Source organism: Leopardus geoffroyi, chromosome B3 (assembly GCF_018350155.1).
Source record: "Leopardus geoffroyi isolate Oge1 chromosome B3, O.geoffroyi_Oge1_pat1.0, whole genome shotgun sequence".
Classification (NCBI taxonomy): domain Eukaryota; kingdom Metazoa; phylum Chordata; class Mammalia; order Carnivora; family Felidae; genus Leopardus; species Leopardus geoffroyi.
In genome coordinates this window covers 47,191,293-47,404,577 of record NC_059337.1, presented here as the reverse complement: position 1 = coordinate 47,404,577, position 213,285 = coordinate 47,191,293, and the positions used below count along the sequence as shown (strand labels likewise).

The following is a 213,285-nucleotide window of genomic DNA, read 5'->3' as shown; positions in this document are numbered from 1 at the left end:
ACTCCAAGTGTGACATGCCCAGGACTACCTTCAAAGAGCAGGTGAAGTAGCAAGTAGAATTACCAGTCTTAACAACCTCCAAAACACCTGCTTCCCATAACCCAGAGAAAATCAGAAAGAGGGCAAGAGGTCAGGAAAGGAGCTGGGGAAGGGTGCTTTTGGGGACACAGACATGGACTGTATGGCAGTGTGGACAGCTTGTTTCCCCAGAGAAGGAGATCCAGAGGCAAGATGGAGAGTGACTTCCTCCTGAGGGGCAAGGCAGGACCTTGGGCCGTACCTCAGAGTGCTGGCTGCTGAGCTCTGACCTGTCTGGAGGGAACCACCTCAGTGAAGGAGGGTCCGAAGCTCTCCATCAGTGCCTTTACCTTTCAGTGTCTCTGAAGCCTTATCCCAGCCTTCACACAATAAATAGCCAGTAGTGGAGAATTTGCTGGAAGGAATGTGGAGTGCTAGAGACAGGTTCTAAGCTGCGTTGGGAAAAAATTATGTAAAGTACTGTGACAAACTTTGTGAATTACACCTTAAGAGATACCTTTTTAAATACTAACCTATTATCTTGAGATGACAGGTATCCACTTATTTTTATAACTACTGCACAAAATCTGTAAAAAAATGAACAATGAGTTTTTTAAATGTCATATAAAAATGTCCATGATTTATTTAAACACAGTTATACAGGATGTTCATAAAAGATTTAGTAGTCAAGTATCATTGCTGTGTAACTCGGACAGATTTTCCTTCTGTACAGCTTCTCACGTAGAGATATAAAATTCCGTAAGTTGTTCTGTAAACAAATATAAAAGCAGGTTATCAACAAATAAGATTCATAAATGTGGCATAACCTCTATACTCTATAATTTTATTTTATAAAAGGTTATGATTTTATAACCTCTATAATTTTAATAATAAGGGACTTTGAATATTTTTAGGTGTTTTGCATATCACCAACAACTTGAACATCCTTCAAGCTATTACATCTAAACTCTAGTCTGTGTAGAGATAATGCCAGTTCCCAAGTGTTATGGGCTGAATTGTGCTCCCCCCCCCCAAAATCGATATGTTGAAGTCCTAACCCCCACTACTTTAGAATGTGTATATTCCGAAAATAGGTTCTTGGAGCGCCTGGTGGCTCAGTCGGTTAAGCATCCAACTTCAGCTCAGGTCATAATCTTGCGGTTTGTGAGTTCGAGGCCCACATCCAGCTCTGTGCTGACAGCTTGGAGCCTGGAGCCTGCTTTGGATTCTCTGTCTTCCTCTCTCTGTCCCTCTCCCCAACTTGTTCTCTCTCTCTCTCAAAAATAAATAAAACATTAAAAAAAATAGATTCCTTAAAGAGGTAATTAAATTAAAATGAAGTCACTAGGGTAGGTCCTAATCTAATATGACTGGTGTCTTTATAAGAGGAGGGAAGCTGGACACAGATACATGCATAAAGGGAAGGCCAGGTGAAGACGTGTAGAGAAGATAGCCATCTCCAGAGAGGGGCCTCAGAAGAAAGCAACCCACCAACACCTTGATCACAAACCTATAGCCTCCAGAACTGTGAGAAAATAAATTTCTGTGCTTAAGCCTGTGGTCCTTTGTTATGTACAGCTCTAGTGAACGAATACACTGAGCTATACAGACTAATGGGGAAGAGGCCATAAGGATAGAAGAAGCCAAGATAGCTTCTTGCAATAATAAATCCCTTTTTCCAGAATAATTTGTACCTATCTTCTTAAAGGAGCTATTTGCACTGAAAGAGAGTAATGAATTTTCAAATTTCAAACATGTTCATTTGTTTCTTTGCAACTGTATATGGCCTGAAAGTGACAGGAATTTTTCAAAGAGTCCCCTGTCTTCTAAAGACCGATGGCCTGTGCTAACCAAAGCTGTGCCCAGGCATGGACTCTAGTTTGGGAAGATAAATGAGCAGATACACTTAGTCCCTGTGCCACAGCTGAGCTCCGAGTCAGGCATCAGGAGCTGGAGCAGGTGGCCCTGGGGACTTGGGTAGGGTCAGCCAGATGGCAAAGTGACTTCTAGGGCCCCGAGGCCAGTGTGGCAACTTTGGCAAGGCCACTGAGCAGGGGCTGGGTGGGGGACCCCCGTGGGCAGGCACAAATGCCAAAGCTGGTCAGAGAGGACGGACCATGCAGGGGTGCTTGGTCCCCGTTGGGGTCTCCCACCCAGGACTGGACCAGGGGCCCAATGAGGTGGCATACTGGGCCATGCTCTGATTTGGAGACTGTAGCTAATACTGTTTTAAAACTAAATAGTCGGTGGACTGAAAAGTGCTTTTTCAAAAGTTGGTTTTGTATGGATGGGCTAGATTCTCCTAACACACCACGGCAATTTTCTGGGGGATAAGCTCTTGAAGCTATAGCTCTAGGTTGCCAGGCCAAGGAGAAAAATTATTTTAGAGCTATATTACTTGGCTGTCAGCATTCTGCTGGCATCGCTGTATACACGTATCTGAACTTTTTCTACAATAAAACCTTATTAATTTGAAATCCAAAGAACAAAAAGAAAAACTCTCCAACCCCCCAGTGGATTTTGTATTTACCAGCTTTGGCTTATCTCAACATTTTTTTTTTTTTTTTTTTTTATTAAATAGCAATAAAAAGTGACGCGTTGGTTGAGGACTAGCCGTGGCTTTGAAATGGTCACTATTTTTAATAAAATAAATGGAAATGATGGTATTTTACTGCAATTTAGTGTGATTTAATTAACTCTCACTTGTGTTGGGCCTTAAACCTCCCTGCCCCAATCCAGGAAGTTCTCAGCAAACTGCTCGGATTAGGCATTTCTCAGGACAGTGGGGCCTCTGCTCGATGCACTCCCTTTTCAAACGACCCTGCCATTCTTCTCAAAAGCCTTCTGAAGCTCCCAGACCCCAATCAGAGGTTGCCCTTGAGCCTCAGAGTTCAGGGAATCAGAGAGGGGCCTTGGACAGGTGGAGTGGGCACCAGTCCTGGGCAAGCCACTTCGTTGGCACCTCTGCTTTGGTCAGAGCGGCCCTGCTTCCCTCTGAGTCATGCTTGAAGCTTCTTGGTATTATTTGATATGGAAACAAAAGGTTTCTGTGGCTAAAAATAACTTAGAAAACCACTGATCTGTAAGATAGGATCCATGTTCTTCAGCTTAACAGTCATGACCCAGAACAATGCAGCAAGGTCCACCTCTCTGTTTTTCTCCACTTTTCTCTCAGTCCAAAGCCACTCACCCAGCGGGCCCTGAGAACATCTCTGTGCCTGGACTAGAAGGCTTCTTTTCTCTGTCTTTCTGATTCCCTGGGGTTGAAGGCCCGGTGCAGTTCCCACCCCTCGGAGGTGGCTGTGTGCTCCCTGACTGTCAGCGCTGGAAGGCTCTCTCTCCTTCCACGGGCCCCTGCTCCTCTCCCTGGCCACAGCTGGCCTGACCAGGGGACCCTTCACAGGCCTTCTGTGGCCTGCTGCAGAAGCACGTGGCTGCCAGAAGGGGTGGCATGAAGAAAGGAGACAGGGCCACGGGGGGACTGTGGCTGGTGCTGGGGCAGAAAGGCCGTGTGTCGTCAGGAGCCACTTGTCAGTCAACATTGTGAGGTGGTCAGGATGCAGAGGCCGTGTGTGACCTGATGAAAGTAGTTAACAGATGCAGGAGAGTCAGGGGGGTGGACAGGGGCAGAGAAAGAGGGAGAGAGATTGGCCCTGCTCCTGAGAGCATCCTGGTTCTTGTGTGGGTCCTCAATTGTGAGATCTGCAGGGAGGTCTTGCAGCAAATCTTCCCTCCACTGAAGCCCATTGCAGGAGGGGGGTGGGGGTGGGGGTGGGGGTGGAATTTGTTCCTGCCAACAAAAGAGCTAGTTCACATCTCCTTGGCTGGACTTTGAGCGTCTGGATGTCTCATTCAGCTTTTATTCCGGGCAGCACATGGTGCAGGAACATGGCAGGAGTGTTGTGGGGAAGGATCCAGAACTACCAGCCTGCCTGCCTTGAAAACAGAGCACATTTGAGCTTGACTGTTGAGTGAGCACAGCCCAAGCCTGGGCAGGGACTGGTGGGCATTTTACACCCACTACTAAGAGGGCTATGATTACAGAGATGACAATAATAAGGGTCAGGCAAGGATGTGGAGAATTGGAGCCCTCATACTTTGGTGGGAATTTAAGATGGTGCAGCCTCCGTGGAAAACAGTCTGGCAGTTCCTCAAAAGATGAAACCTAGAGTTGTTACATGAACCAGCAATTCCCGTTTTCTTTTTTTTCCTTCAGAATTTGTTTATTCACACAACCAATGTCAATGTTTGTCCAATACAGTTTCCCTCAATCTGAATTACATCGCGTGGTGTCATTTAACATATTTCTCTGCCTGTGTGTTTCCTGTAAGTCTGTGCTGGAGCTACAGGCTTGAACAGATTCCTGTTCACTTTTTTTGGCAAAGATCCCTCATAGGTGGCTGAGTGTCCTCCCAACAGGAGGCTCATTGTGTCTCGTTGTCTTTCATTTTGCCTTATTAGCCATTGTTGCTGTTGTGCCTAGATCCTTAATTCATCATTCATCGGGACTGCCTGTATTTCTTTTAATTGAGATATAATTCCCATACTATAAAATCCACTATTTTTTAAAGTTTGTTTGTTTATGTGTATTTATTTTGGAGAGAGAGAGAGAGAGAGACAGAGCACGAGCAGGGGAGGGGCAGAGAGAGAGAGAGGGAGACACAGAACCCAAAGCAGGCTCCAGGCTCCGAGCTGTCAGCACAGAGCCAGAAGTGGGGCTTGAATTCACAAACTTCGAGATCATGACCTGAGCTGAAGTCAGATGCTTAACTGACTGGGGTACCCAGACGCCCCAGTTTATTTATTTATTTTGAGAGATAGAGAGGGGGAGCACAACAGCATGAGCAGAGGTGGGGCAGAGAGAGAAAGAGAATCCCAAGCAGGCTCTGCACTGTCAGCGCAGAGCTCGATGTAGGGCTTGATCTCAGGAACTACGAGCTCATGATCTGAGCCCAAATCAAGAGTCAGATGTTTAACTGATTGAGTCACCCAAGTGCCCCTATAATTCACTATTTTAAAGTCTACAATTCAGTGGGGCTTCTATTTAGTATGTTCATAAGTGTATGCAACCATCATCCTTATCTAATTCCAGAACATTTTCATCACCCTGAAAAGAAACCCTGTTCCCATTAGCAGTCACTCCCCATTCTCTCCCATTGCCCCCAGGCCCAGGCAACCACTAACTTCTGTCTCTATGTATTTTCCTCTTCTGCACCTTTCATATAAACAGTCTCATTGGAGGTCTGTTAGGTTAAGTTTTCAAGGTTCATTCATGGTGTAACTTGTATCAGTCCTTCATTTCTTTTTCTTCCCAAGTAATAAACCACCGTATAAACAGACCACATTTTGTTTATCTAGTCATCAGTTGTTGGACATTTGGGTTGTTTCCATCCTTTGGCTTCTATGAATAACAGTGCTGTGCATACTCATGCACAAGTTTTTTGTGTTAAACGTGTTTCCATTTTTCTTGGGTGTATGCTTAGCAGAAACTTTTTAGTTTGATGTAGTTCCACTTACTGGGTTTTGCCTTTATTGCTTGTGATATCCAAAAAGTCATGCCAAGACCAATGTCAAGGTGCTTTTTCCCTAAGTTTTCTTCTAGGAGTGTTATGGTTTCAGATCTTATGTTTAAGGCTTTAATCCATTTTGAGTTAATTTTTGTGAGTGGTGTAAGATAGGCATTCAATTTCATTTTTTTGCATGTGGTTATCCAGTTTCTAACACTATTTATTGAGGAGACTATCCTTTCCCCATTGAGTATTCTTGGCTCCCTTGTCAAATATTAGTTAGCCATATATATATATGAGTTTATTTCTGGGCTTCTAATTCTGTTCCATTGATCTATTTGTCTGTTTTTGTGCCGGTACCATACTGTTCTGTTTCTTTACTATAGCTTTACAATATACTTTGAAATCAGGAAGTGCAATGCCTCCAGCTTTGCTCTTTCTTCTCAGGATTGCTTTGGTTGTTTGGGATCTTTTGTGGTCCCATACAAAATTCCATCCACTGGAATTTTGATGGGGATTTTATTGGATCTCTTCAGGTTTGATAATAGCGTTTTTTTTTGGTTGTGTGTGTGTGTGTGTGTGTGTGTGTGTGTTTTAAGAGTCCTTATCTTTTAGAATTACTGAAATATTTACCAAAAAATAAAACAAAAAAGATGTGATGCTTGGGATTTATTTCCAAATAATCAGGAGAGAGGGAAACGAGTGGCAGTGTGGATAAAATGAGATTGGCCAGAAATAGACAATTGTGGAAACTGTGTGACAGGCATGGGGGTGGGGGTGGGGTCATTATGTATTCCTACTTCTGTGGGTTTGAAATTTTCCATATTTCCCTGTTTGTTATTTCAAAGGAAATAAGAAAGGGGGAAATGAAAGAGAAAAATCACAGGCAAACCAATTGCTGAGGTGGGCTGTCAGGCACATCTCTCAGCTGTGGACTGGACCTGACAGTCTTGCTTTGGCTGATCTGCTGTCTGCACTGAGGCTGACGCATTTCCACTCTCCCATACTGCCTCCCTGCCCCTTGTCCTGTGACTCGTCCCAGGAGGTAGTGCTCTCAGTGGCTGTGGCCATCTAGGCCTGGCCTCACCGCTATTTCCACAGGAAGAAAGCTGGCTTCTGTGGACTAAGGTAAGAGCAAGCGATCACGTGTGGCCTCCGCTGTTGTGGAGCAAGGATTCTAACCCATGGCCCTATGGTCACCAGAGCACTTCAGAAAACAAAGAGCCGAGGTGTATGAGGAGGATGAGGAAAAGGTAGCTGAGAGCTCACTGCAGTGTAGGAAAGGGAGAGGTAATTTCTGAATCAGCAGTTGGGGAAAATTGTGATGAAAGGAGTGACCTGAACCAGAGAACAGATCAATCGTGCAGACCATCTTGAATGTGGAGCTTAACCAGAATCAAAGGGCCCCACAGCGAGGTGTGCTTCTCCTCTGCTCAGAGATGATCCACCTGGGAAATGGCTTGTGCCCCAAGAAAAGATCATTTGTACGCTGGCTGTTTAAGAATGGGGAACACATCTCCCACAGACAACGGACAATGTTAGACGAAGTGTGGGGTTCCCAAGTTCCCCCTCCAAAGTTTATTTATTCAGTTTAAATGTTGAGCATTTGCACCTGAAGTAGCTAAGCCAATGTTAAAGGTTTGGCAAGTTGGATCACACTCAAGTTATACTTGAGGCCAGATGTGTGCCTGCAGCCCGCTGGTGTGTTAGAGGGATTAAGGGGTGGGGGAGCCCTTCTGGATAGGAGACAGAAGTGGTGAGATTCCAGGTGGGTTTGGAGTGGTAGATGCATTTCAGGGGCAGGAGCAACCCCTGGGTCGTTCTTCCTCATTTTTGTTATGGAAATTTCTGAAGTGTGTGTTGAGGCAATTCCCAAATTAGCCTCAAATGAGTCCCAATAAGGAGGGAATGTGAGGAGCAAGGTGAACCTGCCCATCCGAGACAGAAATGAATGTGCTCAGAATGTGATGTGCTGAACTGGCAATCACACCTCCAGGTCTCCATGATGCCTCCAGTCGACCATCCCTGCCCCATGTCCTTTCAGACTCCAGCCCCCTGGCTCCCTGACTGAATTCTCACTTCCACTTTCATCAAAACTGCAGAGGCAGACTGACTCTTATCTTTGCTTTTATTTTTGATGTTCCAAACACAGCTTTCCTCAAGTGATCTTTTCCACCAGGCCTGTCACTTCTTCCTGAAACCAGCATGCAGAATGTTAATACCAGATCCATTAGGCAGGTTAAAAAAAATAGGCCTCTGATGGCTTCCTTATTTCAGGAAACATTGAACTAATTATTTCCACTCAGGAAAATACTGTGTTGGAGCCCATTCCTGCTTCTAGTCCCCAGGTGAACACCAGGAAGAAGCAAATGAAAAGCCGTCTTAGTGCGGATAGATCAAAGGAGGAAAGGAACTAATTTTCCCTGGAATGAAACTTTAATAATTAAAATAAAAAAGAAGATGGGTTTCCTTGACCCTCTTCTATCCACTCCACCACAGCCACACATTCATTTCTCATTTGCTTCTCAGTCATGAGCTGTCCTATACCAGTTATCTATTGCCACAGTAATGCTGTGTAACAAAACGTCCCCAATTTTAACAGCTTAAAACAACGAACATTTATTATTGCTCATATGTCTACAGGTTGGATGGGTGGTTCTGGTGATTTGGGCCAGGTTTGGTTGAACTCAGCTGGGCGTACTCTGTGGCCAGCTGTTTCCGGAGCTGAGGCTAGTGGATTTGGGTAGGATGAGTCGCCTCTACTCCATAGACTAGCCCGTTGTTCTCTTTTCCTCTAGCAGATTGGTCCAGACTTGTTTTCATAATTGAGGCAGGGGTCCTAAGAAAACATTCAGAGCCTCCTGAGGCCTGGACTCTAAATGGCACACAACATTCAAGGGCGCCTGGGTGGCTCAGTCAGTTGAGCGTCCAATTTCTGCTCGAGTCATGACCTCATGGTTCATGGGTTCAAGCCCTGCATCGTGCTCTGTGCTGACAGCTCAGAGCCTGGAGCCTGCTTGGGATTCTGTGTCTCCCTCTCTCTGTCCCTCCCCCACTCAAATACTCTCTCTCTCTCTCTCTCTCTCAAATAAACATTAAAAAACATATTTAAAAAAATTTTTTTAAATGGCACATAACCACTTCTGTTACATTCTGTTGGCCAAAGAAAGTCACAAGGCTAGATCTGATTCAAGAGGAGAAAAAACATACCCCACCTCTTAATGGGAGGAGTTACAAAATCGTGAAGTCAAGGGGTGGATGCAGGGGGGCCGTTAATTGTGGTCATGAATTCCATCAATCTATCAGAAATGCCAACGTGATTTTTCTTTTAACTGTAGACTTAGTCCAATTTCACACATTAGTGAAACTCATTCAGGCTCTACTTCCAGATTTCTAATTCCTGGGGAACTGGGAAAGCAGAGCATGCCAACCTTCTATAATGCTTCTTCGTGTTACAAACATTTCAGGAGCACCAGCTGGGCCAGGTCCCTTGCTCAGTAGGCCCTGGGGAAATACAGGAAAATGACAACCCCTTGACCTTCAAGTGTTCAGCGCAGCAGGAAAATGGCACCGTGAACAGTGAGAGCAAGTGAGAGGCAGCCACTCAGCTCCTGCAGGAATCCCTGAGGAAGTGATATTTGGTCTTGAGAGGTGAATTAGAGTTTTCCAGAAAGAGAAGGAAGGCAGTTTGTTCCAGAGGCCTTGAAGTTGAAAAGATGGTTGTGTTTTTAGGAACACGAGCTGCTTGCAGGGACGTGCAGGCCCCATGCGGTGAGGGGACTTGACCGCCCTCCAATTCAATATAGCGTAGGCCTCTATTGTGAAGGATACGGAAAGCTATTGGAGGGCGGAGGGTGTAAGCTGGACTCATGTGCTCAAGTGAGCTCTTTGGAAGGATCTCTGGGGCAGCAGGGAGGTCAGGGGTTGGGGGCAGCTGAAGACAGGGAGACCAGCTGGAAGATTATTTTCATTTTAAATATATCCTTTCAGGTGAAGTTTCTATGACTGTCCACCTGCAATGGGGACATTCTCTCCAGTGGCTAAACCTTCTCGTCGCTTGCTCAGAATTATGCAAGGCAGTTTGCAGTGGGGGCAGGGTCAGGAGCTTTGTCCTTCTCTGCTCTTGGCCAACTTCATAACAGGTTAGCTTTTAAACTTCTGGTTCATTCCAGACACAACGCCTCTGGCCCTGAGAGAGAATTTGGCCTCCCCGACCCCGCGTAACATTTCCACTTTCTGGGAAACACCCTGTGCTTGATTAGGTGAGGGAGGCATACACAGATCCTTTATGCTCAGGCCTCCCTTCCAAGGCCCCTTGTTTATGCATGAAAGTTCCAGCCTGTGACAAGCACCAAGTGCAGTTTTCTTCTGACACCTCATTCAACCCTCCTGAACTTTCTGAGTCCTAGCCCTTCTCTTGCCAACCAGGTTGTCACACAGTCTCATGGGAAGTGGGTCAGGCAGAATAAATCGTCTCCCAAAGATGTCCATGCCCTGATCCCTGGAACCTGTGAATGTGTCGTTACATGGCAAAGGGGATTTAAGGTTCTGAATCAACTGACCTTAAGATAGGGAAATTATCTTGGATTATCAGGTTGGGCTTGGTGTAATTACTAGGGTCCTAAAAGTGGAAGAGGGGGACAGAAGAGGAGGGCAGAGGAGGGCAGTGTGAGAAGATCTCTGCCTGACGTCACTGGCTTTGCGAGATGGGGAAAGAGGGCCATGAGCCAGGAATGTGGGTCGCCTCTAGAAGCTGAAAAAAGCAAGGACATGGGTTATTCCCTGGATCTTCCAGAAAGGACCACAGCCCTGCCAAATCTTTGATCTTAGGCCAGTGAGACCCACATGGAATTTGTGAACCACAGAACTATAAAATGACGAGTTTGTGTTGTTTTAAGCCACCAAGTTTGTGGTAATTTGTTACAGTGCAATAGGAAACCAACACAGATGTGTGAGTTGACCGTGGTCTCCTTGGTGACAGGGTTTCTGCTGTACCCCCAGCATCTATGTGATGTCATATGCCCAGGACTCAAGAAGTGCTTTGAGAATCGACAGGACTGACTGAGATGAAGGAGTGGGCATCTGGTCCTTCCAGGACCCAAATGGCTGTGTGAGCATGGATGAGTCCCCTCACCTTCCAGTGGCTCAATTTCCATGCCTCTTAAGTAAGGATGTCAGGTTTGATGCCTCTAATGTTTGGGTAACTTTTAAGTTGATTCATGAACATGTCCCTTGACTTCCTTTTCTCTCCCAACAGCCACCACTGGTGAGTCTCCCCCTTACAACTGGTCACACTTGTAAAGTCTAATACCATTAATCTCAAATGCCAAGGTCATTAACTAGTCAGCACCTGAGGCCTTCATCAACTCTGCTCCACCACCCTTTCTGGGGCTCCCTTGTTTTTCATGAGTCCCCTGCCCACAGGCTCAATTGGGAAGTCATGGTAGACATTGTTGCCTAGACCCAGCGCATCCTCCTCACCTTGGGAGGGCACCATGCCCATTCTCAGCCACGAGGTATGTGGCAGGGACTCCTGCTTCACAATTTTGCTCAAGATCAGAGCAGGATACTCCCCCCGGCCCATGGTGATGTTTGCAGCAGAACTTTTAATCTGTATCTCGCATTTCCTCCGAGCAGGGTATGTCCTCTGGGTCCAGCTTCTCCATTCGGTGTTAGGGGCAACTACTGAATCAATGGGAAGAAAATAAGACACTGTGTTATTACCTACTGTAAGAACAGTGTCACAAGTATTGGAAGATATTCATGGCACCATCTATTTTCCTGATCCTCTCACCTTTGTTTTCAGAGAGTCATCCTATATCTAAGTACAGATTCAACTTAGAGGAAATTTTCCTCTAGTAGTGAAGGACTGAACCAAATTGTGGCATGCGACCTCCATGTGATGGTAATACTTGTCATACTCACATGGTTTACGTTTATTTCTTTATTTCTTTATTTTTAGATTACAGATGTTTTATCTTAGAGCAGGAGTTCTCTACTCTAGCCACCCGTTAGAATAGCTCAGAGAGGGGCGCCTGGGTGGCTTAGTTGGTTGAGCATCTGACTTCGGCTCAGGTTATGATGTCACCATTCGTGGGTTCAAGCCCTATGTTGGGCTCTGTGCGTACAGCTCAGAGCCTGAAGCCTGCTTCACATTCTGTGTCCCCATCTCTCTCTGCCCCTCTGATGCTCATGCTCATGCTCTGTCTCTCTCAAAAATAAACTTAAAAAAAAAAAGAAAAAAAAAAAAGAAACACTCAGAGAATGTTTAAAACCTAAGGCTAGACTCCAGAGCCATTGAACCATTGGGTTAAAATCATTTGGTTTAAAAAGTGACTCTACTTTTCCAGGTTCTTCCGACGTGCAATCAGGGTTGAGAACCACTGCCTTAGATGACAGTCATCACTCTTGTTCTTTGCTTTGTTTTTTATAAAATCTAGTTTACTTAATAGTAACTCTAAAGAGCCACAACATCCGTGGGTGCTTGATTGTTATACTAGAAGATGCTTTGTCCTAACTGATGCTGAATTCCATCTTAGTGCCAAATGACACTTTCAGAAAGCCCTGGGATCTCAGCCGTGGGTATTCGGGCCAGCTCTGCATCCCAAATCCTCCAGAAGCGCACAGGTAAGACACTCACGAATTCCCTCCTCTGTCTCTCTTCTAGGAGCCCAAACGGACAAACCCAGGCCTTGGTCCAGGAAAGCTGCTCTCCTCACACATTTGCCGCTCTGACCCATCTCCCCACTTTCTCACTGACTCCTCGTGTTCTCACAACTTGTCGGCCCTGGTGCCTGTGTGAGGTATAATTCTCACCTGCCTCCTCCCTGGGTCCCTGCTTGCCCTGTGGCCCAGACCTCTGGAGCACATCCCTGGCCCAGCCACTGATGCAGCCTTTAATCTCACTGGGTGCTCTTCGTGCGCTCAGCCAGGGAGGCTGCTACCTGCGCAAGTGGCCGTGACACCCATCGTGCAGGAGACAGCACCCCAGGGCTGGGTTTTACGGAGGCCTGATGATCCCAGGAACCCAAGTCCCGGCTGAACTGGCGTTGACCACATGGGCTTAGGCTCTTGGGGACAAGGGCTTCTGGGTCACACCTAGAACACAGGAACGTGCCATGCCAGCATCAGGTCGGCCAACAAATGCAACTCATCTGAAGGGACTGTTAATGACCTCAAGAGCACCTGGAGACAGGTATCTGGATCGCAGCCCAGGATTTAAGGCAGAAGAGTCAGCAATCTGGTCTTTGGTACCAGACCCTGGGCAGGGAGGGGATGCCAGCAGGCACCGTGGTGCCCAGTGTGGCTCTTGCTACCTACACCTCCCCCTGCCCTTGCAACATTCATACACCCTGCAGGCCACACGTGGCTTCCCTGCATCAAAGCAGAGACATTAGCCTCAGCCGATGCCTCCCCTCCATGAGAAAGTCTGACCCCCCTCACCCCCTCTAGGATGCCACAGCTGGGAGCGAATCCAGTCACACAGTATCTCTTTCCTGAGTGAAACCCCCTTGGCTAATTGCTCACAACCCAAAGGAAAAAAAAAATGTTCCACTTTCAAAGAGTGAAACATGCCTCCTTCCAAAGAGTTGCTAACAGCCAGCTGCTAACTAGGTGGCACTTGAAATTCACAGACACCAGTTCCCATAGCAACCTCAGGGAACTATCACAGCCAGCTCCTGATGCAAACTGCTTTAGCAAGGGGTTTTGAGAGAATCCCATATTTTTAAAGTAAGTCTTAAACATAGTTTTTATGTAGACATCAAGAGGTTCCTCAACTGAGGTGCTTTGATGGGAAATTCCTGTAATATTCTTTTTTTTTTTTAATGTTTATTTTTGAGAGAGAGAGAGAGACAGACAGACAGAACATGAGCAGGGGAGGGGCAGAGAGAGGGAGACACAGAGCTGAAGCAGGCTCCAGGCTCTGAGCTGTCAGCACAGAGCCTGACGCGGGGCTCAAACTCACAGACTGGAAGATCATGACCTGAGCTGAATGAAGTCGAAGGCTTAACCACTGAGCCACCCAGGCGCCTCTCCTGTAACTATTCTAATGTGACTACCAATGGCTGGGAGCACAAGGACAGTGGCATAAAGGCAGCCAGACTGCATGCCATGATGAAGGGGGACTTCCTAGACTTAGCATTGTATTTGAAAACCTTTGACAGACTTCCATGCATAATGCTGTTTTGGAAATCTTGCCAAGAATCACAGGAGCCATAGATGCACAATGTCAACACGGGTATGAGCCCTCCAACGGCCTGATTTGCATAGACAGCCCACATCTTGACTCAGCTCCTCTATCCTGCCACCTCAGGGCCTTCTGATGAGAAGAATCCTCCGCTTCCCTTTCTCAGGCACTGCAGTGGATGAGTCCGTTTTCCCCAGGTCCTCTTCTGGGAGGACAGGATGTCTGGCCCTCTAGAGTGGATTCTCCAGGTACAAGGGCTTCTTGAAAAAGTGGGCTGGGATTTCCCTTGAAAAAGGGAAAATACAAAATAAACTAGGATCAGCTCGTGGTGCCAGGAAGGAAGGAAGTCCTCAAAACATGATGGGGACATGTCAAAAGATCACAGGAGCCAACTTGAAAGGGCTCTCAATAGCCAAGTCTGGGCAATTTGAGCAACAAAATAAATAACTATAACAGTAGATCGTGACCCATTGAGTAAAATGAATGTATTTTGCTAAGTGAAAGAAGCCAGATCCCCAAAGCTAGCTACCCCCAAGCTATTACATGAGTTCACTCGTATGACATTCTTGAAAACGCAAAACTATAGAGACAGAAAACAGATCAGTGGTTGCCAGAAATAGGGGGTGTGGGGAGGGGTTAATTACAAAGGGGCAGCATGAGGGAATTTTAGGGTGGGGTATGCAACTGTTCATTTCATGACTGTGGTGATAGCTATGACCCTGTGCCTTTGTCAGATCCCATAGGACTGCAAAGCACATAGAGTGAATTTTACTATATGAAAATTAAAAAAAAATTAAGCAGAATGTGTGTTCCCCAAATAGAACACAGACTGTTACAAATGAACCCCATACAAGTGAATTATATAACCCCACTGAAAGGGGTGGGGAAGAAAAGAACTAACCTAAAAACCTTTGGAAAATAGAATTTTGACTAGATACTAAAAGGCTAAAGACAAAGAAACCGTACATCAATTCTGTACTCCTACTAAATTTCTCTAGGTTAACAATTCTGAAACTACTTTATGTGGAGACGAAGGCTGAACAAATAAGTAAATGTATTGTAGATGTTGACAGCCAGATTTGTCACTGTCAGAGAAAGAAGTTACAAATAAGAGAAGAGGGGAGGCTGGAATGAACCCTGTGGTGTTGGATTGGAATCTGAGAGATCAATATGAATGTGTAAAGATAAGGAAAGACTGAGGAACCATCATAGAGCAGAGGAGGCCAAGGAAACACGACTAAATGCAATGGGGAATCCTAAAGGATCCTGCAGAAGAAAAAGGACATTAGATAATTAGACAATTGGTGTACTTTTAATAAGGTCTGTAGATTATATAGGAGTGTTGTATCCATGTTAATTTCCTGATTTTAAAAAAATGTTTATGTATTTAGAGAGAGGGAGAGAGAGAGAGAGAGAGAGCGAGCATGCAGGGGAGGGGCAGGGAGAGAGGGAGAAAGAGAATTCCAAGCAGGCTCCACACTCAGTGCAGAGCCTGACTTGGGACTCAGTCTTACAAACTGTGAGATGATGGCCTGAGCAGAAATCAAGAGTCAGATGCTTAACTGACTGAGTCACCCAGGCGCCCCTCTATGTCTTTTGTTTCCTTTTCTTCTCTGGTTGCTCTGACTAGAACTTCCAGTACAATGTTGACTAAGGGTTGTGAGAAGAGACATCCTAGCCTTGTTCTTGATCTTAGGGAGAAAGCATCCAGTTTCTCACCATTAAATATGATGATGTGAGCTGTAGGTTTTTTGTATATGTTCTTTACCAAGTTCAGGAAATTTCTATTTCTAGTTTGCTGAGAGTTTTTAATTATGAATGGATATTGGATTTCGTCAAATGCTTTTTCCTAAACAATTGACTTGATTATATAATTTTCTTCTTTAACTTGTTGATGTGATAGACTCGATTGATTTTTAAATGTTGAATTAGGCTTGCATACCTGAAATAATTCCCACTTAGATGTGATGTATAATTTTTTTTAATGTTTATTTTTTAGAGGGAGAGACAGAGCGTGAGTAGGGGAGGGGCAGAGAGAGAGGGAGACACAGAATTCGGAACAGGCTTCAGGCTCTGAGCTGTCAGCACAGAGCCTGATGTGGGGCTAGACCTTGGAAACAGCAAGATCATGACCTGAGCCGAAGTCAGATACTTCATTGACTGAGCCACCCAGGCGTCCCTGTGATGTATAATTCTTTTAATCCAATGCTATATTGATTTGCTAATACTTCGTTGAGGATTTTTCTTTTTTTAAATATTTTTTAAATGTTTATTTATTTTAGAGAGAGACAGAGTATGAACAGGAGAGGGGCACAGAGAGAGACAGAGAGACACAGAATCTGAAGCAGGCTCCAGGCTCTGAGCTGTCAACACAAAACCCAGTGTGGAGCTCAAACCCACAGATGGTGAGATCTGAGCTGAAGTTGGCTCAGAACCTGGAGCCTGCTTCTGATTCTGTGTCTCCTTCTCTCTCTGCCCCTCCCCCAATAGCACCTCTGCCTCTGTCTCTCTCAAAGGAAAATAAACATTTTTTTAAAAATTAAAAAAAATAAAGTAAAACCCGGACTCAAATTTCCCCTCTTTCTTAGTGACTTTTACTAGTCTACAACATCCTAAACATGCACTGATGCTCATATTTGACATTTTCATCAGCCAGAAAATTCTTTTTAAATAAATGTAAATCATCTTTTCTTTTCCTTTTGTCATATATAAGTACACACACACACACACACATAATCAAAACCACAAACAAAATGGTTTTGTGTTTTTCCCCCTACAATCTGGACTTAGGGGCCTATTATTATTGTTACTATTATTATTATTAAAATTGTGGTGAAATCTATAAACATAAAAATCCCCATATACACCATTTTCAATGGCATCGAGTACATCACGCTGCTGTGCAGCCATAACCATCCATTCTCCAGAAAATTTTCACCAAAACACAATGTTCTGAAAACTATCGAGTTTATTAAGTACCTCTCATTCAAGCAGAACAACTAAAGAAAGAAATATAGACTGAGCAATATGGACACTCGCAGCTGCTACATTTCAGAAGCAGTAAAGTATCCCCCTTTGAAAAATCTTTTCCCATTTTATCATTCCTTGCAAGTCCTTGCAAATTCCTTGCTTTATGAAAACAAAATTTAAAATAGAAAACAAATACTTTGTCCCTGCTGGCACATAACAACCAAAGTTTATAACAAGGTAACCGTTTTATAGCCCTCCAAGCTCGTTAAAACTTCATTCTTCCTCTTGTGTTCTATCTTTTGGACAGGTATATAATTAAGATAGATGGTGTGTGTGATCCTAAGAGCTCCCTTATCAGAGAATGTTCTGGCCCAATTCAGTTTGTTATATTATACTGTTGTTTTTTTTTAAGTCCCTTAGTATTATACTTCTTAGCTGTCTACATAGTATCAAATGTAAGTCATTTTCCTTCCTATAATGTTTTCAACCTTTGTTGTATCCATTAAGGAAGTTATAATTCTGAGAGGTCTGAATTTTACTGCTGACTGGATAGATCTTTATCTGGTATATATATAAGTGTGAGTTTTAAGGCAGTGAAGCAGGACTTGAACTATGTTTGTGATAGTTATATTTCACTTCTATATATTTTTTGAAGATTTTATATTATTTTTTAAAAAATTTAATGTGTATTTATTTTTGAGAGAAAGAGAGAGAGGCAACAGAGGAGGGGCAGAGGGAGAGGGGACAGAGGATCCAAAGCAGGCTCCGGGATCACAGTAGAAAGTCCAATGTGGGGCTCAAACTTACAAACTGTGAGATCACAGCCTAAGTCAAAGGCAAACGCTTATCACACTGAGCCACCCAGGTGCCCCATCACTTATTCTATATTTTCTAAAAACTTTGTAATCCTTTGAAAATATACCAGGCCATCTTATTAGAGAATGGTATCTAGAGTTCTACCTCCTTGGGGCTTAAGAGTGTTCGAGAATATTCCAAGTTTGGAAAGAAGCATCCAGGATCAGGAGAAGGGGAGTATGTGAAATATCTGGCATGAGTAGCCATCCCCCTCTTGAGTGGTCACCAGGCAAAGGGCTGACTGTGGAGGAAGGGAAGCCTTGCCCAGGAAGGGAGAGCTGGCATAGTCTGTGGGCCAGCATGGCAGCTCCCACAGTGCTCTTCAAGTCCCTTGAAGTGGCCCTTACGTCTATTTTTTTTTTTTTCATTCTTGTTTGAATGGTTTCTTCACATCTGCTCCCCCACCCCCCAGTTAGCCTCCTCTCCTCTAGTCTAGAATAATATTTTCTATTCCTCCAGAGCAAATCCCACAGTTAAGCCCTGTATTTCCCAAACTTTTAGTCTGAGCCTAAAGACCCCCAAGTCCAAAGGCATTTGAAAACTACCACTCTGAATTCCTTTCTTGTCTGCCTCCCACCCTGTCACATCTCACCCTCAAGGCAATAGCCAAACAACAGGGGCTTGAAAAGGGGAGGTACAGCTACAGAGAACAGACAGGAAAGGGCTTATTTTCATTAATATTTCAAACACATTGTCCCACTGTGATGAAATTTTGTTGGGGTACCTGGCTGGCTCAGTTGGTAGAGCAGGTGACTCTCGATCTCTGGGTCATGAGTTCAAGCCCCATGTTGGGCCTAGAGCTTACTTTAAAAAAAAAGAGGGGCGCCTGGGTGGCTCAGTCGGTTAAGCGTCCAACTTCAGCCAGGTCACGATCTCGCGGTCCGTGAGTTCGAGCCCCGCGTCAGGCTCTGGGCTGATGGCTCGGAGCCTGGAACCTGTTTCCGATTCTTTGTCTCCCTCTCTCTCTGCCCCTCCCCCGTTCATGCTCTGTCTCTCTCTGTCCCAAAAATAAATAAACGTTAAAAAAAAATTAAAAAAAATAAATAAATAAAAATAAAAAAAAATAAAAAAAAAAGAAAAAGGAAAAGAAGTAGATTTTGTCTGATAGAAATAAAATATAGTCAGTTTCTCTACTGGGAAAATTGATCTGCAGAATAGTGGTCCCTCTCCAGCCTCAAAGGACAGTCTCTTAAAAATTTTTTTTAGAAAAAAAAAAAAGAAAAGAATTTGCTAGTGAGAAACTTAAGGTCCTTACAAGGAAAATATTATTAGAACCTAAAAAAAATGTTTTTAATGTTTATTTTTGAGAGAGAGAGAGACACACACATACAGAACATGAGCAGGGGAGGGGTAGAGGGAGAGGGAGACACTGAATCTGAAGCAGGCTCCAGGCTCTGAGCTGTCAGCACAGAGCCGGATGTGGGGCTCGAACATATGAGCCAGGAGATCATGACCCGAGGCGAAGTCAGATGTTTAACCGACTAAGCCACCCAGGTGACCCTATTAGAACTTTTAAAAATGCCAAAAACAGGGTGCCTCGGCCCACCTCTAGAGACTGATTTAATTGGGCTGGCATGAAGTTCCAAAAAAAGCTAATTTTTTTTTTTTAATTTTTTTTTTTCAACGTTTATTTATTTTTGGGACAGAGAGAGACAGAGCATGAACGGGGGAGGGGCAGAGAGAGAGGGAGACAAAGAATCGGAAACAGGCTCCAGGCTCCGAGCCATCGGCCCAGAGCCTGACGCGGGGCTCGAACTCACGGACCGCGAGATCGTGACCTGGCTGAAGTCGGACGCTTAACCGACTGCGCCACCCAGGCGCCCCCAAAAAAAGCTAATTTTTAAAGTTCTCCATGTAGTCAGTGTAGGGCAGGGACCCTCTACGTATAAACAGGCAGACTCATTCATTAGACAATGAATGAACCTGCCCAGGCCCACAATGCTTTCAGAAATCCACAGAAATGTTTAATTTCTTTTAAAATTAGAAGGAAAAAAAAAAAAAACATTTAGATGAAAGAACATGTTTCACTATGTGATATTAACATACTTTACTTTATACCAATGCATTTGTAAAACATAATTTTTAATATTTTTTTGGAAGAAGGAACCCACAATACCAAAGTGTCCAGGGAACACAGGAGACCACATAGTACTATAGTAAAGGAACCAGTGTGTCAGGATACATCTTTGAATATCCCTAAATATAATTATTCTGTTCACATTAAAATACATCAGTAATGTTTAGATCTTGCATTGGCAGTAGTGATATCTAAATTTCCTTTCTCATGACCTGTCCTCTATGGATGGTTCACGGTGGTCTCTACCCCATTTCAGTGAGCCAGATGTCAATGTTGCTGCTTTGCCAATGATACCCTAAGAGGCATTTTTGAGTGTCTAGTCTTTTATTCAACATCCAATGCCATGTTCAATTTGGAGCCACTGACCAGGTCCCTGTAGATTTAGAGACGGAGTGGATTGGAGGCCTTGGAGAAAAAGAAGCTTTGGCCCTAAGTGAGAGGCCCGAGGTGACTCTTGTCCCCACCGGTGTAGGGGCTCTCTAAGCTGGCTGTGCTGGCCCCTGATGCCCAGCTCAGCTCTTGCCTGGCCTCTCCTGTGGGCAGAGCTTCCTAAGGCTGAGTTATAGCAACCTCTGCTGCCCCTTTCCCTTCTTTCCAAGCCCACATGCAAAACTTAAAAGTCATCTTCATTGTGTTGGCACAAATTCTGGAAATCTCATGGTGAGGGAAAGGCCTATGGATATCAATGTCCATGTCCTTATATTTCATGGAAGGGACTCGGGGCTGGGAAGGACCGAGGTAGCAGGCATGTAGAGATAACTTCATGCTGGGTTCCACTGGCACGGGCCGGGCTCAGAGGACGTGGTCCCCTGTGAGGCCTGGGTATGAGACTAAAGCACACAGTGGGGAAACTGCCCCAAATCACCCATCTGGAAACTCCCTGTGGTTGCCCAGGCGCTGAGGTCCTTTAGGCTTCCTGCAGGGAGCTGGAGATGCGAAAGCCAACTCTGCTCTGAAATGAGGGAAGGAAGGGGTGGGATGCTTCCTTAGATGCCTTCCAGTTTGACTGTCCTGTGCTTCTCCAGCAAAGCTCTGGTTCTGACAGACCCGGAGTCGTGGACACGCTCCTCCACCTGTTTATTAAGGACTTGGTCTTGGGCAAGTTGTGTAGCTTTTCTGAGCCCCAACTGCCTCATCTGGAAAATGAGGATAAGAGCATCTACCTCACCAGGTTGTTCGGACATTTAAATGTTACACTTACAGTTCCTCAGGCTGCTGCAGAATCCAAGTTCCTGCTGCGGCCACAGTCTCCTTGACCTCAGGACTGTATGCAGAGGGCATTGCCGGTCTGTGGACCACTCACAAGCCCTATGGTAATTCCTTACACCTACGTTCTAGAAAAAGAAATTGTATCTACTTAAGATAACCTAAATTCTAGTTTTCATTATGTTATTTTTTCTTTAGACATATCCGGACACATGCATTCTGGAAGGAGAACTCCCTTGATTGAGAGCTTTGGCAATCCTAAATGAACAAAAACACAACATTTAAAAACATCTGATCTGCTGTCTCAGGTGTCATCTTTGCCCAGTTGCTCTGAGAATGTGACCCTCAAGGTGGCTTAGATGATCTATGATCAAGTAATTCAACACCCTGCAAATGATTAATTAGTTTGCTACAGAGAAAATATGGCCCACAGAGTCAAAATTAAAAAAAAAAAAAAAAATTGGGAGGGGCTGAGCCTGGGTGTTCAGTCAGTTAAGTCAGTTAAGGTGACTCTTGATATGATATTGGCTCAGGTCATGATCTCTCGGTTGTGAGATCAAACCCTGTGTTGGGCTCTGTGCTGACAACATGGAGCCTGCTTGGGATTATCTCTCTCTCTCTCTCTCTGCCCTCCCCCACTCATTCTCTCTCTCTCTCTCTCTCTCTCTCTCTTTCTCTCTCTCTCTTTCTCCCTCAAAATAAGTAAACATTAAAAAAGACTTTGGCTAAAGTGTGGTGGAAAGGCAAACTTTTATATCCTAGAGTTGTTTCGACATAGCCAGGGACACTTTGGGGATAATATTTAACAATGCATCTTCACCGAATTAGTATCAGCGGAGTTGGAATAACCGAGGAGACAGGGATTGTGAACCTTTCCTGCTCCTTAATAATCCCTCCCTCATCTGATCTGCTGAGCTCTGTCACTCCCACTCTTGTTCTTCAGCTTCTAAGCAGGAATGACAAGCTTCTAGAAATTCCAGCCTACTTGGGCCCAACAGATCTACAAAACGTACATAAAATACTTTGGACTCTGCTGGATCCCTCTAATCTTGCTATTTATTCCTTCTGGATTTTTTAAAAAAAATTTTTGTTGTGCACATTGAAGCACCTGTGGGAAAAATTCGTGGTCCTCTTAGAGCAAGTCCTGAAGGGCAGCATGGAATCAACTTACACATGTTTCATTTTTTTTTCCTCCTCCTCTTTTGACATTTTCACCTGATAGGGATGTCCTACCTTTAAAGCGAATAAAAAATCAAGTGACTTTAGGGGCATCTGGGTGGCTCAATTGGTTAAGCGTCCGACTTCAGCTCAGGTTATGATCTCATGGTTCACGAGTTCGAGCCCCACGTTGGGCTCTGTGCTGACAGCTCAGAGCGTGGAGCCTGCGTTGGATTTTGTGTTGTGTCTCCCTCTCTGTCTGCCCCTCCTCTGCCCAATCTCTGTCTCTCTCTCTCTCAAATAAATAAAACATTAAAAAATTAAAAAAAAAATAAAGTGACTTTCTTAATCCTCCTGTCTCCCACAGAATAAGAACGTATTAATGGCACACTAGCTTCATTACCTTCCTCCACACTATACACAGACACATTTGTTTTTCTGAAGGCTAATTAGGATCTTTAAATAGTAATTAGACTCCACCTCTTCCCCATGGGGTGCATGAATATCACCTCCCTTTAGAGACCTTGGGATACAGGCCACAGAGATATTAAGTTACTAGTCCAAGGCCACGGGGCAAGTTTTGTTAGAATTCAGATGGGCTTGGCTATTCCCTGGTCTGGCCACAAATTGATGTACTCAGAACCTGTTTTCAGTGGCATTTCCTGATGGTTATGGCTGGGTGTAGTGACAAGCATGTGTTTATTAATTCATTCATCAATCAGTTACTGAACACCTGTTGTGTGCTAGTGGCTGGAGACTCAATGAGGGATCTGGCCCTCTCCGTACAGTTAAGGAGCTCTCCATGTATGGGGGGGGGGGGGTGGTGGAGTGAATTATAATTAAATAGGTGCTGTGATAAAACTCTGCAAGGCAAGGGGAGAACAGAAGAGGAAGGGCTTGAGCTAAACCTTTAAAGATAAAGAGCCAGAGGGAAGGGCACTCCAGGTCAAGGAACCTTGTGAGAGCAGGCCCACGGTGTCGGGGTGGGGTGGGCACGGGCACGATCCTCTTGTTGAGTTCTCTGGCAATGTGGGCCAGTGCATGTGGGGCTTTCCACACCTTGCCAAGGGGTTACATTTTTTTTTTTCTGTGGGCTGAAGGAGGACCTAGCAAGTTTGCCTGCCCAAGGGACTCTAGAACTTCAAACAGAAACTTGTTTGGTGTATTAAGTACCTTCCTCTTGCACCTGCAAGAATGAATACTTTGAAAAGTGAATAGTTTGAGGCAGACATTCTTAACCTCATGTGGGAAGGGTGGATGGTCTAGCAATGAGATAGGGCACCCAAGCAACAGCCTCTCCTCTGCTCTGGCTCAGAGCCAGGCCTTGCTGGAGAGGGCACAATAGGTCTCACTGGATGGCAGAGAAGTCACTGTGGTGTCAGGCCAGTGGAATTCGCTAGAAGTCTGACCTTTAGGGTTCAAGGGGGAGTCTCTCCACTATGAGACAGCTTGGGGGTGATGAAGTGGGGGATAGTACCAAGAGAAGCTGCCATAGTTGTAGGAGGCAGGTCCTGAGGAGCCATGCGCACTGTGAGAACTGTAGCTGCTGGGATAATTCTACACAGACTCAGGGTCACTAAGTGCTGATAGCTGCCCACCTTGACGGAACGCTTTTGCCCCAGGGAGCTGGGGTGGGGAGTGTAGCCCCCTAGGGACAGCCCTTGACAGACCTCTGGGAAAATACTCCAGCTCCTCCCATCCCCTCTGACCTTCAAGTTGTCAGTTCTGGGGGTGGGGGGTGGGGGAGACATCGAGCTGCTTCCTAAGAGGTACCATTGCACATGGTGCCAGGCTCAACAACACACCCCAATGGGGGCTTCCTCCTTCCCTGTCTCACTCTTCTTTCTCCCTCGCTCTGCTTCTAGGGATCCCCTCTGGAATAACCACTTGACCTATGTCCAGTCTCAGGCTCCATTTCCAGGGCCACCCAAACTATGGCAGTCTCTTCCAAAGGCTCCAGCAGGAAGTCTCTCTCCTCCTCTCCTTTCCAACCTCGCTTTCTTCCCAAGCAGGGTTTCTCCACCTCAACCAAATAAACCACTTCACTCTTTTCTGCTTTATTCATTTCCTCCTGTTCCCTGTCTTGTGTCTAATGTCACCTTCTACCAATGCCCTTTTGTGCTCCCTTTATTACTCACACTCACTATATCCTCCAAGTGAGAGCCACAGGAAGCGTTCCACAGGGAGCTTCCCTCCCATGGCCCTTCCTGTGTTGCACATCACTACTATTATGTTGTTCATACCACAGCATTTCTCTGAATATTTCTGCATCACGTTTTCCTTGTACACAAAATTTGGTGGAGAAAAGAGGTGATGTGTCTTTACTCTTCCTCCTGAAAATTTCTCTTCTGGCAAGTTGCTGCAATTGACAAAAACAACAACAAAAACAAAAACAAAAAACCTAAACAAAATCCTAAAAAAACCCACCACCACCACCAACCAAAAACCAAAAACATCTCTTTCTATAGGCTCAATAGCAACAGTCAAGGGAGAGAGACTTACATTGAATAAAAATAAAGGAAGGATGCTTTTCAAAATTTCTGAAGCTTTGTCTGGAGAGAAATGTTTGCTTTTGGTTGAGGCTGAAGAAGCTTGAGCACGCACCCTGATAACAGCGCATCAAAAGCAAATTCTCTGATAAACTAATCTCTACCCTGCCTCTCTCCTTGCCCCCAAAGGCTCCCCTTATTTTCCTTATCAGGAAAATATTTGCCTCGAAGTGGGGGGGGGGGTGCAATTGCTGATTAATGCTTTTTAGACTCTTAACAAATATTTACTGAACACATGCTTTCTATAGTTCCTTGTGTAAGGATCTAGGGAAGAAGTAAGATTAGTGAGGTTGCGCACCACCACCCTTTCATTCATGAACCACTCACCCATCGGTAACCATCCAAGACTTCCCTGGGTCTTCCTGACAGCTCTCACTGCCTTAGCTGGTACCCTCAGCCTCCTCTGCCCTAAGTGAGGGCACTTCACTCTTCTCTCCCTGCACCTGGTCTGGCCCTTACTCCGCTTCACCCTCCACCTGGACGCTGCTCACCTCTGGCCTTCCCATCCCCACCCCCTGCTGCCTGCAGGCATATTTCTGTTGAAAAGCGCCATCATTACCCCACAGCCAAGGAACCTTTAACAGCTCTCATAGAAAACCATTCTTATTTCTAGTGCTCCAAGCCACAGGCATGGAAATCTCCGTTTGTTGGAGTTTTGTCTTTGCCTTTTCCAGTCCCTCACTGCACGTACCTGGTTCCCAAGTCCTTTGGGTTCTTCTTGGGGAGTGTCTTTCTTCCCAGTCCTGTCCTGCTGCAAACCCTCCTCATTGTTTTGCTGGTTCCTCCCAGGCTGCAGGTTTCTGCCATTCGGGGTCTCCAGGACCATTTAAATGCCTTCCCTCCATAGGGTGCAAGTTCTCTTCTAACCATTTTGCAGTGTCCAAACACTGTTTGCTTAACTTGAGCCCCCTTACTTTGGTATTTGATGCCTTTTCAAAGGCATCTGTCTGGCCCCGTTCCCCTTTCTAATATGTGTACAACATGATGATTCGATATTTGTATTGTGAGATGATCACCACAATATGTCTAGTTAACATCCAGCTTTAAAGACTTTTGTGTGTGTGGTGAGAACTTTTAAGATTTAGTCTTTTGGCAACTCTCAAATATGCAGTACAGTATTAACTATAGTCACCATGCTGTACCTTACATCCGCATGACTTATATAATAACTAGATGCTTGCACCTTTTGATTCCTTTCAATCATTTTACTGCCCCCCACCCCCCATCTCTGGCAACCATCAATCTGTTCTCTGTGTCCATGAGCTCCTTTTGTTTTTTTTTTTAGATTCCACACATAAGTGAGATCATATGGTAGTGTCTTTCTCGGACTTATTTCACTTAGCATAATGCCCTCAAGCACCGTGCACGTCATTGCAAATGGCAAGGTTTCCTCCTTTTTTTTTTTTTTATGGCTGAAATAAAATTCATATATATATATAATTTATTCATATATACATTTGTATATGTTATATATATATGTCACATTGTCTCGATCTATTCATCCATTGATGGACACTTAGGTTGCTTCCATATCTTGGCTATTATAAATAATGCTACAATAAACAGGGGTGCATATATCTTTTGAGTTAGTGTTTTTCATTTTCTTCAGATAAATACCCAAAAGTGGAATTGTTGGATCATATGGTAATTCTTTTCATAAATTTTTGTAGAACTGCCATATTGTTTTTTTATAATGGTTGTACCACTTTACATTCCCAACTGCACAAGCGTTCTCTTTTCACTACATCTGCACCAACACTTTGTTTCTTGTCTTTTTGAGAGTAGCTGTTCTGACAGGTATGAGGTGATATCTCATCGTGGTTTTGATTTGCATTTCTCTGATGCCGTTTGCATACTGATGTTGAGCATCTTTTCGTGTATCTGTTGGCCATCTGTAAGTCTTCTTTGAAAAAATCAGAGCAGATCCTCTGCTCATTTTTAAATCAGCTTTTTTGTTTTTTTTTTTTTTTGTTATTGCATTGTAGGAGTTCTTTATATAGTTTGGATATGAATCCCTTATCAGGTACATAGTTGGCAAATACATTTTTTCCATTCAGTATTACTATTTAATGGCTTTTATATTGTTACTTGAAATTATTGAGTTTTCGAGTGTCTATTTCATTCGGTATGTCAGCAACTGTTCACTTATTAAGTACCAGTTGTGTGACATTTCCATGTTTTCTCAGGCAACCTTCCCAACCTGGCGGGCTAGGTATATCCCGCTCTTCATTTCACATTTGGTCTCAAGCTCTCACAGCTGGTCAGGGGCATCCTGACGTTTCCCCCGAATGGGCCAAAACTCGATGCTAGAAATCTAGTTTCCAATCCCAGTCTTACTACCATCAGCTGTGTGACCTGGGTACCTCACCCCCCTGCCTCGCTGGCAGGGACAGACTTTTATTATTGTTAGTTTGTAAGCGGCACCTATCTGATCCCCCTCCACCAGTGTCTAGACATACTAGGTGCTCAATTAATGTTTGTTGAGTTGATTGTGATGGAAGAAAGGTTACACTTTAAAGTTTCTGCTCAGTTGGGGTCGAAGTGCTGCAGGGAAGGGCAAAGCGAAAACTGGGCTCCAGGCCCCCGAGTTAGAGACAGGCCGGGGTGGGGGGCTGCGAAACCCGGAATTTGGGAAGCTGGAGGCTCGGAGAGAAAGACACCCGGCAGGGGTGGAGGGGAGGTGGGAGGACATTCCGATCCCGGGCAAGGTGAGGACAAAGCGTCGCAGGAGAGGGGTGTGAGGCGTGAGGTGCGGCGGGACGAGGTGCCGGCGCGGGACGGCTCGTGCGGCCAGCTGGATGAGGGTGCAGAAGGGCGGTGGGCGGCGCGAGGGGCCGAGGCGGGGCGGGCAGCGAGGGGCGAGCCCGCCCGCGGCCGCCCGGGCGGATCTCGCCCCCGCGCGGCCCCCTGCCCCTCCTCCCCGGAGGGCGGGGCGGGCTCGCCCGGCCTCCTGGCGGCGCCGCGGCTCCTGCACTTGGGCCGGGCTCTGCTGGCTGCGGCGCGAGCGGGACCCGGGCGGCGGTGAGTGAGGCGGGAGCGGGCGCGGGTCCGGGGCAGAGGCGTCTCCGAGGCGGCGGGGCCGGAGCGGCTGGGGCTCCGCCAGGTGCTCGGGGGCGCGTCCGCCCTGCGGGCCGGGGCCCGTGCAGCGCCCGCCGCCAGGCGCGCGGGGGCCGGGGCTGGAAGGTGCGCTCGCGGCTCCAGCCCGCCGCGCGGCCGGCCGCCGTGCGGAACATATGGTGGGGACTCCTGAGGGGAGCGGCGTCGGGGCTGGGGCAGGGCCTCGGGGCCTCCCCGCAGAGGAAGAGGGATCGGCAGCCTTCGCACCCTGCCTCGACCCCCGGGTTCCTGTGACAGCTGCGAGTGAGCCAGGGCGCCACACGGAGCCCTTCAGCCCCAGTCCCACCCTGTTTGACTTAATTTCTCGGCGTGCTCGTTCAGACCGGCCCTTGCGAAGAAAGGGCTGCGGCCGTGGCTGGCCCTCCCCGTCCCGACAGGTCTTCCCTCAAAGCCCCCGCCTCTCTTAGAGCGCAGAGCCTCGCTTTCCAAGGGACTTTTCCAAGTTGCATCACTGTTTGGCCCCTAGACAGGTGCTTGGCTATCAGGTTGGAGTTACACAGGATTTTTAAAAACTTTGTATACTTATTATACCCACGGAAGCACTGCCCTTCCAGCGCTGTTCACAATACTCTGTTCGAAACACGTTGGGAATTCTTTTGGGGCATTGGTTCCCAAACTTGGCTGCACGTCTAGAGAGGTTTTTTTTTTTTTTTTTTTTTTTTTTTTAAATACTGATGCCTGTGTCCCACCTCTAGAGATCCTGATTCAGTGGGTCGGGTCTGAGGGCAGCCTGGATGATGGAATTAAAAAGCCAGGTGATTGCAATGTACGGCCACACTTAAGGCTTGCCTCTTGTTGAACTACTAAGGAATGATCGGTACTAACAGAACTCCTCTCAGGAACGCTCGATTCTGCCTTCTGTAGGCCACCTCTACCTGGAGAGCCTGTTTTTTGGTGCTTTCCAACCTTGGACTTCAGAGGGTGACTTTTTCTGGAGTATGCTTTGTTTCTGCCTGTTTACAGTAAATATTGCCTGGGCACTTTCTGCCAAGGAGGTGGGAGTGTAGGAATTAAAGCCACAAAGTCCTTGCAGGATCAAGGTTATAATACAGTGTTGTCCTATTCAGCAAAAACAAAGTGATAGTGTGACTTGTCCTATTTGGAAAGGATTTCAGATTAAAAACAGGAAAAATACTTCAGGAATCCATTAACTTTTGGAGCCCCTCTGCTACAGGTGTAATGATTTTGCTTTCGTGTGAGGATTTGTCTTTCAGGAAAGCAAGCTAACAAGATCCTTAAACTTTTGTGGTTGATTTTGTCAAGTTAATGTGTGTGCATTTGTGAGTTAAGCTTTTTCCTATTGTGTGATTAAGCCCAGCAGATATAACACAGTGTATATTTCTTGCTGATAGAATATCTGAGTTACGGGGTTGGTGCCTTAACCATAGCAATGCACATCTGGGGTGAGTCCTTAGCCACTTTTGGATGATCTTAAAAATGATAGGGGAATATGACTAAGGAAAAATTGAACATGGGTATATATATATATATATGTATATATATATACTAATATATATATATATATGTATATATATATACTAATACATATATATACATACTAAATGTGATTATATATATTTTATTTAAAAAGTGTGTTTACAGTGTCCATGTTATTTTGACAGTCTCCTGTCATCATTCAAGTATGATGTCTGTATTAGATTCCTACCTGGATGTTGCTATCTGGCCACAAACCAGGGGATTTTATTTTTTCTGAGGTCCTGACTGGCCCCCTTGAGTTTTTCTTATCAGTGATGTGACTTTTAAGAGAATGCTCTCTAGAGATGGAGACGCATTTGCATTCATTTCTAGCCCCTAACAAAAGCCGAAAAGAACACTGAATTTAAAAAATAGAAAGTTGTATAGTTTTGCAAGTTGGGTTTTCTTTTTCCCACCTTCCACTACCATACCCTGTTCCTATGCCGGTGTTCAATTGCTGGAAATGGGGCCGCTGTGGGAGCGGTCTTAATTGTCTTGGCTTGAGAATGGAGGTTATGTGGAGTGCATGGTCTCACAGGGTGGCCCCTGACCTGAATCCTCAACCTTTGGGGAACAAGACCATATGGAAAATGTTTTCCTACCGTTGATTTTTTTTTTCTTGTTCTTGGACCAGGCCAACAAAATGAAGGCTAGCTTATTTTGGTATTGTATGGATTGTAACCTTTCTAATCTTGTCACCATTTTGGGGGAAAATGTTTATTTGAGGATGCTAGTTGAACTCTTGGTGTCTGAAAAGTTGCACTTGAATAGCAATACTTACACTGTGAATATAATAGTACATTCTGGCCAAATTAAAAAAAAAAAAAAGAAAGGAAAAGTGCTTGTAACTGTGGATCTAAACAGATTTATTGAAACATTTCTTACTTTGGGATAACAGCTAAGCTCCGATTTTTTTTATTTTTTTATTTTTTTAATTTTTTTTTTTATTTTTGAGAGAGAGAGACAGTATGAGCAGGGGACAAAGAGAGAGACGGAAACAGAATCTGAAGCAGGCTCCAGGCTCTGAGCTGTCAGCATAGAGCCCAACGCTGGGCTGGAACTCATGAACCATGAGACTTGAGCCGAGTTGGTCGCTTAACCAACTGAACTACCCAGGCGCCCCTCTAAGCTCCGATATTCTAAAGTGATTGGGAGTGAAAAAAAACAAGAAAGCTAATAATGAGGGGCTTCTTCGTTTAGGGAAAGGGTATAAGGCCCTCAGCAGTGTGATCCTTGATTTGTGTTAAGAGTAGACTGCCCTATTGGTTTCCCCTTTTTTTCTGTCTTTAGGGACAGATAACCTGCTTGTAGTGTTGGGAAGTGGGGGTGGTTAAAGAAATGTAATGCTTTCTTCACTCCCTTTCTCCCTGAAACCTGTTTATGTAAGAGGTGCCGTCGACCTTTAAAAAAAAACAGCTGATTTTGTGGGGCACCTGGGTGGCTCAGTCGGTTAAGCGTCCGACTTCAACTCAGGTCATGATCTCGCGGTTCGTGGGTTCATACCCCACGTCAGGCTCTGTGCTGACCGCTGGGAGCCTGGAGCCTGCTTCAGATTCGGTGTCTCCCTCTCTCTGCCCCTGTTCATGCTCTGTCTCTCTCTGTCTCAAAAATAAATAAAACGTTAAAAAAATTAAAAAACCAGCTGATTTTGAGCTTCTCCTTTCTTTTCCCCTCTGATCCTGGCACTAAAGGGCAGTGCAGTGGCTAAGAGGTTGGCATCAGCAGAGAAAACCAAAGTTCAAGGGAATTGAAAATTGGGTAATTTTCCCTGAATGACCAAGTGCTTATTTTATTCTGTCACATGACATTCCTGTTATCAAGAAACAAGTTATGGCATGACGACTTTGAAAATGGAAATGGGGGGGAAAAAAAGGATGTGATGGGAATATCACCACGGTTGATGGCCTTTGGCGTAGGGGAAGCTTATTGAAGTTTGTAATCAAACACCCCGGTTCCAACCTGCCTTTACCTTCCTCTGTCAGGCAGTGTTGCCTGTCAGGCCCCCAACCAGTATCCCTGGGGGAGACGATGCTTCATCTTAAATTCACACCAGGTTTTGAAATGACACAATGTCATTTCATTTCTTTGTTCACTCATTTAACAAATACTTATACAGCCCCTCTTACTGGCAAAGCTCTGCATTCCTCATTGAGTTCTTGGTGAACAGGGTACGGCCCCTGACTTGATGGAGCTTACATCTGGTGGAGGTGAAAACTGGGGGCTGCGGTAAGTTGGGAGGTCTTACGATCACAGGGAGCGCAAGGAACTGGGGCGGGGGCGGGGGGGGGGTGGTGGCCAGGTAGCCCCTGGCTAGCCTCACCTGGATAAATGCCTTCTGGGTTCTTTGTCACAGCTTTGCTTGGGTTTAAATTAGAATTTATTAGGTTCTATATCAAGTTTTAAATGACTGGCTTCAGATACTTTTCCGACAGGGAGGGAAGGTCATGCTGAGAAAGTAGTGGGGAGTGAGGAAGGAGGAGGCCGGATTCTGCCAGATGCATTTGCTTAAAGGGGGGTGCTTAACCAAGCAGTGTGAGGGTAGTACCTGCGGCTGGGAAGCGGGTAGAGAATGTGGCTGGGTGGTAACTGTGAATATAACAGGAGTGGCTGCCTCTCCCGTGGCACTGGGACGGGAGCCCCATGGTGCCAAGTTTAAGAGGCAGCTGTTGGACTTGTAGACCCAGAGGTTTGGTTCCTATCTGCAGCTCTAGCCAGCAGGCGACATTCATTCTTCATCATTCTGTCACTTCAGCTCATGTTTCCTTGGACAGACTGAAAACTGGACTTCACACTGTGGTCCCTCAGGAAGGTGGTTTCCAAAGAGCTGACCCATTGGGCTAATAATGCCAGTGTTGTAAGAGGAGTGACTGTTTGTTTCTGGACCGCTTTCCAAGTGCCAGGTAGTGTGCTCAACACTTGTCTGCCGCAGCTCTGAGTCTGTTCCTGCCTGAGAGGCAGGTGGCAGTGGCCTCACTTTACAGAGAGAAAACAGAGGCTGCTATGGGTACCTCTTAAGCAGAGCTGATTGAGAAATTGTGTTTTCAGTGCCCCATTTTTCTAACATTCAGTCTTCTCAGGTCTGGATTGCTTTGTCATTTTCCTTTACTAGATGACGTGTAATGTTAGACTGAAGAGCCCTGTGGGCTTGTCATCCCAAGGGAAATTTTATGGCATTGTATGGGGTTTTTGTTTGTTTTGCTTTTTATTTTTTATTAATTTTTTTTAATGTTTATTTTTGCAGGAGAGAGCGAGACAGAGTGTGAGTACGGGAGGGGCAGAGGGAAAGGGAGACACAGAATCTGAAGTGGGCTCCAGGCTCTTAGCTGTTAGCACAGAGCCCGATGCAGAGCTTGAACTCACAAATTGGGAGATCATGATCTGAGCTGAAGTCAGACGCTTAACCCACTGAGCTACTCAGGAGTCCTTTGTGTTTTTTTTGTTTTTTTTTTTTTAATTTTTTCTTTTTTTTTTTAACGTTTATTTATTTTTGAGACAGAGAGAGACAGAGCATGAATGGGGGAGGGTCAGAGAGAGGGAGACACAGAATCCGAAACAGGCTCCAGGCTCCGAGCTGTCAGCACAGAGCCTGATGTGGGGCTCGAACTCACGGACTGCGAGATCATGACCTGAGCCGAAGTCGGCCGCTCAACCAACTGAGCCACCCAGGCGCCCCTGTTTTGTTTTTTAATAGAGAGCATAGATTAGGCTGTTCACAAATGCTCTGAAAGGATCCCAAATCCTAGGTGAGAGAGACAGCTCTCCTTTCTTAAAGCTCTGCAAACTTCTGAGTTTCTGTAGATAATTGGTTGCTGGGTAAGAAATTAAAAACAAAATTTAGTGTTGAACATTCTGGAGCAAAATCTGTGCATGTTCAATTCTTATTTATGTGGTACTTTCGACAAAAACTAAACTTTGCTGGGTAGTAATTATCTCCAGCTCCTAAAATTACAGGTAGTAAGGGCTTCAAGGCCCTATGCGGCTATAATTAGTAAAGATGCATTTAAAACAGGGTTAGTGAGTGTGGGTTCGTTACTGCATTGGATTCTAGCTCAGCATTGCAACTGAGAAGGATCAGCTCCAGAGAACATTTGCAGGGGACGCAGTAGAGGGTCGTCATGGAGTTAGCGTGTTTGGGATTAGAGTGCACAGGGTGTTCGTCATGAGCATGGATGATTTCTGCCAGCCTGGCTGGCAGCCTGTTTATAGGGAGGAGCTTATTCCCTGCCACCCAATCACAGGCATTTCTGCTCGCCTTAGGTAGAGTACACAGTGGTTCAGGTTGTTAATATGTAGTGGGTTTTTTTTTTTTTCCCTAAAGAACTACAAAGCCCCAGTATTAATAATCTTTCACTGTTGCTTATCTTGCCTTAATCTCAGGATTGAGGCAAGGTGGCCAAGATTTTCTAGTTTTGGCTTTAATAATTCTCTTTGTTTCTACCTCTGACTTTCCCTGGCTGTCTGTCCTTGTATTTTATGGTGTTTGAAACAGGCCTTCTGTTTTTCCTTGCAAATCTGTGTAGTCCATACAAAGGAGAGGACCTGCCTTGACCAGGATGCCTCTCTGGGACCCTGTGACATCAGTGTTTTTAGTCCTGTTTTTCCAGGTGAGGGACCTGGTGAGGTCTGGAGTCAAGTACCCCGTGGGAGTTTGGGGATTCCAGCTCAGAGTTTCAGACTCTAAACAGCTGACCTCTTTGGACTTCATTTGAAAGGAAAAATAAATGGCCCAGCTCTCAAAACCGTGAAGAGTTCTAGTATATTCTATGAGTCAATATATATCCTTGATCCCTTTTTTTAAAAAAGATTTTTGCCTCAGATTTTTACCCTCCTTATTAAAAACAGTGACTTACTCAGAATTACACAGCAACAGCTGAAAAGTCGATTAGCCTCTCTCCTTGCCCTAATCTAATATCAAAAACCTGGAAAGTTTACTAAGCATGTGATTACAGTGGAAGCTTTAGGAGCTGGAGAGGAACTGATAGAGAAAGAATGGAGAGAGATAAGAGAGTAATTTGCAAAGAGACTGCAGGGTGGATTTTACCAAATTGGAGATTTCTTTTACTTGTAACTTTCTGGTTTGGGGGTCTATCTCCTTTGTTCCAGATGTAGGCAGATCAACTTAGCCTTGTCTATGTTGCCCTGGGCCACCTGTGAATTTTTTTTTGGGGGGGGGGTGTTAGGTGGGTGTGGTGAGGGTATAGGGTGAGGAGGAGGAAGAGGGCAAATGGGGAGTGGGGAGGGATTAAAGCCACTGGTTCCCTGGTGTCTGGCCTGCTCAGGACATGACTGCCTCTCACTACAGGACTGGGTCCCTGCAGTGAGTCCAGCTTCTTGGGTGAGGCAGCTGGGTGGTAGACAGAAGAGAGAGGGCAGGGCGGGCTTCAGATTTCTCCAGAGACCTGCCCTAGATGAGTTAATTCTCATGATTGCAGCAAATCATCCTAGAGTACTTACTGCCAGCCTTGTCTGAGAGGCTCTTAATATAACAACTCTAGGAAACAAGTGCTACCATAAACCCATTTTACAGGTGAGGGAAACAAGGCCATGAGAAACTGGGTAAGTTGTCAAAGTTGTGCACCTCCCAGATAGTAGGATCCAGGTTTCAAACTAGTGTGGCCCTTTGCTGTGCTATTAATGACTGAGATGGCCTCTTCAGACCCAGACATCTGGTTTCCGCACTGGCTCTTCATTTCTTTGACCAAAAAAGGCTTGCTTGCAGAGGCCTTTATCTCACAGAACACCATTGGAGCTCTTTGCGTACCTGCTCAACTCCCACAAACCTGTGAACAACCCTATAAAGAGGAGGGGGCTCTCCACTGGCTTTGTATCCTTGGATCTAGTAGCAGGTGGGTGCTTGGTGAAGTTTCACGGAAGGAAGGATGGAAGTCAGTTGGCCTTTCATAACTTGATGTCCCTGTGTTTCTTCTATCTGTAGCAGCTGCAGCAGTTTCTAAACAGAAAAGAAACATGAGTGAGCGTGGGGCAGTGTTTCATAAAAGTAATCAGAATTTCTGAAAACACATTTAAAAAATGTATTTCAAGTTCCCATGGCCAGGGTCTTATGTTTATGCTTCAAGCATTTATTATTTGCAGGGCTTGCCTCTTCCTAACCCTAACCCTTGCGGGTTCATTTGTGAGTAAAGAGGTCCTTGAGACTCTCAAACATTGTTGGGACTGCTCTTCTCAGCAGAGGCAGCAGAGACTATTTTCTTTGGGGTCGAGCACCAAATAACAGGAGGGTTCAGGCCTACCATCCCTTTTCCTAGGGCAAGACACAGGCTCACATTTAAATTTTTTTTTTTTTTTTCAACGTTTATTTATTTTTGGGACAGAGAGAGACAGAGCATGAACGGGGGAGGGGCAGAGAGAGAGGGAGACACAGAATCGGAAACAGGCTCCAGGCTCTGAGCCATCAGCCCAGAGCCCGACGCGGGGCTCGAACTCACGGACCGCGAAATCGTGACCTGGCTGAAGTCGGACGCTTAACCGACTGCGCCACCCAGGCGCCCCCAGGCTCACATTTAAATACACATAGCAAGTAGCTCTGTGCCTTGTATCCTCATTCTGTCTCCACACCACGGGGTGAGAGTATTGGGGTTTCTCCTACTTGGGTTGGGAGCCACGGCTGCCCTTCGCTAGGAGTGTGGAAGTTCTGGCAGCTTCCTTTTGGATTTTGAATTTGTTTCCTTGCCTATAAAATGGGGTCGTTACAAGTGCCTGCCTCGTAGAGTTGTTAGGGCCACATCTCTTTGACACTAGAATTTTTTTTAACGTTTATTTATTTTTGAGAGAGAGCACAGGCAAGCACGAGCGGGGGAGGGGCAGGGAGAGAGAGGGAGACACAGAATCTGATGCAGGCTCCAGGCTCTGAGCTGTCAGCACAGAGCCTGATGTGGGGCTGGAACCCACGAACTGTGAGATCATGACCTGACAGACAGGGTGAAGTTAGACACTTAACCACTTAACCTACTGAGCCACCCTATAGAGTGGTTCTCAAATAGGGCCCCGCAGGGGATGTTTGGCAATCTCTGGGGACTTTCTGGGTTGTCATGACTGGGGGGTGGCGGTGGCTACGGGCGTCTAGTGGACAGAGTCCAGGGATGCTACTAAACACCCCAAAGCACACAGGACAGCCCCCACGACAAAGAATTACCTGGCCCGAAATGTCAGTCATGCCAAGCTAAGAACCTGGCAAGTTGGGACCTCTAACAGCGGTGGCTGTTTTTAAAAACATTCTTATCAAAGGGATAAAGGGACACAGGACCCGTGACAAAGAGCCCTCCTTTCTTAAGTAGGGAGGAAGGAATGGAAATTAACCTTTTACTGATGTTTCTCTGTTACCCACAGGTGCCCCTGAAGTGTGAGAAATAGCTACTTTCCTCTCTGCTAAGGGGTTCCCAACTTCATTTGTAATTGCTTGCATCTATTTACATATAAATAATACATATACATTTACATACAAATAACTAATATGCTAAAACCCTTAACCTCTCTGGGTAGTTACACTCCGGGCCCTGAAGGCAGACAGCAGAGTGGGGCCCTGGCGTAGAAGCCGGGCTCCTGCTACCTGTGTGTGGCCTAAGGTCAGCTACAGACCTGGGGAGGCTTGCTTTTCTTTTCCGTAAAAGAGGGCAGGTGACCCTCTTATCTTATGTTGCTCCAGGACTAACGAAAATAACTGTGCACATGTAGAAACAGCCCCACGTGCGTGAAGGTGTGGTATGGCTCCTCAAGGCAGACTTTTCGGTCGCGTTTTTCAGAGAACTCTGCTCCTAAGTGGCCACTCAGTATGTGGCACCACAAAGGATTAGGGCTCAGTAGCCAAAGAATGCTGTGCTGCTGGCCAGGTGGTGAACTAGGCCCAGAAAACATTCCTGCGGCATAGCGTGTGATTCGTGGTTGTGAGCGTGTGTGTGGGTGTGAACTACTTGGTCGCCCCACCTGTGGCTTCACGAACCTTTGGCTTTTCCCTTCTTTGTTCTGTGACCCTGGGTAAGCTCCTTGACCTGCTCGTGCCTGGTTTCCTCGCCTGTGAAATGAGGCTGCCGGTACCACCACCACCCACCTGAGGGTAGGCGTAGGGAAAGTGACTTGGCCTTGAGTGTGCCATGTGCATGGGAAGCTTAGCCCAATAGATGCGTTCTTAATAAAACAATACTATGTATCATTTTGGCCTGCCGCATGTGTCATTTTTCTCAGGTGAGGAAGGGATTGCCCCTGGGTTAGGAGCTGAAGAAGGTTTTCTCTGGAGTTCCTGGTATCTTGTAACTTTTCGTCGTAGTGAAATACACACAGCATTAGCTCGGCCATTTTTACCAGTGTAACTTGAAGCAATTTAAATTTTAAGTGGCATCAAGTACCTTTCTAGCGTTGAGTAACCATGTCCACTAACTCCAGAACTTTTTCATCCGCCCGGAGGGAAGCTGTGTCCCATAGAGCAGTCACTTCACATGGTCCCTGCGACCCCCTCCCTCCCTCCCAGGCCCTACGACCCTGGTTTCCTCTCTGTCTCTGTGGAGTTGCCTGTCCTGGACATTTTGTTTCAATGGAATGCTACCGTTTGTGGCCTTCGTGGCTGACTTCTTGGACTCAACATTATGCTTTCCAGGCGTATCCATGTGTCGCAGCAATGGCCACCACTTCATGCCTCTTGACCTGGTCTTTTTGGAGAGCAGCCCCAGCCTCAGTTTCATTGGCCTGTTCTCTTTGCAAGTCCTGTCCTGTTGGCAAGCTTTGAGATGTTTTTCTTCATTTATTTTGGCCCATTTTGGCCAGCCTTATTTTGTCCACTTTTCCAGTGATTCTAATGGCCCTTGAAATGAATATTGGAATGAAGGGCCCAGCCGGGTCCCCGGTGCTGCTGGGGAGTAAGGTCTTAACGGGTATTTTGTTTCTGTTGAACAATTAGCAGCAGGAGTGTGCACCCGGGCCTTGAGTTGAGCTTCATTTCCCCGGGACAGGGTGGCAGGTTTTAAAAACAAGTGTCTGGAAAACACCTACCAGGCCCTTTTTATTCCTCTGTTTAAAAGCTTTCCACAATGAGAAGTGGCCCTCAATTAAGTTGGTTAATAAAAACCTCCCTCTGTTTTAAAGCATTCTTGGGAAGTGTTTACATTGAACAGCACTGTGGGTTTCTAAATGAGAAGCTGTGGAGTGAGTGATCCTTAACCTGTGACTTTAATAATATCCTTTGCTTTAGATTTCCAGGTGGAGGCCTGGGCCAGATTTGTAGCTTGTCATTGATCCAGACAATCTTGACTCTATCCTGTCCCTCCCTCCCCCTTCAGCCAGACTGGTAGAAGATTGGACAGACCTGAAGCAGCTCGGAGATGTAAACCAGCTCACCAGAGAGGACTGGGCTGAAAGGGGGTGGTGTATTCCCTTGTTCTGACCTTAGTAATAGGGTGGGGGGCTTCAGCAAGAAGAGATTAAAGTGTTGAGGAGAGCAGCTCAGAGTTTCTGAGGTCCTGGGTCCTTCGGGAGAGGCCTGAGCTTTCCACTAGGATTTGGAGCTTGCTTGGGCTAAGGAGGCCACAGGTGCTCTGTAAATAGATGTTGAATGAATAAATGAAAATTGATAGAACTGAGGAGTTCACTAAAAAATAAGTCGAGTTTTTTCTGTCTTTTAAAAAATAACTTCTCATTTCTGTCTTTTAATTAAATAGTACATTTGTAGAAGAAAGTAGATTGCACCATCAGTAAATGTACAAATAGGATCACTTAGATGCATAAATGTTGGATTTCATCCCTCTTGTGATTTAATCCAGGACAATAAATGAATGAAATGAATAGAAGCTTTGTTAACAGAGACCCCTCGACCCCAATAGGATTAGGAACCTTGGGGTTTTGCTAGACTAAAAAGGTACTTGTAGGAATGAGTTGCCTTTGTACTTTCAGATCTCAGCTCCCTGTGGAGTAGGATGATGCCACGTGTATAGAGCTGCTTTATGTGTGTTTGGTTAATGAAGTAAGATCTCTTTAAGCGCAAATCATTGTTTTTGGTGTTAACAGTGGTTATGTGAGTTTTTGCTGCATAATAGTCCTGGGTGACAACCCCAGATCTCAAGGTGTCACAACCACAAACATGTATTTTCCCACTTGCTCCTCTTGATTAGGTGTGGTTAGGTCGACCTGGGCTGGCCTTGACTGGGTCAGGCTTTCATTTGGCTTCAGGTCTGTTCCACATGTGCTTACTCTGGGGCCAGGGCTGAAGGGGGAGCAGTTACCTAGGACAGGTTCATCGCATGGCAGCTCACTCCAGCAGAAGATGTCTAGTGGAAACGTGTGATGGCTCTTAAGACTTTGGCTCCTAACTGCCACATGTTCTACCAACATTCCCTTAGTCAACACACGGCCAAACCCAACATCAGTCTGGTGGGGAGGCATGCTTGGTCTGTTCTAGGGGGAGGTACTGCAAAGTCACATGGCAACGATGGTGGACATATCACCTCATTACAGGGGAGTGAGGCACTGGAGGATCTGGAAGAACAGCCTTTTGGGAACTTGTGGAACCTAGGCCAGCTGGGTGAAGAATCATAGACAGTTTGTCCAGGTACCAGCTGATGGCTTGGTAATTATCATAAATTAGCCTGACATGCACTGACTCTTGGCTAGCCAAACATCACTTCATGTTCATTCACAGTGATGGTGGTCCTGGGGGTTCTGCTTATCTGTGGGAGGGGCAGAAGTGATGAGCTGGGTTTCTCTTTGGCCAGTAGTTGTGACCTGACAGGTGCCCACTGTGATGGCAGGAGAGTGACAGGTAGAGCAAAGAGGACAAAGGACCAAAGTATCCAGGGAGACTGAGGGTTTGACTTACCCTTTGCAAGGTCCCTCCTCAGCGTTGGTCTTTGGGAGTGAGCCTAAATCCCACCTTTAATAGTCACTGACACTCTTTATCATCAGGGCCTTCATGCATGCTGCCCCATGTTTATTTTTTTTAATGTTTATTTGGAGAGAGCGAGAGAGCACATGTGTGCAAATGGGGGTGGGGCAGAGAGGTTTAGGGGAGAGAATCTTTTTTTTTTTTTTTTTTTTTTTTACAGCTCCAGGCTCTGAGCTGTCAGCAGAGAGCCCGATGCGGGGCTCGAACTCATAAACCGTGAGATCATGACCTGAGCTGAAGTCGGACACTTAACGAACTGAGCCACCTAGGCGCCCCGGGGGGAGAGAATCTTAACCAGGCTGCACACTCAGGGTGGAGCCCGATGTGAGGCTCAATCTCACAGCTACAAGGTCACAACCTGAGCCGATATCAAGAATCAAAAGCTTAACTGACTAAGCTACCCAGGCGCCCCATGGTCCCTAGTCTTATAAGGACCCTGGGCCTTAGTTTCCAGAGTCCTCCTTTTGTATGTGAAGAAACAGGCCTCAGGAGGGTTGGGTGACTTCTCTTCAAGTGGATCCAAACTAGGTCATCCAGTTCCCACTCTAGGGTTTGTCCTTCCACACACCTATGACTGTCTTGGCCCAGAAAGAGAATGGTAACTGGCTTTAAGGCATTACAGCATATCCTGTATACCGTATGTGACAGTGTCTCCTTTCTGAAGGAGTCAGGTGAGCCTTGTGCCAAAGTGCAGTGCCTTGGGAGGCGCAGAATGAAATGCTGGTTAAGAGTAGTCAGCCCTTGTGTTACTTGTTTGCAGTGTGTCTTTTTTCGTGAAGAGCTGTCAGGCTCTCTGAGGGAAAAAAGTCTCTGGCCATTAAGTGCAAATGCACTGAGAACAGATGGGGGGCTAAAACCCTGTGAAGCCAAGGGCGTGAGGAGACAAAGCACTCATACGTGCCATGGGTGGGATTATAAATCCAGTGGACTTCTTTTTGGAGAGCACTTTGGCAATGGGGATTCTTTCACCAGCTAGTAAATAAAACCCAAAGAAAAGTGGTTGAAATAATAAAGATATGTATTATCTCATGTAAACCAGAAGTTCAAAGCTAGGACATTTTGGGCATGAATTAATAGAAGACCCAGATGCATTTTCTCTTTTCTCTGTGCCAGCTTCAGTATTTGGCATTTGTCCTCAAGCTTGTCTCCCCATGGCCCTCATGTGGCTGCTGCTGCTGCTCCAGCCTGTATCCTCATATACAGTGATATCCAGAGGCAGGAAAAGAGCAAAGCGGAGAATGCCTCTGCCAGAAGCCCCCTGCAGAACTTCCATAGCCCCTTTGGCCAAACTGGGTCAGATGCCCACACCTGAACCAATGACTTGCATGGGAGAGGTGGCTCCCATGTTTTGCTTAGACCAGTCTCTGGGTTAGAGGCCCAGCCTTCCCTGAAGCGCATGGGTACTGGGAGGAGAGGGGACAAAACTGGAGCTTTGCTGGCCAGGAGGAAAGGGGCAGTTGTACATAACCTCTAGTGTTGTCCACAGCATTCTCTTTCAAAATTAAGAACGTATATATTCTAACTCAGTCCTTCCACGGTTAAGAACGTATCTTATACCTGCATAAGTGTTCTGGCAAGCATACAAAGATATTCATTGCAGCATTATAATAACAAAACACTGGAAATAACCTAAATATCTTCCAGTCATTGGGCAGATCTGTAAATACTGATAAGGAAAAATTCACAAAATATACCATGAAGTTTTTTTTTTTTTTTTTTCCCCAAGCAAGGTACAAATTAGTATGTATCCTCAGATCCCATGTTTGTTTTTAAAAAGTCTTAATTCTTGGTTGGCAAAGATAAATTTCTGTAAACAGTCCCAAGAAACATGGTTATTTATTGGTTATGGGATCGGTATGGCTGGGAAGGAATGTTTCTTTGCCATTTCAGCAGTCTTTCTTGACTGAATTTTATAAAAAATTGCTGTATGTATTACCTTTAAAATAGAAAAGAAAATGACAGGTATTTTCTTAGTGTGTACAGGAGCTTAAAGAGAGGAAACCAGGGTTCTAGCATGGGCGTTATGAGGAATGGGAGGGCCACTTGACTGTGTGTAATTGGCCTGAAGGGAAGTTGAGAAGGAAAAAAGTCCAGGAGTGAAACAGTCATTTTTTAAAAATCTTCCTTGGTATACTGCACATTGTCTTACACATAGTAGATTCAAATACACATTTGAAGAATGAATGAATATTTAGATCAAGACCCAGAGCAACTTTATGAGGTGCCAGAACCCACCTTAGCTCAAGTCAGCAAGAAAGTCGATTCTGCTGGAAATTTATTTTGCAAATAAAATATGGCTGCTGTTTCCTCTCTTTCCTTGAGCTTCCAGAATCTAATTCATTGCTAAAAATCAGAGTATGCAACTTTCTGTTCATCATCCATCTTAAACTGAAACCTGCTGTGCCAAGTTCTGAATAATAAAGCTGAATAAGATTTTTACAACTAAGGTAAGGGCAAAGAGGGGAACCACCAGCATGTGTTAGCTGTGTTGATAGTTGTGGCTTCAATGGAGAGATACCTAGATGGCCTAGATTGAGCAATTATTTTTTTAAAGCAAATTAAGGCCCTTTGGTACCCCACACTAACAAATCAAAGAATTAATTATGTCATTCTGATAATAGGAAGAAACTAGATAACAGTAGTGAAATAGAGTTTTTTATTTGGCCAGTATTGGTAGAAAAGTGTGAATATGCTTCTCAGTGAAATGAAACAATGATATGTAATAGTATTTTCAAGTAGGATTCTCTTCCATGTTGAAAAGCAAAGGCATATGATCATTAGAAAGTCTTTATATTAGGGTGGGGGGAGGGGCAGTAAGGTGACACCATTACTTTGTGCTGATATTCTTCATAATTCCTTTGCTAGAGGGCGCTTTCTGAATTTGACTCTTGTAAATCAAAGAAAGAATGTTGTAACTGACATTTCCATTAAGTTGCTTTTAACTTTTATACCCTTGGGTTTTAGCATTTACCTCTCTGTAATGGCCACCGGATGCCCACTTTATTCAGACAATAAAGATACCCATTGAGCTGTGGTAAGATCATTTCCTTTGGAACAAAATGAAAAGCTTTCTGCACTCACAATTGGAGGAAAATGTAAAATTTTAGTAGGCCTCTTCTGCTGAGATTGAAAAGAGTCCATGTTTGAACACCATAAACTTTGTGGTTCAAATGTGCTGTGGAAATTTCCAGGCTGCTTTTGAAATAAAAGAAGCAAATATACCTTTTCAGAGTGTTTTTGTAATGGGTCCTTAGAAATACTTGGAAGAAGAGTAGTATTTCACATCTTTGTTGGGATCGTTTTGGGATCAAAAGATCCTAAGATCGCTGGTACATTATGTTCTAGAGTGGACCTGATTTAAATTACTTATGAGAGAGAGAGAGGAAGGAAGGGAGGAAGGAGAATGAGGAGGTAGAGGGGAGGGAAGGAGGGTATAGGAGGAAAGAAGGGAGGAAGGAGGGAAGGAGAAAAAGTTTGTGTGCATGTATATATACCTGTAAACCTAAATGTTTATGCTCACCTCACATAATTTTTGTATACATCTTCCTCCGGTTTTCAGACAGTCTAATATCTGTGAATTCTGTGATTAAATTTGATTATTTTATTATTTTTGAGTAATCTCTACACCCAATGTGGGGCTTGAACTTGTGACCCTGAGATCGAGAATCACATGCGGTAACCTACTGAGCCAGGCAGGCCACCCCTAAATTTGATAATTTTATTTTTGAAATTTATTTTTATTTTTTATTTACTTATTTTGTAATTTTTTTTTAAGTTTTATTTATTTATTTTGTGTGAGAGAGAATGAGCACAAGGATGAACATTGGGAGGGACAGAGAGAGAATCCCAAGCAGACTCTGCCCTATGAGCACAGGGCCTGATGCAGGGCTTGAAGTCGGGAACTGTGGGATCATGACCTGGCCTGAGCTGAAATGAAGACTTGGATGCTCAGCCGACTGAGCCACCCAGGTGCCCCTAAATTTGATAATTTCAGGTGAAATCTGCATCTATATCAGGAAATATAAAAAATAATGATAGTGATAGCGCTTGGCACTGTTTTAAGCACATAATGCCTATGAATTCATTTAGTCCTTAGAGTAACCCTATTATTATCCCATTTTTACAGTTGAGGAAACAGGCAGAGAGAGATGGAGTAACTCATGCAAGGTGATGCACTTAGTAAATAGTGGGGCTATGTTCAAAACTGGATCATCTGTCTTGACTTCGTTGAAAGCAAATTAAAAATTAATTGAAGCAAAAATCATGAGATTTGAGTCATTTCTAAATCTACCAGTTCATCTTGTAAATCAGAGGCTTTTCTATTAGTGTTTACAGTGTTTCATTTAACTGAAATAATTTAATCTGAGCCCCTTGTTTCACAATCCACGTTTTAAGTTACTTTCCACAGTAAGCATATACTTTATAAATTATTTCAGTTGTAAATCTGACATACATTGAAGGACAGTAAATTTAGCTAATCAACATGAGAAACTTTAGAGAGCTCCTTGTCTCCTCTTTTCTTAGGGAAGAAAGATGAGCTCTTTCAGTTCCCAAAGGAGTCCTCAATTTAAAATGAATGATTCCCCTGGAATAAAATATTCTTTCTCCTCCTGCAGAAAGCAGCTACTGCTTTCAGAAGCTGAAGTCATTTTTCTCTTCAATGGTCTGTATTTAGTCCTGATGTGTGTCTCCTGCCAGCTTTCTTTCTTTCTTTCTTTGAAACTTCAGCAGCAGCATAACTAGTGATTCGCCCTTCTTGAAATATATGCTGAGGTTGGTGTTCTACACAGATGACTTCTGAATGCCCAGGTCACAGCCTGCGCTCTGGCCCTGAGTTAGCGATAGGTAAGGAGCCCCTCCTGGGGGAGATGTGATCGCAAAGTGATGAAGAACTTAAAGCCAAGAGCAGTGCCTGGCACCTGGGAAGACCTCAGGAGACGTCTGCCCCTGCTATGGTTGTTGTGTGTTGGGCCCTTGCCTTGTGCATTGCCTAGTTGAATTCTCTTTGCATTCCCCTCAAGGAGGTGATGGTCTGTCCCCATTTACAGTAGACACTGCAGCTTAGAGAGGTGAAGAGTTTGTCCCAGGCCATTTGGGTAGTAAGTGGTTACAGTTATGGTGCAAACTGGTTTTTTTTTTTGTTGTTGTTTTTTTTTAAGTAGAAAAGTGTAGCAATCATTAAGTGTATAGTTTTTTTTGTTTGTTTGTTTGTTACTTGATAGAGACAGCAAGAGAACACAAGTGGGGGTGGGGCAGAGAGAGAGAGAGAAAATGAGAGACAGACTTTTAAGCAGGCTCCACACCCAGTGCAGAGCTTGACTCGGGGCTTAATCTCAGGACCCTGGGATCAAGGCCTGAGCTGAAATCAAAAGTTGGATGGTCAACTGACTGAGCCACCCAGGCTCCCCATAAGTGTATAGTTTTTCTAGGTGTGCAAGATGGTTTAGTGTTGATCTGACTGCATTCCTGGGATGAGAGATGCAAAAAAACCTTCCATGCTATTCCGCCATCTTGGTCCCTCTCCCATAAGTGTATAGTTTTTAATAGAAGTTTGCTCTTCCCTCCCACTTACCATTCCTCAGCAAAGATAACCACCGTCCTCTTTCTGTCACTGTAGGTAAAATTTGACTGTTCTTGAACTTCATAGAAATGGAATCATATTCATGTAGTGTGTACTCAGTTGTGTCTGGCTTTTTTCATTCAACATTATGTTGACATTCATCTGTGGATTTCCAGGTGGCAGTAATTTCTTCTTATGGTTTAATATATGGCTATATTTCTCACTGTATGACTGTACCTCAGTAATTGATTTATCTACCCTCCTGTTGATGGACTTTTGAGTTGTTTGCATTTCTTGGCTATAATTAAAAGTCTTAATCAGTATATGTATGCATGTTCGTTCGCTCTTTGTTTCTTTGTTTCTTTGTTTCTTTCTTTCTCTTTTTTAAGTTATCTCTACACCCAATGTGGTGCTTGAACTCACAACTCAGTGAACAAGTCACACGCTCTACTGACTTAGCCAGCCAGGTGCCCCTCTGCTTGTAGATTCTTTGGGTATAAAGGAGCAGAATTGCTGGATCTTCACATGTCTGGAACTGCGGTTGATACTGTGAAACAGTTTTCCAGAGTGGTTTTACCAGTTGATGTTTGTACCTAGCACAGTGGCTGCAGTATCCATGCTTGGTATTGAGCGTCATCTTCCCTTTAGTTGTTCTTGTGAGTGTGTAGTGGAACCGTGTTGTATCAAATTTGGTTTTTAATCAATAGATGCATATTGCAAAACATTTGGAAAATCACAGCAAAGTATGAGATGAAAAATAAAAACTTTAGTTCTGCCATCAAGATATATAGGTGTTAATATTTGGGTGTATTTTTTTTTTGTCACTGTGTATATGTACGTATATGCACGCTGAATACAAAATTGGAGTTGTTTTGTGCAAGCAAGATACTGTTAACGGGGATACTTTGGGTGCCTATATAATGAAATAAGAAAGCACAAATGGAATGCCCAAGAATAGAGGGCTAATGATAGTATAAATGTGCCTCATATTTCCATTTTCCTGTTTTATTTGGAGGAAGAAGGAAAAAGGAAAGGAAGCCAGCATTTGTTATGTATTTGCCGCGCCCTGGACTCTGTGCTGATGGAAGTGATGATGCGTCCGGAGTGGACTTGAGTGCTGTGAGAAAGTGTAACCCACACCGCAGCCGTCTGACATACAGCATGTTTGAAAAATAAGTCTTATTTCACACCTTGTAACTGAGCATGCTGGAAAACTAGGCTCATGTCGCAGTGTAAATGGACTCTAATTACACCGGCAGGTGGTTTGCCCAGTCGCAAAAGTGCACATACTCCTATTGTTTTAACCCACGTGAATATTAACACATAGGGAGCACCACTTTGCATGGAGATTACTTCATTATTTGCTGCGCAGGCTTCATATTTTAACAACTGTCCTGTTTCCTTCAAATGCATTAAAGCCAATGCCGTTGTTTTTCAACATTAAATCTAATCCCAAAATCCTAATTAAAATCTATATTTGAATAATTTGCATTATTGGCTGAAGTTTTCATTGGTTAGTTTTTTTTTTTTTTGCCAAATGGAACCTTGTTATTTGAAGCCATGCATAATCTCCTGAATACCCAGGACTAATTTTTGTTGCCAATAAAAATGCTTTGGTGGGGGTGGGGAGAGGATAGAAAAAAAGATAGACCGGAAATCTACAGTCTTATAATCCTGAATGTACTTTATATTTTCATGACAATCAGTAGAGACCTCTTGGTTTTCTTTCAAGAGCAGAGGGTATGGGATCTTTCCGTTGAGGATGGCTGGCCTAGGGTAAAGTTCTCTCATGTGGGCCTAAGTTAATTTTGGGTGTGTTGGGGAATAACTTTGAAGAGCGATAAATATTTTGTATATACTTGTCAGATCACTAAGTTGTACACCTGAAACTAATGTAACATTGTGTCAACTGTACTCAAGTTAAAAAAGAAAATTTTTTTTTAAGAATAGTGAATATCTACTCTCATGGTCTTTACAAACAAAAGCCAGAATTCATTAAACTTTATTCAGACAGTACAACCTAAATAAAAATAATAGCTTAATTTTGGACATGTTGGACAATTAGGTATTTCACATTAGTTCATTTTCCTGATTTCTGAAGCTTATTTATTTAAAGGGTAAGACTAAATATTTAGCTTTGTAATTGAAATTTCAACAGGGACACATTTCCCAGAATTACTAAAACCTAGATACTAATTAAAATTACCATTTGCATTCTTTTTTTTTTTTTTTTTAATATTTTTTTATTTTCTGGGGGGTAGAGGGGAGAGACAGGCAGAACGCACGCAGGGGAGGGGCAGAGAGAGAGGGAGACACAGAATCTGAAGCAGGCTCCAGGCTCCAAGCTGTCAGCATAGAGCCTGAAGCAGGGCTCGAACTCATGAACTGCGAATCATGACCTGAGCCAAAGTCGGACGTTTAACCGACTGCGCCATCCACATGTCCCTACTGTTCTTATTAGTCTTATTTATCATGTGGAGATACGTTTTTTAGACTTTAATTTTTTACTGAAGTATAATTACTATACAATGTTATTATTAATTTCAAGTGTATAATACAACGTAGTGATTCAACAGTTTTGTGCACTACTTGGTGTCACCATGATAGATGTGGTCCCTATCTGTCACCGTATGTTATTACTGTATTATTGACTGAATTCCCTATGCTGTACTTTTCATCTCCACGACGTATTTTATAACTGGAAGTTTGTACTTCTCTATCACCTTTATCTATTTCATCTACCCCCTTCCACCTCTTCTCTGACAACCACCAGTTGTATTTAAGAATCCGGTTTTTTGTTTGTTTTTTAGATTCCACAGAGGAGTGAAATCATGTGGTGTTTGTCTTTCTCTGACTGACTTATTTCACTTAGCATAATACTCACTAGATCTATCCATGTTGTTGCTAATAGCAAGATCTCATTCTTTTTTTTTTTTTAATGTTTGTTTATTTAGAGTGCGTGAGCAGGACAGGGGCAGAGAAAGAGGGAGAGTGAGAGAATGCCAAGCAGGGTCCACACTGTTAGCGCAGAGCCTGATGCAGGGCCCAATCTCACTTACTGTGAGATCAAGAGTCAGGCGCTTAATCGACTGAGCCACCCAGGTGCCCCAAGATCTCATTCTTTTTTATGGCTGAGTAATATTTCATTGTATGTATACCACTTCTTTATCCTTCCATCTGTCTGGACACGGGCTACTTTCATGTGGAGCTCTTTTTTTTTTTTTTTTTTTTTTTTCCAACGTTTATTTATTTTTGGGACAGAGAGAGACAGAGCATGAACGGGGGAGGGGCAGAGAGAGAGGGAGACACAGAATCGGAAACAGGCTCCAGGCTCTGAGCCATCAGCCCAGAGCCCGACGCGGGGCTCGAACTCACGGACGGCGAGATCGTGACCTGGCTGAAGTCGGACGCTTAACCGACTGCGCCACCCAGGCGCCCCTAATGTGGAGCTCTCTTTAGAGGCTCTAGATGCATAAGTCTCCTTGTTCCTATGTTAGATACTTGTGGAAATTACTGTGCTTCTAGTTCATATGACTGCTTTTTGTGGTTCTTCTGTCGTCTTCTATAGCTGACACCTTGTTTGCTTCCACAGTGGCTCACGCTTCTGTGTCATTGCTTCTACTTGGCTTTGGACTAGGGATTGTGATTTCCAACTGTGTAGGATTGTGTGTAAGAAGAAAAGAAGGAAGCTGACAATGAACTGTGTTATATATTGGGTGCTGGGTCCGAGACCACATGTTGCCTAAAAAGGAAACAGTCATTTCCCAGCACCACTGTTTTGCGTGCTCAAAGGCCGTTTCTGTTTTTATTTATTTATCTTTATTTCTTGACAGTAATAATGACTTGTTTGTAATCAAAATGGAAGCACTACAGACATGTGTGATTTAAATTCAAAGGGCCCCAGGGTCGCTGGGTGGCTCGGTTGGTTGAGTGTCCGACTTCGGCTCAGGTCATAATCTTGAGGTCCGTGAGTTCCCTGCGTCGGGCTTTGTGCTGACAGCTCAGGGCCTGGAGCCTGCTTCACATTCTGTGTCTCCCTCATTCTTTGCCCCTCCCACTCACTCTCTCTCTCTCTCTCTCAAACATAAATAAACATCAAAAATAAATTCAAAGGGACTCATCACCTCTAGGCATAACAGCTCTTTAAGAATTTGGTAAGCTCTTTTTAGATTTTCATGTAACTTTATAAATATGTTATTTTACAGAAATGAGGCTACTCTCTCTATATAACATATATATACAGTTATATATGTAACTGTATATACATTATTCTGATACTTTTTAAAAACAACGTATCATGATACTTTCCATGGCTGTATATAAAAAAATTGTTTAATAGCTTTCTGGTATTCTGCAGTGTGGATATATAAAAATTTAGCCAGCTTCCTATTAATGGAAATTTGAGTTATTTGTATACAAGTATTTACACACTTAGGATTGTGTTTGTGTAATTCTTCTGTTTGAGGTTAATTACTAGAAGTAGAATTGCTGAGTCAGATGGTGTATACATTTAAAATTTGGTGCTGTCTGCCGTAAGTGTATACCGATTTACTCTTGTTTAGGTAACAATGGTACAAAACAATGTACCAATTTACTCTTTTATCGAAGACTGTTTCTGTGTATTTCCTGGTGTTTTCAGAGTGCCAATTGTGAATCAGAAGTGTCAGATGAGGTATTTTTGCGTTTCGGTTTTTAGTCCAAAGAGAGGCCTTTATTTATTGGATGAAAGAGGCAAGGAGTAGGAGAAATGCCTCTGTCAAGAAGAGAGGCAGGCAGAGCCTGGAAAAGGAGGAGGGAAGAATGGAAGAAAGAGAAGATGCCAGGGGACATGCTCGTCTTCCACCAGAAGCAGATCCCTCCTGTGCCCTCTGGTTTCTGTGTGTGGCACTTTCTAGCCTGGCCTGAGGGTCTTCCTAGATCACCACCGTCCTCCTCACCATTTACCCTGAAGTGGATAACCTTTGGGGAATGGAGGCCTCCCTGTTTCCATGAGGACATCAAGCACAGATCTTAATTGTGAATAGAAGCTAGCCCTTTTAGAGCTCAGATATTGTGAGGCTCACGAAATTGCTGGGAAAGTGGGAACCAGACTATGGAAATGGTCCAGGGAAGCTGGGTACGTAGGGCCACAGGCATGCTCTGAGGAGGACATGCCACCAGGGCCATGTTGCACTGGGGACACAGGCCCACCTTGTGGCAGCAGAGATGAGAATTTGGCCTTTTCACCTCTACCAGTTAGTTGTGGTCTCTGCCTCACTTCAGTTCTCCTGTGTACGTGGGGAATTCCCCAACAGAGGAAAAGATTGTGTTCAGATGCTGACTGAAATATGGATCATTTCCAGCCTCTATCCTTGGGTAATCCCTCTTGCCTCCTTCTGCAGGGTCTTTGAGATCTCAGAGAAGGGGGATACAGGTGTAGATATGTAGACACATCCATACACACATACTTAGATACATATAGCCTTTTTTTTTTTAATTTTTTTTTTTCAACTTTTATTTATTTTTGGGACAGAGAGAGACAGAGCATGAACGGGGGAGGGGCAGAGAGAGAGGGAGACACAGAATCGGAAACAAGCTCCAGGCTCTGAGCCATCAGCCCAGAGCCCGACACGGGGCTCGAACTCACGGACCGCGAGATCGTGACCTGGCTGAAGTCGGATGCTTAACCGACTGCGCCACCCAGGCGCCCCACATATAGCCTTTTTAAAATCACTCTGGGGGCGCCTGGGTGGCGCAGTCGGTTAAGCGTCCGACTTCAGCCAGGTCACGATCTCGCGGTCCGTGAGTTCGAGCCCCGCGTCAGGCTCTGGGTCAGGCTTTGGGCTGATGGCTCAGAGCCTGGAGCCTGCTTCTGATTCTGTGTCTCCCTCTCTCTCTGCCCCTCCCCCGTTCATGCTCTGTCTCTCTCTGTCCCCCAAAAAATAAATAAACGTTGAAAAAAAAAAATTAAAAAAAAAAAATCACTCTGTATGCTCCCCCCTGTAGCATGGCAGCACATGTTGTTGTTGTTTATGTTTAATTTTTTTTAACAATTATTTATTATTGAGAGACAGAGCATGAGCAGGGGAGGGGCTGAGAGACGGGGAGACACAGAATCCAAAACAGGCTCCAGGCTCTGAGCGGTCAGCACAGAGTCCGACGTGGGGCTCAAACTCATAAACCGTGAGATCATGACCTGAGCTGAAGTTGGACGCTTAGCCGTCTGAGCCACCCAGGTGCCCCTTGCACATGTTCGGTCCAGCTGCGGGGGTAGGGATTCAGCAGGTGGTTGGTTGTGCCACGTTTGCGGGTGGGTACGTAAGGATAATTTAGATGGAGATTGGTTTTAGCTTGGAAACTAAGACCCTTCAGCCAGAAGACGTAGATAGTCTGCCTACATGGTCAGATTATTTGTGTTGAGGAGTCAGGAGGCGCAAATTCAAGTTCCTCAGAGCAATGACTTCCGGTAAGAAGACGATTATGAGTGAAGACGCCTGGAGTCTAGTGTTGGTTCTGACAACTAAGAGGGATGTGGGACAAACCCCAATGACTTTTAAATTGTGTCCTTATGTTTTAAGCGAGGGTTTGGATGAAGTCATTGTTTTAGAATCAGACGACCCATCAGGAGAATTACCTGGGTTGCATGTGTGTGCGCGTGCGCATGTGCAGAATGTTAGGCCTCAACTCTAATCCATCCATCAGAATTTCCAAAAGGGGTTAAAAAAAAACTCGCAAGTGATTCTGATGGTGCCACAGTTATAGAATGCCTAAGAAGTTTCTTTATCAGTTTTCATGTTCCACGAAACGTGTTCATTTCAAAGGTGGGTGGTCTGGAAAATTGATTTTATTAGGCATCTTCATCAACTCTTCTCTGAACTTAATAGAGCTCCACATTGTCTCATCTTCAAATTCTCTTTTTCTGCATTCTGTGGCAAAGGCTGCTAATTTTACATCCAGTGTCTATTCTCTTCTTCTTTGGTAACCAAAATACCTGATGATTTTCTAGGGTGTAGTAATGTGCCAAGCTAAAAGATTCTATTTCCCAGCCTCCCTTTCACATGGCTATGGGCCAGAGACTTCAGCTTTAGTAACTGAAAGGTGAAGTGTTATGTGTGAGGCTTATGGGAAGGTTCCAGAGACTGACTTGTGTAGATAGTGCATCCTTTTGCTTTCTCTGTGTCTTCCTACCTACTGCTTGGGACATGGACACAACGGCTGAAATCCAGTAGCCATCTTAGATCATGATGTAACGGTGGAGTTGGATCCCCAAGGACCCTGGAGCCGTGATACCACCCCTGGAGTGCTTACCTCCACACTTCGTTCTTGCTGGTTAAGCCAAAGTTATTTTGTGTTTTTGATCATGAACAGCTAAACCTAACCTCACTGATGCTCCTGCTGGGTGGAGGCTTGACAGTATGTCTTCCACACCTCTAGGTGGCTTGCGCATAGTAGGTGCTCCATAAGTATTTAACAAGTTAAACGCCCAGTGGTACTGAAGGCTCCAGCTGCTCTCACTTCTGCCTTTCTTATGTTAGATTAAATTACTCATAGGGACCTTTTGTTTGTTCTGTCCCAACCACCAGGAAGGTCGTTCACAGTCCTCTGTACAGGGCTTTAGGGCCACACGCTTAAATATTTTGACAAGGCAGCAGATAGTGGGCCTTTGAAATTGCAACTGCATGCATACTTATTTCGAATGAAAATCTAAGGGCTGGGCACTTTTCTGAATCTACAGAAGAAATTGAAGGTGGTTTTCAAATGATGTCAGAAAAGGCCACCATGGAATCTTTTGCTATCATTTGGAGGCTGTTCTTTCCACAGTGCCGGCCAGGAACTTGATGTCAGGGGACTCTTTTGAAAGCGACTATTAAGGGGCCCTCATTGCCAGCTACTGACAAGGGGGTCTGCCTTCTCAGTGGCAACCTCAGAGGTGGTCTTGGCCAGACCAAGTTGCTCCTGACTCATGCTGAGCTTCGTCGGCCAGGCTGACACGCCCCTTCGAGGCCAGGACAACATGCTGGTTTCCTGGAAGCATGGGGGCCAAGACTGTGCTGCTAAGAAAATGGTACTGTTTTTGCAAGTATGGCCTAATGGGAGTGTGTTTAAAACTCTTCCTCAACAGTAAAGCTCCTTTCCAAGAAATATGGGGTTAAAAAAACCCAGACTTAAAAGCAAAAGCTGGGAGATGAATCAACTCTTCACCGATACCAAGGAGTTTATTTCAAAACAGGTTTCATTGACTGCATTGATTTGGATGGCCCACCCATCTCGGTTTGCCCACTGAGAGCAGGGCACAGAGGAAGACCCACACCCCTTTGTGGGAAAAAGTGAATTCTGTGGCAAACCCTAGTGGCTCAAGAGTGTTTGCTTCTCCTGGAAATAATTATAGAAATATGCAATCCTTGAAAGGCAACATCTGGCTGGCTGGAGGCGAGCTGGCAAATACTCAATCTAAATAGATGGAGGTGACGTTGCACAGGAGGAAAAGAAACAGCCTGAGAAAAGGGCCAGTAAGTTTTTGAACCCCTCTCTATCCTTGGGTTGACTTTTCCCCTGGAGAAGGGCACCCCTCCCAGCCTTTCTAGAAGACAGATGCACAGCCCAGAGCCCAGTGACCTACCCCCTGCACTTCTGAGGAGGCTTCCATGGAGGAAAGGGGGCCTCTTATGGCTCTGGTTGGCTCCCAGAGCTGAGATGGGTTTGCTGCCCAGGGAGTGCCCTGGGCCAGGGCTCTGCAGGCAGCCTTGGCTTCTCATCTGCTTCCAGTGCAATCTGAGGTGTTCATTTAGACGTTTAGACATGTCTTTTCCCCCTCAATGCTTTTTCAAGGTGCCGTTTGCTTGTCCTTACCAGCCATGCCCAGCACCCGGGAGCTCTGCAGCATTTCTGCCTGCTCAGTTCGGAGGGGCCCAGCTTTGGACCTCTTGAAACTCCAGGGCACATCCCCTTTGGTCCTTTTTAATTTTTACATCCGCCAGCTAGTGACGAAAGCAGAACAGCATCTTCATGGGTTTATGGATGTTGGCGATTTTTCTTTTTTAATAGCATGCGATATGTGTTCAAGGAAAGAATGCAGTTCTAATAAATCTGAGGAACTATTCTGGATTTTCAGACACCGGGTTTCTATGAGAGCTATGGTAGGGGTATTTTGAAGTACTTACTGGAAAATCTGGGCCCTCTGCAAGTTTTTGCAGATGGTGCATTTTCACAGAGAAATGCTTCTAGTAGCAGTTTTGTTCAGTTCTTCTATAGTTGTTACTCTTGGCTGTGGTTTTGTGGAGCCTGAGACAATGGTCTTAGAAGTCTGGGTTTGACTTCTCTGGTCTCTTAAGCTTTCAAGCACCTAAAGAAGGCTTAGACAGAGAAGACCAAATTTCTTTCAAGTCAAGAGGTCTTGGAATAAATCCCTGGAGGAATGCAGGAGGGACATCCTGCTTTTGAATAAATAGTTGTTAGTGTAATGTGGTGGAAGTCCTAGTAATCACGTTGAGAAGGGGACTCAAGAATGGAGTTTATCTGGGTTAAAGGGTTAAAGAGCTGAGAGTCCTCAGACCCCTAAGACACTGAAGTTCCACCTCTCCTTGCTTGCTGTGTGATCTCAGACGAGAAATCACTGGACTTTTCTGAGCCTCAGTTTCCTTACCTGTAAAACTGTGCAGCCCATCTCACTGTCTTTTTCTGTGACTCGATACAGTCATGTGGTGTTGATGCTTTCTGAACTGTAAAGTGCTGTGTCAATGTTTATGGCTCTCTTGTTTACTTCGCCCTTCCCCTGGCCTCCAGTGTCAGTGGTGACATCAACATCACTGCTTCCACCATCCCTGGGCTGGACCATCTTTCTCATACTCACCTCATTTCTCACACTTACCTGTGTCACTGACTTTGGGTTGCCATTTGGCCCTGCTTCTGATTTGGGAGCTGTGATCTTTGCTTTTCCTGCTCCCGGGTAAGGCTTTGTCTTTCTAAATCTTCCTGTTTGGACTCTGTGACAGGTTCTCTGTTTTCTGCAGCATTCTTAGCTTTGTTCTGTACAATCTTCAACTCTTTTCTATTGTTTAAGAGTGTGTGGGGAGGGGAGAAAGGATGGGGACCTCTGAAAAGGTGCTTTGTTAATCTTTTTCTGTGCTTCTTCCATGTTGCCTTCCCCAGCCCAGACTCTGCCCCCTTCCCCAGGGTTTAGAGAAGACGCAAAAGCTCTCAAAAGGTGTTGGCTTTATTTAACTGTGTGGGGCTGCAATTTACATTTAAGACAAATGCCTTTTATTCGTTCAATACAGATGCTTACCAACTGCTATGTTTACAACTGAGTGCCAGACCCTACATTAACCCTGGAGGATAGGTGGTGGTATCTTTATCAAAGGATAGCAAAGCACAGATCCTACTCTTGGTACCTTGTGTTTCGGTGGGGAAGATCTATTGGAGGAAATGCCATTAAACACACAAAGGCATATCAGTGGGTGATAAGAGCTCAGAAGGACAATTTGGTGAGGTAAGGTGGGTGGGGGATGGTGGAAAATCCTACTTTATGGGGATCATCTTTTCTATGAGATGGCCAACATGAAGTTGAGGCTGGAAGGAAAGTCTGGAGCATGGCTATCCTAGGGGAAGAGCATTGGGAAAAGGAGATGGGGGCCTTATGGCCCTAAGGTGTGTTCTGGGAACAGCAAGGGGAAATGCGGGATGGGAGACTGTCCTAAGAGGTGGTGGGGTTGGGGACGCAGAGCCTGCTGGATTTCACAGGTCATCTTAAGGCTTTTATTGTGATGGCCATGGGAAGCCAGTGCAGGGTTTTGAGAACGAAGGAAGTGGACAACCTAGAACTTTCTGTGGGCTTACAGAAAGCACAGGACTTGCTATGGACTTGTTCTGTAGCCACTGAGAGTGGCAGTGGCTTAGTGACACAGAAGAGGAGGGGAGAATAACAAAGGGCACTGAAGGTGGGAACAACAAGCTGGAGCGAGTACCTCAGGAAACCACGTGCCTGCTGGTTCAAAATGTGTTTGAAAATGTTGACCAAACACACGAGAGTGCAGTAAGAAGGCCACAGGAGAGTGCTGTGTAAATCCAGAAAGGTATGCATACTGAACTAATGGCCAGAGTTACTGATAGTGCCGTGCTCTGAATACATTCTTTTTTTTTTTTTTTTTTTAATTTTTTTTTTTTTAACGTTTATTTATTTTTGGGACAGAGAGAGACAGAGCATGAACGGGGGAGGGGCAGAGAGAGAGGGAGACACAGAATCGGAAACAGGCTCCAGGCTCTGAGCCATCAGCCCAGAGCCCGACGCGGGGCTCGAACTCACGGACCGCGAGATCGTGACCTGGCTGAAGTCGGACGCTTAACCGACTGCGCCACCCAGGCGCCCCTGAATACATTCTGAAATAAATGCTTTTCCTTGCGTTCATTTGTTTATCAAAATGTTGACTACTTATGAAATAGTAACTTAGTGCTTACTGAATGATACTAGAATTTGTTGTCTTGTTTCTGGTCAGTTCACAGGCCACATGGAAGGTTGGGCCATCTGTTTCTTTGATGTGAGTTTTTTGTTACCTCATGGGGGTAGAAGTGGTATCAGTTGTGGTTGAACCATCTGACTACTGATGACAAAGCCGTGTCATCTGCCTCTGCTCTTTGGAGGTGGGCTCTTAAAAAAGCTTTCTGGGGGTGCCTGAGTGGCTTAGACGGTTGAGTGTCCAACTTCAGCTCAGGTCAGGATCATGTTGTCTGTGAGTTCGATCCCCGCATCAGGCTCTGTGCCAACAGCTCAGAGCCTGGAGCCTGCTTTGGATTCTGTGTCTCCTTCTGTCTCTGCCCCTCCCCTGCTTGCTTGCTCGCTCATATGCTCTCTCTCTGTCTCTCAAAAATAAATAAACATGAAAAACACTTTTAAAAAGCTTTCTGTATACATGAGGAGTTTTAATACATTTGTTATGGCAGCAAGAGCTAAGTTTTAGCATTTATGGGAGGTCTTGACTCGCTGAAACTTCCCTGATGCCTGGGTCTGTTTTTTTCTTTGTTTTTAGCAAATATGAAGGGGGGGGGTGGATTTCTCACTGGCGTTATTTTCTGAATTGCTTTTAGTCTTAACACGCAAAAACATCGTCAGGGAAATAATTGTGAAAAGTAGGTCTAGTGTGGATGGGATTTCTTATCAGAAAGTTCATTAGAATAACATGTAGCCTTTTTTGCTACTGAAAATAGCAGCCCCTTTTGATGATGTTTAAAATTTGAAGTTCAAAAAAGGAATTCAGACAGTTTGTTCCCATGTCTGAAAATATTATTACTCTGTTTAGTATCTTCAAGAGGCATCGAGCTGAGAGGGTGGGGTGGAAGTTAAGTGACCTGGTTAAATATCCATGTGCTGCCGAAATCTTATAGCAGGTGGGATGCTCAGAAAGAAAATAGTTCCAAGAAGTCGTTTCCCAAAAGCAGTGGAGGGTGGGTCACACCCTATTTTGTGTTTATTCTGGTAAAGGGAAAAGAGCGTTAGCTTTCCTTGGGGCCCCAGATGTCAGGGATGATGAACACATACATTCATAAGCTGGACTCCTTCCCTTTGATGGAGACCTTGGTCCCAAATGCCTCGCTCGGAGGTAAATCTGTTTCTTCATATGAGGAGTGCCCAGTTGTTCCCTTTGGACTCAAAGAATCGATTATTTAGAAATGTGACTTTCAAGCTCCAAAGCAAAGTTTGGGCAGTGTTTCAAGGGCTAAACTTGCCAAGACTATGCCCTTTCCCAGGGGTCAGCACAGGACCTTTTGGCTCCTCTTTCATGAGGGGAATACTCTTGAGATTGCCATTTGGCTTCCTCCACCCTGTGGTGTGTGCATTCACTGAAGGCCATTCGGGATTGAATGCTGAAGAGATTACGGGGCAGCCCTGCCCTCCAGGAGCCCACAGTCTGTGATGGGAGGTAGAGAAGGGAGAGGGCAGTCCCAGTGAGTGGGCGTGGGCAGCACTGGCACGTGTGTGGGGAGGGGTTGAGGGGGTCAGAAGACAGGAAACGTGGTCCGGGGGAGTCAGGGAAGGTGAGGCCTGAGGAGAGGAGGGGTTGCCAGGCAAGCTCATGAAAAGCCATGGAGCCAGCACGGGATCGCCGACGAATGGCTGAGATGTTCTGGGAGGCAGGGTCAACAAGAAGCAGTCATTAACTGGTGTGGTACCTGAGGGAGAGGAAGAATCTAGGAAGCTTCCCAGCTTCCCGGTGGGGTTGGCATTAATGTTTTGTCCTGTGCTTAGCAGTTTGAGGAAAGGATCAAATGGTCCTGGGACCTTTTGTACTGTTGGACAATTGGAAGCTACTATAACAAGAGTAGGCATGATGGTAAGTTGGGTCTAGCCAGGGAGTTGTTTTTCTTATGAGAAAAACGTAGAGAAACAAGTCCCAATAAAGTGTTGTTTGGTTTGAAAAAACTACTAGAAGAGATTTACGAATGGAAAGTTTCCCTACAGAGCATCTTAACTGTAGTCTGTCTTGCGTTAGGGCGTTGTTCTATGTTGGCAGGTGGCAGTAATTCCTTCTATTTGTAGGATGGCACCAACCATCAGCCCAGAAGGTATTTAAGCTAAGAAGGTTTGGGGTTCTGGCCGGCAGGAGCTTGCCACTTGAAGAAACTGGGGTTGTGCCCTAGTGGGGGGCATCTGCTGTTTGCGGGGTAAGGGCTGCATACTTGGGAGTTAACATGGTCTAGTAAAGTGGACGAACAGGGACTTGGGGCTGGGATGGACCAGATGCCCTCAGAATCCTAGCTCTGTCATCTGTTATCTTATAACCTTGTCCAAGTTACTAAATCTCCTTGTCCTTCAGTTTTCCCATTTTCCTTACGGGGGTGGGGGGTGTCAGGCAGTGTTTATTGAATGTTAAGTAATCCCAGCTCCATGGGGGAGAAAATTCCTAGGACAAAGGAGAAGAATAGAGATTAAATGCCCACCCGTGCATTCACACTCATATGCACGCACCAGCAGACATAACACATGCGTATCCAAGCTCCAACAGTGACAAAGCAAACACCTGCCTCCCCATCCTGAGGGACAGCTGTTAGGAGCTGGTTCGGAGGTGCGGCTTCAGGATGGGTTCTAATAGCAGCAGCCTTGTCTCTCCCTGCCCCCCTCCCCACCCCACCCCCTACCATACCTCAGAGAGCTGGAGTGTCTGGGAGGTTAGGTGGCAACTCTTCCCTGCTCTCTTGTGGATCCTTCTTGGCCTGGATCTCATTCACGGCCTCTTTGATGGAACACATGTCCCTCTTGTTGGCCATGGGCACACAGCTGTAGGTCTTGTTGGCCTGTAGCATGTGGCCTGTAGCATCCTTGGCTGCCGCCTTGCCGGTTAAGCGGCTGTACTTGTCCTTGTCGTCACTAGCAGGGCTCCCCACCACAGGTCCCTGCTGGGCTGAGTCCTCTTGCCACTGGGCCAGCTCCTTCAGTTGGTGTTTCTCCTCAGCCTCCTGGGGGTTCCACTCCTCCCCATAATGTTAGGAGTCCAGCTCTTCATCTTAGCATGCAAACTCCTTTTTGAAGATCGTGACATAGAGACACTCATCATCTCTGAAGGAGAAGGATGTCAGGCCAGCCACTTCCACCATATTGTGTAGGGTGCTCCTCTCTATCTCGTTCCTTGGCTGAAACTTTTTCTTAATCTGCCCACTGTCTTGGATGAAATCTGACATCTCTTTCTCCATCCTTAATGAAACTCCACTTTCTGTTGTTTCTCCTCCTCCTGTAGTTTCTTCAGGCGAGCCACCTGCTCTTGGGCCTTGTGCCGAGACTCCTGGTCACCGAGACTGGGTGACTTCTCCATGGACTTCAGGATGGAGCCTAGTAGGTCTGCCATCTTGGGAGTCAAGTTTTCCCGTTTGAGCAGAATGTCAGGTTAGATGTGAACCTAAGTAGAGTGCCCTAAGTAGTGCCTGGCTCGTGGTAGGCACTCAGTAAATCGTCAGTCTGTTTCCTTTGTTGATATGGGACATGTCTGTATCACCACTGGGCAGGAACCCTGGCTTTCTGTTTATCACCTGAATGACACTTGATCCCTTGGGCAGATAGCCACCTTCTTTCTCTTGTACTCTCTGTACCTGCTTTGGCTAATAGATGAGGGTGGGGGGGGGGGATTGTGGAGGCCTTCTTATCACTTCCTCTCTCTTTCTCATGATGTCTGCATAGTGCCTGTGAGAGTGTGTATGTGTGTGTACATGTACATCCGTGTGTGTGCTTTGGGGTTGGAGGGTTGGAATGAGGAGGCTCAATAATAATGATTGAAAGAGAGGAAAAAATAAATACACTCTAAATATATCTGTTGCTATATTATTTGTTAAAGACCTGCAAAAAATCTTGTTAACTACTAGAGAAACTGTAAATAGAACCTACCAAAACTGCTTTTTCAAAATATTAAGCCTCTGTTTCCTAATTTTGTCATGGCTTATGAGGGTGCCTTTTAATTCTTGTATTAAACGCAATACTCTTGTGTGACTTTAGTGTCTTCTCTCCTTTGCTAAAAAGATAAAATGCGGTCCTTTTCTTACAAAGAGTGAAGTTTATCATGTTTGTGTCTTTTCAGATTCAGTGGAGAAAATCAGATTTACTTGAAAATGTTAAGACATTTGTAGTTTTTGTATTTTGATACAGTAGTCTGAAAATAAGCTGTAACAGTTGAGAGAACAAAAATGGCACTGTACCACAGGCCAACTTTTGAAGGAGTTTACTAACATGTATCAAATTTCTACCATACTGGATGGTGCTCTTGTCAGTGTTTTTCTCCATGTCAGAATATGACGCAAGTATGTCCTGACGTCGAGGATGTGCCTGAAGTAATTCTCATTCACTTCTTGTATAGGCTGGAGTCCCCGAGTGGATGTGTTGGGTGAGCCGGAACACCCACCCCCAGCTGCAGGCAGGAGTGGCTTCCCTCCAGTCAAGGGACTTAGTGGGGGATAAGATCTGGAGAAAACTGCTCTTTGGTTGTTCTCTTATCTTCTTCCCTTCTCAGCACTGTTTGGGCCATTCTTACCTCTGTACTTGTTATCTCTGGTGCCGATCACCTTGATATTTTCTCAGTATATGTAAGTGGATGATTGTTACGAGTAAATAGGAGATGAAATCATTGGTTCCCAGATTTGGAAGAACCTGCAGGTTCTGAAGGGCTGACCCCGGAGTCCCTTCTCAAACCTGCCTGTTTGCCTTCCTCCACTGACGGGAGACTCACTGTCTACCAAAACAGCCTGGATTAGCTTTAGGTGTCTCTAACTGTTAGAAAACCTTCCTTCCCTTAGATCGAATTGGAATTTGTGTCCCTGGCACATTTACTCATGATTTCTTGTTCTAACCTTTGGAGCCATGCAGGGCAAGTTTAATCCCTTTTCAAATGGCAGCCCTTCTGGTATTTCTGTTTCATGACAATATACCCTGTTCTCAGCCCTGTTCCCCTCCTCTGTACCCAGTGCCTTCTCTTAGCTTCTGGGTCCTGAAATCATCCTGGCCACTCAAACCAGACTCTTGCTGATAGCCCCAAGCAGAGGGGGCTCCCTAACTCACCAGCGACAGCACTGATCAGCAGGGTCCATTTGGCTATTGTGGCTGCTGGACTGGTGGCTCTTTTGTCCCCAAGACTCCCTGCATGTTCCCTGGAGGCTTTGTGCTTGGGCTGAAGATACACTTCTGAGATAGTTGGGGGTACTTGTTGTTGATTTCCAGGGAGTCTGCAGTGTGGTTAATTGCCCTGCCCTGCTGAATCTGGATGTTTAATTTCCAGAGATCATTGTGGTCATTGACCATCATCTGTCTCACAGCAAATTTGTTCTTAGCTACGACCCAAGTCTTTTTTCTTTTTTTTTAAAAAAAAATTTTTTTTTTAATGTTTTTATTTATTTTTGAGACAGAGAGAGAGCACGAGCAGGGGAGGGGCAGAGAGAGAGGGAGGCACAGAATCCGAAGCGGGCTCCAGGCTCTGAGCTATTAGCACAGAGCCCAACGCAGGGCTCGAACTCATGGAGTGTGAGATCATGACCTGAGCTGAAGTCGGACGCTCAACCGACTGAGCCACCCAGGCGCCTCCCAAGTCTTTTTTCTTAAAAAAAGATTTGCTCCTGTGCCTTATCATCTTGGAGTCAAACAATTGGTTTCTTCAGGGCCTTTGATTCTCCCTGTTAAACTTCATTTTCTTGAGCCTCACCCATTGTCCAGTCTGCTGATCTGTTTGGCCCCTTAACTCTGAACTCACTGCCTGTGTTTCCTGGGCTTCTGTGGTTTTCGTGGTTCAGGGCATGGGCTTTAGGGTGTAAATCTCCTGTCTACCACCTACTGGGTGTGTGGTTTGGGGCAAGGGCATAGTGAAGAATCTTCTGGGGCAGTTGACAGAGTGGATGAGTGGTATCTTAAGGAACCCAAGGGCAGGAGGCAGCAGCCTCAGGAAATCAGAAGTGGGGAAGCTGAAAAAAGATATCATCCCTGATTCTTTCTGAATGTTTACTTTTTTTTTTTTTTCCTTCTCCCCGGAGACTGACTTATGTGGCAGGCAGAACAATGTCCTCCTTCCAAGATATATACCTCTTAATTCTGAAACCCCTGAATATGTCACCTTACATGGCGAAAGGGATGTGATTAAAATAAGGATCTTGAGATGGGGCGGTTCTCTTGGATTCGCCAGCTGGGCCCATGGTCATCACATGTTCTCATAAGGAAGGCACTCCCCCACTCGGAAATCAGAGCAGGCTCCTGATGGAGGAAGCAGAGTCAGAAAATGCTACCCTACTGGCTTTGAAGATGGAGGAAGGGACCAAAGAGCTAAGCAATGCAGTCACCTTCTAGAAGCTGGAAAAGGTGAGGGAATAGATTTTCCCCTAAAACCTCCAGGAAGAATGCGACACTAATGACACCTAGACCTTAGCCTAGTGAGACTTCTGACCTCCGTTACAGTAAAAATCAATGTGTGTTGTTCTAAGCCACTCACCTGCAAGTGCCTTCTTTAAAGTCTTTTCCATGCTGACTGTCCTCTTGCAGTTATGAGCTCCCCACCTGCTCCTTGTGCCCACGTTGGAGGCAGTGTGGACCATTCCTGCCTTGACACTTTGTTCATTGCTGTTGTCTGACTCAGGGCCAGCATGGCCCTTCCATGGGGTGGGTTCTTGGTAAATGTCTCCACGGACTTACCAAAGACTCCAAGATAAACCTTAAGGTGCCTTTCAGTAATCTGGCTGCAGGATCAGTTCTTGGCCTCCCAGCATACAGCCCTGCCAGAAAAGGATTAAGGCCAGTCCCTCATGATTCTCTCCCAGCGAGCCCTGTGTGGGCTTCCAGATGGCCACTTCTTCCCTAAGTGTTGGTGTCTGCTCGAGAGCCTCTGTGTGGTGAGTCCACCTACTTTCTGAGACTGAACAGTTGCCATGTTTTCATTGTCTTTAAATACCAGAGGTTTAAAAAAAAAAAACAAAAACGACAGAAAGTGGGTTTTGGTGCCTTCTTTTTCTTTAATGTACTACAGTTGAAAAAGTGCTTCTACACTGAGGATTTCATTTAATCCCTATGGTGGCCCCATGAAGTGGCCAACCCTTTTTCAGTTTGTGAATTATGGGAGTGACAACATCCAAACTCTTCATATTTTGGGGTGGAAACCCATCATCACTTTCCATGGGCCAGAGTTCATGGCAGGGCCTGCCCAGTCTCTCTCTCATGGGTGGGGAGATGTTTCTGTTCCCAGGGCTGCTCTATTGTACCTTAAAGAGGTGGTGAGAATACTCTCATTTTCCCCTTAGAATTCCAGACAGCACTTAGCATTCTGCTTTCCTTTTCCACTAAGTCAGCATCCTCTTGTACCCTAGCCCTCTTCCCTGCTCTTAACATGGCCTCCTTGCCGTCTGGGCCTGTAGCGGTCGGCCAGCCATCTTCTCTCTGGCTTGAATTGGAGATATTTGGGAAGGCCTTCTGGATGAGTGCTTGCTCTTGGAGACGCCTGCTGTCAGTGTGACCTGGGACTTTGTCTTGTCTCTACTGCTGGGGCGCACACAGAGATGCTCCTTGCTGTTCTCTAGGCACGGTCCCAGCAATTCAGCCTCAGCCTCCTTTCTCCTCGTGATCTTCTGCAGATGGTCCCCAACCTATCACCCAGATGAGTTCTAGATGTTTATTTTGCAATTCGTTGATTGTCTGGAGCTAGAATGCTTTGTCCTGGGGATTTAGTGTCATAAATGGTGCTTATAGGTTCTAGGCCCCCAACCAACATCTGTTGTACTTGTTAGGTGGTCAAAATCCGGAGTCATGAAGACAGTGAGCTTTGGAGTCAGATAGCTCTAGGTGACTTCTGGCTGTGACACAGCTATCTGGGTGACCTTGGGTAAGTGATTCATCCTCTCTGAGCCTCAGTTGCCTCACCTGTAAATGGTGATAAGTAATAACCTCCCTGGCAGGGTTGCTGAATAATGTATTAAAAGTGCTTAGTGTAGTACTTGATGCTTGGTAAATGTTCAAGGAATGATTGGTATTATTTATTACTGTACTATTAATTATGTATCTAGTTTGATTGGTAGCACCAGACATCTAATCACTATTTATACTGCCATTTCTATGGGTAAATGGATTCCAGGATTAAACTCTGTTCTAGCCATTCAGAATTGAAATGTACTTCTTTTTCCTTCTGGAGGTCTCAGATTGCTGTGGGTGAAGGAGTCTCCATTCATTCATTCATTCCAGAAACAATCGCACTGTCACATATGCTGTAGGGAACTGGGGGTAAAATGGTGAGCAAAACCCGGTATAGTTCCTGTTCTCATGGATTTTATAGTCTGATAGGGGAGACAGACATTAATTTAAAATACAAAATCATGGAAATGTGAAAATACAGTTGCTGTGGAGGAAGCTGGGAGAGGGTCTGGGGAGATGTTGCCTGGGTGTTTGGTGGGTCTTGGGGTTGAATCTGTGTCACTGCCTGGCAGACATCGCCTGCAGCCGAATGGCTTAGGGCTTTGGCAGCAATGGGTCCAGATCGAAGCAGGGTAGTGACAGCCTGGGCTCTAGCAGGTGACACAGTCTAAGGTGTCTGAGACCTCAGGGCCTGTCAGAGGGACAAGTGTTTATAAGAACGGAACAGCTGTGAAAAGTATGGTTGGGGAGGAAAGGAGACTCTGGCTTTCAGGTCAGGGCACCAGAGTCCTCAGGTGGTGCTTATTAAGGAATGTTTTAAATGGGGCTTTGGGGCGCCTGGGTGGCTCAGTCGGTTAAGCATCCGACTTCAGCCAGGTCACGATCTCGCGGTCTGTGAGTTCGAGCCCCGCGTCGGGCTCTGGGCTGATGGCTCAGAGCCCGGAGCCTGTTTCCGATTCTTTGTCTCCCTCTCTCTCTGCCCCTCCCCTGTTCATGCTCTGTCTCTCTCTGTCCCAAAAATAAATAAACGTTGAAAAAAAAATAAAAAATAAATGGGGCTTTAACTTGGCCCCTCCTTCTCTTCAGCCCAAATGATACCCTGGTCCAAGCTTCCTGTCACTGTGGCTTCTAATAGCCAAGCGAGTGTAATTAATATCCTGTTCCATATAATAGCTTCCATCTCATCACTCATTTTGCACGACTACTTTCTTGCTCTCAGTCCCTTTCTATTTCTCTGTTTTCTCCTGTTTGATTTCTCCTGCTCTGTGACTAACTCAGCTCTTCTGTTTTTCATCCAATTAATGTTTCTCTCTTGGAGAATAATGTTCTTTGGGTCTGAGATGGAGGAGGAAGGGGGTAGAGTTCTGTTAGTCCATAAGCAACATTGGTGAATAGGTTTTGTTTGATACCCCATTTAAACTCTGCCCCCCCATGCTGCCTTCTCTGCGGAAGGTATAGATAGCTTCAGTGTTGGCCCAGCTCTCTACTTGCTCATTCCTCCTTCCATGAACGAGATGTAGTTTGCAAGTTTCTTAGTCATTTACCTGTCCTCTTTGTCTTATGGGAAACCGTCTTCAGGTGGTATAATATACATGCCACCGTGTGTAGCCTTTGAACTCAGGAACTTGCTGGATTTCTCTTCAGGTCCCTGTGATGGGATGCTCTGTATTCATTGCGTCCTGGAAGATGATGTACCCTGTTGTTTTTCTGGCAGAGGTATTATCCAGGAGCAGTGTTTTGAGCTTTAACTAGGGTGGTATGCCTAGTGACCTGTTGAAGGACATGAGTATCTGTGTTCTGGCTGTCCACCAGGCCGGAGGTGGGAGATGGGTCAGGAATTGCAGGTGTTGGCTCTGGAGTGACCATGATGACCACCACAGTGAGTTTGACTGCCTGGTGGCTTATTTTTTTAATGTTACTTAAAAACAACAGCAACGATAACAACAACAAACAACCTTTTACCCTACGACCCAGCAATTTCACTACCAAGCATTTATCCACGGGATATAGATGTGCTGTTTTGAAGGGACACATGCACCCCCATGTTTATAGCAGCACTATCGACAATAGCCAAAGTATGGAAAGAGCCCAAATGTCCATTGATGGATGAGTGGATAAAGAAGATGTGGTATGTATGTGTGTGTATATATATATATATATATATATACACATACACATACACATACATACATACATACATACAATGGAGTATTACTCGGCAATCAAAAAGAGTGAAATCTGGCCATTTGCAACTATGTGGATGGAACTGGAGGGTATTATGCTAAGCGAAATTAGTCAGAGAAAGACAAATATCATATGGCCTCAATCATATGAGGACTTTAAGGCACAGAACAGTTGAACATAAGGGAAAGGAAGCAAAAATAATATAAAAACAGGGAGGGGGACAAAAACACAAGAGACTCATAAATATGGACAACAAACTAAGGGTTACTGGAGGGGGTGTGGGAGGGGGGATGGGCTGAATGGGTAAGGGGCATTAAGGAATCTACTCCTGAAATCATTGTTGCACTATATGCTAACTAATTTGGATGTAAATTTTAAAAAATAAAAAATAAATAAAATAAAACACCCTTTTTATTTTAGAATAGTTTTAGATTTACAACAAAATTGTGATGATAGTACAGAGAGTTTCCATATACCACCCACCCAGTTTCCTCTATTAACATCATATGTTTGGTTTGTCACAATTAAGAAACAAATACTGATAAATTATTGTTAGTTACAGTCCATACTTTATTTAGATTTGCTTAGTTTTTATTTAATGCCTTTTTCCTATTCCAGGATTCCATCTGGGATACCACAGTATGTGTAGTTGTCCTGTCTTCTTAGGCTCCTGTGGGCTGTGATAATTTCTTGAGACTTTTTTTGTTTCTGATGATGCTGACAGTTTTGAGGAGTACTGGTCAGGTACTTTATAGGATGCCCCTCTATTGCTGTTTGTCTTAGACTTTTCTCATGATTACCCTTAGGGCTAGGGGTTTGACAGAGGAAGATGACTGAGTAAAGTGCTGTTTTCATCACAGTATATTCTATCATTATGACTTCTCACTGTTGATGTTGACTTTGGTGAAGTATGGACCTGGCTGAAGCCATGTTGCCAGGTTTATTCACTGCAAAGTTATTATTTATTCTTGTTTCCATATGGTTCTCTCTCAGGAAGTCAGAGTGTGCAGCCTCAGGGAGTGAAGAATTATATTCTCCTTCCTTTAAGGCTGAGTGTCTAGGGGCACCGGGGTGGCTCAGTTGCTTAAGCCTCAGACTTCGGCTCAAGTCATGGTCTCATGGCTCTTGAGTTCGAGCCCTGCCTTGGGCTCTGTGCTCACAGCTCAGAGCTGGAGCCTGCTTCTAATTCTGTGTCCTTTTCTCACTCTGCCCCTCCCCCGATTATGCTCGCTCGTCTACGGCTCACTGTCTCTCAAGATCAAATAAACATTTAAAAAAAATTTTTTTTAAAAGTGTCTATATCAATTATTTGCACTTCTTATGCATGGGGGATTTGTCCCTTTTTCTTCATTTATGTATTTAATCATTTGTTTATATCAGCATGTATGTACTCATAGGTATTTATTTTTATACTTTGGGTTTTAACACTTCATTATCTGTTGCTCAGTGTGTTCCAGCTTTGGCCTTTGGAAGCTCCATGTCTCTCACACATATCTCCATTATTGTGGGCATTGTGGGTTGTTTGTTTTGTTTTGTTTATTTTTATTTTTATTTTTATTTTTTTTTTAATTTTTTTTAACGTTTATTTATTTTTGAGACAGAGAGAGACACAGCATGAACAGGGGAGGGGCAGAGAGAGAGGGAGACACAGAATCGGAAGCAGGCTCCAGGCTCTGAGCCATCAGCCCAGAGCCCGACGCGGGGCTCGAACTCGCGGACCGCGAGATCGTGACCTGAGCTGAAGTCGGACGCTCAACCGACTGAGCCACCCAGGCGCCCCGTTGTTTTGTTTATTTTTTAAAGCACTTCCTTACTTTTTGACACTACAAGATGCTCCAGGCTCTTTTGTATACTTCCTGCCCCCGTCCTGGAATCAGCCATTTCCTCAAGGATCCCTGGTTCCTTTTACTAGAGAATTTATTGGCATTATAAAGCAAGATCTGGGTGCCGGGTGTGCCCATGGCTACTGTAATATTGTTGCTTCTAAGCCCTCTTGGCTGACAGAGCAAGGAAAAACATGTATATACTCTATTTATAAATATGTAATTATCTGTATCTGTGTTGTGCTGAACATGAGTTCACGTTGATGTCTCCAACTTGAATCCACTATCATTAGATCATTCTAGCCCCTCTGCCCTTGCATATCTGTAGCTTCCCACTCCCTCCAGTGAGAAATAAGGCCCCACCCATCCACCATCTGTTTACTTGTTTGACCAGTCGCAGTATACGTGTGCTTACAGCATTGTTAACCCTCCTTCCGAGGGAACAACTTTATCAACTACAGTAAAATATCTGTGTCTGGTTGCTTTTGGTCTTAGGGCCTCCACTCATTTCTAGAATTACTTAGATCATTTCCTTTTCCCTCACCCCCTTCTGTGAAGTTTTTTCATACATTTGTAATACAAATAGGTTCTTCTGGTCTGATGACTCTTTAGGAGAGAGAAATGGGGAGATGAAGACTCAGCTGTCAGGGAACTGAGTTAGAAAAACTTGGGGACATTTAATTATATCTACCAGATATTTGGTGGTTCTTTGCCACTGGATGACAGGATCCTTACAATCTTTTCTCTCCCTGCTTCCTTTTGTCCCTACCCATTTGCTATGGACTAAAGGTTTATGTTCCCCCCAAATGCAAATGTTGAAGTCCTAACCCTTGAGGTGATCATATTTGGAGATGGAGCCTTCAGGAAGTAATTAGGATTAGATTAGGTTGGGTCATAAGGGTGGGGCCCTCATGATGGGAGTAGTGGTTTTGGAAGAAGGGGGAGAGAGAGATCTCTGCACACACAGGCACTGAGGGAAGTCCATGTGATGACAGCGAGAAGTCTACCGCCTATAAGCCAGGAAGAGAGATTTCATCAGGAACCGAATTGGTTAGTACTTTGATCTTGGACTTCCCAGCCTCCAGAACTGTGAGAAATAAAGTTCTGTTGTTGAAGCCACTCGGTCATTGGTACTTGTTGTGAGCAGACTAATGCAGCCCTGTATATGGAAGGATGAGCACCACTGTACTGTTGGGGAGCCGTTTCATAAACCATATCCTCCATTCCCTTTCTACCTTTAAACAACAAAGGCACCTCTCTTCCCTCTGGTGATCTGGGGTAGGAGGTAGGTTTAGGTAGTGTTCTTAGTGGTACATTTATAAATGAGAGCTCCTGGGTAGAGCCTCTGTTGGAATTGTCTGATGCTATCTAATGGGATGCTTTTGGCCAAAGTAAGCCTTAGGATCAAGGGAATACTGCTCACTGGAAAGATTATAATCACCTAGTTGGAGAAAAACATAACCCCATTCCCCAAACATACTGAGCCTACCTGGGAGCAGGAGGGCCTGGTTTTAGAAGCAGGAAGAGCCCTGAGAAGGGTCTGGGAGCATGCTCTCCGGTGGCTCGGAGCTGGACTCGTCTCCCTGCTCTTTACTGTGGTCAGCCAGACAGCATCATGTGCTCCCGTCCTGCCCGAGATTGTGAGCTTGGAAGTGCTTTGTAAGCCAGAACATGGCAAGGTGGATGTGAGTGGTGGTTAAAAGTTCCACATTAAAGGCTGAGGCTTCCTTGAGGTAGATTTTTCTCTGGGATGCTGATTTTGAGTTCTTTGTGTTTCTAGTTTCTTTAGACAGATCATCATGTCTTTGCCTTACAGCTGTCTGCTCACTCCGTGTAAGTAGAGAAGTCACAGGCGCTGTCCCTGGCATGGGAAACAGAAACAAGCCTGACGCTCCAGAGAAATGTGTGACCCTCTACTCTTACAGATGGGCAATTTTAAAACCTCTTAACTGCCAGGGAGGGACTTCCTTTCATTGTTTTCCTTTTGTGTTTCTTCCTTTTCCTCTTCGTGTTTTCTCTTTCCTTTGTAGTGATCTTTTTCATGTCTAGGATTAAAAAAAAAAGTTATTTACTTTTATTGCCTGTTTCATTTCACAACTTGGCACCTGTTTTGATAGGAATGTCTGCTTCCTGCCACCGTCAGGACAGTCAAAGAGTACAGGGTAAATTTGCCAGGGCTTCACAGCATGATTTCTAGTTCTGTAACTCCTAGAAGGCTCCCCCTGGGGAGAGCTAGCCAGGAAAACCAATTACACTTTGGGTTTTAATACAAAACCTTTCTAAATTCAGCCCTTAGGAGAAAAATAAGACCTTTGTACATTCTTCTTTTGCAGTGTTTTTCTATATGGTCATCACTTACCCACCCATGTTGAAGTGTATGTGTTAATGTTCAACATTAGGCTGATGTCCAGAGATTAGTTTTAGACATTACAGCTCGGAGTAGGTTAATGTTTAGTATATAAGCATTTAAAAGAGTACTTGGTGCATAGTGTGAATGTTTAAGGGTTAATTACATTATTACTATTTATTATTATTACTATTATTAACTAACGAACAGCTCCCATGTGGTATGTTGTGGGACAGTAAGACAGAGATGAGGGACCTAACGTCAATACTCGGTGTAGGCAGAGGAGAGTAAGCTGAAATTGCTGTTCTGGCGAGTGAGAAGTGATAATGGGGATAGGAACGGATCCCAGGGCAGTGGTTTGAGTCTAAAAACTTGGAACTAAGGAGCTTGAAAGTGGTTCCTCTAACAGAAGTCAAGGGTATGTTGTGTGGTCTCTGAAAACCCTTCCACCTTTAGATTGTGATTCTATGTAGACTCCCCTCTGCTTGGAGTAGGACTGGGTGGGCATGGGCATTAATAGGTCAAGGGGAGACCATCAGAGGAGAGGGGAAAAGAGTGACTTTTTTCCCCTTTGGATTCTTTTGGGTTGGAATTGTTTATGTCTTTTCTGGCATTCCCAGGGTGAAAAGGTATTTCCATGTGCTTTGCCGTTGGTCTAAATTAAATGCAGACTGTACTTGAGCTGCTCTTGGCACACCCTTGGAGGTTCAGCTGCAACTGGGGACAATAGGCAACTGCCAGGGGGAAGGAGAAAAGTAATATTCCATTCAAGTAGGTAAGGTCTGGCTCAGAATTCCTTGAGCGTGAATACCAGGTTTTGCGTTTCGTTGGCACCCCCCCACCCCCACCCCACTGTCCGGGCTGCAAACACATCCCTGGGGATTGGAAACAAATTCTGCAGATAGCTCATTTTGGGGTGGAAGGAGAGTAGGGTGGGCAAAGGAGGCACCGAAGTTTTCCCTGACTGCTTGTATTTTTGTGTTTTAGTTTCTATGATAATTGACATTCCTTGGAAGAGTTGTCTTTACTCTGTTCTTTTGCTGGTCTGCTCTGATCATGTTTCCCTGCCTTCCTGCTCAGTGACAGAGCTCTTGTCAAGGTTACCTTTGATCTCCATCCTGTTTAATACTGGGATCGTTCTCTAGTCTTCACCGACTTACTAGCAGCATTTGTCTTATTGGACCTTCCTTCCTTTTTGAACCCCAGCTTCTGTGGGCTTGGAGGCCACCCCACTCTCCTGGTTTTCTCCCGCCCCCTGGCAGTCCCTACTCTATGTCTTTGTTCCTTCTCTTCTCAGTGTTGTTGGGGTGGGGCTTAGGCCCTCCTGGTGGATCTTGTTAAATGCAGATAATGATTCACTGGGTGTGGGTGGGACTTAAGAGTGCATTTCTCACAAGCTCCCACAGGATGCTGTTACTCTGTCCAGGAGCACACTTTGCAGTGAGGCACTGGGGCTCTGTCCTCTGCCCCTGCATCTGCATGACTTCCTAGTGGAGCTCATCCAGCCACTGGCTTTCAACATCATTTGACTCCCATTGGTGACTAACTACCTGACTTGGGATGAGACCAGAGCCCTTTGGGATTCCCGCATACCCCCATCATTTGGCTCCTGCCCACTGCTCTGTGCTCCCCTGCTCCTCCCCTGCTCACCTCTTAATTAGTTCTGGCCAGGTTGGCTTTCTTGCTGATTTTCTAACTCGAATCGTAAATCCCCTTCTTGGGAACTCTAAACTTGGTGTTGTGTCTACCTGGCCCTCGCTCGACTTTGCAAAGATCCCCTGATAGCCTTCAAATCAGGTGTCTCCCTCTCGGAGAGAGCTTCCTTGATCACTGTAGCTCAGAAGGACCTTCACCACCACTTTGCACTCTTCCTGCCCTGCTTCCTTTTCCTCATAGCATTGTTGCTGTATGAGTTCCTTGTTTGTTCTCCCCACTAGAGCGTAAGTTCTATGGGTAACTGCCTTGGAAGGGGGCCTAGCACGGAGGGGCTCTCCATGAGAAATTGTTAGTGACTAAGGGAAACATTAGCATCAGTCAGCATATCCTGAGTGATGAGGTGACAATTGGATACCAACACTCAGTTCCATTGGCTGTGTTTATAAGGGTTGGGTTTAGGTAATAACATCATATTTCAATGATCATGATGTGTTGGGAAAACACGGAGATATAGTGGGCATGTAAATGAGGCCATCACACCATGTGAATACCCAGTAGTTTTATGACCAGACTGCACAAAGGGAGGTTTCATAGTCGTTTGAATTAAAAACTGGGCACAAAAAATTGCACAGTGAAACCATGAAAATCTGCACTGCATGGGTCATTGTCTTTTTGTTCACACCGGTATCGTGATTTAGTTTCAGCAAAATTAACATTATCCTCGATACAAATTTATGTTGTGAATTTGAATTGTATTGGCTTCTTTAAAAAAAAAAAAGTTTTTTTTTTTTTTTTTTAACATTTATTCATTATTGAGAAACAGAGAGAGACAGAACATGAACATGGGAGGGGCAGAGAGAATGGGAGATACCGAACCCGAAGCAGGCTCCAGGCTCCGAGATGTCAGCACAGAGCCTGATGTGGGGCTCGAACTCACAAACCACAAGATCATGACCTGAGCTGAAGTTGGACACTCAACCGCCTGAGCCACCCAGGTGCCCTGAATTGTATTGGCTTCTTAAATGTATTTTAAAAAATTGCATTGGCTTCTTAAATGTATTTTTTTTAAACATGGTTGTATGGTATCATAGGAACTATAATGGTTTTATATTTGTACAGTAAGTTAACACTAAGGGTCTTTGAGAACCTTTTCTTTAAGGCATCTGTACATTATACAAGCTTGTGAAAGACGAAAATAGGGACACCTAGGAATACGTTTTAATGTTTCAAACTGCTTGTGAAAAGCTATTTTTAACAAAATAAGATTAGTGGAGGCTCTGAGTGGGCTATTTTAGCATGCTTTCAAGAGAGTGAAATTTTGAAACATCTATATTCCTATGAATACCAAAGAATATACTGACAAATCCCAAAAGGATAAAATATGTAATATTTTTGTTTTTTTACATAGTTGAAACTTCTGTTTCTGGTTACTGCTTCAATTTCTAATCATTGAAAAACATCGTGAATTGTACAACTTCCGTACCGGAGACATCTGCATAAAACATTGTTATTTCTGTATAAAACAAAGACAATGGAATTGACAGCCTTTGCCCATCTCTGCCAGGGCTGGGGTTACAAAGGTGTGCAGGGAGAAGCTCCCAGTTCTGACTTGACCTTGGTGCTTCTGGCCCCACGAGACCAGAGAGGAGGGGTTCTGCACTTGGGAAATGAGACCCAAGAACAGACAGATTCTTGCTTTGAAATGACCTGTGAATGGTACTTGCACACACATTTCATTTGAATACATGGTGTTTGTTTATATCGTGTTCATTTCTGTCTTTGTACCTTAGGGCTGCTCTAACAAAATACCAGAGACTGGGTAGGTTATAAACAACAGAAATGGATTTATCACAGGTTTGGACGTTGAAGATAAAGGCTCCAGCCTGTGATGTTCTGGTGAGGGCCCTCTTTCGGGTTTCATAGCTCATGCCTTCTTGCTGTTATCTTCACAGGGTGGAAGGGACTAGGGGACTCTCTGGCATCTTTTTTAAAAGAACACTAATCCTATTCATGAGGGCTCCACCCTCAATGACCTAACGCCTCCCAGAGGCCCTACCTCCTAGTAGCATCATCTTTGGGGGTTAGAAATTCAACATGAATTTGGTGGTGGTGGTGGGGCACAAACAATGGCAACTTCCATTTATAATTCAAGGCTGTCATACTAATGAGCTCAGCCGTGTGGAGCTGTGCAGCCCGGGAGGCTGGGGCAGAAGATGAAGAGTGGAGTGTGAAGGTAGGGATGGGGTGGGTGGGGCTGTTTCAGGAAAGAAGGCGGCGAGTGAGGGCCTCAGAAACGCTCACATTATCTAAAAGAACTACCCGTTCTCTAATTACCCGAGTAACCGGTGAGAGCAAGGTGCAGCATGTTTGGTGTGACTTTGGCCTCTGGGATAGTCCCCCTTCCCCTGCCACACGCCCAAGAGTTTATCAGGCTTCTGGCATCACCAAACGTTAGGGGTAATAACTGATGAACAGAAAACCTGCATTTGCACATGTGGGAATCTGCTAGGTTTCTATTTCAGGTTTATTTTAATTTGCTATTTTACGATTTTTGGGTGGCTACATACTGTTACCTTTTGTTTTTAACAGTCCTGCTGTATGATACTGAGTAAGCTTCTGGGGACAAGTCCAGGTGCCTGTCATTTGTAGCAGTCTTGCTGGGTCCTGTGCAGATAGCTGAGAGGTACATTTAAGGCACCTGGTTGGCTTATGAATCGATGCCTGAAGGGAAGTGGGAAGACTGCATGCCATGGACCCTTCCTGGGTGGCTCTGGATTTTGCTCTCATTTGGCCAGGTTTGCTCATGATACTGACTCCTGCCATCTTTTCCCTGATGTGGGCAAAGGTGGACAGGTTTCCCTGGTCATCTTATTTTGAGTGACCAAGAAGAGATACTTTGCAGAAGGCATAACGTATATGCCAGGGGAGAATGTTTAGCTTTGGAATTCACTTGGCAGAAATTGCGTTTGAGGAGGTTCTAGGAACGGGGCTTGTTACAGCTGGCCTTGTTGGAATTCCACAGTGTCCTCTTTACTTCCCTTAGGAGACGCTTCATAACCCAGGGCCTGCTTTCTGCTTTTGGAGCACACACATCATGTGAACGTGGCTGCCCGGGGTGGGAAGAAAAGCCACAATAATCCTGATGTTCAGGTTCTAGTGTTTTATTTTTTTAATTAAAAAAATTTCTTTAATGTTTATTTATTTTTGAGAGAGACAGAGAGAGCACAAATGAGGGAGGGGCAGAGAGAGAGGGAGACACAGAATCGGAAGCAGGCACCAGGCTCTGAGCTGTCAGCATAGAGCCTGATGCAGGGCTCGAACTCATGAGCTATCATATCATGACCTGAGTTGAAGTCAGACGCTCAACTGACTGAGTCACCCAGGAGCCCCAGGTTCTAGTGTTTTAAACAGCGACACATATAACAGCTGAAGGTAGGAGTATGTGTGAAAGGTGGGCATAGGAGATTTGTTTTGGAAAACCTTGACTTTTTAAAAATTGTTCCCATTTTAAAAGGAGCTGTGTGCATCGTGCATACGTTATTAATTAGTTCATTCATTTGTTCATTTGGTGCCTGCCATGTGTAAGATGCTGTTCTGGCTGCCAGGAATATGGCAAGCAGGAAGGCCTCCTTGAAGAGTAACCCTTCTTTTTTTTTTATTAAAAAAAATGTTTAATGTTTATTTATTTTTGAGACAGTGAGAGATGGAGCACGAGGTGGGGAGGGACAGAGAGAGAGGGAGACATAGAATCCTAAGCAGGCTCCAGACTCCAAGCTGTCAGCACAGAGCCTGACACGGGGCTCGAACTCACAAACCGTGAGATCATGACCTGAGCCGAAGTCGGATGCCCAACCGACTGAGCCACCCAGGCGCCCGTTTTTATAGCGGCAGGACAACTTGCTTTAAAATATCAAGAACAATTTTATTTAGTTATTAATTTTTTTAATGTTTATTTTTGAGAGAGAGGGAGACAGAGAGAGTATGTGAGCAGGGGAGGGGCAGAGAGAAGGGAGACACAGAATCCGAAGCAGGCTCCAGGCTCTGAGCTGTTAGCACAGAGCCTGACACGGAGCTCAAACTCACAAATGGTAGGATCATGACCTGAGCCAAAGTCACACGCTTAACTGACTGAGCCACCCAGGCACCCCGGCAAGTAGGTTTTATTTTATGTCTACGCTAATTGTCAGTGACTACAGGGGTGTAGTGTTGAGGAGGATTTTGAGGCTAGATTTCGGCTTGTAGAAAAAAGGCAGTGATCGATAACCTTGTGTTTATGTATTTTGGGCCTAGGCTCCCTATAGGAAACTGTAGCACAGATGTCATGGATCTGTCTCTGGATAAGATCTTTTCTGTGTGCTTGGCAACATACAGACATCCGTTTATACTTGCAACAGTTGTTTATTAAATTTCCACTATAGACATAGCACTGTACTTTAGATTCTCAGCTGTCTGGGTTCTTAATTAGTTAATAACTTATTTCAGGATGTTGGTGGTTAAGAGCTGTTTGGTTAACCAGTGTGGTTTTTAGTCTCTGACTCGTAAGTATTGAAAAACGTTTTATGATCAAAGTTACTTTCTTGTAGCCATAAATGCCACATTCCTTATTTTTCACTTATTATTTCCTGTTATTTTGTTTAGCATACAATATATGATTTAATTTTCTCAATTACCAAATACACTCATCATCAATAATCTGGCTTTAGTGATAGGGAAACATTCAGAGATGATAAAGAACTTGTCCAGAGCCAGGATTTGACTTGAGTCAAATGTCAGACACATTCCCCACCCTTGCACCTTGGTGCTGTGTTCCCAGAATTGGAAACTTCTTTTTCTTTTTTTTTTTTTTAATGTTTTTATTTATTTTTCAGACAGAGAAAGAGAGAGCATGAGCAGGGGAGGGGCAGAGAGAGAGGGAGACACAGAATCTGAAGCAGGCTCCAGGCTCTGAGCTGTCAGCACGGAGCCTGACGCAGGGCTCGAACTCATGGACTGTAAGATCATGACCTGAGCCGAAGTCGGACACTTAACCGACTGAGCCACCCAGGCACCCCCAGAATTGCAAACTTCTATCTCTTGGCCCTGCACTGGGAGGAGAATTGTTTAGAAATGATTTCAGGGTTAAGAGGTAAAAAGGGATGAATAAAATATCATCAACATTGTTTGGACACGAATTCTGTATTTTTTTCAGAATGTATTTATATTCCATGTGGAATATAAAATGTCAGGCAATGAATTTTAGAATTGAAGTTGGGAATGTAAGAACACTATAAATTTATTGATAATACACATGCCAAACAGGTAAGGAAAGAGGAGTGGGATCAAAATGACAAAAGTGGAACAGAGACCGATGTGATGGAGACCATCCATGGGGACAGGAGGAGCAGACTTCCAGAGGCGAGGTGGGGGTCCCTGGAAAGCCAGCTTGGTGTCCGTGCTCCAGTTTGAGTGTGGTTAGACTGGTTAGTCCTAGTGACCCCCAATCCTTAGACTCCTGGATGGCCAAAGTGTCCATCCCTAGTATAAAAGGAACCTTTCTACAGACTCCCCCACCCCCTCCTCTAGCCACTTTCCTTTTTGTATGAGGGGAGGGTATTTAGGAGGAAGTGGCAGCCTTCAATATTAAAAGCTGAATTTATTCCCCCTAAATAGAAAACTTTCGGTTGTCATTCTTACCTTCTTCAAACCACACTGAACTACGTAGGTTAGACAGCAACTCTGCTGTCATTTTTCAAACCTCAAAGCTTATTTTTGAAACTGTTTTCCCAGGGAGTTCTGAAGGCTTGACAATGTGAAGACATTTCCTTTGAAATCTTAAAAGTTTGATCAGTTTCCTATGTTTGCACCACAGAACAGATAGATAGGAAGGAAGGAAGGAAGAAAAGAAAAAAGAAAAGAAAAGAAAGAACATAAAGCTTAGTTGAGGTAAGACTGCCTCTTTCTGTCATGTTTGGGAATGAGCACATTTAAAAACCCGTCTGCATTTTGCTAATATTAGGCTTTCCGCATTCTGATTTTTCACTTTTATCTAGTTGACATTCTATTGTGGATACTTCCCCTAAAATTCATGTCTTCCCACCTGTCCTACAAGTGGTCTTTTAAGAGTGAATGTTTTGTCCACTCTTTACACATGTTAACTTGTGTGTATCATCAGACTGGCGGCAGCTTCCCTTGGAGCGAGACAGTTACAGGATCCCACTCAGGGGACGTTACTTTTTGGTTTGTCGCTCACTTCCTGTTTCTTGGAATTAAGTTCAAGACTGCTCTGAGGAAGCTCATTAGCTCCCTGCCTCTGCTTTAGATGCTCTTTTAAACGACTTGTATGATAAAATAAGAATTACTCATTCCATGCAGACTTACACAGAATTCTTTTCCTGTGCCAGGTGCTGTGCTGGGGGCTTGAGCCAGCCTGGCCTCGCTTGTGGGGACTGTCATCCTCAGGACCGAGGGCAAGCCATGGAGGAGACATTTCCAAATGCCTAGTGGTGTTTCCCTGGTAGCTAGGAGAGCCTCCGGAGTGGCTAGTGACTATGTTTCCAGGTCTTGGGGGTTCCCCTGGGAATTAGAGCAGTGAGGTGGGGATGTGTGGCCCAGCACTGTCACTAATCTCTGTGCTCAGCTGATAACATGTGATGGCCCAGAGAGAGGAAATGTTTCTGTCTGGCATATGTTCCTACTTCCAAGTGCTAAGCTCTTTGTTCTTACTCAGAAACACACTCATTGATCTCGCTAACTAAAGCAATTATCATCATTTAGTGGTCTTTTCCAAAAGCATTATTTCCACTCCAAAACACCACTTTTATTTGCCAAGTGTCACAATGTTACATCCTGGCAATTGGTCCACATTTATTGCCAAATTATGTAAGTCCTTGGTTGGGCTTAGTCCCCAACTGAGCAAATGTGTCTGTGGAGAGCATTAGGATTGTGGCATGGCCTGGTATCTGAAAATGAACAGCTGTCCTTAAACTCATTCATTAATTCAGTGTTTACACTGTGATTGGGAAGGAAATCCACATTTGTTTAAAACACCCGTGCCCAGCTGAGAAATGTCATTCTGTGAAAATATTGGATTGAGGTTTGTTGTCAAGGAAATGTAAATAGTGGACATTTCATGAAATTCAAATATGTGGATTAATTTACTAACAGGGAGCTAAGATTATAATAAACCAAGGTGGCCTTATTCAAAGATTGAAATGTAATTAGTGTTGACTGTAGTAGCAGCAGCTAATGAAAAGGGCTGTAAAACCCTCGAAAAGAATTTTCTTAATAAATATTAGAAGAAATATTTTCATAGAAAACTCAGAGTCAGCATAGAAGAGATTATTGGTGAGGAAGTTGTGACCCATTTAGCAAACATCATAAACAAAGCATTGCAGGGAGTAAAGTTGTTTGTTCAGAAGCTCTTGTGTTAAAAAAGTACTTGTTACGAACTTGAATGAATACGAACACTTGTAGAGATCCAGAATAAAACGTGCTAGTCCTGCTCGGAATCAGGATTGAGACACACCCGGTCATCTTGGTCCTGGCCTTTGTGCGTTGCTTCTTCAGCGTAAGGCACGTTGGCTGTTCTTATTCTAGTGTTGAGGTGTTCTATAAATATTACTAGCCTCGTCAAGCTAGATCAGTTTAAAAGCAGGCAACTTATCTTTTTCAAAATCCCACTCAAAAGATCATAAAGGCGCAAAAATGTTAAAAGCTACGAAGACGAAGAATGGCACTGTAGACCCTGTGGAGATGAGCTCGATCACACACAGAAGAGTGACCGTTGTATTGGTGGGGTGATTGGGCTTCACCCTGTGGTGGCAGTGGTGGAGAAAGGAGGTGACTTTCCTGGAGAGCCGCTGGGAGGCTCAGGGATGGAAGGCATGAAGCCTGGGTTGCTATAGGAGGCAGGGATGAGGGGCCAAATTCTAGGGAACTGTGTAAGTGCCTTGAGAACCGGAGCAGCTGTCCAGGGCCTCGTCTACACCCTGTATATCTGGATACCCACGTGCTTCTGCTCTGTTGCCCACCCCGAGGAAGGGAAGGGAGTATGGGTGGCTGAAAATAAAGGGATTGAATGAAAGCTGGGACCTCCACACTCTTCCCTGCCCTGTCTCACAGTGCCCGCAGCCAGGCCTGGGCAGCCCCAGCAATGATTGGGAGATTCCTTCCTTGAGAAATCAAACTGCGCCAGAAAAAAATGCTCCAGATCCTGAAATGTGCGTGTCCCTCATTGGAAATCTTGGCACCTTTCCACGTCCATTACTTGAAGCTCGCTAGCTAATAACTCTGCTGCACACACACAGAGCCTCCAATCTGCTTTTAGGAATTCACTGCTAAATAGGATTGGGCAGCCAAGGATCCCAGTCTTATTAGGAAAGGTTTCAACATGAAAGAAAGGACCAAAACAAACCAGAAAGGAGAAACCTTATAGCAGATGCAGATATAGCAGAAAGCAGAAAAAACTTATTTTTTTTGAAAAAAGTTACAGTTAGTATCTTCCAAGGGAGAGAAGCTATCTTATGTCTAAAACGAGAATAGCGTTTATGACACAGGAACACTTGGAGAACAAAAAGGAGATAAGGGGGATGATAAATACTTGAATTTTTTAAAAAGCTGAGGATGTAGCTCTCAAGTAGAATTAAAAGGACAGAATTGAGAAGTGGATAAGAAAAGAAAATTGAAACAGCCTAACAGATACAACATTACTAATATATTACATGCAAAGGCCAAAACAGTTCTCTGAACATTATCAGAGAAATAATAAGAACGTTTCATAGAACTGATGACATGAATTTCCAGATTGAAGAACTACATTAAACGCCCATGTTTTATAAAAGTGCCCAGTCTTACAAAACCCTCATTCATATACGTCATGGTGAAATTTCAGAATAGCAGAGATAAAGAAAAGGTCCTAAAAACTGTGGGAGAAAAAGAAACAGGGCACACTTGGAAGAAAGGATGTCTTAATAGTAGAATTCTTAACAGCATCCCTGGAAGCTACAGGATAATGGAAGTAATACTTTAAAAAATTGGAGAGAAATTTATTTCTTAGAAAAATTGTTTTTAATAATTTATTTTTTTGAAAGAGAAGCAGAGCACGAGCAGGAGAGGGGCAGAGAGAGAGAGGGAGACACAGAACCCGAGGCAGGCTCCAGGCTCTGGGCTGTCAGCACAGGGCTTGCAGGGCTTGAACTCACGAACCATGAGATCATGACCTGAGCTGAAGTCAGACGCTTAACCAACTGAACCATCCAGACTCCCTGAGGGAAAATTATTTCTAACCGTGGATTCTAAATCCAGCTGGCCTATCAATCAAAAGTAAGCATAGAATAAAGACATTTTTCAAAATACAAGGACTGAAAAAGTTTACTCTCTTGGGTCTTTTCTTAAGAAGCTACTCAGTTGTGCTCTGTCAGACCAATTGGGTAAACCAAGAACAAGGAAGGTCCAAAACTTAGGAAACAATATGGTGCAGAAGGAAGAGAGTAACCAGACCTTAATAGAGAGCAGGAGGATTGGCGGCTGCACCAGGGGAAAAGGGCACCAGATCATCTAATATGTTGGTTATTTGAAAATGAATACAGGTAAGCATCTAACACGTCATGTAGCAGATGAAAGAATTTAAGGTTAGGTATTATTGAAATGAAGGCAAGTGCAAATAGCAATCACATATTAACTCTAGAAAAGTTAAATATTTTAAGGAGAGATGGCCATGGTTTTCAGTTTGGCTCTTTAATGAATAAACATTTATATAATCATAACAGTATATATTAAAGTAATATAAAAATATATTATCATAATAATACAAATATAAAACTGAGAAGCTAGCAGAGTGAGAAATTGGTATGTATGGTGTGTCCCATATGTAAAAGGGATACAAAGTTGCTGCGAGGCATAGTACTGAGCGACATGGAGGTGTATACCAGAGAAACAGCTAAAATTTGCAGTTGGTTTCCTCTGGGGACTGTGATCGGGATGGGGAACGGAGGCTGAAGAGTCCAGGTTTTCCCTATGTCTTGTTTTATTTTGATTAAAATGAAATCACTTAATTCTGTTAGTATAGCTCTGAAAGTAAAAGTAGGCATAATGACATAATTGGGATTGGTGACTTAATAATGAATTTGCAGATGAATATACCACTCTAAATTATTCTTCTTTGTAAAATTGGAGGTGATGACATCTAACATATTTAGCATTTAAAAGAATAGTCACCAGCAGAAGTGACAGCACCATGCTAGTAGGAGACAGCTACATCCAGGAAGACTTAAGGCAAATTGAAAAGATAAAATAAGGATGTATGATGGCTGAATAAATAATTGCTAAAGTTGTATGGATGTATTTTGAATTCCATGCTTTAAAAAAGAGACTATGTCCATTACCCATTAAATGTTGGCAAAAATTGTCCCTACAGAGGAAACCTCAGTACATTTAAAAAGGAAGGAATAATAGAAGTTTAATTTTCTGGCTACAGTGCGTGTAGAAATTAACAACATAGAGAAATAAAGATCCTCTAAACCAAAACAACACAACAGCAAACATACTGGATGTGAAAAAACTTTCTGAGAAACAACTCATGGGTCAAAGAAGAAATCAAAACCACAACTTGAAACTATTTAGGAAATAATGATAGAAACATTACTGTGGTGGAAGTTATTGGCTGCTTTCCGAGTGTCTGTTTGCTTCTGCCTTTTTACTAACACCACGCTGATTTTTTTGAGTGTCAGTGACCAGCTAAAAATCTGTTCCCCAGTCCACCCTTGTACATGGGGGTGGCCATATGATCAAGTTCTCACCAATGAGGTAGATATAAAGTAATATTGATGGATGGGACTTTCAGGAAATCTCCTTAGAAAGGTTGACTCAGCTGGCCTGATAAACCTTTGGCATATGTGATGCTGGTTAGCCAATCATAAAGTGTCTAATACATACTACAAGTAGATGACTGGAAAGATAAAAGAGGTATTGCTCAGAAATATCCTGCCATCTATTCCAGCCTTGGACTTCCTACCTCTGGGGGAAAAAAAAAAATCCTAACTCTTAAGTTGCTATTTTGGGTCTCTTTGTTAGTAGAAACCAGCTCAGTTCCTAACTGACATAGATATCACAACTCATGGGGTATAATTAAAGAATCAAAGTAAATGAAGCACGCAAGTCATGAAATTGGAAACAGAAAAACAAAAGCAAAGGAGAGCAGAAGGAAATAATAAAGAACTAGAACTCAATAAGAAAATTAAAAAAGGAGGGGCACCTTGGTGGCTCAGTCAGTTAAGCATCTGACTCTTGATTTTGGCTCAGGTCATGATCTCATGGTTCAAGAGTTCAAGCCCTGCATCAGGCTCCATGCTGACAGTGTGGAGGCTGCTTGTGATTCTCTCTCTGCCCCTCCCCCACTTGTACTTTCTCTCTCAAAAATAAAGAAACTTAAAAAAAAATTAGAAAAATGATTGCTATGTCTTGAGAGCTAGTTGTTTAGGAGAACAATTATTAATTTTATTTACACAAGAGACCAGTGAAGAAAGCACAAATAAAGACACTGGATAACTCGAGATATAAAAGAGATGAAATGATCTATGCTTTGTAAAAAAAAAAAAAAAAACTCTGTGCAAATAAATTTGAAACTGTGGATCTGATAGATGATTTTCTCAGAAAATGTGCTGCCAGACTGAGTCCAGAATAGAAAGACAACTGAAAAAGGCCCCTAGCAGTGAAAGAAATGACACAGCTGTTCTCTGTGACTGGTTGCTACTGTTCTTCCTGGGGCTTCTCTGCTCTCAGAGTTCTTCAGGGGGTGGAAGTGATTTCTGGTGGGAGGTCTCTGAGGGTGGGGTGGGCTGGGTGTCCTTCCCGGTCATCTGTGTGCGGTCTTTCTGACATGGTGGCCACACCCCACCAAAGGTGATGGCACCCGATTCTTAGCATTAGGATACATCACAAAGTAAAGGGCCCTGAGTCCTCAGTGTTTTATAACATTTTTCAGATCAATGTGTTACTGGAGCCCTTTTGGTAAGAAAAGATGATGAAGAGTTATTTTTAATCATTTTCTCTGATTGTCAGCCTCACAAAGTCAAAAATGTTTTAAATGTTATATCCAAATAAATAGTGATAAAGATTTCAAAGCAAGGCTGTACATAAAAAAGGTTGAAAGTGTTATTCCAACAAGAAGATCAATAATAGTACGGGAGAAAAGAAAAATGGTGAGCATCAGAATTCCTTAGCTCTTAATTGTTCCGTGGAAAAGTACCTTGTTCTCAAATGCTGGTAACTGGAACATCCTATTGGTTAAAAATAAATAGCATAAAGTGGGAAGAAACCAACTAAGGAAAAAAACCCAAAGCAACCAGAACGGGCTGTCAACTAGAAACGGAGTAAGGAAGTTATGCCAAAGGTGTCAGGTTAGTATGCCAGCCTTCCACCCAGAGGCCAGGGTTCAAGCCCAGTGTTGACAACACTGTGGTCACAGAGGGCATCCGGAAAGGCCTATTTGGGTGACCGTTTGGTTCTGAAGTGTCCTTGCTCCTTGTGTCTTCTTGAACTTGCCCCTCATAATCTTCATTTAAACAGATGAGATTCGTACCTAATGCCCTCTTTTTACCTGTTTTTCCCTGGTAGCGAGAACCAGTGAACCATGGAGCTCTATTTCGGTGAATATCAACATGTGCAGCAAGAATATGGTGTCCATCTGAGACTCGCAAGTGATGATGGCAAAAAATCAAGGAATGCCCAGAACTCTAAGGCAGGCTCCTATGGTGTCAGTATTCGGGTACAGGGAATTGATGGCCACCCCTATATCGTCCTGAATAACACAGAGCGGTGTCTAGCAGGCTCGTCTTTTTCTGAAAACGGGCCACCATTTCCATCTCCAGTGATAAATAACCTGCCTCTGCATTCCAGCAACGGGTCTGTGCTAGAGGAGGACAGCGCAGAATTGCAGCTCCCAGAAAATCCTTATGCCCAACCTGGTCCTGTAAGAAACCTGAAACAATCCTCTGTCTTTGAGGGCAAGAATGGGGTTCTAGAAGGCAAAGAGGGGCCGGTGAAGCCATCTCACATGCTCAACTTTCAGCGGCATCCAGAGCTTTTGCAGCCCTACGACCCTGAAAAGAATGAATTGAACTTGCAAAATCACCAGCCTCCTGAGAGTAACTGGTTAAACACTTTAACAGAAGGTACCAACAATAAGAAGGCTTGGACATGTTTCCCCAAACCTAGTAGTTCGCAGCCTAGCAGCTCTCCTTTGGAAGATGTGGGCAAATCCAGCGTGACGGCCATTCGTTTGTGCAGCTCTGTGGTCATAGATGACCCCAAGAAGCAGACCTCAGTGTGCGTAAATGTTCAGAGCTGCACCAAGGAGGGGCTGGTAGAGGAGGCCCTTTCCCCCAGTGGGAGGTCCCTAACTGCCCACAGCCCACACACCCATCCTGAAACCAAGAAAGCCAGGCCGGACGTGCTTCCCTTCCGGCGACAGGATTCCGCGGGACCCGTCCTGGATGGAGCTCGGTCCCGGAGGTCCTCTTCCTCATCAGCAACTCCCACTTCGGCCAACTCTCTGTACAGATTTTTACTTGATGATCAGGAATGTGCCATCCATGCTGACAATGTGAATCGTCATGAAAACAGACGGTACATCCCCTTCTTGCCAGGAACTGGGCGGGATATTGATACAGGATCCATTCCTGGCGTGGATCAATTGATCGAAAAGTTTGACCAAAAATCTGGGCTCCAGAGGAGAGGAAGGTCTGGGAAGCGAAACAGAATCAACCCTGAAGACAGGAAGAGGTCCAGAAGCGTGGATAGTGCCTTTCCCTTTGGTCTCCAGGGGAACTCCGAGTACCTAAGTGAATTTAGCCGGAACCTGGGCAAGTCCAGCGAACACCTCCTCCGCCCGTCACAGGTCTGCCCGCAGAGGTCACCTGCTCAGGATCACCGTGGGAAACAGAGCGTGGGCCGTGCCTTCGCGAAGCTACAGGGGGCCCCCCTCAGGCCTCCCCAGCAGAGCAAAGATGGGAAAGTTCCAGAAACCAGAAGTGGTCGGGAGAGTACAAACACGCATGCATCTTCCCTCCCAGCACAAAGTAAAAAGGAGGAGGAAATCAAAACAGCCACCGCTACGCTGATGTTACAGAATCGGGCGCTAGCAGCTTCGCCTGACTCTGGTGCCAAGAAGATTTCTGTGAAGTCGTTTACTTCCACCTCAGATACTCAGGTGATGCTAGTGGGTCCTTCTTTCTTTCCTTCTTTTTGCATTCCTTCTGCAGCCTCATGCTGCAGGAGGCTCTGGGAACACAGACCCTCTATCTTGAATCAGCAATTGCATATCCGACATTGTTTTAGTTTTCCCCTGCTGAGTTTTCAACCCACTGCCAATTGTATGGTTTTCCAAGTCAGTTCAGTACACCGAGAATCCCACTGTGGTCTTGCCTGTAAACGGACTTGTCAGAGTACAGAGAGGCTTGATTTTTTTTTTTTTTTTTGTCAGCCTATGTGTGAGATCTCAAAGTGTGCAGAGTTTGTTTCCATCCAGAGGTTCAGTGTTGAGGTGTGTGTAGATATACTGATTTTTCTCATGAAATTGAGCGACCGGGTTAATACCTGGCCTGAGGAACTAGGTTAATTCTAATTTAGGTTAATCCTAAAGTGATGGAATTTATTTAAGTGATATATTTAGTGGTTTGGTAGTACCCATAAAAAATAATGATAGTGATAAAAGTGCTAATAAGGGTGTTAAGTGCCAGCCACTATTTGTTACATATCACAGGACTGCACCAACTCTGTGAAGGTAGGTACGATTAATCTCCATTTACAGGTGAGAAAATTGAGGTGAGGTAAAGTTAAGTAACTTGCTCAAGGTTACAGAGCTACTAACTGGTGGAGCCAGTTATAATGAGGATCCTTACCTGAGGAATTGTTTTCGGAAAGTAGGAAGGTGTTTGGAAGCTTCTGCTTCAGGGTTTCTGCCTGCTTCCTGGAAACTCCATCCTGTGATCTAATAACAGCCTTTATATTCCAGGCCACACCAGATCTGTTGAAAGGCCCGCAAGAGCTCACTCAACAAAGCAATGAGGAGACGGCCAAGCAGATACTTTACAATTACCTCAAAGAAGGGTTGGTGATATTCCTTAAAGGAGCAAAGTATTGTCCTTTCTGGTGGGGTCTTGATTTTTTTCTCCTGAGACCTTGTATTTCGCCTTCCCTTTCTGATCTGTGTGAACTATTGAGGCTTAGGACTCAATGGCTGGAGTTTTCGTAACAGTATTTGAGTCTTGGGTACTGAGTGTGAAGAGCAAGGGGATGATGAATATATGTGATATATATTTTAATTATTTTAAACCTGTACATCCAATGTGAGACTCGAACTCACGACACCAAGAGCAACAGCCACATGCTTTTCTGACAGGGCCAGCCAGGCACCCCTGTTTTTCAAAGACTTTTTCTTATTTAAAAAGAAGTTCAAAGATGGGAAGAATATCTACTCTTCGGTTTTCAATTAAGTCAGCCACCTTGAGTTCTTCATGCACAGAGTAGTAATCAATTATTCGCAGTTACAAAGAAAACCACCTCCCCCACCCCCCGAGTTGACATTGGCCAGGAGCCCCTACTTCTATGATTTTTAAAGCATGTATGACTCATTTAAAAGAAGTGCTTTTCACATACTTATCTTGGAGGTTGAGTTTGAGTAATCTGGTTTTCAGTCCTTGCTTAGATACTAAGTCAGGAATTTGCAGTTTCTGTTTCCATTGTCTCATCGGATAGGATTAAAAAGGAAAAAAAAAAACTTTACAGCCTGATGTGACTGCAAGTCACTTACTTGAACAAGTACCCATTGGTATCAAAACCCTTCGTATTTTTGCATCGTACCTTACAAATATAGATCAGTAATACAAAGCTGACAAAATAGGTTCGGAGTATAAGAGATGGGCTCTTTTTTTTGAGGTGGGGGAGAGGTAGTAACTGAAGAGATCCTTTTAGCTAAGAACTAGTTATTGGTGTCTCTCTGTGAAGGTTTTTACCATGTTAAGATTTAGGGAGAAGAACTTTTGATTTTTAGAATTCTTTCTCTAATTTTTTTTTTTTTTTTTTTTTTTGCTCATGATTTATTGAGAGACTGGGGAGACAGACTTCAATAGGAGGTGGCTATTTAAGGAAACTTATTTAAAATTTTCCTAATTGCCAGGTATGTGTGATAGAAGGTGTGGTAGAAGTTAATAAAACTCTGATCATTACCTGTGAAAATGTAGACAGCTGCGGTGTTGACAGTCTTGGCCTGGGGGATATATTTTTTTTAAACACAGCATGAAAACCAGTTAAAATCACTGTAGATCATTCTTAGCATTAAGATTTAAAAGTAAAGTGTGTGACTGTGGGTTGTGAGAGAGAGACACACACAGAAGAAATTCCTTGCTGGAATGAAATCAGTCATTTGAGTCAAACAACATATTAGTAAATTTTCACTGTGTGTTTTCTCCAGGCTTAGAATGTGGGTATATCTCTTTCACATGTTTGGAAATAGGAACTCTTCTCCCAAATTGAGTGGTAACATGTAACAAGGTGTTGGAAGAGAAATATGCCATCCATCCTGTTCTTCCCTCAGTGGTTTTGTCTGCAGCCTTAATTAATTCATACCTCTTGCAATTTATCTTCTTAAACGGCTTGTTTGTGTGTCCTGGCATCTGAAGTATCCTGAGAACCGTGGTTGTGCCCCTTACTGTTTTTTTTTTTTTTTCCTGCTGCCTGTTTTCCAGAAGCACCGATAATGATGATGCAACTAAACGGAAGGTCAACCTGGTTTTTGAGAAAATCCAGACTTTAAAGTCTCGAGCAGCAGGGAGCACACAAGGAAATAATCAAGTAAATTGGAGTTTTGTATTCTGTAGAGGGCATTTAACTTGGAATGTGGCAAACAGATTGTTGTTTCTTCAGCCTGTACATTTGGTTATGGCAGTAAGTGGGAAGTTACCCGAGGTGTGAGCAGGACCTAAGATGGAAGAACATGCTTTAAATATTATTATGCACCAACTTTTTTTTCAGAAAGGTTTTAAGATATTTTATTTTTAAAAATAGCATATTGGGGCTCCTGGGTGACTCATTTGGTTAAGTGGCCGACTTTGGCCCAGGTCATGATCTCATGGCCTGAAGGCTCCTGAGTTCGACCCCCGGCTCGGCCTCTGTGCTGACAGAGCCTGTGTCTGTGTCTCCCTCTGTCTCTGCCTCTCTCTCTCTCTCTCTCTCTCAGAAAAAATAAAAATTAAATTAAAAAAAAAAACCTATAACAAGACAAACAGGTGGTGAAACAAATAGGTAGTGAAATTTAGAAAGAGAAAATAAAAATAGGAAGAATGGGGCATCTGGGTGGCTCAGTCAGTTAAGTGTCCAACTTTAGCTCAGGTCATGATCTGATGGTCCAGGAGTTCGAACCCTGCAGCCTGTGATCTGCTTTGGATTCAGTGTCTTCCTCTCTCTCTCTCTGCCCCTCCCCAACTCATGCTATGTCTCTGTCTCAAAAATAAACAAACATTAAAAAAAAAAAAAAAAAAAAAGAATAGGAAGAATGACTTGAAATCATGGATGGAGAACCCTAACATATTCCAAGGTTTTGAAGGAAGGTAAGTGTGAACTGGACCCAAGCTCTAGAACTTCAGAGAGTAAAAATTAGAGGATAAGAACAAGAGAATAAGAATAGAGACTGGTGAAGTCAACCAGCATGGGTGGGACAGAAAGGAAGGAATGGATTGGGGCCAAATTCTTAAAAAAAAAAAAAAAAAAGAAAAAAATTTCTATTTATTATACTGAATTCCAGTTGGGACTTGGAGATTTTTTGTTGTTGTTAGAAGAGTCCTCTCATATTTGATGAACATCTGCTACATGTCAGACACACCTTGTGCCCTGAGAGGAAGCAACATTTAAGAGGGATGACTAAAAGCTTGTTCCTTAACCCTGCACCACCTGAATTGACATCCACTTCTTGCTTGTGTGTCTTCTCTTTCCCTCCTGGGGAATTCTGCATGGAAAGGAAAGAAAATGCCAGAGACAAGTCACAGGAAGTTTGTCTATAGCTTCTTTGTAACTTTGGAAACATATGTATACGATGTTTTTAGGCATCGGCTACCCTCTTCTCTCTACTGTTCAGCACTCAGCTAACCCATGACTGCTGTTATGATATCCAGTAGAACAGTTACATACATACATTATTCCCACAGGGGAATCTTTGAATTATATACCATGCTTATAGGCAAGCTTCAGGGGTTCTCCATAGTTCTTACAATTGAAGTGTTTTGCTGAAACTCTTAAATCCAAATTATCGCTGTGAGTCTTGCTTTTCACTCACTGGCATATTTTTTGGGTGAGAACATACATCTTTGGTCTTGATGTTGAGACTGTGTTTGTGGGCACAGACTAAGGGGATCTGGATCAAACTAGGGAAGTTAGGTTAAGCCCTTTAGAATCCAGGACACTAATGGTGTCTCAAAAGAGTAAAGAACGCTCTGGGAGAAGAAGGGAAGGCAGGGCGTTCTAGGTAGAGGGACCAGCATGAACAAATATAAAGAGGTGTGTATTTGCTATGTTTAGGGGACTGGAGGTAGTTTAATGTAGCTGGAGCAGAGAGCCAGGATATGGGGAGGAAGTGCCAGGTAGAAAGGACCTTGGATATCACATAAGTTTCCATTTTAGGCTGAAGGTGATGGGCCATCATTGATGGACTTTGAACAGGAATGAATAGTGTCGTATTTGTAGAAATTTATTCCTTTTGCAGCTTTTGGAGAGAGGTAAGGTAAGAGGAAGGGAGATCAGTTAGGCTGCTGGCGCATGAAGCCAGAGATGATGAGATGAACCATAGCTCTTCGACTTCTGGCTGAGATCACAGCACCATGACTGCTGAATTGCCCATACTTTTCTACTCTCCATCTCTCCCTGTTATTTCTGAATCTGATTATCTGCAGGCAAGGCTTGGGAGTTTTATCTTTTTGGTGTCAGCTAAGTGATTTCCTATGAGAGAAGGAAAGACCATGTTGGAAACAGCAGAGCAGGTAGAGTTTTCATTTGGGTAAGAACAATGTACAATTTCTCATGAGTTGGATTTAGATTTCCATATTGGATTGTTCTCATTTTGCTTAAGGAAATAGGAAGTCCTGTGTTTTTGTTGACTGTTGGGTTCAGTTAACTTCACAGGAGTAAGTCAGGAAGTACCTCATTCCAAGTTCGTTATACACAGCTCACACCTGGATTCAGGTGCAGGAGAGCCAGGACATGGCATTTTCTAGCTTCATTTCCTGACTCCCCTTTGTAGTTTTCTAGCCACTTTGCTATAGGATTTTAGCCAAATCCTTTTGAGAGCATCTCCTGTTATTGTATCCATGGAAGAAACAAAAAGAGATCATTAATATTCATACTCAGATCAGAGATGATATTTTCTAATAGGCTCTCTTTAATCAGATCCCTCTTTGTTATATCTGTCTTCATTATGGAAATGTAGCATCCAAAAGAAGAAAGCCATTGTAGCTAGCATCCGTTTATTTATTACTTGTATACAGGCCTATGCAGAGAGTGAGAAAATTCTGGTTATGGAGCAGTAAGTCCCAATGTCATGGAAGTTCTGTAATAGATGGATTGTGTGAAGGGCCTCTGAGACACGGAGACATGGGCTTTGGGTATAACTTTATGCAGTGGATGAATCTTCAACAAATATTTATTTTTATCTTTTTATATTGTTCTATTGGCATCTGACTCATATACACTAAATTGCACAAATCTTAACTGTGTAGTTTATTGAGTTTTTTTTTTAAATTTTTTTTTTTTTTTAACATTCATTTATCTTTGAGACAGAGAGAGACAGAACATGAACGGGGGAGGGTCAGAGAGAGGGAGACACAGAATCCGAAACGGGCTCCAGGCTCTGAGCTGTCAGCACGGAGCCCGACGCAGGGCTCGAACTCACGGACCGCGAGATCATGACCTGAGCCGAAGTCGGCCGCTCAACCGACCGAGCCACCCAGGCACCCCTATTGAGTTTTTAACAGAGGTGTGTGTCCATGCACACACCACCCAGATGAAGATACAGAACGTTCTGATCATCCCCAGAAAGTCTCCTTGCGTCCCTGTCTCTATAGGGATTTACATTTGAATTGGATCTTAAGATTTTGGTGTTACTGCTCAGATTGTATTTTGGGAGACAGAGAAAATAAAGCATCTTGAACATTTACATTAGAGAATCTTTGCAATAATTATAGGCTTCTAATTCTTCGTCTGAAGTCAGAGATCTGTTGGAACAGAAAAATAAGTTGACCACAGAAGTGGCCGAACTTCAGAGACAGCTTCAGCTAGAAGTCAAGGTACCTGTTTTTGCCTTTGTCATTATTAACATTTCTGTCTTGCTCGATAATATTTTAAGCACATTGGGATGCCCAAGTGAAGTGAAAGTCAGGTTTTTTTTGTCCCCAAAAGAAACATTCCTCTCACCGCTGAGTAAAAATTCCTGTATATTTGGCTCCTGCTGTCCAGAGAAATTTTTGTTTCTATTTTTTAAGTAACCAAAGCATATAGACACCATTTGCTCTGACAGAGTGAAACACTGTTGGATTCAGGCAGGCCAGTAGGAAACTTAAATGCATATAAAATACCCAAACTGAGTGATAGAAATAGCAGACCGAGGTTTAGCTGTCTTCATAGTTCTTTTAGACATATTACAGCTCATTCAATATTTAATATTCTTTCCAGTTGCAAAGTCCCATGCGAAATGATGTAGTTTGATTAAGTTTTCTAATAAGTGAGTGCAAAAGCCATGGAGTCCATCAGAGTTTCGAGGTAATCTGTGGGATTGCGTTAGTGTTGAGTGGAGGTACTTTCAGATCACATGTATTTATATTAGAATCAGCAGAACATCAAGGAAGAGAGAGAGAGGATGAAAGCAAACTTGGAAGAGCTCCAGGGCCAGCACGACAGTAAGGTGGAAGAGAACTCCATGCTGCAACAGCGACTAGAAGAAAGTGAAGGGGAGCTCCGGAAGAACCTGGAGGAGTGAGTCCCGGGCCAAGAGCCTCTGCCCTTCCTGGGTTCTTGCATCCCATGTAGCCAGAATCTTTTTGTCCATTTAATACCAACCAGCCTTCCAGATGTTAATAGGGGCTGCTGACCCTTCCTTTTCTCCCTCTTAACCTTTTAAAATGGGGAAACTGGTGACACATGCAGAAAGGTTAATAATTTAAAAAATCTTTATATACCTTAAAAAATGCCTTGTCGAGTTTCAGCCCCTTAGAGTGGCTCTTCATAGCAGATAAGTGAGAAGCAGGGAATACAGAGTGTTGATATCTAAAGACAGAGTTCTCGAGGGATCTGGACCCAGCCTCTAAAAAGCACATCATATCACTTCTGTAATCTCCTAGTTGGTGAATTTTCTCCTGAGTGTTGCTGACCAGTGCTTATGCATCTGTTGAGTCTGCGGAGAGGGAAAGTCAAAGCCAAGATGGCCCTGTCATTATGTCATATTAAAATCTGCAACAAAAGGATCTGAAACCAGTGTCCGAAAATGTACAATGCTATGAAGCTCTGTGGGCATGGTGGAAACCTTAAGTGAAGGTTTAAGTGGGGGTGAAATCTAGAAGGGAATTCAAGAAAAATAAGACAATTATATAATAAAATCATTTAATTGCTCTTGCTATTTTGATGATGTAGTTTCTGCTTTTAAAGCATTCTTAGAGGTTAATTCCGGAAGAATTGGTGAGAAAAAAGCAAAATTTAGGGTATAGTGAAGACTTTACAAAATAAGAAGGTAAAACAGTTGTCAGTTTGATTTAGAGCAGAGGTTGGCAAACTTTTTCTGTCAGATAGTAAATACTTTATGGTTTATGGGCCATATGGTCTTTGTTGAACCCACTCAGTTTTGCCATTGTATTGTGCAAATGACCATATGCAATATATAAATGAATGAGCATGGTTATATTCTGATAAAACTTTATTTACAAAAATTGGCTTTAATTACAAAAATTGTAATTTACAATTACAAAAATTATAAATTACAATTTACAGATTGGCCAATAGGCCATGATTTGCCAGTTCTCCTGGGGCTGGGGGTAGGGTAGGGTAGGGTGGGAGGTAAGGAATAGGGTGGCTTTGGTGAAGGCATTATCAAAGAGGTTGTGCTTTTTGGGGGTCAATTTCTCATCTTATTGTCTAAATTCCAGGACCCTGTGGTCTCCTTCTGGGGAGAAATGGTCACTGTATAACCTTCCCCATTACATTGGTTTGAGTTCTCATTTGTCTTCTTGTTAGGCAAGTTAGACTGAAGTCATGAGTTCTCACCAGTGCCTTTTCTGGTTTGTGATGCCTTGTTCAGTATAGAATGGACAACAGGGGAGGCTCTTTGGGGCTTTAGATGACTCTGCTTGACCATCCTAAGGACCGCAATCAGACTGTATGAAAAAAAGCTGGGCCCAGGAGAGTCTCTCTGATGGGCTTCCTTCCCTGCCAGACTGTTCCAGGTGAAGATGGAACGGGAACAGCACCAGACTGAGATCAGAGATCTTCAGGACCAGCTTTCAGAAATGCATGATGAGTTGGACAGTGCTAAACGATCCGAGGACAGGGAGAAGGGAGCTCTGATTGAGGTAAGGGGGACTGTGGGATCAGCTGATATGAAAGTATCTGCCTGGAGAGGATGGGATGGGTGGAGGTGGGGCAGACTGGATACTATGAGCCATAGTCTGTTACGTGTATTTGCTGCACTGTGCCTATGACTAGATTCCATAAAAGCATCACAGTATTATTTCCTTCTAGATTAATAGTTTTTTTTTTTTTTTTTTTTTAATTTTTTTTTCAACGTTTATTTATTTTTTTGGGACAGAGAGAGACAGAGAATGAACGGGGGAGGGGCAGAGAGAGAGGGAGACACAGAATCGGAAACAGGCTCCAGGCTCTGAGCCATCAGCCCAGAGCCCGACGCGGGGCTCGAACTCATGGACCGCGAGATCGTGACCTGGCTGAAGTCGGTCGCTTAACCGACGGCGCCACCCAGGTGCCCCTAGATTAATAGTTTTTAAACCTTGTCTTAGGAAAAATTTCAACCATACAGTAAAGTAGAAAGAGCAATTTATGAACTCCCATGGAGCTCCAACCCAGATCCAACAGTCGTCAACATTTTGCCATACTTTTACCATTTCTTCATCTGTCCCTTCATTAATCCCATTATTTTTTCATTTGTCCATCTGTTTGTCTTTGCTGAATCATTTCACAGTTGATTACAGATAATACCACACTTCACTCCTAAATTCTTTGGCATGCATCTTAAAAAAATTAGGGAATTTTGTTATAACCACAATACTATTATCATGCCTAAAACAATTAATAATTCCTATAATATAACAATAATGCTAATACCTGGTCCTTACTGAGAATTTACCAGTTGTCCCTCAAGTATATTTTATAGTTGTTCCTCCATACCCCAAGCCAGGATCCAACCTAGAATCCCATATTGCTTTAATTGTTTTCTCTCTTTGAGTTTGTCTTTGTATAGATTTTGGTGCATATTTCCAGCTTTCTTCTATTCCATTGGTTTTTGGAAGAGACCAGACCAATGGCCCATGTTTTGGATTTGTCCGATTGTTCCTTATGGGGTCCATTAACTTGTTCCACTATCTTGTGCGTTGCCAGTAAATTTGAGGTTAGATCTAAACACTAACAGATTCAGGTTAAACTTTGGGTAAAAACACTTTGTAAGTAATACTAATTATGAGAAAGCATTTTAAAGATGTTAGTGCCCATACAGCACTTATCACAGTTAAGTTTTTGTTTAAGGCTCCTACAAGACTGTAAGCTGTAGGAGGCAGGGTTGGTGATGACTGGCTTAGTGTTTTATCTGCAGTAGCTGTACCTGTGACTGGGACATATGGCACTCAGCACATATTTGGTGGATGGTTGGATGGATGCATTATGAATGAATGAATAAGTGAATGAATGAATATATTTGCTGTGTACATAGGCTGCCTATCTGGCTTTGCCCATATGAGTATATTCCCTACTGAATATTTAGCTCTTCTCAATCCATGACTCAGTGGATGAGGTTGACTCTTTCCACTGCTTAACATTTGTTGATGATTGCGTGGTTTTCCAAAGACCATCATTATCTCTCCCCTGAATTAGATTGCCATTCTGTTGAGGTGGTAGATACACACATAGGTTATGAACATTGACATTGTTTTGTTGGGAATTGGGTATAATCGAGGCTCAGAAACAGACAGAACTTGTACCTCTGCGCTCATTTAGATGTTTTGATGTTGGCTATAATACTATCATAACCTGTATTCTTGGCATAGTTTTGACATTTATTTTCTTATAAGCGTTGGTTTATAGGAACAGCCACAAATAAATGATACAAAATTTAGAATGATGCAAAAAAAAAAAAAAAAGCCCATAAAAAAATAAAGGTATCCTGTCAACCTTTAATTTTTATTTTCTGCCACTTTCCCCCTAAGGGCCTGGGTCTTTTCTTCATCCCCTGCCTTGGAGTTAAAGTTTCTGGCTGCCTGTAAGTGTCAGCTGTCAGGTGTTTACTCACCCCCTTCCTTGTTTGGTTTTGGAGTAATTGCCCGGGAGGGATTTTAGTTCTTGCTCTTTAGAACTTAGAGTCTCTTCCCCATGACTTGGCAGCGATGGAGAGCAGAGAGCTTGTGGCCACCCAGGATAGGCATACTCATGGATTCATTTTTCACATGGGCAGAGGGAAATCTCTTCTCTTCTCCCCACACAACCATCTCTCTGTCTCTGTTTGGACCTTTTCTCCCAAACAGGCCTCGGGCCTGTTCCTTAGCACCTATTTCCCTTTTTATCCAATGACCTCTATCTTAAAAGCCACCACATTTGTGGGATTAGACTGCTTCTCATGGTGCTGCCTTCTTCAGAGGGCTGAGTTACAAAGACAAGGTGCATTAGAATGAGGCCTTGAAAATGGGTGTATTTGTCCCTGAAGTATTAAAACATCATAAAATGAAATCTTGAAATGGACAGGTGGTGGAAACATTTTCCGCACACATTAATGACTATTTTTCTGCATTTTCTGTTTGCCTTCCTATCCACTGAGAACTTTCATCTGCCCTTCTGTAATTTAGGGACAGTTATAGTGCGCCTGCAGCTTTGATACCTGCTTTTATTTTATTTATTTTTTAAATTTTCTTATTGTTTTTTTTTATATTTGAGAGAGAGGCAGACAGAGAGCAAGCAGGGAAAGGCAGAGAGAGAGGGAGTCACAGAATATGAAGCAGGCTGTGAGCTGTCAGGACAGAGCCCAATGTGGGGCTTGAACTCACAGACCGCGAGATCATGACTGAGCTGTAGTTGGCCGCCCAACCAACTGAGCCACCCAGGTGCCCCAATACCTGCTTTTAGAAGTTCATTTTTCAGAAACACTTTTCCTTATTATACTCTATAGTCTTCATAGTTCATCTTTTAAGGAGATAAACCGTAATACGTTTCATCATCCTTCTATATTTATTGTTTCTCTTTTTATTTTCAATTACGTAAAACCGTATTGAACATTTTTCACATGTATCCTTTTACTACTTTAGAAAAATTTCCTAAGGGTAAGCTTCCAGAAATGATGTCGTTGAACAGTTTATGGCTTTCAATAAAAATGTAGCTTCACAAACAAATTTAAATAGAAGACTGCCATGAATCCTATGATTCTTGTATGGACACTTTATTGATTCTAAAAGAGGAAGGTGTTAGCTTTTGGGAAGTCTTTTAAGTTGCTCAATTTGTTCACTAAATGAAACCTATAATTGTTAGTTGTTCTTTTTATCTGGTATGCTGTATCCTTTTAGGTTCATGTTAGCACATTTGACCTTGCTTTATTCTGTATCTGTCCCTTTCTTCTAAAATTTTTTTTTAAGGTTTTTTTTTTTTGAGAGAGAAGAGTGATGTGCGTGCATTAGTGGGGGGGGGGGGTGCAGAGAGAGAGGGAGACACAGCATCCTAAGCAGGCTCCAGGCTTCAAGCTCAAGCTGTCAGCACAGAGCCTGATGTGGGTTTCAAACTCACTAGCTGTGAGATCATGACCTGAGTGAAACTTGGATGTTCAACCAACTGAACCACCCAGATGCCTCTGTCCCTTTCTTCTAGCCGGCTAATTCAAAGACATGTTGGCTTTGCTTCCTCCTCCATTTCTTGCCTAGCACAGCACTAAGCAACAGAGCAAAGGAATAAATTTCAGTTTTTAAATCTTTTTAGAATTGTCACCTTTTTAAGAAAAGGGGATAATTCTGATTTGAGCCATGTGCTTCTTTGCCTCTTTAAGCACAGTGTACTGAGTGTATATGAATGAGTATGATTTAATTAATCAAATAGTTTAGTGACTTATTTACAGTGGTAGCTAGGATAAGCATATGAACCTCAGTTTTGGTGATGTGTTTTCAGGTTGGTAATGAGAGACACAGAAAGGAAACCGAGCACATCTGCTCTTACAGATGTTCCCAGTGTTGCTGGCTTTCTCATTATTTGACTCTTCCTGTAACAGGAGGAATGTTATCTGCTGTCTTTCTGCAGGATTAGTTGGGGTCTAGTTAGCTTCTCTGTGCCAAAGTGGGTTTCTCCTCTGGAAATTCATCCTCACTGTTTTAATCAAGTTCCTATTACTTGTCAGCAACATTTAAAACCTGATCTGTGGTTTCTATACCACTAATAAAATAGACCCTATCTCTTTGTCACATTCAATTTATTCTTCATATCTTAATAAAAAGTGGCTTGGGGGAATCCAATAACAGATTATAGTTATGGCCAAGTTTTCCATGGCATTTAGCTTAGAACAGGCTCTTAAACACAATGCACCTTAAACACTTCAGCTTTTAAATGTTTTAAAAAGTTTGAAGGCTTTTTATTTTGTGAGGCTTGCCACAATCCATAAGATTTTTAATGAAATCTCTTCTAATACTTCACATTTTGTTACATAATACTGGGCACCAATACAAAATCAGTAAAGCAACATTAGAGAATAAAATGGCTAAAAAGAAGATAGAAAGAAAGAAATAGTAAAAAATACAATTTGCTTAGGATAAGCCATATAACAGACCAAAAATAAGATGACTTTGTTATTCTTAAACAATTGATGGTTCTGAACTTTCTAAAAAAAATTCAGGTTACAAAAATGATTATGGGACAAGTTTTCAGCCACTTCTTTGTCTGTGAATGCATTTCCCTCCATTCTGGGGGAAAGGGGTGAATGTGAGACCTCTCTCTAAGTGCATGACAGTGGAGTTTTCTAATTACCAACCATCATCTTTGATGGGAGCCTACAGTGCTGACAGATGGGCCTCACTCCAACAGAATCTGGTAATGTTTTATCCTTGGCATTTGCCAAGAGCAAGTACTTGAAATACTCTGGTAGTGAAATTATATTGATCCGAGGATAGACTGTGCTCAGAAATGAGGTCTCTAAATAGTTCTAAACTTGCAGGATATTACTGAATTATTACACAAATTTTAATCAAAAAGTACTAAAAAGTAATCATGGTTTTCATCAGCTGTGATGTGCTTTCTAGGCTGTTCTTCTGAGAACAAAATTTACATAATTCCTATCAGCTACAGTTTTGATACAAAACCCTTACGTATCCTTTCAGTGAGTGTGGGCCAGCGATGGGGACCCCTGCTGAACTTCTGGGAAACATTTATACAGAAGAGATCAGCATTTTTCTCGGGTTGACCTGGAATACCTGTCAATAGGTGGTGTGTGGAGTGAGGCTTTCTATGGAAAGTAAGTTGCTGCTGTGGATATTCTGGAATGTCTGCTTTCCAGACAGCCACTTGTTGCTGCTGCTAACAGCTAGGTCCCAGAGTGGGCTTCTCTTTTTCTTTCAGCTTTTTTTCTTTTCTGGTTCTGGCCATGTCTGTTTTCTTTTTTAATTTTTGTTAATGTTTATTTATTTTTGAGAGAAATAGAGACAGAGCATGAGTTGGTGTTGGGGGCAGAGAGAAAGGGAGACACAGAATCCAAAGCAGGCTCCAGGTTCTGAGCTTGTCAGCACACAGCCCGACACTGGGCTCCGACTCATGAACCGTGAGATCATGACCAGAGCTGAAGTCGGACACCTAACCGACTGAGCCACCCGGGTGCCCCGGGCATGTGTCTTTTCTTTAAAGAGGTGGACTTCCTTACAGGCACTTCCAGCCATACCCAGTGTTCTATTCCATTTGCAGCTGAGAGACTGAGCACAGGGTAATTGTTTGCTCCCCAGCCCCTCTTGAGTGTGTCGATTTGTGGTCAGGCTTGCAGAGGCTGTGTGATTAAGAGAAGGGGCATTGGTATCCAGTCTGTGTTCTAATCTTCCACCTCTAATCTAAGCTGTGTGAATGTAAACATGTTAGTGTCTCAAAGCTCCAGGGTTTGTTTGTTTTTTTTTTTTTCCATCTATGAATAAGAATAATATTAATAGCCTTGAATATTCATCTCTTAGGATTTTTGGAAATCCTTACCACAGTTCCTATTATATACTATGTACCAAGCACAATCACATCTGTCGCCTCTCCCTGCTCACATACATTCATACTCACTAGGCTTTTATCTCCTGGATACTTTGTTATCTGCACCTAGCCTGAATGCATATGAATTTTGAAAGTGCTGATTCTGATTGGGCAAAGCTTTCCTTTGTTTTCTGATTGGTATCTCTAGAGAGGCATGGTCACCTCTGATGGGTATTTACTTACGTTTTGAAATTTATATACTTTTTCTGCTTTCTTTGGCTTGATATAACTGGAAACGAGGATACCGAGGCGATGGGGTAAAGTTTCTGAAATCTCTCGTGGTTTTTTGGCCTCTACCCTGGAAAACCTCAAGTGCTGCTAAGTGATAGGGTGAGGTGTAATCTGATTGGATTTGTATGACACAGGCCACTTAAGCAAAGCCACGACCGCAGATAATGGCGCGTCGGTGTAAAATGGACCGTAGAAACCTAGGTTCTTGACATGCGTTGGTGGCAGGGCACACCAGGCAACGCAAAGCCCAGATACATCCTGGGAAAGATAAGTGTGGGAAGAGGAACTGCCTTATCATCAAAACAATTGAGAAACGTGTGAGAGTAAGAGGAGGAAGCGGAGTTAGAACCACAATGTCTGTTAGAGGCTGGCAGAAAGCCCAGGAAGACCTGATGGTCTTGGCCAGTCACAGCAGTGATGGGGGGGGGGGGGGGGTTTCTGATACCCCTTAAGAAGGGGCCGGCAGCATCGGCACCAGGATGTCCTCTTTGGTGCCTGTCAGGATGGGGTATATTTTCATAAGATTTGCATATGTGTTCTGTGCTTGGTGCTTTGGAAGAACCAGAATTGCCTTATTTACCTGGATGAATCTCTTGACCTTTCTTCTGAGCTTCTCAGTGCCTGCTAGCGAGATTTTTGAAGGGCTGAGTCTTGGTCTGTGCCATGTGGCTCTACCCTGGGACTGGTTCAATGCATGTGCATGTCCCAGAGAAAAGGCTAAGAGATTCCATCGTCAGTCATGTTTTCATCCCCTCATCAACGACATACTTCTTGAATGGAAAGTAGTTTATCATCGCCAAGGCCTCAGCTCCACAGGTGGCAGCCATTCCTCTGATTCCTCAGGAATGCCAAGAGAACAGGATGTGTATTTACTCAGAAGCCACCAGTGAAAAAATAGACCAGTTTAGAATTCTTACATCTCCAGACTTCTGCCCTGCTGCATGTGTGAATTTATTTCTGCTCAGAACAGACACATTCCCAATATCATTGATCTGTGCACCAAAAATACAGTCAGATCTATATCCTTCTTTCAAGGGGCTGACAGTCTCACAGGGGAGGAAAGAAAATAATCTCTGTGGACTGCAAGGTAAAAGCATTAAGTGCTCTGAGACACACCGCTAGAGTGAGATGGGTATCAGGAAGGGGATTCAAGGAAGTCTTCTTGCAGGAGATCCTGCTCTGAGTCTTCAGGGATTTTCTGAAAGGCAGAGGCAGGTGGGATTGAGAGGGAAGAAGGGTGCTTGAGACAGAGGATCACGTCATAGGGGCCACAGGTGAGCAACTGGATGCAGTGAGTTAGTTGGGTGGCAGGAGAGCCTAAACCAGGGAGGCGAGGGAAAGGATCTCTAGGATGTTACAGAGCTAACATTTTGGTTGTGAAGGACAAGGACAAGAGAGGTCAAGGATGCTTCTAAGCTCCCAAGCAGGTGGTGCCATTTAGAAGAATAATGAACAAAGGAGGAGGAAAGGAAGGAACATGATGAATTCGCTGAAAAATATAAACCTACTGAATCTTAGGTGCCTGTGGGACATCCAGATGGATGTGTCTGGCAGGTCACTGGAAGTGCAGGTCTGAACTCAGATAAGAGTTGGGAGGTAAAGGTTTGAGAGTTACTTACTTAGAATGAACAGTTGGGAAAAAAAAAAAAAAACCCAACCGATGAGCTTGCCAAAAAAGAATAAAGAATGCGAAGTTGCATTCTTGGGGATCATCTTAGCTTTTGGGAAGAGGGAGAGAAAAGCCAGGGAAGATTGTCATAGAAAAAGCAGCCTGAGGGAAGAAAACAGGCAAGTACTGTCTTTGAACTGCAGGGCAAAAGAGAATTTTAAAGAGAGGTTGGGAGGATCAAAGAAGGGTTGGTGGAGAAAAGTGAGGACCGGAGAGGAGCCTGGACTTGTTGACTAAGAGGTCACTATGACCTTGGAGGGGACAGTCTTAGTACAGTAGGATCCAAGGCCATGTAGCAAGAGATTAAAGAGTGACTAAGTGGTCAAGAAGCACAGTGGACAGAAATTACACTTTATAAAAATTTAGTGGCAAAGCTTGTTGTTGTTGTTGTTGTTGCTTTTTGACCCAGTGGATTCTTGTGCCCTGAGGGAAAGAATACAGACTCAAGGAAAGAGAAAAGGACAGTGTGACAGAGAAACAGATCACTGATGGAGGAAAGGCCTGGAGCAGGCTGGCGAGGGGCAGCTCGTGGTGTGGGAAGTGGCTGCGGGTGGGAGGGGGCTGGGTGTGCGGAGAAGAGCCGGGGTGGAGGGGCCGCTGAGGCAGCCGCATCCGGGTCCCGCCAGTGTGACGTGGGGGCGTCTGCGGGAGAGGAGTGTCCTGAGCTTGAGGATCGCCGAGTAGGTCTGAGACAAAGATGGTGAAGTAGAAGGAATGTGAACTTTTGGCAGGACACGCTTGGGTTTAGGTAATGCGATTTGTAGTGGAACGTGTTGCCCCAGTTTTGTGACTTTTCTCAGGAACTCTTGGCAGTGAATGAGGAGAAAATGGGAGTGTGTGCCTTGCCCCAGTGCGACAGGAGACTGGGCAGAGTCCTCCCAATACCAGGGCTGTGAACGAAGGGTTTGACCACACGCAGGGCCCCGGGTGGGGGGGGGGGGGGCGTGAAGTTAAGTGAGCCCACACAGTGGACACGTCCCCCAGTGAAACAACAGCACACATGAGCCCTTTGTGAGGGCAACAGACCATTCATTGCACAGAAAGGAGGTGAGATGGAAAAGGCACACCTGCCCCCTCAAAGCAATGAAAATGAAATCAGTTTCCCTTTTTCTCCTTCAAATCAAATCTCAAAACGAAGGCAAACAAATCTAGGGGAATGATGGCGTCAGAGGAGTGAAAGGGATGAGGAGGAGATGGTCTAAACTGGTGTGTACTATGGTGAGGAGAGAGTCAGAGGACAGGTTGAGAGGATGGCCGTTCGTCTGGGCCACCCAACTGGAGGGGACATGTAGGGCCATTCAGCAAAGATGTTTAATCCTCACCTCCCTGTTCATGCTTCTGCCTCTAGGAACTCTTACAGGCAAAACAGGATCTTCAGGATCTGCTCATCGCCAAAGAGGAGCAGGAAGACCTCTTGAGAAAGCGGGAGCGTGAACTCACCGCCCTGAAGGGAGCCCTGAAGGAGGAGGTTTCCAGCCACGACCTGGAGATGGACAAACTGAAGGAGCAGTACGATGCTGAGCTGCAGGCCCTGAGGGAGAGTGTAGAAGAGGCCACCAAGGTGAGTCTGCTGAGCCAGGTCTGGTCAGACTCCAGGGCATGTTGGCCGGGGGCAAGAGAGTGAGGGTGTGGCGTGAGGACGGACGAAGGGGCGAGACCGCCTTGCTCACGCCAGTGCTAGTTGTTTTTCTTTTCACTACAGAGTGAAACTCAGTTTCATCAGATTGTGGAAATAGAGCTTGATCACGAATAATGAGCTCAGCCCTGTTGCTGTTGACCATTTTGAGTCTATAAATTTAAAAATTGTTAAGGACCTGGATAATGCTTTTATTTGAGGTGAGATTTGGAGGCCCGTGAGGGAACTGAGCCCCTTGCAGAGCCCACAGCGGGGCCCCTCCAGGTGTGCCTAAGGGTTGGAGGCTGAGGGCATTGGGTGGCTTTGCGACAGGATTGCAGACCAGACCCAGATTTCTGGAATCCTGACCCCTGCCCCTGCCTTAGCCTGTTCCTTTTGACTTGTGAAGCCTTTTGTTAAATGGTTTGGGTTCTTTTCTTAGCAGAGTTCCACCAGGGCTAATTGGCTGAATTGCCCAGACCCTTGTGAGATAATTTTTCTCTTAATTGAATTCTTGGCTCCTACAACATAGGTTGTAAATTATGTTGAGGTCTTCTGGTGCAGGCCTCATCTTGGCTGTTGAAGAAGAGAAAAAGCAACGTTTTGAAGGGGAAAATGCTTTGAAATATCATGCCATCTTTAGGGAATGAGGGGAATTACAGAGTATAAAGTTTTTTAGAGTCTCTGCGATGCACAGGTTAAAGAGGATGAGGAAAGAACTCTTGATACTGTTGGTTTATTCTGTGATGATTATGGCGACAGCTCTGAGCTTGTAGGCCCCCCCCTCCCCTAAGCTCCATAGTGATTCACTGATTTTCAATTATGGCATGGTAATTGCAAATGACAAGAAGTGAAAGATGGTTTTGTTTGTTATAACAATAAAAGGTCTGGGAAATAGTGTGTTTGGGGTTGTTATAACTGAGATAGTTTTTAAAGAGCTTCTCATTGATTTGCCTTAGGTTTTTTGTTTTTTTTTTTTGGAGATTAGGTTTAGTTTGAAGGAGAAAATGGAAACTGATTTAATTTTCGTTGCTTTGAGGGCATGTGTCTGTTCCATCTGATTTTCTTTCTGCGCAGCAGCCTGGTGTCCTTTTTCTTAGCTTTTCTGTGCTGTTGTTTCGTGGGGGATGTGCTAGTAGGCTACTGAGTAAGAGGATTCTCCTTTGAACCCACATGTCTTTACCATGTTCAGACCTTTCATCAAAGCTCGAGTTAATATGTTTATTCATTGAAGGGTAGTTGAGGATGGTGTTTCGGGCATATGTATAGTGATCTGAATGTAAGGAAAGTTAAATTTGTGCCACGCGTCAGATGCAGGATATGTTATTAGAAGCTTGTAGGTCCTCTCACAGATGGTGCAAGTGGGGAAGGGAAGCATGGTAGGTGAAAGAGGACATTTTTGTTGTATGACATCAAGGTCATCTGTAGAGACATAGTCTGTTGCATTTTGACTCTTTCAAAGGTCAGTATTGTATGTTAATGTACAGCATTTTTAAAAATGTTTTATTTTTCAGTGAGGACAAGTGGGGGAGGGGCATAGAGACAGGGGAACAGATGATCTGAAGCAGGCTGTATGATGATAGCAGAGAGCCCGATGTGGGGCTTGAATTTATGAACTGCGAGATCATGACCTGAGCTGAAGTTGGGTGCTCAAGTGACTGAGCCACCCAAGTGCCCCAAGTACAGCATTTTAATTATGCCAATTTAAGAAAGTTAACTTGGTTGACCCATATGGGTTTGTGAAAGAAGTAACAAGTGAGTTAACCAAGACATGTATCATTGGCAGAGAATGTAGGGTTTCTAAGCAGCAGGAAACTAACCAAAAAGGGATGCACCTCAGCATCCAAAGGGGTGTATGCCAGCAAGGTTCTTTGTCCCAAGGTCATATTCTACAGTGCTCTCAGAATCTTCCCCTGAAAGGACAAATCTGATCATGTCAGCCTGTGCTTAAAGGCTCTGTTGGCTCCCCATTGCTACATTTAAGTTCCAAGTGTTATCGTGGTAGGTGGTAGAAGCCCTTTTTCTACCTAACCCCGTTTCCAGAAAACTCCATGTTCTCTTAGTCCTTTCACCTTTCTGTACATGTGAGCTGACCTCCGTCCACTTTTCTGCCAGACTACCCCCTTGAGAATCCTTCAAGACCCTCCCCAAATTTCCTCTCCCCTGTGATGGTGACTGGATACTTCTACTCCCCTTCGTGGGGTTAATTGCACCTTTCTTAGGGTTTCTTTTGCTCCCTAGTTATTCATCTTCTGTAGTTACTATGATACCATGTTGTAACTCATCATGTCTGCGACTTCGTTAGACTCTAAGCTTCTTAAAGAAGCACAGGGGACATTTTTATCCCTCCTTTTTCTTCCTGGAGTAGGAGTGGAAAACTTAAGTCCATGAATGAGTGGACTTCTGGGTGTGTTGTTGGGGGGACAGTAGGACACGGTGGAGACTGTGGCAAACTGGTAAGTGTGCCCTTTGCTGTAGAGTTCATTGCTTCTTTACTGCTGTTGAAAATTGTCAGTAAAGGAATCCTGCCCCATGTTATCATCTCTCAGTTTTGTTTTTTTTTTTAAAGAATTCAGATATCTGGATGTTGATGTGAGATCTTCCGACTTTTAAATTAGCAAGAAAAGAATGATATCGACCAAACTCAGCTCATCTGCAGGCTGCCAACGTGTGACCTTTGTCTCTTGAGTTTAGCACAGTGTCTGGCACACAGTTATATCTGCGTAATCTGATGAGTGAAAGGAAGTAGACGACAAATTCCCCTCATAACTGGGTTTTCAGGCCCTGTTGTGTAGTTACTCTTGGCTTTTCTGCGATGGTGATGGGGGAGGTCTTTGAAGAAACTCTGTTACTCTGAATTTCTGTACGTTGCCTTTACGTTTCCCTGCAGTTTCCTAAAGGGCATCATGATTGCGTTTTTGTCTCTTGTTCAGCTTGTGCTTCTGAAGGTGGGTGCTGAACAAATGTGACTGAACCATATCTAATGGAAAAAATAAAGTCAGTTTAGCAGACAGATGCTGCCTTTTGTTACATTATTTACATGTGAGTATTCTATAATAGAATTTTAAGGTTATTCTATTAACTACTTGGAGGAGAGTGAATTAAATATAATTTTTTAAAGTTTATTTTATTTATTTTGTAAGAGAGGGAGGGGAGGGGCAGATAGAGAATCTCAAGTGGGCCGTGTGCTGTCAGCTCAGAGCCTGACACAGGCCTCGATTGCAAGAACTGTGAGATCATGACCTGAACTGAAATAGAGTCAGACACTTAAGTGACTTAAATACAACATTTTAATTTGGTATCTTGTTTCTTAAGTGTGTGCATTAGCATTTAGCCTTTTGCTGTCCCAGAGGAAGGACTTATCCACCACTGTGACTAAAAACTGACATTTCTTTGAGGAACTGCATTACATTAAAAAGTTTATTTCCTTGGTAAGTCTTAGGAGGCAGTCCAACTTCCTGCCATCAGTTTTTCTAATTTTTGTCACTGCCCCAGGGCCCAAAACCCCTAAAGCACTATTTTATTGTTGTCCAATGACAAATATTTCATCCTGGCCTGAGCTTGAGTGCAAAAAGTTTTAAATTACTAGAACATTTGGTGAAAACCACCAAGTTGTATTAAGAACATTTTACAGGTATTCCAGATAGACACTCTGCAAGAGTGGTCTTGGTAGACCCAAGCAGCTACACCTTTTTAAGAACAGAATGATTGCTTACCAGATGAGAATTCATGAGTGCTTGTTTTTTGTTTTTTTGTTTTTAATTCTTTAAAATTAATTAATTTTGAGAGCAAGAGAGAGAGCATCAACAGGGGGGAGGCAGAGAGAGAGAATCCCAAGCAGGCCCTGCACATTAGCCTGGAGCCTGATGCGGGGCTTGAACCCACAAACCGTGAGATGATGACCTGAGCCCTGAGTGCTGTGGTTTTGTGGTGTTTCCTTGTGCAGCAAAATGAAGTGTACCTTTCCCTCCAAGCAGGGGTGGTTTGGGTCATTAGGTGAGCTACTTGAGTTCCCTTCCCATTGAGAAATGGAACTTGACGTCTGTTTGAAAAGAGGGTTATTTCTATCAAACATTCTTCCAAAGGACCCTTAAGGACTTTGACACTGTATTTCATAGCTACTTCTTTGTGCTATGTCCTTTTATACTCTTTCTGGTTTTGAAAGCAAAATGTTCTGTCTCTTCTTGGGTTTGTGGCAGTTGCTAGAATCTAAGTGAGGAAATGGACAGTCAGTGGGGATGTGAATGACCGCTGTTTGGTGGAAAAATGAAGCCGATAGCCCCTCTTTTTCATCCGTACCCCTTTCCATCTTCAACTCCTTGTGCAAAAGACAGGTGCAAACAGTTTAGTGTTTTCAGATTTCTAGCTCCTCCAAGGAGTTCCCTGGTTGCTTCTTGGACCTTACAGTTTCTAGGGACTGGTGAATGCTGGAAATCTTGTTCTAGGTTTTTTCTTCTCTTTCATACTCAAGGCTGTCATCTTTTTCCACTAGGCATCCCCAGTGTGTGGCATTTAATAGGCGTTCAATACATGGTTTTGGAGGACAGGAATAGACAAAAGAGAGATGGCCTTTGAGTTCTGACAGTCCTGAAGCATATTAGATTATTTTAGGGTCTAATTTATGAATTTAAATTGTTTCTTGTGAAAATGACCAGATCTTGTCTGTTGAGAGCAGTTTCATAATGTTAATGTTGATCTTCGAAGGACTGATTTGTGTCTAAAAGATACAGGTATTTTGAGGGTGTTCAAAGAGCCACTTTTACTTTTGTATTGTGTAACATGACTTCTGGGCCATTAGGCCATCTCAAGGCCTCAACACACAGCAGTTAAGCAACAAAGATGTCTTAGATGAGTGGATGAGGGGAAGTGGAAGGAGAATGGAGATACGTGAGAGACTCTTGCCATCCTTCACGTCTCCATTTGTATTATATGTAAATACAACATTTATAAGTTTACTTACTGAACCATTGTCAAGTGCAAGGTATGGTGAAAGTTACGAAGATAAATCAGAGAAGTGTACCTTCCAGAAGATTGGAGGGGAGAGAAGTAATACTGAAGCTGACTACAGAGTGGGAAAGAGTAAATGCCCCAAGCGAAGTGTGGCTAAGTGCTGTGGGAGGTGGCTCGCGCTGGGGGCAGGGGTGATGTGAAGGGGAAGCCAGCGGTGTTTGAGTCCGAGGACATGGGTGGTGCTGGGTCCAGCATATTCAGCATCTTGTAGGTAGGGAAGTGAGATGTGGCTCTGGGCTGGAGCCTTGTAGAGCAGTAGAAGATAGGATGGTTACAGATTAACAGAGACTTTTGAGAGGCAGAGACCCAGGTCCAACACATGGACCATGTTTGGATCCCAGTTCAAACAAATGAAGTGCAAAAAACAAAATATATCTGAAATGATTGGGGACACTTAAACATCATCTGTATATTTAGTGATATTAAGAAATAGAGTATGCAAAAGTGTTAGGAGTGATGATAGTGTTATTTTTAAAAGTTTATCATCTATTTGTTTATTTTGAGAGAGAGAACACCAGTAGGGGAAGGGCAGAAAGAGAGAGAGAACCCCAAGCAGGCTCTCCACTGTCAGTGTGGAGCCCGATGTGGGGCTCAGTCCCACAGACCATGAGATAAAACTTGAGCCAAAATCAAGAGTCAGACACCCATCTGACTGAACCACCCAGCTGCCCCAATAGCTGACCCATTTTTAAGAGTCTTTTATTTAAAAAAAAAAAAAAATTGGGGCGCCTGGGTGGCGCAGTCGGTTAAGCGTCCGACTTCAGCCAGGTCACGATCTCGCGGTCCGTGAGTTCGAGCCCCGCGTCGGGCTCTGGGCTGATGGCTCAGAGCCTGGAGCCTGTTTCCGATTCTGTGTCTCCCTCTCTCTCTGCCCCTCCCCTGTTCATGCTCTGTCTCTCTCTGTCCCAAAAATAAATAAACGTTGAAAAAAAATTAAAAAAAAAATTAAGTTTATTTATTTTGAGAGAGAGAGAGCATGAGCAGGGTAGGGGCAGGTAGAGACTGGAGAGAGAGAATCCCAAGCAGGCTCTGCACTGTCAGTGCAGAGAGCCTGATGCCGGGCTTGAACTCATGAACCATAATATCACGACCTGAGCTGAAACCAAGAGTTGGACACTTAACCAACTGAGCCACCCAGGCACCCCAAGAGTCTTTTACATTTTAAAGAAACTTACTGAAGTATTTATAGGTGAAATGGTAGGCTATCTAGAATTTGCTTTAAAATAATCCAGTTGGGGGAGAAAGTGATGGGGGTGTGGATAAAACCAGATTAACCATGTATTGATAAGTATTAAAGCTGCATGATGGATAAGTGAGCGTTTATTATGCTACACACTCTACTTTTGCTAATGTTTAAAATTTTTCATGATAATTTTTTTTAAGAACAGAAAAAGACAAGATAGATAAGGTGAGGTGAAGAGGGATACGAGGACTCATTAAATATCGTAATGCCGTGACACATGAGTGGTTTTTCATTGATGAGGGAGCACTTGATGTTTGTCACAGAGACCTAATAGGGACATGCTTGCATAGCAGGGACATGCTTTCATAGCGGTGACCTGCAGGTAGGCTAGTTAGCAGTTGGAAGAAAGGTTAGAAATAGGATGGAGCTGCGGGGTCAAGGAGGCAGTGGCCAGGAGGGGCAGGACTGGCAGGAGAGTCCCCACATGAGTGCCATGATTGAAGTGAGGGACAAAGAAGAGATAGGGCTAAGCCCAAGGTATTGCCTCAGGTGCTGAGGACTTGCTGGGGATGGGGAAGTTCCAGGTGGGGCTTCTGGGGGAAGGCGGTTGGTGAGAGGCAGGGCGGCCCTGTGTTGGGTGGGGTGGTGAGCCAGTCCACGAGGGTGGAGGCCACTCCCGGAGGGTCGTGATGGCTCCAAGACAAGAAAACAGGAGCATAGGGTAGAAGAGCGGGAGGACGCAGGCTCAGAGACAGGATGAGAAGCGGCCAAGTCTAGTAACAGGAAAGCAAGTTGGAAGAGTGTTGCATTTGGCTTAATGGATGATGTATTTGAGAAACTTCTAGAAGCAGCTTGTTTTTGCATTACACACGTATATATATATATACACACACACATATGTATATGTATATATACATATACATACAAGTCTCTGTGCTTTCATCTTGTTTTGCTCTGTATGGTGTAAATTCTTTCTAACACATTTTATATCCTATAACGCTTCTATAAATTGTATTCAAATTCAGAATGGTGAAGCTTTCTTTCCCCCTCAAAAGTGTCCTCAAATTATGGCTCTATGTTTATGTTTCACCGAACAACTTGGAAATGTCACTCATCTTATAAAAATGGAGATATGCTTCAGTGCCCCTTCTTGTGTCACTTCTAGATTTTCCCTCTCTCTTTCCTTCTGATCTGTGACTGGTTCCTTTAAAAGCAAAAGGTCACCAGAGGGTCAGATGGTAAAATCAGTGCTAATCTCAGGATCAATGGAATTGCCTCCCCTAAAGATAGGGCTAATTCAGTGAAAAATCTCATTTCTGTTTTCTCCACGGGAGCGAGGGTGGTGAGGGAACCTGGAAAAAATCCTTATTTCCCCAGCTTTCTAACTTCACATAATCGGCTTACCCTGGATGACGGCTGTTGAGAACGGGGGACATGGCAGGGTGGCAGGCAGGTGCTCAGGTAAAGGGAAGTATCTCTTTTCCACCGACTCAAGTGCGCCCAGAGTGGCACAGAAGTTTCCATTGGCAAAAGTAAAATGCAAAGATTCAAGGTTAAACAAGGTCTCCTACATTTTTTTCTCGCTAGTTTTTTTCCCCCTCCAGAAATGACTCTTTTAATAATTTCATTGCTCTTTTGCATTCTGTATTGATTAAAAAGTAGCTTAATAGGAGGCATGGTGTGGTGTCCTAGGATGTTTGTTTTGGACCCACCATTTAAGCCCTAGACATGCCCCCTCCCTGCTGGGACTCTGATCCCAGTTGCATGGGTCCGATAATGCCTCTTAGGGAGCCGTGGTGAACATAAACAGGACATCTCTGTACTTGCCTCCTGGTGCTTTCACTCAGCTGCCAAATTGACTTGCTGTGGTTTGTAGAAGAAAGAGTAAGAGTCTCACACACAGCCATTCCTTTTTCATCACATGTTTGAGTGTCTTTGACCAGTGCTGGACACTGAGGATACCAAGGTGGGCACACCATGGTTTCTAGCTTTAAAGATCTTTTATTAGTCCTGGAAAGACATGCAAATAAGAGGATGATAAAGTTATGGTGCTGTGGTTGAGGCACACGCAGGGTGGGAGATCAGGAAAGGCTGACCGCTTTTCCTTAGATGGCAAAATTCAGGAGAGAAAGAGCACGTCCCTTCTGTACCTTGACACACTGAGTGTCTTTTACATACCAAATACTTAAGATTTAGAAACGAAAAAGATACTTGTTTTCCTAGGACCGCTCTAGGAGTTTCTGGACTTTAGCACCCCTCGAACCTACTGTCATTGTACTAGACTCCTTTTAGTAAACTCAGAGTTAACAGTTGGAAATCCTGGACAGTTTAAATACCCTAAGTGCAAGGCAAAGAAAGAATGTTGACCTGGGAGATGAGTTAAAATAGATTTCATTTATTTGAAGAGCCAATTAGGTTCCACTTACAGTTAAGATTTCCAGAGGGTAGGACCCCATAAAATAAAATATTTACAGGGAGGACCTCTGCTTTTCCCAGTTCGGACCGCAGCGTTAACAGAGCTCTCATTTGGGTCTGCTGTCCTGAGTGGCTTTGGCTACTGCTGTTCTGCGGAGAGCATCATGGTGCAGGAGGGTGAACTGATGCCGAATCACATTAAGAAGATTATTCACGTGGGATAGGTAGGACATTGGCCAGGTTTTAATGATTGGACCGTGTAGCTTCATGAGTGTGGTTGAACAGGAGGGCCTTTTCCTGCAGCTCCAAAGGGAGGGGTGGGGAAAGGAAAGCTTTCAGGACACCCAGAGCATTCCGATGACCCAGAAAATCATAGCGAATTCACATTCACTGTGAAGAGAAATGGGGAGGGAAGGAAAAACTCTTGTCCTGGCCTCACGAAGAGCAACAGAACAGCCTGGTCTACAAACCATGCTGTCCCTGCTTTGCCTGACACAGGCTTTGAGTCGGTTGGGAGGAGAGAGGAGAGCTTCCACCTGTTTCCCATTTGTACTGAGGAATGACCAGAGGGTGAGGCTTAAATGATTCAGGAGATTTGACATTAGCATCAATTCCTAACCACTGGGAATGGGTTGCTGATACAGTTTGTGGAATCTCCATCAGTAACTACTTCGCTCATAGTCATTAGTTAATTAAGCAACTATCTACGGAGCATTCCATTTATGCCAGGCACTGTCTATGCTGGGTTGTGGAAAGAAAATGGACAAAATGGGGGAGACAGACCTTATTCAGTTAATCACATGTATAAATGTGTAATTCAGTTGTGATAAGCGCTTTGAAATAAAGGAGGGGGGATGCTTCCTTGAGGAGAATGATGGACATCTGAAGGATGAATAAGAATTAACTATATTAAAGAAAAAACTCAAAGAATATTCCAGGAGGAGGATAGAGCATGTGCAAAGGGCTTGGTGGCAGGAGGGAGCGTGGTTTATGCAAGATGTGGAGTGAAGGCTAGTGATATTGGGCTGTGCAGGGCAAGGGGAAGTCTGGTGTGAGAGGAAGTAAAGAGGAAAGCGGGGACTGGCTCTTGCAGGCTTGTGCGCCTGGGGGGTTTTGTTCTTTTTCCTAAGAGCCATGGAAATCATGAAAGACTTCTAAAAAATATATTTATTTATTTTTGAGGGTGGGTGGGGGGGAGCGGGCAGAGAGAGAGGGAGAGAGAGAATCCCAAGCAGGCTCCACGCTGTCCGCACAGAACCAGCATGGGACTTGAACTCCTGAACTGTGAGATCACATCCTGAGCTGAAACCAAGAGTCAGATGTTTAACCGACTGGGCCACTGAGGCTCCCCATGAGAGACTTTTAGTGTGCGTATGTGTGTGAGGGGGGGGGGGGGGAGGGAGGGAGCCAGAGGCAGAGAAAGACACATGCACAGAGACATAAGCAGATTATCTCTGTAGAAAAGTCTGCTCTGGTCTTTACAAGTGAGATGGAATGCCCTGGATAGTTTGTTCATGCTGCCACTCAAGATGGAAGCACAGACTGTCTGAGGTCTTGTTAGCAATCCATTTCCATTTTTAATGGTATTATTACCTGCCCCTCTCTCTGCTGAAGGGCAGAAAGGGAAGGGAGTAGGGTCACGGAGGGCCCCATTTTGTTGGTGAGGTTTTTGCTCTTTGCCAAGTGCTGGTTGCCTAAATTTGTAAACTGTGCTGAGGAACAAGTGGATGAGGGTAAATAGGGACCAAGGATGAAGGGGAAAGTTTACTATGTTGGTGGTGAGGTTTGTAGGAGGAATGTTTCATTTGTTTCTTGTCTAATATGGTTGTTCTAATGTCTCAATGCTGGAAATGTGTGCATTTACAGAAGTAGTGAGAATAACCAAGTGGAGTGCTTGTCTGTCTCCCTGAATGGAATGAGTGTTCTGAGATCTCTGAACCATCCATGGACACCACCCAGAGGTCAGGTGTGTGAGCAGGGCAGGGGTAGTAGTCACTCACTGAGGGCCAGTAACCAGACACATGTCCAGGTGTGGCTACAGTCAGCCCAAAGAACTGGGCAGTGTAATGAGAGAGGCCTATTTTAAATAGCCAGGCACCATCACAGCCAGTAGAACATTGCAAATAGTTAAATCGTTGACATCTGAAAGGGAAAACCACTTTAATTTTATTACCAGAAATCCTGCTTAATCTGTGTTATACTCTCTCAGGTCCTCTATACTCTCTCTGACCCTCTAAACTCTGCCGGGTGAATATTTTTCTAAAGACTTGCCAAGATCATTAAGTAGATTTCTACTTGGTGGAAAAATTTGGCACTATTATTTGATCACGTGAAGCAGAAAATGGAACATGTCATAAGCTCTAAGTCCATTAGATAAGAACCAGTGTGGAAACAGAAACATGTACAACATTGGGGTGCCTGGATGGCTTAGTTGGTTAAGCGTCTGACTTTGGCTCAGGTCATGATCTCGTGGTTCGTGAGTTCGAGCCCCGCCTCAGGCTCTGTGCTTACAGCTTGGAGCCTGGAGCCTGCTTCGGATTCTATGTCTCCCCCCCCTCTGTCCCTCCCCTGCTCACACTCCATATCTCTCTGTCAAAAATAAATAAATGTAAAAAAAAAAATTAAAAAAGAAAAAGGAATATGTACAATGTCAAGGCAAATGAGGATAGGTAAGGCAATTGTAGTAGTCAGCCTCTGAAATGGCCCCCAGTGATCTATGCTTCCTTATATTCTTGCTGCTTCATAGTCCTTTCTCATGTTGAATACGGCTAATGTGGGTGACCAGGAGGAAATGGTAGAGTATGACTTCCAAGGCTGGGTCATAAGAGACACTGTAGCTTCTTCCTTGCTTCCTCTTGAATCACTTGCTCTGGGGGAAGCCAGCTGTTGTGAGGGCCTACGGGCAGCCTGTGGAAAGTCTCTTGTGGTGAGGGACCTAGGCCTCCTGTCAACAGTTATGTGACCACCCCATCTTGTAACTGGATCCTCTGGCCCCACTCAAGTCTTCAGATGACCGCAGTCATGGCTGGCATGTTAACTACAGTTTCATCAGAGACCCTGAGCCAGAACTACCCAACTAAGCCACTCTTACCTTCAGGAACTCTGAGATAATTAATGGTTAGTGTTATTTGAGGCTGCTAAGTTTGGGGGCAAGTTGGAATGCAGTAATAAATAACTAATATTGCAGTTTGACTAAGCCATGTCTTCTATGTCGCATTTCTTGATAACTGCTGACTCCAGCAGAACTACAGCATCCTCCAACATGCTGGTCTAGTTTTTGTTTTGCTGGGCTGTTCGTGTTAGGTGATACGTCATTCTCTTCATCTTGAAAGATATCTTATTCTTTGTATCTCTGATAGCTTGCAGAGTGCTCAATAAGTAGGCTCCATGTAAATGAATCAGAATGTACAAAGGTGAAACAGAGGAACAGCTTAAGGAGAAGTCAGGGTTCTAAATCTGGCTCTGCTATGGACTTTATAGAAGTTTCCTGGTCCTTGTTTTTTTATTGCCTTTATTGTAAATGGATACCATTTGTATTAATAAAAACAAACGATAAATGAATACATTTGCATATATGCTTGTGTACATGTAGACAGTCTCGGGAAGGATGCAAAGCCATAAATGGTGATTGCCTTTGGGGACAAGTAGGGAGATGGGGTGAGAGAAAAGCTCTTTAAAAATAGCGTATAAAACCTTTCAGACCATTTGAGTTTATCCCATGTACAATGAAGTGGGATACCGATCTGTGCCTCTCCTATGTGGGCCAAGAGGAACCCTTGAGTTCAGTGATGAATGTTCACTTTTTGTCACTGGGGTCTCTGTCTCTGCCTTGTCCCTTTCCTTCCATCTGCTGCCTGGTCTGTGGCTTCTGTGCCCTTGCTATCAGTTCTGTTGGCTCATCTCCTTTCCTGTGGACACTGCCCTACTTCAGGCCTTGTTATCTTTAGCCTGGGTGATTTCAGCAGCACTCTTCCTGTTTCCGGGATTTGGCCCTTCCACACCACACCCTCCTGCTGCAGGTGGGCCAATTGACAACTGCCCCTCTCCCATCCCCCATGGCGTTCCTCCATTACAGAGTCCTGCACATGCTGCCTCTCTCCTGCCTTTCAACCCCGGTCCTCACTGTTGTCCATGATGAACCCAGCACCAGAGACACTAAACAGAAATGTGTTTCCATCCCCACTCCATGCTTTCTGCCTCTGGGCCTTTGCTATGCAGTCTCCTTTAATCTGGAAGCCTATGTGGCACAGTAGACATAGTAGATGGTGCTTCCTGGCAGGGAGATCCTTTTTTGGAGTATTGTATTTTATTTTGTAGAGTGATATTGCTTGTGATTTTTTCAAAAAAAAATTCATTTTCTATGCACCAATCACCAAAATACCCTCAATTTTTCTCCTTTTCCAAATCCTTGTAACTCCTTCCCCCTTTGGGAGGTAATCTGTGTTGGTGGTTCTTAACTAGGAGTGTTTCTGCCCACTTGCCCTGGGGGATATTTGACAATGTCTGGAAATGTTTTTAGTTGTCACAACTCGGGCAGGGCTACTGGCATCCAGTGGGTAGAGGCCAAGGATGCTGTTAAATATGCTATAATGCAGAGGACAGCCCTCCTACCCCTAACATGTGTTGCTGTTGAGAAATTGGAATCTGTGTATATATGTGTGTGTATATACATACGTGTGTGTGTGCATGCGTGCATGTGTGTATATCTTCTTTTCCTTTTACACAGATGACTGCTGTGTGACTTAAGCGTAGTTGGTGAGCAGTGACTGAATACATTGGCAAACCACATGTGTAATCCCCAGAATCCTCTTCTCTCAGTTGGGAAAATCATACTAACAGAGCCTGTCTCCCAGAATTGTACATATTCTGGCCTCAGTCTGTCTTGTCTGACTTGCTTTCCTGTGTCCTCCTCCTGGACTTTTCCTGTGTCCCCCTGCCATCTTTCCTCTGTCTCTGTTCATGTTAGCTGTCTGTCTCCAGTGTCCTTCCCACCACTGCACCCCTGTCTCTGCCAGTAAGAATCCTGCTGTCCTCAGGACTGAGCTCACATGCCCTCTTCATATGGTCCAGCGGCTGCTGGCCCTTGTCTTTGAGATCCCCAGAGCCTTTGCCCCTCCTAGAGCATTTACTGTTTTGCTTTGACAATAGTTGTTTATTCACTCAGCTCGTGGAGCATCGTGTGAAGTGATGGCATCCAGCATTTAAAGCAGAAACACAGAAAGGATCACTTTGCTTCGAGTAGGCGGGCCAAGGAATAGAATTCCTTAAGAGGGAATGAGGTGTGGTTGAGTCTTGGGAGCAGTGAGAGTTAGTGAGGTGACTTAAGGGTGGGAAAGGGCATTCCAGATGGAGGGAACTTCATAAGCTGCAGCATGGGACTTTTTTGGGTTCTCTCCTGAGACTTCAGTGACAGCAATTTTCCTTGTATCCTCCAAAGTCTTACCCTAGGCAGTTAATAGATTGGTGTGTGTGTTCATGTATTTATCCAACAAATATTTTTGAGTGCTTTCTATATTTGAGGTGCTAAACAGACATAAATGGATTTAGGCATATTGTTGGTGGCAGATGGATGACAATAGAGAACCGTTAGAATAGTAGATGGCCTTTACAGTGATTAGATGTGGTTTAGCAAGTTTTGAACTACAGATTAAGTCATGTGACGTGTGGTGGCCACATGTTAAGATTCTGGAAATGTGTGTGAGCACAAGTCAGCGGCAGATATAATGGAAAACTCTGCCTGCCCCAGTGGTCACCAGGGAACAGAACTTGTTTGAGCCAGCATTGTTAGGTTGGTTTCATGAGAGACAAAATCAAGGGCAAGGTGTTCGTTCCACAGGGTGATTGCAGTAGATTTTGCAGTAATGAATACGGTAATGTTGTTTTGTCAGTGGTGAGTAGGAGTTGGGTGGGAGAAGGGACAGGGGAGAGATCAGTTCCTTTCCTAGGAAATTCCAAAGTCGCGATGGGCCTTATCCTTGGGGACTGAAAGACGAAGGGGAAAATAAGGCCAAGTGCACATATTTCTCCTTTTAACACTTCTCTTCATTTTCTTTCTTTTTGTTTTATTTGTTAAATTTCTGCACATGTTTCTCAAGTGTGTGGTCCAGAGAGAAGAAATACTGGCTGTCTCTGGATTTAGGAAAACTCTGAGTCCACTTATAGTTAGAAAAAAGGGCTGGATGTGCTTCAGAGACTTTTTGGAACAAGACTGGGGATAAAGTCAAGCAAATAAATGACAGAGCCCAGAAGAGGTGGCATTGAGATGGATCTGAAAGTATTCGGGCAGACGTGGCATGGAAGGATGTGAGAACTTTCTGTCTTTTCCATCCTTGAATTGCCCAAGAGCCTAAAGATGTCTGTTCTGCACCAGGGAAAGTGTTGGCTAGACAACTGTGCAGGGAAGGCTCCGATGCCTGCACAGTTACTTGGAAGGCACTGAATTCTTCATGGCTTTGGAGCAAGAGCCTGGACATTAAGAAGCTCTGGAAAACAGGCACTGGGGTCATCCTACAGAGTCTGTATGGGGAAGTCTTTTAAGCCAGTTTGGTTTATAAATATGATTGTGAACTTGAGTCCAGCACATGCCAAGCCCAAAGGAACAGCATGCTGTTTGAAGCCCACACACTTTCTGATCTGTAGGGAGGGTCCTTTCTGCCTGGTCAGGCATTTTTCTTCCATGTCTATCAGCCTGTCACCTTGTGTGAGAAGAAGATTCCCACTGACTCTTTGGTACTTGGTTCTGAGACTCCAGGATGCCAGGCACCTCCCCTACCCACTTGGCTTCCTTCTACCCATCCTGTTATGACCAGTTTCCCTTACAGCCCCAACCTGCTGCCCTTTCCCGTATCTGTCTTAGTGACCCTTCAAGGCAGAAGCAGACACGTGTGCTATGTACCGTGAACTTCCTGCTGCTGAACTGGGGAGAAAACATGGCTGGCAGGTGGTGAGCTCTGTGGCTGATTCGGGCCCTGTGGAGAACCAGGGTTAATAATTTACTCTACCTCTGTGCAGCCACTGATGTTGACCTTGACAAAACTCTGCTGGAAATTAGTCAGAGCCTGGCCTGGCATTTAAGTAACAGGATAATAAGACACAGAAAAACTTCTTGTTGAGAGGGGAATCCTGTCTCCGCGTTTACAGTTGACATTCATATGCCTCAGTCCTGTTTGCATTCAGTAGTGGACGACTGTTTGCTCACCATATTCATAGTGTACGTGAGATAAAGATGTCATTCCAGGTCAGGGGACATGGCTTTATGTGAGCCACTCATCCTGGTAGAGAACAAAAGCCACAATGAGGGAGAAGCCCTGTTAGGAGAGGCAGTCCAACATTTGGGCTTGGTGGGTAAGGCAGGTGAAGACACTCCACCCCACCCCACCCTACACGCACGCTTTATTTGAAATTCATAGCCCCTTTTCTCAAGCAGGTCTGAATCTTCTACCGCCGGTGTTTGGAGAAGGTTAAACTGAGTAAACTTGCTAGTGTAAAGTCAACAGCACTGCCAGCTTCTAGAGGCCCTTTATTCGGGGATGGGGGAGCTCTCATTGTAGAATTTGCTCTCTCTCTTCCCTGCCATAAAACCAACCTCGGGGCAAAAAAGAGAGCTGGATTAAAAGTTCTAGTTAACTCTTGGGTAAGCCTAGGTTGCCAGCAAATACGCAGCGATCCGAAGGTAGACTCGCTTGTCAGGGAGTTGTCTGAATGACTGTGTGTTAGGTGCACGGTAGGGCCGTGCTGTTCTTGTTCTGCTCTCTGGAAGTGTGAATGCACTTATTTACCTTTCAAGAGCTGCAAAGCACTGTAGAAGGCCAGCTACCCTTCCCCCTCTCCCAGACCTCTAGGAAGGTGCCATGACTTGTTTAGAGATGGCTCCAGCATATAATTTTTGGTTCCCTGGACAATGCTTTTTCTAGCACGCTGGCCAGCACTTTCATGCAGCCAACAAATACATACTCTGTAAATACGCATGTACTTGTGGGGAAGGCAGCTGGGCCAAGATGAGACTGTGTGGAGGATGGGGACCAAATAACACAGCAAGCCAGAAAAAAGGAGAGGCGGAGGAGGAAGGATGGGAGGGAGCTAAAAGGGAGAGGGCTGGGGACTGGGCCCAGCTCCCGGCTACAGAAAAAATCAGCATTAGAAACAGGCAAGAGGGACAATCCTAGTTGGAAGTGTGATGGGCATGGTGAGGTGTAGCAGAGGCAGAAGAGAGAAGGGATGGCAGGGACAGGATGAGCAGGTGGGAGGTGGTGTGGATAGGAAGTGGAGAAGCTGGGAGCAACAGGAGATGAAAGACAGAGGAGTCAGGACTTTGAGCCCAAGATCAGATGGTAAAGGGAGGAAGGATGACTCTGAGAGAACCAAGAGGAGGGCGGAGGATGGAGCATAAAGCCATGAGCTCTGTTTCAGTGGGTGGGATTTCTGCCCTGGAAGTATCACCACACATTTATCCTAGATAAAGTATCACCCAAGATGGGTAATCTCTGCCTTCTAATTCTAAGGACTCTCTGTCCATAGCCTTGAGCATAGGTGTGAAAATATGGATTGGATTTGATGTTTAAAAGAGGGCTTTTATTTGAGGAAAATAGGACTGAAGTCCAATAAGTTGTAGCTTTAGTCTCTTTTGGTGTCTGGGCAGGAATTTGAAGAGACACCCTTGGAAAGACGTCTAAAGAACTTAAGTGACTCAGGTCCCATCCTTGAGAATGATATGAGAAATACTTCCTTTTTAAAAATTTATACTTCAGCTGAGAATTTATACAGCCTTTCAAAGAGGAGGCAGACACATTCTTGGTTCCCAGTGGTCTGCCTGTGAGCTTGCAACATTTACTTGGTGGGTCTTGTGTTCCTACCAGTTGGCTTGGGGCCATCTCCCTTCTTGGTGAAACCAACTGTGATATGTCATTGGAGATTTTCTCTTTACTCCAAATCATTCCTTGATGACCAGTACTAGAATAGCCTCCCCTTTGTATCTAGACATTGTCAGATCAGCCAATAGTATCTTACTAGTTTTAAATTTTTTTGGAGGGGTGGATTCCTCGGGATTTTTTACATCAACAACCACATAATCTGCCAATAAGCATAGTTTTATTTCTTCCTTTTCAATTTGTGTGCTTCTTAATTCTTTTTCCTGCCTTACTGTGCTGGCTAGAAGTTCCAGTCCTCTGCTGAGTAAAAGTGGTGAGGGTGGATATCTTGCCTTATTCTTGATCTTAGGGGGAAAGCATTCAGTCTTTCACCATTAAATATAATGTTGGTTATAGGTCTTTTGTAGATGATCTTCATCAACGTTAGGATGTTCCCTTCTAGTTGGAGTTTTCTGGGAGTTTTTCTTTTTGTTTGTGTTTTTATGAATGGGTGTTGAATTTTGTCAAATGTTTTTTCTGCATCACTGATATGATCGTGTGCTTTTCGTGCCAATTTTCAAACATAAAACCAGTCTTGCATCCCTAAAATAAATTCCACGTGGTCTTCGTGTTTAATTCTTTTTATATAATGCTGAATTCTGCTTGCTAATATTTTGTTTAGGATTTTTGTGTCTATATTCATGAAGGATATTGGTCTATAGTTTTGGGGGTTTTTTTTGGTGTGTCTTGTTTTGGTACTATCTTTGGTTTTGGTTTTGGGGTAATTGACCTCACCAAGTAAATTGAGAGTATTTCTTCCTCTTCTATTTTCTGGAAGAGATTGTGTAGAGTTCATGTTTATTCTTCTTTAAACATTTGGTAGAATTCTCCAGTGAAACCATCTAGCCCTGGAGATTTCATTTTGACAGTTTTTAAATTATGAATTCAGGGGCGCCTGGGTGGCGCAGTCGGTTAAGCGTCCGACTTCAGCCAGGTCACGATCTCGCGGTCTGTGAGTTCGAGCCCCGCGTCAGGCTCTGGGCTGATGGCTCAGAGCCTGGAGCCTGTTTCCGATTCTGTGTCTCCCTCTCTCTCTGCCCCTCCCCCGTTCATGCTCTGTCTCTCTCTGTCCCAAAAATAAATAAACATTGAAAAAAAAATTAAAAAAAAAAAAAATAAATTATGAATTCAGTTTCCTTAGGTATGGGACTGTTAAATGAACTGTTTCATATTGGGTAATCTGTGGTAGTTTATGCTTTTTGAAGAAGTGGTTCATTTCATCTAAGTTGTCAAGTTCATTTGTGTAGAGTTGTTTGTGGTATTCCTGTATTATCATTTGATGCATGTAGGGTCTGTAGCAATACTCTGTTTTGTTCTTGATACTGGTAACGTGTGTGTGTGTGTGTGTGTGTGTGTGTGTGTGTGTGTGTCTGTGATTTTTGCCAGAGGTTTGTCAATCCTATTACTGTTTTAAAAGGATCAGCTTTTTGTTTCATTTATTTTTTTTTTCTGTTCTTATGTTTTATGTTTCACTGATTTCTGCTTTATCTTTGTTATTTCCTTCCTTCTGTTTACTTTGAGTTTGTTAATGCTCTTCCTTTCTAGGTTCTTGAGGTGGTGGCTTACATGATTGAATTCAGACCTTTCCTCTTTTTAAATGTGAATATTTAGTGCTATTCCCCTTCACCGATTTAGTGAATATTTAGTGAAATATTTAGTGAATATTTAGTGAAATATTTAGTGAATTTCCCCTTCACCGATTTAGCTGTGTGCCATAAATTTTGATTTGACATGTTGTATTTTAATTTTCATTCAGGTCAGTGTATTGTTTTTTATTTTCCTCCAGGCTTCTTCTTCAACTCATGCATTATTGGGGAGTGGGTTCAACTTCTAAGTGTTTGAGTATTTTCCCATTATCTTTCTTGGATTGATTCTACTTGGATTCCATTGTGGTCACAGAACACACTCATACGATTTCAGTTCTTCTCAATTTGTTAAGATTTGTTTTAGGGCCCAGGTTATGGTTTATCTAAGGTATTTATTCCATGAGTTCTTGAAAAGAATGTATATTTTACTAGAAAAAGACTTTAAAATAATAAATACAGATCGTTCTCAGGGATAAAAATAAATTTCTTGTGCAGGAGAAAGATTGTTTCTAGTTGGATGAGCTACTTAGCTCATAGCCTTAGTTATAGCATCAACAGAATGAGAATGCATCCTTTTTAGTGGTTCACAAACACTATATTTGCATGGTAAAAATTAAGTGGTAGAGGATATGTGAAGTATCCTATTTGCCACTTTTTCCATTCAGATCATAATTTTAAGGAATTTTTTCTGTTTTATAGTTTTTTAGTAGAAGAAATTATAGAAAAAAACTTACTTTAAAATAATTTGAATAGGAAAAACTAAATCTTTTTCAGATCATACTTTTGACAGCACGTATTTTCCTCTCTCCCAGCATATTTGGAGTGTCATTGGGTGAGCAAGCATAGGGCATCCATATTTTCTTTATTGGCAGCTGTAAAGCCTGCTGGACAATGATTCAATAGGGGGTTGGCCACCTGCTACCTCTTCTGGTGCCCCAGCCGTACCGAACTCTCCTAATAGCCTCGCACTTTCCTTCTAGAGAAATCAAAGGGCCTGCCAAGGTAAGTCAGCAAACCAGGCCAGAGTCAGGAGAGCCAGAATTCAAGTTTATGAGCAGCTGAGTCAGGGGACTGGAATCAGAAGTGAGGGTGAGTCAGGAGCAGGGCCCAGGCTACTTAGACAAGCTGAGGTGGTGACCTTGTTGGATAAGCTGCCTTCCTGTTACTCCAGGACAGGGTTGAGCTCAATTGTGCTGAAGTCTGAACTTTATCTCCCACAGTGCTTGGCTACCAGAAGTGGCCAAAAAGAAAATTTGGCCCAGGTCAAGTTCCCTGCCTCTTCTGTATTAAGTTACCTGTCTGAAAAATGTAAACCGAATTTTAGGGTCCTATGCTTCTGTTTTCCTCTGTGGAAATGTGAATGATATCATTGCAAAGGGTCAGGAAGGTGGTGGGAGCAAAGAAAGAAGGAGGTGAATAACTAAGAGTGAGAAAGAGAAATGGGGTTGGAAAGTAAGACAGACACTGGATGCTTATGGAAGAAGTGAACTGTTGTTATCGTGAAGTCTGCTTCCTTCTACCTCTCCGGTAAGTCTGCCCACCCCTCCTCTGCCTCACTTGTACCATCTGCGTCCTTAAACTGGAGTCCCTGCTCACAGCCATGGTTTGATTGAAGGGATGAGAACAGTTGTCGAGAGTGACTTTCAGACATTTATATCAAGTGATTAGATGAGTATTGGAGGCACTGAAAATCCAGAGGAGGTCCAGGTCTTGGCAGAGTAGTGAGTGAGGTGAGGACTTCCATTTTATTCATATTGAGTCTGTGTTGAGTTTGAAGGGCCTTTGGGACATCCAAGGAGAGGCCTTTGGCACAAGAGAGAGACTGGGCTGGAGCTACCAAGTTTGGTTGGCCCCAGTGGGCACTTGAAATAGTTAAATGATCCTAATGAAGAGGCTGTTTGAATTCTGCCCTAGTTTTATATTCCCATTGAGAGGACGTGTTCTAGAACTTCTTACTGATTTCACAGCAATTGTAGGCTTGGCCTTGCCTGCCATTGAAATACTGTGGAGATATTTCACTCCTTTGGCACTATGTTTCCTAGCCCAGTTCAACTGTTTCCTGATGCAAGCCAAGATTTTAGCAGAAGAAAGCTTCTTAGTGGACAGACTTAAAAGCCTTTGTACCTGCACAATCACACTAAACTCTAATTGCACAGCATGTAGGAAAGAATAAGATCAAATTCTCTATATTGTGTGTGTGTATTTGGGGAAGAGGGGTTGAGTTTTCCAATTCATATTTATTATGAAGTTCAGATCCACCTCTCCTTGGGGGATGAGTTTTTCCAAGATGGTGAGTTCCAAAGAATAACTTTTCCTTTCTCTTCTTAAGTTTATTTAATCTTCTTAGTTTACTTTGCCTGAGTCAACATTATTTTCAGGTATTGCAGAGCCAAAAAAAAAAAAAAAAAGTTATTAAAGAGGAGGGTGGTTTAGTTTTATTTTTATGGGCTAGAATGATGCTTAGTGGGAATATTTGGCATACTGGCTTAGAATGCTTTTTTTTTTTTTTTATATACTGGTGTTTTTAGGAACTGTAAGGGGTTGGTGTTCTCTGATAATTGGTAACAATATAAGTGTCATTGTGTGTTACCAAATCTATATACTTGGATATTCTTTCTCTTCACATTATTTTATATTTTTAGGAAGGCCCAAGGTTAAGGCAGATACCTGTGGGGCTGGGTGATTAGAACTGTGTTTAGTTGCTAGCTTTGTAGGTAGGGTGCTTTTGAGAATCTTGCCCATACTGGCTTCTTTACTTCTCATAATGTGTAGATCCAGAATTAGAGGTCATGTCTTCTGTCCAGATGAACTAGAGTTGGGAACAAGTTCAGGAGGTGCCAGGTATGCTAGGTAGGACAATAAAAACCTTAAGATAGCCTTTCTTGAAAAGAGTCTCCAGTATTCTTAAGTCTCTGCATATACTTATGGAGTATATGAAGTGTACAGGTTTTTGTAGGGATGGATGTTTCATTTGTTTAGGATATATACCTAAGAGTAGAATCTTTGGGTCATATGGTAACTCTGTGTTTAATGGTTTGAAGAATTGCCAAACTGATTTTCAAAGTGGTTGCGCCATCTTACATTCCCCCCAGCAATGTCTGAGTGTTCCCATGTCCTCACGTTCTCCTAAGCACTTACTATTATTTGTCTTTCAGATTATAGCCATCACGGTGGTGTGAAATGGTGTTGCATTGTGGTTTGATTTGCATTTCCCTGATGACTGATGGTATTACTGATGATGTAAGCATCTTTTCATGTGCTTAATGGCCATTTGTATATCTTCTTTGGAGAACTGTCTGTTCAGATCATTTGCCCATTTTTTAAAAATTGGATTGTTTAATATTGAGTTGTAATCTTCATATATTCCAGATACCAGTCTCTTATCACATCATAATTTGCAAAATTTCTTTCCCATTCTTGACTGTCTTTTCACTTTTTGACATTGTCCATTGAAGCACAAACATTTTTAATTTTCATCATGTCCAATTCATGTATTTGTTGGTGTTGTTACTTATGTCCTAAGAGACCGTTACCTAAATCAAGATTATGATGACTTACTCTGCTGAGAGATTTACTGTTTTAGTTTTATAGTTTTTGTAGTTTTAGCTCTTACATTTAAGTCTGTGATCCATTTGGAGTTAAATTTTGATTATGGTGTGAGGTATGATTCCAACATCATTCTTTGACATGTAGATATCAGTTGTCCCAGCACCCTTTGTTGAAGAGTCTATTCTTGTCCTGATGAGTGATGTTAGCACTGTTCTGTCCCCATGAAGGTGTGCTTCCCAGGCCCCTGATCACCCCAGTTGTTTCTCAGATTCAGGTTGGTGGTGGGGACTGTTCATGAGGGAATTTGAGCATTTCCCCAAGAGACTGTTCAAACCAGAAGGGGCTGACATAGCCCTAACTGCTAAGTTCAAGTTGTGGTTACTGCTATTCGAAATGAGTGAGAGATTGCCAGGAAAATTCGACTGGTTGTAGAAAATAAAGAGTGCCATGTTCCCTGAACACAGGTAGCTTAAACACATTTTTGACCCTGCTCTGCTTGCAACCTCACTGAGGTCCCTTGGTTACCTGGAGAGATTCAGTGATGGACACAGTTTCTCTTTTATTGACTAGGCTTTCACACATGGGCAATAATAAGTAGTTGGAATAATGGCGGGGGGTGGGGGGCGGGAAGGAAATGAGGTTAAGTAATAGAAAGCAGGGATTTCTCAGAATGGCTCTGTGACCTAAGGCACTGAGGTAACCTCAGGAGGGCACTGAATTAATAACCTCTGAGGTCTTCTTCTCTTATATTAAAGTTCTGTGCTGCTGGTGTACTTGAAGATGTTGACAACATGGTGAGACTCTGTTTCTCAACGTGTTGAGAAACCATGTTATAAAAACCTATGTGGTACTGCCACAAGGTAAAGAAACACAAGTACACACACACACACACACACACACACACACACACACACACACATTGATGCAGGTATGACAAAAGGACTAAGGAGCCAACTGAAAGACTCCAGTGGCCAAAGCTGGAACAATTTTGAGCAATAAGGTAAAGTAGTAATGGATATATAAAATAAATACCCATGGGACCATACAAATATCTATTCGTGTGTAAACACGTGACTGAATAAATGCCTAAATGGGGAAGAGGAGGCAAATCTCCCTTACGGAATTCCAAATAATTTGTACAGGCACTTTGCCTTCAACCGGGTAGTTTAACTTTCCACCCCTTAAGTGTGGGCTGCACATAGTGACTTGCTTCCACAAAGGACAGTGTGGAAAGAGGGAAAAAAAGAGTAACTTTTCTTTTTGGTCAGTGGAGAAATGTGACAAACACTGACTCAGCCAGGTGATCAAGGTCAACATCAGCAGTGATTGGTCACATTGATACCCTTGGTACAATGTGATGAGAATGGCACTTACCTCTGTGGTCTTCTTCCCCCAAACACTTAACCCTGGTCTAATTATGCAAAAAGCATCAGACAAATCCCAGATGAGGGACATGCTGCAAAATATCTGACCAGTACTCTTCAAATCTGGACAGTCTTTAAAAACCAAGGAAAGTCTTAGAAACGGTCACTACCAAGAGAACCGTAAGGAGATGGGATGACCAAATGTTATATGGTGTCCTAGGCAGGATTCTGGAACAGAAAAAGGGCATTAGGTAAAAACTAAGGAAAACTAAATGAAGTATGGGCTTTTGTTAATAATGATGTATCCATATTAGTTCATTAATTATGACAAACGTGCCATACTAATGTAAGATGCAATCATAAAGGAAATTGAGTGTGGGTATATGGGAATTGTATATTAACTCAGCAATCTTTCTATGGTCTAAAACTGTTCTGAAAAATAGTTTTTATTTGAAAAAGTGAACCTACCTGGTGAAATTTTCTAAGACACAGTTCAGTACCTGTTCTTTGAGGTCATCTTGAACAACTTCCTTTCAAGGGAACCATTTCTCCATTGTATGCGCCATGCACCTCTGTTAGATCACTGCACATTGCACCGTAGTTCATGCACTCTTTTCTATCCTACTAGGCTATGTGCTCCTCGTTCATCTTTATGGCCAGCCTCTGGCACACAGGAGGCACTCACGTACTTCTTAGCCAATGTAATGAAGGATCGAGTGTAAAGAACAAATATTTCAGGAATCTACTGTGTGCATGACCTTTTGCTACGATTATGGTCCTTGTACTCAAAGGTGGTCAAGTTGTGGCTAAGAGGTAGAATAGTAATGGGTACTGATGCCTTGATGCGGCAAGAGAACGAAATGCCTGCTCTGTCTACTGTAAAGACCAGCGTAAGGTTCATAATGAGATTCTGGCAGTAAAAATGCTCTCAAAAAAAGGTATTTATCCAAAGTGGGATTCACATGGTACTGGTGGCACCCACTCCCCACTCCCCAGGTCATCAGCTTCCTGCCCAGGGATTTCTCATTAAGAAGCTTTATTTCTTCACTTGAGGCTTTTACTCTTTGAAATCCACAGGTAGGATGACCCATCTCGAGGAGCCCACTTTATTTTCAACTGAAGACTTAGATTTCTGAGGCTGATGAGTGCAGAATCTAGGAGACCTGGCGGGTAGTAAGTTAGGCACCTCTTAATGGAGATGTTAGAACGTCTGACCCTCTTAGTGGCCCCAGAATATGAGGCAGGTCTGATCTGATTGACTTCTTCAGAGGCATCACACACATTTCAGAATAACACTCCTAATTTTACCAAGTAGCACAGTGCAAAGATTAAGAGCCGCCAGGCTCTCATTTGGAGGGGAAATTTCCATGAGCAATAGGTTTGCAACTTTGTTTCCATTCTGATACTTTTTTTTTATAGGATGAGTCTGACACTACTCACAAAAGCATGTACAATAAAATAAAAATATGTGTATTTATAAAAAATCAAGGGAAATAGGAATTCAAATAGAGTTGGTACTAGGGGTAGAGGGGACAGAATAGAGCCCAACCACATAGTCCGAAGATCCTGAAGGTGAATTAGAAATGTGGCCCTGAGACTCCTGGTGGTCAGAGTGAAAAAGGAAACATGATTGACCTCATGATTTTTGCTGTCTTCCTCCTCAAGGGGAAGTAAAGCTGCTCTTGACACACAATTTTGAAAATTATACCCGTTTCTTTCCTAGCCGGAGAGTATGGAGACTCCATGAGCAGAGAGAGACGGTAGATGCTAAGATCCAGACATGCCTGCTGTCATTTATACTTGCCTTCAGCTCACATGTCACTGAGAGAGAAACAAGGCATTGCCCTGGAGTCTTGAATAGCTGTTTGGGTGTGGGCATTTTATCTCCAAATTTTACTTCCATATTTAGAATTATGGTAGCACATCTGTCCTTCTGCATTGGTGGAAAAAGGGACTGACTAGTCAAACAGGCATATGTGGGTATGAATACTTATGATTCCGAGGTCTGGTTCAACACCAGGAATAAACAATGCAGGAAAAGTAAGTATATTAGACCAAAGCTAAATGCTTTGAATATTGAATACATGATTTCAAATTTGAAATTTGAAGTTAATGGCAATACAGTTCAATCACATTGATCCTCTTGTCCTTCTTTAGAAAATATTAAACATTTGAGGAACAGCTGAAGAAAGAGGTAATCCCTGGAAGTTGTCAAAAACTCACTGAAGTCATGTGCTTTTTCTTTTAACAGGGTTAATTGGCAAGGGATTGGGGTTACAGAGAGATTTGGAAGGAGTTTTCTAGGTGACAGGATTCTTGGCCCTGTGCTGTTACCTTGTTTTCCGTGACCTGAAGACACAGAAAGCATTCTTATCAAGTCTGTAGGTTACCCACATTAGGCAACTTACTAGATGACAGACTCAAGAATCAAAACGATCTCAATAGGCGGAAACAAAGAATTAAAAATCAGCTGCATTAAACTGAAAAGAGAGATAAATGACATCTCTTATTTCTTTTTCCTTCATTTTTAGGGATTAAGTATAGAATGGAAAATTGAAAGCTTAGTAGGCCTTTTGGATGGCCATAAGCTCCATTGCGTCAACCCTGACAGGAACATAGATACCCTTATGTGCATAAGTCAGCATTCTGTCAAACATCAGCATCCTCCAAAGTACCACTTACTGGACTCCATGAGATTGCACATTCTTAAGTTCTGTTCTTTCCATCTGCTGTGGTTATTATAGGCACTTAGTAATTTTCTCTGCTCAGGGGTATTCAGCAAATAACAAATATCTATTGAGCGCCAGTCGCTTATAGGACACTGGCCCAGGAACTGTGGCCGAGGAGATAAGGGAGACATGGTCTGGATCCCCAAGAAATCCTCTCCTAAATATGTGCGGGCGAGGCATGAAGTCATCTGCCGCTGTTGTACCCCACACTGCTCAGAAGGGTAAGATAAACGGTAATCACTTGGAGATGGAAGAGACACTGATTGGGAGCATCAACCTGAAAATCACTTAAATCTCGCAAGTCCAGGAGGGCTCCATAGACCGTCATTTTTATATGCCTGTGTTCTTGCCGTTTAAAAATTTTACATTTATAGGCTCATCTGGTGACTTATTGTTTTAAAATCGTAGCCATCATATGGGTATTTGTAACTGGATAGCGTGTGAGAGGGATCTATGTTCCAAACTGGAGGCCAAAAGCTGCATTTACGATGGAAATACAAAGAATTCTCTTTCTTCTCTCCTCATCTCTAGTTCCTGCTGTGGTTCTGTTGAAATCCAGGGTGTGAAAGAGCTCACCTCGGCCACTGTCCTATTTCTTGGTTCCTTTTCTCCTCTGCACCCAGATTCAGCATTTAACACCCTTCACTTGGGAGCAGCTTACACTAAACTACTCCTATACGTAAAAATAGAAATACAAAATTAAAAAGCATTAGGAAGGATGGATTTTATTTTGGGAAAGGCCCTAATTCCATGAACTTTCTGTTCTTTCTGTTTGGGGCTAAATGGTCCTGATTCTTTCTTTTAGACTAATTGCAAACTGGTGTGTATTACATTTTCCATCCCAGAACAACAAGATTGTGTGTTTTTCTGTTCATTCCTGAACCCCAGCCACTTGTGATGGTGCACAGCATTCAGCTGGTGTCCCATCCAACAGATTGTGGCCAAGGGTGTTCCTGGGAAACTTGAGCGTCTAGGCATGAGCTCAGATATTGGCACATTTGCCACCCCTGTAAATATCTCCGTGTGCTTCTTGTATAACACTGATTGGAAAGCCAGAAGGTAACTCCTCTCCTCTGTATGCAATAGCTTTCTCTTTGCTCTTTTCTTGGGGATTTATCATCCATTTGTTGTGTGACAGGAGCTGTGAAGATGGCTTTCATCACCTCCAAGCTCCGAGGACAGGGTCTTGTTTTTCTTTACATCCTTCCAAGGGCTTCATAGGTTACAGAATCAGTTCATGTGGCTTGGTGATACCCCGTGGTCATGAAACCATGGACCTTTCCTGTAGTTTCTTTTCTTTTTTTCTTTTTTAATTTTTTAATGTTTATTTATTTTTGAGAGAGAGAGAGAGACAGAGCAGTGGAGGGGCAGAGAGAGAGAGAGAGGGAGACACAGAATCCAAAGCAAGCTCTGAGCTGTCAGCACAGAGCCCGATGTGAGGCTCAAACTCACGAACCGTGAGATCATGACCTGAGCCGGAGTCAGGCACTTAATTGACTGAGCCACCCAGGCGCCCCTCCTGTAGTTTCTGTAGGAAGTTTTTCCTGGGAAGTCCCTGAACTGGCTTGCATGTGTAACCCAGAAACCAGTTGTCAGCAGATCATTTGCATTGTATTATTAATATTCTTTTTGCTCTGTCAGTCAGCTCATTAACCACTAGGCTTGCCTTGGGTTGGCCTCATTGCCAGCTTCCTCGCGGGTTATAAAATGAAGTAACTCTGAAACCTCTTCCAGTTCTCATACCTTCAGGATGTTTTGATCTGTCTTGATAGAAGGCCTCCTTTCTGTGTCAAGAATTCTTCCTGCTTTCTTTAAAATCAGACTTACCTTGAAGCCTGAGCTTCTGGTTTCATACCTTGATGACTGTCATAAACAGCTTAACTTTGCCCTTTTGACCTAGGAACGCCACCACGGAGAGAAAGAAAGGATTACGGTGCACATCAGCCTTAGGAACTGTCAGTCCGTCTGGGAAGATAGGAAAGGGTAGCCACCCTTCTCAGGTTCTGTATGCGACTGTGTTGATGAACAATTTGAGGGGAGGTGCTTATAAACACCAAGAAAGAGGGTTAAGTCAGTGCATGGTGTCTTGGGAAGCGTTTACTGTGACTTGGTTGACGACCAGCATTATTTTTCCTGGTGTAGACTGACTTTCATATAAAGTCTTAATGTCTCCGTTCCATTGTAGCTTTGGTTAATGCCACAGGACGGGTGAGGGAGTTAGGAAGGCATCTATTTTCATATGAAAGCATAACGTTGGAAGCATACATAGCAACTAATTGAGAAGAAAAATGAAAGCGTACTTCTAGAAGGCCAAGAATGTCTTAGCAATCCAGAGAAATGTTGCTTGTAAAAGCAAAAACTGATAACCGGGAGTGACCGTGGAGTGGAGCCTCATGGGCTCTGGGGAGTGGAGATAAGATAAATGAGTGAAAGACAAGAGGAGGAAATGTGTGTTTTTAAGGAAAATATTCACAGGGTTGATCTAAAGTGCAATGGGATGTGCTCACAAAGGCCGCAGATACATTAAAAAAGAGAGACAAAACCCAAACCACTTACCTTCTTTGTAGGGTCTTAAAATCAAAATGTGGCTATTTCCAAGAAAATTGTTCTGATTATCAACAGAATCATTTACTGAACTGACCGAGAGTCATGCTCGACCCAATGTTTGGGTCCCTTTTGTAAAGGAACTACCAAGGCATTCAAGAAAGAGGTTGGTGGCCTGTGCCCTGTAGTCAGGTCGACCTGGTTTGAACCCTGGCTGTCTGATTTGGGGCATGTCAGTTAATTGGTCTGTGCTAATTTTTCCCATCAGTAGGATGGGGGACACTAACAGAGCCACAGAACCGCAGTGAGGGTGACATGAGGTCCCTGGCATGCTGCAGATGTGACAGATGGACATTCGCTCTTAGGCCAGGGAGGCGAGGAGAGCGGAGGCCCCGGGCCAGAGGACTGGCCTGCAGGGGAGCTGGCTGCAGTTTCCTGGTGACCAGCACTCAGCAAGCAGAACAGAGCAGCAGATACCTGGCCCCACATCCTCCCGGGTTGGGTGGGGTGAGGGTGGCCGTGGAAGGTCAGAGGGTGATACTCCCAGCTGCTGCAGGTCCCTGTGGGTGCCTGGCACATCTGGTGACTTGAAACAAAGGGCACCAGTGGCCACATCAGTCCAACAGGAAGGAGAGTCTTGGGCATGAGGGCCTCTTTGTTTGCTTTTGTATGTGTGCACCTCGTCTGCTCTGGCAGGCGGAACTAGCTGTTTGTTTTTGTAGAGCAAAGAACGGGCCTGGTTAAATTGAGGGGCTGGGGAGTCAAGGGGTGGGAGCAGTTCCTTACAGGATTCCTGTTGGTTAAAACAAACTCTGGGAGAAGTATCTGGCATGTGTCTCCCTGTTGCAGATAGAATAAAGACACATAGCACACGTGCCTAAACTTGGATCCAGCAAAATCAAAGCCCACAGAAAAGGGTCATGGGTGACCTGACCTCTCTTAGTCTGGGCTTCTTTTTTTTTTTTTTTTTTCAACGTTTATTTATTTTTGGGACAGAGAGAGACAGAGCATGAACGGGGGAGGGGCAGAGAGAGAGGGAGACACAGAATCGGAAACAGGCTCCAGGCTCTGAGCCATCAGCCCAGAGCCTGACACGGGGCTCGAACTCACGGACCGCGAGATCGTGACCTGGCTGAAGTCGGACGCTTAACCGACTGCGCCACCCAGGCGCCCTCTTAGTCTGGGCTTCTTATTCTGCATCAGTAGGAATATTACTGAGGACAATGGCTAGCCGTGGAGTGGGATTAAAGAGAGGCCTGCAGTTTCCAGAAGTGGGGCAGAGGGGTTAGGATGGGCTAGGCATAGGGGCAGGCCCTGTGGAATCTGCAGATCGTGGCTTTAATCTCAGGGCCACAGGGAGCTGAGTGTGTGTGCCGCACGGCAGACTTGTGAGCTGGCACATGTGTGCACACGGGGAGGGTGGCCTTAAGGCTCCCCGTATGGAATTTAGCACCGCTGATCTTTGGGGAGATGATCCTCTCATGTTAGCAGGCACATCTGTACCCCCAGCGCACTAGGCTCCGTGCTCAAGAGGGAGCTGAGAAGACAGTCTCCTTACCCGTGAGGATTGCAGATAGAAGGTAGAATCCAGCAGAAAGCAACCAGCCTTTGCAAATTTCCACACCTTCCTTGTTTTTCCCATCTGTGCGGCCTTTCCCTTTCCTTCTCTGCTTGGCACCGAAAACTTTGCAGCTTCACCCACCTCACCCAGGTAGAATTAGGGCTCCCTTCCTTGCTCTCCCATAGTGTTTGGTTTATGTCTCCATTATGGAATATACTGCATTGTACTTTCTTTTTCACGTCCGTTGTTCATACTTCAGATCGATTGGTTTAACAGTTTAGTGTGTGTGTGATTTTGGGTATTTACTTTGAGCCACACACTGTATTACACCTAGTGAGCAAACATGGACATGTGTTCCCTGCCCTCAGAAAGCTTACAGTCTAGTGGAAGAGAATATAGAAGGGGAAAAAATATCAAATAAGCAAACAAAAATTGCAACTATGACAAGTGAAAAGGCTCATGGATGGAGTTGACCTAGTCTGGGGGGATCAAGGACAGTTTCTTTGAGGAGGTGATGATTGGGCTGAGCAGGAGCTAATGATGTAGGGAGGCAGATGTAGGGAGGCAGGAGGGGGATCAAGGACAGTTTCTTTGAGGAGGTGATGATTGGGCTGAGCAGGAGCTAATGATGTAGGGAGGCAGAGTCATCCAGGCAGAGGTGCAAAGGCCCTGGGGTAGGAGAAAAAACACGGTAGAAGAAAAGGCCAATGGAAGGGATGGGGTGAGTGAGAAGCAGTGTGAGAAGTGAGGGGGCTGGGAAGGTAGGTAAACCATGGAAGCCCGGTGGACCAAGTTAAGAAGGTTTGCTATTTGTTTTTGCCCTTCTCCTTAAGAGCGCAGGACAACCATTGAAACATTTAAGCAGGGGGCAACAGATCTGGTTTGGGATTAAAAATACTCTCTCCTGCCCCGGTGTGTGGGGAGTAGATTGGAGAGGGCAAAAGAGGGGATGTGGGTAGTAGACCAGCTGGGGGAGCTTCTGCTTTTGTCCAGGAAGGAAATGGTGGCAGTCTGGACTAGCATCATGACAGAGAGAACAGACGGTAGATCTGAGACAAATTTGGGAACTCCTGGGATAAAGTTTTAAATGGCTTTTCTTATTACGGGACTTTCAGAGCCTTTGATATGTGGGCTAAATGTGGGTTATGATTATCCAAGAAAGGACTTGGCCGTAAGACTTTCTCAGATTATATGACCACACAACTCTTTTTTTTTTTTCCGAAGAATTCTCCACAGTAGTTTGGTTTATAGAATATGTTGGGGCAAATGCTGCATTACATACATCTCTTTTTGGAGGGTACTTTGTGGCAGAGGGCCCTGCATACTGTTCAAAGAGCTGTCATTGGGAACGAACCTGACGCATGGTATAGAGAATGCAGTCTGGCACAGGGTTTGAAGACTCGGGCAAAGTCAAATTGAATGAATAGGTAGGCTGAGGTCCGCTGAGAAAGTCTTGGAGGCCAGACTGGGAGGAGTTTGAATTCAGTTTGTTCTATGTTGGGAGTCACTCTGGATGCAGAGCTGAGCTGTGTCGTGGAGGAAGTGTCCTCCTGGCAAGCCCACCTGGAAGACATGTTTTAAAGGAGTGGAGCGGGGAGGCGTGTATTAGGTGTGTTAGTTTTCCAGACGTGAGGAGGTAAGAGCCTAGGCTTGGGTGGGTGAGGGGAGGGGTGGGAAAATGCATCTTTCAGGTTGAGAAGGAGCCGGGAAGAGGTGTTTCTTCACACCCTTTCTCCTCGGTGGTGGCCACTGTGGCAGCATGAGGCCGAAAGAGCGTCTCTTCTGTTTTCTGGAGGCCAGATAGGCACCAGGACTCTCCTGGAGCCCTTGGGTTCCCAGGCAGTGCTGGAAGAGAAGGTGTGTGTTCACCTTGTCCTTGTGAAAGAGCAGGAAAGGTACTACTGAGGTTAACAGATAACGCTGAGTCCACCGAGTTCCTGCCACGGTGGAAATTCCACTGTGTGACTTTGAATATGTAACTTCGGCAAGTCCTGGTTTGCTCATTTGGAAAATGGCTAGAAGATACCTGGCACTTTCTAAGCTAAAACTCTCAGCCATCTCAAGGAACTGAAAATTCATTGTTTCCCCTTAAAATTTTTCTTTTTTTTATTTTTATTTTTATTTTTATTTTTATTTATTTATTTTTTTCAATGTTTATTTATTTTTGGGACAGAGAGAGACAGAGCATGAACGGGGTAGGGGCAGAGAGAGAGGGAGACACAGAATCGGAAACAGGCTCCAGGCTCTGAGCCATCAGCCCAGAGCCTGACGCGGGGCTCGAACTCCCGGACTGCGAGATTGCGACCTGGCTGAAGTCGGACGCTCAACCGACTGCGCCACCCAGGCGCCCCCCCCTTAAAATTTTTCTTAAAAATTCCAGGATAATTAATGTACAGTGTTATATTAGTTTCAGGTGTGCAATTTCGAGGTTCAGCAGTTCGGTACATCGTGAGCAGTTCCGTGCTCATCATGATACGTGTATCTTTAATCCCCTTCCCCTATTCCACCCATCCCCCACCCACCTCCATTCAGGTAACCATCAGATTGTTCTCTATAGTTAAGAGTCTGTTGTTTTTTTTTTTGTCTCTTTTTTTCTTTGTTTCTTAAATGCCACATATGAGTAAAATCACGTGGTGTTTGTCTTTCTCTGACTGACTTATTTCACTTAGCATTATACCTGCTAAATCCATTGAAAATTCATTTATCAGGTTAAGCAAGACCCTGTGCCTCTCCGAATTGATAATTTTGTGAGAAAATTTGGATTGAAAATGGGGCCTTTGAGGAGTATCCAGTTCACACATGTCTTTGAAACTCAGGCATCTTTTCTGAGGCAGAGGTGCAGTGAAGTGAAGCCGACTTCAGTCAGAGCAGATCTCTTAGTAATATGAAGGTAAACAGCATGCTAATGAAGGAATCTGCTAATTGGGGACTCAATTTAGGAAAGGAGGGTGCTATAAATTTATTTTTACACAGGGTGTTTGAAAGTTGAAAGAATTTTCTCATGGTGACATTGTTATAAATTGGGGTTTGGTTCTCCGGTCAGATAATGAGAGTTGGTCTGGCTCATGACAGCGGAGATAGTGTATGTTAACAATAAAAATACAGTATAAAATAAATGTGCAGTGGGACAGTGTGTGTGTTTGGTGATATCACTGGATGCAAATATACCTAGGTGCTGAAAAACATGTAGAACCGAGTAATTCACTGAACTTGAATTTGAGTGCACTGTGTGCCAGGCACGGGACTGGGCCCAGAGTGAGATCAGGCCCTGCCTGCGAAGGGCTCCGTGTCAAGTTTTCAGTCTGTTGGGCTCTCAAGTCTGGTTGCCTGCGACTGCTTACTAGCCTTGAGACCGAAAGCAGGTTACTTGGTCTCTTAGTGTCTCCATGTTCTTACTTATAAGCAAAGGCTTTGACAGTCTCTCTCAGGAGGGATGGGGTAACGTGAGAATTAAGTGAATTGCCCCTGGAATGGCACAGTGCCTGTCTGCATAGAGCAAGCACTCAGGAGATGCTGTGATCCCTGTCTGGTCTGGAGCCTTGGCCTGTGGGATGCAACCAGCAGCTCACTTGGGGCCAGTCGGGAATTGGGCCCCGGGTCCGGTCCCCCAGGCATAGCCCTGGTAACGGATAGGATGCGGTGGAGGGTGTTGGCCATTACGGGAGAGAAGAGCGGGAGGGAAGAGCGGGAAGGAAAGGAGGCTAAGGGAAAGAGTCTTTTCCGCCCAGAAGAGTTAAGGTACAGTTGATGAGCACAGAAAATGCTTTGGGGTGACAGGGTGAGCTCTGGGGCTATGTGAGAAATAGAGGGGATCAGAGAGGGGGTAGAGGTACCTTGGTGGCAGGGGAAGTGGAGAGGGCCAACAGCCAAAGAAGGGATGGAAGCAGGAGGGGGACCGCAGCAGTGACACCCCGACTGTCACCCTTGGTCCCTGCAGTGTCGCTCACAGGGGGATCCTGGGAAGGGTCTAATGGGCATCTGTATGTCTCTGGGTGGCTGAAGTTTTCTTTGGCTTGTGATCTCGAGCTAGCACCGGTTTCAGCTTTGGCCTCTATGCAGACACACATCTGTGAGGGGTCTCAGTGTTTTATTTACTGGGAGATTCCAGAGCCAGGGTGGTTGGTAATCAGGGGTGATGGCAGGCCAGACTCTTTAGGAAACACTGTTTTGGTTTGGGGCCTCACACTTGGAAAGAGTAGTTGATGTCACGCCCCAGGGGGTAAGGAGGGACCTTTGAAAGTTTAGCCTGAAGAAAGGGCAGGACAGGTGGTGTGAGGGAGGTATGGGGGTTTCAAGTGTTTGAATGGCTGTCATTTGGAGGAGGGACTGTAACCTTCTTGGTCTCTGGGCAAGAAGGAATCTGCTTCCTCCTTGGTTGATCCCAGTGGTGTTGTAGGAATGCAGATATCAGCTCAGCATGAAAATGTTTCCATGGCTGAGAGCTGTCACAAAACGGAAGGGCACATTTTGATAGGCAGTGTGTTTCCAACCTCTGGAAGCAGAGACTGGATGGCTGCTTATCAGCCAGAGATATGGCAGGGTGGAGAGAGATGGGGGGGGATATCAGAAATTCACATTGGGGTTTGAACCAGAGAAATTTGGTGTCCCACATAGTGCTGACATTCTACCACTTTATGAGTAAGATATGGAAGAACGAGTGAATATCCAGGTCTGTTTTAACTTATCTGGAGAAATGGAAACTTCGGGAGGCCAGAGAGAGGAAGTCACCTTTATCTGCCATGTAGGCGCCATATTCTTAATCACAGAGATAGACATAGTCTTAGAGGCCATTAGACCTCTGTGCTCACAACCCTCTGTTTAGGCTGTGATGACTTATTATTTCATTTGTGAACATGTTTAACTCAATCGTGGGGCTTTAGACTCTACAAATGGCACTGTGCTTCCTACAACTTGTGTAGTGTAGACAATCAAGTGTGAGCTTAGATCCTTAATTGGATTCCCTTCTCTCCTGACATTTGATGGCTGTGGAAACGAGGCTCGGAGAGGTTGTGCCTTGCCTCAGGTCAAACAGCAGGTGAAGGGCTGAGCTGGGACCAGGCTGCCTGCTCCGTTCTGTTTCTAGCATTTCTTCCACACAGGCCGCTCTCAGAGGTTTGCAAGTATTTGCGATGTTTCAGGACCAGTGACTGCATTTCATGAAGTTACCATCTATGGACACTCACTTCAGGACACTCTTTGCGTTTGGCCAGGGGTTTGGTGGCAAATGGCAGATTTTCCTGGATGTGAGGTTAGGTGTCTTCAGAGCCTCGCTGGAGTGCTGAGTGTTAAAGTTGGGCTAGGAGGGGCCACCAGGCTTGCTCTCTGAATCTGCAATAGTAGATCAGCAGGAGCCCTGGTGAGGGACCCCACCCTCCGCCTCCTGCAGAGGTGACCCCAGGAATGGGCCAGATCTCTGTGGATAGTATTCAAGGGGGCTTCTCAGATTCATGGGTCGGCTGGGCTGGTGTGGGGATCTCAGGGGTCAGGTTGGTGCGTGGGGCCCCCAAAGTCAGAGTCCCTGAACAGAAGCAGTGCTTGTGGTCTAGTAAATGGCAGCTGGTGACTTGGCTGGGGGTAGGGGAGTAGGCTTCTGATTGGGTGGGGCCCAGACAGCAATGCAGAGTCCAGGGCAGAAGGCCAGTCAAGGACTGGGCTCTCTGTGTGTATGAAGGTGCAGCTTCACTGGCCCTTGGTGTGCTGGGGCTCACTCAGGACAGGCTGGATAAAGTGTGGCATGTGGAGGAACGTGGGGTACTTTCACTTGCTGAGCTGTGTGCTGCCACAGACACACTCACCCTGAGCTCTTAGAGCCGCCCTGAGAGTCGACACAGCACTATGTCCCCATTTTGCAGAGCAGAAAGCTGAGGCTCCAGTTGCACAGCTGGTAAATGATCAAAGTAGGGTTAAGATAATGGTGTGAGGGTCACTACAGTCACGCTGTTTCTTTAGTGCACGCTGCGTGCCTGGACACATGCTGTGTACTCTCCATTCATTACCTGTAATCTGCTCCACGACCCTATGTGGTGGGTAATAGAATTGCCATTTCAAGATTGAGATAATTGCAACTCAGTTAAGAGTCATCCAGTGTCTCAGACTCCCATGGCTAGTACGTGGCAGAGTCAAGATTTGAACCTAAGTCTCCCTGACTATGGAAGCCCACGCCTTTTTCTTGTTATAGCCTCACTGGTTCTCTGGAATGAAGTTTAAGATATGCTCAAAGTTTTGTTCTCAGTGGACTGGAGGTAGGTGGGCTCAACCTGTGTTTGGTAGGTCTTTCCATGATAGGCTAGGTTATGTTGCAGTAACAACATCTCAGTAGCTTAACTAAGAAAAGACTATTTCTTGCTCACAGTACGTTCCTCGTGTGGGTCATGGCACTGTGTGGGTGGAGGTTGCTTTACTCATCAGAGTTACTGGGGGCCCAAGTGTCTGTGATTGTTGCAACAGTGGGAGGGGCATATGTGAATCACTAAGTGGCTCTTAGAGCTGGGACCTGGATATGATCTGTGCTGCTTGCACTCCTATTTCATTGGCCAGAACTAGTCATATGATCACACCGGTCCTCGAGGGGAAGGCAAGCATAATTCTCCGTGTGCCTGGAGGTGAGAAGGACTGATATATTTGGTGAACAGCATTAATGACCACCATCGTGATTTATAGGGACCTCCATGGTAGGTGCCCAAATGGCCTTTCTTTTAAAAAAATGATGGGGTTGGGGTGTCTGGTTAGCTCATTTATTTAGGTGTCCAGCTTTACGTTTCAGCTCAGGTCATGATCTCATGGTTCATGGGTTTTATCCCCACACTGGGCTCTGTGCTGATGGTGCGGAGCCTGCTTGGGATTCTCTTTTTCTCCCTCTCTCTCTACACCCCCCCACCCCCATGCTTTCTCTCTCAAAATTAATTAATTAATTAAAAAAAAATGATGGGGTCCTGGCCCTCGAGCAGTCCTGGGGTAGGTCTTTGTTTTGATTTGGTTACTCCATCCCTCCCCTGCTGTTTCTCTCAGCTCTTCTAACAGGAAAGGTGACATTTTGTTCTGTCTTTAGTCAGAAATGGAGGGACTGAGTGAGAGTCGTGTGCAGCCAAGGCTCAGAAACAAGTGGTCCAAGGGGAAGGAGGCCAGAAGCTCACCACACCTCCTTCAAGCCTCTGTCTGGAAGGAAATCTGTAATTTATATTCTATAACTTCTGGGTGGTATACACCAATTCGTTCCAATACACTGCTCTTCATGTAGTGATGAGTGTTTTGACATTTGGCACCATTATTTGTCATTTTCCTTGATCCATGCAGTGAATGGATCCGTAACACCACCCTTGCTTTTAAGAAAACCAAACTGTGAATCAGAGAAATTGTTACTTGAGCAACACCTCAGGAAGGGCAGGTGACCCTGCCTGGATTAGGACATTTCCTCTTTTTGGCCCTGCTCCCTTTGCTTGTCAGAGCTGGCTGCTGACCCCATCTGGCTGGCCTGCAAGGAGGGTTCCGGAGACCCTGGGTGGGCTTTGCAGGAGCTCAGTCTGCTCAACTCTTTTGCAGGGAACAGCCAACATCTTTGAAGGAGGAAATAAATAAAGGTCATCCTTGGGAGGAAATAAATAAAGGTCATCCTTGTTGTATGTCTTAATCCCAGTGATTGTGGGAACCAGTCTCAAATTTGGTGAGAGGTTTGGTCTAGCTTCTTGCCTCCTGACCTTGATGTCAGTCCTCAGTCCTCCTTTTCTTTCTCCATTCCCTGTTACCTTCACTCCTGCAGCCATGGAGGTGGGGGACAAAGGCAAAAGGTAGCAATTTTCTGCATGGAAATTTGGTCTAGTTTGGGGGTTTAAGGAGGCACTAATAGAATGGTCATTGGATTGAGAGTTACTGCTCTAAGAATTGTTATTTAAAAATTTTAAATGGCATGATTTCTATAACTTAGTGTTAATCCTTTCAGTATTTATGGAAATATGGTAGCAGCAATGTGAAAGTTGAAAGATGAGCTTTCATAGTAACATGATTTCTGAGAAGGGAACAGTCTAGATCTGTGAGCTCGATTAGGACCTGTTGGCTTCCATATTGAGCCTTTGGTTTATCTTGGAGGGGTCCCCACAACTCCCCAGTAGGCAATGCTCTGGAGAACCTGCTTGTTTATGTCTCTCTTCAAAAATCCTGTTCAACCTGTTGGGCCTGTGTGTGCTGACAGTGAGCTGATTTTAACCATTTGTAAAGCTGTCTGACCTATTGGTGACAAAGTGAATCTAACCTGGTCTAACCCCTGCTTTTTTCATGCCCCACCCCACCCCCCACCACATCATATTTTCCTGGTGACGCAGAGCTCTAGGTGCATGGCATTGTCTGCCGGCCGGAGTTCCTTGAAGGGCCATCTACACCATGGGAAGGTGTAGAGGTCCATAAACAGGAACTTCTGCATGCTGGTTACAAGATTATATCTTAGACTGTGGCACTCAGGGTGAGGGAAGTGGCATCTTATAAATATGATGGGAGCCTCTTTTTATCTGCTGGGCATTGAGAGGACCCAGGGACACTGGGGGAAAATATTCTAAGAATTTTTTAAGGAGTGGTGTGAAACAAGAATAAAGGCAAAAGCGTGTTTAAAAGTCTGTAACCTGGCACTATTTCAGAGAAGCCCCTGAAACAGTTTTGGTGATATAATTGCATATTCCTTTTTTCCCCCCTCTTTAAATCAGGGTGAGTGAATGGACATAGCGAAAGCCCCCAGCTGACAGGTGTGGCTCTTTTCCATTCTCTGGCTGACAGTGGGGAATTTTTCCTGAAGCTGCTGCCTTACTCTGAAGAAACTAGAAGAAAGTAGCAGAGGTCATGGGCAGGGATTGAAAGCTGGATACTACTTCTGGTTGTGTGACTTTTGGCTACCGAACCTTAATATGTAGCTGTCATGGGTTGATTTCTTACCCTGTGCCCGGAGCACTGCTCCATGCTCAGTAAAATGTCTCTTTTAATGATTAGAACAACAGGAAGACCAAGGCTTAGAGACGAACAAGCAGGGCTGAGTCAGATCGGCTTACTCCAAGGCTTTTTTTGTTTGTTTTTATTAAGGTAACATTCACCTAACATAAAATTCACTATTTTTAGTATTTAAAAAAAATTTTTTTTTTCAACGTTTATTTATTTTTGGGACAGAGAGAGACAGAGCATGAACAGGGGAGGGTCAGAGAGAGAGGGAGACACAGAATCGGAAACAGGCTCCAGGCTCTGAGCCATCAGCCCAGAGCCTGACGCGGGGCTCGAACTCACGGAACGCGAGATCGTGACCTGGCTGAAGTCGGACGCTTAACCGACTGCGCCACCCAGGCACCCCTATTTTTAGTATTTTAAAGTATACAATTCTTAGTGTTTATGTATTCATAAGGTTGGGTAGCCGTTACCGCTTTTCAAGTCCAAAACATGTCCATCGCCCCCAAATGAAACCCCTTACATCCAAATTCCTTCCTTCCCTGGTCCCTGGGCAACCCCTAGTCTACTCTTTGTCTCTGGATTTGCCTGTTGTGAACATTTCATATAGAAATGTTCTATATTCATTCTAGTTTCAGTAGGATCATACCATATATCAAAGCCTGAGCAGGTAGCTTCTTGGGAAAATCACCTGACCTATTTGGTGCAAAGTATTTTTATCATAGGTGTTTTTATCCCTATCTTGGGTATCTCTTTTAACATTGTTTTGTGGCTTAAATGAGAACCTGTGTAAAATGCATTCTCTAAGCAAGTGTGAGGTGTTTTATTAGTATAACTTTTGTTTTGGACCTGTGTCTAAATTACAGGCCATTCGGAGAGCAAATCTTGCTGGTTTCTTAACTACTTAAAGGGAATTATATTGATTTATTTCACAAGGACATGGTGAAGAAAACCAATGATGTTTTTAACCTATGTAACCGTGGAGTTACTTAGGGAAAACTGGCTAATTGAATATGTTGAAAAGGGGGTATGTTTCAGGCGGTTTGGTGAGCAGAAAAACTACCACCAGAGCAGTGAACAAACCAGGATGTGAACAGAATCTTTGGTAAGCATAATACATTTAAACTGACTTTTAAGGCAAGTTAGTGACACTTTGTTTTGCTCACTGGCCAGAAGTTTCCCGTTTTTGGATATGGTCCTCACTTCTAGATGCCAGGTAAGGGACACTGATAAAAAGGATCTGAGATTAGGTGACAGCATTTGAAAATGAAAATTTAAGCATGATGTTAAAGAGTAAAACTTCTGGAATTCTTTAATCCCATGATTGCTGAATATTGCCCCAGTTTCTTCAAGTTCATTATAGAATCCCAGACTGTGAGAGCTGGCAGGGACGCTGAAATTGGCTAGATCATTTCATGAACAGAGGAGCAAACTGAAAGCAGACAAAGTTAAATGACTTGCCCGAAGTCCTCATGCGGTGTATTATTAGCAGAGTCTGGTCCAGAATCCACATCTCCTACCCACTGTTCTCGGCATTGGAATCAACTCTTCCTTGGAAATATTTGGGGTTTTGGTTACGAGTACCCTCCAGTTCTTTGCTGTTTCCTTTGCCACATTGATTCCTTCTCGCGTGTGCCCTGCTCCCTTGCCAAAACACAGACCGACACAGCTTACTGAGCAGTCCAGCTGCGTGACTGATTCAGTTCTGAACTGCAAATATGCTGGGGAAGAACGGTGTTGGCATTTGGAAAATAGAGTGAGAGAAGTTTTGGAAGTTCTGATGTCGCTTTTAGAGAAGGGGGTTAAAAAATGATGTTTTTCCATGGCTCAACCCCACCGTGACCAAAAATGGTAAGTAGGCAGAGTCAGAGGAGGAAGGGAAACCCCATCACTTTACATTAGTGCAAGGGTGTCAGCTTTTTCAAGCTCTACTACCTCTTAGCTTTTTTTTTTTTTAATTTTCTGACCTACTTAGAGCTACTACACTTTCTTTTTTTTTTTTTAATTTTTTTTTTTAACGTTTATTTATTTTTGAGGCAGAGAGAGACAGAGCATGAACAGGGGAGGGGCAGAGAGAGAGAGGGAGACACAGAATCTGAAACAGGCTCCAGGCTCTGAGCCGTCAGCACAGAGCCCGACACGGGGCTCGAACTCACGGACCGTGAGATCACAACCTGAGCCGAAGTCGGACGCTTAACCGACCCAGCCACCCAGGCGCCCCAATTACACTTTCTTTAATGATGTGAATGGAGCTCGGAGAGGTCAGAGGTTTGCATAGGTCACAGTGTGGGCTGGCTGCAAAGCCTGCTCTAGTGTCCAAGTCCCATGACACCCAATCCCAGGCACTGGGAGTCATATCAAGAAGCACAGAGGACTTGAAGAGTTGGGACTTGAGCTGTGAGCCTCTGCAGGAAGGCCCTGAGATCGGGCAGTCTCTCCTCAAAGCTAGACCCACAGCCCAGCATCACTGGCATCAACTGGAAGTTTGTTAGAAATGGAGTCGGGGCCCTACTCCAGGCTTCCTGAGCCACGGTGAGCATTGAACAAGATCCCCAGGTGAGTCCTGTGTTCAACACAGTGTGAGAAGTCCTGGCTTGGAGGCTTTAGGCCAGTGAAATTCCCAGCCAGCTAGGGAAAGAGATGAAGTGAGTGGCTTACAACTACATTGTATGCTGTTTCTTTTCCTAAACTGTTTCCTGTTGTTCAGGTGAGGGGGACGCTGAGGACCCCATGCAGGGGACCTGGTTCTCTACACATTCACAGTGAGAAAGGGACTCTTTATTTGTGACCCAGGTCCTCACTGTGGAAATGAAAGTGGACGTCTACAGCTGTGATGGTTGAAAAGGCGGTAACCTCCCAGCCGATGACCTGACCTAGGGGACACTTTGGGTACCGGTCAGCTGAGCTCGTGCAGCCTCAACACAAGGGTGGGGGGTGGCCAGTGACGTGGAACCGACAAAGCAACATTCCATTCCCTGGACTCCTGGCCTCCACGCCTCAGCTGTTTTCACTCATTCAGCAAAAAAGGGAGACAGAAAAGAAACAAAAGCTGGCTCTGACCGAGGCCTTGTTAATTAGTAAAGCCTGATATGTCCATGTGTTGGGTCCGTACTAGGGCAAGCCAGGAGGGCCTTGTCCTAGGCTACTTGTTACCCAACAGGAGCAAACCTGTCTGTCCGAGGTGTCTGTGCTCCTGCAAGGAAAGTGCATCAGCAGCTTTGGGTCAAAAAAAAATACTCACGCGTGGCTTTTTCTGCTACCGTTTGGGAATTTTGTGCTTGTTGTGGATAAAAGTTTCCTGTGGCCCCAGGAGACAGTGTGAGCATTTCTAAATGTGAACATTAAGTCATGAAAATGTGCCAGCTGATAAGTCAGTATTTGCAGTGAATGGTGGTACCTGGCAAAGACTGGGATTTTGCGCTTTTTTTTTCCTTGTGATACAGTTGTGTATTCTCTCCTCTTCTTTTAAATAGTAATTGGAGCATATGGTTAAAAGTCAACTATTTTAGAAGTAGTGGAAATATAGCAATTTAACACATTGAAACATGCTGTTTGTCTGTTTTGGAAATTTTTTTTTAGTTGCCATCAATTTAGCAGACCATCCTCAGTTGGGAAATGAGGCTAAATTTTTAATGAATTAGCCAACCAAGAAACCTGATTTGCCCTTGGACTAATAAGAAGGAGGTCATCTAATTTGTGCAGTGCAGTTGTCCTGGAAAGACCGTTAGAGGATCTTGACTCTCTTTGGAGCAATGTAGGGTTGATATTTAGCTGGCAAAAATGTGCAGGCTGCAGTTTGAAACCACGTGTGGGGATTTAGAACCACAGCAGATGAACTGTGCCGAGCCCTACCCTTTGGAAAACATGTGTGGGTTTTGTTTTCTTGGTAGTCATGTCAGTAGTGAGGACTCTTGTCCAGATATTTACAACAGTGTAGTAAGTAGGTAACTTCATCCACCTTGTACAAGTGAGGAAAGGAAGGCCCTACGAGGCCAGGCCCAGCGAAAGATGCTGCAAACAGCCATAGCCTGGGTTTGAGTCTGATGTGGTTGACTGACCATAGAGCCCTCTGCTCCCTCCTCTACACTGATACACATTTTTAGAGTTAAAACTGAGGATTCCATTCTTGAGATGATTTATGTCTGTGTTGCTCGGGTTGAGATCTGTGTGCATGTGCCCGGTGGGTGAGGGGGAGAGCGCTTGGAACGGCTGCAGGGGAGAAGTGGTACCTCGTCCAGAACACCAAGGGCGCAGTGTCTTATAAAATGAGAACATGGAGTAGGATGAAAAATATTGTGGAGTCGAATGCAGAATGTATTTGTAATTTTGTATTGGTAATTTTGATGGAAAAACCCAAACCTTGAAAGGGAGTTCTTTGCAGCCCCTTGGCTACCTCCCATCAGCCCACATTGGACTTCTCTTCCTACAGGTTGCTGGGTGGAAATTTTGGAGACATGCTCATATAAGTGCAAGTCCTGGGCCATCTGGGCCTTTTCCACTCTCCCACCTATATGTGGTGAAAAGGAATTTCTTAACTATGTGAACCCGCGTGGGAGATTTCGTTGGCGCTGTGCTCTGTTTGTACAGCTGCTCCCCAGGCTCCAGGCTCTGCTGTCTTCCATGGCCCAGAAGTATCTGTGAATGTGCTGTGGAAGGGTTTCTAGAGGCTGGAGGAGGTGAGAACTGGTCTGGGGAGGTGGTTGTCCTCCAAGTGCCTGTGGCCATTGATCGTCTTTTCAAAGAAAATGTGTATTTATTTAAAAACATGTAATCTCTCCTAAATTTCCACTGTTCAGAAATCAAGACTTATAAGAAGGTTTGCAAGGGAATACGTTCCTCTCCTCCTTTCCATAACTCTGCCTCCCTTCCTCACAGCCAGCCAGTGTTACCAGTTTCTTGTGTAGCCGGGTAATTACATACTTAACTCCCATTACCTTCCTTTTACACAAACTTTGCTCTTGTGTGTACTGTTCTGTCCCTTCCATTTTCCTTGCTTTCTTGTTACTTTATTTTTCCAGCTGCTCAGGTTATCACTGAACTGATAGAACTTATTTAACAAGTGCCCCATCAGTTGGTACTTAGTTCATTTCAATCTTTTGCTAATATAATGCTGCAATTAATAATCCTGTTTGTATTGTCATTTTGCACACATGTAGGATAAAGTGCTAGAAGAGAAGTTGCAGGGTCACAGGGGAATGTACTTTATAATTTTGATTGATACTACCAAATTGCCCCCCTAGGAGCTCATATCAGTTTCTAGCTGCCCCCCAGCAGTGTGTGTGTTGGGTTCCCCTTATACCACCCACCCACCTTCTGACCTTGGCTGCCTGAAAGGTGAAGAAATGATCTCAGTGCAATTTTAAGGGGTGGATCTGTCTTGAACAACATCAGAATATAGCACATCTGCTACTTTTGCCCTTGTGGCGATGGCCTAGTATGGTGTTTCCAGCCTTTTGCAGTGGCAGTGGAATTTTTGTTTCTGTTGACTATTTATGCCTGCTTGCATGAATAAATAGTAGTTAAAATATTAAAAAGCAAGTTTATGCAATTCTTTTAAAATAGATATCACATAGGTGATAATGATATGGCTAAAGGAATCGTTAGAAACTGTGTGGTCTTTACTTTTATATATGATGCAGTAGTCTCTCTAATCTTGTTATGACATACAGGACTTAAGATCAAAGAATCACCTAAACATCAAAACACAACACAAGGTCCTTTATCTAGTATGGTTCCAGTAACTTCAGTGAGGTCAGCAGTACTTTGTCTCCAGTGATCTCTGCATAGGTCCTTACCAGCTCTGGGCTCAGTAGAGTTCTGCCTTTGCCAACATTCCTGAGATACAAACTTAAGCATTTGGAAAAGACACATAGATCAAAGTTCAGAGTTGGAAGGGGGGCTTTTGGAGGTCCTCTAGACCAGTTTCATTTTCTTCACTGGGAAGTCGTGTAGAAGAACTTGCATGTAAGACCTGCCTTGAACAAAGAAATATGCAGGGAATTAGGTATGGTTTCAGGAAAAGGAAGTTGGAGTCCTATGGGCTTGATATAACATAGGGGACTGTGTGTGTGGGCAGGGACAGGGATGGGTTCCAGAAAGGTTTACCAGCAGAGGCTTAAGGTAAATTTATTTGTAAACATACTATGGTCTACCACACTATGAAGACAGGAGAAAAACATACTTTACAGATAGTCAAAACAAGACTAAGTGTCTCCACCCATTCAGGCTCCCTGGAGTCCCACTCAGCTTGTGTTACTGAAAGCTAGGACTGGAGCAGACCCCTGCCAGCCAGCCATAAACCGAGTGATTAACTTGCCTGGCTTCCCTGCAAGTAAGCTCTCAGAACTCAGGATGTGCCTCCACCACTTGCGGACAGAATACCAAGTCCTAAACATCACACCACAACAAAGGGTCCTTTATCTAGCAGGTCAGGACGCCAGTTAGTTCTGAATTCAGGTTCAGCGAGATCTGGTTGTCAGTGGTCTTGTTCTTGATGAGATTTCTGGGTGAACAAAGGAGCATTGACTGCATGAGTGCGTTCTTTGCTTTACCAGATTTAGGCAGGTATCTCCAGCCTGCTCTTTCCTCTCACTTGTGCCTCGGCCGACCTCAGACCACTGAGGTAAACCCCTCATCTCTCCCCTCCATCCCAACTCCGCATCCAAGTTTCCTTTGTCTTTTATTCCTCTTTGAATTGGCTGTGTTGAGATATAATTTGTATGACATATGGTTCACCTGTTTAAAGTGCACGATCCAGTAGTTTTTAGTGTGTGCCTAGAGTTAGTTGTACATCCAACACGACTGTCAATTTCAGGGAACATTTTCATCACCCTCAGCCCCAATCAACCACTGATCTACTTTCTGTCTCTATAGATTTGCCTAGTGTGGGCATGTTGTATAAATGTCAGCATGTGGGCTTTTGTGACTGGCTGCTTTCACTTAGCATAATGTTGTTCAATATTCATCCATGTTGTAGCATGGCTCAGTACGTCATTCGTTTTGGAGCCAGTGCATGGTATGGATACACCCCATTTTGTTTGCCCATTCATCAGTTGATGCACAGCTAGGTTGTTTCCACTCTTGGGCTATCAAGAATAATGTTGCTCTGAGGTTTTGTGCAAGTTTTTGTGTGGCCGTAGGTTTTCATTTCCCTTAGGTATAAACTTAAGGGTGGAATCTCTGGGTCATATAACTCTGTTCAACATTTTAAGGAACTCCAAAACTGTTTTCCAAAGTGGCTGCACCATTTCACATTCCCACTAGCAATGTATAAGGGTTCCAGTTTCTCTCCAGCCTCCCCAACAGTGGCTATCATCTGTCTTTCTGATGATAGCCATCCTGGTGAGTGTGAAGTGGCACCTCATTGTGGTTTTGATTTGCATTTCCCTGATAACTAATGATGTCGAGCATCTTTTTATGTGCTTATAGGACTTTTGTAGACCTTCTCTGGAAGGAGGTCCACTCAGATCCTTTGCCTATTTTTAAATTGGGTTATCTATCTTTTTATTATTGAGCTGAAGAATTTTTTATATATTCTAGATATGGGTCCATTATCAGATACATGCTTTATAACTATGTTCTTTCATTCTGTGGGTTGTCTTTTCACCTTCTTGATGGTATCATTGGCAACACCAAAGTGTTTACTTTTGATGAAGTCCAGTTTACCTATTTTTGTTGTTGTTGTTACTTGTGCTTTTCATGTTGCATCTAAAACTCTGCCTAACCAAGGTGACAAATATTTATTACTCCTGTTTTCTTTTAAGAATTTTGTTTTTGAAATCTTACATTTAGGTCTGTGATCAGTTTTGAGTTCATTTGTGTGTACTATGTAAGGAATGGGTGTGAATTATGTAAGGAACGGGTGTGAAATCATCTCTTTGCATGTGAGTACCCATTTGTCCCAGCACCCTTTGTTGAAGACTGTTCTTTGCCCATTGAATTTTCTTGGTGCCCTCATTGAAAATCAGTTGACTGTAAATGTTGGGTTTATTTTGGGGCTCTCAATTCTATTGCATTGTGTATGTATCCTTATGCCAGTGCCACACTGTCCTGATAACTGTCTCTTTGTAGTCTCATGTTTATTGGGAAAGTTAGGGCAGTAATGAGCAGTCTAGACTTTTCTTTCTCCTTCCCCATCTGGCCAGTTATTGGATTCTTTGGTTCCTTCCTCAGGCTTTCAACCACACTTTATTTCTCCTTGTTCATCTTGCTGGTTTCAGTAGGAGAGGTTACCCACGTAGTCCTGAGAAGTCCCAGCTGTTGGGCACTTTACTTTTCTCCTTAGCAATGCAAGCTAACCATGTTCTGACTCAGTAGCTTGGCTGTGATGGCCTTTCCAAGATGTATGGAATTAAACTTTTGGGTTGTGAAAAGATGCTTTGGTTTCTGAAACGCTCTAATTGGTTCAGTGCAGGCTAATACAGCTTATTGTACTGTTATAAGATTTAAAGATATTTCTGTAAGGCTACTTGCAAGTAAGCAAGCAATTCCGGCAGATAGTTCTCCCAAGTGGGCCATGACATAGCCTTCGAAGCCACAGCTTGCCCTCCCTGGGCCTTCCATTCCTTGCAGGCATCTGCAGCGCTGTGTTGTGAGCACTAGATTTGCTGACATTGGCGTCTTTGTAGTAGTGGAGAGATGGAAGGCAAGAGATCTTCTGGGAGAAGTGGAATTCTGGACAAGGCCACTTATCATCACTTTGTGTTGCTGAGCCAAAAAAGAAAAAGCCCATGCAACATCTGGAACTAACAATAACCACACTGTAATTGTCACCATGCCTTTCTGTTATGAATTTTGTGCAGCACGAGCTCATTTTCAGAAGATCGTGCCTAGAGCTTGCACCAGGAGCTGTATCATAATTTAAGTGAATTTTAATTTCCATTTTGTATTGGACATTTAAAAAAAAAATCTATAAACAGAAAGCATCCTTCATCCAGAACTCCTGTTAAGGGGCCCTGCGCGTGGTGAGAGGTCAGGGCCATGAACTCAGCAGAAGGCAGTGGTTACAAGAACAGGTTCTGGATTCAGTCTGCCCGAATGCACTTCCTCCTAAGTGAACTTGGACAAGTTCCTTATCTACCCAAGTCTCAGTTTCTTTGTCTGTAAAATAGTGATAATAGTACCCACCTCCTAGAGCTGTTAAAAGCTTGAAATCCCATGTCAAAGACTTAATACAGGCACGGGTTGACAACATTTTTCTGTGAAGAGCTAGGTGGTAAATATCGTAGGTTTGCAGCATCAGAGGCCTTTCCTTCAGGCATCTGCCACTCACTCTGCTGTTGTAACGTGAAAGCTGCCGTAGACTGTGTGCTCACCAGTGGGCGTGGCGATGCTCCAATAACACTTTAGGTTTAATAACAGGTGGCATGCTGGATTTGGCCTCCAGGCTATAGCGTGTGGTTCCCCGGCTTAGCACGGTGCCTGGCGCATAGAGGGTTTTTAATAAATGTCCTCCCTGCTCCAAGCTGGGGACTGCCCCTTGACAGTGGGTCCCATGTTCACTTGCTACATGTCTTTAACAGAATGTTGAGGTCCTAGCCAGTCGGAGCAACACTTCAGAGCAGAGCCAGCTGGGGGCTGAAATGCACGTGAAGGCACTGCAGGAGGAGAATGAGAAGCTGCGCAGAAGCATCGAAGAGCTGGAGCAGAGTGTCGCTCGGCTTCAGAGGCAGATTGCTGACATGAAATGCGACGAGGCCAAAGCGAAGGAAATGCTCAAGAAGTGCGAGGTAAGGCTCGCTGGGCCCCAAGCCCGGGTTTGGCAGCTGCGGAAACGTCTTTTCTCCTGTGTCAGTGGTTTCGGAAGTGCAAGGGGATTTATTAGCATAATTCAGTAGGAAAGGTGGAGGCAGTCGTGAATAAGTCCTCTCTGCAAGCTACTTTTCTTGTTCCCTGTGGGTGGTAAACATGGGAGACGGGCTTCCCCGAAGGTCAGGGCTGATGAAGTCAGGGTCCCCACTCACCCAGACATCAGGCACACTCAACCTTTTGACACTGAACAGAGGATTTTAAATGTCTGAAAGGCCATCCTAATACCACCATTGGACCCGGTCACTCATGACTATGTTTTCTTTTTGAACACTTAGTTGATGGATTTTGAAGTTGCACAGGTTTTAACAAACCGACGGTCTGGTTTGCCAGATATCTAGAAGCGGGAGGCTCTTGGCAAGAGACATGTTACCAAGGGCAGTGAGAGCTGGCACTGAAAAGAGAGGACAGGGGCACCTGGGTGGCTCAGTCAGTTAAGCATCTGACTCTTGGTTTCGGCTCAGATCATGATCTCGCGGTTGGTGAGTTCGAGCTCTAAATAAATGAACTTAAAAAAAATAAAAGAGAGGACAAAAGAAATGTAAAGGGAGATGTATTCCAACAGGGGCTTCCAAAATGGTCATTTGTCAGAATCAGCTGGAAGCCTTTTCCAAAACTCTGTGTGCCTGCGTCCATTCAATACCTGCTGTTTCTGAAGCTCCAAGGGTGAGGCCTGATATTTGTATTTTCAGTCAAATGATTCGGATATTCACATCTGGCTAAGTAGGTAACCGCAGATGGTCACACACATCTAAGAACATAACTGTTGTGGGGCAGCTGGGTGGCTTAGTCGGTTAAGTAACCAACTTCAGCTCGGGTCACGATCTCACCGTTTGTGGGTTCAAGCCCTGCGTCGGGCCCTGTGCTGACAGGTCAGAGCTTGGATCCTCCTTCAGATTCTGTGTCTCCTCTCTCTGCTCCCCCCCCTGCTCAGGATGTGCCTCTTTCTCTCTCTCAAAAATAAATAAATATTAAAAAAAAAAAAAAAACAAACATAACTGTTGCGAGCTACCACGGGTCTGTGGCTGGCACACTGTGACCACAGCCACTGCTGGCTGGGTCCTCAGATATCTCTTGTGTTCCTTCCATGCCACTGAGTCAACTTTATAGGCATAGCACACATCTAAATGCACACTGACCCTGTTTCATCGTAGAGAGAAGCCCAACAATTAGAGGAGGCCCTTGTGCATGCAAGAAAGGAAGAAAGAGAATCCACATCAGCCAGAAGGACCCTGGAGAATGAGCTGGAAGATGCTCAGGTAAACACAGAGCTGTTGTCTTTATTCCTCATACAGGAAGCCTGAGAAGCAAAATTGAAGAGGCATGTACAGACTGCCATTGGTCCACTCCACTCGCCAACAGCCTCGAGTAGGTAGAGGCCAGGGATGCTACCTAACATCCTTGCAAAGCAGAGGACGACCCCCACAACAACGAATTATCTGGCTGAGGTTGAGAAACCTCTGTATAGACATTAAAGAACTTGACAGCTTTCCAAAGATAAAATATGAATTGTGTGAGAAGGCCGGCAGGATTGGTCCCCAAGGCAGTGTGGAGTCACCTCTCTGGCAGAAGTCAATTTCCTTTCTCCTTTGGGCAAATGGACTCCATAGAGCACAGTCCTTCAGGACGACTATTAAAAGGAGCAGGAGGACGTCCGTTTTTTTTGAAATGAGATAGCTATCTGTATTCAAAATCAGTAGATTCTTAGAAAATTAGGTTTTCCCATTTGAAGGTTAGAAAGATAGGTGGAAGTACATTCTAAAAAAAAACAAACAAACAAAGAACCAAAGCCTGCACTAAAGTTCTAAAATGACTTTGCACAGCGACCTCAGTGTGAACCAGATACGTCCTTTACCTGCTCTCGGGTTTTAACGAACCGGCACCAAGGGTTCCTCAGGCAGTTTCTGAGGATTCAAAAGCCAGTGATTTTGAGCAGTTTGTCAAAAAGGAGATTGTTAACGTTTTCCATTAGGACCCACTTGTCAACGAGGGTAGGTGGGGAAGGGGCATATGAAAAGTGACAAAGCAGTCAGGGTTCAGATTTATAAATCTGCCTGATGCCTCATTGCAGCTTTCCTTTCCATATACAGCTCCCCCTCTCAGGGGGCAGAGAGGAACCTGCTGTAACTAGGATTCACTGAGGTCAGCTGTCACCCCCAGATCAGTGGTCTGTGCCTTCTCTCCAGCCTTGCACAGAGACTGTGTTTTTGCAAACAGTTTTCTTCTGAGTCTGGTGTCTGACTCTCCTCACCGTGGTCTTGTTTCTTTCAGTTGAGATCTTTGTTACAAACCCTTGTTAGGTTAATTTTGCATGGAATACAGATTCACCGTGCTGCTGTTAAAGGCCTGTGCTGACTACACACCTGACTCCGAAGCACAGGGTGCGAATCTGTGAGCTGGTTGGGGACGGGAAGAGAGAAAAAGCATATTTTCTCTACAGGGTCAGAAATCTGCACCTTCGTGTCCTGTCGTATCCACCCTGAATGCTGGGTGCAGCTGTTACAGGCTCCTGTCTTTCTCATCTTTGGGTCAAACCATTAAGTTTCACAGCTGTGAATCTGCAGCTCAGGGTTAATTCGCAGAGAGAGCAGATGATAGCCTCGGGGCCTAAAGATCTTCTTGTAATCCCCACCCACCCCAACCTCCAGATCTCTGGCCTCGCCTTGGAAATTCTCCCTGACGTGTTGCTTTTGTTCAGGCCTGTTTCCCCAGCGGCGTTGGGACGGTGGGAACTGGAAATGGCAGGCGTGGCCGGTGCGCCACCTGGCAAATGCCCAGAAAGGCCCAACAGTCTCACCTTCCTTATCTCAGCTGGTCTCAGAAGCAAAGTGCGCCATCACTTTGTTTTCTCTAAAACCAGGAACCAGACACCCAGCTCCTGTGGTTCTGTAACTTTCTGCACGCCTCTCTTCCCTAAGCTGGCAACGGAAAGGGAACTTACCCTTCAAGGAAGAGGAAAGAGTAACTGGGTTTCCCCCCCACACACACAGCATTTTGTATTTCGAAGGCTTTGTGCTTTTAGCAATCCGTGGCATCTTCATGATTGAGACGTGTATTTCTTCACATAGTAGCTGAAGACTGTGTGAACTTAGGTCTGACTTATTAAGAGTCAGAAGGTGGCAGTGGGTTGTAAGATGCCACAGTTTGTCGGCTCGGCCCCTCCCGCTTGGGGTAGGATGTGCTGTTGTGCAAATCTACGTGAGCTGCATTCGGCAGCGATGTCTAGGTTTCCCCTGAGAAATGGCTTCTGCAGGTGGAGAAGTAAAGAGACCTTTTCTGGAGAAGCCACAGTTCTCTCCTTCGGGGGGGGTGGATCATGGTATGGATTCCGTATGCCTCCACCTCCCATTCTGTTGGACTTGTGTGCATCAAGATGACAGAGGGGAAAAGCCCCAGTGCTTCTGCCATTCCAGTCCCCAGTTACTGTGTGGCAAGATACCGCTTAGGGCCTACTCAGTCTTGTGTCCCCACGGAGGCTGTGTGAGGACAATAGTTTATATCTGTACAGTGCTTACAATTTATAAGCTGCTCTCACATGCAGTAACTTGGGCATCCTGAAAACACTCCCGAGAAGTGTTTTCAAGAGTTCAGATTTGCAAACACTTAATTGCAGCTTTTCTTTCCGAATACAGCTTCCCCCTCCGCAGGGGCAGAGAGGAACGTGCTTGTACTAGGATTCACTCAGGTCAGCCGTAACTCAGGGGCTGTCACCCCAGCTTCCGTCTGATTAAGCCTGTCATTCCTGTAAACCCATAAGCTCACTTGCACTTGCTTATTGTTAATATGGACGAATAGGGGTCTTAGTCATATTAGGAAAAGGCTCTGTGTCCATTGACAGAGAGTGGTTTTTAAGCTCAAGGGTGTTACTATACATTCACTAACTTGGTGCTTTGGATTCCCCTCACTGATCATTTTGTTCCCAATTTTGGTCCCTGTATTAGTTAATGGGCTTGCATTGCTGGTCTTGGAAATACAGTCACTGTAGCAACAGCATTTTACTCCTCTGACTGCATATTGGGAAGTTAGCTTCTTTTCATGTGGATTCTGAACAGGTTTTCTCAGCAATGATGTATTGGAATACATTTCTTGAAGAAATGAGGAGGCAGAACATTGTTCTAAACTTTAAAGTATGTTAGAATTATCTGGGTAACTTCTAAATCTAAATTTGTGGGTCCCAGTCTAAGAAAAACTGTGATTCCATCCCAAGGGGCTAGAATCCGCATTTAAGGCAAAGAATACTCTGTCCTTACTTGGTGATTCTGATACAAGACGTCTTTAGACAACTTTTGGGGGTAGGTATTAATTTTCGACCACTGTGTTTTTATCTTATGCCTGATGGTGAATCTGGACTATGAGACATACCCAGACAGAAAACCTATTGCTTGCCTTGACAGATCTCACTACCTTGCAATGGAGCAATCTACAAGAAATATTTTTTAAATAATTGGGCAAAACTGTTCTTCCAAGCAGATGTATGTGTGTTGGGGTGGGGAGTGCAGGATTTTGGCCAGGCCCCAGGCCCAGAGTGGGTGAGTCTGGTGTCTCCAGTGGCACAGGAGATCAGGGCCAGGCAGGGAGCCCTGCCCGAGCCAAGGGTGAAGCAGAAATGCATACACCATATGGAGGTTGGATGGAGCCAGGGCTGGCTTGTCTGCTGGCCTGGAGCCTCCAGGATTGGGATCCAGGAGTTGGAAAAGAGAGGCTGGGGGGTCTGTAGAGGCGTGCATTGAGTTGGATCCCACAGAAAGCCATTGATGTCACTCTGTATTGCTTGTTTTTCAGGAATTTACATTATTGACAGTTTTCTCCCACACATGGAACCCTACCTCGCTTGCCTTACCCTGTGGGCTCCCCTTTGCCCCTAATACCACTAAATCAACCACAGACACAAATCCCAGGAGGTGACCCTCTTTCTGGTATGTGCCCAGCTGGACTGTGGTGGGACACACTCCTGCTAATTGCCCCCACACTGAACTTCTGATTACCTTCCTTTTACCACCTTCTTTTCTCCCAACAGCTTTTGTTGACCTTGGTTTACCGCAGCAATTAACTTTAGCAGCCCAGTTGTGTTGGCTGGTTCTCGGAGTGCAGTTAACCTGACAGAGTGGAGGGGCCAGAAGGCCTCCATGGGTGGCTTTTTGGCCCCAGGTCACAGGGTTGGCCAGCTGCATGGTTGGCTATACTCTGCAAACCAGGAGTGCCCAAAACGATTTGGGAGTGTTTTCAAGATGCCTGAATTGGTGCATGTGACAGAAGCTTGTAAACTGTTAAGCACTGTATGAATATAAACCATTGTCCTTACACAGCGTCTACATGGACACAAGACACAGGTCCTAAGCAGTACCTATATTAACCCACATTCAGCCCTCAGGACCCGATAACATTTTCCAGATGATCCAGCCCACATCTGGGTCATGCTGTTCCCTTCTGAGCTGTGCGCCTTCTTGCTGTCGTTGCACTAATGGCCTTAACATTCAGCCATCTTTCTAAGATATTTTAGGACTTTGTTTTAGAATTGCATGTTCTTACAAAACGAATGTCAGGCTATGCGACCGGGTGAGGTGAGAGCTTCAGGGGGGATCCCAGGGCAAACAGCGCCCTCAGGATAGTTTCATTTTATGGTACGTACCAGGATTTGGTGCTGAATCACTGAATAACACTGCACTTTTCTAAGTACTGCCTTTTCCATTGAACACCTTCTGCTCATCAAGTTTACCCACCTGTGGATTGCCACATTCCCTTTTCTTCTGTGTATGAGTCCAACCCACGATTCTGTTGACTACAACTTCCTCTACCCACATGAACTCTTGACCTATGGGACAATGTTCTCTTTCCTCATAGATTGATTTTTAGCTATTTTAACTGTAAGAGTCATTAGCAGAACAGATTCTAGAACATGAAGTATAATGCTGTATAGCACAGGATGTAAATTGCCACATTGTTTTAGGTTTGTTATATCTTTACCTCACTTTTCAAGCATGAACTTGAAAATGCCGTGTTTTCAGACACTGTCCTTAATTGCTACCCCCAGCAGCCTTGACCATTTTCTATATTTCTATAATAAATCCTTTGTCTGCCCCTTCATTCTCATGTGTGTTTTTGGCTAAGTCAACTTCACATTTGGGTTCCCAAATTTCAGAACCAACAATGTCCTTGTGTCTTCTGATGGCTTTATTCCTTTTCCTTATCACTGATGTAGCAGGTCTGATTACTTTGTAGTGTGGCTGCAGAATTCCCTCTGCCACCTGTGCCTTTGGCTGACCTGGTAGGTAGGTGGTGACAGCCCTGTACTTTGCTTGCTGTCTGCAGAGAAATCTGAATCGGGCCACCCAGGAGCAGAAGCAGTTGTCTGAGAAGCTTAAAGATGAGACAGAGCAGAAGGAGCAGTTAAGGAGACTGAAGAATGAGATGGAGAATGAGCGATGGCACCTGGATAAGACCATTGAGAAACTGCAGAAGGAGGTGAGGGGTAGGGGAGGGAGAGGTGTGGGCAGAACACCATGGGGACCCAGCGCCCTTGGAGGGCCTGGTGGGAGCTAAGGAAACCTGTACCTAGTCTAAGCACAAATGTGTCAGATTCCCAGATTCACTGAAGCAGCTCTTTGGCCTTGTTGAGAATCCCAGTTAAAGGGAAACTGGTCTAGAAAATACCCTCTGGAATCTGGGCCCAGCTCCTCTCAACAGTTACCCAAAGGAGCCTGGCATGTAAGTGCAGACTTCACAGGTGTTACCTCATTCACAGTCTCTGTGTCTGCGTCCATCTTTTTTGTCCAGGAGCGTGAAAGACAGTTCCAAACGCCAGTAGTTGCCACTTGTCTTCTCAGCTCATCTCTGCCCCAGAGTACCCAGAAGGAGAAGGGCACAAAGCTGACTGGCTTCCCCACATTCTAGGAGCCAACAGGAGTGCCTGTCGTTTTCTGATAACCTGCTATGTACCAGTCACTTTACTAGCTGTTTTGTAACTAGAATTCTGTAACGTATTGTTTTAATTCTGACAGCAACCCTGTAGGATAGATACTGTGATTCTGGTATTTCCAACGAGGACGAGGATGCCACCGAGGCCCAGAGAGGTTTAAGTACATGTCCCAGTTATGTAGCTGGTACGTGGCAAAGCAAGGACATGACCAAGGTCTATATATCGAGCTGCAAAGCATGTGCTTGTTCACCCCTCCATGCTGCCTCCAAGTTAGAGGTGACTGAGCCTGGACAGCCCATGACAAGGTTCTCTGCACAGTCTTTGGGGGAGGTTGTCAAAGCAAGAAGAGGAGTTGTGTGTTCTGTGTTTAGATGGGACCCAGACCTCGCTCCCTGGCCCCACATGGGGCATCACAGGGTAGGCTCACATCCATGTCACCCCTTCCAGATGGCTGACATTGTCGAGGTGTCCCGCATATCAACCCTGGAGCTCCAGAACCAGCTGGATGAGTATAAGGAGAAAAATCGCAGGGAGCTTGCAGAAATGCAAAGGCAGTTGAAGGAGAAAACCCTAGAGGCTGAAAAGTCACGTCTGACTGCCATGAAACTGCAGGATGAGGTAATGCCTGGCTGGATCAGTTCCTGGTTTACCCCTTAGTCAAACTATCCTCAGAGACTGCTTTTAAACCTTTCTAGGAGAGACTTGGGGTAGATCTTAAGACGGCATTGGTGGTTGATTCTTCAGTGTTAACCCTTAGGAGACATGGGGCAAATGGCATTCTAAGACACAAAGTCCTAGGGCCTCTGACATAACTTAAATGTGGCCATCTTCTTGATTAATTCAAGATTTTCTGCCTCAACTGTTTAGCTGCTATTTGTGGAGCACGAGTGGTGTACCCAGCTGTGCCCAAATGATTCCTGTGTATTAATGTTTTAATTTAATCATAGAGCAAGTATTATAGTAAACAATCACTTTTTGCCATTCATTTAGAAAATATAGACTTTTATTAGGGTGGTTGGGATAGACAAGAGCTTCAGAACAACGATGGGTGGAGACAAAAAGAAATCCTCAGGAATTTATGAGTACTGAAATTATTAAAACATTTTTAGCTTTATATTTAGGAATAATAGAGCAAAGTAACTCAAATGTTAGCTCCCTTCAGTCTTGACTCGTAAAGAACTAAGAAAAAGGGAATGTTTTTGATTATTTTAATGGAAAGCTGAAGGCTCTAAAATACAAGTACAGCGTCTGCTGATTTCTCGCTGTGCTTCTTGCCAGCTGGATGACCTTGAGCAAGTTACCCCAACTTTCTGAGCATCTCCTCTTTCCTCTTTAAAAGTATACAAAATAATGATCATTCCGTAATGAAATGAGATAACACATGAAACTATAGAGTAGAGGCTTGCATGTCCTGGACACTAATGTTAAGGGTTTTTTTTAATTCCAAGACTTGCTTTTTTTTCACAAGCAGTGCCAAGATTCCACAGGAAAACAAGATTTTCTTTAAAAAACAAACTTTTAATGTCTTTGATGATCAAAGAAATGTTACCCATGAGTCAGTGCTATAACCGTGTGAGAGAACAATGGATATTTATTACAGACCTCTAGAACACTTCTGGAAGGACCCTGATAACAGGTCCCCTCAGCTTCAGCATCATATGATACAAGACTCCACAGATCATTGAAATTAGCATAGTGACATCACAGTTCTCTTCGGCATTAAAAAAAAAAAAGTCATTTGCATTTCTATGGCAAATGGGAGGGGAGATTCAGATTATTTGGCGTCTTAACACCAACAACCACATGGTGTGCTGTTTTGATTTTGGAAAAATCACAGTGTCACGATGACCCCTGCAAAGTGCTTCCTGTTAACTCTCTGTGTAACGGTTATTGTTCTGCTAGAATCTTTGGATTGGAAGGAACTTTAGAGATCCTCTAGTTAGATGAGGCAACTGAGATCCAGAAAGATTCGTTAAGGCCAGCAGGAGACCTATATTGTTTATAAAACAGCAGTAATTCAAAAGAGGATTTCTTAGGGTGAAAGCAAAGATGACCCTTCCTAGATTTTTCTCTGTGGTGTAACCCTATGAGACACTGTTTCCATGTAAATGGCAGAAACAGACACCTCATCGGAAGGAAACTGCAATCAGATACCGCCTTGCATTAAGCTATGGAAATCAGTGGAGTTGTTTAAAACAAAAGTGAATAAACAGGCTAGGGTCACTCTGGATCCTTGAAAAGCTTAAGCTGCACTCTTCACTGCTCCTAACCCTGTGTTTCGGTTGAGCTGAGTTAAAACTGTCCATTAACAAAAAAGTGGTTTATCCTCAGGGCCACAGCACTGCCTTCTTTGCTTTAAGAGAAATAGATGTTTTACATATTTTGCCTTTGGTGTGGATCTAGGAAGTTCTGATGAAGGTAATCTTTAGAGAATTAAGACTCAAAATTCACTATTCAGTTTGTTTTCTAAATCCCACTTAGCGAAGGGCAGTTCTGACTACTTAAAGGTAACACTAGTGGGTTCAAAAGTTACTTGCTTACTTATGATTCTAGACACTATATGTATTCTCTGGTGCATATTTGTATTGAGTACTCTTAGTTTGACATAGCCCTTGTGAGACGTTAGGAGGGACATACTGGCCATTAGAAGACAGGAATGTGCTGGGCAGTGGGAAGGGTATCAAGAAGGGAGTGCGGGGGGCGCCTTGGTGGCGTAGTCGGATAAGCATCCGACTTCAGCCAGGTCACGATCTCTCGGTCCGTGAGTTCGAGCCCTGCGTCGGGCTCTGGGCTGATGGCTCAGAGCCTGGAGCCTGTTTCCGATTCTGTGTCTCCCTCTCTCTCTGCCCCTCCCCCGTTCATGCTCTGTCTCTCTCTGTCCCAAAAATAAATAAAAACGTTGGGGAAAAAAAAAAAAAAAAAAAAGGAGTGCGGGCTGTGCATTGGTTTGTCAGTCTTTCTGACCCTCAAACTTCTTTTCGGGTATTAATCTCATTTGATTCTCATCTTAGCTCTTTAAGGTAGGTTTTATGATAATCCCATGTTACAAATAAGGAAACTGAGTCACAGAGGTTTTTTTGTAATTTAAAACTTTATTTTGGAGAGATTTAAAAACAATTTTTTTTCACTGTTTATTTTTGAGAGAGAGAGAATGCAAGCAGGGGAGAGGCAGAGAGAGAGGGGGAGACACAGAATCTGAAGTAGGCTCCAGACTCTGAGCTGTCAGCACAGAACCTGACACGGGGCTCAAACCCACGGACCATGAGATCATGATCTGAACCAAAGTTGGACATTTAACTGACTGAGCTACCCAGGTGCCCCTGAAGAGGTTTTTTTTTTTGTTTTTTGTTTTTGTTTTTTTTTTAATGCGCTATAGTATAGTATCTAAAGAATGTTCCGTCATTGTTTTTCCTTGGGATGATTCTCCCCTTGTGCTCTGGTTCAGTTACCACCAAGCCAGATGAAGGTCTGTAACTGGAGAAATCTTCCTCAAGGCTATGCTGTTGTCATAGAAAGGTCCGGTGTTCCGATCAGCCTCCACGACAGGAACCCATTCCCTTAGGTCTTTCCACTGGACTTCCGAAACTAGGCCAACCTGCTGGGCCACCCCAAAGACCATCTTTGAGGCTTCCCCAACTCTCTGAAAATACCCTCAGTGGATGCTGGTTTTTTTTTTTTTTTTTTTTAATTAAATTTTTTTCTTAACGTTTATTTTTGAGAGGGAGAGAGAGAGTGCACACGGGCACGCATGCAATTGGGGGAGGGGCAGAGAGAGAGGGAGACAGAATCTAAAGCAGGCTCCAGGCTCTGAGCTGTCAGCACAGAGTCCAGTGCGGGGCTCGAACTGACAAGCTATGAGATCATGACCTGAGGCTGAAGTCAGAAGCTTAACTGACTGAGCCACCCAGGCACCCCCAAAGGATGCTCTTCTTTTTTTATTTTTATTTTTATTTTTTTTTTACTTTTTTATTTTTTTTTAATTTTTTTTTTTCAACGTTTATTTATTTTTGGGACAGAGAGAGACAGAGCATGAACGGGGGAGGGGCAGAGAGAGAGGGAGACACAGAATCGGAAACAGGCTCCAGGCTCTGAGCCATCAGCCCAGAGCCCGACGCGGGGCTCGAACTCCCAGACCGCGAGATCGTGACCTGGCTGAAGTCGGACGCTTAACCGACTGCGCCACCCAGGCGCCCCATGGATGCTCTTCTTTAATGGAGTTTGCCACTCACTGTCATATACTCTCTGAAGGAAATAAACCCCTGGTGTAGTTATTCCTAAGAGTGCTTTCACCCCAGCTCCAAGAGGAAAGGAAGTTGGAAACAAAACAGATAGCCTTTGTCTTCACTGAATCAATCCACACAGATGTGTAAGGAACACCTACTGTGTGCTGAGGTGGCTGGTTCCCTTAGGGAGCTTCCAGAGAAGTAGAAAACATGGACAGCCCCTTGTGTATGAATCTCTTTGTGGCACGTTTTTCAAAGCCTTTAGTTCAGTGCCACCTTGTGGATGAAAAAAACACTGTAAATTATGACAGCTGATACAGGATTTTCTTCTAGAGGCAGAGGTTTTCACCTAATACTGCACATTTATATTATTAGATTTTGTGTCTGTAGGTTGTTTTGGGGTCATTAGTTATTATTTTCCCCTGATTTTGACCCTGCACTGAGATGATGCCGGTACAGGTGGGTAGTAAATTGCACTCTAGGAAGCACTTACCTAGTTCAGTGACTTTCAAGTGTTTTTGGCTATGACCTATGTGGAAAGAAAGAAATCTCGCATCGCAACCCAGTAATAGGTACGTCCATACAAATATATGAATATCTGGCACAAAGGTTTCACAAAGCAATATCTGCTTGTACTGCTCTACTCTGATATTTTCTGTTACACTTAATTTCAAGATGCTAACCAACATCTACTACATTGAATTTAGAACCCAAGGGATTACTACTTGTAGCTAGAGGAAGGGGAAACTGAGACCCAGAGGGAGTTGGAACTTGCTCAGGGTCTTCTGATCTCCAGTACGTGGGCATCCCCTGATCACCGCTGGGGTCAGCCTCTGCACTGTCCAAATGCTGTCCAGGTGCTCCTGATGCAGCCCAGATAACCGCCCACTCCTTCTAGATGCGTCTGATGGAGGAAGAGTTACGGGACCACCAGAGAGCTCAGGATGAAGCACTTACAAAAAGGCAACTTCTGGAGCAGACCCTGAAGGACCTGGAGTATGAGCTGGAGGCCAAGAGTCACCTCAAAGATGACCGAAGCAGACTCGTCAAGCAGATGGAGGTCTGTAGGCCGCGTGAGCGTGAGCTGGGGCCTGTGGAGGGGGAGCATGGGACACAAGAGAAGCCGTGCACACCTAAGCCTTTGGTTTTTACTTTCTGGAACAGCCAGACCTTTGTAGTCATTTCTCAATTTGAGGAAGAAGCTTGTAGTTGGTAGACGCATAGGACATCAGAGCTGAAAGGAATGATGGAAACAGTGCCCTCGTTGTCTTCAAGAGGAAACAAAACAGAGCCCCAAAGAGGCCAGGTGACTTTACATAAGGGCACACAGACGGAGCATTTCCTGTTGATTGCTTTGGAGGTGCTTCCCACTGTAGAAGAGGTAGGACGGCTGCACATCTAAAGAGGGGCTGAGCTGTGCCTTGCACCCACACTGCCTGACTGCTGGCTCTCACTTGCCTCACCACATGGCTCCATTCCTGTTCCTGACTCTGGCCCATTTTTTTCTGACAGATGATCCACCTTGCCCAAGCTAGTGGCAAACTGTGTGGCTCAATTCTTGTTTGGATACACCGTATGTACATAACCCAAGACAGTAGGTCAGGATGTGCTCACTGGAATCGCCAGCTGGAGGTGATCAGTTCACAGGGTGAAAACACAACACGGCAGATGAGTGTGAATCAAGGACTAGAATATGAACATGAGCAGGCTACCGAGCATGATAGGAGGGACCTTAACGTCAGTCTCCCTGAGCCTGTAAAACAGAGTAATGCTCAAGAACAAAACCAGCCCCAAACCACAACAACCCCCCAACACACACACACCCACATCTCAATGGAGTTTAGAGAAAGAAAGAGAATCAGCCCCCCACCAAGGGGAGAAGTTAAAATTGTCAAGGTTTTGATAAAAGTGCTTAAGGACAGAGAGAGATAGTTTGAATTTAAAACCCATGGAATTTTTGATTTGATTTTGCAAATGAAGAGAAATAACTTTTAAAACCTCCAAGAGACTTAGTAGCAATTTTTATCTAGGGAGTGATGTTTCAACCATTAAAGATTTTATTAGATGGGCCCTTGTTAGAGGCTGGAATTACCTGGTTACAGTTCTGTTGTTCTTTTGTAGGATTGCTGTGTATTTTGCTGTTGTCCTCGTTCTGATCTCATTAGAGGGGCTCATTTTAAGGAAAGCTAAGGTCAACCTGGTTAACTAGGAAGTGATTTTTCAAGGACCTAAACAATCTGGTTAAAAGCAGGCTAAAGCCTCATCAGGCAGTGGTGTAAGAACCTTTGGTGTAGTGGCCCCCTGAATGCTCCTGGTGGGTTTTGAATTGTACAGATTTTAGGCAGGAAGAGAACCGTGTGAGGAGGTGCTTTTACCTAAACATTGGGGTGTCATCTTCTAGAATGTTCTGACTAAAACCTTTTGCCAACTCCAGGTCTAGAGGCAGTGACATAACTGGGCCTCACTCTCCCCTGTGCAGTGGTTTAGTTATTTCTCCATTAGTTACAGGACTAGTAGCTCTCAAAGGCCTACCTCTGTGACGCACATGGGAGGCATGTCCCCTCCCCTGATGGACGGCTGGCAGGACTGTCTTGCTGGGACTAATATCTTTCCTGTTCCTTCGCTGCGTTTAGCAAGTTAATTCTCGGGATTCCAGGGCTTTCTCAACAATTGGGCGTTTTCTTTAGACTCAGAAACTCAGAGGCTGTTTTATGTAAACACAGCACTTGTGGACCCTTGGTGATTTCTGACAAAGGCAGAACTGTCCCTGGAGGAGTTAGGAACCACTGAACAAACACGGGGCTTGGTGCGGAACCCAGCTCTCCCTTCCAGATTGGACTTTGGGACTCTCAGCCTCCGGGGAGGGAGCTTTCTAGGTTCCCGAAAGACTTTGTTCACCAACAGGGAAGGCATTCACAGACATTTACTCATTCGCATGAGTTCTGTGAGTCTTATTTTTGGCATTTACAGAGGCGTCCATAGCTTGTCAGCCAACTTTGACAATTGCAGAGACAGTGTTTACGTACAGATGCTACAGACTCGTGTTTAAAAACTCACCATGCTAATTGCTTTTTAGCGTGCGTGGCTCTGAGTTAACCCAGACATATGACAAATTGGCTAGTGACAGGAGAAACATGTGCGCAAACCCCACAAGCAGAGTGGTTTGTGTTAGAAGCCTCTTTTTTCGTACACACAGCTACTTCAAAATGCTTTTCTCTTAGCACTCCGTGGTGTTAAATAAAGGCCCAGCGAGGAAGAAAGAGATGACAGTTCTTCTGTAATGACTGGTTTAACAGAATGGACCACCACTGTCTCTGTGTTACTCTGGTGCAGATTTGGGACTCCACAGTGCAAAGTGCATGAGGTTCCCTAGAAGAAACAGGCAGGTGCAAAAGTATGTCGTAGACTTTACTCCTGCAAGGTTTAGGAAACCCTGAGCAGCAGAGAGAGAAAAGCATTGTCCAGAGCTTGGAATATTTAGAGAAGTGTGTCTTGGATGATAGCTGAGCACACACATTCCCTTTTAACAGGTAACTTGGAGACCTTAGCCTTAGGTAGATCTTAGGTAGATCTTTGATTCATGAGGGGGGAAAAAGACATGAAGGAAACATGTTAAAATATCCCTAGTGCTTATGTTAGGGTTTGGGGTAATATGTACGTTGGAAATGCACAATTACATTTTACTTTATGAAAGCAATAAAACACAGTTTTTTGGGCATTGTGGGAAATAGACACGTCCTTTCCCCAAACGCTAAGGATCCCCTGCTTTGATCTTCCCTTGAGGTTTTCTTTCCACAGGGCAGTACTTGCCCTTAACCCGGGTCAGTGCAAGTTCCATTGGGCGTGTTTGTGTCTTCCTTCTTTTTTAGGACAAGGTGTCTCAGCTGGAGATGGAACTGGAAGAAGAAAGAAATAATTCAGATTTGCTGTCTGAGAGGATCACTCGGAGCAGGGAACAGGTACTGTGTGTAGTTGAATGATGAATGGATTGTCCTTCGTGAAAAAGGAAATGTGAGAGGTTAAACCCACGGATTTGGCCAGAGGAGGGAAGAAAAGTTCTTGCCCTTTGGAAACGATGGAGGACTGAGTAGTCTTCCCCATAGTAAGCCACCAAGACAGAGATATAACGTATAACTTAAAGCACGCAAGGTGAAAGTTTCCAGAGTGGTTATGGGTAACAATCTACTGGCCATGATGGGCAAAGTGCTTTTAGAGCGGAGGCTGTAAGAATCATTAGTTCAACAAACAATTGCGTGAAATTTTGTGGCTGACACTGTGTTAGTGCCATGGAAAGTGAATGATGTGGTGCAGACTTTTCCTTTGAGAAGCAATAGAGACACCTAGGAGGCATTCACCATACAATAACCATCCCTTCCAAGTGAATGCTTTTTGCAATTTTCAAAGGGAAGGAATTCCCCTTATCTTTGATCTATCCGTATAGCAGCACCTGGAGATAGCAGGGGCAGTTCTCTCTGTCCTCATGCCGTAGATAATAGAACTCATTTCCCAAACTACACTCCATGTAATCCCAAGCGTTCTGAATTTTTTTTTTCCCATTTTTTAATTAAAAAAAAGTTTAGAGTGATCACACATGGAACCATTATGGGACAGGATTCAAAATACGCAGTGGCAGTTTTGAAGAGAACCTGTATTCTCTATTCTCAGCCTTTCATTTACAAATGATACATGTGGCTGCCTGTAGAAACCTCTGAAGGGATGTACTCTCAGTGACAACTCAGTTGTATGCTGGGCTGAACATGGTCCTGGAGAAGCTGTACATAGACATTTGGAAAGCTCTTTGCCACTTGACTTGCTTTGGGCACCTTCTTAATTAAACAATGCAAACAAAACCTAAAAGCCTTGGATGATGCTGCGTATAATTGAGAAAAATATCTGTATAAAGGATTAAAATGAAAAATCTGAGAAAGGCAAGTTGATTTGGGCAAAATCTTCATCCAAAGCAGCACTTTCCTCAGGTCACTCAGTCTTCTACTTATCCACATGCGCCACCTTTGCCCCTCCTCAGGATGCCCCAAAACTGGAGGTGCCAGTGATTGGGGACAGTGCCATTCCAAGCTGGTAGCTCCTCTTCAGAGTCAGAGGGGAATCACTGGCTTCTTCTCCATTTGCCACTGTTTCCCTACTGACAGGCTCTTTGCAAACAAGCACAACAGTCCTGCTGTTTTGCTTCTGAGAGTGAAGAACTTGCAATCCGAGGCTCCGTCCTCCCTTCCCACTGAGCTCAGATTCAGTTCTGCCTGCGTGTTCTGTGCTGTGCTGTTAGCATCCTGCTTAGGGGGCTGGCAGCCCAACCAGCTGGAGCTGCAGAAGCTCAGAGAAGACTCTCGTGAAAATCTGAAGTCCAGATGGGGAGCCCAGCCTTGACACTTGAGCCCTCACGGGTTCTTGCTAAAGTCTGCATTTTGTTAAGTTCCTACACTGGTATAAAAGCTGCTTGGTGACGTGTTCCTGCCAGCTTGGCTGAGCGGCCACATTGCCACAGGGCATTTCAGGATCTGCTGAGCATTCGTGATAACAGAAGTGGCCATGAATTTGTTTTGCTAATGTTCTCATGATGTATGCAGGGAATGGGGGGAACGTCTGTCATCCAGTCCCTAACCAGGCAGGGAAAACAGACTCCCATACCCCATGTTTTACACCAAAACCAAAACACAGACCCAGTGACACAGAAAGTGGTTGCCTCCCTCTGCTCAGCTGATGGCCTAAAACTAAGAACACCGATCACTTAAATCAGTTTCTTTTGGCCCCTTCTTCCTTCTCTCACCTGAGCACGGGGGGCATAGAACTGCTGGAAAGAGCACCAGACTTTGAGTCCAGGGCCTGACTCTTGCAACAGCCTCAGGGAGCTCCAGGAAAGTCCTAGCCTCTCTGAGCGCACTCTCTAAAGTCTATGAAAGTGAGGCTGTTTGTTCAGGAGATTCCTGGAGGCTTCTCCAAATTCTAACATTGAGGTGCCATGACTGGCTGCATATAACCAAGTGTCTGAGACACTCTTTAATTCCCCATCCTTCCCTGTGTCTGAGCTGCAAGTCCAAAGAGAGGGTTCCACAGTCTCCCGCGTCTTTGTCCTGTTCATTCTGTTTTCCTCTTCTGTTTCCTTTCTGCGCCCTGCCCTCTCTGAGGTAGGGAGGGAAGGTGAAGCCTGGTATCTGTTTTAAGCGGAAGAGTGGAGCATCATGTTCAAATTGATGTAGGAATTGCTAAAACAACAGCAAAACAAAACAAAACTCCTGACTTGAAGTGTTGTCTCCTGATCCAGTGCCCAGGGCCCATCTTCTGGCCTTTGCTGCCTCTGGATTCGTGAGGAAGCATAGTGCAGAGAAATGGGTTTTCCAAATACCTGCCTCACTGGAAAACATTACATTTAATTCTCAGTCAATGTCAAGGTTAATCTGAGCCTTTTTTTTTTCCCCCCTCTCCTAAAGGCTCCAAGGAAGGGTATAGATGGTTGGATCCTGATTTCAATCTACTTACTTTAATAACGTCTAGGGCCATGTGCCTGCTGCCTTCCTGCCAGAATCAGAGAAAGGGGAAACTTCCAAAACTAAGATGCCTTCTTCTCTGCCCCCTCAAACCTATGACACCTCCTTAACAGGGACATCTCCTAAAGAACAGGAAATGGTGCCTGTCTCGTATCTCCAAGCTGATTTATAACGTCAGCCCTGGACCCTCAGCAAACTGCTATCAGGCTCTGAAAAGAGAAGACATGGGGAATTTATACTTTTTGGGTCTTGCTCTCTTTAAATTGAAAAGGAAAAGGTTACAGCTCTTACTTAAATCCTGCATTCTTACAAGCTCCCTTTCTGAATTTCGCTTCCCCCCAAACATCTCTCATTTTCCCCCTAGTCTTTGTGGGAAGGCTTTTGTGGAAAAGCTCGGGGAAAAAAAGTTGTCCGGAAGTATCAGTAAATGGCCAACGCATTTCAGAGAATCTTAGATGTGGCAAGGAGTTCCAAGTTCCTCTCCCCAGACTTCTCGTGCAGTGCACAAGAGATCTGAGGGCTAGGGCCACCCACAATCTTGCCAATTCACACAGCCAGTTAGTTGTTAGTTGCCTTAGATCTCCTGACTCCCCAGTGTTCTATCTACCAGTGCCCGTAAGGTGTGACAGATACCTACTGTGTGCATAAGTAGCATGTGGTGGTAAGGCTGCAAAATGATCAAAAGTGGTCCCTGTCCTTGAGTGCTGTGTTTGAAGAGATGGACCATGCCCCCAGAAATGGTAACTAACAAGACAAAGTGCAGATAATGCCAAGTGTGAGATGTAGGCAGGTAATGAGGGAAAGACCATCATAGCAGGGGTGACCATGGGAGTTCTTAGAGGAAGGCCATCATAGCAGGGAAGACCATGGGGCTAGTTTTGAAGAAAGGGTAAGATTTAGACAAACCAAGGAGTGGGAAGGGAATCCTAGATAGAATGGATGGTGTGAACAAAGATTGGGAAGTAGGATATTTGCAGTGTTTCAAGGAGCAATGAATGGACTGCTATGGCTTGATTAGGTTTCTGGTTTCCATAAGGAAATAATAGGAGATAAATTTGGAGAGGCAGGTTGAGGGTATTGAATGGACCCTATCCTGAAGGCAGTGGGGAGCCATCGAAGGTTGTGGAGCAGACAGAGAAGCTTACATAGTATTCTAGAAGGTTAATGTGATTGGGTTGGGACAGGTGAACGGGAGACCAGGAGGAAGCTCAACTGGGCTTTTTCCAGGGACAGAAAATAGGAAAGGCAGTTTTGAGATCAAACATTCTATCCTTTCCGTGTTTTTCCCCCCTCCTCTTATGCATACATTTGACACTCAACAAGCGCTGGTCACGTTATTTATGAACTCTAATAAGGCCTTTTCCATACATGCTCAGGATGTTATTTTTCAGACTGATGGATTCAGGGAATCCTAATAGAAAAGTTTTTTCAAATTTTTGGATGCTTGGGTTTTGTTTTCATATGTGGCTAACAGGAAGGAGAGGGATGAATTTAGAGCTGATAAAGTGACAGCTTATTCTATAAAACAGAGGTTTCTGTTTTTGAAACCAAATATGGGTTCACCATATGCAGCATAGGAAGGTTTCTAACTTGTAAATTGAAGGAAAATTCATTTAAATAGTGGATATTTTACTGGGTTTGGTCTGTTTAAATCCAGAGAAATCCTTTTTTGCTCTCTTTCCTCCAAAACCATTTACAATAGCTGTCTTTACTGAGGATTCCCTAAGTGCTGGGTGCTGTGCCCTGTGCTGTGCATGCTTTCTGTCGCTGTTTCCAGGCCTTATGAGTAAGTGGCCACCCAGGGTCACGAAGCTTGTAAGAGGGGAACCTAGTATTTGGCTCCAAAGCCATTGCTTCCCACCTGTTCCCATCATCCCAGCATTAGACTAAGACTGGTAAAGACCTGCCCCCTCCCCCAAATACATTTAGGGCCTCTATTCCCAAGTGAAAGATGAAGCCATGGTGTCTCTTAATATGGATGAGGGTTTATGTTCACCTGATCTTCTCTTGATTGTCCTGTGAGTCCAGAATTTACATAGTGAAAGAGGCCCAGCATTGGTTTTAAATGTGTCAGGCTGATGTTCTAGCCCACTGGGCATTGCTGTGTCATTGCTGGTGATTGAGTACCAACAGTTAACAGTAGGGCTGGGCCTAAATGGAGAGGCATTTTCTTGTCCACAGAGGCCAAGGTAACCCAGCCTAGTGGAAAGGTGATTCATCTGACATGGGCAGCTGTCAGACAAGAGGAAAAATACCAACTGGAGAGCTTTGGGTGGCTTTATGTTCTTTCTAGGGGCTGAGTGAGGCTTTGCTATTGCCTTGGCAACTATAGGATAAGTCCCAGTGGATAAGGTTGCAGGCCTGTGCATTCATTCCCAGGTGGTGGGCGCCAGTCTGCTCCTCAGTCTGCACCAGGATGATGTATCCTCTAGGATATGGTACTCCTTTGTAGTCAGTGACAGAAGGATCAAAATGGGTTTTTTTTTTTCCTTGTAATTAAAACAATCCTACTCTCAGAACTGCTTGCTGCTGTATGGGCTGCTCCAAACCCAATGTGTATAGTTGTTTAATAATGATTTTCCTCTCTTATGATTGAAGATCTTCCTGGCATTTTTAACACCAGCCAGGAGTGTACGTCACAAGGCCCTTTACAGCCCAGTGGTAAACATAGGTGATGGGATGAAATATTGTTATTAGCAGTCATAAATATCTTTGGCTTCTTGTTAACCCGGAGCAGCTGCTTTTAATCCTGAGTGCTGGCTCAGGTCATTGGTGCCTCTGACATAAACCCCACTGGAGTCTGATACTGTTATTTCCGATTGGAATGTTCTAGGTTTAGCATTCCTTCAGTCCAGCTGTGATAAACTGTTGCTTTCAGCTCCTGTTCTGTTTCTAATTTGATTGGAAGTTTTTATTTGGTCTGTTTAATATAGTTGAAGGGTAAACAGCATATGAAGCACTAAACTTCTATAAAGAAGTATTTTCCCAGACTCAGATTTACTTCTCTAGTCCAAAGGAGGAAGCTGGCCAAGCCAGAGGCTTTTCTCCTTTCCTTTCCTTTCCTTTCCTTTCCTTTCCTTTCTTTTCTTTTCTTTTCTTTTCTTTTCTTTTCTTTTCTTTTCTTTTCTTTTCTTCTTTTCTTTTCTTCTTTTCTTTCTTCTCTTTTCTTTTTTCTTTTCTTTTCTCCCCTTTCCCTTCCCCTTTTCTTTCCTTTCCTTTCCTGCCAGTGCGGGTGAGAGGAAGAAGGATCTGATCTAGAATCTTCTCAAGTTGTTAGGCCCATCCTAGAGATCACTGTATTGAGCAGAGCTAAAACCCAGCCTTGGGAGTGGCATCCGTCACTTCACATGGTATTCCTTGTATAACGCTCCACGCAGTGGATTTATTTTGGAATTTTCTGTCAGGTTGTTCTTTCTGAAGAAACGAAGAAAACTTGTCCTGCCTGCTAAAAGCCTTGGATTGCAAAAGACTCGGGAAAAATTGATGGCCCGGTCACATTAACTGTTAGGTTTTATTTGTTCCTTCCTGTTCTTTGCTCTGATTTATTTTGCATTTAATAGTGCATTTTATTAAGTGCAAATATTTTGCATTTTAATAGTCATCGTTTGAGGGGATATGGTGAAGTATAAATAATTACTGTTTTGTTTTTGTTTTTCGGTTTTTTTGTGTGTTTGCTTGTTTTGAAGTATCACCCTTTGCCCTGGGCTCTCCAGGGAGGTCTTGAACCTGTGCAGGCCTCTGGGATGCTGACCCTCTGAGTGTTCGTTTGCACTGGGAGGCCCGTGTCCTGGTAGGACCCAGATTTTCCAGTAAGGGGCACTGAGGGAACAAGGCTTTGGGCACCGGCTGCGTCTTTAAGTTGCAGGTTTGTCTTGAACTCCCGGTCTGGGTTCAGCACTGCATGGCCCCTTGGTGGTCCTCAAGTCCCTCCCTGGCACTGTCTGCCTCACTCCTCTGTGGAAGTTCCCACCAGAATGCTCTCTCCTTGTGGGATTTGCCCTTCATTGAGAGACTGGGGTTTTCCCACATGTGCTAAGAGGGAGAAAAGGAGTGAATGATTTTTAGCCAGAAAGCCTGGGTTAGAATCCCAAGACTGCTTCTGAAGTTCCTGAACCTCCCACCTGGAAAATGGGGTGAAAACATCTGCCTCACAGAGTGCTAGGAGGATTGAAGGGCCCACACGTGCCCAGGACACTTGCAGTTGACCCACTGTGCCTATCACCGGGGGCTTTTGCTTCTTGGTATGTCCCTGCTCGGTCCTCAGGCCTGGAGCCCAGCTGTAGCAGTCACCACCTACCCCCTAAAAGCAGATGCTGTAAACAGCTGCAGTGAGACCTCTGCCTCTGCTCTGCTGGCCTATTACTGTCTTTTGGCACTTTTTGGCCTTACATCTGACAGCAACTGTTAACCTGCAGTTCTTCCTTAACCCACACTTTGGGAAAATAATTTTCCTTTCCTCCTCTCCCTCACTCTCTTCCTCCCTTCCATGCCTCTGAGCTACAGGCACCTGCCTCCCCTAAGTCCTGCATTATGCTCTCTCAGAGGCTCAGAGAACGGTCTCTCCTACTCCATGCTTCCCCCGGCACCGGGCCTGCATCCCGTCCCTCCCCGTACACAGTCAGTCTCCCTGTCCAGCTCCCTTCTCATTACTGTCCAGCATCTAGAATTTTCCTCTCCTCCGTGATTCTCACCCTTGCCTGCTGATAGGTTTGGGGCCCCTCTGTGGCAGTCCTCTTTGGGGAACCTCACGTCCCCAGCCCTCCAGTTGTAGGTGACTCTTGTCACCGCTGGAGTTCAAGGAGAGGTATTGACCCACCTCTTCATGCCCGGCACCTTCCCAGTTTTTGTGGTTGGGTTCCCCCCTCTGCTGAGCCTCCAGAGTGGACTTCTTGTCCTGCTCAGGTGCTCTTTCCTGGACTTCCTTATGCCTGACTTTCCTCAATCCTCACCCTTCTTGGCTTTGGGGACAGGGCTGTGCCCTGGTTTCCTCCCGGCCTCCCCTAATGGAGTTGGGGGAGCAGGCTCCCCAGGGCACATTTCTGGGTCCTCATCATACAGTTCACCTTGGGGGTCTCCCGGCTTCAGCTGGTGTCACCCAGTCTCCGTACCTGTGTCCACAGCCTCTCCTGGGCTCCAGGGGCCAATGGGGCTATTAACAGGACCTACCTCCTCCAGGGGGGTGAGGACAAAATGAGACAGCACTGTAAAGATGCTCAAGATTTCCTTTAGTGAGTGCAGTCTCCATGCTTGCTCCTGTCACCTGTTCTGACGGGCCCTATGTGACTGCTCCCTGTCCCCCATCTCTTAACCTTGTCCCCTGTCCCTGCGTGTCCAGTTCCTCCAGCAGCCCGTCCTGTTTCCCACCTGCCACTCTGACTCACCAGTGGCCCTGATTTGGCAAGCTCTATTCCCTCTCCTGCTCCCCTGAGACCTCTCAGGTAGGTTGCAACTGAGGGTCTCTTTCCCCAGTCCTGTGAGCTTGGGCTGTGACTTCTGCCATGTGCTGCATATACAGGACTGGTTCCTTTGTCCCCCGCACGGCTATACTGAGGGCAGGTCCTGCGCTGGTCTTAAGCGTCCTGGGGCGGATTGTGTAGTGTATCCTGACCCATCCCATCATCCTAAGACCCGCTGTCCCCCAGCAGGCAAGTTGGTGTGTTCACAGACACACGCTCACTGGCACCTGACAGGGCAAAGCCTTTTCCGGGGACACTCCTCAGAGTCCAGAGAGATGGGGTGACTCCTCTGTGGCAGGGATGGGGGCAGGGGCCTCTGGCTTCCTCAGGAGAGCCACACAGCACCCCAGAGGGTGGCAGAGCCACCAAAATGTGCTTTCACTGTACATTGCTTTTGGCCACCTTGAAGGGCCTTCACAGGCTGTTTTGTTCGAGTGCCTTGTTGTAGAGACGAGTCTGCCTCCCAAAGGTGAGGCGACTCAGGTCACACACAAGTGAACCCAGAGCCAGAAGAAGAGCCAGGCGGTCACTGCTCGTCTGTGTAATTACTTCCCATCACAGTGACAGTTTAACCGCGTTCTCAGTGGAGTCCTGGCCTCTGCCCAGGGGCGTGAACGTGACGCTTCCGCCCGGGAGGCACGTTGCAATCCCGTGGCCCGGCCGTGCTGACACCCTCCGTGCGTGGTGTGGTGTGTGCAAAGGCCCCGCTCCGAGTGGGCTGTGAGCCCGCATTCATTAGCTGTGGACTTTGTGCTCTTGTGGCAGTTACGGGAATATTCCGGCACCTTTATAGCATGTGATTCTCAAGGGCTCTGGGACCATGCAGGGAGGGAGCCAGGTCACGAGGCAGAATTCTCCACGCTCTGCCTGCTGACCCTTTGCATTGCTGGCATTTTCCCCTACTGCATGCAAGGATGCCCTAAGGAGACTGCCTTCTCCCCTTGGGTTTTACAAGACAGCTGTATGCGGACCCTAGATCCATTTGAAGCCTTTTCGGCAGGTTGGTCCAGAGAGCCGCGGCAGATGGAGTCGTGGGCTGTGAGTATGTTTGATCTGGGTTCTAGTCCTGCTGTCTCCAGTCACATGTGTAACTGCCCTGGGCATCAGTGTCCCCTGTTGTAAAATTCTGAACCCTGCTGACTTAGAAGCCTGCCAGTCAGAAATGCAAAAATGTGAATGTTTTTTGTTTTGACTGCACAGATACCCCCTCATCTGTGGGCAGAGTCCCAGCCTCCTCCGTGTCCAGGCCCTGCCTATCGCCTGCCTTATTCCTCGGCACTCCCTGTCACCCACTCCAGGCCAGACATACCATACGCACAGTGCAGGGACCGTGGGAGAAGGGAGGAGATGCAAGTGTGGCCCAGCAGGGTCGTGTCTCCTGTTATTCCCGGGACCCCCGGGTCTTGCTTTCCAGGCAGATGGTGGGGGAGGGGTGAGCTTTTCTTTTCCTCAGGTGCTTGTGCAGGTGATGAAAATCCCAGTGGAGGACAGGCTGGTGAGATTGTTAGAGATGCTCCCCAGGTATCCAGGCACTCCCGTGTGTACACCTCTTACCCAGGCTGAACCCCCACCTTATAGGGGAGGGGGTGGGTTTTATTTCACCTGTCAGTTCTCCTGGCCTCTTCAGGCTGCCCTCTCCTGGACAGTCCTGGGAACAGGGTCTGGGGCCTCTGCCTCTGGTGCTTGTTTCACTGCTGCCTAAAGCCCCCTGGGAATGGGAAACAGAGGCAGGCGATAGGACTTCTTTCTGGGTGCTGCTCAGCTAGCCTCATTTTCTCTTAATACAGAAGAAATCCTCGGTAGCATTTAGGCTTTGCCAGGTCGCCTGGAGCTGCCCAGTATTCTTGCTGACTTTTGTTTGTGGCACATGAAGGGAGAAATCTAGCAGCCTCTGAGGTATGCTAACTGTAGTAGAAGCCTTTTCTGAACTTTGAACTTGTAATGCAGCAGTCAGGAACTCAGATGAATACTACTGCTCCCCATTACTAGTTCTGTAGATCTTGGTCAGGTTGGATCACTGACTCATCCCGCTTTGCCTGGATTCAGTTTTAGCATCGTAAGTCCTGTGTTCTGAGAACATCCTTGGTCCTGGGCAAGCTAGCTGGAGTGGTTGGTCTCCAGACAAATTCATGAGCTTCTCTAAGCCCCAGTGCCCCGAGCAGAGATAGTACTGCCTACTTCCTGGGAGTGTTGTGGGGACGTAACAGGCTAGTGCTTGTGGAGTGCTAAGCAGGTGTACCAGTTTTCTAGCGCTGCTGTAACAGAATGCCCCCAATGGGGTGGCCTAGAACAACACAGATGTGTTATTTCACAGTCCTGGAGCCCAAAAGTCTGAAATCAAAGTGTCAGCAGAACCATACTCCCCTTGGGCCTGTAGAGACGCTCCATTGCTTCTTCCTAGCTTCTGGCAGTTTTCTGGCCCTTAGGCATTCCTTGACGATAGATGTCTGCCTCCAGTCCTCTCTCTCCACGTGGCACTCTCCCTGTGTCTCTCTTCACATGGCCATCTTTTCCGGCTGCATATCTGTCCCTTCGTCCAGAGTTCCCCTTTTTATAAGGCCACTAGTCATGTGGATTAGGGCCCACCCTAATGACCTCATTTGAGCTTGGTTACCTCTGTAGAAACTCTATTTCCAAATAAGGTCATATCTTAGATACAAGGAGTCTGTATCTTTTGGGGGGGGGCAGGGGGGACATAATTCAGTCCATAGCAGCAGGGTTTGCTATGACCATTACTGCCTTTTGTGTCATTATCTTTGCAATCATCACGAAACCAAGGGTATCTGCGAAACAGCTCCTGCCCTCAAGAGGAGACTGCCTGATGAAGAGGAGCTGGCTTGGCAGTTAGAATTTGGTACCCGGGAACCATTTGAGCCTGAAGGATCTAGAGACAGCCTGTCTCACTGCTGGCTTTGTTCTGCTTGGTGCAGATGGAGCAGATGAGGGGCGAGCTACTCCAGGAGAGAGCTGTCAAGCAGGACTTAGAGTGTGACAAGATTTCCCTGGAGAGACAGGTGAGGCTGGCTTTGGATTAGACCACCCCCCCTACCCCCAACAGGGTCGTCTTTGCATGGCATCCAAAGAACTCTGGGACATAACCCGCCCGAGAGGTGGAGGTGTTCCCAAGGTGTTTTCCAGAGAGGTTTTCCCAATGATATTAAACCTGCTTGGAGGTTGAGCAGCTTGGGGAGGACAAATTGCAGGTGGTGTCTTCTGGATCCTAAGAGGGCTAAATTTTAACGCAAAAGAAATGAAAAAGCCGTGAGTTGCTCAAAGCTTATTTGAATCATTTCTCTTACATGCCATTGACATAAATTCTTCACTGAATACTATGTATGTTATTGGCAGAGGAGCCTATTTTTCCTGCCTCCTCCACCCCCGATAGGTTTGACAGAAGAACAAGGCCACGCCTCTTGTCTGACATCTAGGAGTCCTAGGACGGCCAAAGATTTCACTTGGGCTCCTAAGGGCACGTCGTAGAACCTCTTCTCTTGGCCTGCCAAGAGCTGAGTGCTCTTGTTTCCCTGGAGACGTTGCTGGCTTCCCTAGGTCCCCTGGGGCCATGCATCCTGTCACGGAAGGCAGCCTTATCACAGTTGCACACCAAATGCTGGCTCCACCCCATAAACCTTTACAGAGAGTGCGGCAGACACACACCCCTCACAGCACCCCCGTCTGATTCTAGAACAAGGACTTAAAGAGCCGGATTATCCACCTGGAAGGTTCCTACAGGTCCAGCAAAGAGGGGCTGGTGGTGCAGATGGAGGCCAGGATCGCTGAGCTGGAGGACCGTCTGGAGAGCGAGGAGAGGTGAGCCCCACCAGGACCAGCTGCGGTGCAGAGGCCTGGCACGTAGTGGTGGTCACACTGCAGAGTGCTTTCCCATTTGTGTCTCTTGTCCTCATGAGCCTTCACGTGAGGAGGGTAGAGTAGGTACAATGGATGAGAAAACCGAGACCCGTCCCAGTGAGTGCTTGAGGAAGGTAACCAGGCTGAATATACATCAGCAGGACGACAGCACAGGAAGCCGCCTCCTGAGTCCCCGGCTTCCCCACCATGCGGCTGCCCCTCTCCCCAACCCTTAGCAGACCACGCTGCCTCATAAGCTACTGAGGTTGAGCTGGTTTAGAGGCAGGAGGTTGACTCTGCCCCCGGGGGCCAGAAATATTGGAGCAGAGGGCAAGTGCCATCTCAGAGATTGGCGGGACCCCCACAGTGGGTGGGAGGGATTGGGATCAGAGGGCCACGCTCATTTCCAGCAGATTCTCTGCAGCTAGCTCTAAGGTCACAGCCTGGGGGCCAGCACCAGGGTTGAGCTTTACTGGCCTCCGTTCTCACTCTTGGCCCCTCACCTTCCTGGAAGGGGTGAGGTGCGTGTGCATATGGCACTGTGCACTATCGGTTTTTCAGTAGGACTTTCGGTCCGGGCTGGGGCAGCCTGAGACCCGTGATGCTCACACCCTGGCAGTCAGGGACCCTCTGCTGTAAAAGTAGAGTCTGGGACTGGAAGAACTCAGAGCAGCTCCAGTCCCAGCTCTGCCTGTTGCTGACTCTGTGGTTTTAGGCAGGTCACTCCCCTTCATAGGTCACCCTTTCCCTCACCTGTTCAGGAACACCCCTTCGTCCCATACTGTCGTGTTCTCCCACCCTAACCATCACGTTGACCAGGCTGCCTGGCTGGAGCTTCCCCTCCTCCGCAGACTGCCCTGGGCCTCCTGAGGGGCTGAGATGAGAGGGTCTCATTCTCCTCTGCCCCCCCCCCCCCACCTTTCCAGGGAGCGGGCCAGCCTCCAGCTCAGCAACCGACGGCTGGAGCGGAAGGTGAAGGAGCTGGTGATGCAGGTGGACGATGAGCACCTGTCCCTGACTGATCAGAAGGACCAGGTGAGGGACCCTCATTCCCAGATGGGATTTTACACCCCAGGTAGGAGGGCGATGGAGTTGTGGAGGCTGAGTCCCTTCTTCCCCTCGCCCCAGGCGCATTGTAGAACAGTGTGGCCTTTGTAGCCTACTTCAGTAGGGGGTTCAGTAAGCCCTAGCCCCTGAGCTGAGACTGGTTGCTCCCTTTGCCATCTCTCGGTCTCTTGGGGAGACGGTGGCTGGATTGCTGGCCTGTCTGTGCTGGACTCTTCTCTTTCCCGGCTGGACTGGGCGACCAGCTAGCACCCAACCTGCCCTCTCTCCCAATGCAGCTGAGTTTGCGTTTGAAAGCAATGAAGCGACAGGTGGAGGAGGCTGAGGAGGAAATTGACAGACTAGAAAGTTCCAAAAAGAAGCTGCAGAGGGAGCTGGAGGAACAGATGGATGTCAACGAGCAGCTGCAGGGACAGCTCAATTCCATGAAGAAGGACCTAAGGTGGGTGAGCGTGGTGGCCCCGTGAGGACTGTGATTCCTCTGACATTTGAGGAGAACTTGGCGCTTTCAGGGCGTTCTCACTCCTGGTGTCTGAAGCCAGTTCCTTGTTGTCGCCTTGAGGGGTCATCCCATCCTAGAGAGTGGCTGCATCCGCTTGGGTCACCCCATCTGTTCATTCAGGTCTCATATGTGTCATCCCCAAACCAGTCTCCTGATGTCAGCTGGGAACTTCATCCCTCTTAGCCATAAGGGGTAACCAAGGCTCAAAGCAGGAGGCCCAGCTCATACCACCATGGAGAAGGCAGCTCTTAGGCCAGCACTTAGGACTCCTGCTTGTAGGGAGAAATAAGATAAGGTTTGGGTTCATATCCTCATGAAGACTAGACTATCTCAGGAGAGAGCTGTTTCTAAAGCTCCCCTGCTGTGATAAGGGGACTGGGGATGGGGGTCACTTTACCTGCCCCAGGGTCACTGGGGTGCAGGGTGGATTAGATTCATGTTCATCTATAGAGCTAAGCCTTTCTCAGAGGCTGACTATGCTGGCAGCATAGGTGGTTCTCTTGTAAATGGACAGAAGACCCCAGCCCGTTAAGAATCCTGTAAACAGGGCCTTTCTATCAAGAACCTGGCCCCAGGGCTGGCATTAGGGTGCACCATTTAAGGGGGCACCAAAAATCTCAGTAATCAAGATAGATAATTAATGCAATATTATAAAAAATAAATGCCAACAGCCCATGATAAACAAGATACCAAAATTTAAGATGGAATCAACAATGGGGGCATCTGAGTGGCTCAGTCGGTTAAGCTTCCAACTTCGACTCATGTCATAATCTCACGGTCCGTGGGTTCAAGCCCCATGTCGGGTTCTGTGCTGACAGCTCAGAGCCTGGAGCCTGGTTCAGATTGTGTGTCTCCCTCTCTCTCTATCCCTCCCGCACTTGTGCTCTGTCTCTCTCTCTCTCTCTCTCTCTCAAAATACATACATACATACATACATACATACATACATACATACATACATACATAACAAACGTTAAAAAAAGAATTAAAAAAAAAGGGGGGTGTGTGGATCAACAACAGCACCCTGACGAGACATATCGTAGTTTGAGGCAAAAGGAAAAATCAGTACTACCCAACTTGTCCCAGCCCTGCCCAGCCCTTCCTATCAATACCAGCCTGCCACCGGCAGTTTGGTCCCTGCTGCTGAAGGAACTGTCAGGTGCACACCAGCCCGTGGGCTTCTCTGCCAGCTAGTGGGGTGGACAGACAGGAACCCAAGACCCTTCCTTCATCCCCTGAACAGAGATGAACCGCAGCCCAGGGCCTGGAAACATGCCCCCTCTTCTTTCAGCAGACTTAAGAAGCTGCCGAGCAAGGTGCTGGACGACACGGACGATGATGACCTCAGCACGGACGGGGGGAGCCTCCACGAGGCGCCGCTGAACTACACTTTCCCCAAGGACAGCACTGCCATCAGCCAGATCTGAGTCCCCTTCCAGGGCTGTGGAGGTGGCCCGTCATGCCTCGCAGAGACCCTCAGCCAGCCTCCTGCAGCGGGGACCTGCAGCTAGCTGCATACGAGAGGCTGGGAGCGGGAGCGGCAGCGCCCATGCGGAACAGAGACCCGGCGTCCCCTGGTCACAGGACAGGCTGATTCCTCCACGTCGCGGTCCTCCCAGAGTCTCTAAAGGGTAGCATGCCTCTCCCAGCTCAGGCAGGTGGCTACTGCAGCTTAAATGTTGACTCCCGAGGCAGAGGAGCCACCACTCATTGCAGGGTTTGGAGAATAGGATTTGGCAGGCGGAAGCCCGGGTTCTGCACCGCCATCTGCTGGCACCGTTTGCAGTGCTGCTCCTGCCCCTCCTCCCTCCCCCACCAAGGAAAAGGGTCCAAAGTGCTAGTTATTATGTAACAGCAATTGTGCAGGGGAGAGAGAGGATGTATAAACTGTACATATTTTAATCCAGATTCTCATGGACTGCTTCTGTTGCCCTGTGGAATATTACAGAGGCTTTGTAGGGTGGCTTGTTTGTAAACTCCACACTTCTAGCTTATTATTTTTTAAAACATGGAGCTGTTAGATTTTTATTAAGACCTAGATGAGAGAGGGTAGAATACAGACTACTTTGGACATGAGAGTTGGAAAAAAGGAATTGTCGTGGTGTTAAGGGACAGTTAATTCTGAGAAGAGAAATTCAAGTGGTCCTAGTAAATAACTTATGGAGGGAGAGAAAGTCTGAGGATCACTTGTATCTGTGGCCCTGCTTACTTATTTTATCTAGAATTTTGTTGTCATTTCTGAACCCTGCTGAGACCAATTCCTGGTCACCAACTGCAATGTCTTTACCACAGTTGGGGTAGGGAGACTTTTAAGTAAGGCTTTTGGCAAGTGATGTAGTTTCTAGAGGGATGGGGTCTTACTGTCATTTCTTATTGGTTCTTTCCTCCCTCTGCCCACATCAGGCCTCCAAGTAGCCTCCTCTGCCTAGGGTTGCTTAGTGGGGAGTAGGATGGTGTGGGGACAAGGCTCCTGGACAACCATGTGAGGAAGAAAAGGTGGTGTCCAGTAAGGTCACGGGGAAGGGGAGGAGAGGAGGTAAGCAGGCATGTGTGGGTATGTGGAGGAAGGAAGAGAAGGAAGTTCTTGAAAGCTGGGGGGATGTGTAGACAAGGGGCAGATTGAGTAGAATTTCGAGTTTATGTCAGAAAAGCAAGGGAAAACATGAAAGTCAGACAGGAGGTGTTTCTGTACAAACTGGAAGGCTCCTCCCAGCTTCCTGGGACAGAGGGACATTGGCCTGCACCAGGCATACTGTAATTGGGATTCACTGAAGTCTGTGGTGAGACCATGTTGCTGGGACAGCATTATAGGGAACGTGGAATCAGGAACATGCAGTATCCCAATACTTCGTCCTGGCTTTTCTAGTGTCACCTCCCACTTTGATTGTTCCCAGGTATGGCCAGAGGCCAAATCCAGTCACAGTTGGGCCCCTATAGGTGAGGGCCAGAGTGTAGAGCCAGCAGCTCAGGAGGGCCACGCCAGGGAGAGAACACTGTAAAATGTGTGTGTATGCACACACACACACACACATAGTGGGGCAGAGAGAATAGTGTTCAGTTGCTTTGACAGTGTCCCCAGGCATTCTAATTGATGGGAAGCCTGTGGACCAGAGAACTCTATGACAGTTACCAAGAGGAGCAGGGTGTTTCAATGTGCTACCTACCTGAGGTCACAGAGCCCATTGAGCAGGATTCAGAGTAATCAGGTGGGTTTAAGGGCAGGTGTCACCGTCCCCCACCCCAGGATTCCCCCCCCCCCCAGTTGAGTCAAACCCTCTTCCACCTCTGCTGGCTTGGAGTGGTTCTTGCCTCTGATTACTTATTTGAGGTGTGGAGAGATTCTTCCCTTTAGCTATTCATTCATTTAGCAAATATTTATTGGGCATCCATCATGTGTCAGGCATAGTCCTTGGCCCTGGGAATACAGCAGCGAATAAAGCAGACCAAAATCCCCTCCTGGAGTGCAGTTAGGGGAAAGAGGGTGATAACAACAGTCATACAAATGAACACAGAGCTGAGCCCCTCCCTACCTAGCCCTGGAGCTCCTCTGTGCTCTTGGGGACACAACAAGCCTGGTTCACTGGAATTCCCTTCGACCCTCAGTATATTCTTGGTTTCCCTGCTTCTTCCACCATCCTTAGATATTTGCCAAGAAGTCTGCCTAAAAATGCCTCAGCTCACTCATAACTGCAGGTGGAAGATGAGAAAGGCCGGAAATGCAAGAACTTTGGGGGTGAGTGTCCATCTTGGTTTGTGAGAAAGTCACTGTCTCTCTTTCTTGCCAGTTCCTTGTGGTAGCCATGAGTCTCGCTGCAAGAAGCAGAGGTGCCCATGAAAAGAGAACAGAGATCACCATTCAAAAGGGTTGAATCCTTACTGGAAAAGATGGGCCGCTGTAGATGTTAACAAACACATCACCCTACATAAGAATGGCTCTAGCAGTGAAGCATGTGGTGTAGCGGGCTGGGGACAACATTGGACTGGGACTTGAGAGGCGTTTTCAAGTCCTTGCTCTTCTTGCCCTGGTGACCTTGACAGGGGTGACCTTGATGGGGCCTGTGCTCCAGAGATTGCCTGGAATAAATGAGGACCATGGTGCAAGGTCCTTTCCAGCTCTGACATGCTATCATTTGATTTTATTATATACTCATTTTTTTCTGTTTGTTGCTTTAAGAACTAACCCTATTCAAGAATATTTTCTTTAGCTAGCTTGAAAAGAAAAAAATATTTAATAAACAAATACGTGGCCAAATGCAATGCCAAGGAGACAATCATCATATATCTTTATAATTTTTTTTCCTGCTTCAGAGTGTCATTTGACAAAGGCAAGAGGCTTATTCTGTTGGGCTACAGCTTTTGCGTATGTCTGATTGCTTTGGTTTGTCATGGGGAAGAGACGTTCGGGCACATCTACCTCCATGTGCGTGAACTGGATAAAGCAAGGTTGCCTTTAAATAAATGGTGTCACCCAGCAGGAATCTTGACTCTCCCATTATTTTGACTCCCTTGTTTGCTCCAGAGCTTGGCTCTTTGTCCACCAAGAAACAGCAAGGTGAATGGCTGGAAACTGCTCGAGGAGGTGGAACTTGTCATGCCTGGGACCCGTTTCTGAAATAGAAGGGTGGGTGTGGGTCAGTGATAAACACTGAGAGAATTAATATGCCTGCTGCTGGTGATGTGCTGAGACATCCAAACTGCCCACTTGCAGAACAAGGCAAAATGGGAAGTGTGTTAGTAACTGAGAATAAACAGATACTCCCTGTTTATTCCTTGTACCTAAACTAAAATGGGTTCTCCAACAATCAGCGTTTACACATGATCTCTCTTGATCGACAACAGGCTGACTGCAGGTACCAGGGTCCCCATTTTACAGGAAAGAATTACTTCTCCATGGAAGGGACCTATGTTGCTCATTCTTTGTCCTCATATACATCCTCTGCCCTGTTGCCTGAAGGCTGCCTCCTCCATGACCTATGGCCACCCTGTTCGGGGTCAGCCCATAGGAGCAGGTGGGGGTTGGGTATTTCCCTGTTGTCACTCCATGCTTCATGTAACATTTTGGGCTGTGGCTCCTATGGAGACTCGTGACTCCAGCACCCACAGGACTTGGGTGACTATACCTCCCCTTTGTGCCTCTGGTCCTAAAGCTGGTCCTGGTTTCCTATTGCTATTCCTCTGGGTCCCTTGGCAGCCCTGGTGGGTTCCTGCAACATTGCCTACCCCTCTCCCCCACCTCAGTGCAGCTCTCCAGTGCAGCTCTTTACTGAATTCTTTGGTTCACTGCAGGTGGGTGCTGTTGCCTGTACAGAGCTGTGCCCACTGCCCTGTCAATTCCCCCAACAGTGTAAATAATCCTGCCCATCCAGCTCTTCTGTAGCCCCTGACTCCTCCTATTCTGACTGAATGGAGCATCTCAGATATTAAATGAGATTCTCTAATTTTAATTAGTCCTCAAAGGCTTTGCATAAATTGTTTGCCTTTTTTTTTTTTTTTTAAGTAGGCTTCATGCTGTGCACAGAGCCCAACGCAGGGCTTGAACTCATTCCCCCGTGAGATCAAGACCTGAGCTGAGATCAAGAGTCAGATGCTTAACCCACTGAGCCACCCAGGTGCCCCTGCGTTTTTCCTTAAGGTCAGGTTTGTTGAGGTATCTATTTATCATTGGTAGTAAAAGGTGCTCTTGTTAGTGTTACCTGCTTTTGAAACTGGATTTAGGCTCTTTCCTTGGACCCCCTGCCAGGGTCTCTTGGTGGGGACAGGAGACCCAAGGTGAGCCCAGAGCCAAAGGGAAAAGTCCTTCCAGGCCTGAGGCACCCTCCTCCACATTCTTGGCATTTCTTCTTTGAACTTGATAGCAGCAGTGATCCCGTCTTTGTTAGTAGACAGTCATTAGCCAGAAAGTTTTTTTTTTTTTTATATTTTTAAATTTCTGTTTATTTTCAAGAGAGCACGAGTGGGGGAAGGGCAGAGAGAGAGAGAGGAAGACACAGGATCTGAAGCAGGCTGTCAGCACAGAACCCAGTGTGGGGCTTGAACTCAAAAACTGTGAGATCATGACCTGAGCTGAAGTCGGACGCTTAACGGACTGAGCCACCCAGGCACCCCAAGCCAAGAAGTTTTCTATTCGAAATTTTCACATGATGGGGGAAGTGACTTGACAGCAAGTTCCTGTTAGGGGCTAAATAGCCCCGAGGCAGAAGTCCCAGGCTTTGCAGAGGGATCAGCAATGCCTTGACCCCATTCTCACACCTGTCGAATACCCGGCACTGAAAATCATTGTGGGCATTAACGCGTGTCTTCCTCCACATGGCGAGATTTGAGTGTGTACCCCATGCCAGGCTTATCAGGGCTGGAAAAAATGTGCCAGTGCAGTTCCCAAAGGCATTCAACAATAATATCTACCCTGCGGAGGGAAGTTTGCAAGTTTCCCACTGTGCAGAATCCGGCTTGCCTTTACAACAGATTGTCAACAACTCCTTGGGGATGGGGAGCATGATTCCAGAGGTTTCCTGGGTAAGCAAAATTAAACAATTTTAAGAGCAAGGCAGAAACCTCGCGAGGTAAGGAATCTGAGGCTCAGAGAAGCCTCAGATGTTTGAATATAGCTCACATGTGGAGCCAGTAGCCAGCCTGTGAGCAGAAGCTGCCGCCCTGGGCCAGGTGCTGCAGCAAATACAAGGTTTAAGCCACAGTCAGGCACCTTCAGGAGCTTACAGTATAATAATAAAATGGTGATGATTAAGCTAAATGAAAATTATAATTATTCAGTCCTTCATACGTTTATGACATAGCAAATTTGTGTATTTTTCCCATGTCTAGTTGCTGGCCTTCCCAAGGGCATGTGGGTGGAGGTGGAGTGCCACGAGTGGAGTCTGGGTCTCGTTCTGGGGCTCCCACTCTACCCCCAGGAATTTCTGCTGCCCCTCACCCACACTCACCACCCCAGCGGACAGAGGTCTTTCATGTGATCCTGTGTTAGGGACTCCTCAGGCCTCTGGATCTTTCCTTTTTCGGATACTCCCTCAGTTGTTGGTTTCTAGGCAGCTCAACCATTGGTGGCCTGCCCCCACTCTCAGCACGGCAGTCCTTTGGAGCCACAGACCTCATGGATGAGGTGAGTCACAGATTTTTAGCTGCTCATCTGACTTCCTGTCTCTGGTGCCACTTGCTGTTGGGCTGCTGATCTCTTATTTTACCCTCAGTGGCCTCTTGGTGCTTTGCTAACCTGACCTCTCCGGGCCCAGTCTGGGGTGGGATGGCTGCTCTAGGTGGTCACTGGGCCTCCCCACATTCTCACTGCATGAAAGGTGGTCTTTCAGGAACATCAGCAAGTCCTGGAATTTGGGTGGTTCTCAGCGAACACTTATCTTCCCAGCCCCCAGATTGCTCTCTGGGGAGATCCTTCTAGAGCAGTATTTAATAACAACCTCCATTGTGTAGTATCCTTTCCTATTAGTCTTACATTCAAAACTGCACTTGCAACCTGAAATCAGCAGATTGTACTCAACACTATCCACTGAGGTCACTAATAAAACCCCTCACCTCAGAGTAGCTCATTAAAGAACATCAGGTGGGTGGGCTGGAATCTGAAAACCCTGGGCTGCATAGCAGTGGGCTGCCTTCCTGGAGGTGATGGCATAGTCTCTGCTAGGCTGGGAGGGGTGGTCCCAGGGAGAAAGCGCTCTGGATCCTGGATCCCTGCAAGTGAGCAGAGGCCAAAGCATGTCTAGGGAAGGGGGAAGTCTGAGCAGAGCCAACTTCAGGACTTGAAGCCGTGTGCAGCAGCTAATCACTGAGGAAAGAGGTCCCTCCGCCCCAGCTGTCTCCAGGACTGGGAGGGCTCTGGCTGTGGAAGCCAGACGCCTGGTCACCTTAATCGGGTGTATGAGCTGGGCATGGGGGTTGTGTGTGCTGGTCAAGGAAGCCGATAGACCTGCCTCCCCAGCCACACAACAGACAGAGGGTGCCCCTTCAGGACGCCACACAGGGAGTCTACAAATCTAATCAGTTTTGCCCTGTGGGTGACTCTTTCTTGGTTTTTTATTTTGTTTAAACTCCGTTATAGTTAAGAGAGCCTGGCTGGCTCAGTCGGAAGAGCAGGTGACTCTTGATCTCAGGGTCATGAATTTGAGCCCCACTTTAGGTATAGAGATTACTTCAATAAATCCATGAACTTAAAAAGATAATAATTCTCATGGAGAAAAATAATAGCATAGATTCCAGTATAGTTAACGTACAGTGTTATGTTAGTATCAGTGTATAGATTCAGCGATTCTATACGTGGCTCACTGCTCATTGTAAGTGTACTCTTGCTTCCCATCACCTGTTTCACCCATTATTCCATCCCCCTCCCCTCTGGTAACCATCACTTTGTTCTCTGCAGTTAAGAGTCTGGTTTTTTTTTTGTCTCTTTTTCTCTTTGTTCATTTCTTTTGTTTCTTAAATTCTACATGTTAGTTAAATCATGGTATTTGTCTTTCTTTGACTTACTTTGTTTAGTATTACGATCTCTAGATTCATTCTTGTTCTTGCAAATGGCAAGAATTCATTCCTTTTTTTGGCTAATATTCTATATATGTATATCTCACATCTTTATCCATTCATCTACTGATAGACACTTGAGCTGCTTCCATAATCTGGCTATTGTAAACAATGCTGCAATAAACGTAGGGGTGCATGTATCTTTTTAAATTGGTGTTATCGTATTTTTCGAGTAAATCTCCAGTAGTGGAATTCCCGGATCATAGGGTAGTTCTGTTTTTAATTTTTCGACGAACCTCCATACTGTCTTCTGCAATGCCTGCGCCAATTTGCATTCCCACCAATAGTTCATGAGGGTTCCTTTTTCTTCACATCCTTGTCAACACTTGTTGTTTCTTGTGTTTCTTGTTTTAGCCATTGTCACAGGTGTGAGATGAGCTCTCATTGTGGTTTTGATTTGCATTTCCCTGATGATGAGTGATGTTGAGCATCTTTTCATGGATCTGTTGGCCATCTGTATGTCTTCTCTGGAGAAATGTCTGTTCATGTCTTGTGCCCATTTTTAAGTTAGATTATCTGGGGGTATTTTGGTATTGAATTGTGTAAGTTCTTTATATATTTTGAATACTAACCCTTTATTGGATATGTCATTTACAAATATCTTCTCCCATTCAGTAGATTGTCTTCTAATTTTGTTGATTGTTTCCTTAGCTGTGCAGGAGCTTTTTATTTTGATCTAGTCTCAATAGTTTATTTTTTCTTTTGTTTCCCTTGTCTTAGGAAACATATCTAGAAAAATGTTGCTATGGCCAATGTCAGAGAAGTTATTGCCTGTTCTCTCTTCTAGGATTTGTATGGCTTCAGACCTCATATTTAGGCCTTAATCCATTTTAAGTTTATTTCATGTATGGTGAAAGAAAGGGGTCCAGTTTTATTCTTTTGCGTGTTGCTGTCCAGTTTTCCCAACACCATGTGTTGAAGAGACTTTCCCATTGCATATTATTGCCTCCTTTGTCAAAGTTTAATTGACCATATATAACCATGGATTTATTTCTGGGCTCTTTATTCTTTTCTATTTATTTATGTGTCTTTTTTTTTTTTTTTTTTTTTTTTTTTTGGTGCCAGAACCATGCTGTTTTGATTACTAAAGCTTTGGAATATAACTTGAAATCTGGAATTGTTATACCTCAAATTTTGTTTTTCAAGATTGCTTTGGCTATTCTGGCTCTTTTGTGTTTCCATGCAAATTTTAGGACTGTTTGTTCTAGTTCTGTGAAAAATGCTCTTGACATTTTGATAGGAATTGAGTTAAATCGGTAGATTGCTTTGGGGAGTATGGACATTTTAATAATATTTGTTTCTTTCAATCCTTGAGTATAGAATATCTTTACATTCATTTGTCTTCAATTTTTTTCATCTGTGTTTTATAGTTTCTAGAGTACAAGTCTTTCACCTTCTTGGTTAAGTTTATTCCTAGGTATTGTTTTTGTTTCAATTTTAATGGGACTGTTTTCTTAATTTCTTTTTCTGCTACTTCATTATTAGCGCATAGAAATGCAACAGATTTCTGTATGTTGATTTTGTATTCTGCAGCCTTACGGAATTAATTTATCAGTTCTAGTAGGTTTTTGCTGGAGTCTTCTGGGTTTTCTTTTTTTAATTTTTTTTCAACGTTTATTTATTTTTGGGACAGAGAGAGACAGAGCATGAACGGGGGAGGGGCAGAGAGAGAGGGAGACACAGAATCGGAAACAGGCTCCAGGCTCTGAGCCATCAGCTCAGAGCCTGACGCGGGGCTCGAACTCACGGACCGTGAGATCGTGACCTGGCTGAAGTCGGACGCTTGACCGACTGCGCCACCCAGGCGCCCCTTCTGGGTTTTCTGTATACAGTATCATGTCATCTGCAAGTAGTGAAAGTTTTATTTCTTCCTTACCAACTTGGGTGCCTGTTATTTCTTTTTCTTGTCTGATTGTTGTGGCTAGGACTTCCAGTACTATGTTGAGTAAAAGTGATGAGTGTACATCCTTGTCTTATTCCTGACCACAGAGGAAAAGCACTTAGTTTTTCCCCATTTAGGTTGATATTGGCTGTGGGTTTTTCATAGATGGCCTTTATTATGTTGAAGTATGTTCCCTCTAAACATACTTTATTGAGGGTTGTTTTTTTTTTTTTTTTTATCATGAATGGATGTTATACTTTGTCACATGCTTTTCTGCATCTATGGAAATGATCATATTTTTTTTTTATCATTTCTTTTGTTGATATGATGTATCATATTGATTTGAGAGTATTGGACCAGTCTTGCATCCCCAGAATAAATCCCACTTGACTGTGGTGAATGATACTTTTTACTGTATAGGAATGATTCTTTGTTAACATCTAAAATCCCTTGACAGAGTGGAAGCTGCAGTTGGGCAAACACCCATGGGCCAGGAATCTTTGCACTTTATCTTATTTAATGTGTGCCCTGTGAAGTGGGTAGTGTTACCCCTTTCACATGTTAGGGAACATGTACAGAAAGAGATAACTTGTTCAAAGTCACCAGCTAGTAAATGGAGCTGGGCTGAAGTCTCTGGTCTGCTGCTCTTACCAACCTAGAGCTTCCCTGTAACTTGACCATTTTCCCTTGCTACCTCTCCAAAATAGTCACCCTTGACCCCTAGCTGAGGCCATTAGCCACAAAGTCTGGATGGTTTGTCTGAGGTCACAGTGCCCCAACCTCTGGACTGTAAGTCTGCACTTGGAGCATGAGGCCTGCCTCCTCCTTTTTGTACGCCCCCATCCTGCCAGCTGCAGGCTGCCAGCCTGGCTAACCTCTGGGTCCTCTGTTCCTTCCAGGACAGACTTTGTTTTCCAGGAAAGGGCTTGGAAGTTAAGATAAACCAGGTGTCTCCGGTTAAATGCCCTCCAGCCTTTGAAAGGGCAGGACTGATAAGCCTGCTGTGCAGCTTCTAGGTTTGCTCAGTTCCATGGCTGGGGCTGGGGCTGCCTGGCCTTTCATCAGGTGCCAGTGGTTCCCAGCAGTTCCCAGCCTATCAGTGGGCACGAGTTCGGGGCTCTTTGGAGATAGGCACCTGCAAAGCTAGACAAGGGAAGCTAGATCTGTCACAGGTAACAAGAACCCTTGTGCTCCTGGCTCCTCTAGGAGTCAGTCCATGTCACTATCCAGGATGTCCAGCTTCTCTTGGCATTTAGATAATAAAGGATCAGAAAACAGAACTGGCTTCCACTCAACCTCCCTTCAGCCTCCTCCTTTGAGCAGCTACAGTCCAGAGCTCTGACTCTCCCAAGCAACGTTTGTGCCTGATCCAACATGGCGTCCTCAACCAGCTTCATTTTCTGAAATGAATGACTGACCCCACAGCCTCCTCCCCTTCATGACAATTATTCTTTTGTTTGTGTGTTTCATTGCTGCTGGATTCTAAAATAAAGGTACAGAGTGCTTGTGGGCTCACTAAAATTGGGTGGCCTTCCCAGGCCCCATGGAAAGGTTAGGTGTGACCAAGAAAACCAGGGCTCGTTAACTCCCTGGACAGTCAGAGGCATGCAGGCAGGTGTGGGCTTTCTGAGGGGTGCCAGCCTGCATTCAGAGCTTGCTTCCCGGAAGTTAGGAGGCCGACTGTGAAGTTCGCCCTCTGACTTGGCTACCAACATCAGCAACAAAAACATTTAGGAAGCACCAAATAGGAGGAAGACAGAAATGTGCAAGGTTAACATGACATCAAATCGCTGAGGATTTTCACTTGAGTTTCCCCTATGTTTTTTGAAGGAATTTGTGTTCCCATCATCAAGAATGAATGGTGGTAAACATTTGGTCATATCTGCTTCATGTTTATTTTATTTTTTTAATGTTTATTTATTTATTAGAGACAGAGAATGAGCAAGCAGAGGAGGAGCAGAGAGAAAGAGAGAGAGAGAGAGAGAGAGAGAGAGAGAGAGAGAGAGAGAGGGAGGGAGGATCCCAAGCAGGCTCCATGCTGTCAGTGCAGAGCCCAACATGGAGCTGAATCTTACTACAGTGAGATCATGACCTGAGCCAAAGTCAAGAGTCAGACACTTAACCGACTGGGCCACTCAGGTGCCCTTGCTTCACATTTGTAAATAAAATGTTATGGATAAAGTTGAAGATATCCCCTTTGTCCCCCACTCCCTGCTCTTTCCTTTTCTCCCTCTTAAAAAAAAAAAAAAAACCCAAAAATAAAACAAAAACAAACACACACACACTATGGAGAGAATCAGCCAGGTGTATCAGCATCTAGATTAAATGGAGTTAGGGATGATTGGAGGTGAGACCCATAGAGGGAGAGACAACACCCGCACTGGGGAGTCATGAGACTGCCAAGGGGCATACTTGACTAATGGCATGGTGACTAAGCTGCCTTTTAACGGTGAGCCCAGACAGGCAGGGCCCTGGTTTGGCTGAATTGGAATGTCCCAAGTGTGAAATATTGCCCCAGAGATATTACTTCTCCTTCCCTAACCCTTGTCCCTTAAATGTGGTGAACAAATATTAAAGAATATTGAAGGAACACCCAGTGATTTGCCTGTTTGGGAAGTGGCATTTTTGGCTTGTCTGTGGTGCCCCTGTGTCCAGTTCCAGGCTCACAAAGATCTGGGTCTCACTGTGTATCTCCCCAGGAGAACCATGGGTGGGCATCCTCTGTCATTCCTGGAAACACCCAGCCTAGGCCTGGAATTACTATTGTTCTTTGGCTGCTGTCTTGATGGTGAGGAGGGCACTGTGCACATCATTCAGGGCCAGCTGGGAGCTGGCCGCCATGTTTCTTTTGCTGTGTTCTGTCTGGAACCTTGATGGTCCCAGTGTGAGCTTCATTTGGTAAATTTCCCTTTTAACTGTGACATCGTAGCTGGAATCCTTCCATCCCAGGAAGAGCTCTTCAAACAGTATGGCAGTAGAAGCATCATTGTAGTGTGTGTTCTTCCTTCAGCAGGCATTTTCTGGCCTGAAGTTTCTGCAAATAGGATCACCCCTCAACTTACCAGGAGGCCTCCTGTGTGCTCCTGGTTGTCAGGGAGAGGGACTGAAAGACCTCATTTCTTTCTTTATGTATTTGTTTTTCCATATAAAATAGGACAACTGTATTACCAAAAATTGGAAAATAACTCCACCAGCCTGATGCAGCCATCATGAGCATTTTTAGCACATTTCTTTCTGGTCTTTTTTCCTTATGCAGTTTCTTTAAACATAACTCCAACCATGGTGTTTATGAGATTTTATATATGGTTTGTTGTCACCTAACATTAGAAAAAGCATGTTTCCCACTATTAGATAATCTTTATCATTTCTTTTTAACATTCATTTTTGAGAGTGAGAGAGACAGAGCATGAGAGGGGAGGGGCAGAAAGAGAGGGAGACACAGAATCCAAAGCAGGCTCCAGGCTCTGAGCTGTCAGCACAGAGCCCGACGCGGGGCTTGAACTCACAGACTGCGAGATCATGATCCAAGCTGAAGTCGTACGCTTAACCAACTGAGCCACCCAGGCGCCCCTCTTTATCACGTTTAAAAATGCTGCGTAAGAAGCCATTGAGTGAATACCACCTGTTAATTACCATCCCCATATTATTGGGTATCTAGGATCTGCAGTTTTGCCTTCCTACAGTAAGTAGTTTTGTATCTGTAGGTTTTTTTTTTCCCGTATTTCAAATCATTTGCTTTGGTAGATTGTCAGAAGTGGAATTCCTGGGGTGTCAAGTGAAAAACAAATCTTTGAGTCTAAGTGTTGCCAAATTGCTTTTCGGAAGGGTTTACCAACTTGCATAGATACCAGTGATGTACAAATGTGCTGGTTACTCCACATCCTCTATCCCTCAGCTTTGCTAACTTACCTCTCTTCTGAGTAATAGGAGAACCTCTTTGATCAGGTTCATCTCCTTTCGTATTGTCAGTGGGGCTTATTTCACAAGGTGTTCTTTAAATTTTTATCTATTAAGGTTGGTGTGTTTTTTAAGTACCATAAAACATAAAATGCAAATAGTGTAATAGAGTAAAACAGTAAAAAAAAAAAAAAAAAAAAAAAAATTCCTCCATCCCTGACTCTAGTTTCTGCAATCTCCACCCAGAAGCAACCACTCTTTCTGGTTTCTTTGATTTTTTCCAAGCCAACTTCCTGATTTTCATCCAGGCCCCAGAATTTATAAGTGTCCCACTGGACACATTCATAGAAAAGTAAATAAAAGCAGTTTTAAAGAATTTGAAAGATGGTGAGGAGAGTGTGGACCCTGGAACTGCCCCCTCCCCCAGGGTACCTCCTCCCCACCTTCCCCACGACAAAGGACACCTGACTTTGAACTGCTTTCTAGCAGGGTTACATTCAGGACTGGAGCTCATGACCCAGTGAGGTGATACTGAAGGAAAGCTGGTCATAAGTTTTTTTTCTTTTTTCCAGTAACTTTTGTGCCAAACACATGAGATGCTTCACCACAAGAGGCCAAGGTCTGTCTGAAGAGGGCTAGGCCTTGCAAAGGGATCCAGGCCCAGATAACTTGGTGGACTGTCCTTTCCCACCTACCCATTCAGGTGTCACATCTCTTGGTCCCTCTTTTGGTGACTATTTTCTGCTTCTCACACATTTTCTTGGGGAGGTCCTAGATTCCTTACTCTCTGACTTCCCACTGGCTTTCTTTCAGGTTCTTTTTCAAGGACACCCTTTGCCCAGTTCTAGTGTCAGACCCAGTGGGTCTCTCTCCTCTAGCAGATCCACATGGTCAAAATCCTAAATATAGGGACACCTACTAGGAAAGGCAGGGAGGATGGGGATCATTGAGGCAAGTAGCCTGGAAGGAGAGAAAATACAGGGTCAACCCCATTTTCCTGAGATGGCAACAGGAGATTGGGACCAAAGGCTCAGGGTCTGTGGGAAGTGGCATTCCCAACCAGATATTAATGGTGGCTGCAGGTGTGAAGTTTTCTGAAGGCCTCTGTGTTCTAGTTTGTGCTCTTTAAGGGGCTAAGAGACTGATAGGATGGAAGGCTTCACAGGGTGAGTCCTGGCCCAACAGCTGCAGTAGGCAGCAGGGGGAGCTGTGCTCCCTTCTGGCCGTGATAGCAGATGAGTGAGCCCTGTAACCCATCAGTGGTGGAGTCCCAAACAGGACTTTGGACAATACCAAGGTTTGTCTTCCCAGCCTACCCCAGATCATCTGGGGCTCCTAAGTTACTGCTATGTTGCAATATTTGCATTGCACTGATTTTAATTCTAACATTTGTTGTGAGCTGCTATTTCATGAGACCAAAGTTACTCATTTGTACCTTTCAAAGGGCATTTGCTGTGCATCTACTCTGTCCTGGCCTACATCGAAATAAGTAGGAGTCAGTCCCTGGAATCAAAGGAATAAGAAATTATCAGTAAGAAATTAAAACAACAACAACAACAAAACAAGGGGCAGAGTTCAAAGCCCTAATACATAGGTGAAATGTGTTGTGGTTCATGGGGGAAAGACCACTGTTGGCTGGGACAATTAGGGAAGGCTTTGTGGAGGAAATTTTAGTCTTTCATATGGGTGCCGCTTTGGTAGAAAGTACAGGGTGAACACATGACTGCCTTGGATTCAGAGAATCAGCCAGTTGTGTTAGAGTCTAGGATAAATGAAGTGGAGGAATGATTGGAGGTGAGGCTAGAAAACAGGTTTGGGAACATATTTTTGGAAGATTTTTAACACCACTCCCAGAAACAGGGAAGCAGAGGATGTTTATACACAAGAGACTCTGGATAAACAAACAAACAAACACCAATAAAAACCAGAGTGTTGAGTTTTATGCCTTCTTGTCCTTTTTGAGAAGGAGATGAATATTTTTTTTTTTAAGTGGCTGGTAACACTTAGCTCTTATAAAAGGTATGATCCTTGATTATCAATAAGGAGAATCAGCTTCTTCCGACTGAGAATTCTCTGATTATCCATTTTAAACATCCTAGGGTGCAAATCACTACTTATTTCAAATCAGTGCTTTTTGAACTTGAGTGTGCATCACAGCAGCCTGGACGGCTTGTTAAAACTTAGACTACTGGCCTCACTCCCAGAGTTTCCACAACAGCCAAGAATTTGATGCACGTGGAGAACCTCTGGATTACATTTCCTACCTGCCTTTCTCCATATATCCACTGGGTGGCAGCAGAGAGCACGAGTCACCACAGTGGCCAAACCCAGGAGTCCTCAGACTGAAGCTGTGGAGGCTGTTTCTGTAAGCCTTCATTGCAGGTATTTGCTACTGAATGACATGCAAACTAACCTCAACATCAAGCTGTCCAATATGCAAGGACACGTTGTAGAAGGGAGTGCTTAGTGTCTTAGATCTTGTTCTTTCCCCTGGATGTCCCCACTCCCAACTCAACCCCAAACACCATCTGCTTGGCTCTCAGAATTCTCCTCAAATAGTCCCTCCTTGAGGAGGAGTATATTTCATAACTTTAAAGGTTGCTTGCAACAAGATTTTTGTCTGAGTGTAAGGTAAACTAGAACTTGGAATGGGAAATGTGGGGTCAAGAATGGGCAGGTTAGGCTGTGGCCATGGGGTCCTCCTTCAAGCAGAACTCATGGCACACTGCCCACCATATCTCAGCAGAGACCAGTCCTGATCCAGAAACAGGCTGCAATTAGGTGCCCTCCTGAGTGAGTTGGCATCCTGCCACATCCCCCCCTGGATCTCTGCAATGTCTGCTCCTTCATGCAAGTGTTGTCCCCGTCAGCATCTCCAAGTCATTTGGTTGACATTGTCCTGTTCACGAACCAACACAGAACTCTAAAAGTGATCAGTTACACAGTGCCTGTTAGTTGTTCAATGAGGGACATCATCCCTGCTTGGGATCTGACTATTCAACCAGTTGCCAAAACTGTACCCATGCTTAGTGCAAAAGTCTCCTCCTGTATGAAGCCTTCCCTGACCCTTTAGATCCAAATCATTCCCTTCTCTGGGCTCCCTTGACCCTCTGTTCTAATGGAGTCCTTCTCAGACTGTGCTTAGTTGATCATAGTTGTTTCTTCCCTTTACCATTATGTGGTGAGCTTCTCCAGGGCAAAGACTGTGTCTCAGTATTCATCTTTCTTTGTAGGAGGGTCTCATAAATGTTGGAATTGAAATGACTTTTGTCACACATTTTGATAAGTGGTCAGGGGTTTGTTAAACTAAACTTTATGATTTTATAAATTGAAAGCATATTTCCTCTGGGCCTTTCTCCTCCTAGAACAAGTAGATGTGATGATTTGGGTTCTACACCATAGAATACTGTCCACCTATGGAAGGACAGACATTCTAATAAGTCTAGAAGTTTCTAAGTTAATTTGTGAATCATTGAGGAAGAATCCACTCTGTTGTGGTCAAAGGTGAAAAATGGAGTTAACTTTAATCAACAAAGGACAGAAAGTCAAATATGCCTTCTGCTAATGACCATTTTCCCTGATAATATTGTTTTCTAATTCTTTTTAGTTTATTCTGCTGGTGATATTTGTTCTCTTTTGTTATAGGCTTGAGATCATTGTTTTTATCCTAGTTTACTTAATATCAAGAATATTTTCTATTCTAGGGGTGCCTGTGTGGCTCAGTTGGTTGAGTGTCTAACTCTTGATTTTGGCTCAGGTCATGATCCCAGGGATGTGGGATCGAGCCCCCTTGCTGAGCATGGAGCCTGCTTAAAACCCTGTCTTTGTTTCACTCTCTCTGTCTCCCTCTGCCCCTCCCCTGCTCACACTCTGTCTCTCTAAAAAAAAAAAAAAAAAAAAAAAAAAAAAGCATTATTCTAATGTTTTTGGACATTTTTGAACATTTTGAATGTTTTGATCATCTTGAACATCTTTAAAAACCACTATATTATTCTATAATGTATAAAAAATATACTTTACCTAATTTTTATAGGCAATATTTTCTTTGGTATTTGGAATTATTTCTTAAAATAGTATCTCAAAATTGGAATTATTGTGTCAAATGCTTTTTTGTATTCAAGTGGAATATTAATTTTTTCACTTATTCAAATAATTTATATTCATTGTTAATAAATACAGATTAATAATTATATGAGTATGAATGTGAATGAGGAGAAGGAGAGAGGAGGTTTCACTCTCTAGAAATAACTATTAATATTTTCATGTATATTTGTCTAGAATTTTTTCTCTCTATGCATATTTATTTTATAAAATTTGGAATCATACTGTTTGCATTATCACATAACCTACTTTTCAAATTACCATGAATTTTCCCATGTTTAAAATGTATTTCTTCAACACAGTTTTAAGAGCTGCACAGTATTCCATGGAACAATAATAGTTAACACTTATTTTGTTCTTACTGTATGCTAGGAAGTTACATACATAAGCTCATTTAAATCCAAATGATTAGCATATGAGATAGGCACCATTCTCTCCATTTTAGCGAAAAGAAAAATTCAGGGGCACCTGGGTGCCTCAGTTGGTTAAGCATCCAAATCTTGATTTCAGCTCAGGCCATGATCTCATGGTTCCTGAGTTTGGGCCCCACATCGAGCTCTTTGTTGACAGTACAGAGCCTGCTTGGATTCTCTCTCTCCCTGTCTCTGCCCTTCTCACGGTCTCTCTCTGTTTCTCTCTCTCTCTCAAAATAAATAAATTAAATTTTTTTAAAAAAGAAAAATTGAGGCATAGAAAGATTAAGTAACTTGCCTCATTATAATGTATATGAAGCAGTAGTCTTTTGTAGGACATTGAAGTTGTTTCTTTTTTGTTTGCTATCATAAGTGATGTTGCTGTTAATTCATGAAACACATATTCATTGGGTTCCCACATGTGCTGGGTGTTTTGCTAGAAGCTGTGTATGTGGAAGTCAAATTGTCAGCTGAAGGTAAAATCAGTTGAGGAAGAGACCCATCTTTTTTTTTTTTTTTTTTTTTTAATATAATTTATTGTCAGATTGGCTAACATACAGTGTATAAAGTGTGCTCTTGGTTTTTGGGGTAGATTCCCATGGTTCAGCGCTTACACACAACACCCAGTGCTTATCCCAACAAGTGCCCTCCTCAGTGCCCATCACCCATTTTCCCCTTTGAGAGTCTCTTATGTTTTGCCTCCCTCCCTTTCTGTAACTACTTTTTCCCCTTCCCTTCCCCGCCCCCCCCCCATTGTCTTCTGTTAAGTTTCTCAAGATACACATATGAATGAATTCATATGTTATCTGCCTTTCTCTGACTGACTTATTTCACTCAGCATAATACTTCCAGTTCCATCCACGTTGCTGCAATGGCATGATTTCATTCTTTCTCATTGCTAAGTAGTATTCCATTGTATATATAAACCACATCTTCTTTATCCATTCATCAGTTGATGGACATTTAGGCTGAGGAAAAGACCCATCTGAAAGGCTCCTGGCATCAGACTGAGTTTTCTACCTTCTGTTTCCTCCGGTGACTGAGCGGCATTCTGTGCTGTGAGAGCAGTGTCTGGCCAGGTATACTTCTGCCTGTCTCTTCCATCAGCATCACTATTTCCTAGCTCATCTTCTTGCTCCACACACCTGCCAGGGTAGGAACTGGCCTTCTTCCCTCCTGAAACAGGCAACCAAAGCCAGAGGTGTAACCTGGGGGGCCAGTCCCACCCCTCTGATTATGTTGTTTTGTCAATGCAGTGTTTTCACTGATAATGAAAATGCCTAGACACAGCCCCTGTCAGTGATGAAAGAAAAATGCACTGGCTGCTCCACAGTGGAATAGCTCCGCACCCAGGTTACTCCCCTCTGCTCGATCCCCCGCCTCTTTCTTGTAGGCTGTTTGTTGATGTATATTTGGTGTATTTGGATGGGGGCTAAGATTTTTCTGGACATCAGAAAGGAAAAAGTAAGCAGTTTGGGGATTTTCATGCATTTTATTTTAATAACAATTTTATTGAGATATAATTTATATACCATACAATTCACCCATTTAAAGTGTGCAATTCCTTGGAGCACCTGGGTGGCTCAGTCGACTTTGGCTCAGGTCATGATCTCACAGTTCATGGGTTCGAGCCCCGTGTCAGGTTCCGTGCTGACCACTCAGAGCCTGGAGCCTGCTTCGGATTCTGTGTCTCCCTCTCTCTCTGCCCCTCCACCACTCACGCTCTGTCTCTCTGTCTCTCTCTAAAAACATTTTTTTTTTTAATTTAAAGTGTACAATTCCTTGATTTTTTAGTACATTCACAGAGTTGTACAGCTATCAATACTATCTAATTTCAGAACATTTTTCTCACCCCCAGAAGAAACCCCATATCCATTACCAGTCACTCCTCTTTCCCCCACTCATCCTTCCTACCCCCCCCCCATCTTCCTGGCCCTGGCAACCACTAATGAGCTTTTTGTCTTTATGGATTTGCCTATTCTGGACATTTTTACGTAAATAGGATCATACAGTATGTAAGCTTTTGTGTCTGACTTCAGCTTAGCACGGTGTTTTCAAGGGTTCATCCATATAGCAAGTATTGGTATTTCATTCTTTTTTTATGGCTAATAATATCCCATTGTGTGAATATACCACATTTTGTTTGTATAATCATCAGTTGATGGACATTAGAGCTGTTTCCACTGTTTGGCTATTGTCAATATTGCTGCTATGAACATAAGTGTACAAGGTTTTTTTTGAACATATGCTGTCAATTTTCTTGGGTATACAGTATACCTAGGAAAGGAATTGCTGGGTCATAAGGGAACTCTGTGCTTAACCTTTTGAGGAACAGCCAAGCTCTTTTCCAAAGTGCCTGCATAATTTTATGATCACACCAATGGTGAAGGAGGGTTTCATGCATTTTTCACTGCAGTTATCATGACAGTCTCTAAAAGCTAGGCGCTCACAAGCCAAATGGCCCAATGGCTCCCCAGCTCATAATTCCATAGTGCCAAGGACAATCTCAATCAGCTGTGATCCTCTTATCTTTCTGCAAGACAAGGTGACAGGTATACAGGGTCTCCATGTCTCATGTTTGCATATGTTGTTTAGATAGTCGTCCCTAGAGACTCATAGTTTTCCCACTGATACCTGACTTTTGTTGGCATCATTGGTGGCCTATGAGTCTAATGACCTCGGTGCAGCAGCTCGATCACACTTTTACCTAGAGTCGCATGCTTAGGACCCGTAATAACACTCTTGCATAGTTCTTTGCAGTTCACAAAGTGCTGTATTACTTCCCTTTCCTTCAGAACTTCTGCTCTGCTTTTAAAGCTGTTGGCCTTATTAAAGCAAAGTAATTTCTGCTGAGATATGTTAATGGCCAATGAGATGTTGGCCTTTCATCAGGGAACTTTGAATATTTTCCTGGTGAGAAGGCATCTGTATTGGTGAGAGTATAGACCCATAACAGAGTAGACTAGGTTTTGAGGCCCTCTCTAATCCGGCCCTAGGGGACTGCTTTCTGTGCACAGGCCATAAGCTTGGCATTGTTGTAGGAACATAATACCATGTTCAGACCAGAAGAATTTTCTAAACCATTCCTCTTATACAAAGATCACTTATGAAAAAGCTAAAATTGGTAGGATTTCAAGGAATTTTTCTTTTTACTTATTTTATTTTCCTTTTCCTAAACGTTGAGGATGTAATAACTAAAAGTGTTTAAAAGAAGCAAAAAAGTGGTCTAAGGCCAAAGATCTAGAAGCCTTGGGGGTTTCCAGTTCTCCTCCAAGGGCAATTCTTGTTCATGAGTGTTCTTTCCTTCTTGCCCATAAGTCAGTTCTCTATGCCTAAGAGAACATTCCTCACAACCATGGCTTCTTTAAAAAGACAGCCTTTGCAGAAGACTCTTGTCAAATGTTTTTTCATCATCTATAAATTACATACAACTATTTTCCCCCAACATTAGCATCAATGTGTATGTTGATTTTATCTGAAAATGTTCAGGCATGATCACTCCTCAGAGAAGCTATGTTCCCCTCCCTCTCTCTGTCTCTCTCTCTCTGACCAAAATTTATGTATTCCCAAGTATTCTTTGTGTGAACTTTTTATTATGTCGACTCACCCTGGGTAAAAAGCTACCAGATGCTGTAGAAAAACCCCCTTTAAAACCCACCTCCTAAGGGAGATGGGCATTTCTCAAGCCTGAGCAGTCCAGAATCCTAGTTAGAAGGCCTCATGGTCAATCTAAGGGCTGGATGTCCCTTGTTTAAATTCAAATTTATTTTCTAGTTCTAAAGTAAATACAATTTGCAGTCCTACCCTGTAGCACTTACTGGAATAACCCACCTGCATGTTTCTGGTCCTGGCATTATATCACTCAGAGATAGTTCTAATATTCCAGTAAGTTACCACCTGGAAATGAAACATTTAAAATTCCCAGGACCAATGGGCTGTTGTATTACCAAAGTCTTGTTTCCCTATGTTATTTACTCGTCAGAAATGCATTGATTCCTTGTCATTTCAGAGGCCATCTCACCCCGTTCCTGCTTCCATAAAGGACTGTACCTAAAATAACCATCATGTCCTGTCTGTCCATCATATTCTAAAGATTTTATGGGTGTGGAAAGATGACATCTTTGGCAAATGATTACTTCTAGTGTCTAATTTTTATGAATTTAGGAAGTTCTACTTGATCATAAGCTGAGCATTTTTTGCTACATTGCATGCCATTTTCTCAGAATGGATCTGGTAACTGAGAATAGTAACCATTATGTACTGAGTATATATCATATGCCTTAGAGTCACTATTATAGTGCTTTATAAATGTTACCTCATTAAAATTTTTTTTAAGTTTATTTATTTATTTTGAGAAAGATAATGAGCAGAGGAGGGGCAGAGAGAGTGCATCTCAAGCAGGGTCCACACTGTCAGCATGGAGGCCGATGTGGGGCTTGAACTCACGAACCGTGAGACCATGACTTGAGCCGAAACCAAGAGTGGGATGCTTAACCAACTGAGCCACCCAGGCACCCTTAAATGTTACCTTATTTTATTCCTAAAATAGCCCTGTGAGGTATGTATTATTGGCAGCCTTTTTGGGAGAAGGAAGAAGAGGCTCAGAGACACAAAGTAACTCCCCAAGATGACATCCTTAGAATTTTGGTCAAGCGGCAGGTGGAACTTACCTGCTTATCACTGCTCTTTCCTTACATTGGGGATGGTCCATGCACTGACCAGTGAGACCACTGGCCACTCCCCTACCCACCTCCAGGATCACGGGCAGCCAGGTTGGTATCTTCCACATGGGAGCCTGGAAGATTCCTTCCTGGGGAAGATAACTGGCACAGGGCATAGAACTGAATGCCGAGGATTGGGGGTTCCTCAGTGAAAGTGACCCAAAATTTACTCTGGTGAATCCCACAGTGGAGGGATCCTGACCCCACACAAAGGGTTGCCATCTGCTAGTCAGTACCCCACTCTCAAAAATGAGTGGATGGCCAGGGTGCCTGGGTGGCTCAATCAGTTGAGCATCTATCTGACTTCGGCTGAGGTCATGATCTCACAGTTTATGAGTTCAAGCCCCACATTGGTCTCTGTGCTGACAGCTTGGAGCCTGGAGTCTGCTTTGGATTCTCTGTCTCCCTCTCTCTCTGCCCCTCCCCTGCTCATACTCTCTCTCTCAAAAATGAATAAACATTTAAAAAAATTTTTTAAATGAGTGAATGGCCAAGGGTTATCAGGCATTTGAGAGAGATCACTAATATCAAAGAGACAAAAGCAAAGAAAGATTTAAGATGAACTTGGGAATTAACAGGCGATCTAGGTGGCAGAAGGGAACCACCACCATAGCAACAGCAAGGTCTTGTGATTGACCCTCAGAGAATATATACTCAAGTACAGGAAGTTGTCATGGGGAACGGAGAGCAGAAATAATCTTTGGAACTTCAAAGTTTGAGAGTGGGCGGAAAAATTAAAGAGTTAGAAAATGAAGTTAAGGAAATGAGAAAGTAGAACAATAACATAAATGAGATGGAAAATAGGAGAGAAAACATAGTAAGATTATAGGATCTATCCACGTGGTCTAACATCCAAATAATAGGAGTTCCATAGAGGGAGGATCAGAGAACATGGAAGAAAATTATCAAAGACACAATTCAAGAAATTTCCCCATATCCGAAGGACATGAATGTATAGACGGAGAAGATCCACAAAGTGCCAAGCACCACACATGAAAATAGACCACAACAAAGAAAGTAATCATGACTTTTCAGACCACTGGGGGTGAAGAGGAGACCCTAAAAGCTTCTTCTGTGTAGAGCAAGGGGTTATCAGGAGTCAGAATGGCATCAAACTTAAAAAAAAGAAGAAGAAGAAAAAAAAGCAACACTAGATGGTCGAAAACCATGGAGCAAGACTTCAAAATTCTGAGAGAGAATGATTTCTCTATACCAGAATTTTGTACACACCCAAATCATCAATCGAGATTGATTGCAAAGTCTTTAAAACTTAGACTCCTGTTTATCCTTAGTTGTGTTCCTCCGAAATTATCCAAGAGAGACGAAGACATAGGATAAAGAAAGTAGGTGATCCATCCCAGGAGATACATTCTGAGAATCCCCGAGATGATGGAAAGGGAAGCCCCAGGGTGGCTCTGAGGAGCCGGCATGGAGAGCAGCCAGTCCAGGCTGGAGCAGGAGTTTGGAGAGCTCTGCCAGGACGTGGGGTGGGGACTGTCCAGAAAGAAGATGCCACTGATACAGGATAGAATGACTTTTGTTGTACTGAGAGATTGCTACTTTTGCAGGGAAGTTAGTGGTGAGTTAGTAATAAGTAAATAAAAAGTAATAACTGTTAACCCCAAGAAAAATGAACAAGTATATAAGAAAGAAAATATACAGTGCACTTCATGGCCTAATAATCACATGGCAATAGGGTGTAATCCCTGAGTATCGATTCAACCAAAATGAGGACATAGTTCTATCTGCCGAATGGAGGAGGGGAGGTGGGCAAGGAGATTTAAGAGAGCAAAACCTCAGCTTCCATGTGGAAGGTTGATACGATCTAAAATCTAAATAAAATCTAGGTCTAACAACATAAATGTGTTGTTTGAATATATAGAGCTAAATACCAAGAAATCGCTAAAAGAGTTCAAAGTGGTTGTGTCTAGAGAGTGGGATTCAGGGAGTAGAGGATGGAGCAGGAGAGTGCTCATTTGTAGGCAAAGCTCGTAGAACCTTTTGGACCGTTAAAATCAGAAATTTGTGAAACTTTGATTTCTTTTAAATTTTTTTTAACGTTTTTATTTATTTTGGGGACAGAGAGAGATAGAGCATGAACAGGGGAGGGGCAGAGAGAGAGGGAGACACAGAATCGGAAACAGGCTCCAGGCTCTGAGCCATCAGCCCAGAGCCCGACGCGGGGCTCGAACTCATGGACTGCAAGACCGTGACCTGAGCCGAAGTCGGACGCTCAACCGACTGAGCCACCCAGGCGCCCCTGATTTCTTTTAAATAAAGCCAACAGCTAGTAGGTACAGAATCAGTATTTGAATCCAATTCTGTCTGTAGCCAAACCTCTCATTGTCTCAGTTTTGCCTCTTAAATGCTTAATACATATTTGCCTTAAGACTCTGATTTTCTTTTGAGTCTGGTTTGTGCAATTCACACAACAATCTTGAGACTCCACAAACTAATGGTCTCTGTTTATTTTGTTGACTACTGTTGCCTCAGGGCCCAGCGGACCACCTGGAATAACTAGGCCCTCACAAAAAATTAGTGTGGTGTTAGATCCATTTTCTAAAGCTCTAAAGGTGTTGATTTCGATTGTCCACATGCCTCTTTAAGACTGTTTCTGTCCTGCTCACAGACATGAGCTTTGCAGCAGATGTGTGAGCAGGAACAAACTGGAATTGCACGATCCCCTAGGAAATCCAGGGTCTGAAGGATGGGCCTCACTGCTCAAATAAATACCAGTGGCTTCCTAGGAAAAGATGCCATTCCTGGTTCCTGGGCTGCCTCTGCCTGCACCATGGCAGCCGTAGTTCTGATGACAGGAGCAACAGCTGCCTGGGTCCCCTTGGCTGGGCAGGTCCTGCTAGAGCCAAGGCTGGTCCAGAATTCAATGTGATGAGATGTTATCTGGGACTTGAAATGACTGTCTTACAGATGCTTCTTCTCCACTGTCCTTCCCTTTCTCAGTCCTGATCTTCCTTCCCTTGGTGAACATGTATTGAGCGCCTACTAACTGGGCACAGGGAGGGAGGTGGGTGGGGAGAAAGCTGAGAAAATAAAAGGCGACTAATGCTGTCCTTATCATCAAGAAGCTCACAACCAAGTAGGGATGCTGGGCATGCAGTCAGCTTCCCAAGTAGAACAAGGTGGAAGGAAGCCAAGAGCTAAGCTCTGCCCCGTGTACAGAGCAAGGGACATAGGACACCAGCCAGGGACCGGGGGAGACTTGGAGGGCAGCATGGAGCTTAGAGGAGACACAAGGCTCCAGGTGTGAGGTGGACAGGGCACAGGCCCATCGAGGCCTCAAGTCCTCAGTGGCAGCGCAGAAGAGATAGATAGCAGGGCACAGAGTCTGGCGCTTCCCACAGATCAGCCAGAGGGGGCTCAGGCTCCTTCCTTGCCCTTCTCCTGCAGTGGGCTTGGAATTTGAAAAAATGCCCAGAAATGCTGAGGGGCTGTGGGGAGAACCTGCAGTGACCTCACTGCCATCTAGAAGAGGAGCCAGAACGTGGGCTGAGTCCCTGGAGGCTGTGGCTCTTGCCTTAAAGGAACGTGTTCTGGGGCCTCCGCGTGAAGGTAGGCTGTTAGGCTCCTCGGCTGCAAGCATCTGAAGGCCACAGGATTACCCTAAGTGACCAGGAAAATGTGTTCTAAGGGGCTTCTGGGGGCTGGTATGTCCCTGCAGATGCCTGGCTGCATCATTAGGCAGCCACGCCCTGGGCAAGTAGATGTCCTGGGCAGTTGATAAGGGTATCTTCAGAGAAGGCATTTCCTTGGGTCAGAATAAACATGGCTTGAGCAGCATCAGGAGTGGCACTGCTAGGGCCTGAGGAAGGCGTCCCAATTCCACACCCCCTCTTATTAGCTGGGTAGCCACTGGCCCCATGGGACTACCGAGCACTCGAAGTGTAGCTAGGCTAAGTTGAAATGTACTGTGATTGTACAACATATACTGGATTTGGAACACTTCGCATCTGTAAAATATCAAATCTCTCGTTACTATTTTACTATTATAAACAGTAACATTAATAGTAATGTTGAAATGACATTTTAGATATATTGACTTAAAATACAGTAGTAACATTAATTTTATGTTTCCTTTCCCTTTTTTGAAATATGACTCTTAGAAAAATTAAAACTCACAAAATTGGGTCACCTGGGTGGTTCAGTCTGTTAAGTGTCTGACTTCAGCTCAGGTCATGGTCTCATGGTTTGTGGGTTCGATTCCTGCGTTGGGCTCTGTGCTGACAGCTCGGAGCCTGGAGCCTGGTTCAGATTCTGTGTCTCCCTCTGTCTCTGCCCCTCCCCCCTCATGCTCTGTCTCTTAAAAATGAATAAACGTTTTAAAAAAATCACAGAATTGCCTTATTTTATATATTGACTGGACATCGCCATTTTAGATTCTAGACCTAAGGTATTGCCATCATTGAAAAGCACAAAATCACACAGACTTGTCAATGTCAATTTATGTAATCTCAATGCTTTAGCCTTCAGTTTGGTATTAATTAAGCAGTACCTGTTCTCCAGCGTCCCAAACCCTGGCCCGGTGCACAGCTGCCCCAACCCTCCACGCGGCCTGTAATGAGCCAGCCCTAACCATAGGGACAAGGCGAGGACAGGGTTCCTGACATAGGCCTGTGCGCCCTTAGGAGCCTGAAGATGTTCTCAGGGTAACTGCGGGCCATTCCACTCTCCTGGATAGCATGACAGAAAAAAAAATTCCACAGTTTCACGTGTATTGTCACTTTGGCTGATGACATCTGTGGTTCCTGGCCTGCAGCTTCCAGCAACCCAGCCAGCAGGGGTGGTGGTCTCAGCTAGTCAGAAGCTCTAACTGGCAGCTGTAAATCTCTCTGGTTAATGAAAATGTTGAAAACAAATTACTCATTAAGATGTGATCGGATAGTCAACATCTTGCCAAATGTGCCATTCTGAGAGGATATCACTGAAAGATGCCTTGGTGATGGCAAGTCTGGGAACCACTGGCAGAAGTAACAGTATCCTTCAGGGTCCTGGTTCTTGCGTGTTTAGTCTCCACATTTGGTTGATAAGTGACAGAGTTCCCTTCAATTTTTCCCTAGGGGTTATGTCCTTGGTATGTACCTCCCTCGAAAAACTATAGAGTTTCAAGATTTGGAAAACTTCAATCATTTCACTATCTGGGATGATGAGCAACCTGTCATCACTGTCCAAGCCCCACGACTGACCCCCATGCAGTCTGTTCAGCCTCACTGACTCCACACATTGGAATGTAGCAAGCTTTAAACTATCCCTTCTCCAAGAACTAAGAGTTGTAGCCACAAGCTCCTTAGTTTACGCTGCAGCCCCACATGACACTGCCACACTCACAGAACCATTTCTTCACCCTCGTTGAGACCACTGGCACCTGGACCTTCCTAGGGTGCTGCCAACCCACTCTCCTTGACCTTCATCTGTGCCTCCAGCCCCCACCCTTCAGGAAGGCAGCATCCATCAGAATTAAGGGCAGATGCTCAGGGGCAGGCTGCCTGGGCAGTGTCCCCACACCTTCCCTGTGAGACTGCAGGCAGGTTACTTCATCTTTCTGGAACTCAATTTCCTTATCTGTAAACTGAGGTTTATGAGACCACCTACCTCGTAGGGAAGGACATGATGAATAATTATATATATATATGTGTGTGTGTGTGTGTGTGTGTGTGTGTGTATGTACATATAATAAGATAATGTGGGTAAAGCTTTCTATAGTGCCTGGATCATAGATGCTCTCAGCAAATATTAGTTATCCGTAGTTGTTATTGACTGTCTTTCCACCTGCTTTCTTCCCTCAGCCGTTGTGGCTGCTCAGAGAAAGCTAGAGAATCAAACTGCTTGCTTTGGCTGTGGCATCACTATACTCCCACATTGGACCTCCCCACCGCCTGACCATCAGTGGGTATGTGTGTGTGAATGTGTGTATGTAAACATTCTATCCACAAATATGTGTGTCATTGTGCTGGGTTTTGTTTTGTTTTGTTTTGTCACAGTCATATCGAAATGTGTTCCACATACCATACAATTCACTCAGTTAAAATGTACGACTCAGGGCACCTAGGTGGCTCGGTTGGTTAAGCATCCACCTCTTGATTTCAGCTCAGGTCAGGATCTCACAGTTCATGAGTCTGAGCCCCGCGTTGGGCTCTACACTGACAGTGGGGAGGCTGCTTGGGATTTTCTCTCTCCTTCTGCCTTGCTCGCTGTGTCTCAAAAAAAAAAAAAAAAAAAATGGATAAACTTAAAAAAAAAAAGCATACAACTCAGTGGGTTTAGTATATTCTGAGTTGTACAACCAACAAACACCATCAATTTTGGAACATTTTCATGACTCTCAAAACAAAGCCCATACCTTTTGCAGTCCCTCTCCATTTCCCCCCAAGCACCTGCAGCCCAAGACCACCACTAATCTACTGTTTTCCTCTTTAGATCTACCTGCTCTGGACATTTCACGTAAATGGGAACATGAAATATGTGGTCTTTTGTGACTGCTTTATTTCAGTTAGGAAAATATTTTCATGGTTCACCCATGTCGTAGCATGTATTAACACTTCATTCCTTTTTATGGCCAAATAATACTTCGTTGTATGTTTCTTGGGTTCTGGACTCAGTTCTGACATAGGGGGAGAGTTTCCTCCACTCCAACAAGCAATGCTCCGACACTAGCTGGGTGTCCTACAAATGAAATCCCTTCTGATTTCTCCACTATTTATCTGGAGATAACATCTGATTCCACAGGTTCAGTC

The 213,285-nt window shown here is 44.7% G+C and overlaps 1 protein-coding gene, 2 long non-coding RNA genes, 1 other non-coding gene and 1 pseudogene across 8 annotated transcripts; 2 read left to right on the top strand and 3 right to left on the bottom strand.

The window, feature by feature from the left end:
* Window positions 1–636: 636 nt before the first annotated feature.
* On the bottom strand, window positions 637–3,498 carry LOC123582168. Its single transcript, XR_006704258.1, has 2 exons — window positions 3,209–3,498; window positions 637–787 (listed from the first exon to the last, which is right to left on the bottom strand). It is a non-coding gene; the product is annotated as an uncharacterized LOC123582168 (long non-coding RNA).
* Window positions 3,499–18,260: 14,762 nt separating this feature from the next.
* Window positions 18,261–18,333, top strand: TRNAE-CUC. Its single transcript has one exon. It is a non-coding gene; the product is annotated as a tRNA-Glu (tRNA).
* Window positions 18,334–27,432: 9,099 nt separating this feature from the next.
* Window positions 27,433–187,459, top strand: CGNL1 (cingulin like 1). Of its 5 annotated transcripts, none has more exons than XM_045449615.1 (19): window positions 27,434–27,549; window positions 85,498–87,091; window positions 87,896–87,990; window positions 89,631–89,733; window positions 93,111–93,212; window positions 93,749–93,897; window positions 95,348–95,483; window positions 104,631–104,843; window positions 154,182–154,388; window positions 155,622–155,726; window positions 160,777–160,929; window positions 161,831–162,001; window positions 166,505–166,666; window positions 169,476–169,565; window positions 180,496–180,579; window positions 181,251–181,375; window positions 182,341–182,449; window positions 182,758–182,921; window positions 184,273–187,459. In XM_045449615.1, exons 2-19 carry the CDS (start codon window positions 85,514–85,516, stop codon window positions 184,406–184,408), a joined length of 3,882 nt encoding a protein of 1,293 aa, XP_045305571.1. In that variant the 5' UTR covers window positions 27,434–27,549; window positions 85,498–85,513; the 3' UTR covers window positions 184,409–187,459. The 5 variants fall into 5 exon arrangements, with proteins under 5 accessions (XP_045305572.1, XP_045305571.1, XP_045305570.1 ...); XM_045449614.1 differs by having other exon boundaries at window positions 89,628–89,733; window positions 184,276–187,459; XM_045449613.1 differs by having other exon boundaries at window positions 89,628–89,733.
* LOC123582959 lies at window positions 34,787–40,119 on the bottom strand. The gene is made up of 3 exons (XR_006704671.1): window positions 39,348–40,119; window positions 38,514–38,663; window positions 34,787–35,071 (listed from the first exon to the last, which is right to left on the bottom strand). It is a non-coding gene; the product is annotated as an uncharacterized LOC123582959 (long non-coding RNA).
* Window positions 58,762–62,407, bottom strand: LOC123582958 (annotated as a pseudogene).
* Window positions 187,460–213,285: the final 25,826 nt, after the last annotated feature.

Excerpts from the sequence above, each read along its gene's own strand:
- CGNL1 (XM_045449613.1), top strand. The coding sequence starts at position 85,514 with ATGGAGCTCTATTTCGGTGAATATCAACATGTGCAGCAAGAATATGGT. Across the intron at positions 104,844-154,181 it reads GTGTAGAAGAGGCCACCAAG|AATGTTGAGGTCCTAGCCAG; the intron begins GTGAGTCTGCTG and ends TGTCTTTAACAG. Across the intron at positions 162,002-166,504 it reads CCATGAAACTGCAGGATGAG|ATGCGTCTGATGGAGGAAGA; the intron begins GTAATGCCTGGC and ends CACTCCTTCTAG.